General features: G+C 59.8%; 5 protein-coding genes, 2 long non-coding RNA genes and 1 pseudogene across 19 annotated transcripts; 4 read left to right on the top strand and 4 right to left on the bottom strand.

Annotated features, from left to right (window-relative positions):
* Window positions 1-22,788: 22,788 nt before the first annotated feature.
* Window positions 22,789-27,086, top strand: LOC123829592. Its single transcript, XR_006787620.1, has 3 exons — window positions 22,789-22,904; window positions 24,764-24,918; window positions 26,584-27,086. It is a non-coding gene; the product is annotated as an uncharacterized LOC123829592 (long non-coding RNA).
* A 5,661-nt stretch (window positions 27,087-32,747) lies between these two features.
* Window positions 32,748-33,638, bottom strand: LOC123829548. Its single transcript, XR_006787617.1, has 2 exons — window positions 33,540-33,638; window positions 32,748-33,014 (listed from the first exon to the last, which is right to left on the bottom strand). It is a non-coding gene; the product is annotated as an uncharacterized LOC123829548 (long non-coding RNA).
* A 32,825-nt stretch (window positions 33,639-66,463) lies between these two features.
* On the top strand, window positions 66,464-126,050 carry DAGLA (diacylglycerol lipase alpha). 3 transcript variants are annotated; one of them, XM_045855419.1, is made up of 20 exons: window positions 66,464-66,592; window positions 103,413-103,554; window positions 103,953-104,164; window positions 105,536-105,637; window positions 106,028-106,166; window positions 109,161-109,248; window positions 111,120-111,254; window positions 111,882-111,959; window positions 113,576-113,700; window positions 116,856-117,009; window positions 117,510-117,593; window positions 117,699-117,776; window positions 118,211-118,291; window positions 118,738-118,880; window positions 119,188-119,256; window positions 119,607-119,679; window positions 120,995-121,191; window positions 121,931-122,060; window positions 122,571-122,758; window positions 124,058-126,050. In XM_045855419.1, the coding sequence occupies exons 2-20, from the start codon at window positions 103,460-103,462 to the stop codon at window positions 125,007-125,009; spliced, it is 3,123 nt and encodes a 1,040-aa protein (XP_045711375.1). In that variant the 5' UTR covers window positions 66,464-66,592; window positions 103,413-103,459; the 3' UTR covers window positions 125,010-126,050. The 3 variants fall into 3 exon arrangements, with proteins under 3 accessions (XP_045711375.1, XP_045711376.1, XP_045711374.1); XM_045855420.1 differs by lacking the exon at window positions 66,464-66,592 and adding an exon at window positions 100,605-100,962; XM_045855418.1 differs by lacking the exon at window positions 66,464-66,592 and adding an exon at window positions 102,090-102,333.
* A 6,592-nt stretch (window positions 126,051-132,642) lies between these two features.
* On the top strand, window positions 132,643-165,892 carry MYRF (myelin regulatory factor). 8 transcript variants are annotated; one of them, XM_045855244.1, is made up of 28 exons: window positions 132,643-132,813; window positions 144,907-144,994; window positions 145,198-145,461; window positions 147,702-147,763; window positions 148,634-148,913; window positions 149,925-150,175; window positions 150,283-150,406; window positions 152,136-152,331; window positions 153,476-153,552; window positions 153,728-153,838; window positions 154,287-154,377; window positions 154,781-154,981; window positions 155,192-155,303; window positions 155,783-155,892; window positions 156,607-156,767; window positions 156,842-156,914; window positions 157,214-157,302; window positions 157,578-157,646; window positions 158,075-158,155; window positions 158,334-158,419; window positions 158,529-158,720; window positions 158,990-159,232; window positions 160,120-160,188; window positions 160,813-160,900; window positions 161,135-161,209; window positions 161,564-161,666; window positions 163,182-163,256; window positions 163,395-165,892. In XM_045855244.1, exons 1-28 carry the CDS (start codon window positions 132,768-132,770, stop codon window positions 163,473-163,475), a joined length of 3,498 nt encoding a protein of 1,165 aa, XP_045711200.1. In that variant the 5' UTR covers window positions 132,643-132,767; the 3' UTR covers window positions 163,476-165,892. The 8 variants fall into 8 exon arrangements, with proteins under 8 accessions (XP_045711200.1, XP_045711204.1, XP_045711203.1 ...); XM_045855248.1 differs by lacking the exon at window positions 158,075-158,155; XM_045855247.1 differs by lacking the exon at window positions 158,075-158,155 and having other exon boundaries at window positions 158,331-158,419.
* Window positions 165,893-166,429: 537 nt separating this feature from the next.
* Window positions 166,430-169,495, bottom strand: TMEM258 (transmembrane protein 258). Its single transcript, XM_045855268.1, has 4 exons — window positions 169,404-169,495; window positions 167,865-167,974; window positions 167,150-167,286; window positions 166,430-166,538 (listed from the first exon to the last, which is right to left on the bottom strand). Exons 1-3 carry the CDS (start codon window positions 169,404-169,406, stop codon window positions 167,160-167,162), a joined length of 240 nt encoding a protein of 79 aa, XP_045711224.1. The 5' UTR covers window positions 169,407-169,495; the 3' UTR covers window positions 166,430-166,538; window positions 167,150-167,159.
* Window positions 169,496-169,645: 150 nt separating this feature from the next.
* FEN1 (flap structure-specific endonuclease 1) lies at window positions 169,646-174,321 on the top strand. Its single transcript, XM_045855018.1, has 2 exons — window positions 169,646-169,780; window positions 172,432-174,321. The coding sequence occupies exon 2, from the start codon at window positions 172,453-172,455 to the stop codon at window positions 173,593-173,595; it is 1,143 nt and encodes a 380-aa protein (XP_045710974.1). The 5' UTR covers window positions 169,646-169,780; window positions 172,432-172,452; the 3' UTR covers window positions 173,596-174,321.
* A 1,811-nt stretch (window positions 174,322-176,132) lies between these two features.
* FADS1 (fatty acid desaturase 1) lies at window positions 176,133-188,684 on the bottom strand. 4 transcript variants are annotated; one of them, XM_045855331.1, is made up of 12 exons: window positions 188,314-188,684; window positions 186,196-186,306; window positions 185,484-185,681; window positions 184,857-184,958; window positions 184,636-184,764; window positions 181,978-182,134; window positions 180,553-180,629; window positions 179,549-179,646; window positions 179,250-179,346; window positions 178,889-178,968; window positions 178,657-178,782; window positions 176,133-178,312 (listed from the first exon to the last, which is right to left on the bottom strand). In XM_045855331.1, the coding sequence occupies exons 1-12, from the start codon at window positions 188,503-188,505 to the stop codon at window positions 178,261-178,263; spliced, it is 1,419 nt and encodes a 472-aa protein (XP_045711287.1). In that variant the 5' UTR covers window positions 188,506-188,684; the 3' UTR covers window positions 176,133-178,260. The 4 variants fall into 4 exon arrangements, with proteins under 4 accessions (XP_045711287.1, XP_045711288.1, XP_045711289.1 ...); XM_045855332.1 differs by having other exon boundaries at window positions 182,074-182,134; XM_045855333.1 differs by lacking the exon at window positions 188,314-188,684 and adding an exon at window positions 186,739-186,913.
* Window positions 188,685-225,562: 36,878 nt separating this feature from the next.
* LOC123829250 lies at window positions 225,563-226,485 on the bottom strand (annotated as a pseudogene).
* Between the last annotated feature and the right edge of the window lie 10,844 nt (window positions 226,486-237,329).

Below are 237,329 nucleotides of genomic sequence, written 5' to 3'. Positions count from 1 at the left end.
AGAGGACACAGGCTCACGGGAAGAGGAAAAAATACAGATTTGTGTAGTTCTGTCTTTCATAGCTTCATGACCCTCGGCAGACTGCATGACATCTCTGGGTCTCTGTTTCCTCGTCCATACAATGGAGATCATAGTAGCATCTATTTCCTTCTACTATTATAAAGATTAAATGAGATGATACAATTAAAGCACTTAAAATGCTACATAGAACACAGAACTTATGGACAGATATTGAATGCCATCATGTTATTTGTTTATCCTTAAGAGAGACACCATAGATGCCCCATTTCCATGTTTTGCTTGCCAAGGAAGTTCTTCCAGATGTCTAGCCTCAAACCATCCTGCTGCATTTAAAAGCTACTGTCTTATGCTGGAGTATCAGTGAGAGCCAAGCCAACTGTGAGTTCCTGTCTTCGGAGCACTCACGGAGGACTGGGCACTGGCAGGGAATGAAGTCTAGGAGTAAGCGGGTCCTCTGAGAAAGGAGATCAGAGGGTATGCATCCCCCCTGTTCTGGCCCTGGTCCTGTCCCTTGTGGGGGCGGGGCACGGTGCTGGGCCTGTGGTGTTCTGCCTCTCTCCTCCAGCCCCCCAGAGAGGCCCTCTCATGCTGTGATACTGCAGGCCCCTGCGTCCTAGGTTCCATGACGTGCCAGGAAATGCCTGCAGCACCTGGTTCACCATGGGCTCTCGCTGTGTCCCGTGGACCCTCGGGCCTGTTTCCAATCTGGTGCTGTCGTCAGGGCCCAGGTGACCTGGGTCGGCTTCAGGAGAAATTCAAAGCCGGAAGGGACAGTCTGTCCCTCAGGAGAGACGCCAGGCCTGCGCTCCTGTAAACAGGGCCCCCGAGGACGATTCCTGGAGCTGTTGCTAGGCCACAGCTGGGAGGCAGGGCCCCTGGGTTCCCCTCTGGCCTCTACCTGGCGTGGTCTCCAGTGCTGCTGTCCCATGCGGCTCCTTCCCACCAGCCCTCCCCAGCCCATCCCTTTGGCCATGGCTGAATTATTAATATAATTGCTGAGGAAGCTGTTTGTGCAGCCCCCGTGGCAGAACAAACATACCTACGTCTCTCCTCGCCGCCACCGTCCATGGGACGAGAGACGCAGGCTGAGCGTTTGCCCGATCCAGGACGAGCGAGCTCAGACACCAGCCAGCAAGCAGCTGGGAGGGGCAGCAGAGCCCGCTGATGTGCCAGCCCAGGGGCCAGGACCTGCTCTGCCACCTTGCCCCTGCAGCGACTCCAGGCCCCCCAGTCTTCCCAGTCCTCCTCAGCGGAGGATGAGGTCAGGAGAAGGTAAAAGCATAAAATTCACAGAAGTCACCTCCCCCCCAAAAAGACGCGACGGCAAGCAGCTGCCGCCATCTCTAGACCCTCTTCACCTCAAAGGACGCTGAATCAAGGCTTGCGGGTTACTCTTCTCTCCAGACCCAGGAACCCCCGCATCTCGGGGGCCACCCAGGGTCCACAGACGTCCCACTCCTGCCTGGCCCTGCTTGGGAGACCTGATACTGAAGACGCAGGTTTGGCCCACCACCTCCAGGGAAGAATCCTGGACTTGAACTGTGGTCCTGCCTCTGCCACTAACTAGCTGTTTGGCCTTCACGGGTGACTTGATGTCTCTGGGCCTCAGTTTTCACATCCATGAAATAGGGCTAAATAATCGCACCACCTCGGTATGCGAGAGTACACTGGGGAGATGCTGGGCGAGACTGAACATCTTTCCTGACTCCCCTGGAGTGCCCCTGGGTCCAGGGACCCCGCCCCAAGCTGACGTTCCGTAGCCCAGGGTCCCTGTTCCTCACCCTCCATTCCGGTCGCAGGTCCAGAAACATTCTCGCGCCGGAAACCCACACCTCAACCCTGGCCACACACCCAGCTTTCGCCGGCCGTGCGACCTCCTCTCCTTCCAGATTCTGGCCCCCAGGCTTTCTCCGCGGTCATCCTTACACCCGCTCTGTGCTTTGGCTCAGCCCCTCAAACCTTTGCCACCCCAAAAGATAAAAGCTGGTCCCCCTTTTCCTGGCCAGCCCCTGCTTGGGACAGCCCAAGCCTCAATGGGAGTCGGGGGCTTGGGCCTCTGTTTTGAGACGCCCCTAGTTTTCTGAGTCCTGGGCAGCTCTGGACCCTGCGGTTTACTTAGAGCCATGAGACTAGAGAGATGCCCCCGTCAGGAGGCGCAGTAGAGGCACCTCAGCTTGCCCATCACGAGCTGGGTGACCTGGGATAAATCGCGCAACCCTTCAGAGCCTCCGTTTGCCAGTCTGTGCCATAAGAATGTTGGTGTTTAATCTTGATTCGGCCTCGGACTCCTTTGGGAATCTAATGAACCCTGTGGACCCGTCTTCCCTGGGAAAACGCACATCCAAATACAGACACGCACTTCCCCCGTAATCGGGCGGGGGAGTCTTGCAGGCTGCAGATGAGAATCCCTGTCCTACAGGACTGCACGGTCGCCCCCAGCTCTGGCGGTCTGAGCCCCCTTCTCTGCCCTCCTCACCCTCCACACGGTGATTCTCGGGTCGTGGTGGGGGTGGGCTTGGGGTCTGTCCCCAGCATTTCCCCCTCCCCCCTGCAGAGTCCCTGCCCCCCGTACTCCCTGAGTTTGGAACCTGCTCACCGGCCGCTGCTCAGACCAGCGGTTCAGTCCCTCTCGGAGCCCATGGAAAAGGCTTCACCTGCCTTTCAAGGTATTTAAAGGTTCTTTGACCAAGTGCCTTTTGATCCTCTGCTGACGAGAACCAAGCAGAGGCTCTCTCACCGGCAGCCCCTCTCCCCCACATGTATTAGTGACTAAGCTCTTTTGATATTGCAGAAACTTTCTGTGGATTGTTCAAAGCCCTGGCCCTTGTGGCCACATTTCCCGGAGACTCACACCGGTCAGCTCCAGCCGCCACTGCCCACTCCAGCGGTGGCCTAGTTAATGGGGCCTCCTGGCGCCAGGGGGCTCTGGGGGGGCGACTGCAGGACCCCAGACCTGAGCCCAGCCGGTAGAGAACTGCTCCATCAAGCCCCACTCCTGCCAGGGAGCCTGGGGTCTGAGTACGTGTCCCCCAGATGCCGGTGGAACACCCTTCTTCCCCCCGCCCAACGGAGGCTGCACAGATGCGCATGCGGCCCATGGGATCCATTAACCTGTTCCGGGTACCCGGTAAATGGCATCCCTTAGCCTGTGGCTGGGAAGGGGAAACTGAGGCTTTGAGTCATCCAGGGTCCAGGCCTCTGTGACTGAGGGACAGGAGCTGGCACCCATCAACTCAAGACCTTCACCAGCTCCTCCAGGCCCCATCACAGCGGGTGCTGCTCCTTCCCCAGAGCCTCCAAGAAGGCCCTGGGGTGGGTCCCTTGTGTGTGTGTGTGTGTGTGTGTGTGTGTGTGGCGGGAGTAGGGGGGATTTGGGCTCAGGGCCACCACCGCCCCTGGACAGGCACCCCCAGAGCTGTTTCTTCTTGCCTACTTGGACCGACCCAACCAGAGCTTGCAGAAGTCTCTATGCAGTCCAGTCCAGTGGGCTGGTGGGGATGCGCAAGTCTGGTGGGGGGCGCCTGGGAGCTGAGCCAGCACGGCGAGAAGAAAGTGGATTCATCCATGTCCCTCCTCGCTGCGGAGAAGGACCTACTGGTGCCTCTAGCTGGGGGTGTGACACGCCCCGAGGGAACCCCACCCCTGTTCCCACGCCAGAGGCTCCATCCCTGTGCCCCAGCGGGAGTTCAAGACCGCAGTGGGGGTGGGCTCCCATTTCCCAGCAGGGGTAGGATTATCAGCCTCGAGAGAGCTGTGACTGGCCCAGTTCCATGATGCCTGGCTCTGCTCTTGGAGGGACAACAGGAGGGACGCTGGTGCTCGAGGAGATGGGTGAGTTCAGGTCACTAGGCCCCCCTCCCTCGCTCAGGGCTCTGGCGGCTGCTGGACTCCTTGACCTAGCCAGACTGAGAGCCAGAATCCAGTCCCGGCCCTGTAATAATCGTAATCGCTGCAGCCACCATTTATTGAGCTCCGAGGGCTTGCCAGGCCCAAGTGCCAAGTGCATAACACACATTATCCCGCTTAATAGTCCCAGCAACCTGATGAAGAAGTCCGGTTGGGATCCCCTGGGGAAGGTGAGGAGGCTGAGGTTCGGAGGGGGTGTGGCTGACCTGGGGTCACACAGTCAGAAGCGATGAGGGAGGCAGGCAGCCGGGAGTCCCACCCAGCTCTGGCCAGGTCTAGAGCCCCAGCACTCAACCATGGGGCTTTGCTGCCTTTCAACTTGGAACTTTCCTGAAGCTGGGCAGGCACCAGGGCCGGCTGTTCAGCTCATGAAAGGTGAGGGAGCAGCAGAGGTGGGGCAGCACTGGAAAAGAGGGGGTGAGATAGGGGGCCACCCCCTTTCCTCCTGGATCCCCCCCTCTTCCTGCTCCTACCCCTCCCCAACTGTGGGCACTCCCCGGGGCTCTGTCCTTAGCTGTTATCTCCTTTCTCTCCCCACACTCTCTCCTGCATGAGCTCATCCACTCCCACGGCCTGAGCTCTTGCTTCAGCCCAGCTCCTCACTCTGTCTCTGGGGCCCTGACCTCCCTCCCAAGCTGGCATCTGCCTTCCTCATCAAGCGTCCCCACCCAGATGGGGGGAACTCATTACCTTCCTTGGGAAGCAGCCCCTCCCTGGGAGAGAGGCCCCATCACTCTCCCGAGCTCCCGATCAGCTCCCCAAAGCCTCCTGCTGACCTCCCCCCGCCCACCACCATCCCCCCAGTCAAATCGGTTTCCAGATCCCTCAGACCCGTCCGTGCTTGATGGATCCTCACACACCCTCATCACAGACTTGGCAGCTGCCTCCCTAAGTCAGACACCCACAGTCTTCTCACCCTCCGCCTCAGCCGCTGGGCCTGACCAGTGGCCTGCTTTCTCCATTCCAGTCCAGTGCCCTCGCTCACCGTGATTTTCTGGTATTCCGCTCCTGCTGCTCCCAGCAACGCGGCCCTCGGCCTTCGGTTGCTGCCCGCTGCCTGGGGGATCCAATGCAGGAAACTGCCTGCCCGGAGTCCTCCCCAGGGTGGGGCCTCTGCCCTCCTTGTCTTGCCCCATGTGCCACCTTCAGCTAAAGTCTGTTCCTGACTTTCTTCCATGCCTTTCCACCCTCCAAACCCCATCTCAAATGCCACTTCCTCCAGGCAGCTGCCCCTGATTGTCCCAGGTGAGTCTGAGCTGTCCTCCTCTGTAGCCCCACGGCACTCCGTCAGCCCTGCTTGGATGGACTTGCCTACTTCAATAGCACTTGTGTGCCTCTCCAGTCCTGCTCCCTGTCCACTGCCCCCACCCATGCAGTGGCGCAGGAGCTCTTTAAAGTCAAGATTGCCCATGACTATCCATCCTCATCTTCCTCCCTTCACTTTAAAAAAAATATTTTATTTATTTTCAGAGAGAGGGGAAGGGAAGGAGAGAGGGAGGGAGAGAAATAGCAATGTGTGGTTGCCAGTCATGTGCGCCCCCCCCCCACCACTGGGGACCTGGCCCTTGGCCCAGGCACGTGCCCTGACTGGGAATCGAACTGGCAACCTTTTGGTTCATGGTCCAGCACTCAATCCACTAAGCCACACCAGCCAGGGCTACTTTTTAACTGACCCATTCAGCAGACATGCTACTGTGTGCGAGCTACTGCCTATACAGAATCCCAACTCTGGGCTCCTCCCCTCGGTAACTGGCATACAGTGGGACAAGTGCACTAGTGGGGGGTGCCCAGGGCACATCTAGGGGGCATATCCGCCCTGGACAAGCCTTTCTCCAGGTTCCTGAATGCCAGACCCTGGCCTAGGCACTGTGGGGGAATGAAGCTTGAATAAGACCAAGCTCTGCCCTCTGGGACAGTGGATACATAGAAACAGTGCATGCACAAATGCCGGTATGAACACAGGGCTCTGAGACCATAGAAGGCAGAACGATGACTTTGGCCCTGGAAAAATCCAGAAACTTCCCATGCCCAGTCCTCGCATCCAGTGGGAGCCTCTTTAACACTAGCTGAAATGAATTGGATGGGAGAAGGAAGGGCACATCATAGAGACCGAAGGGGGAAACGAATGCTATGAAGGACGATGGCAGAGCACCGTCACAACATTCGCACACAGTGGCGCTGCTGCCCCTCCTAGAGTGGGGGGCTTGTGGAGGAGTGAGCTCATGGATGTGCAGGCCTCTGAACCACCCGGAAGAAAGGATACATGTGTGTGTGTGCATGAGATCCCTCAAAACTGGAACTATCTTCTGAAGAGCGGGCCCCTGGTAGTACAGGCTTCCCCTGTTAGGTGAGTGTTCTAGGAACCCATCTGCATCAGTGTGCCAGCTGGTGTAGTTGTGAGAGGCTGCATTCGGCTTCAGTAAATTTTTTTTGGAGACTCTTTTAACACATTTGCCCATTTCATGATGGGTGATTCATGAGCACACCTGCCCACACTGTGCTGAGTGTTCAACAGTTTTCGACCAAGACCAGCATGACCCTCACGCCCCATCCTCCCTATTCACCAGGTCTTGCCCTGAGCATGACTTATTTTGTTGTTTCCCTGGGTGAAAAAAGTCCCTGAAGGGAAACATCTTGACCATGTAGAGGAGGTGACACAAAAAACAGCAGAAGCACCAAAAGGCATCAAAATTGAGGAGTTCAAAAACCGTTTTGAGCAGTGGAAAAAAAAATGCCTCCATAGGTGTATCGCATCCAATGGAGAGTACTGTGAAGGCGACTGAAGTTTAAGCATGGAAGAATAAACACACAAGTTTTTACAAATAAATTCTGCCTTTGGGGGTCTTCCTTAGTGTAGACACATGTGAATATCTGTGGGCGACGTTATTAGTCCGTCCTACCGGACCAGGAAGTCCTTTTCAGAAGCCTCGATCTCTCCCTGGGAAAGTCAGGCATGCCCTGTGACAACCCGATTCTCTCTCTGGGCCTCAGTCTCCCCGTCTGCAACATGGGGCTGTGGGATGAGATGATCCTGAGTGTCTCTGACTCTTCCAGGGAGACGGCTCTGTGGGACGCTGTGTCCTCTGCTGCCCACCACACCCTGGGCTGAGCTCAGAAGTCCCCATGATGTCACAAAGGCTCCTCCCAGTCCTGTTTGTCCTTCTTCTGGTCAAACAAGGCCGTGCAGAAAGTGAGGCGTGTGTGGGCTTTTCTGCCAGAAGTTTCCCTGTAAATTCTGGGTCACAGACTTGAGGCCTGTATTCTGAAAAAGGCCCCTGTGTGGGGCCCCCCACCTTCCGTCCCAGATCCAAGGTCTGGGTTCCCCCAGGGAAGCCCCATCCTTCTCCAAATCACCATGGACTTCTCCCATTGTGGCCCAAGAAGCGTTGGGGTACAAGGTGCTCCCCGTGAGAGGGGATGGAGGCTGCAGCAGGGGGGAGAGAAGCTTCTATCATAAACCTCCTTTCTGCCCTGGACATGCGTTCCTGGCTGTGCCCTGGGCTAGGCTAGCGTGCCACCCTCGACCCGGTGAATCAGGCGCACCTCAGCCATGTCCCCGCCTACCTGTTTTCCTCACCTGCACATCGAACTGGCGACAAGGCCTGGCCGTCCCCACCGCCCAGGGGTTCTCTCTCCAGGCCTTCCCAACCCTCTGCCCCCATTTACTGCCCTGGCCTGGGTCCTCTCATGTCTCACCGGCTTCCGCCCCGTGTCCCCTCCTCTGGCTCCAGGGGGCTCCCCTTCCCTCCACGGTCCTACGGGCATCAGAGCACAGGTGTGACCATGCTGCTTTTCAGCTCGAAGCCCTTCCACGGGCCCCCACTGTTGGGGGAGAAGCTCACTACTACCCGTCTGACGGGCAGGGCCCTTCCTGACCTAACCAGAGAGACAAAGCCATCTCTGAAAGGGTTCTTAGGGTGAAAAGAACTGGCTAAAGGATGGTGGCAGGGTGGGGGGGCACGTTTCAGAGAGGGAACAGCGAACGAGACCCCGGGGAGACCGGCAGGAGCCTGGGGTGGGTGCCCAGGGGGTGTCAGGCACACCTGCCACGTGCCAGACACGCTTCTCATCCTGGGTGTACGGCAGGGACCCCAACGGAGACCCTGCCCTGTGCAAGCTGGCATCTAGGAGCGGGGAGAGACACTCAGCAAAAAAGCCAAGTAAGTAAATGTCACGGAGTGTCAGAAGGTGGCGGGCGTTGCGGGAAACGAGAGGGTAGGGAGAAGCAAGGGCTCTCTGGGATGCAGGCGGGGTGGACTGCCGCATTGGGACGGGGCGGTCAAGGTTGGCCTTCCTGGCAGGTGACACCGGAGCAGAGACCTGAGGGAGGGGTCTCGCCCTGGGGCTGTCTGGGTAACTGCACCAGGGACAGGCAAAGCCAGAGCCTCGGCCCTGAGGTGGGGCTGAGCCTGCGAGGCAGGGAGAACAGCCAGGAGGCTTGTGGGGCTGGGGCACAGGGAGTGAGGGGGAGAGGACCAGCAGAGGAAGTCGGGGACACAAGGGGGAGGGGGAGGGGAGGTCACTGTAAGAAGTCGGGCGAGGGGAAGCCTCTGGAGCGCTTTGTGAAGGGGAGGGACAGGAGCTGACTGCCAGGGTCACTTTGGCTGTGTGGGGGAGCGGGGACACTTAGGAGGCTGTGGCCGTCGTCCAGGCAGGAAAGGAGGCGGCTGAGACTGGGGTGGGTCTGGTGGGGGTGGGGGGGAGTGCTTGGCATCTGCGTCTGTTTTGAAGGCAGGACCTGTGAGAGGGTTTCCTGACCGATTGGAAGTGGGCTGCAAGCATAAGGGAGGAGGCGCCGGTCACCTCTGAGGTGCCGGCCTGAGCGATGGAAGGATGGGGTCGCCACGCCAAGGACCAGACGGGACATGTGTGCGGGGCAACATGTCTCAGTCTTCTTCCATTCTCACGCACCCACAAGGACACTTTCCATCGTTCTTGTCTCCCATCACCTGCCCCCGAGAAATTTTAATACCGCAGTTACAATGTGCATATGTTTATGTACTTTGGCTTTTTGGAGAATGACAAACCGTTGCAATATCTAAGAATTTTTGCCACCCCCCCAAAAAACCAGTTTTCACCCCCTTGGGAGAGAAAGCGCCCCCGTGGAGAATGTCAGAGTGAGCGGCACTCGGGAGGGCTGGAGCTCGGGCTCACACAAAACAGAGGCTTGCGGTCCGCTCTGGGGGCAGGTGAGGAGGACACAGTCAGGCACCTGAGCTCCCGGCTGGAGGAATGGGTCGGGTGCTTGGAGGGGCGAGACCAGGTGAGAAGGCCAGGGCAGTGAGCAGGGACAGAGGCCAGGGTGGGTGACTGGGTTTGGGGGACCACCCCACAGTGGGAGGCCAGGGAGGAGACCCAGCAGGAATGGCCAGAGAGGCTGGAGAACACCAACTGGGCACAGCGGAGGGGCCGGGAAGCCCGGTGGAAAGAGTGTTTCAGGAGAAGGGAGTTCCAGGCTGTGCCAAAGGCTGCGGGGAGGACGCAGGGCAGCAAGACTGGGACGTGGCCGCTGGGCCCGCAGCGACGCAGAGCCCACTGGAGAGGTTGCCTGAGCACTCTTGATGGGAGGGCTGGGCGTGAAAGCCAGGTCGGGGGTGGGTTTGAGAGACCCAGGAAGAGAGGAGTGGGTGGCGTGCTGGCCAATCCCAGGAGCGCCCCTGCCGAGGGGGACAGGGGGGTGGGGGCCAGCAAGCAGGGGTTAGATGGCGGGGAGGGCTGGGAGTCTGTTCTCCGAGGGGGCGATCTGGTGGAGGGGGCGAGGCAGGAGACTCGGGGGGAGGAGAGTGTGGGGACTTGCTGGACCCACGTCCTCGAGAGCGAGCAGAGGGCTCTGGTGCCGAGTGGGGGTGGGAGTGGGGGTGACTCGCCTCATCTTCTCACAGGACCAGGGAGGAAGGGCTTGCCGGCACAGACGCCAGAGGGGGCCGCTGTGCCCGTGCGGATCGGAGAGACTGGACCGTCTCGGGGAGTGGGCAACACGGTCAACAGCGGAGAGGGAGGGTGGGGAGGTCCCCACACCGGGTGGGAGGCAGCCTGGGGAGAGAGAGTCCCGGGGAGCCTCTGCCGCAGGGGGCCTCTGCCCCTGCACTGGCCCAGGTTGGCTGCCCACCTCTGGGCCCCCCAGGGTCCCTCTGCAACCCCCCTCTTTGAGGAGAGGGTCTCCTCCCTTCCTTGGCACTCTAGTCACCGGCAAGGGCTGTGCAGCCAGGCAGCCGACATTTGAATTATCCTCAGCCGTGCTGTGCAACCTTGGGCAAGTCTCCTTTTTAATGTCCCTGCGCCTCAGCCTCCTCGGTTTTGAAACAGGAGCCATGGTGGGAGAAAAGCACCAGTGCTGTGCTCTCGTGTACCTGTCGCCTGGCCTGGAGCCGGAGGAGGGCTTGGTAAACGAAGAGAGGCGGTGTGAGTGAGGGGAGGGACTCGCTCTGGGCCCCTGCAGCCCGAGGAGGAGCAGGGAGAAGAGGGCTGGCGTCAGGTCTGTGTGCCCCACCACCACTGAGGAAGGACTCTCTGCCCCCCCCCCACAGTGCTCTGCCCCCATCACATGGTGGGGGCCCTGACATAGCTCTCCCATAGCTGGTCTTGGGACAAACCCTCCCGTGCAGCCCAGGGCGGTCCCTGACTCCGCCCACAGCCAGGCCCCTGGTCACCCCCTCAGCAAAGCCCACCCGGGCAGGCAAGGACAGAAGGGCTGGAGTTGGCACCTCTTCCCCAGGCTCCACCCTGGAAACTTCCTCCCCAGCCTGGGCTTCCTGTCCCCCACCCTCACCCCACTCCAGCCCCCAGAGGCCATTTCCTCCAATGGTCAGGGCAGGATGTTGCTTTCTCTGTCCAGAGCCCCGAGCTTCTTGGACTTGGCAGACTTCTAGATCTGGGCTTCGGGTACCTCCTAGAAAACAGCCCACTGGCTAGCGCCTGTCAGGAGGCTGTGGTGCAGGGGCTATGCTGAGGAGGTGTCTGTCCTGGGTGTGTGTCTGTGTGTGCAGGACGGGATAGGAGGGTTCATGGGGGCAAATATGGCCTTGCCCCGCTCCAGCGGGCTGGCCACACATTGTGGAAAGACGTGGGGTGAGAGCTAGCACCCAGGGAGGGGCTCATAGCCTGGCAGGGGGACCTGCTTGTCCGTAGTGGACGGACGGGGGATTTTGCTCCAAGAACTTCACTCGCCCCCATCCCCCTGCAGCCTGGAGGCGGCAATAAAGCCTCCCTCACGAGGGGCCTGTGAGGAGCGAGAGCTAATGGCCAGAATGGGCTTCACAGTCTGTTATGATATCCACAATGTTCCTTACCATTCCCAGATGCCTGCTGGGAGGGGCGGGGAGGCGGCTGCTAAATGCCAGGTAGCGGTAAGACCAGAGTGCAGGCAGGGGCCAATGAAGCGCTCCGTAAGCTCACCCCCTTAATGACCCAGCCATCAGCTTTGTTCTCAGGCCCGGCGGAGGCCGGCACTGACGCCAGGCTGCCCTGATTACTCATGTGCCCTGCAAGCAGGCAGCCTAACACAGCCCAGACTCCCAGGAGCTCCGCAGAGGCCAGCGGCTGCCCATTCCCACCCCTCGGGTCCAGCCCTGTCCCCACTCCCCACTCTGGGTACCCTGGAGGGAAAGGGTCAGCGCCCTCAGGCAGAGCCTTGGCTCAGGGTCCTGGAGCAGTTCCTGGAGCTGGGGGACTTGGGTCATGACTTCGCAATGCCCTCCCCGTACTGTGGGACGAGCCCAAACACAACGGACCTGGGATCTGCCCAACAACGCACAGCCGTTCCTTCGAGGATAGTGGCCGCCTCCCTCGGCAACAGCCAGACTCCTCCACTTCCCTTCAGGGGACCCCGGAATCGGAGAAGTTAACCCTCTCTTTGTCCACCAGTGAGGTCGAGCCAGAAGCATCATGGCCGAGTGGCAATGGTGACTGCCCCCCTCTCCTGAGCACCCGCAGCATGGCAGGGGGCGTTCTGGGCGTGAGGACTCCGGCCGGTGAATGGGGCCGAGTCTACCGTCTAACCCTGTGGGGCTCACGTGATTGCATTAAATCCTTATAAGCCCCTTTGTGGTCGGTATTGCTATTCCCACTTTACAGATGAAGAAACTGAGGCTCGGAGAGGCTAGGGAGTGAAGGGAGGCCCCATAGCCAGTGAGCGGCAGAGCCGGAGCTCCAGCCCAGGTGTGTGGGACTCCATCCACGGCCTGGCCCCTTAACCACCGGTATCCCAGGAAGAGACTGGCCTGGCCATTGGAAGACATGTACTGTCCACGCACTGGGCTCTGGGCTTTGGGACAGGCTCCCCCTCCCTGGGCCTCCGTCCTGTCACCCAGAGATGTTCTGGAAGGTTCCTGCCAGCATTTCTGCGATCCTGGGGTGTCAAAAGGCCTGCAAGTCTGGCTTCCTAGAAGATCCAGGCAAGAATTCCTCTGCTCCTACCCCTGCGCCCGCGTGGGTAGGGCAGGAACCTAGCCCGCCCAGGGGCAAACCTTTGCAGCGTGTGGGAGGAGCAGCAGCAGCGGTCAGGCTTGAACCCTGACCCCGTCGGGGCCTGGCCTGGCTTTGCCGCCGTTCTCACGGGGGTCCTGCCTTCCAGCCCCACCGCTGGCCCCAGCCCTGGGACTGGACTCAGAAGGCCCCCGAGGAGGCAGTCCTCACTCTGCCTCCTTTAACTTGCTGCGTTGCCTCAGGGAAGCCCAGGCCCCTCTCGGGGCCTCCGTTTTCATGCTTAGTGGACGAGACCACGTCTGATGGCCCGCCTGACTCTGCCGGTCTGCTTCCCTAAGCTTGCTGCGTCCTTCCTGGGGGCCCTGTGCTTTCTGAGAATTAAGCCGGGCTCAGCATGTCTGCTGGGCTTGGACTCCATGTCCCCCCACCCCACCCCCTCGGGCCCCCGCCCACCCGCACCCTCTCCCTAAAAAGCCAGGAAGGGAAAAATGACCAGTCTCAAGCTGCTCCTAGGGCTCCCCCCACCCCTAGGCTCTGAGTCCCCAGCCCCAGCGCGAGTGTGAGGGGTGTCTCCTCCCCCCCTCCCCCACTAGTCCAGGGGCAGGGAAGACAGCGGGTGGGGAGACAGGGCGGGCAGCCAGAAGATCGTGACAGGTAGGGAGCGGGAACTCCACGGAGACGACGCTCAGCAGAAAGCGTCTCCTCGTGGGCACGCCTGCCAGATTGTGGGAGGATCGTTCCTTTCCTTCTTTTTTTATCTCCATCCAAAATGGCTGGGAGGGAAGGGGGCACAGGAAGAGACATTCCTGAGCTGGGAGACAGGGGCCTGGGCTCAGACTGGTGGGCACTGATATTTGGGGTCGCCCCCCCCATCCCACCGCTGCAGACCCAGGCCCCAGTCAAGGCTGCACCCTTGGCTGGGCAGGGGAAGGCCCGGGCCTGCTTTCCTCTCCTCCAGGTCTCCCATGATATGAACCACATGAGCTGGAGGGCCCCATCCCATTTAACAGATGAGGCGACTGAGGCTCACTGGAGAAGTGACTGGCAGATCTGGGGGCCTGGGGCCAGCGGCCAGTCTCCTGTGAGTTCTCTGGCCTTTTCAGGCAGTGAGAGGGGGTTGGGAAGCTGACTCAATAGGAGGGAATCATCTCTTCTTTTATTCAAGGGGTGGGAAGAGCCAGGCAGTAGGGAGGAGCAAAGACACCAACCCACCCACTGAGAGCTCCCAGAATGCACTGTGCCTCTGCTACACTCCAGACCTCCATCTGAGCTGCTCCCTCTTCCTGGAACGCTCTCCTCCACCTGGATAACGCGAGTCGTCGTTTAGACGTCACCTCCTCTAGGAAGCCTTCCCTGGTTTTCCCAGGGTCAGGTAGCCCAGATGTGTGCTCCCGCTGCTCCCTAGGCTTCCCCCTGCCCCATCAGGATACTATCCCCATCAGACTGGGAGCTCTTTGAGGGTAAGGCGCTGCCGTATTAGCCTCTAATATCTGTATCCCACTACCCAGCGTGGGGCGGGGGGGTTGTACACAGTTTGCCTCAAGAGTTATTTGTTGAATGGCCGAATGACTGAATGGACACCTATAGAGGTCAACTGTGTCCCAGGCCTGTGCAGGGGGTTTAACAGTTAAAAAGACTCCGCCTCGTACCGTGGAGCACCCACATGCACAGCGGCCCATAGCACCCTCCGGAGTGAGCCTGGACGCGGTGCGATGGGAGCTCAGAGGGGGAAGGGGGAGCGCTGGAGAAAGGACCCTCAGAGGCTCTGGCAAGGAGTGTGAAGGCCTGGAGTGACTACTAGTTCAGGCCAGGTGCTTGGGCGCGGGGGGGAACCGCACCAGCTTAGCAACCCAAGAGGAGGTTGCTTTGCCCCTAGTCTGAGACCAAACCTGTGAGTGCACTAGAGAAGGGGCCATTGGACAGGGAGGTCGGATCCCATTATTGCCATTTCCAGCTGAGACCAGGAAGGGCAGGCATCATGCCCCAGGTAACACAGCCGGAGCAAGGGCTCCCAGCCAGGGCCACCCACGACCCTGCCCCGTGTCCCCCAACCTGGCAGCCTCCTGGTTCCAGGCAAACAAGCTGCCCCAGGGGCTTGGAGATGCAGCACAAGAGGGAGATGACAATAAAAGCTTATCAAGCAGCGTGTAGGAGGCAGCCACAGATTTCAGCGGCTAAGTAATCTGCGCCTAATGTTCACTTAGCGGAGCAGGAGCCTCGGAAACGTCAGCGCCCGAGGTCTGACCCTGCAGCGGTCACTCGGCGTTCCTAGAGCTCCACGCCCGGGCTGTGGTGCCGGTGGGAGCGTTTTCAGATGCCAGCCACCCTGGCGGCCCTGGCTGGTTGCTCCTGGGGAGGAAAGGAGCATCTTTTTTGGTTCTGAAGAGGCCATTCAGCATGGAGATAGAGCTGCCCACTTACAGAGCGGGAGACCGCGGAGGCTGGTCTAACCCGCCGCGGAGGGATTTCAGAGCCCGGTTTTACTCATGGGCTGCTTCTGCTGCTGTGCGCCCTGCGCCCCCTCCCCCGAGGGGGCAGAGGAGAGGGATCCCGCCCTCACCCAGCCCCCCACTAGGGCAGTGAGGTGCCACGTGGGCCACCCTGGGGTCAACCTCACCTCTGAGCCCACATGCAAGGCCTTGAGACTTGCCTCTGCCCTGTCTCCCTATGTGATCTCAGGCCAGTCCTCAGCCCCCCGGACTCAGTTTCCCCATCCGTCAAGACCCCATCCTTCTGCACTAGCTTACTCGTGATGAATGAGGCAACACCCCACACCGACCCTTCCCCTGTTCTGACTCTCCTGTTCTCCGCTGCAGCACGGGGCCTTCGTTTTGCTCGCCATGATGACAGCTCGGCCCCACAGCAGTGCCTATCACATAGTAGGTGCTCAATAAATTGTGGTGGCTTCTCAACTCCCAGCAAGTACCCTCCTGCCTTCTACAGGTCTCCCTGACTGATGAACACCCCCCGCCCCTGCCCAGTCCCCCAGGTCCTGTGTGGGCCCCTCCTGTGAGGGGTTGCACTGCAGACCCCTGGGCACGTGCTGATATGCAAATCTGGAGCCCTGTTTCGAGTCCACCTTCTCCTTTCCATAGTGGGTGCGTGGGAGCCATCCGTGTCTTCTTTTAGATCCCCCAGCAGGACTAGGATGAGAGCCAGGCCTCGGTGGTACAGCCAGTGCTCCATGAGTTGTTTACAGTCTGCCCCTGACTCACCCACTGCAGCAGGAGAAGGCTGGGCCCAGGCTGGGCCCAGGCACAGGGACACAAGGTAGGCCGTGGTCTGAAAAGCACCCTGGGATCCTGGAACACATGGGTGTGGGGGGGAGGCCCCTCAGAGTAGCCCTGGACTAGGGGAGCTGGCCCAGGGATTTGAGGGGCCCAGGCTGGGCCAGGCTGGGCCAGGACTGAGATGTGCGCTGGCAGACCCTTTCTCATCAGGGCTGGGAGCTGCAGCCCTGAGATGAATCAGCCCAGGTCTTGACCTTCAGGAGCTCTCAGGGGCGTGAAGAAGGCCGTGGGTATCACAGGCTCTAATGGAGATAGCCCTGGGGGTGTGGGGATGCAGATGACGTCATCGTCGCTCCCCCAGCAGGTGAGGCTTCTCGGAGGAGGGGCTTTCCTGGCAGAGGGAGCAGCACCTGCAAAGACACAGAGGCTGTGCTCAAACACCAGCCACCAGCGTGGGGTGGGACACTGGCCCCGCCCTCCTGCTGCTGTGCCACTGGCCACTTCCTGTCCTCTCATGGACGGTTCATCTGTGAAAGTGAAGGTGGCATCGCTTGGGTAGGTGGTTAGGGGTGGTCCTACAAGTTTCCCACAGGCCTCTCTACCCGGCAGAGATTCTGTGGGAGCGCGAGGGAGGTGAGGCGTCAACAGGGCAGGGATCTGGGTGGCAGTGAGGTCATGGTGGCTGGCAGATAGGACAAACAGGACTGTCTGTTTAGGCAAGGAGGGGAGCCGGGAGTGGGCACTGCCAGCCAATTAGACGGTCTCTCCAGGCCCAGTGTTTGCTGATGGAATAAGGGAGTCAGGTGTGTCAACAGCGGGGAGCGAGGTGGCCCTGAACTGCACACACATGGGCTGTCCCTGCAGGGAGTCATCGAGAGCACCTCGAGGGGCGCGGCTGGCGGGAGCCCGTGGAGCCTGACACGCGGCACACCCGTTACCGGAGGTGCGCGGAGAGCGAGGCCCAGCCTGGGTCTCCAATCCTCTCTCTCTGCTTCTGGCTCGGCCTGAGGAGGGGCCCAGCAGGGTGTGGCAGCCCCCTCTCGGAGCCGGAGCCAGGAGGACCGCTGGTCCTGTACCTGACAGCTCCTCGACCTCCCCTGGGGAAGTCCTGCCACATGGATTCTAGTCTTGACTCTGCCGCCAGCTTGCTGGGTGACCCCAGTCAGTCCCTTCCCTCTCTCGACTTCAGTTTTCTTCTCTGACAAGGAGAGGCAGGCAGGCAGGGAGAGAAGCACGTTAGCAGTTTCCCAAAGGGACCTCCCCCCCCCCATCTTCTCTTTGGCAGGAGCAGTCTGCTTTAAGCAGTTTGCCTCGTGATCCCTCCTTGCGCCAAGCAGTTGCTGAGCGCCCGCTCCACTCCAGGTGGGTACAAAGTCCAATAAGTCAGCCAGGTCTCCCAGCCCCCAAAAGTTCCCTGTTTAGAAGGGGAGCCCCCAATCCCAGAGCCTGCTCTGGGGCCCCGTGGGGCTCCGTGGCTCTGCAAGACGGCTCCAGAGCGGTGTGGCCCCAGCGCTACTACGTGCTATCCAGGTGACTTTATGTAACCCCTTGGTCCCTCATCTTTGGGCTGAGTGGAAGGAGAACCATGCACCTGGGAGACCATCTGGCATAAAGCTTTCCAAGGCTGCTTGGCGGGTGCTGTATATGTCTAAGGTGCTGCTGTTATTACCAAGGATCCCGAGGGCTCCTCCCAGTTTTAGGAAGGAGTGGCCATGGAGAAAAAGTCTTCTGATCCGGGCAGGGGTAGGAGAGAGGGGAGGAGGTCCCCCATATTTGTGGGCAGCCTGGGGGTGGGTGGAGCTAGACGGTGCTAGGAGGCAGTGCCTCTGCCCCTCATGCCTCTGCATTGCGCCCCATCCACACCCCAAAGAAGTCAGCAGTTCAGTTGTCCTCAAATGGACCCTGGCACGCACACAGGAGCCCCTGGGTCATGCCAGAAAAACACCTTTCTGCACCGGGACTGGCTGGCCAGGGAAGCAGGGAGGGGCCAGACAGCCACTCCATCATGCAGATGGAGACACCAAGGCTCAAGTGTCAGGAAAACAAGTTGTTTAATGTCCATCAGGGGCCAGGCAGAGGCCCCAGGCATCCTGAGTCCCCACCTGGACCCCTGCCACACTCGCAGGGAGCAGAGCAAAGCTCAAAGCACCCTAACACCAGGCTAGATGTACCTGAGCTCCACTCCGCCCTTCCAGGGGACCCAGCCCCTCTGGGTGCACCCCCCCCCAAGGGGAAGCAGATGGTGCCGAGCCTGCTGAGAACTGGCTGTCCCGGAGCCCAGCTGTTGCACAGATGTGAGCGAGCTGGGGGAAGGGTGGAACCCTTGGCACCTCCGGCCTGAGTCACCCGTCAGCCTGAGAGTGGTAATGAGCAGATTAGAGTTATTACAGCCGAATGACTCGGAGCCTACTTGCTCACCCAAGCAACCGCCAGCAAAGGGCTGATCGCACGCAGCTGCCACGGCTGCCCTCCCACAGACTGAGACTCCAAGGCAGCCTCTGTGGCCTTTACACACCTCATTAGAGCCTCCTGGGCGTGCCCCGCCAGCCCACTGCCCGGGCTTGGTGGGCGGGGCCCTGGAGCCTGACTTGGAACCTTGGTGAGTGGGCACAGGGAAACTGGGGTGAAGTCCCCCTGTCCACCTGGAGCCGAGGCAAGGATAGGGTGTGGCAGGGACCCAGCCACCAGGGCCAGTCCTCGCCTGTCTGGTCATCTCCCAGGGGTCTGGAAACAGTGAGGGCCACCCATCTGGGTCAGGGGCACCTGGGTCTGTGTGAGGGTGGCTCTTCCTTTCTCCCTGGGCTTCCTGCCTTCTTATCTGCTTCCCCTCCAAGAACAGGAACCCACCAGAACCAGCACGTCACGTAACTTAGGGCTGGGTCCCAGGGTGACAGGACTGGCAACAGCAGAGAGCCGAGACTTAGCACTCAGCGTGTTCTCACAGGCCTTGCTCTAAGCACCAGACACATCTTAATTCCCTCCATTCACAAGGGCCCTGTGAGGTGCATCTTGCCCGTTTACAGATGACGTAAGCCCGGAGCAGCCATGTAACTGGCCCAAGATCAGACAGCTGGTAAGCAGACAGCTGAGCTTCAGGCTAAGTATCCTTATTCCTGTTCTGCTTGTCCCCAGCCCCTGGCCCAGGGCCTCTCTGCCTTAGTCGGTGGCCCAGTGCTCATCCCTCTGGGAGTCACCTTCTGGGAAGTCACTTCTCGTCATACTTGTCCCCTAGTCAGAAACCTCCCGCTGTGCCCCAGTACTCCCTGGACAGGCTTCTGTCCTGGCATTCGGACCCTATACCTCCCGACCAGCCTTCCTGACCCCCGCTCCCCATGCCCATCCCCCACATTGCCTAGACTCGAATCTCACACGTCCTGTCCCTTTGGGGAGCAGCCCCGGCTCTATGCTCTTGCATGGGCTGTGGCGCCTTTCTGGAGCGCTCGCACCTGTAGGTTCTGCCCAGCGCCAATGCCACACCTGGCCCGTGAGCTCAGTCAGGATGTACAAGCATCTATGGCACAAAGAGGTGGGGGTGGGAGACAGAAAAGAGGCCAGGGACTTTGGGGGCAGGTATGTGACTTCAGGGCAAGCCACCAGCTGTCTGAACCTGTTTCTGCAAAGTGGGAATATTCATTCGACCTTCTTATGAGGTCCAGAGATGGCGTATGTGATGGTCCTGGCACACAGTAGGTCTGTCACACCTTTTGTGACAGGTGTGGGGAGACCCCTTCTCCACTCGTGAAGTGCAGCAAAGACCCTCTGGTGTTGGCAACACAGGAAGAGCCGTCACCTCTCTCCCCGGGGAGCCGGGGAAGTCTCTCCCCTTACTGCCTCTCTGCTCTGGCCCCAACCACTGACAACAGGGCCGGGAAGGGGTTTCTGTACGCCAGGCAGCCCCAGTGACCGGTCCTGGCCGAGGGCCCTGCCCCCGTCTCTGGAAACCCAGCACCAAGCAACCCCCTGTCTGGGAGAGGGTGGGAGGCACCCTCCCTAATCCACATCTCTGCTGCCTCAAAGAGAATCCAGGGAGACGGTCTCCTGGCAGCGGAGCTCTTGCTGCCCGCCCCGCATGGGTGTCTGTGACGCTGCCATGCCCGGGGCCCTGCTGCTCCGGCTTCAAGGCTGACTAGACCCTGGGAGTGGGCGCGGGGTCTGGTCAGGGAGGCTAGAGACAGGTCCTGCCCCAGGGGGGACAGGTGCCGGCATGGCTCACCCCTAGGGAGTGTGGGCAGGTGAGACAGAGGTCCTGGCCACTCCGGCCCGTTCCGTCCTGAGGGAAAGCAGCACCTGGCACAGGGACACAGCAGGGACTCAGTGAGTGGGGAGAAGCTTCCCTGGTGGCATTGTGAAGGCTGTGGGTGCCAGAGGGCCAGAGTTCCAGGGCAGGGAGTGGCACTTAGCAATCGTCACTGGGAGGGTGTAGAACGTTTCATCCTTCCTCACATGAGGGGCAGTGGTGACCTCAAGCCCAGGTCCCTCTGCACCCATCCACACCCCCACCCCCACCCGTGCCCTGTCAGTTGGCCAGCTCTGAGCCAGAATCAGCTGGACATGGGCAGAATGTGACGAGGACAGACCTGTCTCAAGGACTTCACACCGGCTTGGGGACTGGGGACTGTGCAGCCTCAGGCCCAACCGTTTCCCGCCTTTGGGGTGGGCTCAGGGTCCCAGGTCTGACCCAACCAGCTCCTGGGGGGCCCACCTCACTGCCCAGCTTCTGAGGTTCCCTAATTGCCATTCTCACCCCTGGGAACATGAAGCCAAAGCACTTCTGCAGTTCGGTCTCAGCCAGGAGGGTCTAATAAACAAACAACAAAAAAATGGCCCTGCCTGGTGTGGCTCAGTTGGTTGGGCACCATTCTGTAAAGCAAAAGGTCGCTGGTTCAAGTCCTGGTCAGGGCACAGGCCTGGGTTGTAGGTTCAGGGCGTGTATGGGGCGTGTACAAGAGGCAACGAATTGCTGTTTCGCTCCCTTTCTCCCTCCCTTCCCCTGCTCTAAAAATAAATAACAAAGTCTTTTTAAAATGGGTATTTTAAAAATAATTTACAGAAATACATTTAAACATAATTCGCATCTGTATTTTGAATAGGCAGTGCATTCACATGATTCAATATTCAACACTCAGAAAGGACATTTAGTGAGAGTCGCCCCTCGGCGCTGCCTGGCCGCCCAGGCCCCTCTCCAGGGGCGGGGCGGGGGGGGGGCGGGGCTGGCCGTCCTCCTGTGTTCTTCCAGAGGTACTCCGTGTACAAACCACCACCACCGTCACACACGTTCTCATTCATTATCCTTTTAAAATGCATCACATCCTGCTCTCCACCTGGCTTCCTTCCCTTCAAAATACATCTTGGTTATTGTTCTCTGTCAGTGGAAAGGCAGGTCCTCGTTCTTACTTTATGGCTGCCTATTCCTTCATTGCATGAAGGGACCACGAATTCTTTTTTTTTTTTTAACTTTTCTTTTAAATTGCTGTTCAAGTACAGGGGTTACAAATTCTCTTTTTTTAAAGATTTTTATTTATTTGTTTTTAGAGTAGGGGAAGGGAGAGAGAAAGGGAGGGAGAGAAACATCGATATGTGGTAGCCCCTCACATGCCCCCGACTGGGCACCTGCCCTGCCACCCAGGCACGTGTCCTGACTGGGAATCGAACCGGTGATCCTTGACTTCGCCGTCCGGCGCTCAGTCCACTGAGTCACACCAGCCAGGGCACAAACTCTTTAATTGATCCCGTATTGAAGAACACTTAGCTTATTTCTAGTCCTTGGTAATCACATTAAATGTTGCAATAGCCCTGTACACACGTGACCCAAACGCGTGCTGGCCAACCTGCAGAGAGGCTCCCACAGGTGGAATGGCGGGGTGGGCGCGTCCACGCGCACCGGCAAAGGGATGGAGAGGGCCAAACTGCCGTCGCCGAGTGGCGCCGCGCCGCGCTCCCACCGGCCGTGTCTGCACTGGCCTGCTCTGCCACGGTTTCACCAGCACGGCGCTTCACCAAGCTCTGCGCTGGGCCAGTTTGCTGTTTGAACGATGGTGTGTCCGTGCGGTTAGGAATCTCAAAACGGCAATTACGTCGGTGGCTGTCCACTGAGCGGGAAGGCGCCCTGCCAGGCTCGGGTTACACGGGACATGGCGCTCCTTTCTCACAAGGAGCTGTTGGACGCAGAGAGCAGTTGTCCCACTTTGTACGGGAGGAAACCAAGGCCCAGAGGGGTGAGGGGCTTTCCTGAGGTCTCACAGCCTTGAAGAGGCAGAGCGGAGATTTGAACCCGGATCGTCCACCTGCTGCCTGTGGTCCTTCTTCGTTCTAGGTTGTCTTGCAGCGAAGGGCTACAGAAGATCCTGCAGGCCTCCCTGCCCTCCCCAACCCCATTGGAGCTCTGAGCCCACCCTGAAATCTTGCCTCCCCCAGGAGTGGACAGCCCTTCCTGGGGGTGGGGCCTCCCCAAGAAGGACCCCCAGAGTCCCAGCTCTGTCCTCCCAGGGCAGAGGCTCAGGGGCAGGTGGGCTCCACTGGTCCTGAGCTCCTGGGATCGGCGTCCCTGGAGGACAGAGCCGACACCAGCTCCCTTGGCACGCGCTGGGGTTTGTTTCTTGGCAGCAAATTCTGCAGGCTGCTCCCCCGGGCCTCTGCCTTTCCAGAGCCCTCCCCCTGGCCTCCCCAGGCAACCCACAGCCCCAGCGGCCTGTCCACACTTAGTGCCGGGTCCCTCAGGCCTGGCCCTCTGCCCCCCACGGAGCCCGTGCTCCTGGAGCTCTCCGTCACAGCCAACAACCAACTGGTGAGTGTGTCCTGACTCCCCCTCAGTGTCCACCACACTGCGGGGGGTCTGGGCCTGTCCATCTGCCTCCCCAGGTTCTCACTGCATTGGGCCCACGGCCTCCTGTAAACTGTGAAGCGCCTCCCAGATCTGCCGGCTCTTCCAGGGCTGGTCTGTATCCCGAGGGAGGAGGAGGACCCTCCAGGTGCCGGGAGGGGCTGTTCCCCCTTATTTCATCCAACCGGAGACTGAACTGAAAGGCCTTTTCTATTAAGGTCCTCTTGTCCCCCCTGCTCCCCTCCCCCACAGGCCCCAAATAGCCTGACAACAGCTCTGAACTCTGACCCCGGCCTGCCCAGCACAGGCGGGGCCAGAGGTTCTGTCACCGGCAGCAGAAACTAGTTAACCAAGTGTCAACAGGATGAAAGGCACTGATGGTCCAGCAGCCCGGTGAGAGAGAACAGTAAGTTTGCAGATGAAGATGGAGCTCCCAGAAGTGTTCTGCCCTGGCAGCCTCCGAGGAGGCCGTGGACGGCGTCCCCTGGGACTCAGAATGGCAGGTTTGTCACTCGGGTGAGGGTACGTTGTATCAAGCACCCACGGGGTGTCAAGTTCTATGCTGGTTGCCAGGGGCAGGTGGGCGCCGGGATTGCAAAGAGAGAGGGAAGTCGACTCAGCCACGGGGTTTCCAGACGGGAGGAGGAGGGGGCGGAAGGCCAACTTAGAGAGATCCTAGAGCAGTGTCCTGGTGGTCACTGGCAAGTCTGAGGCCCCGGGAGGCTAGGGGAAGGTCTCAAGGTCACTCAGCATGTACGCACTTACACACACACGCACACACACAGAGACTCCTGGGGCCTGGTGCAAGGGGAAGAGGATATCTTCCCAGGCCTGCTGAGCTCAGCGATGTGAAGGAAGGTGGCCAGGAAAGGGGGGGGCTGGATGAAGATCAGAGCGCTGCTTCCCGAGACGTAGGTGATGATGGAGACGCGGTTTGAGTCCCAGCTCTGTCGTTCTACGGCCGTGCGATCCTGTCGGGGGACTTCCCTCTCCGAACCTCGGTTTCCTCTCCTGGGACAGCAGGACGGTTTCAGCGGGGCTGTCAGGGGGGTTAGAGCAAAGCCCTCGGCTCATCGCAGGACTCCGGGTTTCCGCGTGGCGTGATCGATGAAGTCTCATTGACGGAATTGGCCTTGGAAAGCATCTGGGCGCAGCCAGAGAAATGGAAAAGAGGATTGGTTGGCGTCCAGTTGTTCTTCCCATGCCCGGCCCCTGGGGTGTCTCAGCCACGGAGCCAGGAAAGCTGACGTTGGAAATCCCAGGCTGGCAGCCGGGTTCCAGCAGGACAGGCCCCAGCCAAAGCTGAGGCCCCTCCCCCCATGCACAGCCAGGGCCCTCCTTGGGGAAGCCCCAGAGCGACCCTGTTCCAGGCAGGGCCCAGGACATCTGCTGTACCCACGCTGCCCAGGCTGCTGCTTGGCATACAGACAGGCGGGCGGGCTGGCCAGCGGGCACTGGGAGTGTAAATTCCACATTTGCATCATGGCTGTTCCTGGTCCCAGGGGCTGCTGACCTTTACAGTTGCTGTCTCAGTCCTTCTTCCCCTTCCAGGGCTCCGAGCTCAGCAGGGCTGGGGCTGGCCATCGGATGCTGGAGCCTCATAGAACAACGGGAGGGGCAGGGGGCAGGGGCCATGGGCAGGGGGCTTGGGAGGGGGCTCCCTCCAGACCAGCTTGCCCGCCCCTCTCCGCTCAGGCTTGGGGAGCCCGCTGTCCCATGACTCAGCGTCAGGCCCCCACAGCCAGGATCTCCTCCCCCTCCCACTGCGAGTCACTGCCTGACGCACAGGCCCCCGGATTAGCAGTGACACCGAAAAATCAGTCGCCCCCGGCTGCCTGTGACGTCTCCCTGGGGATTGCCCCGTCTGTGCTGAGTGGCAGGGATGCTGAGCCTGCTGTCAGCTCCTCTGGGCTCAGCAGTCAGGCCCGCCCCCCCGCCACTGAGCCCCATCCCATCTGTGTCCCCTCCGGCCCCAGAGGACTCTTGTCATGGGTGGCGTGGCCAGCCAACCAGCTAGGCCAATTCCCGGAGATGCATCTAGATTAAAATCCACCTACAGGCCCTCCAGGAGAGCAGGCTCTGCCCTGGGTCCCCAAAACACAGAGATAGGGAAGCCGAGTCCTGCCCTTGGGGCTCGCAGTCAGAAAACCGCATGTATTCATTGTCATTGTCCATCGCACAGATTTCTCTTGGGCCAGCTGCTGGCGATGCTTTGAGGAGCATTTTTGCCTTGAACTTGTCCGTTCAGGGGCATGCTGAAGTCTAACCCCCAGGACCTCAGAACAGGACCTTATTTGGAAAAGGGACATCACAGATGCCATCGAGTTAAGGGGAGGTCACACTGAAGGAGGGTGCCCCTTAGTCCACTATGACAGGTGTCCCGAGAAGGAAGAAGGCAGCCATGTGAAGACAGCGACACGAGCGGAGAGCACCACGTGACGGGGGAGGCGGGGATGGAGATGCGGCTGCGAGTCCAGGCCCCTCAGGATTGCCGGCCACCCCCAGAAGCTCGGAAGGGTAAGTGGGGGGTCCTCCCCCACAGGTTTCAGAGGGAGCAGGGCCCGGCTGACGCCCCCGTTTTAGACCCCTGTCCCCCGGAACGGTGGGGCTAGACAATCCACATCTGTGGTTGTGTGGCGCCCAGTCTGTGGTGCTCGGGGCCAGCAGCCCTCGGAGGTGAATACAGTGAGTGAGAGGGTCTGGGCGCGGGTTAACGAGAGTGTGTATAATCACAAGACAACGTTACTCGGGTGACAGTGGCTGACCTTTCCTGACTGTCCGCTCCCTGCTCCCTGCGTGGCAGGGACTCTTGGACCCCCCCCCCACTCTGTGAAGTGGACCAGGCGACAAGGAGTCTGTCCTCAGGGCCTCTGGCCTCAGCTGTGCAGGTCATAGGGGAGGGGGACCATGAAGTGCCACCCACCTGGCCCCAACTGCTTCCCAGACTCCTCTGGGAGGGCCCCACCTGTCACTCAGAGACATCGCCAGAGAGGAAAAGGCCCCTTTGGGCCCTTACATGGTGGCCCACCCCCCTGCTCAGCCAGCTTAGCCGCGGTCCTGGGATGAGCCATGAGCAAGGCTGCAGGTCCCTGTGCTCCCTGAGCTCCTTCTCGAGGGCAGCCCAGAGAGACAAAGGAGCCTACAGGAGGAGGAGGAGAGCCAGGGAAAAGAGTGTTCCAGAAAGTGGGCCTTTCCCGGGCAGAGGCCTGGCTGGCTCAGCAAGGAGAACAAGAGGCAAAGGAGAAAGGGAGGCTGGAGTCATCGAAGGCTCGTCCCTGGGGCCTGCGGAGTCACGTGGTGTTCCACGGAGGTGCGGGGGTGTGCGGGTGCGCAGTGGCCGCCTGGCGCTGCACGTTCAGGCCAGGGGGGAACAGGCACCGGGCTAGTTTTGGAGCATCGCTCACGGCTCTCTTAGCTGAAACACCGGAGGCCGAGCCCGCAGCTTTAAAACAGCTGTGCAGAGTGAGCGCCAAGCGCATGCGCATGTTCAGGAGGCGCAGCCCAGGGAAGGTTTACTGTGTCCCGCAGCCCCACTCCCAGACTCGGGTCCAGGGCCCGTTCGCTGTTCCTCTTCTCGTACTGACTCTTCCTTCCCGTGGTTCTCGGGAATCAACGCTATATCCGCAAAAACGCCCGCGCTGGTGGACAGGCACTCATCTCGCCACATTTAAATAATTCGCGTCCCTATAAATTTAGGCATAACAGGCATGGGTGTGATCCTCATGATTTGCATTACCGCCTAGATGGGCTCCAAACACTAGAATCGCTAGTGTCATTTTCTCAAAAACGTTTAATGACATTTCATTAACATTTCAAAAAATTAATAAAAATTCAGATTTGATTTAAATGCTTTATGGGTTGTAATGTAACTTGTATTCTGCCTCTGAATTTCAATCAATAACTTTTGACATTCTAGAAAAAACACCTTTTTGAAGCATATTTTTAAAATTCTAAATGTATAGCCATTTATCTTTATTTTTAAGATTTTGTTTATTTATTTTTAGAGAGGGGAAGGAAGGGAGAAAGAGAGGGAGAGAAACATCACCTGGCCCACAACCCAGGCACGTGCCCTGACCGGGAATCGAACCAGCAACCCTCTGGTTCACAGACTGGTGCTCAATCCACTGAGCCACACCAGCTAGGGCCTATTTATCTTTTTGATGAAAACAATATTTCTTTCAGTATTTTAGATGAGTCCTGTGACTAGAACACCAATTAGCAACTTCGGTGAGAGGGCGACTGTGAACATTTCTGCGGAACACAACTGTAATAATTTGAGTGATGTACGTCTTCGTTTCCTCGCTTGTCCAAACACAGCCGGTTGGTTCATCGGCACAACACCCAAACACGCCAGCTTTCGTGCCTAGAAAAACCATCGCTTTATACACACTTTTCCGTTTCGCCACTACGGAGGGGTGTTTGTCAAGGTAAGAGAAGGGAACATATTTTATTTAACAGCTTGTTTGCTCGGTTTTTAAATATTTAAACATATGGTATGTGGGTCTCCATTTGTGCTCCTGCAAATATTAGAGGCGGATCTGCTTTTTTCTTTTTTAAAGTAACAGCTTTATTGATACTTTATAGCAGAATTCGCATACCATGAAGTGCACCCTCTTCAAGGAAAAATTTGGTGGCATTTGATGTATTTATACAGTTACCTATCCATCACTAACTACTACCTGATTCCGGAACACTGACGTCACCCCCCCAGAGGGGACCCTGCTGTCCCTTCCCATCTGCCCCCGGCTCCCAGCCCCTGGAAATCACCAAGCTCCTTCCTGTCTCTACGCTTTGCCCGTTCTGGATGCTTCCTGTAGTGGAATCCCACGACAAGTAGCCTGTAGTGTCTGGCTCTTTTACTTAGCACAGCTGATAGGGGTTTAAGACTTGGGAAAATTTAACTTAAGGTAAATAGTCATAAATCTAGCAAGTAATGTGTATGTTAAGTTTTTGTTTCAGTAACTACAGATAAGGCCCATCCTGGCGCCTCAGATTCAGCAGTTGACCTCCTGACTGGGGATTGCCTCAGTCTGGAGACGTCTGTACCAGGAAGAAGCAAGCGACTACCCTTCCCCCTTGGAGGCAACTGTTGAATTTCAAAGGCTTTCGCTGACACCTTGTTTGCCCTCCCCCAACCCCCTTATAAAAGATCTGGCTGGGAAAGAAAGAGGGAGATGGTTTGTTAGGGTATGAACCCGCCATCTTCTCGGATCGCCCGGCCATCTGAATAAAGCGCCTATAAAAGATTCAATCACTGTCATTGCTTAATTGGATTTGGTAGTGACAGGCAGCCCGAACGCCGGTGTCTTTTCCAGTTACACAGCGTCTTCAAGGCTCGTGCGGCAGTAGCATGTGGGATGCTACCTTGTCCTTTCATCCCTCTTGGGGGCTGAATAATATTCCATCGTAAGGACAGACTACATCTTGTTTAGCCATTCGTCAGCCGACTGGTGTGTGGATCGTTTTCACTTTGGTGCTGTTACGAGCAGAGCTGCTAGGAACATCCACGTACAATTTTTTTCTTTGTTCGCATATGTTTTCAGTTCTCTCGGGTCCCTACCTAGGAGTGGAATTGCCGGGCCGTGTGGTCACTCCGTCGTTTAACTTTTCGAGGAACCGCCGGACTGTCTTCCGAAGCGGCTGCGCCGTTGTGCATTCCCACCAGCAGTGCGCACGGGCTCCGTTCTCTTCGCCTCCTTGTCAGCACTTGTGATTGTCGGTCTCTGTGATTCCAGCCACCCTACCGGGGATGGAAGGGCATCTCACGGTGGTTTTGATTGGCTTTGGCCTGATGACGAATGATGCTGAGCATCTTTCCTGGACTTATTGGCTGTTTGTGTATCTTCTTTGGAGAAGTATCCGTGCAAATCCTTTGCCCGCCTTTTAACTGGGAAATTCAGGTCTGGCTTTAATGCTTACAGAGAGACAGCAACAATCCTTACGAGCCCAAGACAGGAGCCTCAGGCTTGCCTCGACACTAGTCTGTGCATTTCGAGGTGGCCTTACTCATCTCGCAGTCCTTGTAGAGGTTCTTACCACGTCAAATGCTTCTTCTCCTCTTGGCAAAGCCTTCCTGGTGGCTTATCTCTGGTCACAGAGTGGTAGCTGCACTCACCGCTGTGGGCCGGCCAGCTGTGGCCGTGGCTGAGAACATGGCTCTCAGGCCAGCCGGCCAGCTTCGTCCCGGGCCCCTGCAAGCCCCAGCTATGTGAGCCAGAAGATCCACCTTCTCCGCTCCCTGCTCTGTGAGATGGGATGGATGATGCCTTTCCTGATGCGGACCCGGGCTTGTGGGGTCCGCATCACTATGGATTAAATATGAGACAAATTCACACGGACTACCGAGTCCGGTGGAGGAAAAGGGACGGCATGGCTTTTCTCTCAAGGGGAGCAAAAGCCTTGGCCCTCGCTCCAATGAGCTTTTATTGTCTTCCTGGGCACATTACAAGAAGGTCCTCATTAACTATGCACAGGCTCTCCTTAGGTGGTTACCTTTTACAGAAAACAAAGGAGAGGATGCTGATAATCACGCCACAGAAGAGGCATATTTGCAAATGAAAAGGGAAAAGTAGCTGAACCGTTACACTCATCCTCGGAAGGTTTAGCATGGTTTTTAGGAAGTTACTTTGCAGTAAATGTCCTCAATTCAGGGTGAGGGAGTGTTAGCAAAAAGCAAGACTCACAGCAGCCTAGGCACATTGCAGGCCTGATTCTCCACGGGAGAACCTATCCGTGGGTGTGGGTCCTGTGCATCTCCCAGTGGGAGCTGGGCCCACGCCACGCGGAGCGGCCTCCCACACTTCCCTGCAGAGCTGCCGGAGGACTCGCTGAGAGCATAGGGATCAGTCCTATTGCACCCTATGCCTGATCAATACTCGGTGGCTTTCCCCTGGGCAGAGCACGTCCAATGACGAGGGCAGTGAACTTCAGGCCCCGGATCTTCCGTTTATGGGTGGTGTTCGCTGGAGGGTGCCCTTGGGGCGTTCGGCTAAATATCACCTTCCTGTGACCCCCCCACCCTCGGGGTCCCAGGGCCGCAGGAGTAGTATCCAGGCCCAGGCAGCCCTGCGCCTCAGGCCCTCCAGCCTGGGGTGAAGGCTGAGGGTTCGCCCACCTCCTCCGGCCCCAGCTGTCTTGTCCACTCCTCCCTCTCCTCCCCTCTGGGTCCCACACGCCTCCTCCCTCCTGCCCGAGTGGCGTGTGCCTGCTCAGGGGATGTGAGAGGCAGCTGGAAAGTGACACAATACCCCTTAATTACCCTTGTTTCTCCAGATCCCGGCACCTAAATTTAGCTGGCAGAGCCTGGGCAGGGGTTGAGGGGGCGGTGGGGGGGAGGGGCGACCCAGCTCTTTCCACCTAAAAGACCCCCCCACCACCACCAACACGGCAGGGGCAAAACAATGAGGCCCCAAAGAGGGGTTCTCACCCCAGCCCCTGCTTCCCGCTGCCCTAGGGGCGGACCCCGGACTCTCCTGAGAGAGTCCTGGCAGTGGCACCAGGATCAGCAGGGAGCCTTCCTGCCGTAGCTGGCACCCAGGGCGGCAAGTCCTGGTGGAGCTGAATGCCACCCGCCCACCCCTGCCCGTCGGCGACGGGCAAGCCTGAGAGGGAGGGCAGGACACAGCGGCCAGAGCGCTAGAGACTCAGGCTCTGAGAATCAGACGGCCCTGGGTTCCAGCTTCCTCTCTGCCACCTGCCAACCGTGTGACACTGGGCAAGTGGCAAACCTCTCTGGGTGTGTTTCCTCATCTGAAAAAGGGGGACGATCACAGGATCTCCCAAGTAAGGTCGTTCGTGAAGTCGAAGTGAGGCGGTACGTGTGAGGTCCGCCGCACCACACAAGCGTCCGGCGGGCTCCACCGCGGTCGGCATCAAAGTTGCTGGACGCGCACAGGGAAGGCCCAGGCCTCTGGGCTCACACTCTTCCTTCGTCAGGGACTCTGGGTGCCTGTGCTTCAGGCGAGGGTGCTGAGGCGGAGGGAGGGTGAGGACCAGGCCCAAGGTCACCAGGCTAGCTGGCTGTAAGACTGGGGGATTGGAGCCTGGGCCTGCGGACACCAGAGCTCCTGGCAGCTGCCCTGTGCTCTTCCTTGCATGGCTTTGCAGAGGGGCCTCACCTCTTCCGAGTCTGTCTCAAGGCCCACCCCCTCCAGGGAGCCTTCCTGGCTGACTGCAGGGCAGGTCCCTTCCTGTTGCATCCTGACCTCCTCCCAGGGTCCAGGGCACATTCTAGAAGGAAACTGGTGCCTGCCCTGTGCGTTGCCTGTGACCTTACAGGACAGGGTCGGTGTGAAGTCTCTGCTCTTTGGGATAAACAGACAAAAGGGCAGCCAGCAGGTGGGACTAGAAAAGTGAGTCGGTGTAGAGGTTGGACCCGGGGGGAGAGAGTCAGCTGAGGGAAAGTGCTCCCGGCCCCCTCCGCACCCCAGAGGTGGGTGGAGGCGGCTTCACCTCGGAGCCAGGAGGCCAGATGTCCTGGTCAGGAATGGGGGGCCCCGGGCTATGTGAAGCCTGGGATGGATGCCCCATTTCTATGTCCCCGGGCCTCAGTTCCTCACGGGCAGAATGGGGCAGAAAAGGCCAGCCCCCCAGTGGTGGGGAGAGGGTAAAGTGAGACAACCAGCTACGTGCCCGCCCTGTGCCGTGTGCCCTGCCCTGGGCCCCTCGAGGTGGCTGGCGCCTTCAGCTCGGTGCGAAAGCCGGGCAGAGGCTGAATCTCCCGTTCCACCTGAGGCAGCCACTCAGGTGTGGCGCCTCTGGGTGGGGTGCTTCCCAGGTTCAGCTTTAACACACACACACACACACACACACACACACACACACACACGGACACACACACGGACACAGAAAGATCCTGCTTCTTGGCCACGCTGGAGCCTCTAGGAATGACCCCACGGATCCTGGTCCCCCCACACCACCCACACCAGGCTGTCGTCAGGACACCCTTACTGCCCTTACTGCCTCCTTGAAAACCTCCAGGGAGTCGTTGTCATCAGCCCACGTCACAGGGAGGAAACCAGGACACTGAGGGCTGAAGGGATGTCCCAGAAGGGACAGAACTTGGATTCGGACCCGGGCAGCCTGGCCCCAGGGTCTGTGCTGGAAACCACTGAAGTCTTCTGCCTCCCCACACGGGATGCGCCCTTCCTGCTGGGCTGGAGTAATTACACAGCTTTACAGCGTGTAATCAAATCCAGGCAGCCGGGCTCCCTCACCCCGCACCCTCCACCTCAGCCTGCTGGCGTGCCTGGGGCAGATCCCGCCCCCACCTGCCGGGAGAGGCCTCCCTCCAGCAGCCAGGGGAGTGGGGATGGCTGAGGCACCCCGCCCAGAACCGGCAGGCACAGGGACGACGGGTGGGCTGGGCCCTGGTGGCAGTCCTGTGAGGTCCTGGCAGACCCCCCACCCCGGCCCACCCCCAGAGTTTGCTCTGCAGGTGTGGCCTGACCCACAAGCTCTGGGAGCCGCACAAGCCGCTCCTGAAGGCAAATGAAAGACTCAGAGACAGAACGACGACAACGTGAGGAGGGAACTGTTTCCCCACTGCCTCCCTCTCTGGACACCACTCCCACCCTGGATCCAGTAAGTGGCATGACCGTGCAGAGCAGTGCCCGGGCCTTTAATGACCATTTTCTCAGCTACGCAGGGAGCGCCTCCCGGAAAGGGCTCCATCCATTAAAGCCTTGGCCAAGGGCTGCATTCTCCCCGCTTTCCATGCCAGCCGAGGGAAGGGGGCATGTGTCCAGGTCTCTCGCAGAAAGTGGAACACTAGCGGGTCTTCGTGAAGCGGCAACTATTATCATTACTGTGTCGCCGTGGTAGAGGGAAGACCACACAACCCGGGCCACTGGGAGGGGGCCGAACAGGACCCGCCCGGGACGCCGAGGTGGCTGGCTCCAGTTTCTCTCTGTCCACACTCCTCCAACGGCCAGTGGCTCAGCGGGCGTGTGGGCCTCAGGTGGGGAGAGGAGGCCCCGAATCGTGGCATTTGGGCTCATCTGGATTCAGGGCCTGGCTCAGGGAGCCAAGCTCTCTCAGGGGGTTGCACATTATCTCCAACAAAAGCTAATTTCTAAGCATTCTACTGAAACTGCAGGGAAGGAAGGTTCTGGAACGTGTCCAGTGATTGAGGGATGATACCTGGAAGGTAATTGTAATGTGTCTGTTGTTACCTGGTCAGAGGTGTGAATACCCCTGGGGTTTTCCTTTTTAAATTGTGTTTGTGGATTTATTTCTGTGGCAGAACAATCGAATGCTAAGGGCTCTTAAGCTTCCCCTCTGACATGTGTGTTGTTTAGGATTATGTTCAGCTGAAGAAGATTTTAAAAACCCAAAGAAACAGTGTGTTAAACAACATAGAAGTTTATTTTTCTTCCAGGCAAGCAACACTCGGAGGTATCTAGTCCAGGGCTGATGTGGCAGCTCCATAAACATCAGAACCCAGGTCCCTTCCTTCCTTCCTGCTGCTCGGTCACCCTCAACATGTGGCGTCTGCCTCGTGGTCCAAGATGGCTGCTCCAGCTCCAGCAATCACAGGCATGCTCCAGCCAGCCTTTGAAGGACGCTGCTCCTTACATCCCAGGTGGCAGACTTGTTCACACGGCCATAGTGAGCTGTAACAGAGGCGGGGAAATATAGTCTTCATTTCGAGTGGTTTTGTGTCCAGCTAGTAAAAAGCAGGGTTTCTATGGCAAAGAAGACAGTGAGAACAGATACTGGGGAACAGTTAGCAGTCTCCGGCACACCATAACGCTCTTCCACCCCATCAGGGAGGGATGGCCATGTGCTTGCTGATCCAGCGCCCCAGGCCACCTGCAGTTTCCCTGGACTTGTTCTCGTGTGTTGCTCTTAACCCCCCTTCACATAAACCAGAACCAGCCTGGGAGCAAGGGGGAGGAACAGTCTCGGGTGCCTCCTAGTGAGAGCAAGATGTGGACCCCAGAACGAAGCCCTCACCCTGGCATTCAAGGCCTCCAGTCATCGGGTTTCTCACCTCTCATCGCCCCATGCAGCCTCTGCCCGGCCACTGGGTCACTACCTGCTCCATTTCTTATGTCCCCAGAGTGTCCCCTCTGCCTGATCAGCCCTCGCAGACCTCCTCTGCCGGGGAGACCCCCTGCTCCACCTCGAAGACTCACCACGGAACTGTTGCCTTGTCAGAGTAGCCTCGCTGGGCCCCTCTGGGGAGAATCAGAATCCCTGTCTCCTGCCCTCCCTTGGGCTTCCGGAGCCTTCCGTCATCCCTCTATTTATAGCCTGTTCAAGTCAGGTGCCCCTGGACATGTCGCTGGGAGGGAGGGAAGGGCCCCGGGCTGGGAGAACAGGTTCTGGAACCTGCCTGGGGAAGGGCTGGGATTTTTCCAGGATGACTCCTCTGGCCCATAACCCCCTCATGCCTCAGTCTCCTGGGGCGACGGAGCCCCCACACCTGCAGCAGCCCTCCTCGGTACCTTTCTCCTTGGCTTGGCTACGTGTTCTGGAGCCCGGGCTGTGCTCACCTCCCCCCGCCGAACCCAGAGCCCAGCCCTGGGCCTGACCCTGCCTCCACCCTCGCAGGCTGACCCGAGTAACAGTCTCCGTGCTGGGGAGAGGACGGAGCAGACTCAGGCCTGCTCTGGGGGAGGCTCCTGCCGGGGAGAGCCCGAGCGGGTGGAGGGCTGGCTGTCCCTCTGGGGAACCAAGGAGGCTCTCTTCTCTGACACTCAGCTTCCTTCTTGCTTCCCTGGCAAGCCCACACCACCCTCCCGAGAGCTGGGAAGAGAGAGAAGGACCCACACTCAGGGTCCCTGTCCCCTCCTTCCCTCCCCCAGCTCAGCTCCTCTTGGGCACCGAAGCACCTCCGGGTCACCTCCATGCCAGCTCCTGCTGGATCCTTCCACCTCTCTGAGCCTTTGCTCGACCCCTCCTCAAAGCACAGCCTCCCCACTCCTCCCCCCACCCAGGCCCCTCCTCGCCCCCAGCTCTCCTGTTCCTCCTACGCTCTGCCAGTCAGAGTTGAGAGCCAGAGTGACCTGGAGGTCCTGAGCCCCATCCACAGCCCCTCTGCCCCCCCCTTCCCCCTTAAACACCCACTTGCTGGTAGAGATGGCAACACCAATGCCAACCACATCCACCAGCTGACAGCTGAGTGCCTCCCCAGCCTGGCCCTCACTGCCTGGACCAAGCCCCTGACCCTTCAGCAATGGGACAGACACTCTGGGGAAGGCTTAGACGTTTTGTCGCCACCGAGGCTCAGAGGCCCAGCTGGCCAGGACTTCCCCCGAGTGTTATAGGGCCGTGTGAGAGGCTGAGCCTAGAGCCCCCACCCTGAGCCTCTCCTGAACCAGGGCTGGGCTCTGATGTTTAGAAGCAGATAGACCTGGCTGTGTGACCTTGAGCAAGTTTCTAACCCTCTCTGAGCCTCTGATATCTGTTGCTGACTCCAATCTGACACAGGGGACTCACAAGGGACCTGAGGAAGGGATCTGTGGGTTGGAGACCCTTCTGTTACCTCCCTCCCCTTGGAAAGTGAAGGCAGGAGGCTGCTCCAGGAGGCAGGTTAGGAGGGGGACAGAGGACCAGTGTGACTTCCAACCTTGTCCCGGTGGCTGGCCCCCAGCCCCACCCAGCTCAGGGACCACTCAGGGGAGACCGCACAGGCTGAGGATGAAGGTGCTGGTGCCAACAAGAAGAAACAGCCTAGAGCGCCTCTTAGTGGACGCCAAGGGAATGTCTGCCCCCACAGCGGACACATACAGCCCCTTCATGGATAGCCCTCAGCTTGGAGCAGGGGTCCAGCACTGACCCCTCACTGCCAGCTGTAGCAAAGGGGGTTCCCCCCTCAGGGAAACTCAATGTCCTCATCCCCCCAAGTAGAGATAATGATCCCAACACCACCACCCGGGACCACAGCGAGGTGCCACCCTGTCTTCACGCAGTCGCGTTTGCCAAGGTCCAGAAAGTCAGGGCCGCAGCGCAGCCGGTGTGAGCGCCCCGGGCGGACTCCTGGTCCGTGCTCTTTCCACTCCCGGGTGCCTTCAGTGTAACCTTGGCCTCTCTGGGGCCTGCTCATTCCTCCCGGCAGCTCTGGGCACCTTCAGATGCTCCGGTGCCATGAGCTCACCGGTCCGAGGAACAAGTTTGCACGGCATCCAGCCAACCTTCCTGCCGACAGTTAGGGGGCGTGATTTCTTTTGCAGCGCTCGCAGGGGTATCTTTATCCCCATCTTCTCCCCAAAAGACAGAAGCCTGTGTGAGCCCCGAGGTGACCGTGATGTCCCTCCCTCTGGGGCCCTGGGACGCTGGCCCTGAGCATGCGGCCCTTGGGTCCTCTTTTCTGTTCCAGTCAGAGAACTGTGTGTGTGTGTGTGTGTGTGTGTGTGTGTGTGTGTTGTGGGGGCAGAGAAAACAGCTTCCTCAATGGGGAAGGGGGAGCCCTCAGCCCCAGAAGACCCACTTATCTGATCGCTAACGTGATGAAAGGGGACCTTCCTGAAATGAATGCTGGGTAAGGGTTGCTCCTGAATGCCTCTTCCTTGTGACGGGAGCTACCCGGGGGCCCGGAGTGGACTGCAGAGGGACGGGGCCCAGCCTCATGCTGTGGTTGCATCTCTTTCTACGGGGGCTGTGCGCTCATCTGGGGGTGCGGGGTGGGGTGGGAGGGGGCGGGGGTGGACTGGAGCTCTCCAGCTCCCTGGTGCTAGGTCCCTATCCACAGGGCCCCCAGAACTCCTCTTACATCCTAGGAGGGCTCCAGGGCTTCCTGAGGATCTGAGGGGCCATGCTCATCAGCTTGTATATGCTGTGGCACCCCAGCGTTTAAGAGACACCCACAAACACAGACACGCAGCCAGGCAAAGAGGGGAACTGTGCGGCCCCAGAACCCTGCAGAGACTGTCTCTCTCTCTCTCTCTCTCACACACACACACACACACACACACACACAGGCGACAGGAAGGGAGCAGGGTCCACAGGACACTGTCAGCCCTGGGGAGTGGGTGGAGAGCCAGGGATGTGCTCGGATAGGTGGGAAACCCTGGGTTCTGTGCAAGTGGAGCCATGCCCCCTCACCTTGCCCCGACTCCGGCCCCAGGCGTCCAGGTCAGGGTGGAACCAGCCCTGGAGGCCCTCACTGTCCCCCCACCCGCCCACAGCCTGCCCCAGCAGAAAGGGGCTTTCACCTTCTTCCTGGGTGCTCCTCCCCACCCTCTTCACATTCTCACCTTTCACTGTTCTCTCAGCTCAGCCCTCCCCTTCCCTCCCCTCTTCTGTCTGGGGTGGGGGTGGGGTGGACAGTGCCCTCAGCCTGGAGTCCTTCCCACGGTGCCCCTGCCCTTGCCTTCACCCCAGTCCTTGACAAACAGCAGCTCAGCATCCAGGGCCCAGGGCACTGCTTCTTGTCTGAGACGCCCTCCTGCCCCCCATCCCGCCCCACCCCAGGCAGAGCCGCTCTCTGCCTCCCGGAGCCCAGGGACCCTGCCCAGGCCCGCGCCGCCGCTCCACGGCCTCCCTGTCGTCTCGCTCCCCAGACACACCTGACTCCCTGACTCAGTGCCTTTCCTCCGTTTTGTTCCAAGGGCAATGGGAGGCCACGCGGCGGCTTTAATGGAGCCGTGCGAGGATCGGGTTTGTGATCTAGAAAGGTCACTGGGGCAGCTGCGCGGTGGAGGGAGGCCAGGAGAGTGGGGGCGTGGGCTTGGGGCTCCAAAAGTGGAGGCCAAGGTGGGGGCAGCGGGCAGGTTCGGGAGATGTTCAGGGTCTAGCCTCTCCCCAACCAGGGGGGTCCCCGAGCGGCCGTGCACCAGATCCCCAGGGGAGGTTTTTAAAAATAGATTCCTAGGCTCTGCTCCAGACAAAACCGAACTAGGATCTCAGGGGTCAGAGCAGAGTCTGTGTTATTTATTTATTTATTTTTTTACAGTGGCAGAAAACCACCTAACGTGAAATGTACAATCTGGACCGTTCACACGGCTGTGAGGCAGAGCTCCAGAACGCCTTTCATCTCGCAGACCAGGAGCTCGACAGCCGTGACGCACCACCCCTCCCTGCGCCCCTGGGGACCAGCGTTCCACTCGCCGTCTCCGTGAACTTGGCCACTTCAGATGCCCCGGGTCAGTGGAACCAGGCAGTAGTCATCTCTCTGGGACTCGGAATCTGCATTGGGCAGATCACCCAGGCAGTTCTGATGCAGCTGGTGCGCGGCCCGGAGTGTGAAGCCCTGCCCACGTCACTGACGCCGATAGGGCCCCCCTCTGTCTGTCTCTGTGCTCTCAGGGGCAAAGCCAGAGCCTCTGGCCTTGGGGGTGTTTCGTCGTCCTCCGTCCTCCGGGGAGGCTGGGCTCCCACAGGCCCTTGCAACCTGCTGAATGAAGTCAGACCAAGTCACAGCCCAAATCATGATTCATTTTCACGGTCTATGTTTTATAGTGTTTGGGGTCCTGGCTATTCCGAGTCTGGTCCCGAACCAGCAGCGTCAGACCCCTGGGAGCTGGCGGGAAAGGCAGACTCTCGGGCTCTCCCGGGCGGTGGAGTCAGAAGTGAGCTTGATTTTAACAAGCTCCTCGGGGGTCTGTGTGCACAGCAAAGTCTGGGAAGCACCGAGACGCCAGAGCTTACAGAGGAGGTCTGCTGGGGGCTGGGGGAGGTGGCCTGGGCTGAGGTGGGTTGGCTTCGTCTCTCCCATTCTACTGCCGAGTGGTCGCCTTTGAATAAAGCTGTCCCCACACCCCTTCCCAAGGCCGTTTGCCCCAGGGCAGCCCCCGGGGGGTTAGCCCTTGGACCTCGGTCACCGGCCTCATGGTTCGCTCTCCCGGCCTCAAACACATCAGACACACGTGCTCAGGGCGTGGACCCCTGCGTGGGGAACCGGCCGGCTCCGTCACCGCCTGGCTCTGGGGGGGAGGACGGCTCTGCGCTTGTCCTCCCCGCCCCCACTTCCAGCAGGGCCCCGGCTCTTGTGATGTCCCAGCCATCCCATCTGGTCCTCACGGAGACTCTGACAGGTCACCGTTGTAACGATGTCTTACCGATTACTTACTAAGCACCAGGCACCAGGGAAGGGGTGCAGTGCTCCCAGAACCCCGCGAGATCACCACAGGGGCCTGTCCCCACTTGGAAGATGGGGACACTGGGGCTCAGAAAGCTGAGGTGACTGGTGGAGGTCCTGGGAGTGCTGGGTGCTGGCCCGGGATTCGAACTTGAGTCTGTCTGTTGGGGCTGACTTCCTGCCTGGATACCTCCGTGCTTGCTGTCTTTGCACAAATGAGGACGCTGCAGTTTAGTTTTGTGACCGGCCCAAGGTCCCGTGGCTGCCCAGTGCTGGACCTGGGACTCGAACTCAGGACTGTGTGCCCACTGTGACTAAATTCTCAGTGGCAGGGCCTGCTTCCCTCACCCCGTTTCACAGATGCGAGAGCCGAGGTTCGGAAGCGGAGCCCGTCAACCCCAGCAGGTGAGAATCTCTGCGTGCTGGTCGGTCTGCCCTATTTCCAGCCAACTGTGCTGCCCCCTGGTGTCGTGGCCCCCTCCGCCTGGGCTGTCGTCTCCGTGACAACTGGCACAGAGGGACCAGGGCCCCCGGAGCCACCGCTGCAGCCTGGAATGTGCAGGGAGCTCAGCACCATGTGGGGGGAGTGGTGGCACGTGACACTTCTCGGTGCCACGGCTCTGTGTCCGAGCAGGGGGGCGGATCGGGCACCTGGGCACGGGAGGTGGCAGAGCGCAGCTACTGTCAGCAGATCTCAAGGCAGCGGGAGTGGAAACTGACAGCTCGCCCCCCTGGGCACTGAGCTGGGACAGAGGCTGGGGCAGGACAGAGCTGCAGAGCTCTGGGGCCACCCCTGGCGAGCCAGGCAGGAAGGGGCGGGCCTTTCAGCAGACTCCCCTGACAACGGCAGGATGAATAGAGGCAAAGGCATGGACTCAAACAGCCTGACCCATCACCAGCTCCACAGCTGCAGGCAAGCCCCTTACCCTCCCTGGGCCTCGGTTCCTCATCTACGAAACGCGGACGGTCACAGCACCTCTGGCATTGCTGTGAGCAGGTAGGAGTGTTAGCATGCATAACATGCCTAGCACCTGGGGAACGTCACCATTTGGGCTGATGAAGTCCAGGAGAGACCATTCGCACCTGGCTGCTGAGAGGACCAGATGAATGATGCATAGCCAAAGCATGGAGTGCCCCGCGTGCAGTGAGCTCTGTATCAATAATAGGAATTATTACTCGGGGCAGGGCTGGCTACATCATTTGCAGGGCCCAGTGCAAAATGAAAACGTGGCGCTCTTGTGCAAAACTTCCTCAGAATTTCAGGATGGCGATAGCAGGACACTGAACCAAGCCTGTGGCCCTGTGCGACTGCCTAGGTCATGTGAAGCTGGTCCTGACTGGGACACAGGACACTCTGCTGTCCGTCATCCTGAAGGTGGCCTGTCTGCTCGAAGGTGGAGCTGGGCGGGAGCTTTCCTACTCCGCCTCCTCTGTGGTGTCCAGATGACCCCCTGGTTACCGGGTGCTCCGGAGAGCCCCCTCTCGGCAGCCTGGTTGCAGATTCATTTGTCCTGTACGAGAGAAGCCCTTGGGTCTGTCCTGCCTTTTGTACCCTTCCCAACAAGCCCAGGATCCCTGAACATTAGGGCCAAGGGCCCTGCGAGATCATCCCCATGCCCACACCCAGGCCGGCAGGTCCCGCCATGGGTGCATGGGGCCCACACAGGGCAGGACGCAGCTCTGACTCCCAGGCTGGGAGCTCTGTCTCGTGGCAGCAGCTCCGACTCCCGGGGGGTGCGGGGCTCTGCGGTGGGGGAAGGGTGTGCCAAGGAGGCACATTTACCCACAGCTCAGCCTGGGACTTCCCCGCAGGGGACGGTGGGAGAATTTCTGTCTTGTTGTCTTCTCTGTGTTTATTGCAGTGGGGCAGATTGCTTTTGTAATAACAGGAAAAACGCCCTTCATTTAAGGAGAAACACAGCATCCTCGTAGGAACCCAGAAGATGAGCCCTTGGGGTAAATCGTACTGAGAGGGAAGGCAGAAATGCAGAGATGGTTAGATTAGAGCAACTGATCTATCTATCGTCATTCTTGCTGTCATTGTTCCTGGATGTTCAGTTCCTCAGTGAGAGCCCTGGCTGGGGAGGGTAAGAGGATCAAATCCCAGCTGGGCTCTGAGATTCTGGGGGGGGGGGGAGCTGCGCACACACATGTGTGTGTGTGTGTGTGTGTGTGTGTGCGTGTGTGTGTGTATGCAAGAGTAAGTATCTGAGGGGAAACCAAAACACACAAACCGGAATCATCTTCTGGAGGGCAGGCCCCTTGTAGCACAGGCTTCCCCAGCTACGTGAGTGATCTAGGAACCCACCCGTATCACTGTGCCAGCTGGCGTTGTTGTGAGAGGCTGTGTGTGGCTTCAGAATTTCTTTTGAAGACTTACTTTTTCAAGGATTTACAAGCAAATCTGCCTACACCACACTGAGCATTCAGTAGTTTTGACCCAAAAATGGCATGACTCCCGTGCCCCACCCTTCCCATTCACTCAATCTCCCCCTGAGTCACTTTGCTTTTGTTTCCCCAGATAAAAAAAAGTCCTCACAGGTCAACGTTTTGCCAATGTGGAGGAGGTGAAACAAACAAACAAACAAACCCGCAGAAGCACTAAAAGGCATCAAAATCAATGAGTTCAAGAACTGTTTTGAGCAGTGGAAAAACCGTCTCGACAGGTGTATTGTATCAAATGGAGAGTACGTTGAAGGTGACTGAAGTTTAAACATGTAAGGATAAATACACAATTTTTTTTAATAAATAAATTTCAGTGTTTTTTTTTGGGTCCCCTCTCATGCAGTGTGATTTTGTGAGTGACTGTGTGTACGTGTGTGGGGGGGATGGGGGAACAGTTGGTCCCACTGGAAGTCAGGCCCAGGTGCCTGGGGTAGGGTCCAGGGACCGGGTGCGTGTGGGGGGCGGGGGCGGGGGGAGGGGAGGGGATGAGAACGCAGACCTTGGAACCAGGCAGAGTCAGGCTGCAATCCCAGCCCCACCAAGACTCAGCACTTCACTCCGCTGAGCTGCATTTTCTCGTGTATAAAATGGAGAAAATTACGTCTGCTTCACGGGGTCGTAGCTTGGGGATTAAAGAAAAAATTTGAACGGGCACAAAAGATTAATTAGCACAGAGTAGGTGTTCAGACACTGTGAAACCCCTTTCCCCCCAACAATAACCCAATAACCCCTCCCTCTTACACTGCCTTTGCGGCGGCCGGCCGGACGTTTCAGGAGCTGCTCCGTACCGGGACCTGTAACCTGACCCCAGGGGCAAGCAGAGGGGACCCGTGGCACCCTGGAGGCCAAGGCACGGCATCCCACTCCAGTCACCACCTAACAGGGGCTTTTGGCCAGGGACCCTCCTCCAAGCTAGCTGGCCATTGCCGGCGGAGCCTTCTGAGGAACCCTGGAAGGAACCATTTGGCGGAGCATGGAGACCCCTAGTGGCCCCATGGGGGACTGCACCTTTCCTAGTGAAACCTCACACCTGGAGAGGGGCTGCTCAAGGGCCGTGGGACGCCCCCTCTCTGGCTCAGTGAACATTTCTTGGGCCGATATTCAGCGCCAGGCTTGTGGGTAGTGCTGGGGAAGTGGGAGGGTCTGACATCTACCCCAGAGAAGCCCACGCTGGGAGAGTTGCAGAGGCTGGGTTGTCCCACCCCTACCCACACACAGCCCCACAGAGGAGCCCTTGGGGGTCAGTGAGACGACCTAGGGAAAGACACCCCCTCTCCTGAGTCTCTCTGCATCTGCCTCGTGGAAACAATGTCCCGAAGAGCCCCTGGAATGAGCAAGAGTTTTAAAATAATTATGATTATTAAAGGTATAAGACGGGTGCCTCGGGTCGGGGTCACACTCCCTTGCTCCGCGCTCCAAGTGCACTGGAAACCGACAGACACTTGCTTAAAACAAGTGCTTGCGATGTGCCAGGTGCTGGGAGAAGCCCTTTGCACAGGGCGCCTCACCTGATCTCTGAGGAACAGGTACTGCTGGCCCGTGGCTGAGGGAGCCGGTGCTCAAGGGGGTTCAGGTGAGCAGGTGGGGTCGGGACATGGCCCCAGGTGCACCTGCCTCAGAGCCCACGCTCCTGTGCATGAGGCAAGGTGTCTGCCTCGGGGGGGGTGGGCAGCCAGTGACTTACCTGGTAGACTGACTTGCCTCTCTGGGCCTCAGAGCCCTTCTCGGTCCATCCTCACGTTTTGCTTTGTGTTGTTTGTTTGCTGCTGTGTTTTAAGACCGTGTTCCCAGCCCGGCTGCACCGGGTTCACTGGGGTCACTCGGGCACATCCTGGGCAGGGGGATCTAGAAAGCTTCCCAGGAGAGTCCAGTGCGCACCAAGGGCTGGGGAGGACCTCTTGGGTCATGGTGTAGCGATTAAACTCTATTCTGAGGCTAGGGATTAAGCCTCAGAGTCTTCCTCCCTCCCGCTCTGCCCAGGTCTTCTCGACTATTTTATTATGTATTTGTTAGATAAAAATTCTTCCCTTTCAAATGTACAGTTCGGTGGGTTCTAGTGTATTCACACGTTTGTGCAACCATCCCTTCTACCATATTGCACAACATTTTAATCACTCCCCCCAAAAAACCTTGCACTGCCCTGGCTGGTGTGGCTCAGCGGGTTGAATGCCAGCCTGTGAACCAAAGGGTCGCCAGTCAGGGCACATGCGTGGGTTTCGGACCAGGTCTCCAGTAGGGGGCGCTTGAGGGACAACCAGACATTGATGTTTCTTTCCCTCTCTTTCTCCTTCTTTTCCCCTCCCTCTAAAAATAAGTAAACAAAATCGTAAAAAAAAAAAGAAAAGAAAAGAAACCTTGCACCTGCTGGCAGTCGCTCCCCCTTGCGTCTCCCTCTGGCCCTCGCTAATCGACTCTCCATCTCCATGACTTACCTGTTCTGGACATGTCACGTAAATGGGATCCCACCAAATGTGGCTTTTTGTGTCCAGCTTTTTAAATTTACCATAATAGTTCTTAAGGTTCATCCATGTTGTGACATGTACCAGTATTTCATTCCTTTTTTATTCCTTTCCTTTTTACTGCTGAATACTATTCCATGGTCCAGATGTACCACGTTTTTGAAATCTATTCAGTAGTTGACCGATGGTTTTAAGGCTCTTACATTCTCTGCCCAAGAGAAGGGACGCGATTTACCCAGGTGACAGGGCCAGTCACTGCCTCTCCAGCCTGTGTGGAGGAAAACCTGGAGGAGAAGGGAGGCAAGAGCCCACCCTGAAGAGCTCCGAGGGGACAGGCCGGGATCGACCCTGAGCAGCGGTGAGGGGTGGGCCTCCCCTGTGCATCCACCTCCTTCGGTGAAGCCAACCAGGGAGCGGACGCAGCTGCACCTGCAGGGCTGCAGCGTCAGGGCACAGCGGAACAGCGCCCAACAGAATGAACCTGAGCATCTATCAGTGAAGAATTTGTGCAGAGTCACGCCACATCCATCCCAGAGCATGGCACGCAGTCGACAACAACGCAGTGACCACTGACTTCTGTTACAGTGCCGGACCTTGTTTGTGCGTTTTCCCCCAGTGCTGACCCTCTCTGGACTTCAGGCAGCCCTGCGAGGTGGGGGCCCTTGTGGTCACTGTGTCAAATGAGGAGATGGAAGCCGAGAGCAGTTAAGGAACTTGCCCAGCATGGCGCAACTAGAAAGCGGTGGGGCTGGAGTCTGAACCAGGGACCCGTTGCTCAGTGCCTCCGCTCTATCACCCTGTGAGGGTAGAGAGAACACTGACATGAGGAATCGTGCATGGAACACTGGTTCAGGGAATACATCGGATTATGGAGCAGGAGGCAGAGCAAGAATCCCAAAGACAGGCCAGACAGAGGAAAGGGGAGATCTCTGCACAGTTGCATGACCAGTAATTTCTACATTCTGCCCCGGCTGCTGTGGCTCAGTGGATTGAGCGCTGGCCTGCGAACCGAAAGGTCGCCGGTTCGATTCCCACTCAGGGCACATGCCTCGGTTGTGGGCCAGCTCTCCAGCAGGGGGCATGCGAGAGACAACCGATGGATGTGTCTCTCGCGCATCAGTGTTTCCCTCTCTTTCTCCCCCCTCCCCCTCTCTAAAAATAAATGAATAAAATATTTTAATTAAAAAAAAGAGTAATTTCTACATTCTGCCTCATGGTTGTGATGCCCCCATTTTCTGTGAGGAGCACAGCCGTGTTTCCGGGAGGGAGTTCAGCACCGCGTACTGAACTCCCTGCGGGGGCCGTTCTGCGGTACTCGCCACACTCACCAAAGCGTTTGCCGTTGGCCTCTGTACCTGGTCCTGAGTCCACGTTTTGCCCTATGGTCAGAGTTGAGCGTGGACGCTGTATGAGACCAAGCATTGTAGTTTTGCTTATTACACGCAGTGAAAGCTGGGGGACAACTTACACGTGCATCTTATAGAGGACCGGTTAAACAGACTTTCGGAAGGAATCCTCTACAGCTGTAAAACATACTAAGAAAGCACTCGACACCGCTAGGGAAAGAGCACTGAGACATTTTTAATGGAGAGACCAAGATGCATGGTCTTGTGTATTAATGTAGTTACCTCAGTATACAAAAGAGGAGAAAATATATTTTGGGTCTGCTTGTATTTTTTCGTAACAGTGATGGAAGGCAGGGCGACAAGATATTGAACAGCCAGCACAGAGCAGAGGACAACTGGCCCTCTAACCCCTGCCCGAGGGGCACCCAGCGCACTAAAGAAGGGGCTTCCTGTGGAGACGGAAAAAGGGGGTGACCAGGACGGGGATGGGGAAGAGACTGACTTCTCAGCCTCCGCTTTTTTATACTGTTTTAGTCTTTGAACCGTGGGACTGCATTTTCTGGTCCAAAAAAAAAAAATAATAATGTTCAAAACACCACACACAAAATAGTTGCTTCCCTTCCTGCTGCTCCATCCCCGGGGCCTGGGGACAGCTTGGAGCGGGGAGGGCTTGGTGGGCCGCAGGGGGCTCTGGGTGTTGGGCAGCCCCTGGAGGCTGCACCATTCAGTCCCTGGCTGTCTGGTGCTCCGGCTCAGGGCTGAAGCCCTGGACTGTCTCCGGGGCATCGGGCCCCCGCACGGTGTGTAGGAGAGGACGTAAGTAAGAGGCAGGGCCTTTGCTCCCCTTCTCAAAGACCCTTCAAGCTTCCTGTTGGGGGCAAAGACCCCAGGGATTTCTCGGCTTGGCACAGTGCCTGGCACATAGTAGGCTCTTTAGTAAGCTTCTTTTTAAAAAATGTAATTACCACCCCCTTGCCGGCCTGATTATTTCACCCTGGGGATGGTAAGCCTCTTACCCACACAGATCTACAGACTCGCCCTGGTGACTTAAGTGTGGATTTGCCGGACAAGGATCCGTATTACCTTCATCAGATAATAAGATTATTCCTTTCTTTACATCTGGGGGATTCTAGGGCATTACAGAGGGGAAGGAGAGCATGAAACATCCGCCCCCTTGGACAGACATTTATCAAGTACCTGGCTTAGGCTCTGCAGGGCAGTGTGCCCTTGGACTTCTCTCCTAGGGCAGCCCGTTCTCATGCCCCCGCCTCCTCTCAGGGGTGACTTGTCACAGCTAAGGTTTGCAGAGCACTCACATGAAGCCTCTCCCTCGGTCCTCCCCAGAGCCTGGTACAGGCAATGCTGTCATTGTTTGATGCCTGCAGGTACAAGTGACACAAAACAGACTTAGAGTCGCTTAAGCAGGAGGAGATTGTATGGACTTGTACAACGGAAGGTTAGTGGGCTTCAGGCATGGTGAGATCAAGGCTCTGGCTGTTTCTCTGCCTCCCTCTGTATCCCCTTGATCCTCAGGGTATCCTCCCTCATGGCCGCGAGATGGCCAGCAGGAGCAGCCTGGACAGTGTGTTTCCTCATCCGTGTCCAGCACAGACTCAGTTTCCAGGGCTCCCTCTCAATAGTAAGGAAGTCTCTTCCCCCAAAGCTGCCAGTAAGCCTCACCTCGTATCTCATTAGCATAAACTGGTTTAGGCCCGCCCACCCCATCATCCAGTGGTTCTTGGCCCCTGAACTGCTCATCAGAATCACGCCAGGAGGGATTGGAAAAGAGTGCATGGCACTCAGGCGCTTCCCAAATCCTAGTAAACCAGAAACTCAGCGGGTGGGGCCCCGGCACCAGCATTTCACAAAAACTTCCCAGTTATTTCTAATGAACAACGAGGGCCTCAGGGGGAGGCTTTGGGGGTTATGTCCCAAGAAGCCATCTGCCCAGGGACAGAGAGCCTGGCCGGGCTGAGTGAAGACACTGTCAGCAAACCTCGCACCGGTGGCCGCGGCTGTCCGCTGGACCCCGAGGCCCACGGCACACCAGCAATTAGTAATTTTAATAAATCCTGTAATTTTCTTGTGAATAGCCTAATTACATTGCTCAGCAATTTGTGTATGTGCTAAAAGCATTAATTTGTCAAATGTAAACATCTAAAATATGCCACAGTTTTTGTAAGCCGTGTTAGCAAGTCTTGGGTTTGTTTTTTTTTTTTTCTTTGTTTGTTTGTTTCGTAAGCTGGGAGGTTCCCAAACTGGAAGTGGCCCAGGCCTCGCGGCTCCTGAGAGAGTCTCAGCCTGAATGCTGGCCACGTGCGGAGTCCCCAGCCTGGGGCCCTTCCCTTCTGGGGAAGTTGGAGTTTTTCATCCCAGTTCTTCCTTGCCTTCCAGTGACGTTACCTCTCTCCCGTGGCTTCACGGTGGGTGAAGGGCACTCGCTCGCAGCTCTGGACTTTAAGCTTGGTCACATGCCTTGCTCTGACCAGTGGGTATCAGATGCACAGAGGCTTGAAAGGGCTTCCACATCCGAGCCTGCCCCCTTGCGCATCCACCACAGCCACGGGCAGAACACAGGTGGCTGCTGTCCTTTCGGTCAGGGGCCCCAGGGTGAGACACGCATCCGAGCTGAGCCGGACCTGTACCTGGAGCAGAGCCTCGTTGCCAAGCCCAGCCAAGCTGCAGACCCACCCGTGTGTGAACACGCAAGTGGCGATTTAAGCCACCAGGTGCTGGGGTGCTTTGTTACGCGGCATGAATGTGGTGTTCGCTGCCTACGTCGCCTCACGCCCCTTCTCAGACTGTGCGGTGCACACACATACCAGCCCCAGGCTCTCTCAGTCCCGGAGAACACTGGGGCCTCCGGCACAGCGGCGAGGAGTTCTGGACAGAGAACGTTTTCCGTCTGGGACCCAATGACAGCCTCTAGGGTTCATGAGGCTTGTGGCCAGGCCTTCATCTAAGCATCGTGATCATGAGAACTGGTTATTTTGGAACCTGCTGGGTTCTGAAAGTCAGCTCTACCCCTTACATGCTGTGTGACCTCGAACAGGTCACCTAACTTCTCTGGGCCTCAGGTACCCCAGCTGGAAAATGAGAACAATAAATGCGTACCTGCCTCTGTCATGCAGGGGAAGTGTATTAATTTCTGTAAAGCGCCTACAGCCGTGCCTGGCGTGTAGTAAACGGTATAGAAGTGTGGGCTCCTGTTGTTAAGCATCGTCCACACATTTCATTTTTCTCAACAAAGCAAGCGCAGAACCTTATCACTGCATTGTGGGTAAGGGAAGCGAGGTTAAGAGAGGTCAAATGACTTGTCCAAGGTTACGTAACGTATGAATCACTGAGCCGAGATATGGAAACACTTCTGCCTGGTGATTCCAGACCACGTTTTTACCCCCATCTCTCCCACACTAGTGCAGGCTGGGTGCACATCTGTCAGTAATGGGTGTCGATGGAGGAGTGCAGGCGTGGCTAGCCGGAAAGCAGTATGGCCGGCGACTGGAACTCCTTACCATGTGTTCTCCTCACTTTACCTGGTTTGTGACTGGGCTGAGGACTGGTAGATGTGCGGGGACCCCCTCCAGGATGGTTTGGGGAGATGGGGTGCATTGGGAGTGGCCCTGGGTTGGGGGCTGGTCCTGCATCAAAGCCCCGGCTCTGCCGCTTCCCACGGTGTGTCCCAAAGCCAGCCGCTTCCCAAACTCTCCAAGACTCAGTTTCCTTCCAACTCTGAACAGGTTTCTGCGAAGGAGAGCCAGGGAGCCTCCGGGCAGCCAAAGCCAGGGCCACCTTCCGAGGCCTGGAGCCTCCGCTCTGTCCTTTGCTCCCTGCAAACAGACTCCCTCCTTCCCAGAGGGAAACCTGAGCCCTGCTGAGCTGGCACCTGCTGGGGACCTGACCACGGTGTCCTCCCGGCCCCCACAGCCAAGGCGTGCCCTAGGCTTGACCCACAGGCTGGGCCCAGGGGACTCCAGGGCCAGAGAGGCCCAGGTCTGTCCTGAGGGGGAAGGTCAGACAGAGCCCCGGAGCCAGGCGGAGGGCAAAGAGACAGGACCTGAAGACAGGGTCCAGGGACCACGTCCGAGCCCTAATCACTTTGCCACACGAAGCCTCACTTTCCTTGAGATGGGAACCCCGATTCCTGCGCTTTGAGGCTGTGCAGCAGCTCCAAAGGGGGTCCTGCAGGGGCCTGTGCTCCAGAAGGCTGCTGTCTGGACCTCAGGCCGTGTCTGGAAGTGAGAGCAAGGAGCCCAAGGAATCCCTCTAGCAGGGAAGACCCTCCAGCCCAGCCCTGGCGGGAAACCGCTGCCCACCCTCCCTCTGCATCACCCACGAGACGTTAGGTGGCGTCTGGTGCGAGGCATCGTGAAGTGTCGCCGTCGCCCACGGTACGTGCTCACCCCAAACAGCTAACGATTCGAGTTTCCTGGGAACAGGGGAGACAAAGGAATGAATCTGACGAGGGGGAAACAAGGAGACAAGTTGTGGAGGTGGCGCGTTTTGCAAGGCAACCTATGCAGTCTTCGCCAGTCACGTCACTGTCGTAAGGAAAGGCCCTGTGAGATCAAAACAGACCTGAGGGCATCCAAGCAGAGGGGTCCTGACAGTACCCTGGTTTGCTCGAATCAGCGGAAAGGACGTTTGGGGGACAGCGAGGAAATGTAAGTGTAGGCTATACACTAGACTTTAAAGAATGCATTGACATCAAGAGGTCAAGATTGTTAACTAAAAAAAAAAGCAGATTGCGCGGCAACAAGGACACTATGATCTTGTTTGCATGAAAAAGACATCCACATGCATAAACAAGAGTTCTGGGAGGAGAGACAATAAGGTGTTTCCAGTGACCCTCCCCAGAGGGGAGGAATCCAGTGGTTTGATGTTCGTTTTGCTTATCTGTGTGTGCTCCAGCTTTTTGCCTTGCCATCGTCAAAGGTTATTTTAAACTAGGGAAGTTCCCTGCACGGTCCCCAGCTCCAACAGTCTCCTCTGGACTCAGCCTCCTCTCCCAGCCTCTGCCCCAGCTGGCACCCGCCATCACCACGGCCAGGCATGCGGTGTCTCTGGTCACAGCTTCCCCCACCCGCCGCCCCCTGCTCCTTCTGTCCCATCCCATCCTTGTGTGGAGGAGTGTCCGCGGAATCATAGGAACACTGGCTCTCCCTCAGTGCTCCCTCCCTCCCCCTCCCCTGCGGAGGAGGGACTTACCTGATGGCAGACTTGGGAAGGCGCTCTCGGCAAGCCGGGCCCAGCCCCTTCTGTTTTGGAAGCCCCTTCTGTTTTGGAAGCCCCTACTGGCCTGCTCCTGCCTGGCAGTCAGGAGCCCCCCACTTCCCCACTTGGGCCAGGATCGGGCTGGTTTCAGTGGGTGAATGTCAGGTTCAAGGCTGGGAGAGTAGGAAACCCATTTGGCAACAGATCCGAAGTGGCAGCCACAGGGAACTATTTTGATCTCTCTCTGTCTGGCTGTTGTGTGTTTCTCCTCTCAGTCGGTTCCAAACTTGGATGAGGAAGAGGCGTGTTCTTTACTGGATCCTCTAAAACCTAATATCTTGCTCTCTCTCTGTCTCCCGCAATGGCCACTGTTTCCCAGTAGAAGCCAATCTTCTAAAGGTGGAACCTCGGGACTGAGTTTCTACTGAAGAGGAGAGAAACAGGAAGTCCTTGGGTCCGGCCAGAAGTCTGGGGGCGAGGGCGGTGGTGGGGACTGGGCATCTGGACAGTGGAAACAGCATACGGGAGAGGAGCAGGGGGCCCAGTGAGCCTGTGCCCTGAGCACGCCTCCAGGGGGCCCTGCGGCCAGGCTGGGGGACCCTGACTCAAACCGAGGCAGACGTGGGACCACAGGAGTGTTCCAAGTCAAATGGGACACAGTCACCTTCGTCTACTGTGGACATCTCTTGGGGGCGCTGTGAGGACAGATCAGGGAGGAGGTGGCCCGGGAGCAAACAGACCCGCTGTGGGGTTGCTAGCCCAGAACAGCAGAGAGGGGAAGAGCCCTTGGAGAGAACAAATGAGGGCAGCAGCCTCTACACGGGAGTGAGCTGAGAACCGCATTCCAGAAACAGACCGCTCCCTGTCGGCCGGAGCTCAGAGATGGGTTTCCCCAGTAATGCAAAGACCGGCCCTCGCCCTGGAGCAGTGGTTCTGAGCCCCGCCCCCTTCACCAAGCGGAAACGGAATTCGTAAATAATCACATACACGTTTTTTTTTTTTAAATCACTCTAATATCCTAACCATACATAATATGCAGGAGAACTAAAAGGAAAGGCGTCTAGGATACAATAATAAAGGATGGACATATACAGGCGAGCCGACTGCAGCGGGAGACGGGGTGCCGTGGCCTGAGACTCGCTCCCAGAGGTGGCCCCCCCCCCGGGAGCACGACGGCCGCGGAGGCAGACGGACGCAGGTGGTCCCGGCGGTGACTCAGACGCCGGCAGAGCGGAGCTGCTGCTGCTGGTGACGTGAAGCGGGCAGCGCGTCTTGGCAAAATCCCAAGCAAAACAAAGGACAATATTCTCTTTTGGGGAATGAAATAGTCACATTCCTGGGAAATTCTGTGTGTGTCAAAGGCATGCAAAAATTACTCTGTGTTTGCACGTAAGCAGGTTACACATGTACACACACACCGTTGTGACGACGGAAAATGCCCTTGCAGGTCCCCGAGACTCCTTCGGAGGGGCTGTCTTGGCCTCACGGAGCATCACTGTCTTAGAGCCTCTTGCACAATGACAGCAACCGAGGCCAAGAGGTGGATGCCCTGAGCAACCAACTCTTCATCTTCTCCTGGTGGCTGCGACAGGAGTGGGAGGCTGTGGGGTCACAGGGGAGAGTCCAAGCCCCGAGAGATGGCGTCAGACCCAGGCCAGAGGCGACAGCTGGCTGGTGAGCCGTTTCCCGTGATGGGGATGGATAAGAGACGCCAGACGTGGTCAGGTCCACAGGTCAGTTGTAGATCGTTGTGAGGTGGGGCTGTAATCTCCTCCTCTGCCCCCAAACCTGCCATAAAACCAGTTACACACAACAGCACTCGGTACGGGGATGAATCAGAATGATGGCTCGTGCCCCCTGCCTGCCAGCGCTGGGTGCTTTAAACACCTGAATGCGCATGACCCGCAGCCAGCTCCAAGAGCGAGGGCTGCACTTGCCTCGTTTTATAACGAGAAAACCGGAGCCCAGAGAGAAGGCACCTTGCCCAAGGTCAGTCAACCGGTCTGTCAATGGCAGAACTGGGCTTTGAACCCCGGCAGGCTGGCTCACCCGCTCTCAGCCAGGGCCAGGCACCCAGGCACGGGGAAGGGCCGTGGAGGGGAACCGCAGTGGCAGGTGGGGACCTGGGTGTGGGGGCAGAGGGCTGGACAAGAGGTCACAGGAGATGATGAACATCCGTTGGAGATTCCCAGAGACATCGAGAGGATGCTGGACTTTCTCGGTGCAAAGAAGAGGGACTCAAGCCGTTCCTACCCAGTCTTCCAGAGAAGGGTGGCACCAGGCAGGTGGGAGACTGGGAGCGTTCTGTTCCCCGTCTCTGGGGAGCCCCCACACGGTCACATTGGCTTGTATCCAGGAGCCGCCTGAACTCTTGTTTTCTGAACTCACATTTCAACAGCTTGACCTATTCCCACCCTGTTTAATAGCTCTGTTTTTTTTATGTATTCATTGGCTTACAAGATAAAACACAAAAGGCTGCTGTGAATTCATTCAGTGAATTTGAACGTTATTAATCACAATGACATCCACGTACATGTGAACAACATTACCTACGAGGAAACCAAAGGCCACAGTGCTCGGGGAGCCCGCCGACCGCACTGGGTTAAGGGCACGGATGGGACCTGGGGAAAGGCAACGAGGGGCAGCTGATGCATCAGCCACACAACGCCCCCACCGCCCTGACCCGGCCCCAGGCCGCCCCACTGGGGAGGGGACACCACGCAAGGACACCATAGCAGTCCTGATCTGTGTCACCTGCTCCCGGCTGGTGCGTCTCCTGAAGATAGGCTTTGACTTGGTTGGTGGTCCTAATGCCACACTGTTTTGGGTCCCTGCACCTAATCCGTGTGCGTGTGTATGTATGTGTGTGTGTGTGTTGAGCCCCCCGTTCCACAGGCTGACGACCCGGTCCTGCCAGACTGCCCCCACTTCAGATGCCAACCGCTAGTCCAGGTTGTTGCCTGAGCTTCTGACCAACTGTCTGTATATCAGAGCTTCCCACGACCCTTCCTTGGGTTTAATTAATTTGCTGGAATGGCTCACAGAACTCAGGAAACAAGTTTATCCTCTAGATTACTGGTTTATTACAAAGGATATTAGAGGACATGAGCAAACACCAGATGGAGAGATACTGGGATCGGGGCGCTGAACAAAGGGGACTTTGTCCTTGCGGAGCTTGGGACCAGGCACGGTGGCATGTGGCAGTGCTCTGGTGCCCCCAGACATGGGAGCTCTCTGAACCCTGCCCTTTCAGATTTTTGTGGAGCCTTCTGTTCCATAGAGGTGATTGATTAAATTGTTGGCCGGTGGTGATTGGCCCCACCTCCGGCCCCTCACTCCCTGGAAACCAGGGAGTGAGGCTGTAAGTTCCAACCCTCTCTTCAGGGTTGGTTCCCCTGGCAACCAGCCCCTATCTTCCGGTGCTTTCCAAAGGTCACCTCATTAACATAAACGCCGTCGTTGTGGAAAGGGACTTGTATGAATAACAAGACACGTCGTATTTCACCTTCACAGATCTGAAGCGATTTCAGGAACCCGGGACAAAAGACCAAATATTATAACAAAAGAGGCTCCCATAGTTGCTTTTAGGGCAAAGACAATTCTATCTGAATGACCAAAAATGTATTTCTTATGAATCACAACATTGTACACCCATTGTGGAGTGACTCCATGTCGGGGAACTTGGAGTAGCCCCCCCCACCCCAGGCAGTGCACTGACCTTCTGTCCAGCCCACACAGAGGTACCTGTGGACTGGGGGCCAGCCCAGAGCAATCTGCTCTGACCAGCCGGACCACTGCCGTGGATGGGGATGGGAACAAGTTGGGGTACATTCCTTGAAAGGCGGCTGGAGGAGTGGCTAAAGCAGAAAGAAATGACCATACCAAGGGTTGGCAAGGATGTGGAGCAACTGGAACGCTCATGCGTGGTTGATGGGAGTGTGAGTTGGTAAAACTATTTTGTAAAACTGGAAGAACTGACCAAACCTAACATACATATACCCTGAGACCCAGCAAATCTGCCCCTAGGAATATACGCGACAGAAAGGTGGACATGGGTGCATGTGCATGCTCCCCAAGAAATGCACCCAAATGTATGTAGCAACAGGTATGTAAAAAAGATAATATTAGCCCTGGCTGGTGTAGCTCAGTGAATTGAGCACGGGCTGGGAACCAAAGTGTCCCAGGTTCGATTCCCAGCCAGGGTACATTCCTGGGTTGCAGGCCAGAACCCCCCAGCAACCGCACATTGATGTTTCTCTCCCTCTCTCTCTCTCTCTCTCTCTCTCTCTCTCTCTCTCTCTCTCTCTCCCTCCCTTCCCTCTCTAAAAATAAATAAATAAAACAATCTTTAAAAAAAAAGATAATATGTATCTACTTATCTATAGAATGGATAAATATTAGGTCGAACCTTAGGAAATGGTCTTTTTTAGAGATAATAAGGTTGCAATGAGCAATTTCATGTGATGAATCCTGATAGGCTGTGGTATGCTCATGAGATGGAATACTACACGGCCACGAAAAAGAATGCTACATGCAGTACTATGGATGAATCTCACAGATAAAACAGTGAGTCAAAGAAGCCGGTCACCCAAATAAACTCACTCTATGACTCCATTTCTTTCCTGTTCTAGAACAGGTAGCATTACCCATGATGGTCCCAGTCAGAATGGTGGTTCCTTTGGGTGGCACCGATGGGGGGGTGGAATGCACCAAAGTTCTTCTGGGACGCTGGAATGTTCCAAGTGTTGGCCTGGATAATGGTAACCTGGCTGATGAATAAACTAATCAAGTTGTACACACTTAGGATTAGTATGTAACTTTTACCTCAATAGAAAAAAATTTAAACTTACTTTAAAATGATCAATAAACACATGAAAAGATACTCCACATCACTAACCATCAGGGAAATCCAAATCAAAACCACAATGAGATACAACTTCACACCCATTCGGATGACTGTTTAAAAAGAACGTTGGTGTGTATGTAGAAGAATTGCATTTCCTTTGGTGGGAAACCATAGGGAGACTTCTCAAAGAATTAAACCCAAAATTACCACATGAGCCAGCAGCTCCACACCTGGGTATTACAAGCAGGACCACAGGCCCAGCTACGCCCTACATCCCAGACTAGGATTTCACTTCATCACAGTTCAGGCTCTTCCAGAAATGGAGCCGTAAACCAGCCAGTCGGGAATCTGCTGATCAGCACCACTGAGCTCACCTGCCTCCTGTGACCCCCACCACCCAATATGGGAAAGCAACTTTGTGATAACCAGCCTGCTTCTGTGCTTAGTGTTTATTGTATAACTTCCTTGTGCTCGCTTCCTTCTGCCTGTACACACATCTTTCACGCTGTAAAGCTCCTTAGAGCCCCTTTCTGTCTGCTAGATTGGATGCTGCCCAATACAGATCATTTTTTTTTGCTTAAAACTCTTAAAATTTTTAATATACCTCAGTTTACCTTTTAACATAGGTATATACTCAAAATAATTGAAAGCAGCGGCTTGATCAGATATTTGCACACTCATGTTTATAGCATCATCATTATTATTATCATCATCATGATCACCAAAGGTCTAAACAACCCACATGCCCACCGATGGATGAAAGGTTGTACATACATGGGATGGAATATTATGCAGCCTTAAAAAGGAGTGAAGCTTTGGTACATGTTACAACATGGATGAACCTGGAAGACACTATGCTAAGTGACACAAGCCAGGCACAAGAGGACAAACATTGTAGGATTCCACTGTGGGTGAGGAAGAAAACTTCCTCTACCCTTGTAGGTTCTTCTGGCTGGTCTGTTAATTAAGTCTGCATGAGACGGTTTAACAAGAGAAAACAACCCAGTTTAATTACATACGTATATACGGGAACCCTACACACACGAGCATCAGAGATACCAGACACGGGAGAGGTTCCAGACGGAAGGGGAAAATGAAACATTTATGGCGTTCTGAGCCAAGGATGCGGTAAGGCGCCTTGGGGCTTCAGGACAGAGGAAGGTCTTCCGCAGAACATGGAGAGCAGATGTTCAGTGATTAGAAGTTTGCCCTGCCCTGCAGATAGCTCATAAAGAAGTTATTTCTGGCGATAACTCTTAGAGATAAGACTCCAATTCGAATTCTCTTTTTTTAAAGATTTTATTTATTTATTTTTAGAGAGAGGGGAAGGGAGGGAGAAAGAGAGGGAGAGAAACATCCATGTGTGGTTGCCCCTCATATGTGCCCCTTATTGGAGACCTGGCCTGCAAATCAGGCGTGTGCCCTGACTGGGAATCGAAATGGCCACCCTTTGCTTTGCAGTCCCGTGCTCAGTCTACAGAGCCACACCAGCCAGGATGCCTATTTGAATCCTTTAAAGGGGAGGTAAAAGTTTCTTGTGAGCCCATAGGGGCTTGACTGCCATCAGCTCAGAGGAATCCACGTGCCAAAGAGGTACATCTTGGGGTCACCGTTCCAAACCCCTTCCCCACTCACACGAGGTTCCTAGAACAGTCAAATTCACAGAGACAGGAAGTCGAATGGTGGCTATGAGGACCCCGGGGGCAGGAGAGCAGAGGGAGTCCTTGTTTACTGCACAGAGTTTCAGGATGGGATGGCAGAAAAGTATTGGGGATGGTTGCACAGCAGTGTGAATATACTGAATGCCACTGACCTGTGCAATTTAAAACGGTTAATTTTATGTTATAGATATTTTAACAAAAAAACTTACTGACTTTTTTTTAGAGAGGAACATTGATTTGTTGTTCAACGTATCTGTGCACTCATTGGTGGATCCTTGTCAGCTGTTCAGAAAACGGCGCCTGAACTCCAAGGCCGGCCCCGCCCACAGCAGCCTGCCTGGCTCTGGCCCCTCCGGTAGCTGCCGTCCCGGGCGCTCCCATCGCACACTGCCTCCAGGGTCCTGCAGCACCGGTGCTCGCTGACCCCTCCAGACGTGACTTCAAGAGGCTGGGAAGTCTCTGTGAGGCACGTGGTCTCTTTGGAGCCCACGAGGAAGCCATCATCATGTGTGAATCCACCCAAAAGGCCACCTTGGCGGAGCACCTGCTATGTGCCAAACGCCATGCCTAGAATCCTTGGCACTGCCTTCTCACCAGGGCAGCATTATTAAACCCATTCTCCTGACCAGGACACTGGAGGCTCAAAGAGGGTCTCACAGTCAGAAAAGTGGGCTGGTCAGACTTTAAGGCCTCTCTTCACGGCTCGAAATCCCGCTGCGGACCAGCCTCCTGACGGGCCTGGGGAGAGGCAGGCTCCCGGAGCTTGGTGACAGCACAGTCCTTTCTCAGAGATAAGAAGAGCCCCCTGAGATGGGGCGAAGTCCACACTTCAAGGCCCATCACCACAGAAGTCCTGGCTCCCTCCAGACCCTGAAGTCTATTGGCCTGAACAGGCTTTTGGCTGGAGGGACTTCCTGTGTCTCCTGCAGAATATAGCTCTCCTCCACCTTTGCCTGTGTCCCTACACACTGCCACGGTCACCTTGACAATGCCCAGAAAAGGGAGCCTTGGGAAGACAGAGAGTGTGTGCCTGTGTGTGTCTGCGGGGAGAGGTGGGTAATCTTGAATTCGAGAGAAGTTGACGGCTCAGAACAACTGAGGGAGTGGGGCAGGCGGAAGGAGGGGGGGAGGGCCTAGTGATGCCGAATGGAAATAGCCCTGGAATGGGAAGCAGAGCCTGGAGTTTTAGTTCTAACTTAGCCTCCACCATGCTGTGCAACCTGAGGAAGGTCCCTTCCCCTCTCTGTGCTTCTGTTGCCTTACCTGTGCCAGGGTGGGGCTGGCGTTCCTGACTGCTAAAGGCTCACCCAGCCGTGGCACAAATATTAGTTGAGCCCCTGCTGCAGATAGCAGCCAAGCTGTGGGGACATGGAAGACAGGCTCGTCACTCGCCCTCCTGGAGATGAGTCTGGTGGGGAAGACAGACACTGACAAGCAGTCACCAGTGCGCTGTGCCCTGGGGAGGACAGGAATGGGAGGCTGGGAGAGCCAGCCTTGCCCTGGGGGACTGGGCTCGAAGAGCAACCTGCTTTCTGCCTGGCCTTGACCCTGGAGCCCAGGGGGCTTCCCCAAGTGGCTCAGATGCCTGTGGTTGGTCAGCACATCAGGGGCACAGAGACACCAGGTGGGGGCTCCCATCCACTGCTTCCCTGATGGGCCCGAGATGGATAGAAACTTTCATTCTTTGAATCCAAAACTCCTCAGAGTCAACCAGGAAGGGCCGAGAGGAGCTGAGGGCAGAAGGGCCTGTGGCGGGGCTGTTTGCCGAGGGGGCCCCGGCGGTTCCGGCTGCTCCGCCAGGAGGGGAGAGCAGAACTCACGTGACTTCAGCAGCAAAGAAGCGGTGCTGCTCTCACAGTGGATCTCAGCCTCTGCTACAGGCTGGAGCTCCCCTGGGGGCTTTAAAAACCCCTGAGGCCTGAGTCCAACCCCGGGGACTCGGCTGCCCTGGGCCTGGGCTGCAGCCACGACTGTAATTTGCTAAGTGGACAACCAGTGGCCCTGGCAGGAGGCTGTGGCTGCTCGGAGGCCAAGCAAGGGGATTCGCGGAGGCCAAATGGGTCAGAGGGCGGCCAGCTCTGCCCAGGGGACAAACAGGCTGTGTTCCCAACAGCACGAGGACTTGGAGGACTTGGGGCCCCAGAAAGGCCCGCCTGGTAGTGAAGCAGGCAGGGAGTAACACCCCCTCCCCCAGGCTCTACCCCCACCCCCACCTAGGACCACCAGGTAAAATAAAGGATGAATTTTAAATGTATTAAATTCAAATTTAATTTGTCATCCTGTTTTTTTTTAATTACTATTTTTTTATGTGCTACATCTGGCAACCCTGCCCCACCCCACCACTGGGCTGGGAGTCAAGAGCCCCAGTCTCAGGTCCCCGCTCTGATTCTCACCCATCGTCGGGGGCCTTGGGCAACTCCCTGACGCCGCCCCCCCACCCCAGCCCTGCTCTCCTCAAGACTCACCACCACACACCTCGGGGGCCAGGCTGACTGTTTCCAGGGCAGTGCGCATGACTCACGGGTCCCTGGGAAGGCATCAGGCTGCCTGTGAAGCAAAACAGGGCCTTCCTCTCCCAGAGACCAGCATTTCCCTCCTGCGGTCCTCTCCAGATGAAGAGCTTTGAAGGGTCTCCTGGCCCCGGAGAGGCTGGCGGATGAGACCGACATCGAGGGCAGAGTGCGGGCCGTGGGGATCTCCAGGGGGTGTGTGCTCCTCTCACTCCTGTCTTCTTCCTCCTTCCTCCCCTGCCCGCTCTCCGACACCTGCACTGCGTCCAGGCAGCCACTGCCCTTCCCTATCAAGCAGAAAGTTTCTTTGACCTTGAGCAGGTAGCTGCTGTGGGCCTACTAGGGGCCGGGCATGAGGGCTAAGTGCTGAGGACACAGTGGTGACCCAGTCCCTGTCCACAGGCAGCTTCTGGTTTGGGGATGGGGTGGGGGCGGGGGACAAACTCAGCCACTTCAGCGGGTATGTCACAGAGAACCCTGACAAGCACCCAGACGAAAAGAAGAGAATGCCCAGGTGCTCACCAGCGATAGGGAAGCTGACCTGTTTCCTCGAGGAATCGATGTCTAAAGAGCTGGGGCCGGGGAGGGCCATCCCGGCAGAGGGGACAGCACATGCAGAGGAGACCTCTGAGGAACAGCCAGCGTGGCTGAAGTGGCTGGAGGACGGAGGGCAGAGCAGAGGGTGGCCTGAGATGGGAGTGGACACGTTGGCAGTGCCAGACATGCTGGGTGGTAGAGGCCATGAGAAGAATGTGAGTCTTAGCCTGTTTTACGACCCAGCAGTTTCACTCCAAAGCGTGTTTACCTGTATTAGTGTCTGATTGCTGCTGTAACAAATTGCCACGAACTTTGTGGCTTAAAACAAAACAAATCTGTTGTCCTATAGTTTTGAATGAAGGTCAGGAGTCCAAAATGAGCCTCACTATGCTGAAATCAAGGTGTCAGCAGGCCTGGGCTCCTCCCAGAGGCTCTGGGGCATGATCTGCTTCCTTGCCTTTTCTAGCCCCCAGAGGCTGCTCACCTTCAAAGCCACCCAATGGCCGGTGGAGTCTCTCATGCTTCCCTCTGTCTGGATCTCTCACTTGGCTTCTCTCTCTGACTTACAAAGACACTTGTGATTACATTGGACCCCCCCAGATCCTCCAGAAGAATCTCCCCATCCCAGGGTCAGCTGATCAACAACCCGAATTTCATCTGCAACCGTAATCCCCCCTTGCCACGTCATCTAACGCGTTTGCAGGTCCTGAAGAGTGACGTGGACATCACCGAGGGACCGTTACTCAGCCAGCCACGCAAGCCAAGATTGCACAAGGGTGTTCATCACCCTTAGTCATCAGGGCCCCGAACTTGAAAAAGCCACACATCCATCGATGGCAGGCTAGAAAACAAATCATGCTATTGTGTTCATCTAATGAAATATTACACAGCAATAAAAAGAATGAGCTACCAATCCACATACTCCCATGGTTAAATCTCACAGGCAGAACGCTGAGCAAAAGAAGCCAGACACAAGAGTGCACGCTAGGTGATTGCACGTGCGGAAAGCTCAGGAACAGGCAGCACTAATCGATGGCAGAGAAGTCCAAGTGCGATTGCTCCTGGGGGTGGGTATTGACGGCAAAGGGCATGAAGAGTGGGAAATGCGCTGTGCCTTCATCTGGGTGTACTCACAGGGACACACGCATGTGGAAATTCCTCTAGCTGTATGTTTTGCTGTGTACACTTAAAAAATTGCATCTGTATTTTAGGAGCTATAAGAAACCACAGCCAGCTTTTGAGCAGCGACACGACATAATCTGGTGTTTGTTTATAAAAAGTCACTCTAACTGCTGGGTAGTAAGTAGCTAAGAAGTGAGAGCCGCTGCAGTTGCCTGAAGAGAGAAAAAGGAGGTGTCCTGGACTTGGGTGGTACTGGTGGAAACAGGCGGAAGTGGGTAGCTTCAAAGATATTGAGGAGGAAGGATCAGCAGGACCCGATTTAGGATATGTTGGATAGATGGAGGGGTGGACGGGCAGAAGAGCTGATAAATAGAGAGATGGACAGGTGGATGGATGGGTGGATGGGTAGAGAGATGGATGGGTGTGTGGGTGAGTGGGCACCTGGGTAAGTGGATGGAGGAATGGGTGGATGGATGAATGAGTAGATGGCAGGTAGGTGGGTAATAGACAGGCTGGGTGGCAGGATGTGTGAATGGAGGAATGAGGGGATGAATGAATGGGTGGGCGAAGAGGCAGGGGGGAGAACGAGTGAGTGGGTGAATGAGTGGATAGATAAACACCCTCAAGAGGACAGACTCTCTACTCCTGTTGTTGGTGTCCAGAAAGTACAGATGAATCACACTAGTCAGCCACCACGCAAACTTTCCCCTGAGACATCTGTGTTTACTCTTCTGTAGCTCCCCAGTGCCCCGAGGAGAAAAACTAGTTACAATAATGCCCATCAGGGAGCAGACACTTACACATAGGCTGGTTTAATGAGATGCAAGGATCCCCCAGTCCTCTGGGCATCACAGTGAAAGCGCTGGCGACACCCAAGTGAATGGAGGACGAGCCAGCGATGGAAAAACCTCCCAGAACTTCCCCTTGGAAGCCACAAGTCCTCTCTCTCTTCCCTGTCCCCACCACCACCCAAACCGCCACCATTATCCTCCCTTCCAGTGTCCCCCCCATCGTCACTGCATCACCATTCAGATTTGGTGAGACTGCGAATTGTGCTCACTCAGGTAAAAGGCACGCGCTTCCAGGCTCCTTTCTGATGGGAGGGAACAACTTGTCCCTTGCACAGGACCTCAGCACATCCTGGTGGTGGTTGTCTTTTAATCCCTGGGCTGCCGGCTCAACCACGAGGTCCAGCCCCACCACCACCACCACCACTTCCAGACTGTGGGTCCCTGTGACCCATTCCTGCATCTCACAGCAGGAGGAGCAAGAAGGCAGGGAGAGCGACAGTTTTCAGAGGGAAGAAGGGCTGAAATCCTGCCAGGAGATGCCTCTGTGAGCCACAGCTGGCTCCAGGTGCCCCAAACCCTGACTCCCAGGCATTTCCTAGACCTCAGAAACTGGCTCATTTCTCTCTCCAGGGGTGTCTGATAGCACAGCCCTCCAGAGCTTTTCTCTCCTGTCCCCAGGCAGGCTGAGTTTGTGCTCTTGGGGTAAACAACGTTCCCCTGTTTTGTCAGATGCATGCTTCTTTACCTGGTGGTGGATGAGTGATTCCTTCTCACTCACCCCATCACAGGGCAAGGTAGTCAGGGGAGTGGTGTCCCACTCGGGAGCTCTGCAGTTGTCTTTTTGCAGGAGGTTTTTACCCTGACGCAGTCACTGGCCAAACCATCCCATGGACTCAGGGTGGCAGCGAGCACCCTACAACATTCAGGAGTGGGGGGGACCTAGCCTCGGGATATGGACAGTGATCTCACACTGGCTGCAGGGAAAGTCACACTCACTCTCACTCGGGGGCCTCTCTGGATTATAGCTAGGCTAAAGTCCCCACGCTCCAGAGCTGTGATTTCATCCAGTTATCCTATACCCTGCAACCGAGCTAAAATATAGTCATTGGATCTCCTGCAGCCATGAGCAGACACTTGATACTTTAAAACCCTGCAGCTCTCAACTCCCCACCCCCTGCCTGGTCCTAAATCGGTGTGCCATTTTGGCTGTCCCTCCCTTGAGCTGTCAGAAAAGGCAGTCGGCCACTCAATCCCCGGGACCGCGGGGCAACGCAGGCGGGGGACTGGTGCCCTGCTCAGGAATTCCGCAGTTGTCCCTTTGCAGGAGGCTTTACCCTGATGCAATCACTGGCCGAACCATCCCCTTCCGCAGCTGCTGGGAGCAGGGCACAGCTGTGCCAGCTGTCGAAGACAGATTACGCTATGCAGCTCGGCTGTGACTCACATTCCAGCACAGTGGAAATGCACAAAAGTCATACGCTGTTTCGGGGGCGCCAAAAAATCGACTTGGTTTTGTCTTGCAAGCTGTTCAGCTTGCAGAGCATGGGGCAGACGGAGGAAGGGGGTGGGGAGGAGACGAGGGAAGCAGATCTGTCTCCAGTCGACTCTGCCTGTCACACACCCTCCGTCGCTCTAATAACAACACTCAGCATTTAATCAGCCCCTCCGTGGAAGCAGACGATGCCACACGTGTTAATTAGTTAATCCACACGGCCCCTCTGGGAGGAGGAGCCGTGTTATTATCCCCACTGGGACCCAGAGGGAAACTGAGGCCAGCGTGGGGGTTTGGCACTGTGCTGAGCAAACACAGCCCGGCAGCGGGGCCAGAGCCAGCCTGCGCGGGTTGCCCACTCTGTTGCCCTCCCTCTTGTCCTCCTCCTCCTGTCTGCTCAGAGCACTGGCGGCTGTCTCCAAAGACACCTGGCCCAGCCCCATCAGGAGCCCTCGGAGGGAAGGGCAACCTGGTGGTAGCCGGACCGGGTCAGGCCCCCAGGGAGCCTGTGCTGGGAATCAGGCACCTCTGATGCTATGTTTCTTCTGAAGGTCTCAGAACCAGGGGCGGAGGTGGCGATGTAGACTGTCGCCATCGTCATAACATTCACTGTCCGCCTCCTGTTCGGGCAGCTCTGGGTTCCCAGTGCCCGATGGTTTCAGAACGGAGGGAGGAACTTTCCCACCAGGAGGCGTGATGGCGGCTCCACGAATTGGAAGCAGACCACCACCCGGCCGTTTGGGGACCCTCGGATCACACGTACGCCATGCAGGAGGGGTACAGGTGGGACTCAGGGTCCCCACGGAGCAGCACTGCCTACGTTATCATGCCCAGAGGCCAACGTAGGTGGACCCCTGCTACGATGCTTTACAGCCGGGATCCCCCGTGGCTCAGGCCCTTGAGGATGGAGACTCGGGTCAGTCCACAGGGCAAAGAGTCCTGACCAAGTGGGATGCAGGCAGAGGCAAGTGGGACAGGGAACCGCAGGTCGGGAAAGGAAGTCATGAACACCTCATAAGAGTCTGTGACCCACTGCGAAAATACAGAGTGCGGCCTTGCCCTGGCTGGCGTAGCTCAGTGGATTGAGCGTGGACTGTGAACCAAAGCATCGCAGGTTCGATTCCCAGTCAGGGCACATGCCCGGGTTGCAGGCCATGGCCCCCAGCAACCGCACATTGATGTTTCTCTCTCTCTCTTTCTCCCTCCCTTCCCTCTCTAAAAATAAATAAATAAAATCTTAAAAAAAAATAAAGAGTGCGGCCTTTACCTGTATTTCCTCGCTGGTGCTGAAGCTGCTCCAGGTGAAATAAGGAGCCCCTCCCCACTTTTCTTTTTCAGTAGGACTGATCACAGTGTAAAAGCACATCTCATATCTTTCCTCCCCCCATCTTTATAATAGCACTGCTTCTCAAATGTTAATGGGCACCCAAATCACCTGGGAATCTCATTCATCTGCCGAGATTCCTGGGCCCGAGATTCTGCATTTTCAGCAAGCTCCCAGATGGTGCCAAGGCCGCCCTTTGAGTAGTAAGACTTCAAAGGACATACTTTTGATGGTTAAACTGACCCTTTAATTCAGTTGTTAAAGGCCCAGATGGGATCGCCAGAGAACTTGAAGAGACAGGAACATCACCTCAACGATCTCAGACTTGGATCTTGAATGCGACATCAAGTCTGGAGGTGGCTGAACAGGGGCTGTTGGGACTTGTTTGGGGAGGATGACTTTGATTGAATGGATGTGTGTATGCACCTGTGTGAATTGGCCGCCAAGGGTGGGGGCGTGGACTGTAGTGGACAGTCTTTGGACGGGCGGTCCGGGTCCTGATTCCTCCTTGTCTGAGGACTCCCCTCACTCACGGAGGATTGGGCTGACATGATCGCCTCCCAGGGCACCTCGTCCTCTGGCCTCAGCTGACTGACCATAGCCCAAGCTGGACTGTTCAGATTTTTTTCTTCTGGGAATCTAGAACTTTGAACCAAGGGACATTCGGTTTGGCAGGTTGTTTTTTTTTTTAAATATTATCTGGAGATTCTGCAGTTTTAAAAAAGAGTTTAATTATTTATTTTTAGAGAGGGAAGGGAGGGAGAAAAAGGGGGAGTGGAACATCAATGTGTGGTTGCCTCTAGGGCACTCCCACACTGGGGGGCCATGGCCTGCAACCCAGGCATGTGCCCTGACTGGGAATCAAACCTGCGATGCTTTGGTTCGAAGCCTGCGCTCAATCCACTGAGCTACACCAGCCAGGGCGGTTTGGCAGTTTTGATTCTGATTATTTGCAATGCTAGAGGAAGAAGGTCCTCAAACTGCTGATGCTGCAGTCAGTGCTTACAGCCTCCCCTGACCCCTGCAGGCCTCATGCTGGGAGGGCTCCTGTCTTCCTTGGATCCCCTGAGGTGTCCCGCCCAGCATTTCTCTCGCCCCTCACCCCCATTTTCTTTCTTTCTTTTCTTTCTTTTTTTATGTAGGCTGCAGTTTGACATCAAAACAATCACAGGGGATACAGAACTCCTTCCAGAAGTAGCTCCTACCTGCTTCAACAGAGGGGAAGGCTGCCCCAGACTCAGAGTCCCACTTGAAACACCAGGGTCCAGGTAACCTTCAGGCTGAGGCTCCGCCCCAATCCCTCCTACACGCAGCTGCGCAGGCTCCACCGTGGCTCCTATTTGCACCCAACTGCTGCCCACCACCCTGTTTTCTTGGGATGCGAATAGGGCCCAAAGGACATTTTAGAGGCTGTTCGCCTTTGGAAACACACTATTCCCCGTTTCGCCTCTGATGAATTTCTACTCCACCTCGGAGACGTAGCTGGGTCATCCGTCAGATGATTAAGTGCCCCTTCTGAAAGCTCTGTCAGCTCCCACACCCCAGGCGCACGCTGTGTATTGAGATGGTCTGGTGGCTGGTAGACTGAGCTTCTTGAGGGCGGGGCCTGGGCCCTGCCTGTCTCTGCGCCCATCCACTCCCCCAGGGACGTGCAACCCTCATGGGGACCGCACTCCCTGCTCAGGAGCAGTGCTCAGGGAAGGTGTGTTAAGTGACTTACTGCTTGAATGAATGGGCGTGCGTGAAGAGGAATAGGAGGGGCTGACTTCCTTCATTGACCAGGAATTCAAAGTTGACCCAGTGCCCTTTTGGATGCCAGACGTGATGCGGGGCTGGAGGGGGTGGGGGTGGGGGAAGGGCACAGATGAAGTGCTCCAGCCCCTCAAGGAGCTCTCAGGAACCTCGGGAGGTGGAATCCATCCCTCGCTTTCCTCCCCCTCCAAATGAACCAGTCCTCCAGTGATCCTACTTGCTTTTTTGCCTCTCCCACGCTAAGCCCGGTCACGCGGGGCCTGAAGGAGGGGAACCGAGGCGGCTCCCTTCCCCGGAGGCAGCGCAGCCAGTCCTGCCCCTCCCCGGCCGCCCACGGAGCCCCGGCCGCGGTCTAAGCCAGGCGCCCACCGCCCCCACGCGCGGGGCCCGCGCAGGCGAAAGGCTCTGATTGCTCTGGCCTCGGCGCCGCTCCCCTCCTTGGCACAAGGGGGCGCTGCCGCCCCACGGTCGTCGCCATGGTCACCGCTGGCTGCGGAGTGGGGTTTACGTAAAGGACGCGGCGTCCCCCGGGGGGCGGAGGCGGCCTTCGCGCCGGCGCCGGCGCCCTGCGGAAGCGGCGTTAGTGAATCGGGGCCTTGGGGAGCCCAGGATGGAGGTGGCAGTCGCGGCGGTGGCGGGGGCCGGCCGAGCCCTGCGGAGGGCGGGAGGTAAGGGGGATCCGGGGCTCGGGCGCGGTGCGAGGGGCGCGGCCGGCAGGACAGTGTCCGGGGCGCGCAGTGACCGGCCCCGACGGGTCCACGGGCGGAGGTGCGGCTGCCACGCGCGCCCATGGCAGGTGTGAGCTCCATGAGCCCCTTGCACCGGCGTGGGGATGGTGACACCCGTGGCACAGGCGTGGGCAGTGCGGGTCTGGCACAGCAGCGTGGTTTTTCTGGCGCGGCTGTCAGAAGACTCCCCGCCACCCTGGTGTGGTGGTGGCTGCCCAGGTGTGGGGCGGGTGCAGACAGACCTCTGTGCAGGCAGGTGGTGAGCACCGCACTGGGACCGGTTTCAGGCTGGTGGTGGCCAGCTCCTGGGTGTACGGGGGTGCCCCTGGCAGAGGTGTGAGGAAGTGCTGCCATTGCTAGGGTGTTGGATTGTTCTGGCCTTGACATGGTCTGGAGGGATGACACCCGGGGCCTGAAGAATTGGTGTCCTCAGCATGACAGATGTTCCTGGCAACTGGGAGAGGTGGCCGTGGCACAGTGTGGTGCGGGGGGGCTGCCTGACCCTGTGAGGGGAGATCCCGTGGCGCTCAGGCCCAGGTGGACGGGAAGGGTCTGTGCCCACCCTCCCCCTCTGGCGATGATGAGGGGCACTGCTTCTGTCACCAGGCCCTTTAATGCCTGCTGGGTACACAGGGCTGGGGAAGCTTGGTGTCCTTTATAATGGACGTAAAAGAGAGACACCGGGAGATGCTTCTACCTCGAGGACCCCCCACAGTGGCCCAGACAGAGATCTGACCAGGCACTGGCATTGACCTGGGCGCATGAATTTGGATCCAGCTTAGGGGACGGGCGGCGGATCGCTCTCAGCATGGAGCACTCTCCATGAACGTGTGTCATGAGGAGCGTGCCGGGCTGAGTGGGGACCTGTGTCGGTGGGCTCGGAGAGGTGTGGCCCTGCATCTCTCTGGAGCTGCAGGCCCAGCCTTCTTCTCGGTGGATGGTTCTCCCAGGGTGTCTGGGAGCTGCCTCCCTTCTCTGATGCTCGGAAGCCTCTGGGTCCAGATCATCTGGGCAGGGCTTGAAGGGTGAGTGGGTGGCCCCTGGGGGTGGGCTAGGCCTGTGTCTGTTCCCACCAGGCCTTTGGGAGGCTTAAGGGGAGGGTCTCACTCAGTGTCACATCCTGTTGTACTTCACAGAAGGGCAATTTACAGAACCCCCACCCCCGAAAAGTCTTAGGATGTGGAGGGAACCTTCCCGTCTCTGTGGGTCTCTGGGGGAAGTGGAATTGGAGTAGAAGAATAGGTGGGGTGGGCTTGTGCCGAGCCTGGGGGAGTTCTGCAGGAATCTAGAAAGATGGTGTGGAGGGTACGGGGGACTAGGGTGCCAGGTGGCAACTCATTTGCCAAGGTGGGTGCTTGGAGGTGCTGCTGTGGCTCCTTAAAGCCGGAGCATCGCCCAGGACATCTGGAGCCAGGAAACTGGAACCCAGTCTCTGCTGTGTGACCTTGAGCAGGTGACTTGACCTCTCAGAGTCATGTCACAAGGTGGTCGGACAGGGTGACAGGGCACGGCGCGTGGGGAAACCCTTTGCATGCAGTGAAAGGCTGTAGAAAGTTCAGGGACTCCCAGCAGGTGAAGAGCCCAGGGCGATGACAGGCGGTGGGAAGGGGGGTGTAGCCTGTGACTGGGAAGGGAGACGGCAGGAAGGTTGAGGGCCCGTCATGGAGAACGAGAGGCCCCGAGTGTGAGGGCTCTGGGGGGCCAGAGTGGGGGTCTGCTGACCACGGGAATCAGCTTCTGGGTCCCGAGCATGGCTGCAGCGCCCGTGGAGCCCTGCAGGAGCGGCCTGAGCCCGAGGGGGCCCGTCGCTCAGCGGCAGACGTGCCTCCGAAGGTCCACGCGGGGCTGGGAGGCATCTGTGGCTGACAGATCTGGGGTACCTGTGTGGGAGGGAGACTGGGAAACATGTGTTTTCTCTCGAGAATTTCCTCTGACTCTGGATTCGGAGGGTGGGGGTGGGGAGCAGTCGCATCAGCGTTTTTGAGGCTCTGGCCTGAGGGAAGCAAAGTGGGTCAGAGCCACCAGGTAGATTCCGGGCCCTGTGGTCCTGCGAGGGAGGCTGAGGCTGGATGGCAGGGGGCCGGGGACCAGGAGGGACACCCTCAGACCCATGGGCAAGGAGAAAGAGCGATGGACACCCTCCGAGGGGCCCACGAGGGTGCACAGGTGTGGCATGCGTTCCCCGGGGCATCTCTCCGGACGAGCGCCCACTTCCATCTGAAGGGCTTTCCCAGGTCCGGGAGGTGAGGGTGGCTACGCATTGCTGTGCCTTTCGCCACCAGGGGCCTAGTTCCTGACAACAGTCTGCAGAGCTGAATTACAGACCCTCACAGCCAGGAGCCTTGGCCCTGGAAGGCCTGTTTCTATCAGCCTCTTCCTGAGCATTCCATGGGAGTGCCTGCCTTAGCCAGCAACCATTCCGAGAGCTTGCTCCCAGGGCAGAAGATTCTTGCCCTGGGTCCAGGCTTCAGTGTCAAGCCCCGTGGGTGGAGGGGAGACGTGGCCCAGCCAGGCTGACTTTTCCGCGCTGTGGGGCTCACCCTGGCCAGTGGTTGCCGCCTGGACACTGTCTGGCGTTGCAAGTGCTCCCTTGGCCACTGGGTCCCAGTTTGCAGAGGGGCTTTGGAGGCCTGGCCTGAACGCTCCCTGCAGTGTCTTTCTCTGCCTCCCCAGCAGTTGCCAGCCCTTCAGCCCCTGCTTGGAAAGCTCTCCTAAGTGCAAGGCCATTAAGAGGAAGCTTCAGGCGTCCCTGTTGTGAATATTCATCATTCATGGCCCCCCCGGGCTCGCCCTCCACACCTCCGCCTGTTTGCTCTGATCTGTGGCTCAGCCTTATGGTTTTAGGCTCCAGGAGCCCTTTGCAGCCGCCCCTTGCCATTGGCTTGGGCTGCCGGGACTCCGCACAGCAGAGCTGGGTGGCGGCTGGGGCAGCTCAGAGAGAAGAAGTTGGCCTCTGGTCCCCAAAAGAGGGCTTTCTTCTGAGTCCTCGGGGTCAGAGGCAGTAGGGAGCCCGGCCGGGCCACTGCCCCTTGTCGTGGTGCACAGCCACTGCTCTGGAGCAGGTTTCAGCCGGGGTCGGGGCGAGTACCAGGGCACTGGGCAATCGGGGGTGAGCCGCTCTCGAGCTGAGATTTTTTTTAAACGCTGGTCCCCAGTCCTATTCCCATGCCTTTGTCCATGCTTCCCCAAAAGTTGTTTAACTCAGCTCCTGGCAACCTTTCCTTTCTCGGCTCATAAATCATGGTGTCTGGCTGCTCTGCCTTGGGGGTGCCGGGAACCAGGCATCTCTGGACAGAGGCTTCTGGACCGGAGCCGAGAGCACCAGACCTGCCCGCCACGGCTGCAGGCACAGCCTGTCCGCGGAAGCCTCTCCTGCCCCCCGCTGCTCTTCCTGGGACCCGGGGGGACCTCAGGGCTTAATCACCTGTTGGCCCAGCGCCCCACCTGAGTTCAATTTCTTACTGGAATAGCTTTGCATTACACTCCAGTGGGCTGGGCAAGTAGTGCCAGGGGAAATGTCAATGAGCGTGTGGTCAGAGGGAGATAAATCTTTTAGAACCGCCAGCCCCAGGACACGGCAGGAAGTGGTTCCCTCCCCAGCGGTCAGGGCTGAAGGCTGTTTATCTTGATTTTCTTCTCTTTCCTCTGGGATGCCAGCTTGGGCTGGGCAGGGCAGGGGGGTGTGTGTGTGGGCCAGGAAGACCGGGGACATGGCCTGCCCTGGGGGGGCCTGTGGGCTGCTGAGGAAGGGGGTCCGGGAAGCCGAGGCGGAGGGGAGCCGTGTGGCCGCAGGTGAGGGTCTCCGGCAGGAATGCCCGAGTCCTGGCAAGACCGAGGTGGGCTGAGTGGGGGTGGGGCCGCCACCGCCACAGGGCTGCCCAGGGACCGCACGTGTGTGAAGCCGCCGCGTGTGCCCTTAAGGAGCCGTAAGTGCTTCTGTGGGAAGTGAGGGCCGAGGGGGTGTGGAGCGCCTGGCGGGGTGGGGACCCGTGGGCTTCTGTGTCTGGCTGGCCTGGCGTCGGTGGGTGTGCGGAGCGGGGCGTCGCCGGCCTCCGAGAGCCGGGCGAGAGCAGTGGGAGCAGGTGGGAGGCCGACCTCCAGCTGGGGGCAGGGGCTGGTGTAACCTCTCCTGTTCGTTGTGATTTTTTTTAAAAGTTTTTATTTATTTATTTTTTAGAGAGGGAGGGAGGGAGAGAGAGAGAGAGAGGGAGAGAGAGAGAAACATCAATGTGTGGTTGCTGGGGGCCGTGGCCTGCAACCTAGGCATGTGCCCTGACTGGGGATCGAACCTGCGACACTTTGGTTCGCAGCCCGCGCTCAATCCACTGAGCTATGCCAGACGGGGCTCGTTGTGGTTCTTACCAGAGGAGCCCTTCTGCTTTCTCAGTATTCCACGGGAGCCCAGGCTGGGGGCGTGGCTCTCACACACCCACACCCGCTCACACGTGCCTGCTTCCGTGCTCCTGCCCAGGCCCACCTGGAACCGGGCGGGGACCAGGCCCCCCTGGCCAACAGAAGATATCGTGATAGCCCCTGGGCACCCCCAGCTGGGACTATGGAGTCAGACCCCAATCTGAATCCTAGTGCCTTCCTGCACCTCGGTGTCCTCAAGGGTAAGGCAGGGGCGGGAAAGCCTCCTGTCAAGGTCAGGGGGCGGCCCTACGAGTACCATGACCTCACAATGCCCCGGGGAGTGGAGAGAGCCTGACGGGAGCCCGCGCCCCGCGCCAGTGTTTTTGCTCCCGCGGTCGCCGTCTGGTCCTCAGAACAGCCCCCAGCGTCACGATCTGCAGACATTAGCAAGGACGACGTAGCAGGTCCCGTCCCTGCTCTCGACTTGGAGACGTTAACTCCACCCTCCCTTGGCGTGGACACAGTGTTGCCTGTCTGTCCACAGAGCTGTACACAGAGTCAGTCTTTGCCCCCGGGGAACGCATAGTCGTTTCGGCAACGCCTGCTGAGGGTTGGCAGCAGCGAGGGCAACAGACTCCACCTTTCCAGAACAGAAGGTGCAGAGCCTGCCCTCGGGGCGTCCACAGTCTGTCGAGAAGATACATGGGGACATGCAGGCCTGGGCCGCCCTTGCAAGAGGAAGAGCCGCCGGAGGTCCAGTGGCGCGAGTGAAGGTGGCCAGGGGAGCCCAGGACGGTGATGGCCCCCGTGCCGGGCCGTCCGGGGGCCGCAGAGCAAGCGGCAGCCGTGGCGGGATGTGTCTGGGGGAGCGAGGGTCTGACCGTCGGTGGTTGGGATTGAATGCCAGGTGCACGGAACGGAAGTGACGGAAGCTAAGCTCGCAAGCGGGCGCTGGAGCCGGGTCCCCAGGAGCCACGGCCGCCGGCCGGGTCCGGTCTGTGGACAACACGGAGTCGCTGCAGTGTTCTGGGCAAGGTGGTGGGGGCTGGCGCCCCCCAGGGAGAGGTGTTCAGCGGCAGGTGCCAAGAGGTCCTGGGGGACGGGACGGGTAGGCCAGCTGGTGGCTAGGGCAGGTGCCAGGTGAGGAGGGCTCAAAGCTGAGCAGAAGCCCCCCTGGGGAGGGCAGGAGAGAGACCGACTCGACCGATGACCGGGGCGAGGTGGCCGCTGTGAGAGCTGCCTGTCTGTTCGGCAAGGGGTGGGCGTGGGGCAGGGCCTGGAGAGAGAGCAGGGCCTCGGAGTCCCACCTGGGAAGTGTTTCCCACACCGGCCTTCCAGCCGCTTGACTCCAGCGTGCCCCAGGCTAGGAGGGTGAGCGGAGATCACTCTCTGGGGTCCCCGGGGGGGCCGAGTGGGCCGCCCGTGAGGCTGTTCTCATCCCCGAGGACCCGCTGGGGCACTCAGCACTTCCAGACGGGCCATCGGCTCCGCACCGAGTCACCCCTTGGCATTTCCCCTGCCTGAGTGCAGCCCAGGAGGTTACTATTCTGGGAGGTTTCACCAAAGCCCTTTCAGCGGTTGCGAGTTCTCCGAGCTGCAGGGTGGGGTGGGTGGGAGAGCAGGGCTTGCTTCCACCTGTGCTCCGGGAGCAGATTCCGACACCTGGGGATGCGCGGTGGGGGAGGGTGGGGGAGGGTGGGGGAGGGTGGGTTCCAGCTGTGTAAGGTGAGGCATTCATCCCAAAGAGGGCCCTTGCTGTTGCCTCTCCTGGAGCCATTTAATTAATTTGATTGATGTTCCCGGACTTACTTGAGGCTAATTTATTATTGATGTCCCTTCATTACATATAATCCACCCTGCACCTCCCAGCCCGGGGCTGGCTGCTCCCCACTGGGCAGGCCGCAGGGTGGAGTAAGCGCTTTGGGGCGGCTGCATCTCCACCCCCAACCCCCCCAGGACAGAGCCCTGCCCTTGGCTGTTGTCAGACCCTTTCAGGCCCCGGGGACCTGGGCAGGCCCCAGTGTGTCTGTCTCCAGGGGGCTTTGCTCAGCCACAGAATAGCAGCAGCGATAACAATAGTTTACATGGTGTGAACGTGGAGGAACTCAACCCAGCACAGTGTACAGAGGACCTCATTTACTCCTTTGCAAAAAGGCCCCCGTGCATTCCCCTATCCCCCCAACCCCTGCCCTCCAGGAGGGTTAGAGAGGCGGCGTTTACCTGCCCAAGGACATAGCGAGTCAGTGGGGAGCCGGGGTTCAAACCCGCAGCCTTCGCTCTCCTCTCCACTCCAAGCCCTACCTGTCCTTCAGGCCCCACGCCGCCCTCGGCTCCCGTGACACCGTTCTTCTCGGGGCACTGAACTCCAGGGCCATCCTGTCTCCCGGGACCAGGGGCTGTAGCACTGGCGCCCGGAGAGTGTGCGTGTTGTTGCGTGTTGGTGGCTCACTGCCCTCGCTCACCCCTGTCCTCCCGGAGGATGAATGGCGACGGCAAAGCAGCACGGACCGAGCACGGGTGCCAGGTGCCCCGCCAGGCACTCTTCACACGTCAGCACATGGAACCCCCATAGCCAGACCAGCTCTCTGAACCCTCCCAGCCCCGCCGAGAGGCCGGAGGCAGCAGCTCCTTTTACAGACGAGGTCCGGAAGCCTGTGCTAGGCGCTCAGCCGGTAGGCGCCAGGGCCAGGACCCAGAGCCCAGAGCTGGGCAGCCCCGAGGTCACAGGGTGCCCGTGGCTCCTCCCTTTTCTCCCCATCTCCTGGGGCCTGTGCGCCGCTCATCAGACATCTGTGTATGCATCCCCCGGCTCGTCCCATCCCACCTGTCTGGCCTGAAGGGCCGGTCTGCGCCGGGCCCCTTCCCGTGCTTGGGGGGACCGGGCCCACCCACTCACACAGGATCGCGGCCCTGGGGAGACAGCAAGGCGCGTGAGGGTGCTGGGCTTGGGTTCTGCCCCGTCCGGGCTGTGCTGAACAACTTGGGATGAGTCGCTCGGCCTTTCTGAGCCTCGGGCGCCCTGTCCGCGTGAGAGCAGCCGCGATGCTTACCCTCCGCCCTTCACTGTCCCCCTGCTCAAAGGTGGTGCTGGGTGGGAGGACACTGTGCCCACCGAGGGTTAGAGTGGCCTGCGTGTGAGTGAGCCGAGAGCCGGCATGTAAAGACCAGGCACCTGCACCCAGGCCGGAGCACCTGCACCGCACGCCCCCAGTCCGCCCGGACAGGCCAGTGGCAAGGACTTGCTTGAGGACCCCGTTGCACCAAGAGCTGCCCCCTCGAGTGAGTGCCAGGCCCCAGTCTGGCGTCCTGATTGGCTGACCCGTGCCGGGGGTCCTTGGAGGCAGCCCCTCCCACTCCGGGACCCTGCGGGGGGCGGGGCTGGGGGGGGGCTGTGGAGGTGCAAGGGCCCTGCTTGGGGTTGTGGGCCTCCCCCGCATCCAAACACACCTGGGCAGCCTAACTAGGTCGGCTCAGGCTGGGTCTGGTGAGGAAAGACAGCTCACCAAGCAGCTGCCAGGACCTCCCCTCACCCCTCAAAATACACGGAAAGCCTGGGGAAGAGGTGAGCGCGGTGTCTGTTTTTCCGGAAAGAGGGGAGACTACTGTCAGCCTCTCGGTGGCAGGGTTCCCAGGGCGTCGGCTAGGAAGCCTCTGCTTTCTCATCAGCTTCGCTCCCAGCAGCAGGTTTCTGGGCCAGGCAGGGCCTGGGGAGCCCACCCCGCCCCCACCGCCCCTGGCCCTGCAGGAGAGGGCAGAGGCCTCCGGCTGCGGATGGGGCCGAGGCCCGCCTGGCATCGCTGTTGGAAATCTGTGGCCGGGCTGTCTTAGGTGACGTTCTGTTTCACTTCCCAAGTCCCCGCCCTCCGCAGGCAGGCGGGGATGACGTCAGGCTCCCCCGGCACGCCCTCTCCCCGGCCCCCACTTCGTCAGGCTCCGACACTGTCCTGGGACAGCCAGCCGTCCTGCTGCAGTGTCCAGGCTCCAGGCGGCCCTCGGCCGAGGGGACCCTCGTGGCCTTTCCCGTCTCAGCTGCGGGGCCCAGCCATCCCCACTGGTGCTGGCCGCAGTCAGCGCCGGACTGCCTGTCTGCGAGACCACGCCGCTCTCACGGTCCTGTGATCGTCCACTTCTGATTCAGACCCTCCCTCTCCCTCTCTCTCTCTCTTTAAATTCAGCTTAGCACAGGCCTGCAGACATGGGCCGTAGCAAAAAGGCGGAGTGTCAGTGAAGTCCACTACTACTTGGGCAAGCCCCTTAACCTCTCAGTTTCCTCAGCTCTAAAGTGGGGGGCCTAATGGAACATGGCCACTGAGCTGCCTTGGGCATCAAGGGAGATGCCACCTCGGAAGTTCCTGCAGGGCCAGGAACCTCTCGTGTTCTCAGTAAATATTACCTGCTGTTATGAACGGTCAGGATTGCTTCTCTCGACTCCCGCCTGGCAGCCCAGGCCGGTGCCAAGCCGAGAGAACCCTCCGTCTCCCGAGGCTGCGTCTACTCTGCAGCCGGGCGGCCCCAGCGTCGCTCCTGGGAGGGGGCAGGCTGGTCCCGGGCTTCCTTCTCCCCCCCTCCCGCCCCCCCGGCTTCTGGGCCTCTTCGCAGAGCTGGCAGCGTCCCACTGTCCCTCGGGCATCTCACCCACTTCCGACCCGCCCAGCTCCCTCTTAGGCCGCCCCTCGCCCCCAGCTCCTCCTGGTTCCTTCCCTGTAGCAGCTTCCTCCCGGCAGGCACCTCTTCCTTTCGGCCGTCTCTTCTTTGTCCACCTTTTCCTCCCCTGAGGCCTTGGAGGGAAGCCAGGGTCTCTCCTCGGAGACTCTCTGACCCTGATGGGCCAGTGACAGCCCCACGGCCCCTCCAGCTCCTCTCCGCCATGGGACGATGGCCAGTGGGTCAGACGGTGCATCGCCAGAAGGGGGTCGGGACTCGCCCTCACAGGCAGGAACTGTAACCACGGTGACAAATCCAGAGTCCAGCGATGTCGTCTCTGGCCCTGTCCAGTCAGGGGCAGCCTCTCTGGTGACGGCAGGAGGCGGCCAGCCAGAGCTTCCCATGGGGAGCCCGGCCTGTGGGGGGCACAGAGCCCCAGCTGAGGCCCGAGGCCCCAGCCACCCCCCCTCCCCCTCGGTTCCGAGGACACGCGGAAGGAGAAGGCCAGAATCAACTCCCGTGTCCCAGAGCCAGGAAAAACAGCCACATCTGGAGCCTCTTTCCTTCGGGGAAGTCAAGGAATTTTTCTCAAGAGGCTGTTTTGGTTTCATACCTTTGAAAAGAACTTGGTCTTCCTCCGACACCTTCCTTGGGCCTGGGGCCAGACTGCAGAGCGGAGAGTAGTCTTGCTACTTGTAATCTCCAGGGCGCTCGCTCTCGGGGAGCTTGTCAAGACCCGCTGGGCCTGCTCTAAGCTTCCTGCCTGGGCCTGAGTAATGAGAGAAAAGTTACCACCTGGTCCTCGGGTAGTTCCCAGTTAGTGACTGACATGTAGCGGACAATTTACAATGTAGCAACAGCAACAATAGCAGACACTTCCTAGCATTCCTCTCTGTACGCTGCTCCTTCTGAGTGCTTTACAGGTAGTAACTCAGTGATGCAAAGAACAGTGAGAGTTCTCGTTCACTGGGCACTCCCCCGGCTCCAGGCTTTGAGCTCCGGTGGGTGGTGCCTGCCGCCCACCCCTGGAGGGAGGCACTGGGGTTTTACAGCAGAGGACAGGCCAGGACCTCCGCTTCCCTGGAGACCTGCAGGAACCTGCCGCAGGTCCTATATTTGCAGCCGGCAGGCTGGGCACTCAGGCCCCCTTCTGGCTGGCCCCTGCTCTTGGGGTGGGCATTCCTTCCCGTCCCCTCACCTTGCATCAGGTTTGCATACCCTGCGAGCCGCAGCGAGAACAGGTTCCTACAAAGGAAGGCCCCTTTGGCCACCCTATTGCTGAGGGGGCCAGCTTCCCCCGCCCCCCAGGAAGTCTGTCATCCCCCACGTAAAACCTGTCTCTGGCTCGCGGCCACCTCCTCAGACCCGGCCCCTCACTGGCCTTGGCAGGCTGCTTTCAGCCACACACCGGCAGGTTCCTCTCGCCCTGCACGCCCCCCTGCCAGTCATGTCGGGCTGCTGTGGATCGCAGCCTTTGCTGCCAGCTCGCTCTACCGTACAGCTTAATAAACGGCTAATGGAGGCCCCCTGGTCTCCGGAGCCGCCTTCTCCGTTTCTCGGCCCCTTTAGAGAGCCTGGCCCCCTCCCTCCCTTCCCCAGGTGAACCCATTCAGCTGGCTTCCGGCAGTGGTAACTAAGCCGGGCATCCAGCCCACCATCTGCTCGGTACTTTATAAAAGTTTAAGCATCACGGGGTAATGAACTCCCATCATAAAGCCGCCGGAGCAGTGCATCCTGGGATGTATAAATTACAGGAGCCCTCTGAAGTTGTAATTGCAAACGGCAGCGGCGGGGAGTTGAAAGGGGCCGGCCTGGCTGGGCGCAGCTATTCTCCGCTTCCTTGCGGAAGGCGCGTATTAGCCGGGTCCGGCTGTGAGGAAAGAATGTCCTCAGACCCAACTGAACTCCTGGCTCCTCTGCCCTAGTTCCCCCCGCCGCCCTGCCCCGCTGCATTGTCTGCAGAGCCTGCGGGCTTTGGAGGCGGGACCCCCACGCAGGCCCCCTGCTCTGGCTCGGCCACAGACGGGTGGGCCGGGAGGGAAGCGTCAAGGGGGCGTGAGCACAGCCAGCAGGGCAGGCCCCGGGTTCGCCCGTTTTCCAGGGGGGGCATCGGAGCCGTTGGCCCGGCTGGCTGTCTCTGAGGTCTCACCACACCTGCGGAGTGCAGCCTCAGAGCCCCCCTGGGGCAGTGGTTTCAGGGGGCGAATCAGAGACCGCGGGGGTGTTGCGGCGTGGGGCTGAGCTGGACCCGCTGGCTTCCCGGGGCGGCTCCTGCTGCTGGCACTCGTGAGGCCGTGACCAAGTGATCCGGCCTCTCAGCTGCGGGCTCCACCTGCGTTATCGGAGGGACCCCTGAGCTGCCGCTGAGGAGGGCCAGGAGGGTGACACGGGGTGGCGCGTGTTAGGGACTCGGCGTAGTGGTAGGACACTTCTTCATGGCGACGCAGATCGCCCGGGGGCTGGCTGGCCAGCGCAGGTTCCGGCTCAGGCTGGAGGGGGCCCCAGGGCAGCTCCTAGCGACGGGGCTTGCAGACCACCCCTGCAGTGGCCAGGGCACGGGGTTCGAGCCTTAGGAAGAGCTTACTAAGTCCTGGCTGTTGTCTGCACCTGCCCACACCTATCCACGGCACCCACATGGGTTTTGTTCAGCGCTCCCAGGTGTGGCCCACGAGCCAGCGGCATCAGTGTCACCTGAGAACAGGTCAGAAATGCAGAATCTCTGGGAGTGGAGCCCAGGCATCTGCCGCTGGACCAGCTCCTGCTTGCCCAGGCAGGTAAAGGCCCGGTGGGGCTCGGCCCTGAGTGCTTTTTCTCTGAGAGCGGGTGGGCGTGTCCCCAGCATCGGGACCTCCTGGGGCTGGCCGTGGTGGGGCTCGCTCGGAATGTGGGTTCCCATGCCCTACCTCGGACCAACCCACCCAAACTTTCTGGGTGGGCCTGGGGATCTGCACGTACCCACTCCAGCGTGAGAGTCTCAGGGAGCCGCTCACTGCCTGAGAGCTGGGGGCAGGCCCGTCCCCCGCTCCTCCGCACCCCAAACCTTGTGCATAAAGCTTCACCTCTGGGAGGGGGCATTGGTCGGGGGTAGACTGAGCACTTGAGGGCGCGGGTGTCAGGAGCCCCAGGCTCCCGCGCGATCCTGCCTGGGGTGCCCCCAGCTGCCAGGTTGTTCTCAGTGCAAAGAGGGACATGGCCAAGTGGCCGCCAGCAGGGGACTGGTCGAATAAACACCTGTACCCGTGCACACGGAGTGCTCTGCAGTGACGAGGGAAGGCTGGGCTGGAAAAAAATGCTTCGCAAAGAGAAGTGTTTACCTTCTCGAACTCAGTGGAAAAGGGCGGTAGGTGCCTATTTGGACGGAGGAAAGAGACAAAAGGGACAGATGTTAATAGTTAATCATTTTCCTGGCGGGATCATGGGCGTTTCCCGTTCTCTCTAATTTAAAAAAAAAAGTTTCTAAGGAGAATGTTTTGTAACAAGAAGGAAAAAGTAGGCATAGGGAGCAGGTCTGGCCCAGGGTCCTGGGGTCACGGGGGCCGGTGCAGGCCCAGACTCCGAGGACAGTGCTCCTCACTCCGTCCACCCGCTGGGGCGGCTTTCGCCCTGTGGGCCACAGCCCTTCACACCGCCTCTCCCACTTGTGTGCCCCCTCTCGGCTCTGAGTCTCCCCCAGTGAAGGCCAGGGCTCCTCCTCCACTTAACAACAGAGGACAGGAGCAGGGAGCGGGGGCCCAGGGACCGGAAGCCCCCCAGTTTGCAAGCGTCTGCAGCACCACCCAGGCGCCTGAACCCAAGTCCCAGAGTCCAGCCTCAGAGGAGAGGGCGTGCTCGGGAAGTAAAGGTTGAGTGACTAGGGCTCGGCATGCCACGAGGGGCAGGACACACCAGGCACAGGACAGGGGCCCGTAGCTGTGTGACCTTGGGCAAGTCGGTGCACCTCTCTGGGCTTGAGGTCTTCCTCTCCGAGATTCAGGGAGTCAGGGAGACCTGGACTCTGATTCCCCGGGGCCCTTCCAGCTCTGATCGCTGAGAAGTCACAGACCTTTCCGCCCGGCCCCCCGCCCCCGGCCTGTTTTCTGAGCTACTCGTGCTGTCCAAGAAGACCCTGCCTGCCCAGCCCGTCCCAGCTGCCCAGTGAGAGTGTAAGGAAGGAACGGCCACTTGGGGCAGGGCCTCCCAGGCGAGGGCGAAGGGAGGGGCAGGAGGAAAGCAGCCAGGGCTGCGGGGGATGGAAAGTGAGCCACGGAGAACAGAGGGCTCCAGGGCACCCATGCTCCTGGATCCGACATTGGCCTCCCCGCCCCCTCCCCCTGCACTCTTTGAGCTGCCTGGGGTCAGGAGTCTGCTTGTGGTCTTCTCCGGCCGGCCCGGCGCTGCTGCCTTTGTCCCCGCGCCCCCTGCCTGGCTTTGCAGCCGAGGCCCCGTTTCCATCAGGCCCCGGCAGCCCTGAGCTCCAGCCCTTTGAGCTGCCGTCGGCCAGCGAGTGGTTGGTTCGGTGGGGAGGGAGGGTGGGAGAAAAATCCATTCAAGCCGTTTGCTTTCAAGCCGTTTCAGTAACGCCATGGGATTTGCGGGGTCACATCTTCTCGGTCTTCTTTCAAAGACACGGACGGGCTTCCTTGTCCCTTCCCCCACCAGCTTCCTAGCCTGACCCACAGAGCGGGGAACATCAAAGCCAGGGGGCCGGGGCGCTCTGAACTTGGAGGGGCTCTGGATACCTGTCCAGGTCACACCGAGCGAGCGTGTGTCTACCCGTGACGCCAGGGGAGCAGCCCAATGGTGCTCCTGAGCGTGTTTTTCGGGGCCCAGGGGGCCCACAGAAACCAGCTTCACCAGCTTCCCGGAGGCAGGGGTGAGGAGGTGACGAGGGTGCTCCTCGCACAGCCCTTCGAGGGCGCAGCTGAGGGGCCAGCCTCTGTGCCCACCCGCTGGGCTCAGGCCCGTGCACAGGGTGCATTTGCCCCCAGGGTTCTGGGGAGCTTTTGTAATGGGGGTGGGAGGAAGAGGAAGAAAAGAGGGAGTGAGCCTTGCTTTCCCTCCTTTTTGTGCGGCGGTAAACTCCCCCTCCACCGACAGGAAGCCCTCGCGGTCTCCCTCCGCCAAGCAGAGTCCCTGGCTGTGGGGTCCCCAGCATCGTAGCTCCGATCCCTCTGGCCTGGTCGTCCTGTCCCGCGAGCTCCTCCAGGGTGGGGCTTGTCGTCTTCACGTTGACATGCCCAGGGGGGTGTCCTTGAGGTCCTGCCGAGGGGCATCTGAGAACTCGGCTGGCACATCCAGACCCCGGTCTGCTCTGGCCCCCTGGCCTTGGAGCCCACCCGAGGCAGTGGGCGAGGCGTGCTCTGAGAGTCACCCTCCCCTCGCTCTCCCGGCCTGCTGCTCCAAGGAGGTGGCCCCGCCTGGGCAGGCGTCAAGCTGGAGGGAATGGGGTAAGGAACGGGGGAGCATTCAACAGAACGTCCCAGGAGACAGACCAGCTGGCAGCCGCCACGGGCAGGATCCCGCAGGCCCCCTCCCCCCGGCGGGCACCCTCAGGAAGCCGGCCCGTAGCGATGAAGTGGCCGCTAACCGGTCTGGCGGGTTCGTGTGAGCCTGGCTGGGTTTCTCCAGGGACAGGATGTCCTGCTGGGAGCTGCCTTTGTGCCTGTCCTTTCTGTCCCCCTTTCAGGCCGGCCCCTCCTGGCCCGGTGCTCTGCTCTGCCCCTCCTCTTCCCTCACAGGGAGGACCCGGACCCGGCTCTCCCTGGGGTCTAGGGCAGCCTGTGGTGGGGTTGGGGGGGGGAGGGTCCCCGGCAGGAGACAGAGGCCAGGGGCCCCCCAGGAACGAGGTGGGGTCTCCACAGCCCACGCCAGGAGACCCCGGGGGGACGGAGGCCCTGGGAGGCTGGAGACCGAGGAGCCAGGGCGGGGGCCGGGGTGAGCACCCTCCCACCTCCCCCCCCCACTGACAAGGGCGAGGGGCCACAGAGGCAGGCCCCGGACGGCAGCCTCCCTGCGGCTCCTCCTGCTCCCACCGTGGGCTCCCCCCTCAGGGAGCAGGAAATGGGGGTGGGGGAGCCCGGGTGTTCCTCAAACCCTCTCTGCAGGGAGGGGTTGGGCGCCCTGCTCCGTAGGTGTCAGCGGAACTGTCACCCAGCGGTGGGCGCCGGTGCCGGGATTCCCCCGGCTGACTCACCCGGCCCGGCTGTGCCTCAGCCGGGGCAGGAGTCGCCTGGGAGGGTGTCTGGGTGGTGAGAGAGACTCACAGGGAGGGGTCCGGGAACGGGGAAGGGGGCTGGGGAGGCCCCTGCTGGCTGCGGGCAGGACCCCACTGAGCTTTTCAGCCTTCCTGCCCACCCGGCCGTCCTGCCCCACAGTCCAGAGACCTTGGCTCTGCACCCAGCACAGCACCCCCACTTGCCAGCATGGTGAGTGGGGAGGAGCAAGGAGGCCTCAGGGGGTCCTGAGCACAGGGGGGCTGCTCCCTGTCTCCCTGGAAGAGTCCCCCCCCCAGGGCAGGGCCTGCCCTCCCAAGAACAGAGAAGCCATTGATTCCCTGATCCGCAGACAGGGCGACCCTGTGGGGGGCTGGGAGAGGCAGGAAGTGGGGCCAGCACAGTGACCCAGCCAGGGGCCAGGGACCCCTGGAGAAAGGGACAGCTGTAGGCTCTGCCCCTGGAAGAATTCGCCCCCGTCTGCATCCCGGCCCCGGCGCCCGGGCCGCCCTCCGCGGAGCCGGTGGCAGGGTGGAGGTGCCGCTGTTACGGAGTGTGGGGAGGTGGCGGGGGCGGGGGGGGGGGGCGAGCAGACAAAAATGTGGAGTGCACGCTTGCAAGCAGACCTGTGGAGGCGGCGGCAGAGCTGCACGGGGCCGGCTGTGTTGGGGGCGGCGGGGTGTGCAGTTCTGGGTGATCACCCTGAGCCCCTGCCCTCCCATTGCCAGTGGGAGGGAGAGTCACCCCTGACCTCTCCGGGCTGTGGTCATAGCAGAGGCCAGTGGCTCCCAGGGGCCAGGCTGCCAGGCCTGAAGTGTACAGAGTGACATTCGGGACCCCGATGCGGCTAGGTCTCGTCAGGCAGACTTCTCAGCCCCCACCCCCACCCCCACCCTCTGGCCTGGTGAGAAATGCAGCGGTTTCTGTTGGCGGGGTGCCACCGGGCAGCTCCAGTATGTCCCATTGGTAGGCCGCCTAACACTCCTGCGAGCGTGTCCGGCCCCACTGACCACACTAATCCTTCCACCAGCAGGTGCAGGGCAGGGCAGCTGGGGAAGGATTGTGGCCTATGGGCCCCCAGCCTCCCGAGTGGCAGGACTGGGGGCCCAGCCAAGAGGGTAGCTCTGGGTCCCCACCTGCCGCCAGCTGGCCCACTGCAGCCCCAAGGCTGACTGGCTGCATCCGAGCGGGCGGCAGGAGCAGACAGGGCGCAGGGGCGGGAAGAGCCCTGAGGGCAGGACCAGCACCCCTCAGCACCGCGAGGGGGGGCTGTCTTTGGAGGATGGGGGACAGCCCGGTGCGGGAGGAGCCTGCTGCTCCCTGCCTGCCGCCGACCCCGGCGTGGCCTGGGCCAGGCGCCTGCAGCCTTGGCTTTCCCCTTCTGCTCTAAGATGAGCGTGTGCGACTCAGTGGCCCAGGAGGTTCCCGCCCACATGGATGTTCTCCTGGTGTTTATGAAGCCCCCAGCTTTAGAGGACAGAGGAGGGCCAGGACCGTCCACCTCCTGAAGGGTCCAGTGGCCGGGTGCCCCTGCAGTGAGGGGCAGGGCAGCGGTTCCCTCGTGGACTCTACAAGGTCCTGGTGCAGGGCCCTCTGGCAGGTGGTAGCTTACCTTTATTATCGCTACGTTTGAGTTACTGTTGTCATTATTGTGGAGTTGGCTCCCCAGAGCCTGGGGGGGGCGGGGCGGCGGGGCTCTGGGGAGAAGTGATGTGGCTCATGCCCTAGGCTAGCATCCTGGTCCCAGGTCTGCTTGAGAAGCAGGAGGTCAGAGCAGAGCACAGAGAGTCCGGGTGGGCAGGGGGTGGTGCCCCTGGCACCTCTCAGGCTTGGCTGGGCCGCCAGCTCCCATCTGCGGAGGGGCGGCCCACCCTCCACGCGTTGGCTGGGAGACCTCAGAGCTGAGGAGTGCGTGTTCTCCGAGCATCTTGCTCGCAGCAGATGGCGGCCACAGCTCCCTTTCTCCCTGCAGTTCCGGTTGCACTTCCCTTCCCTTTGCTCACCCCTCCTGCTTAACTTTGGTTTCTGCGTTTGGAGATGGGGAGGCAGTTTGCAAGCCCCAAGACCGCCTGTGACTGGTGAAGCTGGGTGCTCAGACTGTGGACAGTGTGCAAAGAAGAGGAGACCTCAGGCCCCACCTGCCTTGTCTGGGAAGCTCAGCCCTGCCCACTTCCCACACCCGTCTGAGTCTCTCCGGCCAGATGGGCCAGCCTTGTGACCTCAGAACACGCGAGCCGGTCCCAGGGCCTGGTCTGACAGATCTTGAGCGGCTGCTAGGCACCAGGCACTATGCTGGTTGCCAAGGCCATGGGCAGAAGGCGTAGCCCTGCCCTCTGGGAGCTCCTCTCCTGGTGGGGAACCAGGAACGGAGGGGCACTGGCCAGGTCTGCCTTGGGGGCTGGCAGGCCTCTGGAGGCTGCACAGAGGAGCTGGTGCTTCGGCTGAGCCCTGGAAGGCTGAGGAGCTCCCGGGGGAGCAAGATTGGGAAAGGCTTTCTGTGCAGCGAGACCCGCTTGTGCAAAGGCACTGAGGCATGGAGAGCTCTGACTCCGAGGAGCACTCGGCTGTGGTGTGTAGCAGAGCAAAGGCCAAGCTGCCTCATCAGCATGTGCTGGCCCCAGGGTGGGGTCTGTGAGGAAGAAGCAGTTCCCCTCTGGCTGCTTGGGGTGACGTCAGCCTGAAGCAGAAGCCCTGCATGGGGGCCCGTGGTCGCATAGGGGTTTCTCAGCGAGAGGAAATTCTGGGACCCAGCTCATGGCTTCCTTAGTTTCGGGCCAGCTGGAGCAGCCCCTGCTGGTGGAGTAACTTGCTGGTGGAGCAGCCCCTGCTGATGGGGCAGCTCCTGCTGGTAGGGCAGCCCCTGCTGGTGCAGCCACACGTCAGAAGTCTCCCCTGGGGTCTGAGGCCAGGGGACCACAGAGCACCTGAGTGAGCATGCCCTCGGAGGGTGTGGCACCCCGACTCCCACAGTGCCATGTCCTGTGACCTGCCCCAGCCCCACCCCACATCTCTGTGGCGTTGGGCAGAGCATCCATGCATCGAGGCCGTCATCTGTGTCAGACTCTGTGCTAAGTGTTCCCATAAGGGGCCCATCCCTTTTCACCTTTGCAAGGGCCGACCATGCGGGCATCATGGCCTCCAGGCCCCGGGACTGGTTCAGGGTCACCCGGCCAGGAGATGGCCAAGCAGAGGCTCCAGGCCCAGGGCGGCCTGACCCTCTGCCCGCACACCTCCTGCAGGGTTCCCCACCCCGTCCCCTGGAGAAGCTCAGTGTGCAGGGGTGAGGTGGCACCCCAGCTCGGAAGCCCTGCTCCCTAAGGACCTGTGCCCTGCCCATTCTCCTGCTGCTGCCTCCCCCTCACCTCCCACTCAGGCTCCTTTTGGGGCTGGGTGGGGTAGTGAGAGGGGAAAGCCAGGTCACCCACCCTGGGGGGTCACCCCAGCAGCCGAGTGCTGCCCTGTAAGGCAGCGGCCCAGCAGAGCGGCAGCCCGCGGTGTTTGCTCTCCCCAGCCCTGCGTTTGCTGTGCCACACCTGGCTCCTTGTTTGCCCGAGGACTCGCCCTCTAGGGAGATGGGAGGGGCTGGGCAAGGGCAGCGGCGGGCGATCCACAGCTGTTGGTCTTTCTGTGTTTCTGCACGACCACGGAGGACCGCACCGCCCATAAGAGCCACCCCCGTGGTCCCCGGTGCTGCCCTGGCCATGCCCGGCTTCGCCTGCGCGGAGCACGTGACCTCGCGGTGCCGGGCCGGCATGCCTGGCATGCCAGAGCAGCAGTGGCGGCGGCGGCGGCTGGATGGTCAGCCAGGAGCAGGAGAGTCCCCGGAGCCCTTGTGCTGGGAACTGGCTCCGGGGCGCGGGGGCGGATCAATGGGACTTTTGTATGGTCACAGGGCAAGGAGCACATGGCCCCGGCCCAGGCTCATCTGCCACTTTCCTCCCTGGCTTTGTCCATGGCCCCCACCCGCCCTCCCAGCGAGGAGAGCTTGCCGGTCAACCATGCCTGCCCTGCCCTCCTGGTCACCCCTTTTCCGATGGACCAGCCCCAGGGACCTGATGGTTGGTTTCTTCTCTGGCCCCGCCACCTGCCCTCCTGAGAGCGGCCCTCTAGCACCCTCTCCGCGGCCTGGCTGAGCTCACTCCCCACTGCGGGGGAGGCGCGGACTGGGGAATGTGCTGGCAGCCCTGGGCCTGGGCCTCAGGGCTGATGGGAACTGGTTGGGTAAACCGAGGCCAGTGGACCTGGAGTCCCAGAGAAGAGGGGGCCCTTTCTCCCCCACAGCTGAGACCTCAGGGGGAGGCCTGCATCAGCTGGAGCTGGGCAAGCAGCCAGCGCCTCCCTCCCTGCAGCCCCCGCTGTGGCCAGCCCTCCCGGCGGCCCTGGTCCTGAGACGGTGCAGAACCTCGGCACCGCCGCTGGGGCCCACGCCGCTCTGCACTGTGGTCTTCAGAACGCTCACTGCTCTGGCCGTGGTCTCTCCACCACTTGGCGGTTGTCAGAGCAGCTGCGAGACAAGCGGGCTGTGGCCAAGAGGCGGAGCTGTGCCCCCCCAGGGGCACAGAGTTCTGTAAACAGAGGGCAGCCTGGAGCGTGCCGCCAGTGTCATCGCTCAGGCTGGGGGACAGACTTTCCAAGTGAGGGCCGCTACAGGAGGTTGCCCGGTTACTCCCACGCTGGCCCTTGGGGCGCCGGCCATGCGCTGGGGGAGGCAGCCTCTGCTCCTGGCCGTGGGCAGCCCAGGCCCTGCCACCGCTTCTCAGCGGGGAATAGGGCAGACGTGGAAGCAGGGGAGTGCTGGTCTCCTGGGGGTTGTAACCCGTGCAAGTCTCTGTGGCTGCCAGGCCCCAAAGCCTTCTCTTCCTTCTGCAGGTCGGGGGCGGATGCAGGCCTGGGGACAGACGCAGTGTCCGCAGGCCTGGGCAGCACTGCCGCCAGCCCCATCCTCAGGCCCGTGGTTCCCACGGCTCTGGGCTGCCGGCAGCACAGAGGATCCCCTGCCAGGCACTCAGCGGTCCCCGCTCCGGCTGCTCCTCCCAGAAACGCTGTGAGGCTGGCGCTCTCACACTTCCCGTTTGCAGGGAAGGACGCTCCTGTTTGTGCCACACTGTAACCAAAGTCCCAGAGAGGTTCCTCATCTCCTTTCACAGGGGACTGGCTCTCCGGAAGGCTGTGACTTGTCCAGACCTCCTCGTGGCTGAGCCGGGCACCAAACCTGGCCCGCAGTAAGCCCAGGCGCTCATAAACGAACGCATCGATTCGTAATTGACCCCACCTGGGGTCCCTCGGGCTTTCCTCTCCGAGGAGCTCTGCGCGCACTTCCCAGACATGATCTCATGTGTCCCCCTGAGGCCTCGAGAGGAGGCTCCGCGCAGAGGGTGGTGGAAGGGCCAGCAGGGGGCAGGCCCCAGGTCCAGACACCAGCCCCTCACTGTCTGGGCCCTGCCTCGGCCCTCTGCCCCGGGAGGGGAGGTGCCGGAGCGGGGGCCTGCTTCTTGGTGCCGCCCGCTCTCCTCTGGCCCCCGACGGTGCAGGGGGGAGCCAGCAGGAGGAGGAGGGAACACGGAGACCCAGAGTGAGTCCCCAAGGGGGGAGAATGCGGAAGCCCAGGGCTCTGTCCGAGAGGGGAGTAAGCATACTGCTGAGCCTTCCCACAGCACTCTTCTCCCAGGAAGCCTCGTCTGTACCTCGCTGTTCTCCTCGCCTTCCTAGAAAGCTGGCCAAGAGCACCCCAGGGTCATGACGGGAGGGAGGGCCTGGAGGACAGGCCCCTTACCGAGTCCCCCCCTTCCTCGGCAGCCCAGGAGGCCGAGACTGTTCCTGTCTCCGTTGTCGGGAGAGGAACTGAGAGGCTCAGAGACTCCCCGAGGTCACGGGCAAGTCGGCGATGGGTCAGGTTCTGACCTTGGTTCGAGTTGGTGCCCTTAAAACACCGGGCAGCTCCCTGCCCACCCCCCTCCGGGGCCAGCTGTGAGGCGGGGTTCTCAGCGTCTCCGGGTCTTCGTGGGATTGTCTTCCCCAGGCAGCGATGGAAGGCCCCTGGACAGGACACGTCCGGGGAGAGTGGGAAAGTGCGTCCTAGGGAAACTGGCCGTCACTGGGCCAAGCCCATATTTTCGGGTGGAGACACCGAGGCTCTGATAGAAAGTCATCTCCCCGGGTCCAGACCCTCGCTGAGCCCCGCTCCCAGCCCATAGGTAGCCCGGGCTGCAGGCTGCGGTCACCCGGGGCACCCTGGCGAGGGGAGGGGGCCCTCAGTGGGCATGTCCTGTGTGCTGTCCCTGCGGAGACTTCCCTCCCTCCCTCCCTCCCTCCCTCCCTCCCTCCAGCGGTGCGCTGCTGGCTCTTCGGGGGTGGAGTCGCCCTCCCACAGACACACAGGGAAGCAGGGCGGGGGCGGGGGTGGGGTGAGAGGAGTGGGCTTGTGAGTGAAGTGGACGGGGAGCCCCCCAGGCAGCCGGACCTCCCTGGATCTCTGGGAGCTCGCCGTCCAGCCTCTGCTGCTCACCGTGTCTCCTCAGGCACATTACCCAACACCCCCTTCCCCCACCGCTTCTGCCCCCGCGAGATAAAGGCGCCCCACTTCTCCCCTGCCTCGCCCACAGCAGGGCGGCTGGGCGCTGGCGAGGTTCTATGTGTGGCAGTTGCTGCAAGAGAGCAGTGCGGGCCGGGCTGGGCCGGGCTGGGCCGGGCCATGGGGCCAGTGGCTGTGTGCACAAGGCCCGGGGCTGGGAGTCAGGCCACCGGCTCCCCCAGGCTCTGCTCAGACGTGGCTCCTCCTCAGACAGCAGGGACTGGGTGGGCGCCTGGCCTCTGCAGGGAAGAAGACAGGCCAGGTCCCCTGCTCTGGCCGCCGCACCCTGGGGCGGGGGCGGGGATGGTAAACACAGTGCCAAACAAGCCAGAGAGTGTTAGAAGGGGGAGGGTGCTGAGGGGAAAACACGGGGGGGGGGGGGGGTGTGTGTGATGGAGAGGGGCTGGGGCCCCTCAGAGGCAGCAGGCGGGTCAGAGCAGCCAGGGCTGAGCCAAGAAACCAGCGACTGGAAGGAGCGAGCCAGGCAGGGACTAGGGGTGGGGGCATGTCCAGGCACGGGAGGCCCGAGGACTTGGGCGTCGGGACAGGACACTGGGGACTGTTTGGGACAGCGTGCAGAGGGCGGTGAGCCGGGCAGCGCCGGAGGAGACGAGGCAGGTGGGCCGCAGAAGGGGCGGGCGCTCCGGGTGCAATGAGCCCTGCTCCATGGGTGGACTGGAAATGGGGTGAGGGTGGCCAGCGGACAGAGCCCTCCTCTGTCCCAGCCTCCAGCCCTCCTGCGTGGGTTTGCATCAGCTCCACGACCTCCTCCAGCAGGGCCAAGGTCAGGGCTGGTGGCAGTGAGTGCAAGGAGCTGAACATTCGGGGGAAATGCCTCTGACCTCAGGCTCACTATGGGGCCCCCTCAGTTGTGGGAGCAGAGCCCCGGGACCACCCCTGAACGGGGCGCGCCGCCCCCACGCCCTGGCTTGCTGCTGCGCACCTGAGGGCGGGCCTGGGCTGGGCTGGAACTCTCGGGGACGTGGCCCTGCTGGCATGAGCAGGCGCTGGGTTCCCACGGCGTGCCCCCAGGATGGGGTGAACCGGGGCCCGATGGCCGTGCTGTCCCAGGGTGCTGGGGCCCATGCCAGCGCTGCCCTCTGCCTGTCCAGCTGCTGGGCCACTGGACTGCAGCGCCCTGGGCCGCGCCCTCTCCCTTAGTGCCCCGTCCCATCTGCCTCCGTTGTCCGCTGAGTCTCGTCTGCGTCTCCGCTTCACCCTGGCGCCTGCCGTGGCCTGTGCGTTCGCAGTTGCTCTTGGCATCAGACGCAGAGTCCCGGGCCTGGGTCTCAGGTCCCACCAGCCTCTGCACCTGGGTCCCCCGCCCTGCCTCTGCCGGCCGGTCTGCTCTTTGCTCCATGCTCCGTCCTCCGTGGTCCTCCCTCGGGCCCTCCCGCTGAGGGACGTTCCCACCCGGGTCTCCCACTGCCCTGTCCTTGTGGCCTCTTTCCTCAGCGTGCGTGTCCTGAGGCCTCAGCTCCTGCTCCGTTCCTCAGGCAGCCGCCCTCCCCTCCCTGGTCAGGCTCTGAAGGCACCCGCCCCTGCCCAGCACACGTCACGGAATCTTCCCTCGTCGTCTGTGAAGTTTCACCGGAAGCCTCTCCCCCGTGGCCTGTAGGCTCCGTGAGGGTCGCCTCGTATCTTGTATCTACTGCCGGGGCCCCTGGCGCATGGTTGGCGCTCCGATCACCTGCCAGGAGAGGGGAGAAGGGCTGCATGGGTGACTTAGCTTTAACTGGACTTCAGCCGTGTTCACACCCCCTGTGCCCGCCCCTGGAGCCGCTTCCAGCCTCCGCTCCTCTCAGACCCTCCTCGCCCTGCCCCGAGGCCAGGGAGCCTGGGTGCACACCCTGGCCACAGGTGAGGGCTGGTGTCCTCACGTCGTCGCCAGGCCCGGGGTCACCTCGCAGGTCAGAGCAGCCTGAGCCCTGGGGCCCAGGCCCGCCTGGGTCCCGGGAGGCATGAACGGCTCACTCAGACACGTGCTGCTAGAATGAACAGCCGTCTGACATTCTCACTGGGCCCCCGTCAAAGTAGGGTGTGTCCCAGAGAGGCTTCTAGTGGGAGGACTAGTTTGGAAACCGGGTCGTATCCGGCAGGGACCGCGGGGCTGAGCAGGTGGAGGAGGGGAGGGGGGGCGAAGTGGCTTTGGCATGTTCCTCCCTGCACTTGAGGCCCGAGGGGGCTGCCACGGGTGGTCTCGGCCGAGCCGGCAGCCTTGGGCAGAGTCTCCTCTGCAGGCTAGTCAGGCCTCTGCTTTCCAGGAGCCGTGCGCCCCCAGCACTTGCCAGGAAGCTGGTAGAAAGGCTGGTTGTGGGAGACTCGGGGTTTGGAAGCCACAGGCGTCCCCGGTCCTGGGGTTTTCCTGGCCACGGCCCCGCCCCGCGGGGGGGTGGGCTCCCAGACTGCCAGGGCGTTCTGGTCAGGCAGGCTTGGTCTAACGCGGGCAGGGAGGGGGCACCCAGGGGGGCCCTGGAACTCACAATTCTAGGTCACCTCCCGCAGCGTCCAGAAGTGGAGAGGTATTTATAGCAGCCAGCGGCCACCAGGAGCGGCGGCGAAGGCAGCAGGAGCTGGGCACAGGCCGCCCCCTCAGGCCCCCCAGCCCCTGCGGACTGCCTCACGGCCACTCCCCTCCCAAAGCGTGCCTGGGCGGCAGCGAGGGGCTGGCCCCCCTCACACCGCTCCCCCGGGCCCTGGAGGGGACCAGGGACCTCCTGCCTGGCAGGCGCCTCTGCCTGGGCGGCCTGGCCAGGACCTCGTCTGTCTCCTCCGCGCCCGGCGGGCATCCCGCTGGCACTCGGTGCCCGGCCTCCTGCTCTCTCGGTGGCGCTGCCCGCTCTGGTTGCAAGGTTCGCTCCCTGGAGTCAGCCGCAGCCTCACCGACCTCCCTGGCGCCCGCGGGGGTGAGCGAAAAGCCTGCCTCACGCCTGCTACTGGCAGGTGCTTGTCAGGGCCACAGGCGCCTGACTCGGGCTGACTGGAAGGAGCTCCCACCAAACGCCTGTTACCTCCCTGGCATGCCCCTGGGGCAGGAGGGCACCGTGTGGCCTCAGCCCCACCCTCTGCCACACCCCGGGAGCAGGCTGGGAAGAAGGGACAGTATGACAAGACTGGGGCCCCCAGCCACGGGGACGGGGAGGCATCTGGAAAGGAAAATGACATCAAACTCAGTCTGAGGTCAAGCCTTCACCTGCCCAGATGTAAAATGGGTCCCTTGGCCCCGTCTAGGCAGGAACAGGCGGAAGGACGGTGTTTGTCAGATGCCCGGTGGGGTTGGCCCCCTCGTGGAGGCCTGGGCCCCCCTCCTGGCTCTGCCCCATTTCCAGTCTCTGCTCTCAGGCCCTCCAGGCCCGCCCCGCCCCCACTTGTGGCTGGAAAGGAAGCCGGGGAAGGTCGAACCTCCTCGGGAGCCTCCACATAACAAAGGTGAGGCAGGTGCGCCAGGAGTGTGCAGGAGAGTGGGTTGACCAGCCAGAGCTGGGGTGGAAAGCCACGTGGGGATGGGCCCCAGCTTCCCTGGGAGGAGCCGCTGAAGGGAGTGGGGCCTCTGGAGAGGGAGACGCCCGGGGGGGTGGGGCATCGGTGTGCAGGTGGGAGGTGTGGATGGGCGGAGCCGGAGGTGGGAGGAGCCGGAGGTGGGCCGGCCCACCGGCGGGGACCAGCAGCGGGGGTGGGGCAGCGGTGGGTGGAGCGCTCTACCGCTAATGAGAGGGAGTTTTAATTGTATTTAAAGAGCATTAGGAACATCACCTGCTTTTGAGGGGGGGGATTTATTTAATTAAAGATTTAAAGTCTGAGTACGTACATGGAGCTGATGCTGCCCAGCGCCCCTCTCCGCCGGACCCTGCACTCGACAGCCAGGAACTCACTCTGTCCTTTTGACGGCCCCACGAGGGAGGGAGGTGGCGCCGTCACCGTCCCGTCCGCCAGACGAGGAGGCGGCAGTCGACTCGCCCTTGGCAGTGGCCTCTGCGCTGCCCGTGGAAGGTCGTGGCCCCCGAGTGAGCAGGGGCACGAGGGCAGAAGCGGGGCCTGCACTGTCCTCGCCCGGTGGCAGCGGGCCGCCGAGCCCCCGCCCCCTCTGGGGGGCCCGTGGCTGCCTGTGCCGTGGTCCAGCTTGGCCATGTCTGGTGAGCGAGCGGGATGGCGTGAGTGACAGGAGAGTCCGCCACAGGCCTGGTCCCCGAGTTCCTGACAGGGTTTTCTGTGACCCTCTTTGCCCCCGTGACCGAGGCCAGGGGACGCGTGTGCCTGTTGCACAGGCTGGGGCTCCTGCCTGGAGCCCCAGGGGCCTCCTCTCCTCAGCCAACCTGAGCCAAAACGGCAGGTGGAGTGTTCTAAAAGTCGAGGCCAGCAGGGACCTGAGAGGTCTTCCTGTGCAGTGCCTCTCAAACATTTTTAAGTTTCCAGACAGTTGAGTTCGAAGAAGGCGACGCTGCAAGTGTGAACATTGTGTCGAACACCAGGTGGAAGACAGCCGAAAGCTGCTGCCCCCTGACAGCCCCAGCTGCGACCACCGCCCCTCACTCACCGGGGGGTGCCCGAGCGTTCCCAGAAATCCCCTTGGAGGTGCACGGACATCCTCAAAGCACTGATTCACGGGGCGCAGGAGAGGAGGGGGCCGCAGCAGGCGGGGCCTGGGCACCCCCACCCCCACCCCTACCCACGCTCCGAGGGGCAGAGGATGTTAATCCTTCCTGCTACGTATGGGAACTCTGCGGACCTCGTCCTCCCCTGGGAAAGAGCTCCTGTTACAAAGTCACTCGATCCCCACCTGCGTCTGCGACGCCCAGGGAAGGGTCGGAGCGAAACCCAATAGCCCGAGTGGCAGGCCTGTGCCCTAGATGGCCGCACGGCCCAGGAAGGTGGCCCCGCCGCGGGCCCGTGGCCTGTGCAGCCTTCCGGAGTCTGGGAGCGCTTTCCCCAGCGCGGGCCAGACTCTGAGGCCTGGCAGGCAGAGGCGCGACGCGACGGAGGGACGGACCCTGGCGGCTCCGGGTATGCTGGGCGCGGGGGCGGGGCCTCCCACAGGGGAGGCGTCAGGCTAGGTGTGCCCACTTAGCATCCTCATTAACAGCCTCGTTAGGAGGCCCCTAATAAAGTGGAAGGTGCTAATTCCTCTAGGAGGTGTTGTCAGCACCTGGGACAGGGAATCTGTTCCAGGGAAGCTCTGAGACGTGGCAGAGTCCTGCAGATGGACTGCCCGGCGGGGGGCTCCCAGCAAGTGGCTGGAGGGACAGCAGAGGCCCTGGGGGAGGCTTTGGGTGGGGATGGGAGTTGGGGGGGGTGGGATCCTGGACTGGACAGGCAAGCATGAGCCGTGGACCTCTGAGGGCCCTCGGGGCAGCCAGAGGCTGAGCTGGGAAGGGACTGCCCTGACACGCGGAAACTTGGAGACGCAGACAGGCGTGGGGCTTCCGGCAGCCACGCGGGCATGGCCTGCGGCCCGAGCTCCCTGGTCTGAGCTGACCTGTGGCAAGGTGGTTCCTGCCTCGCCGGCACAGGGCAGGCTCAGCCTGGGCAGGTGGGCGCCCAAGAGAGGACGCCATCCCTGCCTGAGAAGGTAGGTCAGGGCGCTGTGCAGGTTGGCCAGGGTGAGGGCAGGATGGGTCAGCCTGGCCGCCAGGGAGAGGGAGCAGGGCCCTTCTGTTTGGGAGGTGACTTAGATGACAGCGAGATTAGCGCCACGGCCACGCCTCAGGGGCAGGGACTCCGTGCAGTGAGAAGCAGGTCTGAGCCTGCTCGGGAGAGGCGAGTGAGAAATAGTGCCGACGGCCACTCATCTTTTCTCCGAGCCGAGTGTGTGATGTGCGTGATTTCACTCACTCCTCACGACTGCCTGTGAAGTGGGTGCCTCCGTTATCCCCTTTTGCAGATGAGGAAACTGAGGCCCAGAGACCTGAAGGTCACAACCGGAAGTGATGGACCCCGTTCTGACCCAGGGCTGCCCCACCCCAGAGCTGAGGGAGGTGGCGGTGAGCTCCTCGGACGGCCACCGTCTCCATGTCTGCCAGTCCGAGGGAGCGGCTCCCAGGGGGACAGGAGTAAGGATGTGCTGGCGCATGAGGGGACAGGAGTATGAGGGCACAGGAGGAGACCACAGGGGCGACACAGAAGGGACTCAGTCCGATAGAAACAGGCCTGGGATGGGTGCCCGTCTGCCCACCTGCCGATGTCCTCCCCACCTGCGACAGGCTGTGGGGCGAGATGGCCTGGGGCTTGGAGACCCAGGCAGCCGGGCAGTGGCCACTGGGAGGCCAGCTGCACCCCGGACTTTGGGCTGCACCAGGGTACCTCTGCCCCCCTGCGACAGAACGGGTGTGGGACAAGGGCGCATTCCTAGTTTCAGAAAATAAACAGTCTCCAAGGAAGAACTCAGGAACAAAACACAGCCCGGCCACAGCCAGGGAGCCCCTCCTGCTGTTGGGAACAGGCCCACTCCAGCCCCACTGAGGGCGCCTGGTGGAACCCTCCCCCACGCCCCACCCCGAGGAGGACCAGGTCGGGGCTCTGGGAGGGAGGGGCCCTCCCACCCCTGGTTCCCAGCAGCTAGCTGCCCTCCCAGATCTCTAGCAGGAAGGATCGCTAGCAGGAAGCGGAAGGCCCCAGCTGGTTCCCAGGGACTTGGCCGGTGTCAGCCACAGGGCCAGTGGCAGATGGCAAGTTCTACTTGCTGCAGATGAGATGAGTGGAAAATGCTTCGTGGAGAAGAGAAGCTGGAGCGTCTGTGAGGAGCGACACACGGAGCCCTGCGGAGGGCTCCTCAGGAAGGGGCTGGGAGCCCAGGCTGCAGCCTCAGGGCCTGGCGCTGCTGCTCACTGGCCGAGTGACCTTCAGCCAGTTACTTAACTTCCCTGGGCCTCGGTGTCCTCATCAGTAAAGTGGAGATAAGGATAACTTACCCCACAGGGCTGTTAGAAAGATGAAGTTAAAGAAGGTGATATTCATGAGCTGCTTGCTGCAGTACCTGCCGTACAGTCAGTGCTAGATAAGAATTGTTAAAAAAAAAGAAGCAGATGACAGAATGATCGTTGGGGCTATTTCCATGTCCAGCCCATGGTGGCCGTAGGCCTGGCCCGGTCGCTGGGGCTGCTCCTTCTCTTCCTCTCCTCTGAACTCCGTGCCGGGGCCCCAGGCCGCCCTTCTGTGGGCAGGGCCCCCCTGCCCAGCAAGCTCAGCGCCACCGCTGAAGCCAGAGAGGAAGCAGCTGAGAGACCCGGCTTCCGAGCCTGACGTGGCCCTCACTCACTAGGTTATTCAACCTCTCAGAGCCTCAGTTTCCTCATCCGAGACATGGGAACAGCCATGGGAACAGCCCCCCCCCCCCCCCCCCGCACAGGGTTGTAGTGAGAGGGACAGGAGGCACCTCCCCCGCCCTTCAAGGTCCTCCTGGCGGGGGTTGTGGGGAGGATGCCCGAGAGTCCGAGACCCCGAGGGCAGGGGGGAACACGGGGCAGGGGCACCCCCCTCCTGCCCCAGCCACCCCAGGCGCACGGCCCGCAGGCCCAGGGCCTGGGAGCGGGAGGCCCCCGTCCTGGGCTGAAACCCCCCAGCGCCGGTCCTGGGCAGGCTCGGCTCTGCCTTCTGCTCCCGCACAGCTGACGCGAGGAACGCGACAGCTTTCGGCCCCTAACTTGGGCTGCACACGCCCGGCACAGGCTGGCGGCGCACTCGGGGCCAGCCCACACGTCGTGCTTTCTCTCTGGCGCCTCCCTCGCCGCCTTCTCCCTTCCTGCGCCTCTCAGAGCCCAGCCCCTGCGCGGGGCTGTGGCCTCGGGAGGGAGGGCATCCTCGGGGAGGGGGAGCCTGTGGCTCTCGTCCGTCCATCCGTGTGCCTGTGAGTAAGCCACCGGCCGAGGGCACGGGAGCCCCGGCTCTGCCTAGTCCTTGCCCCGGGGTCTTCAGGTGAGCGCCGCGCCTCTCTGCGCCCCGGCTTCCTCACCTGGAAAGCTGGGGCGGTGCCGCCGGAGGCCTGATGAGGCTGGAATGAGACCACACACACTGGGTTCGAGCTCGGTGCCCGCCCGCTCCCGGCCCCACGGCCCGCTCACGTAGCACACATGCTGCGGGACTCCCCGGGCTCAGCCTCCTGCATCTGCAGAACGGGCGGGTACCCTGCCTTCTCGCTCCCGGGGCGGGGGGATGTGTGAGGCCAGCCTCTGGGCGCAGAAGCAGGCAGTCAGCTGACTCCTGCTCCGCAGAGGCAACGTGCAATGGTGAAGACGCCAGTTCTGGAACTGGGCTGTTCGGGACCTGGGCGGGCCCCCGTACCCCACCTGGAAAATACAGAGACGGCAGTGCCGACCATGCAGAGTGGTTATGAGGATGACATGAGCTGTGTTTGCGACGGGCTTAGACACGGCCCAGGGGGTGGTCAGCAACTGACCAGTGCCACAGGAGGCAAAACGACAGGGGCCCCCACCCTGAGTTTCCCTCATCGCCCTGGAGCCCTGCAGCTGCCCTGCAGCAGTGGGGAACGGTTCTAGTTAGGGTGTGTTGGCCCCTCCCCCTGAGAGCAGCTGATCAGCCCTGCAGCTAAGAAGCAGAAGAGCAGGGATTTGACCCCTAATGAGGCCTGTGCCTTGGGCACCACTGAGGAGAGAGCAGGGACCACCTGCCCACCCAGCTAGGTGAGAGGGGCCTGCTGGTGAGCCTGCCCCCTAGCCTGGCCCCTCGGGGCTGCTGCTCTCCCTGCAGGCTGCCTGGGCCCAGCCTCATGGTTGTTAATCCCTCTGTCAGATCCCCACCCCCAAGACTAGAAAAGCTTCAGCATCTGTCACAGAAATGCCAGGAACCCGATAGGACAAGGGGGGCTTGCAGGCAGCAGGTACCTGTCCCAGCAGCTTTTCTGGTGCAGCTTCCAACGTCAAAGCCCTGTGCACGAACCACGCTCATTGTAGGGGCGGAGTCACGTGCCTCAGTCCCTTTTCACTTTGGCCACCGGGAAGCTCGGAGTCTGCCGATAGTTTTGGGTGCAGGTACCATGTGCACCTTTATGCCATGCCCGTGTGCAGTGGAGTCCCCCAACCTTCTAGGTTAATTTACATAGTTTTTGTTCTGAGGTTTATTGGGTTTTAAATTTATACTCCACCTTTTCATTGTCTGTGGTTCCTACAAGGCCCACACAGCCATTTGTTGTGAATACAAATAAATACTAACGTTTATTAACTAACGGAAAGACGAGTCCCCCATTTTCCCAGCTCATCATTTTTCAGAAGGGGGAACTGAGGCCAGGAGGTGCGGTCACTCTCTGGCCTGGGGACGCTGCTCTTGGTCCGGGACTGGCAGCTTTAGGGTGTGACTTGGCCTGACCTGGTCACCAGCCTCAGCAGGCAGTGGTCCGAGGGCCCAGGGAGGGTGGCCGTGGGTGTGAGTGGCTCATGTCCTTCGCCAGCTGAGCGGTGGGGACCCTGGCTGCTGGAGGGGCAGAGCCAGCTGCTGCCGACTCGGAAGCCAGACCAGTGCTTGCCGCCTCCTTGCAGAGTGACCCCCAGCGAGGGAGCTTGCGTGCTGGCTTGCAAGAGGGCTACACGTGTTCGAGAGCCCAGAGGAGAGGCTCTCAGCCCAGGCTCCCTGGGGCGGCCGTCTGTTAATGGTGCGTCTCTTGGGGAGCTGGAGTAGGCATGCCGTGAGAAGGGGGAAGGGAGTGGGCCGGCTCAGGGGCTCTGGGACGCTGTTCGCAGGGGAGTCCAGGAGCCTCTGGGGCCTTTCTGAACCTCCCTTTCCTTGCCTGTGAAAGGCGGGGCAGGGCCGTGTCATTAGCAGCCCCCTCTAACTGACGCTCCTGCACTCAGTGGGGACTTTGCATGGCTGCAGGGAGGACCGGTGCCCCTGCCTGCTCAGCCTCCTGCTCCTTGGAGAGTGTCGGGCCAGGGTCTCTGAGCCGCAGCGTCCTCACTCTCCAGTGGTAACAGTGAGGAAAAGCCAGCACTGGCTGGGACTTACTGCATGGCAGGTGCCGTGGACACGACGCGACTCACTTGGCCCTCCTCACGAGAGTTCTGGAGCTGGTACTGCCCTTAGTCCCAGTTTGGAAGTGAGGCTCCGAGACACAGAGAGATGAAGTAACTTGTCCAAGGTCACGCCGCCAGTCAGCACAGAGCCAGGGCTCAGGCACGGCCTGTTTGCAGAGCCCGGGGAGTGGGCGTGCCCGCCGTCCTCTGCGTCACTCCCGGGAGAGTGGAAGGTGGCTAGTCCAGGGTCGGCACTCGGGAGGTATGCAGCTGACGTCACGCACGTCCCCGTGGCCTGGACCTGGCCGTCATCCCTCCAGACTCAGTCTTCAGCCCGTCCCTGGGCCCAGATGCCTGAGGCTACCTCCCAGCAGATGGGAAATTTCACGAGCTGACCTGGGAGCTGGAGGTGGCACTCGTTGGGGTCTTTCACAGCACATCCCCCGGGGGCACCAGGTACTGCTGGCAAGCAAGTTGACCTCCTGTGTCCCCCACAATCAGACCCTGTGCAGGGTCATCTGGAGGGTGGACACAGCAGCCTGGGTCCCCCTCTCTGTCTGCCCTGGGAACTCCCAGCACACGTTGGCTGGGACCCACTGCCGAGGGCCTGCTCTCCCTGAAACATGCACCCAGGGCCAAGCAACAAGGGGACCTTGGGGTCAGGGGATGAGGCCCAGCCCGGGTGCTTTAGCCAGCAGCCCCCCAAGGCCCACAGTGGGGGGGCCGTTACCCAGTCAGGAGGCAGGTCTGCTCAGTCCGGCCCTTTCCCGTCAGGTGGAGCCAGCCGTGGGCAGTCACAGATCCCCCGCCAGCAAGTGTCCGGAGCTCTGTTAGTATGACAGCCACCACAAGGAAAGTCTCGGGGTCTCCAGGGCCTGTGCAAACTCTCTGATGCCATAATAGTCAGTCTTCCCTATAGCTTTCTGGGGAGGGGGGTGTCACCCCCACTTTGCAGAAGGGGACATGGGGCCGCCGGGCAGCGAGGACAGCCGGAGGAGGCTGGGGAAGCGGGGGGCAGGGTGGTTCCACAAAAGCCAAGGGCGTGCGCTAAGAGGACTCTTATGACGGGAGGGGAGCCACCTCAGGGGCACTTGGGATGCTTCAGGGTGCAGCTGATGAGGCCGCTCGGGGGCAGAGGGGCAGGGAGGGGGTGAAGGTGAAGGGCCTGCAAGGCCTCCGCCCGCACAGACTCCCAGCTGAGAAGGGGCAGGGACGGCAGCAAGGAATCGGCAAGGTCACCGTAGGACAGCGTGCCCGGGGTGGGCGGGGGGGCTACTCTGGAGTGAGGGGTTCCAGGACCCCGTAAGGGGGCAGCCTGTTTAGCCTGAGAGAGGCGAGGTGGCTGGGGGGCAGTTAGGAGGGTTTCAAAGAGAAGGCGACTTTTGGTGAGTCTGAAAAGATGAGCAGGGTTTTTTGCCTGGCAGAGGAGCTGGGGTGAACGAAGCACAGAACCTTCCAGAGAGGTGAATTTTAGGGAGCCGTGAGTTTGGGGGCCGTGGGGAGAGGGAGGTGGGGCAGCGTGAGGAGGGGCTGGAGCGTCTCTCCAGCCAGAAGGAGAATCTGTGCCTTCAGAACCCGTCCCCATCCTTCCCCCTGGGCCAGGCGTATTTTCCTGCCCCAGGACTCAGAGAGGGCAAGGCCCCTGTGCAGCGCGGCACAGCCTGCCCACTGGCGACAGAGGCTGGCGACGCCACTGCTCCAGGGGCCTGGACCCTACCCTGCAGGCCACAGGGAAGGTTCTTAAAGTAGGGAAGAGCGTGTGCATTTTTAAGAAGAATTTTGTATCTTTGGAAAGAGGAACTCCCAGAATCGTTGATACTTAGTGCAGGGAGCTGAGTCACAATCAGGGAACTTGGGCTTTGTGGGTAGGAAAGAGAGGGGCTCCCTAGGGCCACTCACATCACCCCACCCTCGGCGGGGCTTCCGGCACCTCATTCATACTCGCCTGGGCTAGGGGCTCAGCCAGCAGCATGGGGGGCCCCCCGCCGTGCCCCTGCTGTCCCCGCACTGGAGGGCGCCCGGAAGTGCCAGTGGTCTGGGGTGGGGCGTGGAGGCTGTGGGCCGCCGGAGGGCACTGTGCCTGCGCCCCAGGGAGAAGGGCCAGATGGTCTGCGGCAGCCCCAGACCAGGAAGCAGCCTCTGCCCTGCCCCCTCCTGAGACATTTCCTCCAGATGAAATCACATCTCCAGCAGGGGAACAGGCCCCCATTGTGAGGAGCTGGGGTCTCGGAGAAAGGACATCTTTCAGGCCCTTAAAAATAGCAGCCCTGAGATTTATGAATCGGCATGGACCGGGTGGCCCCGGCCTCCGCCCAGCAGCAGCACAGGCCCCGCCACCCTCGCCCCAGACCACGGCCTGTCGGTGACCAGCTGGAGAATCTGCTGGCCCAGGCAGGGGGAGGAGCAGGGGCCCCCGCAGGGTCCACACACTCCCCCTCTGTCTCAGCGGCCCCCCCACCCCGCCAACACCCCGGGGACCAGCACTGCCATTTCCCGGCGCGGCGAGGGCATCTGTGGACGGCCTCCCCATGTGGTCCTCACCTGGACTTTTAGCAGGTGGGGTAATCGACCGATGAGGAAACTGAGGCACCACCAGTAAGTCACGTGTCAGCGGGAGGTGGAGCCTGGGCTCCCGGCGCTATGCCTGGGGTTCTGCAGCCGGGGGCCGGTCCCAGGTGCCGGCCGGGTGTGGGGGGTGGCAGGGCGTGGTGGTCCCCAGGCCGGCGATGGGGTGCCCACCGGGCTCCACCTGACCTGGTGGCACTGGCACTGACCACGGCTGCCTGCCTCGGGCTTGGGGGCAGAGGCTGCCACCAGCCGCATCCCCTCCCCAGCGTCTAACAGACCTTCAGCCACCTCTGCAGGGCCAGGGGCCAGGCCGGCCCTGCTGCCCCGACCTGAGAGCGGGGAGGGCAGGGCGGTGCACACAGGCGGGGCTGCCTGTGCGTTCAAAGGGGCCGCGGGAATGATGTGTGTGAGCCTAAGGGACATTCTAGACTCTAAGGTGGGGCGAGAGGCGATGGAGAAGGCCCCTCCAAACCCCCAGGGACATACCTGAGAACCCCCAGGGACACACCTGAGGACAAGACGCCCTGGGCTGCCGGCAGGGGCAGGGTCCTCGCCCACCGCCCGCCACCACCCACCACTGAAGGGCTGGGGCTCCACCCACACCCACCCGACTAGAGCCGGAGGCGGAGCTGTGACACCTGCTGGGTGGGCACTGGCCCTGTGCTGGGCCCGGGCCTCTCGGTCATTCCTTCTGAATGAGGGGTCTCCCCCTGGGCCCAGCCCCACACACCCCGCCTTACCCTCCGGGGGCCCTCTGGAGACCGGGAGGGGCTGTAGAGACCTGGTGGCCAATCCCCAGCTGCTGGCGGCTCTGCCCTGCCCCGGCCCCGCCGCCCCCCACAGTGTCCCAGCCGCTCCCGCCCCGTCCTTTCTAACCGAAGCTTGTGCTGCTGCTGCGGTGGCTGTCAGCCACCTGTCACGGACACGCCCCCACAGCCCCAGGCCCCGCAGCCCCAGGCCCCGCAGCCCAGACCCCACCCCGGCCACCACAGCCCGCGAGCGGCTGGGGGCTCTCCATCCTTCTCCCTGCTTCCCCGAATCCGGGCTCGGACTCCTCCTCGCAGAGGGTGGGATGATGTCACTTCCTGAGGGTGGGGGGAGGAGTAGGCACGACCCCGGCAGACTAGCCCGCCAGCCTGCCTGCCAGGCAGCGGCAGCTCCGTGAAGTGGCCGCGGCGGCGGCCGGGAGAGGGAGAGGGTGAGGGAAAGGGAGACCTGCCGGGCCGGATGTGCCGGCGGCCCCACGCCCCTGGCCCACCCTCAGGGCCGTGCCCAGCAGCTGGGGGAGACTTGCCTGCTTCCTTCCTGAGTGATGCCGGTCTCTGAGGACACTTGTTTTCCCTGGAGCCGTCACAGGGAGTGGAGGACTTGCCACCAGCCCCTGGACCCCGTGCCAATGTAAGCCCCTGCCAGCCTGGGGCCGCTGTCCGCCAGCGGGGCCTCCAGCAGCAGGGTTACTCCGCGGGGCTGCCCTGGAGCCCCTCTCCGGGGTCCCTGGACCAGCCCCCTGTGGGGGGCCTTTCAGCTCACTCCAGGACCCTGTTCCCCCGGCTCTAGGGATCGGGGCCCGGGTTCCTGGGCGCTTGTCCGTCCCCGAGCTCCCCTCGGCTCATTCGAACTCTGTGATTTCAGAGAGTTGGACGCTGAGCAGCAGAGGCTGCTTGGCTCAGGGTGGGCATAGGAGGTGTGGTTTCGGCGGCGGGGGGGGGTACCATGCAGGGCTCACCCGCCGCCCAGCAGGGGCCCTGGGGGCCTCAGGCATGCTCTTGTCCCCTGGATCTCAACCATGCCTTCCCCTACCAAGCAGTGTAGCTGAGGCTGGGAGTTCTGCCTGGGGGGCACAAAACTAAGCCATAGAGCGTGCTCCTGGGGTTCTAGCAAAGCGAGAAGCTGAAGACTTCCTCCAACAAGTGTTTACTGAGAGCCCACTGTGTGTGCTGGGCACTCCCACCACCAGGCTTGCCGTCCCTTACCCCGCCTGCCCCAAGGCCTCCGGCCTTCTACCTGCTTTGCCTCTCTCCTGTCGGGCACAGGCTCGTGCTTGACACGGGGAGCCCCACCCACCGCAAGGACTGCACACGCCAGGCTGGGTCTCCTCGTCCACAGGCAGTGATAGGGCTAGGGGACCGCCCCTGACCCAGCTCAGGAGAGGCAGCGGGTGAGCCCAGGCCTTGAGTGGAGCTGAGCAGTCACTGTTGGGATAACCCCAGGCGCAGCTGACCCCAAGGGGAAAGAGCCGGTCTGGGGGGCCGGAGACACCTCGGGAGTGGGGCGACACCAGGGCCTGGCTGCTGAGGTCCTGTATGTTGGCACCGGCGGTGGAGAGAATGGCGGTGGGTCCTGCCCAAAGATGGGTTCGCACTGCCGGGGGGCCTGGAGGACTGTGGGCCGTGGGGGCTGGGCGAGCCTGGCCAGAGCGCAGCGGCCCGGGCGCCGCGGCGGCCCCGGCAGCCACAGGGTCCTCCGCTGCCTTTCAGGAGGTGAGCGCCAGGCCCGCTGAGCCTCCACAGGAGAGCCGCCAGCCATGCCCGGGATCGTGGTGTTCCGGCGGCGCTGGTCTGTGGGCAGCGATGACCTCGTCCTGCCAGCCATCTTCCTCTTCCTCCTGCACACCACCTGGTGAGTCTCGGGGCCAGGCCGCCGGCCTGGGTTTGAAGAGGAAGGGCTAGAAGGAGTCTTTCCAGCCGTCTGTCCGGACCCTGTCATGCTCCCAGGTCCCGAAGTGTGCGTTGGAATCGCGCAACCCCTTAGGCGGCACCCATGCGGAGCCGAGGGACCCCGGCCTGGCCACCGCCAGATGGAGGCCAGCTCTGGGGCGGGAGGGGGGGGGCGCTGCTAATGTCTCCCACGGCTGGCCGCTGGGATCCCCGCTCTGCCTCCCTGTCCCCCGCGCCTGTGCCCTCAGAGGCACTGGGTGCTGGCGGAGGGCGGTGCTGCGCCCATGGAGTCCGGGCTGGGCGGGGCAGCGGGAGGGGTGCAGGCTGTGGCCCCTCTCACGCACGTGCCGGTCCCCCCAGGTTTGTGATCCTGTCCGTGGTGCTCTTCGGCCTGGTCTACAACCCCCACGAGGCCTGCTCCCTCAACCTGGTGGACCACGGCCGCGGCTACCTGGGCATCTTGCTGAGCTGCATGATCGCCGAGATGGCCATCATCTGGCTGAGCATGCGCGGAGGCATCCTCTACACGGAGCCCCGCGAATCCATGCAGTACGTGCTCTACGTGCGCCTGGGTAAGGGCTGCCCGCCTCGGGTGGGGGCCGCTTCGGACCACCCCGCCCCCACCCTCCTCGGCGCTCTGCCGCGCACGCAGCCCAAGTGCGCTGGGGCCCGCGCTGGGGCCCCCGCAGACTCACGGGGCGGAAGCTCTAGACCAGGGACCGGCAGGCCGGGCCCGGAGGCCGTGCTCGACCGGCTGTCTGCTTTGTAAATAAAGTTTTATTGGGGCCCAGCCACACGCATTCATTCCTGTGCTCCTTGTCTCTGGCTGCGTTCGTGTGACAACAGCAGAGCTGAGTGGCTGCGACAGAGAGAATGTGACCTGCACATCTGACACATTTACTCTCTGGTCTTTACCGAAAAGGTTCCCCGACCCTGTTCTAGGCTGCCTTTTCAGCTGCTTTGTGACGGTCCCGGAACAGCCTCCTTTGCCTCTCCCTGTCTCCCCACCGTCCAGGGAAAAGCCCCCAGGGGCCTGTACCAGCTGTTCCCTGGAGGGCCAGCCCCCCCTCCTCCCCACCCCCGACCGGGGCTTCTCCCCATCCCTAAGGAACACTCCTCTCGTGCTTCTATGAACTGCCCTCACGTTAACTCTGGGAGGAGCTATTATTAGTCTCGTTGTACACATGGGAGACTCTGGGACCCAGGGAGGTTAATCTGCTCCCTCAGGGCCACGCGGCTCATGTGCAGGCGTCGGAGCTGAGGTTCGAACCCAGGCTGTCTGGCTCCGAAGTCTGGCTGCGTTGCCACACTGCACTCACTGCCTGTGGAGCTAGGGCTTCCCAGGCCACCCCAGTGCCCGCCCCCCCCCTGCCTGGCCTGAGTCCCGGGCTCAGGGTGCCAGCAGCAGCCGCTGCAGCGCCTCCTCCCCGCTCCTGCCTCAAGGGCCAGAGGCCTCTTCCTGGGTAGACACTGCAGCCTCCCTGACGTGAGCACCTGCCGTCTAACTCTCACACAGCAGTGCCTCTCTCACACAGACCTTGCCGCCCACTTTACAGACGAGGAAGCAGAGGCTCAGAGACACTAGGTAGCTTGCCCCAGACACGTCTGATTCCAGAGTTCACGGTTATAACCCTCAAGTCCTGAGAGAGCAGGGAAATGCCTCCTCATCCTCCTCCTTCCCAGTGACCCCCTCCGTTGGGAGTGTTGGGGCCGGAGGGCACACTACCACGGGACAGAGTCACGGTGGGGGCGGGGGGGGCCGCACTCTCCGGGCTCTCTGCTCCATGAACGGGGCCTGGGGGTGGGGAGCGGCGGGGGTCTGATGCCCCCAATGCCCAGCTGGCCAAGGCCCTGCGGTAGGAGGGGCCAGGCCGAGGTTCCAGGGCCCTTCCCCATGGGCAGAGGGTGGCCGTCCTTCAGCCAGGGCCCTGCCGTCCTCACAGCCATCCTGGTGATCGAGTTCATCTACGCCATCGTGGGCATCGTCTGGCTGACTCAGTACTACACCTCCTGCAACGACCTCACCGCCAAGAACGTCACCCTTGGTATGTCGGCCGGCCGGCTGGCCGTGGGGGTGGCGGGACGGGGCAGGAGGGGAGCCCGGGCACCACCGCAGGGGAGCGGTTTCTGGGAGGGCCCGTGGACCCACCCACGTGGGACCCCAGTCTGGGGGTGCAGCAGCAGGTGCAGCGCTGCCCGGGGCACCAGGTGAGGGCCCCTCAGCGTCTCACTGGTAACCTAGAGTCGCCGGCTCTGTTCCAAGGGTAGACCTTGGGGTCCCAGCCCGGGAGGGGACGGCCACCCAGCCCCAGCCTGGAGCCAGGGCTTCTGAGCCTTGTTGGGTGCCGGCAGCAGTTGGGGGTGGGGAGCCGGGGAGCCAGGGAGGTGTCCCCAGCAGCACCCCCACCTCTCGCTCCCCGCTGCTGCCCCTGCAGGAATGGTCGTCTGCAACTGGGTGGTCATCCTCAGCGTCTGCATCACCGTGCTCTGCGTCTTCGACCCCACGGGCCGCACCTTCGTCAAGCTGAGAGCCACCAAGAGGAGGCAGCGCAACCTGCGGACCTACAACCTACGGTCAGTGGGCTGGGCCGTGGGCAGGCCGCTCTCGGGACTGGCTGACAGGCGGGCAAGGCTGGCTCCACGCCTCCCAAACTGCATTGCACCCACAGGCTTGGCCCCAGGCTTACCTGTCCCCGCCTCAGTTTCCTGGTCTGTCAAGTGGAATGATGCAGTTCGTGCCTCGCGCTGCTGTGCGGAGGTTTGAGGCAGATGATACCTGCCAGGCGGCCAACGCAGCGCTCCCAGGGGTTCACGTGCTCAGTAAAGGGCGGCCGTTGTTCTCACCTTCAATGCCGGTGGCCACGGCAGTGCCAGCAGGAGGCACGTGCAGGCCAAGCCAATCGTACATGTTAACTCACAGTGTCTCCACGGGGTAGCTGTTACCATCCTCCTCCCTGCAGATGAAGACACTGGGCCGGGGAGAGGCTATGTGACCGGCCTGGGGTGACTCAGCTGCTCCGTGGTGGGGCTGGGACCCAGCCCAGGCAGGCTGGCTTGGGAGCCCATGCTCTTAACCGCTGGCTGGGCTGCCTCCAGGGTTAAGGGGGCTGGAGGAGGTTAGCCAAGGAAGACTTCCTGGAGGGGTAGGTTTTCCCCGGTGTTTTGAAGAATGGGGAAGGCTGAGCCTTGGCAGAAAGAATGAGGGAGGGCACCCGGGTCACAGCAGTTGTTGTTTATTGAAAGGAAAAAAGAGGGAGTTTCCAGGATGGGCCACAGTCAGGCCTGTTCATTGAGCTTGTGCTGAGGGTCAGGCCCCGCCCTTTCCACCGCCAGCCCTCCTGCCAGCCCCGGTGCGGCCGTGAGTCCCATGCTGCAGACAGGAGTGGAACCCCGGGGAGGCCCCAGGTCACGCTGGTGGAGCACGGAACTGGCTCCACACCTGCAGTGCGGGGCGGCGGGGTCAGGAGCCCTCAGCCGGGGAAGGGGGTGTGGGTTGCCCCAGTCCCCAGGCCCAGCAGGCACCTCCCCACTCCAGCCTCCTGCCTCCACGTCAGCTCGGCGCTGCAGCCAGGGCCACACCCAGGCCTGGGCTGGCCACCTCCCAGCCCGGAATGCCTGTTCTCGGGGCCAAGGCTCCGGAGCCGTTTTTCCTCCCCGGGTAGCCGGCCGGCCACCAGCCCTGTCCCACTTTGCTCACTCTGAGCACACCCCGCCACCCGACCTAGTTTCCGGGCCCCTGGGGCCCTGCGAGAAAATCTCCCCTCCCTGGCCCGGGTAATTGCCTCTGGGACCCGGGGCAGCCAGCGCCTTTGCAGCAGTGGGGGTTTGACAGCAGTGGCTGTCATTTTAATGGGACGTCTTCCTGCGACCTCTGGGCCCGGTGCAGATGAGCGAGAGGCCTCAGAGCTCACAGGTCCCGTCCGGCTGCGGTTTCTGCAGCTCTCAGGTCGGGCTCAGGGGGGCCGCCCAGGCCGTGGCTCGGCTGCCTCTCAGGCTGTTCCCCGCCCACCCTCCGCCCCCCACTTGGAAACGATCAGTTTTCCTAACCGGGGCGTTCGTGAGCCCGCCAGCCCTTCATCCACTTCCAGGCTCAGGGATGCGCACGAGGCCTGCTGTGCCTTGCTGACAGGAGGACTTAGTTTCTGGAAGTCAGGAAGCTGTCTGAGTCCTTGGCCCTTTCTCCTTCTAGTGACAACTGATGGGAGCTGGGAGATGGGTTATTTCCAGCATTCTTCCCGGGGAACCTTGATCTTGGGTCTTTGCAGAAGGAGTACCTGTCCTCCCTTCCCTTTAGTGAGTCCCCGGGGGCAGAGGGTTGCTGGTCCGTGAACTTTTTCTGTCCGGATTGTGTATGTGTCACCCTGTATTGGTCTCTGCAGCCTAACTTAACTGCCTTAGGCCAAACCTGTCACCGGCGCCGTCTGCCCCCTGGTGGACACAAAGAGTACTGCAGGGCAGTGTACAGTCAGCGCCTCCATCAAGCCGGAGACACAGCAGGAAATTCTCTTTGAACCTTTGAAAACCCCATTAGATTAGAAAGGGTTAAAAAAAAAATGATGCTCTGGGAGTCTGGCTTGGCCAGCATGCTCTCCCTTTCTCAAGCCTCCGGCAGGTGGGACATTGGTTTAGGATGCGGCTGGCAGGTCCCAGAAACAGCACTTCCTGTGCACCCTTTCCTCCCCCCTCCGGTAGCCCTGGAAAGCCCTGTGGCTTCCCCTGGCCTTGCGGGACCGGGGTCAGGAGCAAGAAGTGGCCTTTGCCACCGAGAAGAGCTCAGGGGCTCGGGGGGAGGGCCCGGCCCGTCACTTCTGATGGACGCTAAGTGCCTGGCGTGTGCTCAGGGCCGCCGTGCCCTCCCCTCGTGACCGCCTGGCGTCAGGCTCTGACAGGGCCCGCGGTGGGGGCACGTGTCACAGAAGCACGCCAGTCCCTTCTTGCTCGGTCTGGGAGTGTCCGTTTTCAACACCGGGCCTGTCATCGCCGTGCTGAAGACACACCAGGCACCTGACCAAGGAAGGGCCTCTGAGGGGCCTGGCCCCCCTACCACTCTGCCTTTGGGTGCAGACTCTCGGACACCCAGCTCCCCACCCGGACAGCCAGCCTTGGGAGGCCGCGGGCGGGGTGGGCACGGCCAGGGCCAGCCATGCAGGTGAAGGCGGGGGGCCCTGTGCCCTCCAAGGTAGCAAGCCCAAGGAACCGGGAAACCCAGAGCCTCCGTCAGCCCTGCACCTCCCCCACGTGCGGAGGGTGTGACCGTCTGAAGCCCTTCCGAGCAGGGGCAGCTCCGTGCGACAGGTCCCAGCTGCCAGCCCCGGAGCCCCCGAGGCAGGCTGGTGCTCAGTCTGCAGCATCAGGGTGCCCCGGCCATTGGCACAGCACCTGAGGCCAGCGGGAGTCCCCTCAGGGGCGGCCAGCTCACTGGCCACCCCACTGTGGCTGGGCCCAGACACCCCGAGGGAGTCCTTTTGTGGGGTCCTGGGGACAGGCCACCCTGTCTTCATAATGGCCGGGCGCCGGCTCTGCGGTCCGGCCCTGTGGCCTCATGCGTGCCCACTCCCCTCCTTGCAGGCACCGGCTGGAGGAGGGCCAGGCCACCAGCTGGTCACGCCGGCTCAAAGTGTTCCTCTGCTGCACGCGGACCAAGGACTCGCAGTCAGTAAGTGCCCGGGGGGTGCGTCCTGAGGGCTCCTGTCCTGCTGTCCGAGCCTCAGGTCCCTCGGCTCATTGGCAGAGCTGGGTGGGCCCGGCCGGGGGAAGGCAGCTGGGCTCTGAGCGGGAGCCAGGTGACAGTCTGCGCATACACAAGCTCCCCCACCCCTGCCACCTGCATATACGAGCCCCCTCCTGCGTGTGAAACAGCCGACCTCTCGCTTCATCAAGGGAACAGAAATATTTGAGGGTTTTTCACTGACCACTCCCCGCCTTGGAACTCAGAGTCTAGTTTAGAGGAGACGCTCAAACATGGGGGCAACCTGAAGACAAGGGAAAGCAGCGTCTCGCCAGCTGCAGACCGGCTGGGAGTCTGCTGCAGCCACAAAGCGCTCCGTGCGGCCCTGGGCACGCAGCCGGGCTCCACTCCCGCACTCCGTCCGAGGAGCACCCGGTCTTGTGGGCGGCAGGGAGCCACAGAAGGGCACGGGGAGGCAGGACCCTCGGGGGCCTCAGGCAGAGCTCCGGGTGCTCACAGGGCCCTTGGAGATCATCTGGCCCAGCCCTTCGTTTTGCAGATCGGGCAGCTGAGACCCAGAGAGGTGCAGTGTCCCACGGCTAGTTAGGGGCAGAGCCAGTGAGGTCAGGAGACTGCTCCTCCCCGAGCGTGGAAGCCACCAGCAGCCTCGAGTGGCTCTTTCCCACTGGCAGCCGCCGGTGAGCTGTAGCGTGAACACTCGCGTATAAGAAAGCACCCCCTCCCAGTTCCCCTGGTGGGTGGGAAACACCCCTACCTAGGGGTCTGAGGGGTCACGGCCCAGGGCCTGGTTCACAGGCAGGCCATGGGGAGGGCAGGGAGCTGTCCCCTGGCTGACGGGGGCTGGGCCTACCAAGGCTCAAGAAGGGGCTGGTGCTGGAGTCTGGTGAGAAGGGAGAACTCCCCGGTGGGGCGAGGAGTGGGGAGACGGGGTCAGGTCCGGCCCAGAGTACGTTTTCTTCAGCCTGCGCTATGTTCTTAACGACTCAAATCGGATGCATCGGATACATTTAAACATCGACTTCTGTGTGTTTGGGTCGGGCAGCCCGGGCCCCTCTCAGGACCGCCCAGCTGGGGCTGAGCTGCAGCTGGCTCCATCTGGCACCCTTAGGCCTTGGAGTTTGCAACCCTTTGTTCTTCTTTCTGTGCAAGGGCCAGAACTCAAGGGTGGAACCCAGCCACACAGAACCAGTCGCCATAAGTTTTTTTTTTTCCCAGCACAGCCTCCCAAACAGGTTAGGGGCAAGGCTCCAGACGGCAGCTTGGTGTGAGGCAGGGAGGACCCAGGGCCCACGGACCCGCAGGGCTGTCCCGAGGGCCGGGTTTGCAGGGGAGCCAGAGAGGCCCCTGGCCCAGCATTGCACCCTGCTCCAGGCACACGGTGGGGTCCCTGAGCCTGCGGCCCGGGCAGAGGAGCTGGGGAGAAACTCAGAGGCGGGAGGAAGCAGCAGGCAGGAGCTTAGTTTTGGCTTCTCTGCTAGAGAGAAAGGCCGGAGGAGACACCAGCGGGCTGTGCAGGCCTTGATTCCTAGTGTGTGGGGAAAGAGCAGGAAATGGCTCCAGTCGGCATCTGTGCGTGCTGGATGGTGAGTGCCCTAGGAGCGCCGAGGACAGAGGAGGGCCGGGAGGCAGCGAGGGAGAAGGGTCAGGTCCACGGGGCCCAGAGCCAGGCCCTCCGGCTGGCACTGCAGAGGGCCGCTCGGGGCCGACGCCTCGAGGTGCCAGGGTGACCCCATGCACAGGGGCCCAGGCGGAGGCCCGGGCCCAGGGGGTTCACTCCCGCTCTCCTCTTCTCTCTCCCGCTGCCCCGCCCACGCCCCCTGCTTCCCTGGACCTCGTAGGACGCCTACTCAGAAATTGCCTACCTCTTCGCCGAGTTTTTCCGCGACCTGGACATCGTGCCGTCCGACATCATCGCCGGCCTGGTGCTGCTTCGGCAGCGACAGCGGGCCAAGCGCAATGCCGTGCTGGACGAGGTGAGCGCCCGGCCCCTCTCCAGGTGCCGCCCCGCCACCGCCTTCCACCCAGGCCTCTCCCTGCGGCCCCTGCCCCTGCTGCTGCTCCTGGCGCCCGGGTTTACACGTGTCTCTTGGGCCCTGGAAGTCACCCTCTGATGCCCGACCCCTCTCGTCCCCAGCTCACTCCTGCGGCCACCACTTATGGCTCTGGCTTGAGCCACCCCCCTCTGTTGGGCCACCTGTGGCTACTTCCCGGCCAGGCCCCCACAGGGGACTGCTGAGCACAGGGGCTAACGCATGGTGCAACTCGGGCTTCAGCCTGTGCCCTCGCCTCTCCGTCCCGTCCACCCCATGCCCCACAACACACCAGTCCCAGCCAGGGTCTCCCGGCATCTCCCACAAAATGCATCCCCCTGGCCTGGCCTAGGAATGTCCCCAGTAGAGGTTGGGGATGGCCCTTCGAGTGGAAGGGAAGCCACTGGCAGTATGACCACTGGCTGGGTCACAGAGGCGCTGGGCGGCACGCAGCCCTCGGGCTCCCAAGGCCCCCAGGAAGCAGGCAGAGCACAGGGCTGGGTGCCCAGACCCCTTCCTCAGCGTGCACAGCGGGCCTGGGGCAGCCACCTGTGCACACCTGTTTCGCAGGCCAACAACGACATCTTGGCCTTCCTGTCTGGGATGCCGGTGACCAGAAACACCAAGTACCTCGACCTCAAGAACTCGGTGAGTCGGTACCACCCCCACCCACCCTGTCCTGTTGTCCCTCATCCCTCTCTCCCTTGGCTGGAACGACCCCGAGCAAACCACCTGCTCCAGCCAGCCCCTCCTCTTGGCCACGCCCCCTTCCTCCCGAGAACCTCCTCCATGCTGGCTGTGCGGAGGAACGCCCTGAACCTGCTTGACCGTGCTCCGGCTGTTTGGCCCTGGCCTCTCAGGACTGGGAGCTGCTTCCCAGAGTGTGCTGTCGCCATCGCTGTGATTGCTGTCACTGTTGCCATTGCTACCGTCATAAAAGGCGGTGGGACGCAGCACTTCAGGCTCCGGCTTCTCGCGGCAGAGCCTCTTCTCCTGGGCCCTCCGCAGAAACCCGGGCAGCGAGCAGGGGGCTGTCCAGGGCCGGCTCTGCCTGGGGAGCACACGGAAGGGGTATGCGTCAGCCCCGCCGAGGTCGCGGTGGCCCCCTGCGCCTGTTTGCTCGTGCGTACCTGGTCCCGGGCACACCTCCCACTCAGCGCTCTGGTGGGGAGCAAGTCAGCCCTCCTGAGTCCAGTTCTCAGCGCGGCGCCAGCAAACAGTGGTGCCTGTCAGAAAGGGTGCTGCTAGAAAGGATTCATCCTCCCATCTGCACCCCCTGGAAAAGCCTCCAGGGTCCATCTGCCCCCACTCCCCACAGCAGGGCTTTGTACTACCCCCTTGTGCGTGGCTGGTGTGCTCAGCCACGGAGGCGGCAGGGGCGGGCAGCCCGGCCTCTGGGTGCTGAGTGCTTGCCTGCCTGCCTGCCTGCCACGGGCAGAGGCTGCCACACCCACCCCGCAGCCCGGAGCTCTGACACTCAGAGAGGATGAGGACCTCCTCCAGCTCATTCCTGAAGAGCAGACGAGTGGCCCAGGCTGGGCTCTGCTGCTCTGGGCCCTGATGAAGGCCGTACCTCGTCCCCTTCCCAGGATGACTAATCACCCTCTTGAACTCGCAGGAGGCGGCTCAGGCCCTCCCAGTGCGGGAGTGCTGCGGTCCCTGGGGGGCAGGGGCACTGACCGGGGCTTTGCTTTGCTGGGACACCCTTGCCTCTGCCCCCTCCAGCCCTTCAGGCTGGTAGCCACAGCCCCTGGCCCCAGACACGGGGCTTCCAGCTGGCGCCTTTCCCCAGAGAGATCAGGATCCACCCAGACGCCCCTTTCCAGTCAGTGACTCAGTGCATCGAGCCAGAGAGCCAGCAACTAGCGTGTCCTCATCCAGGGCCGGCGGCCGGTGGCTCAAGGCCTGGACCCCCTAGCCAGAGGATCTGGGCCTCATTGCGGAGGCCAGGGGAGGGGGCAGGATGACCACTCCCCCCTCCCCTTCTCTTCCCTTACTGGGAAACTGGGTGAGGAAATCGATCCAGCGCTCCGAGTGTTTTTCTGTCCCCAGTCGGTGACTCTGAGATTGGAGCCACAGGACAGGTCCCGGGAGGACGCGCGCCCTGGTTGCAGGGAGATAATTAGGGAAACGCAATTACCACGTGGAGGGGCGGTTCCTCCTGCGAGACAGGAGGGGGTCTGCAGCCCCCGGGGAGCTCGCGGGCCCTGAGGCCGCAGGCACCAAGGTCAGGAGGTGACCGCCCGCTGCCCCCTGTCTTCCAGCAAGAGATGCTGCGCTACAAGGAGGTCTGCTACTACATGCTGTTCGCGCTGGCCGCCTACGGCTGGCCCATGTACCTGATGCGGAAGCCGGCCTGTGGCCTCTGCCAGCTGGCGAGGTCCTGCTCGTGAGTACCGCCCGCCCCCCTGCCCACGGGCCTGCAAGGGTGGAAGGGCCGGGGTCGAGGAGCTGGGCCCTCGGAGGGAGGCGCTCCCTTCCCCTAAACAGGCTGCTTCCGTGCCCTGATCTGCCCCACCCCCGCGAGGCCTGTGCTGCTGGTCTCTGCACTGTCTCGGGGGCCTCGGCCTCCCCGGGGCTGCGTTAGCCCTGGGCGGGGAAGGGCGTGGGGTCCCGCAGCCCCAGGTTTGCATCTGGGCTTTGTCGCTCGCCGCCTTGAGCAGGCCTGCCTCCCCCTGCCAGCCTCAGCCTGTCTGTCAGGTGGGGACGGTGGCGCACGCCGCCTGGAGTGGTGCGAGAGGCTTAGCCGAGAGACGCTGCCCGCCTGGGCCTGCTGGTCCCTGTCCCCTGCCTGACCCGCTCACCCTCCCTTCCCCTGCCCCCTTCCGGTGCCCTGCCTCTCAGAAAGGAAGGACTTTCCTGGTGGAAAGGCCCTTCAGTGGGAGGCTCTGCCCAGCTGCTGGCCTGCCCTCAGCCCCGACTTTGCCTGCAGTGTGGCGCCGCCCTCGGTCAGCGGCCCAGCCCGGCCGGCTTCGGCTTCCCCTAGCGGCCCGAGGAGCGCACAGCTCCAGGAGGGCCCTTCCCTGTGCCGGCTGTCTCTGCAGTCAGCCGCGGCCAGGCAGAAGGAGGACAGCTCCCTGGCTCCCTGTTCCAGAAAGGAGGGCGTGCTGGGCAGGCGGCTTCTGTCTGCGGCACCCCTGCTCTCGGGACCTTGTTTTCACCGCGTCCCCGGCAAGGACAGAGCGCCCCGAGTGCCCCGTGCCTCAGCCCCCGCACCGCTGCTGCGCCTCCTGGCATCCTTGGGGGCGCCCGCTGAGGCTGAGAGCTTCTCAAGCCCAGCCCAGGAGGCCCCTGACCGGGGCTCCGACAGGCCCTGTTCCATTGTTTGGGGCAGGGTGGGGGCATCATTTATATGGCAGCGTCTGTCCTGCCCACCCGTAGGCCGTCTCAGGAGCCAGGGAGCCCCTGGTAGGCTGGGCACGCGGTGCTCTGCAGACAGGAGGGGTGTTGGCGCCGGTAGCAGCTTCTCACTGCTACCAGAGACGGTCCTCAGACCCAGCACTGACGGGAGGAAGGTGGGCATAGGCCCTTCACCTGGCAGCATTTCTCCCGTCCTCCCATGTCCCGCGTCCCACGAGGAGCATGGCAGGCCAGGCCTGCCCGTGGCCCCGCCCCTGTCTCCCTGTGCCAGGAGTGCCGGCCTCCCGGCCGCGGGCCCTGCCGCTTGGCGGTGCCCCGGCTCCGGTTGCCAGCCCAGAGGCAGCCTCCCACTGGGCAGAGGGAGAGCCGCGATCGATCGATCGAGTGCCTGTCGTATGCTGGGCTCTGCCAGCGTCTTGGGCTTTGGTGTCACACTGGCCCCGGGAAGTGGCCATCAGCACCTGCTCCTGCAGAGGAGGAGACTGGGCCCTGGGCGGCCTAGTGCCCTCCAGGCCCTCCTGCCAGGAAGGGACATTCCAGAGCAAGGACTCAAGCCCAGGCCTGTCTCCCAAGGCCACGCCGTGGGGGCCACACTTCGGGGCTGAGGCTGGAGAGAGCAGACAGCTGCCTGAGAAGCAGGGGCCTGGCCCCCAGACTCGGGCCCCCAGACCCGCTCGGCCTGGCACGGGGCGTGGGGCTCTCTCAGCATGCACTGAGGGGCTTCCAAGATTTGACTCCACTCTGGGTTTTCTCAGCAAGGCCCCTCCCCCTCAGGAAGTGTGTGACAGCCCCTTGGCTGCTACTCAAGTGAAGAGAAACCTCTCCTCATCGTCAAAATTCAGGATTCTTCATAAAATCTCAGCTGTCAAGACGACTGGCAGGGGCGGGTCAGGTGCTCGCCTGGCTCCTGGCTCGATCTGCTGGGCGCTGGCTCCCTCTGGTGGCCTGAGGAGCAGCTGCACGCCTTGCTGGGGGCCCAGCTCAGCTGCTCACACCCATTCATTTGGGGGAGCCTACTACGTACCTGGCACTGTGTGGGGTGCTGGTGACATGGCTCTGAAGCAGAGCAAAGCCTCCTGAGGCACAGGCAATGCACAGACCAGGAGACCAGATGGGTGCTTTGGAGAAGGATGAGCTGAGCGTGGGAATGCTGGTGGGGGGCTGGCCGTGTTGGGCAAAGTGGCCAGGGGGTGCCGCCCCGTGACACACATTCCAGCCAGCGCCTGCAGGGAGCAAGTCCAGCCACACAGTGTCCAGAAGAGGGTCGCAGGCGGAGTGGGCCATGGGTGCGCAGATGCCGAGGCAGGAATTCGGCCAGCGCATCTGGAGGGCAAGAAGGCCGCTGGCCGGAGGGGAGTCGGGGGCATCAGGCTGGAGAGCCAGGGCCAGACGGGGCAGGGCCCTCGGCCGCTGAGAGCATCGGGCTCCTGCAGTGGGCGAGGGGGGCAGCGCTCAAGGGTCTGAGTGCAGCGACGTGGCTTGAAGCATCTTAAGGGGTCACCCTGGCTGCCGAGCTGAGGAGGTGGGGGGTGATGTAGACGAGGGAGACCGGGCAGGGGGCCATGGTGACACTCCCAGGCAGAGGCCGTGGTGGCCTGGGGCAGGGTGCGGGGGTGCGGTCTGGCCATGAACCCCAAGGCAGAGCCAGCCGACGTGCTGCCGGCTGGACGTGGGGTGAGGGTTGGGGAGGACCCTGAAGAGGGCCCGGCGCCTGGGGCGGAGGGAGGACAGTGGGGCGCGCACTCGGGGCCTGGGGCCTGGGGCGGCTGAGGCCTTGTGGGCGGTTGGGTGGGAGCATCCAGGTGGTCGGTCGGCGCCGAGGCCGCGTCCAACCCCGAGCCCTGATGAGGCTTTGCAAGAGCGGGTGGGGCCCAAGGGGAGGGGAGCCCGGCCCAGACCTCTGGGCCTCGGGGAGAGGACGGGCCGAGGAGGCTGCCACCGAGGGAGCGCAGTCCAGGGGAGAGGGCCCCTTACGGGGGAGGGAGGAGCCCCCAGGCCACAGGTCACAGGTCACAGGTCACAGGCCACCAGAGGCCCAGGGAGACCAGGGCTGGGCACTGGCTAGTGGAGCTGTGCGAGGAGGCCCGGCAGGGGGCAGGGCTGCAAGGGCCGGCTGCAGAGAGGACGGCGGGAAACTGCCCTGCCCGCGGTCCCTGGCCCTCAGCCCCCGCCACCCCGCCCCAGGTGCTGCCTGTGCCCCGCGAGGCCGCGGTTCGCCCCCGGAGTCACCATCGAGGAAGACAACTGCTGCGGCTGCAACGCCATCGCCATCCGGCGCCACTTCCTGGACGAGAACATGACGGCGGTGGACATCGTCTACACCTCCTGCCACGACGCGGTGAGGGGCCCGGTGGCCTGGGCAGGCACAGGGGGCAGGCCGGGCTGCGGCCCGCTGTCAGGAGCCAGCAGCCAAGGGCCTGGGGGCCCCAGCTGTCCCGCCGGCAGCAGGAGCCCTTGGCTTTGCTGGTGTGGCTGGCAGCAGCCTCCAGTCCTCCCCCTGCTGGGCAGAGCAGAGGTGGGCCCTTCTCCCCCGACCCGCTTCAGGGCCAGGAAGTAGACCCAGGGTTGGGGCTCCCTGTCCTCAGCCTTTGTGGGAAGGAGTTGGGGGAGGGGGCAGTCACCTCTCCGGATGCAGCAGGCAGGTAGCAGCCCCTGGGCAGCCCGGGTACAGCAGGGGCTGGGAGGCAGGGTGGGCTGTAACCTGGGCCGGCAGGCTGGCAGGGGCCCAGTGGCTGGTGGAGACAGACTCCCTGGCCAGGGAGGACACCGGCTCAGGTCACTTGCCCGAGTCTGGCCCCATCCCAGGGACCCTCGGCTCACGAGCCGCCCTCTTCCTAGGTGTACGAGACCCCCTTCTATGTGGCGGTGGACCATGACAAGAAGAAGGTGGTGATCAGCATCCGGGGAACTCTGTCCCCCAAGGTAGGCTGCCTGTGGGTAGGGGAGCTTACCAGCCCACAGGGGGCGCTGCTTCCCTCTTCCCGTCTCCCTCAGCCCCGCCCCTCACCTGGTCCCTCTCTCTGCAAGGACGCCCTGACGGACCTGACCGGTGACGCCGAGCGCCTCCCCGTGGAGGGGCACCATGGCACCTGGCTGGGACACAAGGTAGCCACTGCCTCGTGGGCCCCTGGCCTCCTCCCCTGCCAGCACACAGACCTGTCCTGTCGGGGTGGGGGCCTCCCTGCTTGCTGCGCTCACTGGTAGAGGTCGGTCAGAGGGGTGGATGGTCCACTGGGCGTCGCTGGCCGGGACGCCCACAGCCCTGCCCAGCCTGGACCCTGACCCCGAAGGGCCTGAGGAGGCAGCTGGGAAGAGACGATACTGGTTTCTGTTAGACACATAACCCTCCCAAGCCTCCGTTTTCTCATCTGAGAACTGGGGACAATGTGATAACGTGTCCAGCAGCCCCACAGCCACACGGCCAGGAGGCCAAGGGGGCACGTGGGCAGGCGCAGGGAGTGAGCTGCCGGCCCCCGAGAGGCCCCACTCCGCCCCCCCGGCCCCTCCCCGAGCACCCGCCTGTGTTCCTCCCCGCCCAGGGAATGGTCCTCTCGGCCGAGTACATCAAGAAGAAGCTGGAGCAGGAGATGGTCCTGTCCCAGGCCTTCGGGAGGGACCTGGTGAGGCGCTTTCCACGCACCCAGCCCTGTCGGGGTGTCGGGGTGTCGGGGTGTCGGGGTGTCGGGGCTCCAGGGTTGCCCAAGGCGACCGAGTGATCGCAGTCGGGCGTAGTCACCGTGCGTAAAGGTCACTCCCAAACACAGACGCGGCAGCATCCGGGGGGGCGGGAGCCTCTCCTGGGAACCCGGGGAGGGCTCATCCGAAGAGCTGACCTCTGAGCAAGGTGCCGAAGAAGGAGTTACGAGTCTGTGAGAAGAGTCTCCCTGAGAAGTTGCTCGTGGGGGCGGGGGAGGGCCTGGTGGGGTTCTCTCACTGCCGCTGCAGCAGCCACGCAGATGGGACGTGAGCCCGGGGCCTGGGGAGACCCCCCCCACCTGCCGGCCTCCCTGGCGTCAGCCGGGACAGCCTGCGGTGCAGCGGGGCTCAGGCTCCTCTCGGTCCCCAGGGCCGCGGAACCAAGCACTACGGCCTGATAGTGGTGGGCCACTCCCTGGGCGCAGGCACCGCCGCCATCCTCTCCTTCCTGCTGCGCCCCCAGTACCCGACCCTCAAGTGCTTCGCCTACTCCCCACCCGGGGGCCTGCTGAGGTGAGCTGCCCGGGCCCTCAGTGTCCTCGGGGGCCGGGGGCCGGGCTGGGCAGTCTGGCTTCTGGTCATTGGGGGCCTGGAAGGGACCTGATAAGTGGAGGGGGGCCTCTGTCAAATGCCGGGAGGACCCCAGGCCCACCTCCGGCGAGGCCCTACTGGCAGGAAGGGCAGGGAGAGTGCAGGCCGTGCGGCCCGGCACCTGCAAGCTGCCTGGGGGAACCTGAGTCTGGAGGCCACCCCCACCCACAGTGTGGGAGCAGGGCTGCCCACCCCCCCAGCCTGAGCAGCCCCTCTGCATCCCTTGCAGCGAGGATGCCATGGAGTACTCCAAGGAGTTCGTGACAGCCGTGGTTCTGGGCAAAGACCTCGTTCCCAGGCGAGTCCCTGCATCCTCTCTTCCCTTCCCGCCTCACCTGGGCTCCTCACCTGGGCTCCTCACCTGGGCTCTGCACCTGGGCTACACAGTTCTCTCACTCAGATTCCCGTCTCCCTGAGGGACAGGGACAAGGGACACCAGAGTCGCTTCTGTGCCCTCAGGACCCAAGCCTGGCCTCCCCTTCCCTGGCTCAGCTCTGCCGAGCTGCAGACCTCCCTCCGCCCACCCCGGGACTAGACGGCCTGGTCCTCCTGCCCCTGGGCCTGGGCCGGCCCCTGCGGCCCCTCACCCCGCACCCCTCCTGGTCCCCGGCCAGGCCAGGCTGACAGCCGCCTCGTCCCCTCCCCCAGGATCGGCCTCTCCCAGCTGGAAGGTTTCCGCAGACAGCTCCTGGACGTCCTGCAGCGAAGCACCAAGCCCAAAGTGAGCCCCCTCCCTGCCCTCCCGCCCGGGCACCCAGGCTCTGGGCACCTTACCTGTGCTGGGCCCCACCTGTCCCTCAGCTCAAACCCAGCGGCCCCGGTGGCCTGGGGCCAGGCTGGGGTGTGGTTGGCGTCCTGGCAACCTCAGGTCATCAGACCCTCGGCATCGCTGAGCTCATCCCACCTGCCCCCTGACTGTCCTCATACAGATGGGGAAACTGAGGCCCAAAGGGGGCCAGGGGTGTGCTCTTGCTCACCCAGCACGTTGTAACTGAGTCAGATTCCAGCTGAGGGCTCCCGAGTCCTGGCCCCTGCCCCACAGACCTGCCTGAAGTCCACCCTCAGGTCGGTCAGTCACCCCACTTTCTCCTAAAGTCAGGAGGAAGCCACCCCCCAGCCCTGGGCTTCCCCCAGTGTGTGACGGGAAGGCCTCTCCCAAAGCCTGCTGCTGCTGCTGCGCCCCAGCTTGGGGAGGCTGGCCCCCTCCCAGGGCAGTCGGGGTGCAGTTTGTTCTGATTTCCCGCTGCAGCCGAGAGGAGGGGGTCAGCCCTTCCTAACCCTCATCAGGTCTTTGGAGGACACTGGGGACGCCTCCTGAGGCATGGTGGCCTTCAGCAGGCCGGGCTTGGGGCAGAGGGTGGGGAATGCTGGGGCAGGTGCCCTGAGGTGGGCAGCAGGGGGCCTGCTCAGACCAGTGGGGCTTCTGTGGCCCCAGCCTGCACCCCATTCGCCATGTCAGCCTGGTTTGGCCTCTTCCCAGCCTCGGTGCCCTGACCCACTGGCCGGCAAGACCCCGGGCCAGGTACCAGGTGCCAGGATAGGCCGGGCAGCGAGGTCTTAGCGGACCGTGTCTGCCTAGAGGAGCTCGGTTCGAGATGTGGGGCTGTTCCGTCGGACCCAGTCCCGGCACGTGCCAGGCCCAGGGGACCGGTGGCTGGGGACCGACCCCGAGGCAGCCAGGCCTGGCAGGTGCAGCTGGGCTGAGCTGGGCGACCTGCTCTGCCTCTGACGTGCCGAGTGACCTCGAGCGCGTCCTTTCCCCTTGCTGGGCCTGTTTCCCCGTCACCAGGGCAGGGTCGGCTGGTCTCCCAGTGCCTTTCCAGCCCTGAGGTCTAACAGCTCCTTCTCCTCTGTCCCTGGGGGCTTTTTGGCCCCCATGGCTGCCGCCCAGCTGAGACCCTGCCTCTTTGGGTGGGCACTGCCCTGCCTTCTGCCCCACAGCCCCCCAGCTCCTACTGGCCCCCGCTCTGAGCACCTCTGTCCCTGCCCACACAGCCATCGATGCTCTGCTGACCCCTCCCCCTCTGCCCGCACAGTGGCGGATCATTGTGGGGGCCACTAAGTGCATCCCCAAGTCGGAGCTGCCCGAGGAGGCCGAGGTGACCACCCTGGCCAGCACACGGCTCTGGACCCACCCCAGCGACCTGACCATCGCCCTGTCGGCCAGCACCCCACTCTACCCGCCGGGCCGCATCATCCACGTGGTCCACAACCACCCGGCAGAGCAGTGCTGGTAGGTGCCGCCCAGGCCCCGTCAGCTGGGCAGCTGGGCGGCTGGGGGGGGTGCTGGGGGGGCGCTGGGGGGGGCTGGCAGACTGATGACCCACGGCCCCCATGGGGGGGTTGCCCCAGCCTGGGCCCTGGAAGTGGATCCAAAGACCATTCCAGAGCAAGACGCCAGGCTCCTATCTTGTCCCCGTGTCACCCTCTTCCTGGTGTCCCCAAGGGCATCTCTCCCCACGGGTGGTCCATTTAAAAGTGGATGCCCTGAAGGGGTCACCCTAAGGCCCTGGCCAGCTCATACCTCGGTTGTCACTTGGCGTCACCTCTGGGATTAGGTGGCAGACAGCTGTGAGCAGGTGGGGAGGGCGTGGGGTGGGGGAAGAGAGGGAAACGGATGGGTAAGTACCGGCTTCCGTCCCTGCCCAGGGTGGGGCAGGCATGGCCCAGGCCACATGCACAGAGAAGGCCGTGTGGGGACCATGGCTGAGGCTCAGGGTCAGCCTCTCCAGGCCCCTGTCTGAAGTAAATGCCCCTGGCCGGGCTGGAGGTGGGGTGGGGGCGGGGGTGGGGGCTGGGGGTGAGGCAGGAGCCAAGAGCCAGGGACACGGGCCTGCTGGCCGGGTGGGGTGCGGGTCCTCCACAAGCACCCACCTCCGCCGAGCGCAGGCAGAGAGCAAAGCCAGGGCCTGGGGGTCGAGGCCAGGCTGCCACCCACCCTCCGCTCCCCTCTGGCCCCCGTGCCCCCTCAGCTGCTGCGAGCAGGAGGAGCCCACCTACTTCGCCATCTGGGGTGACAACAAGGCCTTCAACGAGGTGATCATCTCCCCAGCCATGCTGCACGAGCACCTCCCCTACGTGGTCATGGAGGGGCTCAACAAGGTGAGGCCGGTGGCGCCTCTGTGCTGCCTCCCTGTCCCCGTGGGGCAGGCCGGGGCACGGATGCTGGGGGACGCTAACCAGAGCCCCCGGCTGGGCCGGGCTGGGCTGGGCTGGGCTGGTGCGCGAGCCCACTTGTGTCCTGGCCTCTGCACCCCTGCCCTGTCCACACTGCCCCCTGGCCCTGTGGAGAGCAGGAGTTTCAGAGATGCCCAGGGACCTGTCCCTCAGTCGGGCTGAGCTCAGAGGCCCTGAAGGCCGTCTGGCACTTGAGGGATGGCCGACATGGCCATCACCTGGCCACAGGAAGGCTGACCTGGCCCATCGGTGGGGCAAGGCACAGTCGCAGGGCCAGGTGGGGCCTTCCTGGAGGGGAGAGGACCTGGGGGGAGAGAGTGGGACCCAGCTGACCCCGTGCAGCTCCTCTGGGCCTGAGATGCCTAGCTGGCTGCCCTGCCCCCACATGCGATGGCCACCCTTCCGCCCCCACCAGCTTCCCTGTCCTGTCCCCAGGTGCTGGAGAACTACAACAAGGGGAAGACAGCCCTGCTCTCTGCTGCGAAGGTCATGGTGAGCCCCACCGAGGTGGACCTCACTCCTGAGCTCATCTTTCAGCAGCAGCCGCTGCCCACGGGGCCCCCGGTGCCTGCCGGCCTCGCCCTGGAGCTGCCCCCCGCCGACCACCGGAACAGCAGCGTCCGGTGAGTCCCGCCCACCCCGGCCCTGGCCCGGAGGGCATGCGCGGGAGCCATGGGTGTGAGTTCAGAGCACACATGCTTGTGCACGTGTGTGTCCTGTGCACAGACTGAGCACGTATGTTCGCACAGCCCTGCACACAGGTGCAGGAAAGGGTGGATTTGCCACCTCTGCTCTGGCTCCGTCCCGCCCTGCCCCCACTGCTCCCCAGCCTGCCATTCCTGAAGCCCACGTGGGTGTCTGAGGACCCTGGCCACACACGCATAGATGCACTCCTAGCCGTTGAGACCCAGGCAGATGGACACCGTGCACTCACCTGCACGCGTGCGTGTGTATCTGCGCGGAGGCTCACGCGTGCAGACATGCGCCTCACAAGCTTTTCTGAGCGCACACAGCCCCACAAAGCCGTGCTCAGGCACACAAGACAGAGGTCGACATACACACGCACAAGGACACGCCTGGACAGGCAGCCCTGCGTGTGGATGACCGCAGGCGCCCGTGCCCAGACCTGGTCCCTCAGGCACCTGTGGGCCCTCGACGCGTGGACAGGTGGGAGGCTCACGCACCCCCAGACACACACCTCGCATTCACACACACTCTTTGGGGGGGGCTCAGGCTCTTAGTGGGGGACCCTCCTGCCTCTCTGGGACCCTCCCTGCCCAGGTCCTGAGCCCAGGGAGGGTGCTTTTCTGGCCAAGAGGCTGATGAGGAGGGCGATTTGCCGATCTCTGGCCTCCGTGGGGCACAGGGACACGGCTCCCAACCTCTGTGCATTTCCTGAGGCCGCTGCGTGAGGGAGCCCGAGGCCACTCTCCCACCGTGACTGCTGCACCCCGGCCCCTGACCTCCACTCACTCCCTGCAGGCCGCCGTGCAGCCCAGAGGCTCCAGGGCTCCCCACTGGCAGAGGCTGCACTCCCTGGGCGAGCAGGAGGGGCTGAGTGAGGGAGGAAGGGACGGGCCCCCGGGAGGGGCACAGAGGGCAGCCGGCCTCTCTGGGCCTGGCTCCCACTGGCCGGGCACAGAGCACCAGCGCAGGCCCCCCAGCAGGTTCCACCAGGGCCTCGGGCCATCAGGGCGCCCACCCACCTCGGCTGAGCCCAGCATCGGCCCTTCTTCTGTCTCGGGTTTTTCTGAGTGGTTGTTTTTTTCTTTTCCAAGTGTCCCTGACCCAAACAGTTCAATAGCCACTGAATGAAATTTCCCCTCCACCCATCCCCCAGTCTCCTCCAGCCAGGGAGCTGAGGGGTCCGTCTCTGCGCCCCTCCTGAGTCTCGCCCCTCCCCGCCCCCCCGCCCTCTGCAGGAGCAAGTCCCAGTCTGAGATGAGCCTGGAGGGCTTCTCGGAGGGCCGGCTGCTGTCCCCGGTGGCCGCAGCCTCGGCGGCCCGCCAGGACCCCGTGGAGCTGCTGCTGCTGTCCACCCAGGAGCGGCTGGCGGCGGAGCTGCAGGCCCGGCGGGCGCCGCTGGCCACCATGGAGAGCCTCTCGGACACGGAGTCGCTGTACAGCTTCGACTCGCGCCGGTCCTCGGGCTTCCGCAGCATCCGAGGCTCGCCCAGCCTCCACGCCGTGCTGGAGCGCGACGAGGGCCACCTGTTCTACATCGACCCCGCCATCCCGGAGGAGAACCCCTCCCTGAGCTCCCGCACCGAGCTGCTGGCCGCGGACAGCCTGTCCAAGCACTCGCAGGACACCCAGCCCCTGGAGGCGGCCCTGGGCAGCGGGGGCGCCACCCCCGAGCGGCCCCCCAGCGTGGCGGCCAACGAGCAGGAGGAAGAGGGGGGTGGCGGGGCGGCCCCCCGCGGAGAGCTGGCACTGCACAACGGGCGCCTGGGGGACTCGCCCAGCCCTCAGGTGCTGGAGTTCGCGGAGTTCATCGACAGCCTCTTCAACCTGGACAGCAAGAGCAGCTCCTTCCAGGACCTCTACTGCATGGTGGTGCCCGAGAGCCCCACCAGCGACTACGCCGAGGGCCCCAAGTCCCCCAGCCAGCAGGAGATCCTGCTCCGCGCCCAGTTCGAGCCCAACCTGGTGCCCAAGCCCCCGCGGCGCTTTGCCGGCTCGGCCGACCCCTCCTCCGGCATCTCCCTGTCACCCTCCTTCCCGCTCAGCTCCTCGGGCGAGCTCATGGACCTGACGCCCACGAGCCTCAGCAGCCAGGAGTGCCTGGCGGCGGACAAGATCCGAACTTCCACCCCCACTGGCCATGGGGCCAGCCCCACCAAGCAGGACGACCTGGTCATCTCAGCACGCTAGCACCCAGGGGCGGCTGCCGGCCAAGGCCGGGGACAGAGCAGGCGGCGCCTCAAGGCTCCATCCAGGTGGCTGCCCCCAGGGCTGGGCAGCTTGGAGGAGAGGCCCCCTGGGGCCAGTTTAGCCTCAGGCATGGGTCACTGCTGCTGAGCGGGGGTCCATATCCCTACCTCAGCTTAGGACCCCCAGAGCCAAGACAGCTGGGATCTGGGCCCTCCAGACAGGGGAGTGGGGAGTGGGGAAGAGCCTGGGGCAGCCTGCCAACCTGACCACCCCCAGAGGCATCCTGGCACCCTCTATTCCAGGGTAGACAGTGGGCACGCTGACGCCCCTTCGCTGCCCTCCGGCTGCTCTCCCAGGACCGAAAGGAAGAGCAGACCCCTCCTCATGTACTCTCCTCTGTGGTCCAGGGCTGGCATCTGTCCTGGCCACTCCCCCCTTCCCGGATCTGGTGCCTGCTGGCCAGCCCCTGGGGTGACCCCCCACCGAGGGGGCCTGCAGTGTTGTGTATGTTTACAGAAGCTGCCGCGCTGGGCTCAGGGTGTACCCTGGGCTTGCAAGCCCCCCGCCCCCAGTCCCGTGGTCGGTAGCCCCTCCCTGGGCAGGGCAGGGGCTCGGAGAGCCTGGAGGAGGCTGGCGCCAGGACCGCCCCCTCTCTGCTCGGTGTCCCTCACTTCGACCCCCTGTCGGTGGGTGCTGGGCACCTGCCCATACCTCCTGGCTTGTCTTCCCCCCTGGGGATCCTGGTCACTCAAAGGACAGAGGGCACAGGTGTGACCACCCCTGGCTGCAGAGTCGGTGCCCTGGGACGGAGGACGCCCAAATGCCTCTTCCTTCGAGGGCCCCAGGTCACCCCTTCACGCCACCTCCACCCACACCTCGGCAGCCCCAGGCTCTGGGCTCTGAAACCAAACACACCTCCACTCCCTCAGTCCCCTCCTCCCTGGCCTGGGCTCTCCCCTGGGCTTCTCCTCCTTCCAGTCCCCACTGTTTTCTCGACAGGAAGCGGGGCCAAGAGGGGGACACTGTGGCACCCGGCCGGGGATCCCATGCTCACTGCGGGGGGGTGGGGGTGCAGGAGCGTCGGGGGGCTCTGGGGCCGGCCTGGCCTGGGGCCTCCACAGCCCGCACGTGAGGGGTCCTCTCCCTGTCAGGTGTGGGGGGGAAGCAGTGGGGAGGTGGAGGCCAGGCCTCCGCCCGGGAGCCGAGAGGGGAGGTCGTGCATGCTCGTGCCGGGCGTGTGTGTGCATGTGCATGGGTGCGTGCCGCTCCTGAGGAAGGGGCTGCCGGGCGCCCACCTGGCCGGCCGGCCGGCCTGCGTCCCCCTCCCCAGCCTGACGAGAACATAGCCAATGACCGCGATGTGGCCCCGGGGGCCACAGGGCGAGCTCAGCTGAGGACGTCACCTGTTCTCGTCTCACCTGCGCTCTGACCCCCGTTCTGGAAAACGTGTGCCGAGGCGTTGACCGTCCGCTCGTGCCTTCGTCTCCTCGGAGGCAAGCTCCTCCCCCCACTCTGGCCCCGCCCACGGCCTCCCCGGGGCAGCCGGGCTCCCCTGGCCCAGACCCGGGTCTCATGATCACTGGCACCTGCGGCCTACGCCCCCACCCCGACCCCACGCACAGCGGGGGACCCCGCCCACCCTGACAGCTGGGCACAGAGGCCCGGGAGCTGGGCTCCCTCGCTCTGTGACCCGCACGCCCCACCAGGCTCCAGACCCCGCCCCTGCCCGGGGCCCTGCTGCAGGCTTAGCCGGGGCCCAGCGCACAACCAATCAGTGGCTCTTAGAGTTTAAAAAAGACAAATCACAAATCAGTAACGTTCCAACAAGCAACCCGCTGGTAGCAGGGAGACTTTCGGCCTAGCCTTTTAATCCCTCCCCTGCCAAGGTGGGCTAGAGACCTCTAAGGGGGCGTGGCGCCCACCGGTGCCCAGGACAGAGCCATCAGGGACAGACTCCCCAGCCCAAGGCCGTAGCCACCCAGGGTTACAGGCTTGGGGCCGGGGCAGACTTGGACTCCGTCCTGGACGCCCCAGGGTCAGCCCCCCCCCCGACCTGCCCCCCCCAAGGGTGGGCCTGCTGCATGCCTCTCCCCTCCTCCCGCCTCACACTTGGGGGGCTCTGAGCCACCTCCCTCCGCCCAGCTCGGCTCAGCCGGACCCCCGCCCCGTCCCACAGACCCGCGGCCCAGGCTCCCCCGGCAGGGCCTGGGCGGCCTCCATATGCAACCGACAGTGAGCAGCCGACCCCACAGACGCCCGAGCACTCCGCGTGCCATCCCCCCACGACGTTTTGTACTTAATGTATGAAAGATCCAAACTAATATTGCTGTAAAAAGGAGAGACAAATTAATATCGCTTATTCTATAAATATATCTGTATATAGAGGTTTCTGTATATTGTATAGAGCTGTGTATAAACTGGATGTAGAAGCACACTGGCTGCCTTGAGTGACTTCTCTTCCCCACAGGTGGGGAGGGGGGCTTGCAGCGGAGGTCAGTGGTGGAGTGGCAGGAGGGGACATCTGAGCCTGGCTCCTGCTGCCGTCAGAGCCCCGGTCCAGGCCCGCACCTTCGGTGGCAGAGCGACCGGAGGGCTCTGCTGGTGTGAGATGCATGCCGGGGGTCTTGCTGACCACTTTAGGGCCTGGGAAGAGGGGTCTTGTTAGCCCCTGTCTCCTCCCTGAGGGTCCTGGGGCTCACTGAGCCAAAGTCAGCTGCTCAAGACCAGGTTGGTCTGGCCCAGTGGATTGCACGCCAACCTGCACACTGAAAGGTGGCTGGTTTGATTCCCAGTCAGGGCACGTGCCTGGGTTGCAGGCCAGGTCCCCAGTTGAAGGCATGAGAGAGGCAACTGGTCAATGTCTCTCCCTCTCTTTCTCCCTTCCTTCTCATCTCTCTAAAAATAAATAAATAAAATCTAAAAAAAAATCCTTTAAAAAAAGACCAGGCTAGTCTGACAGTGCCCACCCACCCCCACAACGAGAGCTGGGGCAGGAGAGGAGGGCTCCACTAAACCCTGCCATCGGGGGTGCAGGGGCCATGGGGAGTCTCGGAGGGCTTTCCTAGGAGTGTGCAAAATGCCTGGCCAGGCCCGGGGGACCCCACTCAACCGGCTCCAGGATAGTAGGACCTGGGGAGCAGCTGTGGGGCTGGGGCGGGTAGGCACCTGGGCCTCGCATCAGCCCCACGTCCGGGCCTGCCCTCTCCACCCACCAGGTGGTGCTGTTCCTCCAGCCGGCCCCACCCTGATGGGCAGTCTGGCCCAGGCACCGACCCAGCCAAGCTTTGTCCTAAACCTGACCTTCCCCATTCCCCTATACCGCCCACCCTCCCGCCTCTCAGCCGTGGGTCCAGAGCGACCCTACTTGGTGAAGGGTTGGGGAGGGTGATAGGACAGGGCCGCCTGCCTTCACTCCAGGCCTCTCCAGACAGAGGAGGAAACTGAGGCTGGACCAGGGGGAAGACCTGCTGAAGGTCACTCAGGTGGGATTGACCGACCTAGAACCAGGATCCAGAACCCCAGCCTAGGGCTCTGGCCTTCGCCCTCACCTGATGGTTTTCAGAGGCTCTTCCCACCTGGAGACTAATAAGACAGGGTGATTCGTGGAGCAGGGGCAGAGGCAGCCGATGGGTCTGTGATGTGCCCGAGGCCCCGAGGCCCCAAGGCCCCTCGGCCGGGGTGTGCGGTGAGGAGGGGCTCTCACGAGGGCACGTGTGGGGGAGGCCGGAGCTCACTCTGCCTCCCAGTGCCCACGCAGGATGCTTGGGTGGTGCCTCCATCTCAGCTGGGAGGCGGGTGGGAGAGAGATCAAGGACCGCCAGACCCAGGGGTGCCTTTGCCCTAGTCAAGGGCGGCTGTGCCCTGGGCCTGAGAGTCTCCCTGGGTTCCCAGCCACCACCCTTTATTAGGCTTCCTCAGTAAAATGGGTGGGTGCCAAGGCTGTGGGGGCCCACGGGAGGCCAGGAGTCCCCCCTCGCTAGGGAGGACTGGCCACTCAGCTGAGCCCCACCCTCCCCTGGGCTTCTCTCCAGCCGGTTAATCATTAACCCTTAAGTCCCTGTCTCCCTTTCCCCAGAGGTGCCTTCTGTCCTGCCGCCTCCTCCTGGCCCTGCTGCTACTTACAGGCCAGCGCTGGACGCCGGGGACCCGACCCGGAGTCACAGAGAGCAGCACCTACCCATCACTTCCCTGGCACTTGGCCTCCACTGTGAGGCGAGAATGATGGGCTGGTCCACAGGTGAGGCCTCCGAGGACCAGAGGGCAGGCCTCGGAGGAAGGCTTGGCCAGCCCAGGGGGCAGCCTCGTCTGCTGGGCCTGGGCTGAGGTCTTGGTCCCCGCTCCTTGTGGCTTGGTGGGGAGGGGGTGTCCACGGGGACTCCTCTCCATGCATGGGTCCCTCAAGGTCCCGGCGATGCAAGGCTCCCTGGGGTTCCCTCCCCAGCCCTAGCTGCTGCCCTGCACCCCCAGGCTCTGCCCCCAGCCGGGGGGAATTGGAGAACAGCAGCCTCCACTCTTGGCTGGGCCGAGAGTCTGGGCTATGTCAGACCCCCCTTTCCCTTAGCCCAGAGACGAAAACCCCTGGGGACAGTTGCTCAGTGGCCTTCTGGAGTCAGGGGAGGTGGCAGGGCCGAAACCCCTAACCGGGCCAGGCCCCACAAGATTACCGGGGGGCTCCCTCGTGCCTCCTCTAACTTCTTCAAGGCTACCCAGAGACTTAACAGTGCAGCCCGAGGAGCTGGGGTGTTGGGGATAAAAGGTGTGCCCACGTCCCCTGCCCCACCCTGAGGAAAGGGGCAGGCGTAGCTCATGGGGCCGGCCCCTCGAGTGATGGGCCGTCTGGCATCGCGCAGGGCTGGACGGGAAGACCTGTGGGCTGGGGAGGCTTCTAAAGTCGCTGGCTTTCTGGTCGGTCCCGGGCAACTCCTAAAACAAACTCATTTTTAAAAATCACGTGGTGTAGGTGGGTGTCTACTTTGTCTGCAGGCAAGCCGGACCCCGGGTGGGGGAGAGGCAGAGCAGAGAATAACAATGGTCTCAAGGGAGGCTGCGGAGGGAGAGAAACCTCTGGGGTGTATCGGCTGGAAAAGAATAGGCGCCTCAGTGCGGCCCTCCCCCCCCCTCGCAGCCCTGGCCCTGAGCGGGGAGGCACACAGCTGGGGCCTCCAGCAGCATCCCATTCTATATATCTAAGAGCAACAGCTCAAGGCCCCCGGGGCACAAAACCTCATTGTGAGGCACCCGCCAGCCCGGGCACCCCCTCCCCCAGCCCCAGAACTGTCATGGCATTGACCCTCCTCCGAGGGCCCCCACAGGCCTGCTGACTGGGCCACATCTGGGGCTCAGGCACTGGCCACCCCTCCCCCATGGCTGGCCACTGAGGAGGGGGAGGGCGGCCTGGGTGGGAGCAAGCTTTGCAGGTTCTCGCCCCAGCCCCACTGGGCAGCCCAGCTTGTCCCCACTCTCCTCCTCTGGGGGCCACTGGCTGGCAGAGCTGGGAGCTCTAGGCTGGCATCCGGATCTGCTGCTCTTGGGTCCTCCCACCCCTCTGTTGGTTGCGTGTCAAACCGCAGTGAGGTGGGGTGGGCTTTTCTACCTCTGACTGGCTGGGTCCCGAGAAGCCGTGAGTTGAGCCGCTCCGTAGTGAGCTGACTCACTGGCTCTGGGATTCCAGAATTCCCTGCTTCCGAGATTTCAGAGGTCGAGGATTTCACAGTTTGAAAATGCCATTGTCCTTGCCCTGATGGGGTGGCTCAGTGGACTGGGTGTCATCCCGCAAAGTGAGAGGTCACCAGTTCGATTCCTGGGTGCCTACAAAGAGGCAACCGATGGATATTTCTCTCCCTCTCTTTCATCCTTCCTTCCCTTCTCTCTAAAAATAAATAAAATCTTTTTTTTTAAAGAAAGGAAATGCCATTGTCTATTCATTCAACACATATTTATCGAGCACCTATTACACGCCAGGTAGTGTGCTTGGTGCTGAAGCTACAGCAATGGCCAAGCCAGAAAAATCTTTTACCAAGCCCTGGCTGGCGTAGCTCAGTGGATTGAGGGCGGGCTGCAAACCAAAGTGTCGCAGGTTCGATTCCCAGTCAGGGCACATGCCTGGGTTGCAGGCCATGACCACCAGCAACCGCACGTTGGTGTTTCTCTCTCTCTCTCTCTATCTCCCTCCCTTCCCTCTCTAAAAATGAATAAATAAAATCTTAAAAACAAATCTCTTGCCTTCATAGGGCTTCCTTTCTAGAGTGAGGGGGACAATGACAAGAACTAAAGGAAACTCTTTTAGGGAGAAAAAGACCTAGGTAGGGACACCTGATTTAGGGAGCGTGTCAGAGAGGTGACGTGTGAGCTGAGACTGGACTGCTGAGAAGGAACCAGCCATGTGGGGACAAGCATGAGAGACAGACGGACCAGCATGTGCCCAGCATGTTGGAGTGTTGGTACCCAGTGTGCTTGGTGCCTGTGACTTAGTGAGCAGCGGAGGGAAAAGCAGCTGCAGTCAGTGGGCCAGACAGGGGCAGATCACACAAGGCCTTGGGGAACCAGGACGAGGGGTTTACCTGTGACTCCTTTGCTAAAACCTGTGGTTTCCACTGAGTGCAAAAGTGAAACCACAGGTTTTAGCAAAGTAACGACATGAGGTGATTTACGTGCTTCAAAAAGTGCTTTGGAAGGATTGTAGGGATCAGTGGCGGTGGGAGCCTGTGCCGTTGGGCAGGACAGAGGCGAGGAGGCGCTGCAGGAGTGGAGGCAGAGGGACAAGGGGGTGACTCGGCCGGAGGTAAAACCTCAGGGCTCACCCAACCACCCGGGGAAGCCGTGACCGAGGGGGCAGCTTCCCGGGCCAGCCAGGATCTGGCTGCGAATGCCGGCTTTGACCCAGATGACCCCGAAACCCTTAGACCTGTTGCTGTCGGAGACCATAGCCACACACGACTACTTCAATCCGAACCAATTCAAATTAACATGGAAACGTTGATTCCCTGGTCATTCCAACAGCCCCATTTCAAGGGCTCAGCGGCCACATGTGGACAGCACAGGGAACATTCCCATCACCGTGGGAAATTATACCCCACAGCACTTCCTCACAGAGGACACGCTGTGCCTGAGCCTCAGTTTCCTCGTCTCTGAAACGCACGGAACAGTGTCTCCTTGGTAGGGTGCCCTGAGGACTAAATGAGGTAACCCCGGCAAAGTGCTGCGTGGGCCGGCCCATAACCAATGTTCACTGAATGCTGGTTATGACTGTTACTGCTGAGAGGGCAGTGGGTAAAGAGAAGAAGCGGAGGATGTCTCTGAAGTCGGGCTCTGAAAATAATGTCAGATTCAGAATCCTGCGATCTTCCCCCTGTCCAAGGGGAGGGCGAGTACTGAGCGACGGGGCGTAGGCGCTGACTCCAGCCCCAGCGACCCCGGCCTAACCTGCACGCCCTTCTCTCCCCGCACGGGGCCAGGTGGTCCCGCGAGCCCCCAACCTGGGAAGGACCCCTAGCCCCCGCCCCTCGAGGAGCCGCGCGTCCCGCCCGCGGTGGGGCTGCGGCGCCGGCCGGCCGGCAGGGGGCGCAGAGCGCGGCGGGCGGGGCGCGTGGGGCGGACAGGGGCCGGGCCAGGGCGGCGCTGGGGCGAGCGAGGCAGCCGGCGGGCTGGACGGCAGCGGGAGCCGAGCCGGGACTGTCGCGCGGGCCGCGCCGGCGATGCCGCGCCCCCGGGCCGGGCTGTAGCGGGGCCGGGACGGAGTGCGCGCCGGGCAAGCCGGACATGGAGGTGGTGGACGAGACGGAGGCGCTGCAGCGCTTCTTCGAAGGTGAGTAACCGCGGGCCGGCGGGGGCGGCCAACCTCTCGCGCTGGGGATCCACCTCTGCCCTCGGCGGGCACTGGGACTCCCGACTGTGCTTTCACCACGCTGGGAACGCCCGGGACGCCTCCTCTAGGCTGGGGCTCTCTTCAGGCTGGCACGAGCCAGCCCGCCGTGCTGGTTCCCAGGGCTGGGAGTCTCCCGCGGGTCACTGCCCACCTCCTTTAAAGTTGGGCTCCTGGCTCCGCGTCCGCCAACACACAACTTCTTTGAAGCTGCGTCCCTTTCCATGCGCAGTCCTCCTTCACACCTTCCAGGACCTGCAGCACCCCCCCCCCCAAACTCATTCCCCTAAATTCTGACACCTCCCACGCCCAGCACACTTCCCACTTCCAGAGACTGGGGACCCTCTACTGTGATTCTCTGGAATCCTACTCAGGCCGAGACCCCCAGCACGCTTGCTGGAATCTTCCCAGTCTCTTCGGCTGGCACCCCACCCCCAGTGGTATCCCCAGAGGCAGGGATCACAGCCTAGAGACCCAGGCCCCTGGTGTGCCTTTCTGGTTCGCACCCTCCCCCTGCCCCAGCCTGACATGGGAGCCAGGAACTTCCCACTGGGCTTCCTTGAGACAGGGACCCCGCTCAAGACTGTTACCCCACCTTCTGCAAGGATGCCCCCTCCCCCAAGGCCGCAATTCCCCTTGAAGCAGTCACCCCTCCCCTCGGTGGGCTGGATTCCTCCACCTCCACCCCCTACCCACGAAAGCCCTCCTTGGGCGGGAACCTCCTTGAAGTTGGCATCCCAGCCACCTCCAAACGGAGACCCTCTCAACGCTACGAAGGGCATCCACCAGCCCCCTCGAGGCTCCGCGGGGCTCTGCTGCTCACACCTATCCCTGGAGCTTCGCCTCCCCTGGCTGTGCTCTCCCACCCCCACCCCCACCCCAAGAGTGGCCTCAGTCCCTCACCTTGGCCCTGTAAGGACCCTCCCCAGGTCTGGGATCTATAAACACCTTACCGTATTTTCTTCTACTCCCTCCCCCTTCCTTACACAACGGTTTTGGAGGTCTCCCACATCTGACCCACTCCCCTTTTCCTTTCCAGAGTAGCCGCTGCCCCTCCTCCAGGGCTGTCCTCCTCCTCCTCCCGGGTGCTGGACTCAAGAGGGATGGGACAGTGTGGGAGGGGGAGGCAGAGGTGCAGGCTGATGCGTCCCAGCCTGTGCTGTGGCTCAGACCCTCGGTGGGGGCGCATCTAGCCAGACCCTCTGGCTCCATTTGTGCCCCTCTCCGCCAACTCAGGGAGCCCAGCCTCTGCCCTATCCTCTCCCCAGTCCCTAAGCCCACATCCTCCTCCTCAGTGCATTCAGAACCCAGAATGCAGTGATCCAGAAACTTCCATTAGGGTGAGCCTGCTCCTGGGAGGCAGGGGGGGTGACCCTTGGGGCACTGGGCTAGGACAGTCGGACCATAGGGCCTGGAGTCAGGTCCCAGTTTCCAGCCCAGTGCCCACATCCCGGGTCCCAGGACGGAGAGAAGAAGGCCCCTCTGTGCCTCAGTTTCTCCCGGTGACTTGGGGGTGGGTGCCTCTGTCCGCTCCTGCTTGCTGAGCAGCCCAGGGAAGGGCATCCCCAGGCCTCAGGCCTCCCCGTGCCAGAATTCTGGGCATTCCGACAGGCCTGGACCCCGAGAAACCAGGGCTGAACCAGACTCAGTGGGCATGTCGGGCTATTGGAGCGTCCCGGGCAGCCCCCATCAGTCCCAGGGGTTCTCATTCCCCAGACACTATTCAGCCTTTAGGAGCCTTTGAGGGGCTTTATAGGGGTTGGGGAGCCCTAGGGAGGTGGGAAGAGGAGACTAGTCCTAGCTTTTGGAGGTGCCCTGCTAGTACCCCGATGACCTGTGGGCCAGGCCCCCTCACTTCCTGCACGTAACCCCATGCCTCCTCCCCCGAAACCCTGGGCCCTGGCAGAGGGATGGGCCCGGCTGGCCTGGGCTCCCTGTCTCCTGAGCCAAACTTTCCCTCTTGGCCGAGGGTGGGGGGTGGGGGCTGACGCCACGGCTCAGCCATGCGGCTGGCCTGGCGGGGAGGCTGAGCTGCTCCTCCAGGGAGATAAGAGGAGGCTCAAGAATGTCTGTGGGGAGCAGGGGCGGTGTGGGGCTGCCCACTGATGAGGGCCCAGAGGGGGCCCGGGGCTGGAGAGGTGTTCCCAGAGCCTGGAATGGGGCGAAGGTGGGGTGGGCGCTGGGGGCGGGGGTCTTTGGGGCCACGTGGGAGGGGCAGCCTGGCAGGGAATCGGGTGGGCGGTGGCGTATGAGCCAGTGTGGGCGTTAGGGAGCCGCTGGGAGTGGCGGGGCCTGAGTGTGCTCACGAGGGCACCACGGAAGTGCGCGGGGGTGGGAGGCTGTGCTTTTTTGGTGCAGGTGGATGCGTTGCTGAGTGTGTGAGGACCGTGCGTGTCCTCGCGCCTGAGGCCGAGGACACCCGACTTCTCATCCGCTCCCTGCTCGGCCTTGGCCGCGCCCTCTGGGCAGTGGGCGTAGGAGGCAGGGGCTGCGCTTCCTGCTCTGGGGAGCATCGAGGTCCCTCGTCTGACGTGGCCCACTCTGTAGGCACACCAGATACATGCCCTGGTCCTGCCCTGTGTGGGCGAGCCAAGCTGTGCCCACCCCAGGGTGGCGGGCCGAGGGCTAAGGCGCTTTGGGCCTCAGGTGGGAGGCTGGTACAGCCCGGCCCCCGTGACGGCCCTGCTAATCCCCTGGAGGGAGGCTCCGGTCGGTCGCCCAGCCCAGCGAGCACAGGGTCTGCAGACAGGGGACCCTCGGGCAGGATGCACTGGCTCCCGGCAGGTAACAGGGCTGTGGCGGCAAGTGCGCTCATCGGTTTGACTGGCTGGGGCCTCGAACTCTCGGAGCCTGGTTGGGGACAGGGGCGAAGTGGTGTGGAGCACCCCAGCAGGACCCAGACGGTCTGGCGACGGCTCAGCCACCGAGGGCCGTGTTTGACCCTGTGTGGAGCTCTCGTCCTCCCCCCACCCCCCGCCGCCCCGGGCACCTTCCCTGGGCAGGGGGTGGCACAGAGGGTCCCGACGGTGCCTTCAGCTCCGATGAGCCCTGTCTCAGCGCCGGGAAGGGCCATGGGAGGGGCAGGGTGCTGGGCCCTGAGTCCCGGGCATGTGGGCCTTGGGTGAGCACCCAGCACCCCCAGAAAGCAGGCAGGTGTGGAGGAACCTTATAGACTGAGGGGAACGGGGCCTCCAGCGGGTACTAGAAGGGGTGCTGAGAAGTTGGGGGTCCCCCACGCAGCCTCCAGAGGCCCCCCCGGGCTGCAGGTGGGAGGCCGGTTCTCACTCCTTCCAGACCCGATGGCTGGCTTGGGCTGGCTACTTCTCTTCTCCGGCCTCATGTCCCCTCCTGGGGCAGGCAGGTGGGTTGCACCAGAGATGGGGCTTCCCGTGGGATTCTTTTCAGCCACCAAACAAAGGCAAACTCTATTGTCTTTGGCCTCTTGGGGAGATAAATACACTGGACACAGGGGTCTGGGTGCCCACCCTGTTCCCCAGAGCACCAGGCTCCTGTTGGAAAGCCACCCTTCCTCACCCACCTCTGGAATGGGGGTACCTTGCCCTCCTTTTCCCAAGGACCAAGACCGGGGCTCCCTGTGCTGAGAAGGGAGTTCGCTGGTGTTAGCCAGAGCTGACACCTAGCCGCCTGCTCTCTCCCCTGCCACCAGGGCCTCGGGGGAGGGAGGGTGGCCTTCCTGTGGGGACCAGTGTCTCTGCCTCCCAAGGGCAGGCGGAGGCCTCCAGGGAGTCCCCTGACGCCTGGAGGAGGGCCCCGTGTGGACGGGAGGCTGAGGCCGAGCTCGGGTGTGTGTCGGCCGGCCCTGCACCCCATGCCGACCTGTCTGTCTGACCCAGGGTCTCCCCAGAGTCCCTGGGAGGACTCCTGTCCCAGCCCCACCTCCCCAGGACCTGGAGTCTAGCTGGGAGAAGAATGGGGGGGGTGGCTGACTCATCCTCTTGTCCCCAACACTGTGCGGGACACGGGGCGGGGGGGCGGGAGGGGCAGGAAATGTTCTCTGGGTCAATGGAGGCTATGGAAATAGGGGGGGTCGGGGACACCCCAGGAAGCTGGCTCCCCGGGGGTGCTGGGCTCAGTCCAGGTGGGGAGAGGAGCAGGCTGTTCCCCACCTGCTGGTTTCTGGGCCTCTCCTGAGTCTGGGGGCCTGGGCAGGGGGCCCCTTTGGGTCTTAGGCAGGGCTGAGCAGGGTCTTTGGGAGGAAGACAGGGCACTCTGGGCCGAATGGCCTCGTCCTGGGGACTGGCCCCCACTCCCAGGGGCTTACAGGACTTGGGGGGCCCTGGCAGCAGAGGCTGCTGGGTAACAGCCCAACAGGGCCCCTGATTGGCTGCTGCCCTTGGACTTTGCCCTCCTGATAAGAACGGGGAGCAGAAATCATTAACTGAATCATTAACGGGGTGGCCCCGCCCCACCCGGGCCGCCTGCCCTTCCTTCCACCTTCTTCCTCCTCACTACTCCCTCCCCTGGGCCTCAGTTTCCCTCCCAGCCTATGTGTGTGTGTGTGTGTGTGTGTGTGGCCTCCTACCTCACCCCAAAGTCTCCAGCCCCTGCTGCTGGTGGGTGTGGGTAGCCCCGAGGTGCGGGGCAGGGGCAGGACACCCTCCCTGGGGTGCCATGGGGTCCGCTCCCAGCTCTGCTGCTCACCCACAGTCCCTCCCCGGGTCCATTGCCACACCTCTTTGTGCCTCCACGGTCTCCTCTGTGAAATGGGAATACAGGTGTGGTCACAGTGCCTACCTCTCAGGGTGTCGGGGGGGGTAGGTAAACGAGGGCCTGGGGGGCGCCCAGTGCAGTGCCTGGCACAGTAACACGGCACACAGCCAGGTGGGACTGCAGGTGTGAGCCCACAGGGCAGGCTCACGGCAGGTGCATGTCCTCGCTTGGAGGACTTATTGGTGCACAGGGTAGACTGGTGTCCCCAGGCTTGGGCTGGGGCCTTCGGCTGGCGCTGTGTGCCTTGTGAAAACCCATCACCCTCTCTGGGCTACTTACTCTAACAGTGAGTGGAAACTCAGCCTCGCGGAGCCCCTGGCAGGTCTGGCCCTGCTGGGTCCAGATGCCGGCTCCTGGTGCCTCCAGCTGAGCCCACCGGACCCTGCCTCTGGGAGATCTGGTTCGTGGTGGTGGGCAGGCAGGCTGGCGGAGGGGGCTCCTCCGTCAGCTGTCCTCGGTCTACTCCTGCTGCGCTCGGCCCGAGGCTTCTCTCAGGAACCCGGGGGCTCAGCAGAGGGGCAGGTGGTGTCTCCCCCGTTTCCAAGGTGGGGTGCTGAGGCAGGAGAGGAGGGCGGCGTGTCAGGCTCACTCGGGGCGGCCACGGCAGAGCTGGGCCAGGGTCCTGGGCCTCCTGGCTGTCAGCTGCTCCCAGCGGGGTGCCAGCCCGCAGGGAGGCAGGGAGGGGGCCTCTCCGTCCCGGATGCTGAGGGTCCTGTCACCACCGGTGCCTGTGCTCGGTGACTTCCATCCAGCCCTCGATCCCGGGGCCTCAGGACCTCCACTCAGGTGGTCAAGGTTGTGTGACAGAAGCAGTGAGACCCCGAGGGTGCCAAGGCCTGGGGTGGGAAGGGAAGGGAAGGAAAGGGAAAGCCCCGGGTCGGGGTGGTTAGGTCTGGAGCCCTCACTGGCCTGGACTGTGGACCAGGGGTGCCAGGGTGTCCCGTCCTCCCGGTGCCTGCAGGCTGCCCCCAGTGGGGAGTCCTCCCTCCATCCGACCGGGGCCCCTCCAGCCGCCATCGTGCAGAACCACAGGTTTCATCTTAGTGCCCCCCCAGGGGCCTCCTTTGCTCCCCTCTTCCTTTCTCAGTCCCCTGCGCTCCCTTCTCCCTTCAAGGTTCTCCCTCCTGGGGCCTGGGGTGGGGGGAGGGGATCCCCACCCCCTGCCCTTCCAGCTCGGAGGGGGCTACCTTTGTCAGGGCACTTGGGGGTCTCGACACTGAGTTTGCTCAGTCAGTGAGAGTGGGCTCCAGCTAGAGCTGGTGGGGAGTTGCATTCGCCTGGGTGGGCCTTTGGGCCAGTGAGCATCTGTGTGCACGAGTGTCCGCGTCTGTGACGTGGGCTGGGGTGTGAACACGCAGAAGCACGCCCGTGCCCCAGGGCCTTTGCACTGGCTCCCCACGCCCTGGAGTGCTCCTCCCCGACGGCCGCGGGGCTCGCCTCCTGTGTGCATCTTTGCTCCTCGAGGCCCGCCCTGCCCACGCTGCTTGGAGCCGCAGTTCCTCCCCGCTCTCCTGGCGCCCCCACCCCCTCTCCCTGCTTCGTGTTCTCCGTAGCATTCGCCATCTCCTAAGATGCTCCGGATCTGTCTCGTCGTCTGACTCTGCCCCGGGATGTCAGCTCCGCGTGGGCCGGAGGCCTGGTCTTGTTTCTGGCCGTGTCACCGGAGCCTAGCGTTGCCCCCGACACACGGTAGATGCTCAGTAAACAGTGGGACGGATGAGCACATGTGGGGCACGCCGGTATGTGTGCGTGCGTGTGCCAGCGTGGCAGGGGTGTGCCACTGTGTGTGTGTGTGTGTGTGTGTGTGTGCGCGCACGTGTTCACAGTCATGTGTGTGCGGGTGGATACGTGCCCGGAGTACCCCCTGTGGGTACACATGCGTGTGGGCCGTGCTGGTGTGCAGGTGCAGATGGGCACGGTCACCCTGGAGGAGACTGCCCCTGCCCCGTGCTGCAGAGTCTGTATTCCGCCTGCGTGAGGGGGCCCTTCCCCCGGCCTTCCACCTACCCTGGTCCCCGTGGAGTCAGGGCTGGGGGTCCCCCGGCCAGAGCAGATGCCCCTGGGGGGCTAGTGTGGGTCCCTGAGAACAGGTCGCAGCTGCTGGGCTCAGTTCTGTCGGGCCTGGCGTGGGGGCACCTGTGCACTCAGCCTTGTGTGGACCAGACGGCAGGGTGGCAGCAGCCGCGTGGGGACGGGAGGAGGACAGAGCTATGACCCCAAGGCAGCCAAAGGTTCCAGGCTCCCTCCTCCAGCCAGGAGGCGGGTCTGTGCAGGCAGAACACAGGCGTCTTCTGCTTTTTTGGCAAAACGTTGAAAGGGAAGAAAGATACCTGTGGCTCAGGTTTAAGCACCCGACGGCCAAGACTTGAGAGCCACGTCCCCGTCACGCAGGTCTCGGCTAATGAGGTTTGTGGCGGAGGTGCAAGGGGTGGCTACACAGTCAGGGGCCTGCCACGAAGGCCTTGTAAGTGAGAAGACAGGTCTCGAGTGGAAGCCCGCAGCAGGGACAGCTAGCAGTTACCGTTTAACCACAGGTTCTGTTACCAGAGGTAGGAAGTCCAGGCCAAAGGAGGTGAGGGACCGCTGTGCCTCGTCCCGGTGTGAACTCGTCTGGGGCACGTTGACAGGTTCAGCTGACCCTGGGAGCCGCAGCACTGGGGGCCCTCCGTGACCGGGTGATGGAGCAGGGGCTGCTGGGGTGGGCAGGCGGGCGGGCACGGAAGGCTGAACCCCCGGGGGCATGGCTGGAGCCCAGGCCTGGAGGCTGGAAGGACAGCGCGGTCAAGCCTCAGAGGGGCTCGGGAGAAGGTGCCAGGCCCCTGCGGGGGCTCTCTGGAGCCAACACACAGCGAGGTGCACAGGGGTGGGGGCAGCGGGGCAGCTGGGCAGGCAGGGAGATGGGGACCCAGGAGAGATGGGACCAGAGCAGTTCCCGCAGATTGGGGAACGGGCCCCTGGGGGTGAGGCGCCCTCCTGCCGTCTCACTGAAGCGCTGGCATCCCTGCTCCACTGGTGGGCGAGGAAGCCAGGCCCGGGGAGGGCAGCTCACCTGCTGAGGGTCACACGGCAATGAAGTGGGGGGTGGGGTGGGGATGCTACTACATGAGCAGCCAAGCCTCTCTGACCCCAGGGGTCCGTCAGGGCATCGTGGGGGTGCCAAGGTGGGCCGTCCCCTGACCGCTACCACCCTGGCCCCCTGCCATTGCTCAGAGTCAGGATGCTTGTCAGATTGCAACACCTGGGGTGGACACTCAGCGCAGCAGGGGGACAGGCGTGAGCCTCGGGCCCGGCCAGCCCCAGGTTCGGATCAGCCAGGCCCGGTCAGCACTCTCAGGCCCTGGCCTGCCCTGCCCTGCCCACGGCCACGTGGCTGACGGGATTTCCGCCATGTTTGGCGCATGAATTGACAAGTGCCCCATTGACGGGCAGGGGGGAGGGTGTGGGCAGGGCACAAGCCACCCACTGTGCCGGGCCCCCACCCTCCCCCGTCCCCCAGGACAATGGCTGAGACTCAGCCAGTGGCCACAGCTGGTGGGGAGGGAGTAGGCATGAGCACGAGGAGGGGGAAAGGGAGGGTCCAGGGTGGATGACCACCTGGGTCCCCACCCGCCCTCGTCCTGCACCTGGCTCACGTCCCCTCGGTTCCCTTCTGCCCAGCTGAGTGGCCTTGAAGGACGGAAGAGAGAGGAGGGGAGGGGTCTTCCTTCCTGCAGCCCGGACCCCAGCCCGCCTGGGAAGGGGCAGTGTCTGGATCCTATTAGAAGCAGGTAATAAAGGACCTGATTAATGAGAAGCAGCTGGGGTGCACAGCTCAGCATGGCAGGGACGGTCCCTGGAGGGGCCCCGGGGCCTATGGGTGGCCCCGGACCACAGCGAGGCCTGGTTTGGGTGCCCCCCGGCCACTTCCCTCGCTCATTCCAGGAGCGTTGACTGCGTGCCTTCCGCGGGCTCAGGTGCTGAGATCCCAGGGAGACAGAGCAGGGTGGAGCTCCGCCCAGCTCCCACCTCTGCCAGCCGTGGGCAGGCGTCGACCCCTCTGAGCCCGCTTCCTCACGTGTGTGAAATGGAGAACAAGAAAACCACTCACCCCACAGGGTTGTTCTGGGAGTCACGGATGAGCCCCATACAGGGCGTGCTGTGGCGTCAGGCCCAGGACGACCACGCAGGGAGTGGGAGCGGTGGGCCGTGCACAGGGCATGGGCTTTGTCCGGCAGGGCCCTGAGAAGGCCCTGAGGTTCCCGGCAGGGCGGGGCAGGGCGGGGATGTTTGTCCCGGGACGGCGGAATTAGGCCGGGGCTGGACCGTGGAGGGTTACGGGAAGGAGGCCTGGGGGGCAGGAGAAGAGGCTGAGGGGCGGGCAGGAGGCTGCTGACCTCGCCAAGGCCCGGGACCACCGAGGGCTCCGGTCCTCCCGAGCCGCGGGAAGGTGTTAGAGGGTTTGAGGAGGGGGAGGGCAGCGATGCTGGTCTGTGACCTGGCGGTACCACCTTCTGGTGCGGGACCTCGGGCAGCCCCCCGCTGCCTCCCAGGGAGGTCTGGGAGGTCAGCCGGAGACGCATTTCCTGCTGACAGGTATCTGCTGTTGTTGGCGCAAGGATGTTCCAGGGCTCTCTCTCTCTCGGGAGCCGTGGGGGCCCTGCCTTCCTCCTGGGTTCCTGGGGGCCCGGCCCCAGCCTCAGGAATCCCTGGGCTCCCACCAGCCCCGACCCCCACCCCGTCCTCCTGGAATGATCTGTTAGAGACCCGCAGTGCGGTTCACGGGGCAGGCCGGGGTGTCTGCCTGGTGGCGGGGCCCCTCAGGCTGGCCTCCAGGGCTCCCGGGGAAGGACACGGTGTGGGGTCAGCGTCCTTCAGGAGGCCCGCCAGCCCCCAAACCTCCAGCTCCTCACCCACCCACCCCTTGGCCCACCCCCATCCTGCCCCAGTGGCTCCCTCCTCCCTCCTCAGTCACCCGGCCCCTGGCACGGGAGGGTCTGTCCTCCCCCCACCCACATCTGGTTCTTGTTAGGGTCTCCCAGGATGCCTCCGCTGGAGGCCCCCCTATCCTGGGGGAGGTGGGCAGGAGGATTAGGGGTGATTAGGAACACTCCTGGCCGGGGGAGGAGGAGGAGGGAAAGAGGGCCCTGGCCCTGTTATAAATAGCAACACCATGACTCCGTCACCCCATCCTTCACGGTGGATTCCAAGTTCAGTCTCTGAAACCTGCAGCTTCAGCAGCCAGGGCTGGGCAGCTCCTCCAGCACCCCTCCCTCTGCATCTCCTGCGTGCATCCTTCCTCAGGGGCACCCCCCCCACCCCGCCCCTGGGCCGGCCCTGGATGGCCCGGAGGTCTCTGTAACCACATCTTCCCCCTTGTAATCAGGCCCCTGCTCCTGGGTTGCCTCGGGCAAGAGACTTGACCTCTTTGGGCAAAGGGAATGATGCTCATAATAACACCAAGTGTCCAGGGGCGATTGGGAGGTAAACCCATAAAAAGCACTTAAAATAGCGTGGGCCTGGCAGGCAGGCCGTCAGGATGAGATGCTGCTGTCACCATCCTATAGGCGCCATTATTGTCACCCCGTACGTGAGGAGCCTGTGGAATGCCTTGCATCTAATACGGTCCTGTGATTATTTATGTCCTCGGCTCCCAAAGTGCCTGGCACATAGTAGGTGCTCAGTAAACGGGAACTGTGGTCAGCAGGGGTGGGGGCCGGGACGTAGACAGGAGTCTTAGAGCCTCGGCATGCAGACTGGCCGTTCCCGGCTCGAGAAGCTCCCCTGGTCCGGGCCACACGGAGCCCCAGACGGCCATTGGCCGTGCTCGGTGGGTGTCTCTCGCTCCCGGCTGGGTGAGCGGGGGGGTGGGGGGCCGGGGGGCCGCAGGAGGGCCTGTCCCAGGCAGCGCGTGACTCCTAGGAGGGCTTAGCTCTCATTAATCACCTAAGCGGGGCTCAGCATTCCTGAGATGCCGGCCGGGGCCGGGGAGGGGCCTGGGCGGGGGGCTCCCGGGGACCCCAGGGCTCCGAGGACGGGGCAGTGAGGTCAGCCGCCCCGTCGGCCGAGCGCCCCCTCTGTGCCAGGCACCCTACACACACCTTCACGTGCTTCGCACTTGAAACGAGTCTGCACATTGTGAGTTGTTTATATCCCCATTTCACTCACGGGGAGACTGAGGCTCAGAGAGGGCGGTGACCTGCCCAGCGCCACACGGCGGGGAGTGGGTGGGCCAGGGTTTGTTCCTGCACCTGCCTGAGCTGTTCCCCGAGCTCACCAGGGCGGGGACGGACCCCAGACTCGGGCCCCCGGGGCCTGGGGAGGGTGCCGTCTGCCTCAGTGGGGCTGGCTGGTCCAGGTCAGCAGCGTGGGTGGGGCCGCCCTCCACTATCGGGGCTGACGCATCTCCCACGTCAGCCCCCTTATCACCCCGCCCTCCAGCTCCCCCCGCAAGGTGACCCTGGGAGGGGAAAGGCCAGCGCCTCCCCCTCTCCTCCCTGCTGATGCCCAAGAGCGCTGGGCCGCCTTTTTTGGGAGTCCCTCCCTTCCATGGGGCTGGGGCCAATGAGGAGGGCCCAGGAGAGGGCGGGCGGAGGAGCAGGGCCCGGCCCGCCATGCCTGCTCTGGAGCCAGGGCAAGCCCTTGCTTACCTCTCGGGACCTCTCACCTCTGCAGGCGGCCAGCCCTGCTACGACCACGTGCAGTGAGAGCGGACAGGCTGGGCACGCCCGGGCCTGGTCCCCACGCCCTCTCCGTCTGGGGCCTGGGGTGCAGGAGGCTCCCCCAGCCCACGGCCTGCCCACCCAGGATGTGTCGTCCAGCCCACCCAGGCCTTGTGCCCCTGGGTGCCCACCAGCTGGGCCGTCTGGAACTGACTACTGAACAGGGTGGGACAGAGTCGTCGAGGGTGGCGGGCACCCACTGGGCATTCGACCCAGTAAAGCACCTCACAGGGCCCCACAAGACAGGGCGGCGCTTCCCCACTTTACAGATAGGGGGAAGGGGCCTGCTCATGCGAGGAAGCTAGAATGGGGTACGGAGGGCAAGAAGGGGCCTGTGTCTGCCCCAGATCCGAGCTCTGGTCCCCTCCCCTCCTTGGGGACTGCAGGTGGCCTTATGGGCCGAGGGTGGGGAGTCCATGCCTGCTTGTGGGGGAGTGTCAGGTCAGGTGGTGGACGGTGGACGGAGAGGCAGATGGGGAGGAGCCCAGGGCACTGTGTTGGGCGGCCCTGCCTGGGGACAGGTGGAGGGGTGGCCCGGAGGCCGTGGTGCCTCCAGGAGCGGCAACCCTCCCCTGCCTGGGCTCACACACCTGTCCCTCTCCTGCAGGCCACGACATCAATGGCGCCCTGGAGCCCTCCAACATCGACACCAGCATCCTGGAGGAGTACATCAGCAAGGAGGATGCCTCCGACCTGTGAGTGGCCCCAGCATGGCCTCGGCCCCACCCCCAGGCCCAGCCTCCACCTGTCACCGGGAGGTGTGAGGGCCCCACCTCTGAAAGCAGCTATCGGTCCTTTCCCAGCAACGGCCCCCCATGCCTTGCCGCCTGCCCTTTGGGTGGGGGCCCCGGGAGCAGCTGGGGGCCTGGCTGGCGCTGAGCTTCTCCCTTCTCCACAGCTGCTTCCCTGACATCTCTGCTCCAGCCGGCGCCGCCGCCTACGCCCACGGGCAGCCAGCAATCCCCGGCTCCAGCGGGGTCCACCACCTGAGCCCCCCTGGCGGCGGACCCTCCCCGGGGCGCCATGGCCCCCACCCGCCCCCGAGCTACAGCGCCCCGCTCAACTGCAACAACAACAATGGCATGGGTGCCGCTCCCAAGCCCTTCCTGGGGGGCTCTGGGCCCCCCATCAAGGCAGAGCCCAAGGCTCCCTATGCCCCAGGGTGAGTGAGGGCAGGGGCCATGGGGGGCAGGTTAGACGCAGGGCCCAGCAGCAGGCACGGAGTGGGGCCAGTGACCCTGGGCTTGGGAGGAGCTGGCCAAGGCCAGGCGGTGGTGACCAGGCTGCCCGGTGAGGTGGGGAGGGCCTTGTGGCCGCGCTCTGAGGCAGGGCCAGCGAGGAGGGCTGACTGTGGTGCTGGGAATCTCTGAGAGCCGTGTGGGGAGTGGACCGGATGGGGGGGGCCCTGGAAGCCACAACTGTTACCACGCACGGGACCACCAACACATGTGTGCGGGTCAGCGGGCACACAGACCCCCTTCGTCGCGCCAGCTCCGTCCACGCAGTGGAGCATGCAGCCAGTCTTTGCTGCGTCACAGGGAGCGGCCGACGGTGCAGGCAGGGCACCCGATGTTGTAGCCCCACGCCCCAGCCGGCCTCCCAGGCCCTCCCCCGCATTCGAGGAGCCCAGGCCAACGGCCTGCCTCCGGGCTCAGCCTGCGTCGGGCCGTGACCAAGGGTTCTGGGTGGTGGCCGGCCCAGTGAGCCAGACCCCAGGGCAGTGCACAGACGCGCACTGGTGGGGAGAGCCAGGGACACCGGGCCCCGCACAGGGGCTCGCAGGGATGCCCTGGGTCCCCGGCGGGGACAGGAGCGCTGTCTGTGGGTGGAAGGACAGACCGGGGCTGGGAGCAGGACACTGTGCACACAGCCTGGCTTCATCCACGGCCCCGCCGCAGCCAGGCCCCCGGCATCGTGACCACTACCTCGGCCAGGGCCTCGGCGTCTTCCCTGTGAAGGGAGCCCCAAATGCTTCCCCTGCAGGTGTTGTGGAAATAAAGGGCGGGGGTGCTGGGGGCGCTGGGGGCTGGGGGGCGTAGCTGTCTCCTGGCTCACGGGGCTTGGGCAGTGGAGGCGAGCGGGGCTGTCGGGGGGTAGGCAAGGCAGACACTGCTCGAGGGCTCAAGGCCGGGAGGCCATCCCAAAGCCACAGCCCCCGGAGGGAAGGCAGGAGGGAAGAGAACTGACTGCGGCAAGCGCCCGCTGGGCGCCCGCTGCTGCGCCCCACGCCTCGGAGTGAGCTTGTCAGCCGTCCCCAGAGGGAGGCTCTGCCGGTCCTCCCGGGGGTGTTCTGATGGCCCACAGGTCACCTTGCAGAGAGGGGAAGGGCTCGCTCGTCCACACCACACAGGGACTCTGTGGCCCGGGCCTCGCCCCGCCCCGCCTCAGCCAGGCCCTGTTCCGTGTGGCAAACGGGACAGACGCGGCGGGGCCGCTGCCGTGGGACCTGCGGCTTGGCTGGGGAGGGAGTTTCCAGTCAGTAGCTTGCCTCGGGCCTGGCTGACGAGTGCCCCGAGGGGCATCAGGAGGAGGGAACAGGGGCCCGTGGACTTGGGGCAGCGGATGGCAGGGCTGATCCGAGGGTGTGAAAGGCACACTAGGGCAGCCCAAGGCCACTGTCGGGAGGTGCGGGGAGCAGACAGGGGATGACGGACGTGGAGCTGGGGAGACCGGGTCGGCGGCCGGGTTCAGTCCCGGTCACTCGACTCTCTCTGTCGCCCCCCCCACCGCCTGTGGGGCTGGGTGCGGGCTCACCCCGGGGAGCACACCGGGGCTCTGGGACCCCAGGCCGTGTCCGCGGTGGTTGGCACAGCGGCGGGCTGTCTCCCCGGATGTGGGGGTCCCCGTGCGGCCGCACCGTCCCCTTGCTGGACCCCGTGCTGGGTGCCTGCCGGGCGTGCTGACCTCTCGGGTTCAATCTGTTCTTTTGCTGGAACCACTGATAAAAACAAAACCTGCGAGAAGAAAATAAACCCAGGCCCAGCCGAGCTGGCTCCCGGCCCAGTCCACACCTGCCCCTGGTGGGGCAGGCCCCCGAGGGCCCGCCCAGCCTCCTGGACCTCACGTTTCCAGGAAGTGGGGGCTTCAGTGGGCGCAGGGAGCGGGGAGCAGGCCTCGGCCCTCGGACCGGGCAGAGAGCCTGTGCACGTCTGCGCCGTCATCACTGAGGGCACTGGTCACTGGCCCCCAAGTGCCCAGTGGGTCTGCGGGGATGCTGGGCTGGAGCCCAAGGCTCCCCTCAAAAACTGCTAGGCACCCCAAGGTGACTGGGTGCAGAGGAAGGCCCCAAGGGTGGAAGTGAGGAGACTCCCAGCCTCTGGGGGCTCTGGGCCCTGCCCGGCCCAGCCCAGGCTGCCCCACTGGAGGCCGGGTCTCAGCAGCCCCTCCCCCTCTCCCCTGCAGCACACTGCCTGACTCCCCCCCAGACTCGGGCTCCGAGGCCTATTCCCCGCAGCAGGTGAACGGTGAGTCCGGCGGGCACCGCCCTCCCCCTCCGGGGTTTGGGCAAGTGGTTGGGGCGGCCTTATCAGGGAGGGAGGGAGCAAGGGAGGGAGGGGGCCGGTGGCTGCCCAGCAGGCCTCGATTATCGCTGGTCAAATACTCCCTGGCGCTGGCTATTGTTCAGGCGGGTGGGGAGCCCGGCCCTGCCTCCGAGCTGGTGTCCCCGCCGGCGATGCCACCCGCCTGCCCGCCCGCGCCATCATGGAGGCGCCCTTCAGCGGTAAGTAGACGGCTGGGGAGGCCGTGGCCGCAGCCCGGGCACGGGCCTCCCCAGCCGCCAGGCCCCCCGCACCTTTCGGGGTGCTCAGGGGAGCTGCGGCCGCCAGGTGGCCAGGAGCAGAAGGATCACGGGGCAGCAGTCTCCCCACAGCACAGAGAGGGGTCAAGAGTTCTGTTTATCTTACCAAAAACATCTCTGGAATGCCTCCTGGGGAACAAAGGGAGCTGGGCCTCCCCCTTCAGGCTGGGGGGCTGGCCCCTGGGGGCCTCGGCGAGGGGCTGCCGGAGGGAGGATGCTGCCGCAGGACCTCGCTGGGGGGTCTCCGTAGGCTCCTTCCCGAGGCCCAGGGAAGGATCAGCCCCGAGAGGTGCTCAGAGAACCTGGGGCTGAGCGACCTCCCCCAGGGAGCACCTTCCCAGCCCGGCCCAGGGGCAGGAGCTGGCGGAAATGGGGGGAAAGGCTGTCCCACTCTCCTCCCGCATGGAGTTGATGGGGGGACAGCCCCCACGCTTGGCCCCGGAGGGGTGGGACCCAGGAGACCCTGCAGAGGCAGGCCAGGGGAGAGCTGGTGCCCGGGGCAGGTCTCTGACGCCCACCCCTTTCTCTCCCGCAGACCCCCACCTCCTGCGCACCCTAACCCCTGAGACCCTGTGCCATGCGGGGGGGCCCTCCCGCCTGGAGCACCTGCCCCCACCGCCAGCCCACCTGCCAGGCCCCCCGCCGCCCCCGCCGCCCCCGCCTCACTACCCCGTCCTGCAGCGGGACCTGTACATGAAGGCGGAGCCCCCGATGCCCCCCTACGCGGCCATGGGGCAGGGGCTGGTGCCCGCTGAGCTGCACCATGCCCAGCAGTCCCAGATGCTGCACCAGCTGCTGCAGCAGCATGGAGCCGAGTAAGACCGGGCCGCCAACTGGGGTGGGAAGGCCAGGTGGGCTGGGCGGTCAGGGAGCAGCAGGCAGGCAGGACAGAGTGCAGGTGGGGGCAGGCATGAACCCAGGAAGGGCGGAAGGCTCTGACGGCAGGACACAGGGTCAGCGTACGTGTTTGCACGTGCCCAGCAAGGCGGCGGGGATTTCCAGCCATCGGCCGAGTGCTCCTGCCTGCCCGTTTGGCGGCATGGCCGTTCCCGTGGCCCGCGTGGGTCAACTGGGGCTCCCTCCAAGAGAGGAAATGCGTGCCCAGCTCGTGGAACTAGGAGGGACGGAGTCAAGAGCTGAACCCGGGCTGTGCTGTCGTCAAACACGAGTGGCTTCCCAGCCGTCTCGTGGAGTCCCCGGGTTTCCGAGGAGGTCCCGGGTGTAGACCTGGATTCCCGGGTCTGACTGCAGCCCGCAGAACTGTCCTTTCGTGTCTCCCGCGCGGAGATTTCACGAAAGGTTTGGTTCAGGGAAAGATCCCACGGCCTAAACTGCTGGTCAACCGGAAGGAGAAGGGGTGCTCTGCAGCCCCCCAAACCTTCAGCCCCTTTTCCTAAGAAACTCCCCTCCCGCCCCCTGTGGCCCAGGGCCTCCTCCGTGGCTGGTTTCTGGCCGTGGAGGCGGCTCTCCCCAGAGCCTCCGCTGGGAGCGGGAGGCTGAGAGTGACCTCCCGGGGGCGGGGCAGGCTCGCTCCCTGCGCCAGCGGCTGTGGGCACCCTGCCTGCCGGGCCCACTGTTGGCCGCGATGGGGACACACAGACGAGTCAGGTGTGGTGCCTGCCCTCCCAGATTCCACAGTTTGGGGGGTCACTGAGCGACAGAAACAGTGACGGGGGAGCTCTCAGGATGCGAAGCCCGGGGGGCTTCCTGTAGGAGGTGTCCTCCGGGCTGGACACATCCTGCAGAAACAGGGAAGGGGTTCCTGCTCAGGGGAGGGCGGCTCAGGGGAGGCCAGCCCCCCACGGTCCACCCCTCTGCCCACCCAGGCTCCCCACGCACCCCTCGAAGAAGAGGAAGCACTCGGAATCACCCCCCAACACCCTCAACGCCCAGATGCTGAACGGGATGATCAAACAGGAGCCCGGGACTGGGACAGCCCTGCCGCCACACCCCCCTCGAGCCCCGTCCCCGCCCTGGCCTCCCCAGGGCCCGCTCTCGCCCGGCCCCGGCTCCTTGCCCCTCAGCATCGCCCGGGTGCAGACGCCGCCCTGGCACCCACCGGGTGCGCCGTCGCCAGGTACGTGGCTGGCCTGCTGGACCCCGCGGTGGGGGGGGGGGGGCGGGCACCATTCTCTGTGTTGGGGGGTGGGGCCCAGGGTCCACGTGGGCGTTCCCTCCCTCCAGGTCTCCTGCAGGACAGTGACAGCCTCAGTGGCTCCTACCTGGACCCCAACTACCAGTCCATCAAGTGGCAGCCACATCAGCAGAACAAGTGGGCAACACTGTACGACGCGAACTACAAGGAGCTGTGAGTGGCCGGTGCCGCTCCCCGCCCTCCTGGCCCGCCCCCGCCCCCCCGCCCGGGGCCCCCCAGCCCTGGCGTCAAGGTCCTACAGCGGGGGCCTGGGAGCACCCTGGGTGCCAGACGGCCTGTTGGACAGAGGAGCAGACCGGCTCAGGGCAGAGCTTGGACTGGGGCTCAGGGTGTCTGACTCCCGGGCCCGCCCGCAGCCTCCTGAAGAAGGTGGTGTGTGCCAGGGAGGGGCCCGCCGCGGGGGCTAGGTCAGGGAGAAGTGTGTGGGTAGGTGTTTTCTGGCTTCTCCTTCCCTGTTGCCTCCTGCCCTCCTCCTCCTCCTGCATTCCAGGAAGGTAGCAGGAAGCTGAGTGTTAGCAAGGCCCTTGCAACAAACAGCCCCCTTGCTGGAGGAGGGGGCCCAGAGGGTGGGGGAGGACTGGGTCCAAGGCCGCCTGGCATTCCTAGCCCTTCCTCAACACCCACCTGGTTTCGGCTTCCCGGCCCGGCCAGGAGCACTGCGGGACCACTCCCCTGACGGCCGCAGAAGGCCGGTGACAGGGGGAGTGTGGTTCCTTTCGGCTCACCTTGGACGTTGCCAGGCCTGAGCAGGGTGGCTGCCCTTGGGCCCTCCCACAGCTGAGACCAGCCCCCTGGAGTTGGGCACCCTGGGCTCTGGGGGATTCTTAACGAGAAGCCCTCAGGGTGCGGGGTGGGAGAGGGGGGATTCCAGCTGCCTCAGTGGCTGAAGGGTCCCTTGAGGCCCCAGCAGGGTTGGGGAGGGGTCTTTGGGGGTCCAGCCTCTATGGCCTGGTGAGGACCCCCCCACCACTCCGACTTCTTGGGCCAGCCCTGCCACCCCAGGCCCCGAGGCCAGGCAGCTGGCAGCTGAGGCCCCCGGTCTGGCCCAAGCACTTCCTGGGTGTTCCTCTGGCGCAGGCCGGTGGGTGGAGTCCCGGGAGGGAGAAGTGGTAGGCCCTGGCCTTGCTGTGGACATCGGCCAGGCCGAGTCCTCTCCTCACGAGGTTGGAAGCACTGTCCGTGCCCAGCTTCCCCCAGGCAGGCACCGGGCATGGGACACCAGCAGCCCTGCTTGTGCGGGGGGACCTGGGTGGGGGCGGGCCAAGCCACACAGGGGTACAGACGTGGACCAGTCTCCCAGCCACAGACGGGCGAACTGCGGCTGAGTCCAGCCGCCCAGAGCACCCCGTCCCCATCCGGGCACACGGAGGAGTGGGAATGAGGATGCGCGGGGGCTTGGCGGGGGCCCTATGGGCCGGGGCTGGGCCAGCTCAGAGCCGGCGCCTGGTTCCACCGTTTCCATGGCAACCAGCTGTCAGGCGAAGTGAGGCTCTGCAGACCATCCCCTCTAACCCCATCACCCATGGAGGGGGTGGGCTCCAGGCAGTGTTCTGGGAAGGAGCCAAGTGTGGGGAGGGGCCATCACACACCCCCCCTGCCCGCCTCAGGACTTCATCCCACCTGGTGGGCCTCAGGTGTGTTGCCCCGTTTCCCCCATCCCCAGGGCAGGGTGGTCGGCCCCAGGCGTGCGGAGGAAAGAACAGCAGCTGAGGAGTTGGCCGACCTGAGCCCACGTCCTCCGGGGACTCAGTTTCCATTTCTGAGAAGCAGGGGGCAGCCCCGTGGTCAGGGGTGCAGGGTAGGGAACTGGCACGCAGGCCCAGCTGGGGCGGGGCAGGGGGTGGGGAGGCTCCAGCGTGTGCCCTCCCCCCGCCGCCCCCAGGCCCATGCTCACCTACCGCGTGGACGCCGACAAGGGCTTCAACTTCTCGGTGGGAGACGACGCCTTCGTGTGTCAGAAGAAGAACCACTTCCAGGTGACGGTGTACATCGGCATGCTGGGCGAGCCCAAGTACGTCAAGACGCCCGAAGGCCTCAAGCCCCTCGACTGCTTCTACCTGAAGCTGCACGGAGTGAAGGCAGGTTGGGGGGCTCGGGGAGGGGGGGGCGGCCGGGGGGGGGTGCTCCGGGCGGGAACTCCTCATGGCCGAGTGCCCCCTGCCACCCAGCCTCCCGTCTTTTCTCCCTGGGATGCCCCTTAACCGTGGGGCTCCTCGCGTCCTTCCCCCTCCTGACCCCAAGTCTGTATCCCCAGCCAAGATCCCCCCTTTCCTGACCGCTCTCTCAGCTTCACACCCCGAAATGAACTTCCTGCGAACTGCCCCTCCCCGGGGAGCAGGGCTCCAGGGCCCTGGCCGCTCAGGCCATAAATCCGGGGCCCACTTGCCCTCACGCCATCACGCACCAGGTCCCGCTGACCCCTCTCCCCGGACAAGGCCACTCCTCTCCTTGTCCGAACACCCAGAGCAGCCTCCACTCTGGCTCCCACCTCAGGCCCCACCTGAGACCCAGGTGGGCATGACACTCCCTGTTTTACCACAACCCCGCCCCCCCCCGCCCCGTGCCCTCCTGGCAAAGCCCTGACTTCCGAGCTTAGCCCACCACGGCCTTCGGGGTCCAGCCCCACCACTGCCTGTGCCCCAGACTGCCGTGCCCACCCACTCCATCCCTCCTCTCCTGGCTGACTGCTCCTTGACCTTCACTGTCCACGCTGCCGTAGTCCCTGGGGACACCTGCCCTAAGGCCCGCCCTGACTTAGAGGCCCCGCCCCCACGACCCTTCCCTCCCCAGCACGACGTCAGTGGACCTTGATTTTGAGCCGGGGCTGTGGCAGGGTCCTGGGGAGAGGTGGAGGGGACACAGGAGGGGGGACTGGGAGCGAGCGGGTGTGGGTGTGGGTGGGTGTTTGTGGAGGCCGGCTGGGGGCGTGTGCTCGGGCTGGGGGAGTGTGGGTGTGGACTGGGGGCCACGAGGGTGACCGTGGAGTGTGTGTATGCTCGCGTGTGCACACAGAGGTGGGGGAACGGGGGCAGGTGTGGGTCTGGGGTGTGCAGCTGTGCAGGAGATGGCTCCCTAGTGTCTGGGGGAGTGCTGCTGAGGGGCGGGTGGTGCCGTCGTCCCTCACGAGCTCCAGCTGGGCCAGGCCTGGGCTGAGAGGCTGCAGGGTGCCGGGGCCCGGGGGCGCCAGGCCCTGAGTGCCCGTGGGCTCTGCTCCTCCCCCAGCTGGAGGCCCTGAACCAGTGCATCAACATCGAGCAGTCTCAGTCGGACCGCAGCAAGCGGCCCTTCAACCCTGTCACGTGAGCGCCTGGCCCCTGGGGGGGCGGGGCCTGGGAGGGCTGACCCTGGGGCTGGCTTGGGAGCGGAGGGGGGCTAGGCAGGCGCCCACAAGGTCCACTTCCCACACCTGGGTGCCCCCTGCGGCCCCCAGGGCCTGCCCCCTGAGTATCCTGCCTCTCCCCCCGCCCCCTGCAGGGTCAGTCTGCCCCCTGAGCAGGTCACGAAGGTGACCGTGGGGCGGCTGCACTTCAGCGAGACCACTGCCAACAACATGCGCAAGAAGGGCAAGCCCAACCCTGACCAGAGGTGCGTGGGCTGGCCCCCTGCGCTGGAGTCGCACCATTTCTGGGGAGGGGGGGTCAGGAAGGTGCCAGCCGGTGTAGCACACCAGGAAGAGCCCCACAGACTGACCCACTTCACAGATGAGGAGTCTGAAACTCAGACCCTTCGTCGATTTAGGGGTGGGAGAGCAGAAACCCAGCTTCTGTATTAATAAACTCCTCTGAGGCCGAGCTGTGGGCCCTGGGGAACTTCCGCCCCCTAGTGGAGGCTCCGGTTCCTCCTCTGTAGGGTGGATGCCCGCGCCCACTTCTCGGGGTCCTGGGAGCCCCCGGAGAAGACTGGGCAGGCAGTTTGTGCTCTGGGCAAGACTGTGCCTCTGACCTGGGAAGGGTTGTGGGGGGGGGGTGGGGGGGTGGGCAGAGGCAGGTGGGGTGGGATCCCTGGGTGCCTCTAAGACCCCTGTGTGCCCCAGGTACTTCATGCTGGTGGTGGCCCTCCAGGCCCACGCACAAAATCAGAACTACACGCTGGCTGCCCAGATCTCAGAGCGCATCATCGTGCGGGTGAGGGCCACCTCCGCCCAGGGCCTGGAGAGTCCTCCCCAGACAGAGCTGAAAGGACAGCACCCGGGAGAGACGCCGGGGTGCTGGGGAGGCAGGGGCTGGAGTGCGGATCCTGCTGGGCGGAGCTGTGTGGCCTGGGGCAAGGCTCCACCCTCTCTGGGCCTCAGTGTCTTCTTCGCAGTGTAGCGTTGAGGTGCACAGGGCCTGGTAGCTTTCTGAAATCCCACAAGTGACTGGCAATGGCCACAGTGGGAGGGGTAGTTTAAGTTACTCACGGTGGGGCGAGGAGCCCTGGGTGGAGCTGAGGGGGGCGGTGGCTGCGGGCGGGGCCTCCCCCTTTCCCAGGGTGCTGCAGGTCTCCCATCCCCCCGGGCCTGACCCCTCCACCCCCAACTTGGGCCAGGCCTCCAACCCAGGCCAGTTTGAGAGCGACAGCGACGTGCTGTGGCAGCGGGCGCAGGTGCCCGACACCGTCTTCCACCACGGCCGCGTGGGCATCAACACGGACCGGCCTGACGAGGCGCTGGTCGTGCACGGCAACGTCAAGGTCATGGGCTCGCTCATGCACCCGTCGGACCTTCGGGCCAAGGAGCACGTGCAAGAGGTGGGGACAACTGAGCTACCAGCAAGGGGGGCTGAGGGCAGGGGGAGGAAGAGCGGGGAGGCTGGGCCTGGATTCCTGGATCCTGGGGTCCCCAGAGCAGGGTCTCCCCTCCCCATTCCAGCCCCTGGGCTGCTGCCTTCTTGGACTTTAGTCCCGCTCTGGACCAGCCAGGAGGGGAGGGGTGGGGTCTCAGGAGTGGCCCCCACGCAGGTGGACACCACGGAGCAGCTGAAGAGGATCTCGCGCATGCGGCTGGTGCACTACAGATACAAGCCGGAGTTTGCGGCCACCGCCGGCATCGAGGCCTCGGCACCGGAGACAGGTAAGGATGGGGGTTGAGGTCTGGGAATCCAGTTGCCCCTGCTCCCATCCTCTGGAACCCCTCCCCGTGACTCCTGGAACTCCGCCCCCAGGAGCCCTGCCCTCTCCCAGGCCCACTGCTCAGCCCCTGGGAAATCCCACCCTGGACCCTGGAAGTCCGAGAGTTGCGCCCAGGGACGCTTGCCCCTCTTCCCTTGCACGGATCCTGCGTGTGTCCTCCTGGATCCTCGCCCTCTGCTTCCGGGGTTTTTACTCCCAGGAGTCTGTCCCTTCCCCCAGCCAGGGGGACCCCACACCTTGACCCCTGGGACTGTGACCCTGCACACACTTGCAGGTGGAGCTCCCCAATTCAGGGCTCCCTGGAACCCAGATCTCTGGCCCCCAGAACCTGGCCCTCTCCAGCCCCTGCCGCCCCCCTCCTTACATGAGGTGCCGAGGGTGCCCACCCCCTCCCTCCATACACGCTGGGCCTGTCCCCAGGTGTCATCGCCCAGGAGGTGAAGGAGATCCTGCCCGAGGCTGTGAAGGACACTGGAGACGTGGTCTTTGCCAACGGGAACACCATAGAGAACTTTCTGGTGGTGAACAAGGTTTGTGCCCAGGGGGACCTGGAGGGAGCCCAAGGGGCAGAGGGGCCGGCCTGCTGGACGGCACTCCCTCCTTCAAAGAGATGGGGCAGGGGGGTGGGGGTGCTGCCTCCAGAGTGCCCTTTTGCCACCCCACAGGGTGAGGGAAGGGGGTGAGCTTCAGGGCAGAGGCGGGGACTTGGCCACTGCATGGCTGTGTGATAAGGGCAGGAGGAGCCTGGCCGACGGTCACTTCCCTCCCCCGCCAAGGGAGGGTAACAACAGTAATGGCTAAGACGTCCTCGCGTGGCCCTTGCAAAGCCGACACACGTGGTGTACTGGGAGGACGGTGTTTGCCGCTCGCCCGCCGTGAGGCTGGGCTGTAACACGTTTGGGCCGAGGCTGAGGAGTTGAGCGCTTCAGCGTGTGACACCATGTTCACGAGAGGGGAGATCGGAGAGCATGAGCCCCGGGGAGACGGCCTCCTGACGGGGCGGGGAGGGCTCCTCCGGCTGGCCAGCCAGCGGGGTGCAGGCCTGGGGGTGCAGGCCTGGGGGTGCTGTTTGGAGGCAGGCGGGGGGGTGGGTGGTGGCTGTGGGAGCTGCGTCTGGACTGGAGGGAATGCTGGCTCGGGTAGGGAAGCCCCAAGGGCTCCCCTCCTGCTCCCCAGGGAGCCTGTAGCCTGGGGCTCCCGGGGCGCAGCCGGCGCCCTCAGCGTCGGCCTGTGGACCATGTCAGGAGCGCATCTTCATGGAGAACGTGGGTGCCGTGAAGGAGCTGTGCAAGCTCACTGACAACCTGGAGACGCGCATCGACGAGCTGGAGCGCTGGAGCCACAAGCTGGCCAAGCTGCGGCGGCTGGACAGCTTCAAGTCCACCGGCAGCTCGGGCGCCTTCAGGTGGGGGCGCGGGGCGGGGGGAGGGCAAGGCCCGCCTCCCAGAGGCACCTCTGACCCCGGCCCTCTTGCTGCAGCCACACAGGGAGCCAGTTCAGCCGGGTGGGCAGCGTCCCCCACAAGAAGAGGCCCCCCAAGGTGGCCAGCAAGGTAAGGGTGGGCAGGGGTGGGAGGTAGGTTGACCAGGGGGCCTCCCCATCCCCCATGGCTCTCCTTTCCAGCGTGCCCCTCTCCAAGCTCACTGACCCCAAGCGCTTCCCTCCCCGTCCTGACCCTCTAGCCATGCCCCGCCCCCCTCCCCGCCCTGTTTGTCCTTCCTCTCCCTCTGCCCTCCTGGGAATGAGCCAGCCTTGGCGCCCCGGCCTCCAGCGAGGCCCACAGGGGTTAAGGCCACGGGCTCCCTAAGTCTGGGCCTTTCCTGCTTCTTCCCTTGTCCTCTCGGTCCTCAGCCATCGTCCGTGGTCCCAGACCAGGCCTGCATCAGCCAGCGCTTCCTGCAGGGAACCATCATTGCCCTGGTGGTGGTCATGGCCTTCAGGTGACTTGTTCCGCAGGCTCTGGGGTGGCTGGCCGGGGGGAGCTGAGCTGCCCACAGGGCTAGGCCTGGGGGAGGAGGAAGCTGTGGCCTGAGAGAGCCCTGGAGGTCCTGGGGAGGGAGGTGGGCTGCTTCGCTCTGTTGTTCATCCCCCCCGACCCCGGGGGCTGGGAGACCCATCGCAGGCGTCACCTGGGAGCCCTGGCCCTGCCCTGGAGACAGGGCACCACCAGACCGCAGCTCCCGCCCTGACCGAGGCCCCTCCCTGTGGTCCGCAGCGTGGTGTCCATGTCCACCCTGTACGTGCTGAGCCTGCGCACCGAGGAGGACCTGGTGGAGACGGACGGGTAGGTCTCCGGAGGCCTGGCTGCCCTCTGAGCTGCCAGGTCAGGTGGGGCTTTGGCGGGCAGCCCAGGGACAGAGGGGCTATGGAGGCTGTCCCCTCTAACGGGCTTCTACCCTAGGCTTTCAGCCTGCTGGGGGCTTGTGACGGTGGCTGGGAGGGTCTCCTTGGAGGGGGCAGCTGTTTTCTAGTCCCTGCAGGAGCCGATGTTTCTCTGGCTGCTTGGTGCTCCTCCAGGTATCTGGGCCTCCGAGAGCCGGAGGCACCTGAGGGGCCCAGGCCGGACTGGGGTGGAGGGAAGGAGGGCCAGGGCGGGACCCTGGGCTCTGCCTGCCCACTGCCGCCCTCAGCCTCTGGGGCCACCTCTGACTGTGTCTTCTCTCTCTCCTCCCCTGCGCCTGTCTCCCCCTTTTCCTCTCTGCTGCCCCTTAGCTCTTTTGCCGTGTCCACTTCCTGTCTCCTGGCCCTGCTCCGGCCCCAGCACCCTGGGGTGGGTGAGGCCATGCACCCGTGGTACGTGTCTGGGTCAAGCTCCTCCCTCCTCCCTCTGGCTCCTGCCGCCCTCTTCCTGCCTCCTTTCCACCTTCCCTGTCCTCCTGTCCTCCTGCCCCTCCTGCTCCTCAGGGACTCCCGGGCCCCGCTGCCCAGGCCGTCCCAGCCCCTCTGAGCTTAGCCCACCCTTCACCAGCAGGTCCAGCCAGAACTTTGGGACCACTCAGCTCCGACAGTCCCCTGTGACCACTGGGCTGCCAGGCACACGGCCCTCTTTGCTGCTGGGTGCGTGCCTGGGGTGGGTCTCGAGCGATGGGGTCAGAGAGAGGCAGCTGCGTGCCAGGTGGGGGCTCTGCTGCCTGCCTCCAGCTCACGCGGCCTCTGGCTTCCTCAGTCCCCGCCGGCCTGACCAGCTCAGCCCCCCGACCGGCCCTCCGCGCCTTGGACCTGTGCTCCAGCCGCCCCTGCCCCGCCGTCTGCTGCCCCTCACCCACTCCGAGCCCTTCCACGGACTCTAGTCTTCGCTCCAGCGTCAGCCCCAGCCGTGGTCCCAGCCCCGGTCCCAGCCCCTCCACGAACCGCTCAGGTGTGGCTATTTGGGGGCCAGGGCTGGGGTTGGGCTTTTATGATTTTTTTTCACCTGAGCCCAGAGGAAGACGACCCCTAACCCAAAGACTCATTGGTGGGAGGGTCTCCTAGAGCCCACAGTGAGGGTCTGGAAGGAACTGGGGCCTCCTTGGTGGGGGGCGGGGCAAGAGAACTGGGGGTCACCCAGAGTCCAGTGGAGCCCAAGAGGCAGCTGGGTAGGGGACAGCTGGTCCCCTCCACTCAGCCTGTCCCTGCTTCTATCCACAGACCCTAGCCAGATGGCCCTGCTGCCAGTCACCAACATCAGAGCCAAGTCCTGGGGCCTGTCGGCCAATGGCATTGGCCACTTCAAGCATCCAAAGGGCTTGGAGCCCGTGGCCAGTCCTGCAGTCCCCTTCCCTAGGGTGCAGGGCAAAACCAAGAACAGCCCCAGCCTCCGAATCCATGGCCGGGCCCGCCGAGGGGCCCCCCAGCCTGGCCTGGGCCCCACTCAGACCTGGGGCCCACCAGGTACTTGCCCCGCCCCCCTTCACCTCTCCGCCCAGCCCAGCAAAGCTCACTGGCCAGGGACCGTTTCAGCCCAGTCGCCCACCCGAGTGCCTGGGTCGGGGGAACTGTCCATCAGCGGTAACCGGAAATCAGGCCGGGAGCTTTGCAGAGAGCGCCTCGTTTCATCTTCACGGCATCCCTGCCGAAAGGAATGGCCCCCATTTTCCCAGTGAGGAAGCAGAGACGTAGACCGGGGAAGTGACTAGTCAGGGCTGGAGTGTTTGATACCGAGTCTGCCTGACTCCAGGGTCCGGCTCCTTCTGGGTTTTTCCAAACCTCAGACCCTTAGTGTCGCAAAGGAATCCTTTCTCGCAGAGGTTTTCAAGCTGGGTTCCTCCGTGGTGCCCTGGCGGCTGCCCTGGGGGTGGAAGGAGAGGCCAGGAGCCTTCCTGGCTTCAACCAGGTAGCTCTGCTCCAGGTGTCGGGCCTCCTTGTCAGCTCCCGTTTGATGGGTGTTGCGGCTCAGAGAAGAAACCGAGCTGAGAAGCAGTGGCTCACTGAGACCGAGGTTCACCGAGACGGGGAAGCCCCGTGGGGCACGTGCTCACCTGACGGCTGTTTCCTGGGCCCTGCTCTGTGGCCGGCTCTGTCCAGGGCACTGGGGGGAGACCCGCTCTGCCCCCACAGAGCTCACAGACACGCAGACGCGGCAGTGTGATGCGGCTCTGAGAGGTGGCTGGGTGGCCGAGGAAGGCGCTCAGGGCAGGCCAAGGTGGGGAGGTGATCAGGGAAGGAGCAGCCAGGGGACATTGGAATTGGGTCTCTGGACAGTAGGAGTTTGCCCAGAAAAGAAGTTCAAGGGCGCCCTCCATCGTGTCCTTACCTGATGCCTATCCATGACCCCACAGGGCATTCTGGGTCCTGTTGGGTCCCTTCGCTGCCTCATGGAACTGAAAATGTCGCAGGCCCAGCAAGTGGTCAGTGGCTAGTGGCCCCAGCTTCCCCTGCCTGGGCGGATGGTCAGGCAGCAGCAAGCCTGGGGATGAACTGAGATGAATGAGAAAGCCTTGTTCCCCCACCCCAGCCAGCCAGCCTGTCCGTTTCAGAGGGGCCCACAGCCAGTGGTGGGCTGGGGCGCGCTCACAAGTGGCTTTTGGGGTGGAGGGGAGCCCCAGTTTATGTGTGTGAGCACCCGTACTGTGGCTGATTCAAGCCACCCGCTTGAATGGGCCCTGGGTGGGCTGGAGATGTGTGTAGTCTGGAGCAGAGGCCTGAGGAGCAGGCCCCCGTTTCCCCTTCCACCGCCACCACGCAAGGGCTGGGGAAGACCGTCCGTCCCCGCTGGCTCCTGGGTGTTCTGGTTCTGCCGGGGAGTTAGTCCTCGGGCTCCTGGGGACTGGCTAGTCCTGGGGTTGTTGGGGAAGAGGGTGGTGTGCCTCCAGCCACTGTCCGAGTCTGGAAAGAGTAACATGGAACTTACTCGTACTAAGGTGTGAGTGACTGATCCACATCTGGCAAGGAAAGGTTTGTCTGCTCCTCATTTGTGTCCTGCCTTGTCACCCTCCTCCTCCTCCTCACCCCAACAGCCTCTCTCCTTGCAGACGCAGCCCCCTCCCTGACCTCCATCCAGGTGCTGGAGACCTCGATGCCCATCACTTCCCAGTACTGCGTCCCGGGGGCCGCCTGCAGGTGGGCTTGGCCCCCTCGCTTCACTCCGGGGACAGGTTCCCTCAGACGACATGAGCCCAGGCAGTGCAGATGTCCAGACCTTGGCCCCCTCAGAGAGGGACTTCTCCCACAAGACGGGGCAGTCCGTTTCTAGGCCCCTTAAGGGTTCCAGTGTAGACCGAGGGCTGAGGAGTCTGTTGGGGTGGGGCCCTGGGGCAGTGGCCTTGAGCTGAGGAGGCAGCTTTGCCCTTTCAGGCCTGGGAACGTCACCTACCACATCCCCGTCAGCAGCGGCACCCCTCTGCACCTCGGTCTGACCCTGCAGATGAAGTGAGTGCAGCGGGGGGCAGGGGAGGGGCGTGGTGGTCCCGGGCCCGAGGAGGGACACTGACCGCCTGCTCTGGGCTCCTCTGGCGGCGTGGCCCTGGCAGTCTCTGGGCTTCAGTGCCTGTCTGTAGAAGGGGCTGCTTGCTGCCCCCAGGGGCCTCAGCCGTGTGGGGTGGTGGATGGGAACAGGCCTGCAGCTGTCGAGGGCCTGGACCGTTAGGGACCGTTCCCGGGCGATGTGCTGGTTCAGTGGCACGTGTCAGCGGGGCAGGGGCGGTGGCGTGGGGCGCCGGCTGGGAGGGGGCCGGGGTGGAGGAGCTCGGAACCCCACCTCCCTGCTCACTGGGCCTTCCCCAGCTCCTCGTTCCCCGTGTCCGTGGTGCTGTGCAGCCTGACGTCGGAGGAGCCGTGTGAGGAAGGGGGCCTTCCACGGAGCCTCCACACCCACCAGGACACCCAGGTAAACGGCAGTGGGGAAGCCGTGAACCAGCCGGGCCCCAGGGTGGGGCGGGGCACGTGTGCGCCATTCACAGCCGAGCATCTTCTGTCCCTGTCCCTGCCCCGACAGGGCCCTGGGGAAGAACACAGTCCCACAAGGACTAACGTGAATGCGGTGCAGGGGACAGGGAGTCCTGGGAGCCCACAGCAGGGACAGCGAACCCTGTCTGGTCTCAGGGTCAGGATGGCCACTGGCAAAAGCCGTGTGTAGTTAAGATGAGGCCTGCAGGACAATTTGGGGACCGTGTCCCAGGAGCAGGGGGAGAGCACGCGCAGAGGTCTGGAGGCCAGGGAGAGCGTGGCGTGCTGGCGGGGGTGGGTCGGGAAGCCAGCGGGCAGGGGGAGCGGACCTCAGGCGCGGGCTGGGGAGGCCGCACAGTTCTGTGGGCGTTTCTGGGGGAGGCCTCCGGCCGGGTGCAGAGGGCTCCCTGCTGCTCTGGGAGCCAGGTGGCTGGGATTCTGTCGCCGTCTAGCTCCTCACTGGCCATGACCTGCACTTGTGACTCTCGGCACAAGTTAAGGAAATTTCTGTTCACCCTGCGTGTGTTTAGCCGACGAGTGCTCAGGGGCCCGGCCGGCTGCTCGGCTGGGGCGCCGTCCTGATGCGCCAAGGTTGCGGGTCTGATCTCCGGTCGGGCCCCTGCAAGGGACCAGCAACGAGCTCAAAAATAGGTGGGAAAACAAAATGATGTTTCTCCTCCCCTTCCTGTCTCTAAAATCAATAAATAATTTTAAAAAAACCTTCACCGGGACCTCCTGTGGCAGGCCCTGTGCCGGGCCCAGCTGTGGGGAGACGAGTGTGGCGTGCACAGGCCTTGCCTCCCAGCAGTGCCCTGGCCAGGGAGGAAGACGTGCAGGACGGAGCCTGAGCAGGGGATGGTGTGAGGGAGAGCCCGAGGGGCCCAGGCCCTGTGGCCCCCCAGAGACGGGGGGCGGGGGGAGCCTGGCAAGGTGCTCAGTAGCCGTGGAGCTCAGGCCTGAGCCCTTGTACTGCGGGGGCAAAGCCAGAGCCGCGGGCAGGAGGTGGGCAGGCTGCCTGGGCCGGGCCTGGCCTCATGCTGCCCTGTCAGGGAGAGCACGCCAGACCTGGGCTTGGAGTCCGGCTCTGCCTTGTGCCACCGTGGGGTTTTAGGCAAGGAACTCAGTCCTCTCGTCCACAAGCAGTGCCACCTCATCGGGTTGCAGTGAAGACAGTGACGGTGTTAATGCAATGCTTCCACGCGCCCCGAGCGTAGTGGGTGAGAGGGGAGACAGGCAAGACGGGGAGAGGGGCAGGCAGCAGGCGAAAGCCGCTGCGGACCTGGCCCAGTCTGCACTGAGGGGGCTGCTGCTGCTACTGCCCACAGCAGAGCCTGCTCCCTCCCATCCCTCTCCCTCACACTCGCAGCAGAGCCCGGGGCTGCGGTGGCCCGGGAGAGGAATTCTGACTGGGACGGGGGCAGGGGGCTGTGCTGACCCCTCTCCACTCTTTGTCCAGGGCACTTCCCACCAGTGGCCAGTAAGCATCCTGTCCTTCCGTGAATTCACCTACCACTTCCAGGTGGCGTTACTGGTGAGCACAGCACCCGCATCTGTGTGGGTCTTTGGGGGTGGGGTGGTGGGCAGGAGTTGGGGCAGTGTCAGGAAAGGTCACCAGGGGGAGGACCTCCCACCCTGCAACCTCACCCAGTCCCACTGCGCTTCCGCTCAGGGTCAGGCAAACTGCAGCGCGGAGGCCCCGGTCCGGCCGGCCACAGACTACTACTTCCGCTTCTACCGCCTGTGTGACTGAGCGGCCCTCCCCGGGGCAGCACCGCACCGGGGCCCGGCCCGGCGCCCTTCCTACACTGGACGCAGTGGTGTACACTGGAGCCTGCCCGCTCTCCCCCGCGCACTGGCACTCCCCCAGGGGCTGAGCTGGGCCCAGCCCTCCCCGCCGGGTGAAGCCGAGGTCCTCACACTGGAGCAGCTGTTCCTGCTGGTCACTCCTCCCACACCCCGAAGGGAACCGGGGACCTCCAGGGGCCAGTTCACATCTGTCCAGCTACGGAGGCCGGAGGGCTGGCTTCGGATGCCCTGGAGGCAAGGGGAAGCCTGGGACTCTCTCCAGAGCCCACCCTCCCTGCCTCCCCTTTTAAGACTGAGAGCTACCTTTTGGCCCTCAGAGAGGACCTGCCTGCCTTTGGGATGGACCAGCGGGGGCGTGGAGGGAGCCCCGAGACTTGGCTGGAACCATGCATCAGTGGAGGGCAGACGGCCCTCAGCCTCGAAGCTGCTCCCCGAGGGGCGGCGAGGTGGTGGACTTTTAGGGTTTGACTGTTACACTGGACTTGCACTTCAAAGCTTTAAGTGTGGCCCAGGAGGTCTTCTCTCCCTGGGAGAGCTTGGCTCCAAAAGCTCCCAGGGCAACCGAAGCCGTCCCCGGATGGGTGGGAGGGACTGACCACGTGCCTTATGTACGCTTAGTGCCTGGCTGAACCAGTGGGGCCAGTGGGCCAGGTACGCCTGGGGCCCTTGAACGTGGAGTATCCTGGAAGGGGAGTTCCCTATGAGCTTCCCGGTGGTGCAGCTCCAGGGCCTGGGCCCCGGGGAGCTGCTAGAGCTCACAGCGGTGCCAGTGACCCATCACTTTGAGCAGAGGAGCAGGAATCCTTGCAAGGCAGCAGGCCATCTTGGCTGATGGGTGGATGCAGATAGCTTTTGCTGTTATTAATGAATAACTAAAATGCACTTAAACCAAGACAAGAGTGGAAGGGTGGCGGCAGAAAACCCAGGGCGGGCTGGAGCCCTGGGATGACGCTTGCAAAGACGGGGCCCCGGTTCTGATCTGTCCCAGGGGGCCCCGAGACACCCATCCCACTCCCGACCACGAAGACTCTGGCCTCTCCCTCCATTCCTGTCTGCCGGAGGCCCCACCTCTGCTCACCCCTCCCTGCAGTGGAGTGGGCTTGGGTTAGGGCAGAAGCCTTATCTCAAGTGCCAACGTTAGCTTGTCCTTAGTGGGTGCCTGCAGCCTTCTGAGAACACCTCGGGCTCGTGGAAGGAGTGTGGCCGTCACTGGGCCCTGTCCGCCATGGGCTCAGACGTGGGGGCAGGACTTCCCACGTGTCCTTGCTCTGCGGTGGTCTGCCACCTCTGTGGGGACCAGGCCTCGCCCTTCTCATGTCCCGTTCTCAGCTCTGAGTGGGAGGTCTTTCCGTAGGGGGTGCTGAAGCTTGAGAAAGCCTAGAAACTGCGGGGCCTTCTGCTGTGGATCTCAAAGCACTTATCCTCAGGATGGGGAGACACCAGGGGGGTGGGGGCCCTCGGGGAGACCTGGCCACTCAGCCACCCCCCCCACCCCCGGTGTGGCTCCACTCCCTCGCTCTGACTCGGGGATGACATGGCTCCCGTACCACGCAGGGGCCCAGCCTCTTAGGACTACTCTGCTCTCTCTCCTCCCACAGTGTGGCGGCGTGGGGGGAACCTCCCTAAATGCCTTAAAACTGCTGAGCCCCCCTCCTTATAATAGGATTCTGGGCCTGCCTCAGTGGGGTATTTGCCCTTGGACTACAGCTCCTCTGCCCTTAACTGGAAAGTGACCCTCCACTGCCCCCTGGGGCCCATCTGGACACAGCAGAGCCCCAATCTGGTTAGCAGCTGGCTGTTTCCATGCCTGGGGTGGGGGTCTCGGTGCAGGGGCCGGGGCCAAGCAGGGGCTCCAAGCTGCTCGAGGGGGGGTCAACCTTGGACCAAAGTTGCGTTAAGCCCAGTAAGGTAAAAGGGCCTCAGGGAAGGTGAATGGGCCACCTGCTGGAGGCTACAGCTGCCCGGCTGGGGCTGGAAAGTGGATGTCTCGGCTCCATGCCGTACCCAGGGGCCAGCAGCCATCTCTTCCTTTCTCTCTCCCTTTGGCATTTACTCCTGTAGCCACTGGGCTCATCTCCCCCAAGCTTCAAGCTGTACATAGGGCCTCGCAGTACACAAGACCCCTGCCCTCACTGTACCTCCTGCACGAGCCTGCGTGTGCATAGAGCGCCCTCCCTCCCCGCTAACTCCCGGCCCCCGTCCCTGAGCTCGGCTCCTGTTCACCGTGCACCAACTCGGACCCAGGAGCCGGCGGAGGGAAGCAGCCCTGGGCCTGTCTGCTCCCTGTCCCCCAAACTGTTCTTTTCTTCTGAAGTAAATACACGTATATAAATAAATGTATAAATGCGGCTTTGTATCTGAGCTTGCCTCCCCGTCTCTTCCTGAGGTTGTTCTGGTGGGAGATGGAGTTGCCTGTGGGGCGAGGACCTCCTGGAATTGGGGGTGCCTGAGCCAGATGGGTGTTTTATACCCCATTCTCCTTCTTAGTTTGATACTGGGCTTGGGAACAGGACTCAGCAGCCCCTCCCCTAGCCACACCCCAGGGACCCACGGCTGCCCCACCCGGGTTAGAAGTAGCCATCCCAGGGAAAAGCCTCTGTCGAGGACAAGCTGAACCTTGCCGGGGTTCCCAGTCCGGAGAAGGGTGGCTGCACGTGGAGCAGAGGCCTGGCCCAGGGAAGACTTGACTGATGCAGGGTCCTAGAGAAGTCTGCTCCAGACACAGAAGAGGGGAGGCCTGCCCTTCCTGTCCACAGGTGGTAGGCCTTCCATGACAAGGACAAGACACCCCTCCCACAGCCCCGTCGCCCTCAAAGGTACCGAGCAGGCATCCCCGCAGCAGGGACCATCGGCAAGGCAGAAGGAAAGCAGGAAGAGCCGAGACCGGGCACCCGACAGGACGGTCACACATCTGCCTTTATTGTGAGCAGCAGGCGGGGCACTTCCGGCAACAGTAAAAAAAATTAATTTACAAAAGCGGGGACTCGATGCGGCTGCCCGGCGGAACCTGGAAGGGGAGAGGGGTATCGGAATGAGACCAAGGTCCTCCTTCCCACCCCCTTTTCTCACTGAGCCCCGGTGTCCCGGGGCGAGGGCCGCCGGGCGTGCTCCTTTGACGCTGAGCCACCCGAGCCCATTGTCGTGATCTGTTGGATGCAATATCTGCCGCAGTCTTTTGTTCTTCTTTTATCGCTCGGTCAACGATTACTTCAATGGCCGGAAACATTCCAACTAATCAAAATCGTACTCCCTGCAGCAAATCTTAAGTGCCAGTCCCTGACCTGCTTCTGGCCCACGTCCCAGCAGCTTCTCCAAGTGACCAGTGTACGACATGTGAGAACCCAAACGCGTAACCGCGAGAAGCCTGCGTCCACAGCCCCGTGTCGTACATCCCAGAGCCGGACTAGGGCCCTGGGCAGCGCACAGAACTTAGAGCTGACAAAGGAGGCCACCCTTGGCTCAAACCCCCATGAGGAACAGGGAGGGAGGCACATGTGTCTGGTGTCCCTATCCACTTGGCTGAGTGTCTCCCGTAACCGAGGGGTCGCACAGGCCTGAGGACCACACTGGTACAGGTGTGGGAGGTTTTGCAGCGTCCCACCCCGTCACAGCTCTTACCCATGGGAGCTCACACGTAGATGCCGACCCAGAGCAGCAGGAAGAGGACCCCAAATCCCATGAAGAGCGAGGCCACCAAGGAGATGAGGAGCTCTTTGTAGATGTCTCGCGTGTACTTGGTGGAGGTGACCTCGTAACTGGCAAGACGGTTAAGGAGAAGCAAAGGGGTGGACCACACAGAGCAGGAAGCATGACCACTGTGACTCCAGGAGAAAGATACGGGCTACGGGCTTTCTGGGAGGTTTGTCTGGCTTGGTGCAGCCAGGCAGAGAGGCCCCAGAGATGAACTAGACTCTGTTACTCCATACTACCGCTCTACCACCCAGAAAGAAAACGAGGCCCAGAGGGGTTAGGTCACTTGCCCCAGGTCACACAGCTAATGAATAGTGGAGCTAGACTAGTCCTCAGATCTCCTGACACCAGAGAGCCTCCCTCCGGAAACCACTTTCTCAACTTCAGATCTACCCCCAGCCCCCAGTCCGGCCAGGCCCTCAGCTCACTGTTCTAGAAATCGGAACAGCAAACTGCACTCACCTGAACTGGAAAAATGAGGCCACAACCTGACCTGGAACATCGACAGCCTTCCCTCAACCTCTTTACCTCCCTCCAATCCCACATGAGGACAAATGGGCAGGGTGCGTGTGTCCAGCACAGTTCCTGCCTCAGCCTCCCACATCAGGAACTCTGACCCACGCGCTGCTCGGCGGAAGGATACACGAAGAACCAGGCGGTGAAGAACATGCCAATGGCCAACAGCACCACGGTCAGATGGGGGAAGACAGCTGGGTTCACCGGGCTGGTGTATCTGCTCATGGCCTCCAGCTCCTAGGAGAAGGCATGAGATCAGAGCCGTGAAAGAATCCCACCCAACACGTCGACCCGGTGGATGAAGGGGTCATGAAGGAACCTCATGCTGCTGTGACTACTTTAAGGCCCATCTCAGCCTAGGCAATGTGGAAGACCTTCAGAGCCCACATCAAGTGATGCGGTTTGGGAACGGCCACAAGTTAACATCTGAAACAAAGGTGGCGCTCCATCTTCTCAGTATGAGACACGGAGGGCGGCTGAGAGTCAGAGGCTGGAACACGAAAGGCGACTCATTAGCTGTAGATCAATGGCCCTTAATATTTTCTGAGGCTACTGGCCACTATGAAGAAAAAGGCAGTGAAAGGCATGGGTGCTTTCTGCCCAAGAAAAAGCCTGCCTAGAATTTTAGGAGCTTTATGGGCCCACACCTAGATCTCAACTCCTAATTCTGTGTTATTCTCACTACACTATTACCGAATTTCAGAACTTGCAGGCGAACGGCACCAGTTCAGATTCTGGCTCTAGTGAATAATGTGGGTCTTGGTTGAGTTATAACATCTCACGGGGTTGATGTATGATTTCAGAAAGATGACGAAGGTCAAAGCATCTGGCTACTGCCTGGCAATAGTCGCTCAATAGGTGTTTGTTTCCTCCCCAAAGTTTGGGGAAGATTGTGAGGTAATGCCCGTGACAGAGGGCTGTAAACATACAGTTCTGGACAAATGTTAACTTCCATTGTCACCCACCAGCCAAGGCTCCGAAAATCCCGAACACAACAACTCTAGAGAAGTAAATCGACCCCATTGTTCTAAGAGACACTGGAATTCAATTCGGTAAACATTTACCCCCCATCCCCCACACGACAGACAATCACTGTCCTTGACTGAGCCTCCAATGGCAGGCCCTGTGTTTGGCACTGGGAATACAAAGATGAATAGACATCATTTCAGGGCTAGGGGCACGTCAGATGGTGGTCACTGGGAGGCGTGGCAGGTAACAATGAAGTCCGGGACACGTGGCAAAAGAGCGGTCTGTCCAGAGGCTGTGGGAGCTCCCGGAAGAGGCCAACTGCCAGAGGGAGTTAGAAATGCTTCACCAGGAAGATGACATTTGCCCAAGGCCCCGTAGAATAAGTACCAGTTCCGCAGGAGGAAGAAATGTCGAGACAGGGAGGACAGCTTGATCACAAGTAAGAGAGATAAAAGCTAAAAGACACTAAAAAATGCACCTCATGCCCCCCACCCTTAAAACTGGCGAGATAAAAACAGCCTAAGGTGTCCAGGGTAAGGGGCTTCCCTTCTCCGCCCCCCAGCCCAGGTCGGAGGATACTGGAGCCTCCCGCGGTCTGGATCACGGGCGCCCGAGGCCTCTGCGAGAGAAAGGGAGTGTGGGACAGGTCCTGAAGGGTCCTCTCAACCCTGTTGCAAGCTCCCCTCCACCATCTCACCATGTTGCCGGGGACAGGGTGAACCGCTGCTCCGCCACCGGAAAAACACGTCGGCAGGAGCCTGCCCGCCGTCCTGCCGGAAGAGGATGTGGCACCCGCGCACGCGGCATTGTGGGACTTGTAGGCTCGCCGAGAGAGTGCGTTCGCCTTGCTGGGACTGTGTGCCTCGAGAGGAGCGGGCCGAGGGGGCGGGCCTGCACTACACTTCCCAGGAGGCTGTGCACAGCAGCGCGTCACGTGACGGGAGCGCGGGCTTTGGAAGGCGGCGGAGCGAGAGAAGACCCTCCGGCGATCTCAGGCGGGAGCTGGACTGAGGACTGTTCTGGGCGACGGTGGACCAAGCGTTGGCTGCCGAGGCCCCGCACCCCTAAGGCCAGGTGAGACCCCATGGGAAGCGTCTCCGAGAGCGGCCGGGCCTGCTTTGCGCTGGGAGTCGGGGGCCGGCTGCCGCGCGGGGAGGAGGCGCGAACGCTCTGCCGCCACTTTGCCGCTGCGGGACTCGGGGTAGTCCCGTCACCTCCGAGCTTCTTTATTCGTTTGTAGAAAGGGGATAATAGCTCCACCTCACGGGATCGTGGTGTATTTTGACCAAGATCCTGATGAGACACAGTTTCAAGCTTCACTTGTTGAGAGCCCGCTGTTGGATGCTGCGGCAGGATAACCGGGTACAAGGCGGTGGCCTCCCAGCACGCGTTCCAGCAAAGCAGCCAGCTGGAGGCGTGCATCTGCGTGGGTGCTGGAGGGGGGAACGTTTGCAGAGCACCTTGGTGCGTGCCAGGAACCTTTCGGCTATTATCTCAGCTGACCCTGGCGGTACTTCTGCAAAATGGGCATGGTGTTCATCTTATTGTATAGATGAGGAAAAGCAAACGTGCATGGCTTAGTGATGCCACACAGACGGTGAATGCTGGCTCCTAGAGTCAAGGCCATTGCCATTCACTGAGGAAGGAATGGGAGGTGGACCTTGAAGAAGGGCCTGGTGGAGGATGGCGGGTGGTGAGCACAGCTGAGCAAAAGCGAGAAAAGGCGGGCCTTGTGCCAGGCCCTTTGCACTGGGTCCCACCCAGGCTGCAGGTGGCTGGATACCAGGGCACTGAAGGTCTTGATGCCATGACTGAACCTAACTAGGAGAAGAGCAGTAACAGGATCATCTCGCGTTATTTAAAAAGAACCCTGTGAAGGGAGAATGGGGACAGCGAGAGAGAAGGTCTGGTACAATGTTTCCTAGTGTTGGGCACGCACCACGCAGTGGGTACAGGGTGACTTGGAGTGACACACACAAAAAGTCCTGTTTAATAGTTATACATGTAACACATATTAAAATATAGCTGATACAACAGACCACTTAAGATGAGTTCTCTTTTTCAAGTTATCTTAGTTTTTATTTTGTTTTTGTTTTTTTATCCTCACCCAAGGACATTTTCCCATTGCTTTTTAGAGAGAGACAACGTTGAGAGAGGTAGGGACAGAGGCATCAATGCGAGAGAGAGGCATTGCCTGCCGAGCGAACCCAGACCAGGGATCGCACACACCGGGGCCGGGAATCGAACCCGAGTTCCTTCAGATACAGGACAGGGCTCCATCCAGCTGAGCCACACCGGCCAGGGCACACCGTCTTGGTTTTTCAGTGGTGTGCATGTCATGAAGTCGCAAGTGAATAAAAAAAGTACAGGTTCTGCTGGCAGTAGCGAAACATGTGAGTGTGGTTTGGGCCTGGCTGAAGTTTGGGGAACACTGCCCTAGGAAACGCTTGTCTGGGGGCCTGAACCCCAGAAGTGCAGGGCTGGCCCAAGGGATGAGAGCAGGCCTGGGGGTGGGGTAGCAGCCCAGGGTTCCACACTTGAGGCTTTGCGGTGGAGAGGACGTGCAGGGGAAGGACTCGGCACCGGCGACACCGTGGTGGAGGTAGGAACCCGGGAATGCCAAGGGGGTGCAGGAGGGAAACTGAGCGCCGTGCGTGAGAAGGCCGTGTCCCTCCTGTGCGTCACGACCGCTGCACCAGCCAGGGCTCTTCCGAGAAAGAACACACAGATATGTCGGCTATTGATCCGAAGAGACTTACTTCAAGGAATTGGCTCGGGTGATTGTCGGAGCTGGCAGGTTTGAAAATTACAGGGCAGGTTGGCAGGCCGGGATCTCCGGCAGGAGTTGGCGCTACAGGTTTTTCAGTTTTGTTTTGGTTTGGTTTGGTTTTGGTTTTGGTTTTCTGTGCTACAGTCTTGAGGCAGACTTCCTCCTTCAGGAAACCTGCTTTTGCGGTCAAGGTTGTTCAGATCTTTTGTGTGAGGCCCGCCCCTGTCATGGAAAGCAGCCTCCTTTGCGTAAGGTCAACTGATTACAGATGTTACTCACATCTACAAAACGCATCCCAGCCACACCTGGATTAGTGTTTAGGTAAATAACCGGGTGTCATGGCCAAGCCAAGTTGGCACAGAAGAGGAGCCCAACCGCCCGGGGGAGTGAGGCGGAAGGGTGCGCTGGGGAGGGGTGAATGTGGTTTTCAGGTATTGGCTAGAAGGGGAGTGTCCGTGTTTATTTTACTGCTTCACACATCCAGTCGTGGACTGTGGCTCCTTTGTTTATCTGTCACATCTCACCTTTGTCTGACGAGTATTTATTTGCCTGCCCTCTGGGGCTCAGTTTTGCCTTTGTGATCCTGGGCTCCTCGGGTTGGGACAGGCACGCTGGACTTGCATTGTCCTTGATGGAGACGTAGCCCTTACTGCCTGCCAGCCCTGTTGCCGCCTTAGGGACAGCAACAGTGTCTTACTCCTCTCAGGACCCAGTTCAGTTACACTCAGGAAGCCTTGGTATTAATGAGTGGTGTTCCTTGCTGTCCTGGAAGTTTCTTGGCAGCGGAAACCTCGTCTTGTTCACCTTTTCATCTTCTGCACTGCTGACTTTGGATGTGCTTTTCATTGTGCTAAGTTGTTTAGCTGAAGGCATGACATTGGTGAGATAGCACCAATTATAACTTTTCTTTTTTTGCATCCTTAACATTCCTCCTTGTCTCACTTGCCTTTTTTAGCTGTCCCTCCTCTGTATCGCTATGGGTATTCAAGGCCTGGCCAAACTGATTGCTGACGTGGCCCCCAGTGCCATCCGGGAGCACGACATCAAGAGCTACTTCGGCCGTAAGGTGGCTATCGACGCCTCCATGAGCATCTATCAGTTCCTGATTGCCGTTCGCCACGGTGGGGATGTGCTGCAAAACGAGGAGGGCGAGACCACCAGCCACCTGATGGGCATGTTCTACCGCACCATCCGCATGATAGAGAATGGCATCAAGCCCGTGTACGTCTTTGACGGCAAGCCTCCCCAGCTCAAGTCAGGCGAGCTGGCCAAACGCAGTGAGCGGCGGGCGGAGGCCGAGAAGCAGCTGCAGCAGGCTCAGGACGTCGGGGCCGAGGAGGACGTAGAGAAGTATACTAAGCGGCTGGTGAAGGTCACCAAGCAACACAACGATGAGTGCAAGCGCCTGCTGAGCCTCATGGGCGTCCCATACCTTGATGCGCCCAGCGAGGCAGAGGCCAGCTGTGCAGCCCTGGTGAAGGCTGGCAAGGTCTACGCGGCAGCCACGGAGGACATGGATTGCCTGACCTTCGGCAGCCCCGTGCTGATGCGGCACCTGACTGCCAGCGAGGCCAAGAAGCTGCCCATCCAGGAATTTCACCTGAGCCGGATTCTGCAGGAGCTGGGCCTGAACCAGGAGCAGTTTGTGGACCTGTGCATCCTGCTGGGCAGTGACTACTGTGAGAGCATCCGGGGCATCGGGCCCAAGCGGGCTGTGGACCTCATCCAGAAGCACAAGAGCATCGAGGAGATCGTGCGCCGACTCGATCCCGCCAAGTACCCCGTGCCGGAAAACTGGCTCCACAAGGAGGCCCAGCAGCTCTTCCTAGAGCCCGAGGTGCTGGACCCGGAGTCAGTGGAGCTGAAGTGGAGCGAGCCAAAGGAAGAGGAGCTGGTCAGATTCATGTGTGGCGAAAAGCAGTTCTCCGAGGAGCGGATTCGCAGCGGGGTCAAGCGGCTGAGCAAGAGCCGCCAGGGCAGCACCCAGGGCCGCCTGGAAGATTTCTTCAAGGTGACCGGCTCGCTCTCTTCGGCTAAGCGCAAGGAGCCAGAACCCAAGGGGCCTGCGAAGAAGAAGGCGAAGGCTGGGGCAGCAGGGAAATTTAAAAGGGGGAAATAAATGTTTCCCTTTGTTGTACCTCCTTGACCCCCGTCTGTCTACCTTGTACCCTCGAGAGCTAGCACTAGAGAAACCCCCGCGGGGGCAGGGAGGGGTCGCATTGCTTCTCCAGCACGGCCGTTCTCGGTAGGGCTTTTCCCCCTTTTACTTGATGTACTTACTGCAGGAAGGCCGCAGAGGTGCTTCCTTTCCTCCTTTTTTAGCTCAGGAAAGTGCGTCAGGTCGAACCACATCTCGGTCAATTTAATAGACACCGAGTCCGTTGTTACATAAGAGTGATAGCAATACGTCTGAGGGCGGGAGAGGAAGGTAAATGGCGAAGACAGAAGACTGTGGGGCGGTCTCCCGGCTGGTGGACCGTTGGCCAGCGGCGCTGGGACCTCACGGCGCCCCTCGCCCTGGTGCAGCCTCCACCCGCCCTGCAGGGGGGCCCGCGGGGAGAGGCCGTCTTTCGTCCACGGGAAGAGCTGCTGAGAAGCGAGGCAGATGGAGAGCTGGAGTCCCCGGGGTGGGAGACGGGTCTGATAACCGGCTGTGTGTCCTGGGGTGGGCAGAAACTTGAACTTGCTATGTAACTTGAATCTTTAGTTATTCAGAGGTATAAGGTGGCTTAGTTCTCATGGCCTCTCTGAGGCAATCACCTGAGTTGGGATTTGATGCTGTTGTCCGTGTGCTGTTTTTGTTTTAAACGTGTAAGAAGAGCCAATAAAATTATAAAAGCGGGCAGAATGGAGTATTTTCATTCTAAAAGAACATGCTGGGATTGTACCCTTTGAACTGGTGGTTTGAGTGTGGCCACGAGGTGGCGCCATGCCCCACGGAATGGCCTAAGCCACGCAGGTGGCGCTTCAGCCCTTTGGAGGAGGCAAGCGAGTTTACCTTGCTAAGGAATGGAATTCCCAGCTCTTTGCACCTGTGTGAAATAAAGGAACTCCTGTGAGGAAACCTCACAGTTTAGACCAACTACTATACAGCACCCACGCATTTGCCAGTTTGTAAATTGTGAAAGCTGCCGTTCAGAACTCACCTGTTCTTTTTTTTTGACGTCACATTTAGGTGGTTATTTCTCATAGAGATGGGACGTTTTTGTACTTTGCAAAATCTTGATAAAACCTGGTGGGGAGCTGCCCTGTCTGAGTTTCTAATTAGCATTCCTATCACTGCAAGAAAGTGTTTGACATTTGAAAGTGTTAACAAGGGCATTAAGTGGTCTGAAATTGAAGTTGATGTTTTGACTGAGTAAGCCGGTAGAAGACAAAAAGATAAGTGGTTTTCACAGTTTTTAATGGAGCAACCTACTTTTCAAATGAAAAATCTTATGTGGAATCTCAGGACACAAGAGCTCCTCTGGTTGAAGTATGGATATAGGAGAGCTGTGACTAGGGGACTCTGGAAACCATGGTGTGGACAGAAAGTTCTGTCCTGAGGGCAGGAGTTGGTTTTGTTCATTGCCATTCCCAGTTGATGAATAAAGCCAGTTTTCCCCAGATCAAGCCAACCCACACCCTTAAATTTGAGCTCCGTTTTCTGATTCATATAATTTGATTCTAAGCCTGTGGTAGTGGTGATGGTCCCGGAGGTGGTAAGAGGTTATCTGAGATGACTGCATGTAACCTCTCTGCAGAACCGGCCAGACTTCTTACTTCCTCCTGCTCCTCTGCAGTGGCCCTTTGAACCCCAGGGCACCTTACCCAATTCCTAGTCAGAGTGGCTTGTATACCCACGTTCCCTTTTCATCTCCGAACCTCCAGTGCATGTGGAGTCTCTCCTGTACGCGGAGTTCTCCTGCGTTCTTGTTAAGTTGGGCTTTTTTCTCTTGCTAATCTCACATCTGTTTGATTAGCCCAGCCAGGACAACCTCGAGGGTCAAGTTTTTCTCCCCCACTCCATGGGAATTACTGCCTCAGAGCAAGAGCTCTAGTTAAGGGCTTGTACCCTGTGGTGGACACACACGTCAAGTGGTTTGCTTTCCTCTTGCTTTTTGAAGCGGAGTTGCCTAGCTTTTCCCGCGTGTTTATTAGCCACGACACACTACAGGGAAAATCTATTCTGTCGCAAATTTTTAAGCCATGTTCTAATACCATGTTCTAATAGTCTTGCCCAAAGATTGCTATTCTCGTAGGATGTAGTTAGTGTAGTGGGCATTGTGCCTGCAGAGACAGATTTAGGCGAAAAGGACTGCTCACAGGGACTAGCCATACTGAGACTAGAAATGAGTTCAAGGCTGAGGCCATTGCCTCCTGATGGGAGGGAATGCACATCAAACCTGGCAGGCGGATCTAGCACTTGAATATGGGTGGCATGGAGAGGGGTTGGCCTTTCTTGTCCTTGGCACAGTCCACCTGTGTCCTGGTGTTCTCTGGAGGCCCTGATGCACCTCCCTCTGCCTGAGGAAGGGGCTTATCCTGAGGGAGGCTGTGTGGGGACTCGTGTCCAGAGGAGCCAGAGCTGTGGAGGTGGGCAGTCACGGCACAGGAACGGGGAGTCCCGTTGACATGCACAGAGCAATACTGTGGAAGACAAGCGAGTGGCCTGCATCGGGTCATAATTAGCTTTATTTTTCAGCTGTACTTCATCAAAATCTGTTAACAAAATTGGCACGTACCAAAAAGACAATGATATTGGGCTTAAGAAAATGTCTCTGGCCAAGTGGTAAGACAAAACAAGGATAATAAACACGGAAGTTAGAGTTTTTTCAAAAGTGAATTCAAATACTAGTTTTGCTGTGATCTGTGACTTGTCCTAAGCCTGCTTTCTGGTCATTGGATTTGGTATCACTTGTGCAGTCTGAGCCTTTTGCCACTGGTGTGTCGCTTTTTGGCCATGTGCGACCACCCTGGTCTAGGCCCAGGAAAGAAGGCCACGTGGTAGAGGTGCTCTGAGGATCTGAACCCGGCCTAGTAGTCCCACTGGGTTTGCTCTGCCTGGCCCAGAGCCAGGGAGCTGGGCAGGCTCGTGATACCACACCCAGACCTTAGGTAGCAGGGAATGGAGGGGTGGGGAAGGATCAGCACCTGTTCTGTAGTGCGGGAGCCAGTGAGAGAACTCTTCAATTCTTCTGATTTAAACGAGGTGCTGCTGAAATGAAAACCATCTGAACTCCTCTGCAACCTGTTCTCCCCTCCCCCATCTATTTGTTCTGTTGATGTTCTGACAAACCTCTGCGTAATCATTCCATAGGCGGTGCCTTGAGTCCCATCCCAACACACCCCAGGGCCCTTGATCGCCCTGGTGGCCTCTCTCCCAGGACTGAACACAACTTTTCCATGGCTCTCTGTGTCCTTCCAGTTTGAGGCCCCCTCCCCGCAGTGTCCCACATGCCTGATGTGCCTGTGGTGGATGTCACTGAGCAGGCGAACAACCCTCCGCTGCACTGAATGGCCAAGGTGGGGGGCTGGGGGGGGCAGGTCGCAGAGGGGGTGAGTGCTGATGGCAAGCCCTGGAGTTAAGGGGGGACTCCTGGGGCATGATCTGGTGTTAGTTCTCTGGGGATGGGTCACACTGTTTCTATCTTTTAAAAACAAGATCTTTTAAAAATTGCATTTCAGCATGACACTGGTAAGGGATTATCCTAAATTCCTACCTGGTTTCCAGCAGAGAAAGATACCTGAACAGAGCTGACAGAGTAAGTGCCTAAGACAGCCGTGGATGATCACAAGCTTCTGTGTCTGTGTCTCCCCGTTTCTGGCTTAGAACCATGAACTGGTTCACATTCGACTCCACGGCTCCTGCCCTACAGTAATGCTGTACATAATTCATGTTAAGAAAACTCATCACAGCCCTTACGTCCCTCGTGAGCAAACCTGCGTCTCCCTTGTGCCTGGTGACTCAGTGTCTTCCACAGCTTGGCCACTGCGCTCACGGACTGCGGCTGCGTGGAACTTGGGAGTTAGAGGCAGGGAAGCTCAGAGAACCCATTGAGGAGGCGAAAACTAAGTTGCCTATCTGCTCATTTGTTTCCAGAGCAAGAAGCGGACTCCCTCCTGTCCTAGGAGTTTTTGCCGCTTGCATGCTGGTTAGGAGAGGTGGATCAAAAGCTGAGGGGAGTTTTGATGGCCAGGAACACCCTGCTGGCTGTTTTGGCAAGACCCAGGACCTAATGCTCCCTCGGTACTTTGGACGGAACACGGAACCAGAATCAGTAGTGGCAGTATCCTTGGGGGTTGCGGTGGTGGGGGAGGGGGGGCAGGTGTCTTCAACACCACAGTCCTGGCCTCTGCCCTGCCCACTTCTAAAAAGGGAGAGCTTGCTTCTCCAGTAGCCTGAGGGAAACTGGTCAGAGCCCTAAAGTGAGCTGAGCTCCCAGACACTGGGTGGGTGGAATTTTACTGCTAAATCTCTTGATTTCTGGGCCCAGCTGGTCTCCTTATTATTCTAACACCTTCCTGACGCTCTCTCTGCTCACCAACCACCTGCATCTGACACACACACAAAAAAGAGAAACAAAACTCACACCCCTCCCCTAACAGCTCCATCCCTTTTCCAGGGAACGTGCGTGTCCCCTCCCTCTCTGCGTGGTAGACCTGCTGGAGATAAAGGGGAGGAGTCTGGGCCAGAGCCTTTATCTCAAACCACCCCGCTCTGGATAGTAGGATTGTAGTGGCATTGTCCCTCAGGTTCCCCTCTGCCTGGTCCGGGGGCTCCTCTTCCAGGCGGGGGCTGCTGTTATTGGTGAAGGTAGGCATCGAGCCAGAGTTGCCCGGACTCCTTCAGGGAGCTGCAGAGGTAAGATGGGAACCGGCAGTGAGGAAGGGCACCGCCGAGCCCCAAAGCCAAACCACCCCCCAGGAGTGCAGTGGGGAAGCTCTGCAGAGGTCTGGAAGCCCATCTGCACGAGGGAAGGCCCCCTTCCATGTGAACCCTTTCCTCCCCTTTGAGAAAGAGCTGGGGCCACGGCACTGGGAGCAAAGGACCGACCAGGCCCTAAGACCACGAGTGCGCTGCTTTTGCACCGGTGACCTCCAGACTTCCATTCTGCCGCGGAAACCTCCCACGGCGCCAGCCCCATGGCCCTGTCCCCTTCCTGCCCTACCGGCCGTCTTCCCGGGTCCAGATACTCACTGAACTATGTCGGCGAAGGCCGAGAGCAGGGGCTTGGACTGGTACTCGATGCCGTGCTTGGCACACAGGGACCGCACCAGGGGAGCCACTTTGTGGTAGTTGTGGCGAGGCATCGTGGGGAAAAGACTTCAGGCGGAACAGGGAGCGGTCAGCGGCCCCTCCTCTCCTGCTCCGCCCCGCCCCGCCCACCTGGACCCCTCCCAGAGCCTGCCTCCCAGCTCTCCCTTCTTACTGGTGCTCAATCTGGAAGTTGAGATGTCCGCTGAACCAGTCGTTGAAGGCAGACTTGTGGACGTTGCACGTCGCCTGCAGCTGGAGGAGAAGGGGAGGGGGAGAGCGTGGCTCTGAACACCAGACGCACAGGCCAGTCCAGCCCCCTCTGGGTAAAGCTGTCTGAGGGGAGGGGCTGTGGGGCTGTCCCTGGTCACCCCCTTCGCCACAGGGCAGCAGGAGAAGCTTCCAGTTAATGAGGCAGTGCTGCTGGGAACTTCTGTTATCGCTGCTCCCCCAGAACCCCCTGCCCGGCGTCTCTGCCCACCCGCCCCCTTTCTCAGCTGTGTCATGCCCAGGTCTTCCAAGAGACCATCCCTCACCTGGGTGGAGACCCAGTCCCTGTTCTGGTCACGATCGATGTGCATGGGAATATGGTTCATCTGCGTCACCCACACAAACCAGTTGCTTTCCAGGAACCTGGTGGGCGGAGCACACGAATGGAAACAGGACAGGCAGCGCCCCGAGTTCTCCCTCTCCCTCAGACAACTGCGCCGGCCTGGCCCCCTTCCTGAGCCGAGACCCGAAACAAACACCCCCGCGCCCCCTCAAAGCCGCAGCGCAGCCCCCAGACCGGACCTCGTTTCTTTGCCACACCCTGCTGCTCCCCATCTGGTACCACCTGACCATGAAGAAGAGGCCCAGGAAGCCTTTCACTCCTAACAGCGGCACGTAGGTGAGGAAGATGCGGACGTAGAAGGTGATCATCCAGGCCAGGTCCTGCAGAGAGAGGCAGCGAGCGTCACGTCCGGCGCGGATTCAGCCCTCCCTTCCCCTGTCTCTGCGTGGGGGGGCTGTTCTCCCGGGGACCCAGACTGGGACGCTGAGTCACACCGTCAGCACCCCTCTCCGTAGTCCCGTCCCGCAGCGCCTAGTGCTCCTGCTCCTCCCTTCCGTCCCGGGAGGCAGCCCGGGCCCCCCGTGCCCGTTTCCCTCTCGGGTGCCACGGCCTCCAGAGCCTCCCCGCCTCCAGCTCCTCCCAGCCCAGCTAAGCCCTTCATCTCTTCCTCACGATGCCAAGTGCACCTTCCAGGACCGCGGCGCAGTCCATGCCAGCACCCTGATCAAACCTCCAGTCGCTTCTCTGCACCGGATCCGCGCTCTGACGCTCGAGTCCTCCACAGAAGGTCCGGTGGAAACTCACCCCTCCCCTCCCAGCTTCTCTGCTCAGGGTCCACTGACCCTCCGCCCTACCTCCGTCTGTCCTCCACAGCCAGTTAGAAAAGGGACTTAGCAAAGCCTTTTCTGAGGCCTTCCACCCAGCCGAGGCGGTCATGTCCCGCCTGCCTGTACCTCTTCGACTGGTGCCGACCACGTTCTGCTTCATCAGAAGCTTCCTGAGAGCAGGCACGTCTCCTACTCCTTCCCCCCCACTCCCCAGCCCGCCCCGGCGTTACTCCCAGCACAAGAGCCTCAGGAGATACTGCCGCGCGAACTAGGACACTGGGAGTCAGGTTGCCCGCGGAGCCCAGATCATCCCACCTAGAAGGAAGGTCTCGGTCTGGCTCTGTTTGCTCTAAAGTGGGCCTGGAGCAAACCTCAGTGGATTTCCCCCGGAGACCCCCTTCCCCTCCCTCAGGACACTGGGGACAAAGGGCGTGCGACCGCTGGGCCACGGGTACTCACCACCCACTTCTTCCGCTGGACAACGAAATAGAAGATATACCACTGGAAGTAGAGAGGCAGCAAGGCGGGGGGCCCAACTGGGGAGGCAATGGAGACAGGGGGGAGGCGTGAGCAGCGAGGGTCAAGGGTCACTGAAGGGCTGGCCGGATGCTGGCCGGACAGCCTCTAGCGTCTCTGCCCTCTCCTCCTGGTGCCCCTGCAGCTGCCCCTCGTTGGAACACCCACTGGAGCCAGCGGGCACTGAAGGTGGGCATACATGCACGTCTGAAGACGGTGGAGTCTCCCAAGGGGATGCCAGGACAGCGAGGGGAGGGGTGGCAATCTTTTCTCGTGGAGGACGGCAGCTGGGGACATCCAAGCCCCACACGTGGGACTTGCTCCGCTCCCCTGCCTTTAGAGGGGCATTGGCTAATGCTCCCCGAGTTGTCCTGGCCACAGCCCTGCCCCGGCCAGGGGTCTGCCTCCTGACCCTACGCCTCTCCTTGCAGCCGTCCGCCCTGTGCTCCTGGCTGCCTCACCACGCAGCGGAGGGGGCAGGAGCCGGAAAGTGTGTGTGTGCACCTGTGTGCGTGTGCACGCACATCAGGGGACAGGACGCGTGTACCCTGCACGCGTCCAAACTCGTTTCCCACCCTGCTGATCCTTCACAGGTGGGAAACGAGTTTGTGCCACCCGCCCCGAAGACCCCGAGTTTGGCTGTGGGAAGGGGCAGAAGGGCTTCTGTCGACACTGGGAGCTGAAGAAGCGGATCCCACCAGCGTGCCGCCCCATTTCCTTCTCTGTGTGTCTTCTCTGCGTAGCCCCCACGCTGCCGTGTCCACCCAGGGCTCCTCTGCCCTCGGGCGCCCTGCATTCCAGCACTCTTCCTCCCGGACACGTCTGCCCCACCCTCTGCCTCATCCCCTTGTCTCCCCCAGGACGGCTGCTAACAGGCAGTGAGGATAAACCCAACGGAATCACCCTCTCCCTTCCTTTAAAAACTTGAACTTTTAAAGTTTTAAGACTCAAAGTTTAAACACGGTAGAGCAGGTTTTTAAAGGAGGGAACGGAGAGCAGTCTTCAGAAAGAGCTCAGGACAACTACAGAAGTGTTTTCTCCTTTCTCCCACAGCTCCTCGAACCCCTCTTCGGGTCCAAGCCTCCATCGCCACATCTACAAGTCCTTGGGGGCGGGGGGCAGACTGCACCCCGCCGGGTCACCCTGACCCAGGTCTCTGTTGAACAAGGTTCAAGGTGAGGGAGGCTCCGCCTGACCACCGGCTCTCCTGTGGAAGCCGGGGTGGCACTGGAGGAACCAGTCTGCCCCCAGCACCAACGGCCTTTGACTAAACATTAACCGAGCTGTTGACTTGGCTTAGCTGAGATGGTGGATCGCCCCCGAGCACGGGGTAACCTTTTGGGCTGGGGGACTTCCTCCAGCCTTTACCTGAAAGGCGGTCATCCCTTGGAGAGTCACTTCCTCCTCGCGTCCCCTCAGGACCCCTCCCCAGGGAGTCTCCCTGTCCTGGACGGGGACACTCACTCAGGAAGAAGTACTTGTGCTGGTGGTTGTACGGCATGTACTTTTTCTTCTGCTTCCCGAGCTGTGAAGAAAAGCAAACGCAGATCAGCCCCCCATACCCCCGTCACCCACTGCCCGGCCCCTTGGACCCTGGCTGTTCTCTGCGCGGGAGTCCGGGCCCGCTCCGGGGGCCGCCAGCTTCTGGGGGTGTCGGAAGGCGCCAGCCGGTCCAGTCTTACCTCCAGCCCCCGGCCCATGAGGAGGCCCTGGGCTTTGACCCGCTGCATGTGCCGGCCACGCCATGGCAGGCAGTCCAGTCGGACACAACAGAGTCACGTCCTCAGGACCCCTCACATTTATCAGAAGACGCCTTCGTCAATACGGTTTCCCGGCCCCTCCACCTTCTCCCCTTCCTCTCTCCCATCTGGTGCTTTTCTGACACCAGAGTCTCCGCGGAAAACCACCTTCTCTCCTGCACACGTCAGCATTCCCTCTTCGCCAGCCCCTGATAATCCCCATCGGAATATTTTTGGTCTCTTGACTTCAGCAGGAGCTTTATGAAACCCCTTGAACGTTAAGCCAAGTTTGGCAGTTTGAAGACGGCGAGGTTCTTCCCAGCAGGTGGCGGTTATGCTGTAAGCCTAGCTGGTGAACAGGCAGGGCTACCGGGCCCACCGCCCGCGGGCAGCCCCAGCACAGGCACTCGGGCACGCAGACACGCAACAGCAGTGCCCTGTGGTCTGACTGCGTGGCTGCTGCTGCTCCTCTTGCCCCGCGTAGTTCTGGCAACCAGACGACCACAGGGCAAAGAGGAGCTCCACCCGGAGCGAAATGCCTGCTCCTTCTTCTTTCGTGTGTCTACCCGCTGCTTCAACAGGCCGTTCATTCATGAAGAGTTTATTCTGTGCAAGGCACTTCTGCTAAACGAAGCATTTTTTCCTCTGTTAACTGAGTTAGTCAACACGTATTTACTGAGCACTTACTATGTGCCAGGCACTATTCCAGGTGCTGAGGATGCAGAGGTGGACAGTACAAAGTCCCTACACGTGGAATGTGTAACCTGGAATTTGTAAGCCGGTGATACATCTGTAAACATGGCCCTGGCTGGCGTGGCTCAGTGGATCGAATGCTGGCCTGTGAGCCAAAGGGTCACGGGTTCGATTCCCGGTCAGGGCACATGCCTGGGTTGAGGGCCAGGTCCCCAGTATGCGTGGGGGCGCACGAGAGGCAACCACACATTGATGTTTCTCTCCCTCTCTTTTTCCCTCCTTTCCCCCTCTCTCTAAAAATAAATAAAATCTTTAAAAAAAAAAATAACCCATACTACCCTCAAAGCAGCCATCTGAGCCCAGAGGAGCCGGGGCTGGTTCGCTATCCCCACTGTTGACCCCGCCGTTGACTACAGGGCGGAAGTCCCTCTGCGGGAGGAACATTAGGACGCTACAGATAGGTGGGACACAGCGTCAACCTAGGGGGCTCCTGGTTCCAGGACAGCCAGTGCTGCCAAAGCCTTTCCACAGAGTCCTCCTCACGGCCAGAGGGGAGAGGAAAGCCAGGCCACCTTGAACTCATGCCTGGAACTGAGCCGCACTTAACGGCAGTTTAATTCTTGGCAGGCTGAAATGTCATAAAGCGGAGAAAGGGGACCTGGCAGAACTCGGACTGCAGCCTGGAGCCTCGGGACAAAGGGTTTTACATTCACTTTTCAGAGAACCCTGCCGGCCACGCAAAGCCCGCTGTTGTATGGAGCTCACCCACCGAAAGCTCCCCAGATCTCCCACCTCGGGCATTCCTCCTGCGGCGACAGCAGCTGTAATGCAGCTGCCTTACAACCCCAGATAAGAACTCCAACCCGACACTGACCCCCCGCCCCCCAGATCTCCCCCCTCGGGCATTCCTCTTGCAGCGGCCGCAGCTGTGAGGCACCTGCCGCAGCTGTGAGGCAGCTGCCTTACAACCCCAGGTAAGAACTCCAACCCGACACTGACCCCCCCCACCCCCCCCACCCCCCGCAGCTGTGAGGCAGCTGCCTTACAACCCCAGATAAGAACTCCAACCCAACACTGACCCGCCCCCCTCCCACTGCCCGGAAGGAGACTGGGACCAGCCAGGTGGGAAGAACTATTTGGTGAATGACTGTTCTAAGCACCGGGTGTCAACAAGGGTAAGAGAGTCGAGCCCTTGATGGGAAGACTGTGACACAGCAGCGTATCGAAGTGTCCGAGAGCGGAAGACGGAGGGGGTAAGAGCGTCACCAAAGCAGCTGAGGAGGGCCATCCGTCACCTTCAGGGAGGAGCAGGCGTTTGCACAGCGACCTCCCAGCTACGCTGTGTTTTGGATCCCCAGCAGCCCGCGATGCCTTTGTACAATAACTCCTTCCCCGATTCGAACGCGCCGGGGGAGGACGCGTGGTTCTGTTCGCAGCCGGTTTACGGCCCGTTGCCCCCCACGGCTTCCAAACCGCTGGGCAGCCACCCCCCAGGGTCACCCCCCATGGACAGCACTGCGAGCCTTCCTGCCACGGCCCTCTGTGCCAGCACGGTGGCGTCCTCCGAGACCGCTGCACCAACATCTCTGCTCACCTCCACGGAGAGGATCTTCCCCAGGGCAAAGAAGAAGGGGTGCATGTTGATGTCCGGGTCTTTGCGGAAGCAGTTGGGCTTGGCGTGGTGCTGGAAGTGCATGTGGTTCCACCAGCTGGCAGGGGCCCCCTACGGAAAAGCCAAGACATGAGCATGAAAGTCCAGTGCTCCCCTTCTCCCCAAGCCTTCCCTCATTATTAGCCTTGCCCATCCCCACTGACCTTCAGGTGACCGATCACGAAATGATGCAGCAGGTGGTTCCATGCAGAGGTGCTGAAGACAGACAGGTGCCCGAAGTCATGCTGCAGCCAGCCGGCCTGGGCCTGGAGGGAGGAAGGTTAGAGCTGAGAGCAACCCACTGGCTCGTGAGGGAGTTGGGTGAAAGCACCTTCCCTTCCCCGTGCATTAGTGTCCCTGGTTCTGGACACCTGTGACTGACGACGGCCTGAACATCCAAAATACAGAGACGGACAGAAAGTGACAAACTTGGACGCTTGGCAGATGGACTCAGACAGCCACGCACTAGAGCCCAAGCATCATGAGCACGTTGGGCAGTCTCGTGGCGGGGAGGAAGCCCAGCTTTGCTGATGGCTCTTGGCACGCTTGGGCGATGGCAGAGCCTGAACAGGACGGAGGGAACCCTAGGAGGAGCAGCTGGAGAGGCAGCGAGAGAGAGGAAGGTGCGCCAGCGGCGAACGCCACGGACGACGGAACGTGTGTTCTCTTTCTGCCCCGACCCTGCCCCCCGCCCGCAGGTCCTCGGCTCTGCCCGTTGGAGAGGGCGCCTTGGCCTCCTGAGGGGTACAGAGAGCTCTCCCTAGGGACGCTGAGCACAGCTGTGCTCGCACCTGAACTGTGCTGAGCAGCACCGCGCACAGGACGAAGGGCACGAAGGACGTTCCGAAGACCCAGAGAGTGAGCCAGGCGGCCACGTCCAGCAGCAGGATGTGCAGCAGGTACAGCAGGAAGAACCCGTGGTTGGCCTTCATGAGCCCCATCCTCTCCACCGTGGCCCGCAGCTCCCGGAACTCATTGGTCAGCTCTTTCTGAAAGAGAGAGGACAGGGGGAAGCTGTTGTGTCTCCAGGCCGCACGGCTGGTGACGAGGGCGTGAGGACGCCCACGGAGGCAGCAGTGGGAAGTCCACTGCGAGGCGCAAACACCACGAGACTGAGGGTGACGGGAGGAGGTGCTGGGGGATCTCGCCTAAGAGCACGTGAACTTTGGAAGTCACCCTCGACTGGAGTCCCTGCTCTGCCCTTTAACAACAGTTACGATCCCTGGCCACATGGCTTAGCGTCTCTGAGCCGCAGTATTCTCAGCTGTACGTGCTTGAGGGTTAATGAGGGTATGCCTGGCACCGAGTAAGAGCTCCAGACAGGTCTCCCGTTTGATGATGATGGTCATCGTGGTGGCCTTGTGAGGACTGTGCAGAAGGATCGGGGACCTCGAGACTCCCAAGAACTACAGACTATAGTCATCTATGACCCCGTCTAGGCCCTCCCTCTACGCCCTGCCCCTCAGCAACCACGGGGTCTCTGAACAGCACACAGGGTCTCACATTCTTGGTGGGCTCGAAGCTGGGCTGCTCCGGAGACAGTTCTCCAATCAGGAGAGAGTTCATGTACTTCCTCACGAGGTCCTTGTTGATGTGGAACGCCATGAAGGGGTCCTGTGAGGGCGGGGAGAAGGCAAAGTCGTGAGGGAGCCGGCCCAGACCCGCTGTGCTCTTGGAGAGCTCCCACCAAAGGCCACCTTCCTGATCCGGCAAGGAGGCTGCACCAAAGCTCAAACAGACACCACCTCCCTCCAGCCAGCGGCCCTTTAAGGGGGCTCATACCTTTTCTAGGGGCCCACAGGTCAGGATCACCCACCATCTGCAGTCTAGTAAGAAGGGAACCACACCAGCCAATAGGAAGCAACAGGCAGGGGGGCCACAGAAAGGCCTGTCCCAGCCTTTCCCCTGGGGGGGTTCTAGGGGCAGCTGTTACACAGGAATGTAGGTAATCCTGTGAGTAACAGAAGGGATGGATGGGGCTATGAGACTTCTCTTGTCTTCTTCTGTGGGACTTAAGTCCCTCTGTGCCAGCACTCTCAGTACTACCTGATGAGACTCCCACATCAGAACCCAGGAACTTTCTCCTTCTCTTAGGGTGCTGCGCTGGGTGGGCTTCCCATATTTCCCCTGGCACTTTTGACCGCACCCTGCCACCGGGCTGCTAAGTTTGGTTATTCGAGATGGGGTCCTAGGTGGTAAGATCCACACCCTCAGGTTAGGAGGCCCCAGGCCCTGTGGGGAATCCACAGGAAAGGCGGGAACCGGGGCGGAGCCGGCGGCTGGTGGCGCCACTCAGCCGGACCAATCGCGGTCCCCGCCCCAGGATGGCCCTCGCCCGAAATCCACTGTGGAAAGCCCTGGCTTTAATGCCTATTTCTTTGGCGCATGCGCGGGTCCATGCCTTGGCCTTGGGCCAGGGTCTGGGCTCCCCCAGTGGTCACCCCGGGTGACAAGCGCCGGCTCTGGCCTCGTCCCCTAGGTCCACCGCATAGGAAGGAAGGGCCCTCACTTTGAAGCACCTGTGCTCCGCATAACGGGAACCTTGATGGGCCCAGGCGCGCTCCGGGATGGCAAGGGCGGAGGGTGGGACCAGCAGAAGAGGTCAAGCCGCTGGGCGCGGGGTGGGAGAAGGACGTAGGGGAAGGGGGCCGGGCCAAGCGAACGCTCCCATCTTTGGGTCCCAGGGGGGATCCCCAGCTCTCCAACCCAGCAGGTAGGCGCCAGGTGCCTTAGCTCAGAGAGCCAGATGGTCCAGAAAGGGAAGCAGGAGGACCTGGGCTGGGGTGCGCGCAGATTCCTTGGGGCAGCGGGAGAAAGGAGGGTTAGGACCCTGCACCGGGACTACCTCCCGGGAATGCAAAAAAGCTGTCCGCTGCAGCGAATAGCTGGAGACCCCGCTGGCCTGCGGCTGAGTGATCACTCCGCAGGATTCGAGGACCTTTCCGGGGGTCCTCCCCAAGTGTATGTTAATGCAGCTCCCCCCACGACCTTCAGCACGACACTCCCATTACCCCCAGTGAAAGAACAGCCGCGCTAGTCCTCTCCAGCCGGTGTGGCCCCTTCCCCACCCTCCCGCCTTCACCCTAGGCAGGGATTCCCAAGACAGTGGGCACCGGTGGTTTCCCACCTCCTCCCGTATCCCAAGAGTGGTTCCCTCTCCTGCTCCTGCTCGCGAGTGTAGCCTAGAACGCTCAGTCCAGAAGCGGCTGCGCTCCCCTCCCAAGTACCCTCGGCAAACCCTGCCTCCCTCGGCCGCGGCAGCAGTGCCATGCCGGCGCCCTGCATCCTCGCTTTTCTACTTCCTAGCCCCGCTCAGGGCCGGCCCACGCCTGAAGACTGCAGACTCGCGGCCGCAGACGGAACGCATGCAGGGCCGCGCGGCCCTTTGTTTGTGTGTGTGCGTCGCCGACTTCCATTCCCCACTCCCCAGACTCGTTTTCATAGCCGCTCCGGCCTGTGTATCCCTGGCCACAGCACACTCAATGGCTGGGCAACAGGTATGCTCAGGCGCCTCTAACTTTCCCCCATTCGTTGGTATTTGGCTGCGGACGCCAAACTTCCTGTCTCGCGCAATGAGCCACGGGCCCGCCTCCTCCCGTGTCCCAGTCCGGCAGGGCTCACCGTAGCATCCTGCCCAGCGTAATGGCTGATAACCCGGGAGCCTCCGGGGTGCCGGCGGGTGAACTCGCTTATGTTATACACCTTCCGTTCGATCACCAGCCACCGCTCCTTTTCGCGCCCGGAGCGCTGCGCCACCTCGTCCCAGGTGAAGTAGCGCAGGGTCTGCGCCTGGGCCGGGGTCTCGGGGGCCATCGGGGCCTGGCGATGTGATACGCCGGCTGGGTAGGAGCGACCAGGCGCGGGCTCGGGGCCCGCGGATAGCGCGCGCCGGCCTCGCGTGCTCGGAGAGGCGGCCTGTTGGCGCGCGCCCGGAGCCAGCCACCGGCGCGCGCGGTTTTCCGCACCCGCGGCCGGGAGCTCCGTGCCCCTCTGCGCGCGCTCCTATTGGTCAAGACGCCGTGCGCAGGGAGCCCCCGCCTTGCTGTAAGGGCGGGCGGTAGCAGGCCATTGGCTGGCGCAGACGCGCGCCCCCTCGTGGGTTCGATTTTGGGGTCGACTCTGGATCCCACTTCCCGACTCGCAGCCTTTCTCTCCCAGGCGCTGCGGGCGGGATAACGGTTCCGGTAGACTCGCGTAGGTGCTGAGCCAGCTTGCTGGGATGGCGGCCCCAAGTTCGAGGGCGGCCCTGGGGCTCTAGGGCAGGAGTCGGCTCCGCGGAGGGCGGGGTGGTGAGGGAGGTGGTCCGTCTGGTAGAGTTAGGGAGCTTGGTTAGGGGGATGGAGAGGAGCTGTCTCTGCGGCCGAGGTTATCCCAGTGAGAGTGTCCCGGTGACAGAGACGCTTTCAGGGCATCATCTTTATATGATCGCACTCTCTAGCGTCCAGACGCTGACCCTCTCCGGTGTGCGCGCGTGCCCCTGATACACTCCTACCTCCTCCGCATTCTGTTGCACTTGTGCGGCCCAGAATAACTTTGAGAACCCTTGGCGATTGTGAGCAGCATGGTGATAGTTTACTGGATGGTGGTTGGGGAGTATTAATGCTTTACTTTGCTCAATATAACATTAAAGATGCCTCTCAATTTTTGTAACTCTGTTTGCCTTTTTTGCTGTTTTTATCTTTGTTCTGTTTTTAAATTAACTGAGATCCTTAAATAAAAGGAAGTGGCGGAGACTTCCAGAAAGCTCTGTGTGAAGAGCCTGGATCTTCAAGCTGAGGCATCTGCTCCATCCTGGGGGTGCCGGCCTGTATGAGGCCTTTTAAAGGGAGAGATTTGGGGCTCAGAGTTCTGGGCTTTAGCAAACAATAACAAAGAGGCTGGGGGCACCAGTCAAGAGGCCGTTGCAGTATGAAGAGACCCCGAGTTTATGTGCTACATTTTCTTTTATTTATTCAACAGATATTTCATATGGCACTTACTAGTGCAGGCAACTGTTTTTAGTGTTTTGCAAACATTAACTCATTGAATACTCATAGCAACCCTGTGAGAAGGAACTGTTGTTAACCTCACTTACAGGTGGTGGCACTGAGCCACTGGGAGGGTATTTTGTCACACAGCTAGTAGGTGGCAGGCTGGTTAGCCCAGCCTGAGCTCTGCACTCCTAGACCCTGCTGCGTCTCCTCTGATGACACTAGCATGGGGGCCCTTGGGTGGGGCTCTGCAGACAAGGGAAAGGAGGCAGAGTTTGGTCCCCCCCCCTGAACTAAGTCTGGGTGATACAGAGCAGACCGGGAGAAATTTGGCCGGGCTTCTGGTAGAAAATAACCTGAATGCCGTCAATCCAAATCCCTCGTTTTATAGATACGAACCTTGAGGTTCACAATGGGGAAGGGACTTCCCCACACGAGGAAGCACAGGTGGCCTGGCTTCCAGTGAAGACGCCAGGCCGCTGTACCTTTCTCAGGAAAGACGGTTCATGCACAGCTGCTCCTCTGTACAGCCAACTCTCCTTTAAAAAAAAAAAACAACCCCAGTGAACTAACAAAGAAAAACCTTGCCCAGCACCTCAGCAGTGTGTAACGAACAAAAAAATTATGTGTACTCTTTCGCCAAGTAATTTCACTACTGGAAATGTGGAGGGCGGGAGACTGCAAAGATGTTTATAGTAAATGTAACAGCAAAAACTAGAAACAACTAGGTCCTGACAACAGAAAACCGTTACGCTCAATGGGAGACAGCAGCACACGGAGGACTCACAGGGAGATCGCAAGTAACCAGGGTGTGAACTCGCTCGGTAGGTGGGACATGCTTTGCAGTGAAAAAAGCAGAACCCAAAGTAGCACGGACTCAGTGACCAGGTGCCAACAGAAGAGTCTGCCAGGATGGGCACGTTTCATAGTTTCACATTCTTAAGCTTACTTTTCTCTGAAGTTGCTGATCTCACTAAAGAAAAAGAAAGTCCTTGCTTAAACCATTATTCCTGTAGTATTGTGGGAGACAATCTCCCTTCAAGTGGGAATGGAAATGGACTAACCTTTCTGGAAAAATAGTGTGGCAACTTTATTTACAATCTTAAAAATGTTCCCAATAGTTTTATGTTTGGAGATGTAGCCTGAGATCCTTTTGGAAAAATATAAACAAAATATTCATTGAAGTAATATTTATAATTGCCAAAAAATGGCAACAACCTGCCCATCTGTGGAATATTATGCAGACGACAAAAGTAAGGTGATGAAATGTTAATGGCTAAGGAGACAGTCACTCCATAGAAAAAGACTAGATAGAAATAGTAATAGAGATTATTTCTGAATGGGTGGAACAAAGTAATTTATACTTTCCATAGCACTTTTTGAATTAGATAGAATGAGCATGTATCACCTTTACGATCAGAAAAAAAAAGTTTATTTTTAGAAAAACATGGCCCTTGGAGGATTCTTTGATTAAACTCATCTGCCTGAGACCACGAACTATTCCGTTCAGCATCTGTCGAATATCTGCTCTTTGTCAGATATTTCTCGAGGAGCTTCAGATGCAAAGTCCAGCACCATACAGACCGTGCTTAGCTTAAGGCCGCTGAGAAAGACCACTCACTGACTGCAGGTCAGTGGGGTAGAGGCAAACGACGTCTCTTTCCACTATGCAACGTTTATTAAGCGGTGGTTGTGACATGAATTTCCGAGCGTTCCTGTGCCAGTGTCATGTATATAGGCTGCCTCCCTAACTCACCTTGTAACCCAAGGCAGGGACCCTGGATTCCGTTCAGTTCTACTTGATACGTGATCAGAGTAACCTAGTTGGCGGTTGTGTATAAAATCAATAAGTGTGTGGGACTGATGGTTTCAACCCGGAAAAAAAAAATACAGGTTAGCAAGCAAGCATATAGGTCACTAAGCAATGTCCCTATCCGCCTACACAATGGTTATGCAAATTGTAAACAAACCCTTTCCTGGCCCCGGGTGGGGGGGCCTAATGAGAAAGCAGCTGAAGACCTTTATGCCAGTTGCAGTCAAACCACAGTTAAGTCACATCATTGCTAAAGACCATTGGAATGGCCTGGGACGTGAGTCCACACATTTGGATCTGTTTTGACCGTGGACAGAATGGTCACAGGACGGGATCCTTTACAAAGTCAACAGGCACAGGAGGGAGAATGGACTCTGTTGTGCTCAGCCCTGCGGCAGCCTTCCCTCCACGGGCCACCCCCGAGGCCACTACAGCCATTGTCCTGGTATCTGTGTTTCTGTGAAACTAGGTGCTTCATGGCAGGGGTCCCCAGCCCCCACGGCCCATGGCCCGTTAGGAACTGGGCCCAGAGAGAAGCCCCCTGCCTCTCCCCACACTGGGGCCACGTGCAGCAAGGCGTAAGCAGCAGCGAGCAAGTGAATGAATCCCCCCTGCCCCAACTCCCTCCACCTGAGTCAGTGGAAAAACCGGTCCCTGGTGCCAAAAACTTTGGGAACCGGTGCTTTATGGGGACGAGGCGAGCACAGTGCTTGGTGCACAGTAGGCACTAATAAAGGTAACTGACTCCGTTCTTCGTTTTAAGAAAAATCATCTATGGGCCCTGGCTGGCTTAGCTCAGTGGATTGAGCGCGGGCTGGGAACCAAAGTGTCCCAGGTTTGATTCCCAGCCAGGGTACATGCCTGGGTTGCAGGCCATAACCCCCAGCAACCGCACATTGATGTTTCTCTCTCTCTCTCTCTATCTCCCTCCCTTCCCTCTCTAAAAATAAATAAATACAATTTAAAAAAAAAGAAAAAAGAAAAATCATCTATAATCATTCTCGAGGTTAATGTCAAGTTATATATTTTCACAAAATAATTTATAACAAAAGGTGCTTAAATGAAAGGAAGGATCCCAAGATCGCCCTTGTATTTGAGGCAAAGGAAGAACTAGAAGCTTTTTTTTTTCATTTTACCGTATTCTAATAACACAGCAGGTAGGGGCAAGGCGCGGATGGAGGATGAGCCCCTGTCCGCGTTGTGCAGACTGCGGACGGGTGTGTGCAGCCCCCTGCCAGGTGGCTGGGATCCGGACACCTGGAGCCACCCGCCGCACGCAGCAAGCAAGTAGGGGGTCTGGTGCTGGCATTCACCGCAGGCCTCATTCATACCTCCAGCTCCTCGGCAGGAGCTGCCACACAGTGGGTCCAATAAGTGGGTTTGACTTAAGGCCTCCCCGCTCCAAGAAGAGGTGGCGGCGGCATTTTGCTGTTGTAGGTTCTCTAGAGCATCTCCCTCCCCCCAGGCCGCTGCACCTGCCTCTGTAACATGAGGGGAGGTGGGCCTGCACAGTGGGCCCCCGACCGTCAGGGTTCCCCAGCACCCACAGCCGCTCTTTGCTGGTCTTTTCATGCAGCTTCTCGGTGCAAAGGGTCTCCGCTGAAAACAACACAAAAAGACTCAGCTCCGAATACTCATAAGAAGGATGAGATTGTTTCCTTCACCTCGCAGGTCATTGTATAAATACACCTTAATATCTCTTTTCCTGTTGTTGGATGTTTGTTTAGAAGTTTTTGTTTGTATCATATCATAGTGATGAACTTTTTCGTTTGCCCAGAATCGAAGTTTTATTGAAAAACTGGTACCCACATAGGAGACCCCTGTTCTGTGCTTACAAAATCCAGTGTAATTACATTATCTTGGTGGATTAACAAGCATTGCTGAAGTGACAGGGCTTTCTGGGACACGACACAAATCACACATTCCGGGAGTGGTGTGGATCAGCAGGGCCGCTTTCTGCTGAGTGCACGGCTGAAACCTGTGACCTTGTAGCAACCCGGACCCTTCACAGCCATGCAAGAAGAATTTTGACTTTGAACTAGCCATTTTTTTTTTTTACATTTTTTCTTTTCCTCTTGCAAGGAAGGATACAGTGAATCTCTAGCCAAAGGCACGTCGACCGGTTTGCAAGCCCGGCCCCTCAAGATCTCTGAGGCAGCGCCCCTGGCAAGCAGCAGGCGAGCTGCCCTGAGGAACTCTGAAAAAACCACAGATACTGGTTTGTAGTTGAACATTTTCTAAGGCGAAGTTCTACGTACAGAACTAGCAGATCAAATGATAAGAACATTCTAGGCGCTTGTTATTTGTTGCCGAATTGCTTGTCAGCAAAGTTTGTGTATTGAGCACTTACTGTGTGTTCTTCCGTTTCCCTGCGGCTGCTGCCACCAGCACGGGAAAGGAATGTCTGTGCCGCTCCCCAGCCAGCGGTCTCCCCACCAATGCTGTGAGCTCTAAACCCGCAGTAAACCCCCCTGGGTCTCTCCCGGGAGTCTCCCAACACCCCTGAGTTCTATCCACATTATTTCATTGTCCAACTGCAATCAATCTCTATTCTAATGCATTTCATAGTGGGGGAAGGATCCAACTAAGGGGGCAGATCTTAAATGTTCTCATCACACACACACAAAAAGGTAGCTGTGAGGTGATGGATGTGTTAACTAACCTTACTGTGATAGTCATTTTGATTATACAGACACACACATATAAAACACACACCAAAATTCAATTGGGTAAATATGTAGAAGTACACACACACACACACACACACACACACACACACACATATATCTCAAAAAAACACACCAAGTCATCACATTGTACACCTTAAACATATACAATGGTATTTATCAAATATGTCAACAAGGCTGGAAAAAATAAGAAAATCAATAACTCGATTAAAAAATGGGCAAAAGACTTCCAGAGACACTTCCCCAAAGAAGATGTACAGATGGCAATAAGCATATGAAAAAGGTGCTCACCATCGTGTGTTAGGGAACTGCCCATTAAAATAGCGATGAGCTATCTCTCCATACCTGTTAGGATGGTAGAAATCCAAAACACCGATGATTCTAAATGCTGGCAAGGACAAGGAGCAACAGGAGTTCCTGTTCGTGGCTGGAGGGAATGCAAAATGGTACTGCCACTTGACAGTTTCTTACAAAGCGAAACATGCTCTTACCGTACAAGCCAGCGACCAAACTGTGTATTTACCCAACTGAGGAGATGGCAGGTCCACACAGAAACCTGCCACAAATGTTTACACCGTTCAAACTGATGTTGGGCTTTCTTCATAAGCACCCAAAGCTTGAAGCAACCAAGCTGTTCTTCAGAGGTGCATGGGCAAATGGGTACACCCAGACAACAGACGGTTGTCTCAGTGCTGAAAAGAAAGCAGCTGTCAAACCGCAAGAACCCGTGGGGGGAGCTTAAAGGCGTACTGCGAAGTGGAAGAAGACATTCGGGCTGCTGCCGCAGAGCACCGTGGACTGGGCGGCTTACAAAACAACCAAAATGTGTTCCTTACAGTTCTGGAGGCTGGGGAGCCCGCGTCCAAGCACTGGCCGAGTGGGTGTCTGATGGGACGGCCCACTTCCCACGCGGCTCTTTTCCCCTGACCCTCCCGTGTGGGAAGGGTCGAGGGACCTCTGTCCGGTCTCTTGCACAAGGACACTAATCCCACTGATGAGGGCTCCACCGTCCTGACTTCGTCACCCCCGGAGCCCATTTCTACACACCACGGCCTTGGGCATTAGGTCTCAACATGAATTTGGAAGGGGAGGGAGATGCAAATATTTAGTACCCAGTATTTTCTGTATGGTTCCACTTATGTGACATTCTGGAAAAGGCAAAATTGTAGAAAGGCAGTAAAAAGATCAGTGGTTGTTGGGGCTTAGTAGGGAGGGAGGGAGGGATGAAGAGGCATAGCATAGGGCACTTTTAGGGCAGCGAGGCGATTCTGGATGAACCTGTGATGGTAGATGCATGTTGTTATATGTTTGTCAGAACCCATGGAGCGAGCCCCAATGTACGCTGTAGACTTCAGGCAGCGTCCATGTGTCAGTATGAGTTCGTCAGTTGTAACACATGGACCACTGGTGGGGGGATAGGGATGCCGGGGGAGGCTGTGTGTGCGTGGGGGCTTTCTGCTCAATTTTGCTCAATGAAAGAGACCTTAACAATCAAAAGCCGTCTGTTCTGTGAGGTGTAATCCCACCCGGAGATGCTACATGATCGCTGTAATATCCGCGTTCCAACTCTTGGACTTTGAGCAAGTCGTTGGCCCACTCTAGCACTTGGCAGATTTTCTCGGAGAAAAATGAAGAGTTATGTTGGATCAGTGGTTCTTGCCCTTTGGAGTTTTTTTTTCAGGAAGAAGTAAATTAAACATGAAAATCAGTATAGGGTTGTCAACTTTTCATTTTGCCAAATAAAAATATTTTTAAAACTCCACTATCTATTGTTACTGTTTCATTATATTAAAAAGAAAAAAGAAAAAAACAAACAAAACAAAACATTTAGCCCTGGCTGGTATAGCTCAGTGGACTGAGTGTGGGCTGCAAACCAAAGCATCGCTGGTTTGATTCCCAGTCAGGGCACATGCCTGGGTTGCAGGCCAGGTCCCCAGTGTGGGAGTGCCCTAGAGGCAACCGCACATTGATGTTCCACTCCCCCTTTTTCTCCCTCCCTTCCCCTCTCTCTAAAAATAAATAAATAAAATCTTAAAAAGGAAAACATCTAGTACAAAAACATTAGGCCATAGTATCAATATTTATTTTGTTATTTTACAAAAATTGAGAGACATTAATTTTTTGTTCCACTTATTTATGCATTCATTGGTTGATTCTTGTATGTGCCCTGGCCGGGAATTGAACCTGGGGTCTTGGCATATTGGGACTGTGCTGTAACCAACTGAGCTACCAGGCCAGGGCTAAAACTAGGCCATAATTTTACAATAAAAGCAACTGAGGGTACCCTTAGTTTTATAAAAAACTCTACATTTTCCTTTCTTTTTCTACTTGTTCCATTAACTGCTGAAAACCCTATCCTATCTGGTACTGGTTTATGGATCAGCACCTGTGCTGGCTAAATAGCATTTTCCAACCCTAATATTCTGAGATGTTCTGCACAAGTAGTTTTTGTGTTGTGGAGAGCTCCACAGTAGTGGAGCTCCTTAGCACTGGTCCTGAGCGGAACGGTGAAGAGGAAATGTCGGCGCAGAAACCTGTGCCATAGATGCTGGGAATATTGTCCCTAACACTAAAAACAGCCCTGTGGGATTAGTGTTATAGGTGACCAACTGCTCAAAACCACCGAGCTCACAGCCTGCAGCTTGTTGTGTTGGAATGTAATGCCTTCTCCTCCCGAGCTGTAAACTCAAGTGTGTGCAAAAGACCTCTGACAGGTACTCCTCGGATCAAGTTCCCAGGCCCAGGTGAATTAGCTAGGGCCCAAAGGTGGATTTCAGGTAATTCTCCTGCCTGACGAGTGAGGGGAGGAGCCAGAGGGAGAGAGTACTGGGCCAAAAACAAGAATCTGAGGACAGAAACTGCAGAGGCTTTGGAGTCCAGACGGGCCTGGGCCTGTGTCCTGGTGCTGCCTTCACGCCTACTTCTGCATGACTCTGGGCAGTCTCTCCGCTGAGACCGGTCTGCAAAGGGAGAGAAACGGGGAGGGAAAAACCCGGCAGCCTTCGGGCCCTAGAGCCACCTCTTCCCGAGGCCCCTGATACCCACCCACCTTCCCGTGGTTAGATCAGTTATACTTTTCCTGGAATTTAGTGAGGCAGCAAATCCCTCCTTTCTCCTGGGCCAGCGCAGGTTTTTGTCACGTGCAGCCAGCACAGCTAAGGCCCCAGCACCGTCGCCCTGTTCGCCGGGAGGGAGCCAGCTCTGTGTTGCAATGGAGCGCAGGAGGACTTCGGAGGGGGATTCTCAACCAGCTGTGGACAAAAGAGCTCTTCACGGTGTCAGAGCTTTAGAGACTGTCAGAAGCACTTGTATGAAGCCACTGCAGAGGGGACAAGAGACTGAGCTGTTGTCCCAGACACCAGACAGGACAGTCGGGCTGTCATTGTGCCAGAGGACACGGCTCTTCAGTCTATTTGAGGAAGGAAAAGCAGCAACAGACCCTGTATGTTTATTTTCAGTTCAGTCACTTTTGAAGTAATAACAAAAAGTACCATTTCTGAACGGAGACTCTTTTCTCTGCCAGTCGTGGTTTCTAATTTTAACATTTTACAATTGCGTTTACTTTTCAAGAGCATGTTACGAGCCTTCACGCGGTTCAAAATGTACAAGGAATTCCTCCCCTCCTCCGTGCCATCGAGCCAGGTCCCCCGACCCCTAGGCAGCCCTCAGAGAAGTCTTCCCAGCGACACTCTCTGCATGTTCACACTGGCTTTTGCCGCTTGACAGGTCACTCCAAGACTTAGTGGCTCATAACAACAAGCATTTGTATTTGCTCAAGATTCTAGGGGCTGCACGGGCAGCCTTTGTCCAGGCTTGTTCAGTGGGCTGGATGGTTGAGAACGGCCTCAGTCACGCGTCTGGAAATTTCCAGGCTCTTTGGCCTCAGGAGTCTTCATGTATCTGGAATTTGGCTCCTTGTCAGCTGGCGGGACAGCCACACGCCTTCCACTGCGTGTGGGCCAGCCCAGCCTCCCTCGTGCGTGGGATAACAAGACTGCCCAGAAGGGAGAGAGGGGACACTCCATTACGCACACACACTTTTCAAGTTTCTGCCTTCGTCACATTTGCTAACAAAACGTTTGGCCATAGCAAATTAAATCAAAGCAAACGGCCAAGTCTGGATTCAAGGAGTCTGGAGAAACAGACTTCACATCTTGACGGAAGGAGCTGTGAAGTCACATTGCACAAGGCCGTACGTGCAAGGATGGGGATTCGTGGTGTTTTCTGCCGTTCACCACCCTACGTGTTTGTGACTGTGAGCTTTCAGATCTGTGTGTGTGTGCACTTTTTCCTATTTTTACATACATGGAAGTATCATTATTGTGGCTTCTTGTAAATATTCAAAACCTGTTTTACAAACCTTGACATCCATCAGGATGTAAACGTCTATGTTTCTAGATGATGAGGACAGATTGCAGTCAAGCAGTGTGACAAGAGAGCTGTCATCTCTTTGCGTCAAAGAGCAGGAAGATCAGGCGGAGGGAGCTGTGGTGACAGAGGAGAACAGAGCTGGCTTTAGTTCTAGCCGGTACGTGGCCCAAGGTGACCGAAACACCAGCTAATCCAGGTCTCGGTGTTGACCTCTCAGGCCAGAACGTCAGCTCACAGGAGCACCCACGCAACATCAAAGGACTCTTTGGACCAAGGGGTTCCTTCCTAGTCTCCATTTAATTAGAGCCGATGCCCTTCCTGAAGGAAGACTCATTTTTTCAGTCGTCTCTTATCCAAGAGGAGGCTTGCATCATCCTCCTTTGGGTCTCAAATGTCACCTTTTCTGGAAGGCCTTCCCACCTCTTTGTAAAGAGACCCCCACTTGGACTCCTGGCCTTCCCCTCCCCCTTCCCAGCTTCGTTCTCTTCTGTGGGCACCGTGGCCGCCTGGCACACTGTATATTTATCTGTTTGTTTATTTGTTTATCACCCCCCCATGTGTAGTTCTGGGAGAAGGCCTTTACTAGACATTTACTGAGTAAGTGAAAGTAGTGACTCTTTCCACACATTACCTTTCTGAGCCCCAATTGCTGCATCTTTAAGACGGAAGTTTTCAGTACCGCCTTCACTAGGTCCCCCTGCTGAGCCGGTGAGTTATGTAAGCACGACGCGTCATGTGATGTTCTGTCAACCGGATGTGCTCACAGCCTTCTGTCAACCGGATGTGCTCGCAGCCTGCACTCACAGCGGGGCACAAATGCTCATAAACCAAGGAGCACCTCTCTTGGGACGCTTGAACTTTGGTGTGGATCAAAACCTTGTAAAAAGTAGAAAGTTGCCTTTGTCTAAGGTTACTCTAGACTTCCCTTGCAGGATAGCAAATGGCACACATACATTTGTCTTCCTTGCCTCCTGGTCTCGATTAAAATTAGAAAAAGAAACAGAAAACTAAATGCCAGGGTCCAGCCTCAGCGGGTCTCCGGGTCCCCGAAGGAGGAACGGCTCAGGCGAAACGAGACACCCGGTGGGGTGCCAGAGGACAGCCAGGCTCTCTGGACCTGACGGACTCACCGAGAAGAATCCACCTTTATTTTTATAGGGGAGGTTATACAACATCCAATGCATAGTGTGATTATTTTTTTTAAAACTGAAATTCTTTTTTTTTAAAGATTTTATTTTTTTATTTTTAGAGAGGGGAGGGAGGGAGAGAGAGAGAGAGAAACATCAATGTGCGGTTGCTGGGGGTTATGGCCTGCAACCCAGGAATATACCCTGGCTGGGAATCGAACCTGGGACATTTTGGTTCCCAGCCCACGCTCAATCCACTGAGCTATGCCAGCCAGGGCTCATAGTGTGATTTTTAAAACAGAAACGGTTACCACAGAAATAATTTCTAAAAACACAAAAGATTTTACAGATTAATCATATTAGACAAAGAAATAACCAAAAAGTACAGGAAGTCCCACAGATCAACTGTATTAAACAAAGGTTATTTTGACCAAGAGGGTCATTAATCAGTTAGCCAACGAAGCTATACAGGCACAAACTTTCAGGTACCAATTAGTAACTAGGTGTCTATTAAAGTTCTAGGAATTGGTCTAAATTAAAAGGGTGCAAAGGGTGATTTGTAGGTATATAAAAATCAACTATTATCCATTGAGATTAAATCTATCTCAATTAAATAACTGGATTTTTGCCTAGGTTTTTTGATTTACACATCTTAGGGGGGGCATGTTTTGTGTTCATTTCCATGTATTGAGATTATTATTCTCAACTAAAACTCCTTGTTTCTATACACTCCTGTCCAGGGTATGGGAGGGGTAGTGGCTCTAATAAACCTTAAGCTCTCAGGTGGCGACTCCCTAAGAAACATTCCTAGCAGCAGCTTCCTTCAACGTTCTGGCAGTTGGTCTGCCCATAGTTTAATTTTGTCCTTAACTTCCCAGGTGGGGGAAACAGGCAACATTAGGGTTGCTAGGGGTCTCTATTCTGTGGTCAGCAAGTCATTTCATGCAGAGTCAGAGGCATCGTGCAGAGTTTTTTGTTATAAAGCACAGGTGTCCAAAAGTCTCACCACCTGATGCTAATAGGGACAGTCATACGGGAAGAGATAGACAGGAGACCCAGCCACAGCCGCTTCTGCTGTGCAGACGCGTCTCATCTGTCCCGACTGTGTCAAGGGTCGGTTGTTGGACGGCCTCCAACAACTAAACTCATAGCACTGAAGACCAGAGGATGGGCCATCAGAAGATGAGTGATTTTGCCCTGGCTGGGGGGCTCAGTTGGTTGGGGCGTCGTCCCATAATCCAAAAGGTTTTATGGGTTCAATCCCCAGTCACGGCATGTGCAGGAGGCAACCAATCAATGTCTCTCTCACATCAATGCTTCTCTCTCTCTCTCTCTCTCTCCCCACTCCCTAAAATTGATAAAAACATATCCTCCAGTGAGGATTGAAAAAAACAGCTGAGAGGTTTCAGTGAATCTCCAGAAGATGTCAAGTAGACAAAAATGTCACGATGGAAGAAATGGGGTGGAGGAGGCCGCAGACAAGAATAAGCCCCGGAGGACCCAGTCACCCTGCTGAGCAGAAACCCAGAGAGGAGGTTGCCTCTGACAGAGGGTGGGGCGGGCAGAAAGGCTGCATCCGAGATGAGTGACAGTCCGTCTGTCAAACAACCGCACCTATCGGCTGCTCACACTCCCCTACCCTCCCCTTCACCCCAGGCCTGTGCCAGCAGGGAGCCCGCCATGGAGCCCTAGGCAACAATCCTGACGGATTATTTTCCAAAGACACTGAGTGAACTGCAGCTCAAGTGTGTGCCGGCACCCCAGAGGAGCACCCTCTCCGTTCTGCCGTTCAAGGTTTCCCACACCCCGAAGGCTCCTTGTCTGTTTACTCTAAAGCAACACATGCAAAGCAGCCACGAGAGAAGCATTGTGGGGAAAGAGGAAGTGCCCACTGGTTGCCAGAATAACTGACCTTGCCCTCATTTGTGAGTGTGCAACGTCAGGCAAGGATGGAGACCAACAGCACGGAAGAGAACAAAGCACTCTCGCGCAGAGACCCGAAGCTGGGCATTCACTCAAACCCGGGCCAGACTTCTTAGGAAGGAAGACCTTCCACACGGAAAGAGGAAGTAAAGAGAGGAAACGTTTATTAAACCTGAACATCTGCTCTGGGGGGTGGGGGGCACAGAAATGCGTACGATCGACCCCTCACTGACATTCAGGGGAGGACTTCCCAGAGAGGGTGTGTCCAAGGGGTTCTTAGCTGACTTGATGGTTAATTTCAAGTGTCAGCGTGGCTGTGCCGTGCCGCCCAGATACTTGGTCAAGCGGTATTCTTGGATGGTTCTGTGAGGGTGTCGCTGGATGCATTAACCTTTAACTTAGCGGACTTTGAGGGTAGGAAAGCAGACTGCCCTCCCTCATGTGGGTGGGCCTCGTCCATTCTGTTGAAGGCCTTAGCAGAACAGACTGACTTCCCGGGGCAGAAGGGAATTCCACCGGAAGGTGGCCTTCAGAGGGGACTGTGGATCTCCAGCCGGCCCACCCTGCAGACGGTGGGGTTGCCAGCCTCCATTGTCACGTGAGACCAGTCCTTAAAATAATCTCTCTCTCTCTCTAAGTACACACACGCATACACACGCTTCCTACTCTGCTTCTCTGCAGAGCCCTGCCTAATACAGACGGACACGTCCAGTCCTCTCCAAGGGCGCTCATGGGGAAGAAGGGTGTCCACCAATAGTATTGGACAAGCAATGGTGGATGGAGTCGAGAGAGTCACTCTAAGCTGAGGCAGCAGAAATCAAGCCAGGGAACTGTCACAACAGACATGGTTGGAAAGCTGGATGATTGCAAGTCACTGAAGTCTCACCTCTTCCATTGTCCAGCTGTGGGGCTCGGGCACTGACGAGGCTGAGCACTGGGAATGTGGGGATGAGCCAGACTCTAAGGAGGAAGACATTAAAGCTGTCACTGATGGATCGCAAATGTGCCATACACTGCCAAGAAGTGCCGGGGCTTCAGGGTGTGGAGAAAGCCATGCCTGGTTGGGAGGTCAGGGAAGGTTTCTCTGAGGAAGTGATATTCCGCTAAGATCCCAAGGAGAAGTGGGAGTCGGAAGGGGAGGCGTGGGGAGGGCCTTTCAGGTAGAGGGAACAGCATGTGGGACAGCCCAGGCTCGGAAGTGTGCAGAGCTGAGCAGTCCAGCATGGCTGCGGTGGGGGGAGGAGACAGTGACGGAGTTGAAATTGGAGAGGTAAGCAGGTGCGCTGGGTAGGATCTTGTAGTTCAACATCAGGAGCACAGACACTCTTTTAACGCACATGAAAAACTATGGAGTCATGTTCTGTGGTCTGATGAATCTTCAGCTCCTTTTTCTCCCCTCCCCCCTCCTCTCCCCCGCTTCTGCAACTCCGGTGACATACGTGAGTACTCAGTACTTCCAGAGGTCACTGACGCTCTGCTCGTTCATTGTCATTTTTTTTCTCTCCATTCTTTATTTTCGGACCAGATTCTATTGCTACAACTGCACATTCACTGATCTTTTCTTCCACAGTGTCTGTTCGGCTGTTGGTCCCATCCAGGGTAGTTTTCATCTTAGAGGCTGCAGTTCTCATCTTGAGAAGTTCCACCTGAGTCTTTCTGTTAGAGTGTTCGTGTCTCTTCTCATCTCATTTCTGTCTTCCCCTGGCTCCTTGGATGTTGGGAACTGCCCTGACTGGTATCAGAAGCTGAAACCCCCGCCTAGGCTAAGGCTAAGGGAATGCCCTTGGAACTGGAAGCCAGCAAGGAGACAAAAGCTTATCTTCCCTGGCAGGAATGCTGCTTCTGCTGCTTTATTCATAACTGAACCTCCAAAAAGCTTGGTCGGTTAGCCAAAGATGGGTAAGATTCCCCACGGGGGGAACGACCTAAGACAGGCACGATCACTTTGGGAGGCCCCCCAAAAGAAGGACTTGGGGGGCTGCAGCAAAAGGAGGTGATGGACCCTCGTTCCTCGGCTTTGATATAGCCTGAGTTCTCAGTGTCTGAGAGAAAACCTCCTTGTCTCCCAGTTGCCTTAGTTCCCTTGCTCCACCTAAGCCTGAAACGATGACAGGGTGGTGCAGCTCTGTACTGAGAAGTGCGGATTCCCCGGGGTGATCAGGCCTAACAAAGAATATGTAAATTACTGTGAAACCTTCTTTGTTTAGAATGCTCTCAGTTGAATGAGAAGGGTCTTAGGAGGAAGTTATTTTGTTCCTCAGTCTTACAGCTCTTTGACCCCCCAACTCAATAGACCGGCAGAGTTCTTTGTTTTCTATAGTTCCTTACTTCCCCCCTAATGAGTACTGTACTTTACCTGAATTATTATGCAGAAATGAGCCCAATAAAAGCAGGTATGGACGGTAAATCAGCGCGCTCCCCCACTATGGGGGGTGGCCATTTCGTCCCTACTTCCCCACAGAAACTAGTTTGTCTCTGTGCATGTGTGTTTTTTCTCGTGTGTTTATCGTCGAGCCATCCGCAGCGTTCCGTGGTCACTGCTGGCCAGTGACCCACACGCAACACTTGAACATCTGGGGAGTGTTTATGGTCGCTTACGTATGTCTTTGACTTCTAGTTCCATTATCTCTGTCAGTACTGGGTCTGTGTCTATTCATCAGTTTTCCTCCAGAATATGGGCCGTATTAGCTGCTTCTTTGCATGCAGGGCACTATCTCATGGGCTGCCAGACACTGTCAAGTTGATACTGATGGATGGGAGATGGTGTTGTATTCACTGAATAGTGTTGGCTTTTGTTCCGGCATGCAGTCAGTCCCTCGGAATCAGTCTGATCCTTTCGGGACTTGCTTTTAAGCTTCGTGAGGGTGGGTCCACAGCAGCCTTTAATCTAGGGCTCATTCATTCCCACTGCTAAGGGGCTGAGGTCTCGTCACTCTGGCTGCTGGAACCGTTCCCCAGCCTTGTGTGTCCTCCCACAGGTATTTTTTGACTTACAGCTTTCTGGCCGTTCTTTCCCTGGACTCAAGCGGTTTCTTCTCATGCACGTTCTGGTGGTCGCCGCAGAGCCAAAGGCTGGAGGGGATTCTGCTGCAATTCTCCTTGCAGCTCCTCCCGATGGGCACGGACGGTGACGCGGTCAAGACAAGTTCAGGATGGAAACGCCGGTAGCGATTCCCCTTTCCTGCTCAGAGGCCTTGGCCTGGTGCCCTGGCACATGGCTCTTGCCGTTCATGGTCCTCTGCTCCCTTTCTTTCTCCTTTCAGCAAGAAGGTGCAGGTTTCCAGGAATGAGACTGTGGCTTATGGAAAAGTTTTACTTGGAATGGTATTGCTTGGGCCAGTGGTTTCACCCAGCGTGCAGCAAGAATTTTTAAAACATGCAATGCCTGGCTGTGTCGTCAGGGGCACCGACCTCTTTTCCCTCAGACCGTCAGATTTAAAAATGACAACAGTCAACACAGCAATAGCCGTCTGATGCGAATGAATGAAAATTGTACCTATTTTTTTTGTTAGAATGACAAAAAAGATATTTTTGTGTGCACCACAGAATTTTAGTACTTTTAGTGTATGTGTGCCATGCCATGAAAAAGGTTGAAAATCGCTGGCTTGGGTGAAACAGCAGAAAACGGCCTTTGAAGTCCTTCCTGTCTGAGTTCTGCCCTGGAGGTGTTTCCTGAGCTGAAACCCATTAGCTGCCGTGGTCTGGGCGGCCGTGATAACACACGGGCTTCTGCCCTCCTGCCCCGTCCCGGCTACGCTCCCTGGACTCCGGTCACGGGAGCACACACACACATATTTTAAAACAGACCTTTCCAGGGGAATCATGTGTTTTCTTTTTCTTTTTTTTCCCTGTAGCCATGACAGGGCCAGTGAGGTCAGACCAGGGCCACCCCCGCCACTCTGGGGCCCCACGATTTAGAGCCCCAGGTTTCAGGTTGATGTGCGGGGAAACTTCTAGAGACAGCCAATGAAGGAAAGCTCAGTCCCTTGCCTTCTTAGCAAGGATACCAGGGACTGAATGAAGGTGGGGCTGGATTAGGGGCGGGACCTGCATGCCCAGTCTCTTAAAGGAGAAGCCCCTGGACTGTCCTCATATCTTTTTTTTTTTTCAGTTGGTGTAAGATTGACGTAACATACAATTAACCACTTTAAAGTGTCAATGTGGTAGCATTTAGTACATCACAACATTGTGCCACCATCACCTGTGTCTAGGTCCAGAAACACTTCCGCCAGCCGGAAAGGAAACCCCGTGCCCAGCGAGCACTCTCCGCCCGCCCCGAGTCCCTGCCAGGAGCCCTTTCATGCTCGGGCTTTCTGAGTGCCAGGGTTGGCGCTAAGAGTTTTTTTTTTGTTTTTTTTTCCTCTCTCAAGGGCTTTGACGCAGGGAGGAAGGAGCATGCATGGGTTTTCGGGGTCACTCGGGGACAAGTTCTGTACCAGTTTTGTGACTTATCTCTCTGGCCCTCAACTAGTTGCATAATCTCTCTAAACCTCAAATTTGGTGTAAAATGTACATCGCATCTAGTGTTGGAATATCTGGAGGGCAGTCGCTTGTCAGAATCGAGGCTCAGGTGTCGTGGCTTGGAGTCCTCAGGCGAATGTGCAAGGGCAGCCTTCCACTCTCCAGGGCCCGCGTGGAGGGCTCCGGGGAGCTTAAACCTGGTCCCGATGTCCTCCTGCTAGCCTCTAGCAGCAGGGAAGCCTTGGGAACTTGTGTTCAAGAATGTTTTGCCCTGGCTGGTGTGGCTCAGTGGATTGAGTGCCGGCCTATGAACCAGAGGATCGCCAGTTGGATTCCCAGTCAGGGCACAGGCCTGGGTTGCTGGCCGGGTCCCCGGTAGGAGGCAACCGCACATTGATATTTCTCTCCTTCTTTTTCTCCCTCCCTTCCTCTCTCTAAAGATAAATAAAGAAAATCTTTTTTAAGAAAAAGAATATTTCAGGACATCAGCTTCTACTTCGAATACATCATGCCATGTTTGGCTCGTCGATACTCAGCAGTGAATGGATACAAGGGGCCGCCCTTCCCTTACTCAGACCATTCTGGAGCGGCGCTGGGAGCTGAGTCTGGGTGTTACTTGAGTCTGGGTCACAGCTGTAGTTCTGTGGGATCCATAGGCCCCTAAAAGGGCAGGTGAAAAGACCTTTTTAGGGTCAGCAAGCCATATCACCCCTCTGGAGTTCTCTGCCTTTTACCCTCCTCCACTGGAGTATCCCGGTGGCAGAGGGAACCCTGGGCATGGGCCAGATGCACCCTGTGGCCTGGTGTGCATCGAAGGTCCTGGTTCCCCAGTGTAACAGGCACAGGGGACAGTCACTGGGTTCCCCACCCTTCCCTGATGCCCAGGAAAGCTCCCTCCCGTGTTCTCAGGGCACTCCACTGGGCATTTGTCGATCACAATTGTTATATATATATATTTTTTTTTAAAGATTTATTTATTTATTTTTAGAGAGGGAAGGGAGGGAGAAAGACAGAGAGAGAGAAACATGAATGTGCGGTTGCTGGGGGTTATGGCCTGCAACCCTGGCATGTGCCCTGGCCGGGAATCGAACCTGCGACACTTTGGTTCGCAGCCCATGCTCAATCCACTGAGCTATGCCAGCCAGGGCTCATAACAATTGTTATCATTGTTTCCAGCCCCAGTGGTCAGACGCAGCCCAACCTGCCTAAGCAGGTCCAAACGAGAGGAGAAGTTCCAGGGGTCTGGATGCGTGGAGCCTGTTTCTGTGACGTTGGTGAAGTTCCCACGTCCCTGAGGGTCCTGTGCTTTCCTGGGTGGTCGTCCGTGAGTTCCATCAGTGGATTCTGAAGGGCGGCGACCATCTGATCTGGGGTCCGGGGCTGGAGGCACAGACTGACGGGGGGTTTGAGGGTCTTGAACAAGGAAGTAACTTGGGAGGAGGCCGAACAACTTAGTCTCGCAAGCTCTGGAGTCCTGGGGTGAACGCAGAGCTGGCCCACGTTTCAGGCCTTTCTGGGCACAGCCAACTCAAGTGAAGGGGCCGGGCCTCCTGGACCCCCGGTGGCAACCGCGTCTGACCTCCTGCAGCCAGTCGGGACGATCGTGTCCGGCCGCAGGGGTCAGACACAGCGCAGCCTGCTGAAGCAAGTTCTGACGGGAGGACAGGTTCCAAGAGTCGGGAAGAGTGGGAGCCTGTTTTGTCACGTTGGTGACGTCTCCCCAAAACGTAGTTCTGGGGTGAGGGGAAGCCTCATGGGTCAGCAGTGCTGTGAGCTTTTCAGGAGACATGGTTTGCCGGACTTGGGAAGTTCTGGGAGAGTAGGCCCCGGGTTTCCGAGGGCTGGGGGAGGAGGGAGGGCGCGCGGCACACCTGGCCAGATCCAGGGCCGGGGCATTTTCAGCATGAGTTTTAGCATTATCCTTGGATTAGAGTCCCACCCAAATCTTGTCAAAATTCAATACCCTCCTTACTCTTTTATGACTGGTACGCCACGGGCCACGAATGACTCATCCGTCTTCCTGAGGGGCAGTGGCCCTCTGCGTTACAGAATGAATGCGGGCCGTGGGGGCGGGGTGGGGAGGAGGCCTTCGGCGACTGAGGAGTCCTTTCCCAAGCCCTGGGCCGGTCTCTGGAGATCAGGAGGAAGGGGAGCCAGGGGTCCTGGTGACCAGTGGGCCTCCGTGTGCCACCTCTGAGGGGAAATGGCCCTAAAGCTTCTACAGTGAGGAGGACGTTCTCTCTCTCTCTCTCTCTCTCTCTCTCTCTCTCTCTCTCTCTCTCTCTCTCTCTCTCTCTCTCGTGTGTCAATGAACTTCTAGAGAAACATGGGGCTTTTTTGTTCATCCACCGGTGGGTTGGCCCTGGCATTTGTTCTGGTAACTTCCCCTGCGGGTGTGTGTGATGAGCCTCATCTTCTGGAAAGCAGGGCACCGTGGGGGCGGCAGAAGGGACGCCTGCCCAGGCTGGGACAGGGCGGCCAGGAGGGAGGGCTGCGGGTGAGACGGGCAGTGATAACAAAGAAGCTAATCGTACAGCGGGCCCAGGTCAGTAACACCTGGTCAGAGATCCGGGCTTTTTTTTCTGACAGAAATGAGAAACCTGGAACAGTTTTAAATAGCTAAGGGGCACGACCAGACTCGCCCCGCAGGAGCGAGCTCTCTGGCTGCAGGGTGGGGTCGGGGTGGGGTAATGGCGGTGGAATACAATGAAATGGATGGACAGGCCTTTGTGGTGACAGAACCCGGCGAAGCAGGGAGAAACCAACAGTGACTTTTTGTCTTGGGCAAACAGCGGAGCCGCTGGCTGAGAGAAGGCAGAGGTGGTGTGGGACCTCAGGGGGTACGATGCATTTAGGTTTGGACATTCTGAACCCGAGAAACGTGTGGTACCCAGGCCAGGCTGTCTGGTCAGCAGCAGCAGAGAGAGCTCTTGTTGGACACCCTTGGCCCTCGGGTGGTCAACCAAGAAGAGGAGCAGCTGGGCCGCCTTTGGGGCGCTGGGGAGTGAGAAGCACACCCTGGGACAGAGTGCCGAGGAAAGGCCGCAGTGAGGTGCTGGGCTGAGCAAGGGGACCCCATGAGGGGGACTGAGAAGAGACAGTCAGACGGAAGGAGGAAAACCAGGGGACACAGAGTCACGGCAGCCAGGGCAAGGGTGAGCTTGCAAAGGGAGAAGGTGAGCAACGGTGTTAAAAGCACCCAAGAGGCCACCCGCTGGCCATAAAGGACCCAGCATGGAGCCACAGTGTGCTCTGAGGGGAGATACCAGCATCACGGTCCCGGGTTACATGGGAACCCGGCTAACCGGCTCATTCAGCTTACTGGTGCCCTCTGGTCCTGTCCTGTGAGCCATTGCTGCTGGGCCGACGTGACTTCGTGACCCAGTGGCTGTGACAGGAGCTGGCTCGTGATGGGCAGTTCTAGCCACCTGCCTCTCTGATGTACGTCCCCTTGGTCAGTCGCTCCACCCCTACCAGGAACTAAAGCATGCCAAGGTGCGGCTTCCAGATTCTTTGCTGCCGATGGCGTAGCCTTGTTCCGGGGCTCTGAGGGTTTGTGATGTGGTCCCTCCACGCCCCCCCGCCCCCCGTGGGATGTGACGCAGCAGCCTCCGCACACCTTTTCCCAGCCCAGGTGCCTCTAATATCGTGGTAGCGGCAGCTCCGCCGGATCCTGTGACTGACCCGGGCAACAGGGACTCCTTGCACTTGCACTTCAGCCTGAGCCTGCTGCAGAAAACCCTCCCTCTCCTGAAGCCCACTCAAAACTAGCCGTCCCTCTAGGTCCCACGGGAAATGGTAGAGTCATATTTCCAAGTGTAGAATATGCAGCTTCCAGGACCGGAAGGGTCCTACCGGCCATTATGCTTCCTTCGTAGCGGTGGAAGGTGCATTTTGTCCTAACCTTTGGGAGAGGCAGCCCCCTTCCTCCAAGGGCAGTTCCTGGGGAAGGTCTCAGCTGTGGGCAGCCAACACTACTGACAGCCAGGGGGTGGGAGGAGTGCCGCGCACACGCAGGGGGAAATCTAGGCCGCGTTCCACCGCGCCCACTGCACGTGTTAGTCAACCACGCGGAGGTGTTGAGTAGGCAGGTGATTCAGCGAGTCTGGAGCCGGCAGAGAGTGCCCAGGGCTGGAAGCAGAAAGTGGAAGTCTATTATAAAAATGTTATCTAAAGCCGGGAGATGGGATGAGATCATCGAGAGAGTGAAAGCAGATTGAGACCGGAGAGGAAGAACCAAGGGCTGAGCCCCGGAGCGCCGCCCCCCCCTCCCCCCCGCAAGGGCAGGGGTCGCTGCCGTTTCTGCTCCCCGGCGTACCCCAAGAGCTTAGCCCATAAAGAAGAGCTAATAAATATTTGTTGATTAAGTTAAATCAAGTTCTGGGGACAAAGAGCCCAAGTCGGGAAAGGGGTTCAGTTATAGACTGAATGTTTGTGTCCGCATCCCCCCAGTTCACATGTTGAAACACTGACCGCCCCCCCACCCCCAAAGTTATGTTATGGTACTAAGGATAGGGCCTTTGGGTGGTAATGAAGTCCTGAGGATGGGGCCCTGGTCTGACGGGATTAGTGCCCTTCTACCAGATACTGGAGAGCTCGATACCCCTCTCTGTGCGCAGGCCCGGGGGAAACACCCCGTGAACACACGGTGAGAAGGCAGCCCCACCTGCGAGCCAGGAAGGGAGCCCTCACCGGAATTCCCTCGGGTCGACACCCTGATCCTGGACTTCCAGTCTCCAGAACCGGGAAAAAATGAATCTCTGCCATTGAAGTCACCCAGTCACGGCATTTTGTCCTTGCAGCCTGAGCTAACTAATGTGTTATGTATCCCGAAAGGTACACTGGCTTTCCCCCAAGAAGATCTCTCTTGGAAAAACAAAATTATCAGTAACCAAGAGCATTCAACTGTAACTCCAGGACAGGTCCAGTACGACAGCAGTCCCCAACCTTTTTGGCACCAGGGACCGGTTTTTTCCATGGATAGTGGGTAGGGGGGTGGGGAGAGAAGGCGGAACTCAGATGTGGGTTGGGGGAGGTCAGGAGGCAGAGCTCAGGCGAGCCTCCCTTGTGGCCTGGTTCCAGTCCCCAGCCCGGGAGTTGGGGACCCACAAAGTACAAGACAAATTCCACAGAGGGAGGCTCAGGTAGCCAAAGGGCCTGATGAGCGGCCCTGCCTCGGGGCAGTCATGTGATCTCAGCAGAAGCACTTGTTCTCGGCCCCCACGTGTGCTCCCACCTGACCAAAAAGGCTGGACTGTATGAGTCTTGTGAGTATGTGCTGCTACCATCATCTGTGAATGTAGAAGTAATTCACGTTCATTTAAAAACTCCGTTGCAGAAATACCTGGGGTGAAGTATGAACGCCGTTCTCTCTGCAGAGTTAACCACAGTTGCCAGGGTAACAGAGATCTCCCCAGAGCTTTTCCGGCCATGGCCCTGCTCCGGGATAAGGGATAAGGAGAGCCTTATCCCTTCGTGAAGCCTTCCCCTGCCCCAGGTCCCATCCTTCCCTTCTGCTTGTTTCCCTGGCACGTTCTATGGGACCACGGTGGTTAAGGGGACTGATGGCAGAGAGAAGGAGCCGCTTCTGGGGGCACGTCGTGGGGGAAGCAGCACAGAGCATCGCACACGTCAGAGCAGGAAACCCCTGAAGAGCCACTCGTGTCCAAGCCAGTGACCAGTGGGCAAAGCCAGCAGGGACGGCTGGGAGGCTCCCACTGGCGGGAGAAGGGAGTCACCATGTACACCATAAAGCAGGGGCCCCCAGCCTCTGGGACGTGGACCGGGACCAGTCTGGGCCCATTAAGAGCAGGGCCACTCCCTGGCTGGCGTAGCTCAGTGGATTGAGCACGGGCTGTGAACCAAAGTGTTGCAGGTTCGATTCCCAGTCAGGGTACATGCCTGGGTTGCGGGCCATGACCCCCAGCAACCACACATTGATGTTTCTCTCTCTCTCTCTCTGTCTCCCTCCCTTCCCTCTCTAAAAATAAATAAATAAAATCTTTAAAAAAAAGAGCAGGGCCACACAGCAGGAGGTGAGCTTGAATCTAATGCACTTGAATCATCCCGAAACCATCCCCCAGCTCTAGTCCGTGGAAAAAGTATCTTCCATGAAACCGGTCTCTGGTGCCAAAAAGGCTGGGGACCGCCACTGTAAAGGTCACGTTTTGAATGTGCTTAGTCATTTAATATTTGTATTTAATTTATTAAGAGCAAGGCATAACATACCTATAGTAAAGCACACATATCTTAAGCGTACACCTTGACCAATTCGACACCCACATACCCAGACAGGGAGCTTTTCCAACACCCCAGAATTTCCCTCTGCCCTTTCCAAGCAGTCCCTTCACCACCGTCTGTTAGTTTCGTCTGTCCTTGACCTTCACCGGAATGGAATCGCATAGCGTGTAGTTAGTACTCAGGTTTGCCGTCTTTTGGTCATCATTACGTCTGTGAGATTCCTCCAGGCTGTGGCATGTGGCAGGAGCTCACTCTTACGTATTGCTGAGTGGCATTTGGTTGTAAAACTATCACAATTTGTTTATTTTTCTACTGTGGCTGGACACGGGTCATGCTTCCAGTTAGGGCCTTTTTACAAAAAAAGATTTTATCTATTTTTAGAGACAGAGGAAGGGAGGTAAGAAGAGAGGTAGAGAAACATCCATGTGCCAGAGAAACATCAACCAGTTGTCTCTTGCATACCCCCAACTGGGAACCTGGCCCATAACCCAGGCATGTGCCCTGACTGGGAATTGAATTAGCAACCTTTTGGTTCACTGGCTGGTACTCAATCCACTGAGCCACACCAGCCAGGGCAGGGGCAATTAAGAATAAAGCTGCCTTGATCCTTCTTGTCCCTGTTTTGTTTTGTTTTGTTTTGTTTTGTTGGGTACACACACTCATTTCTCTTGCAATCTACCTAGGGATGGAATTACTGGCTCCTGAATTGTGTCTAAAGGAAACCTTCAGAAGGACGGGCAGGGATTTGCCCTGGTCTTGAATGCCAAGGCCGCAGAAGGAGCTGTGCGGGTAGCTGTGGAATGGAAGCCCCTGCGCCTGACGAGGTCCTCCCGCTGAGGAAGGGGCAGCCGCCAGAGCCTGACTTCAGTGCTGGGACTGCAGGGCGGTTATCTTGCCCAATCCCCACCGCCTGGAGCCAAGGCCTGAATGTCACGACCCCCCTGGCTGTTTATCTGAGCTTTGTGACTCAGCCTTGCAGACCCGTGAGTGATGTGGGGAGTGAGTTCACGTCCTCAGAGCCGCAGCCGGGCTTGCTCCGCTCGGGCCAGCGTCCACGCTGACCTGGAAGAGGACTTGGACGAGCAGGAAGCCCGGGAACGAGTGAGCAGCCCCGTCCCCAGCAGGGCCGGGGCTCGAGCGGGGCTCCCCTGGTGGCACCACCAGGGTCAGCAAACCAGAGTGTGGAAGCAAAGGGCAGTCGTCCCCTGGAAACCTCGCAGCGTCTGGGCTCGGTCTGGCCAGCTGGACACCTCCACAGAAAACCTGAAACCTAGTGAGCACTTCTGACAATCAGACGTAGCATCGTGGGAACCCACCGGAAGCAGTTTAAGGGACCTTTCTACCTGTTGTCGTCAGCCTGACGGCTCCCAGCGCTGCTGCCTCCGGGCCTCCAGCACAGCTCCCCCTGCGGTCATACGGAAGGAAGAGGACAGGGAGCCCCAGCCCCAGACCTGCCAGCGACTTCTTGGTGACCCCAAGTCACCTTCCCCCTGGAACCACCGTCTGCTCACGGGCACAAGGGCCTAATGGTACCTGTTCCCGTGTGCCACCCACAGATATTCTGGAATCCCTTACTCGCTGTGTACCAGAAGGAGTAAATATGGCTCTGTAAATCTTCAGCCATCGCTCACGGTTGGAGGGGATGATCGGCAAAGTGGCGGTGACTGAGGGCTTTCTAGCTGGGACAAGTCCTTTGCTTGGGCCTCGTGGTCACCCCTCCCCCCCAGTCAGGGCCACTGGACTCCCCATTTCCTGAGCACGCATGCACCCTCCTTTGCTTTCAGGGCCCAGCCCCTGGCGCCTCGCTCACACACCCTGCTCCCAGCCAGAAGCTTCCCACTCTCCTCCCAGTTCCCACGTCCCGTTCCAGCGTTCTGCGGCCCTGTCTGTCGTGCCCAGAGTAGGGGAGAGCGCGGACAGAAACCCGAAGGTCTGAGTCGGATCCAGCCTCTCTCACCAGCTGGCTTTTTATCTGGGGAGAATCATTCCACCTCTTATTTCGCCATGTTTAGAGAAAGGAAATTGGGCCAGGGCATCTGAAACTTTCCATCTGTGACTAAAGCTCCGTCATCCCCAGTTACTTGTATTCCCCTCGTCTCCCTGCCAGACTGCTACGTGCCGAGGCCCCAGTGCATGCCCGAGGCCACGGATGGCACTGAGCCCTGTGTACACTGTGCTTTTTCCTACACATCAGTGCCTCTGATAAACTCGAATTCATAAACCAGGCCCAGTAATAATAATAAAGTAGAACAATTGTAATAATATACTATTGTTACAGTAGAGTAAAAAAAAGTTATGTAAATGGCTTTGGGGACATTATAACGTAAAATAAGGCCTATGCAGTGATCAGACTTCTGGGAATACATCCAAAGGAACCCAAAACACTAATTCGACAGAACACAAGCACCCCTGTGCTCATTGCGGCGTTATTGACAATCGCCAAGATATGGAAGCAGCCCAAGTGTCTATCAGTACATGAGTGGATAAAACAACTATGGGACCTTTACACAGTGGAGTTTTACTTGGCTGTAAAAAAGAAGAAAATTTTACCCTTTGCAACAGTATGGATGGACCTGGAGAACATTATGCTAAGTGAAACAAGCCAGTCAGAGAAAGACAAATGCCATATGATCTCATTCATATGTGGAATCTAATGAACAAACTGAACTAACAAGCAAAACAGAGACAGACTCATAGATGGAGAGCAGAGGACAGCTAGCAGGGGAGGGGGGTTAGGGGTGGAGGGGCTGGGCAAAAAGGAAAAAGGAAAAAGAACTCAACATGGACAACAGTGTGGTGAATGCTGGGGTGGGGAGTGGATATAAGGGGTCTAATTGGTAATGTAAAAAAATATACAATAATGCTGGGCTGGCGTAGCTCAGTGGATTGAGCGCGGGCTGTGAACCAAAGTATCGCAGGTTCGATTCCCAGTCAGGGCACATGCCTGGGTTGCAGGCCACGGCCCTCAGCAACCGCACATTGATGTTTCTCTCTCTCTCTTTCTTCCTCCCTTCCCTCTCTAAAAAGAAATATAAATAAATAAATCTTAAAAAATATATACAATAAAGGTTAAATCTTAAAAAAAGAAAAGAAAAACAATACTTAAAAAAAAAAAGGGCCCTGGCTAGCGTAGCTCAGTGGATTGAGCATAGACTCCGAACCAAAAGGTCGCCAGTTTGATTCCCAGTCAGGGCACAGGCCTGGGTTGTGGGCCAGGTCCCCAGTGCGGGGTGCGTGAGAGGCAACCACACATTGATAGTTCTCTCCTTCTCTTTCTCCTTCCCTTCCCCTCTCTCTAAAAATAAATACATAAAATCTACAAAAATAAATACATAAGGGTTCCCTGAACACAGGCGTGGTGATGCTACTGGGACAGTCAACCTGAGAGCTCAAAGTGCTACAAGCGGTTAACGGCCTGGGAGCATCTGCGGCATGGGTACACTGGAGAGAGGGATGATTCACAGCCTGGATGGGACGGAGGGGGGCAGCACAAGGTTAGCCACATTAATCAGAACAACGTGCAATTCAAACGTAGGGATTGTTTGTTTCTGGAATTTTCCATGTAATATTCTCAAACCATGGTTGGCCTCCGGTAACTGAAACCCCAACAGGGGAACTGTGGGTCGGGGGAGCACTGCAATTTATTCTTTGATCACCAGCCCTGAGCCCACTCTTGGGCGTTCCGTGTAGTGAGCCCTCAGGAGGTAATTCTTGGGTGGGTAGCTGTGGGGCCCCAAGGTCGTTCCTGTGCCTCGCTCATGTCGTGACCTCTGCCTGGAATACCCCCTCCCCCCCACCTCTCTAGCTGACCCTCCTCCTGCTCCTCGCCTCCTCACCACCCCTGCACTCCCACACTCTGGCTGGACCACGCGGTACCGGAACCAACAGGATGCTATCTTCTTCCCTAGACTGTGGACTCCTGAGGGGCACAGTCAACTCCTTCTCCTGGTTGCCGACACTCCAGTGCAGCTGTGGGCAGGAGGAAGTGGAGTCGGTGGGGCTGGGCACAAGGCAGCCTCGTGTCCATGGGCCGTTCAGATGTCTGCTTCCCTTCCCTTCTGGTCACGCCGGGTCTCACGATGTGGCCGCACAGAGCCCAGGCTCCGTGTCTGTAGCAGTGGGTGGCATTAACTCCACCTCCCCACGGCCCCTCGGCTTAGTCTCCTGGTAAGGCCACCGCCCTCCAGCAGCCCCTTCTCAGCTACACCCCATGGATGTGGTTGCTGCACCCAGCTGCTCCTGCTGGCACAGCAGGGGCTTGGCCGGGGCAGCCAGCCAGGTCCAGGAGCTGAGAAGAAGCCTGGCTGCCGGTGGAGCCCTGTAGAACAGTGCGCAGGGGCTAACACGGGGATCAAGGCCCTCACTCAAGAGCCCTTAGTCCCAGTGCAGGCTCCTCCTTCCTCCCGGGGCCCGGGGAGCCCAGGACCGCAGCCTGAACGACCGTCCAGTGCAAACAGACATGTGAGAAAGCAGAGAGCATGAAGCTGCCTGCCCCGGAGGAGTCCCAGGCTTCAGGAGGGGGGGAAGCAGGGAGGCCCGGAGCGGGGAGACAGACACCCGGGAGGAAGTGAGTAAGTGGTAAGTATAAGTGAGCGGTGCCGGGAGAGGGAGGACGGTGGAGAGCGGCCGATGGGAGCAGTTTCCTAAACCCGCCTGGGCATCCGGTCACCGGGGAGCCTTCAGTTTGTGGTGTTTGTTACGAGATTGCATCCTTTCCTTCTGTAGAGCCATAGATAAAATACAGATGGAGAGTCACATTTTTTAAAAACCCAACCTGATTAATAGGGTTCAGCAACCTGCCTGAGGTCCTGCTGAGCTCGGTGTGGGGAGAATACGGGCCGTACGGGCAAAGGCCAGCAGTGAGGACCGACAATGTGTCCAGGGAGGAGGGCCCTGACCCGGGCAATACAAGAGACCAGGGGTGTGCGGTCCAGGGGGGCAGCAGGGACCAATGTAAGCCACTACCACGTGAGATGGACTTCAGCCTAGACACGAGGTTCCCACTGATAACGGCCAACGTTGGGGCTGAGGAGGGTATTAGAATCCTGGATCCAAGTCACGGGATGAGAGGAGTGGAGGAAACCACAGACGCCTGTGCTCTTGACTCCGCCTCTCGGGAGGCCGGCCCTTGGTCCCGCAGTGCAGCCAGCCTGGCCCAGGTCCAGGGACAGGTGCCGTCAGCGTCGGGTGCAGACAGGAGCCCTGATGGGAGAGAGCTGAGCTGTGGACCCCGGCCTATCGAGTGCTAGATGAGTGAGTGTGCGCCGCCTAGTTCACACTGATCTTCGCCTCTCCTTCATGTGGTCAAAATAGAAACAGCAGCCCCTCCACGGAGCCCGGCTGGGCAACTGAAGGAGGCGATGTGGGTGGAGGTGGTGGTTGGCCCGCTACCCCTGCCACGTGGTCCCAGGGGCTCTGCACCACCAGCCTGTGCTAATCATTAAGCTTTCAGGAGGAGATCTGTGTGTTTTGTGATTCGTAGGGGAGCAGGTGGGGTGGGGGGGGGGTGGGGTGGGGGGCCCAGGCCTTGAGCCCAGATGCCCTCACCCTCTCAGGTGACAGTGACAAAGTCCGACTGGTTCGGGTGCCCCAGGCCACTGGTAGTATGTCTGCTCCCCTACCACGGTGTTTCCTGCCCAGAAAAAGGCAGAGGCGTGAAGGCCTGGGAGTGGGCACAGTGTTCCTGCAGGGTGGACGCCCGGGGGCTGACTGTTCTGAGCCGCTGGGCTGGAGGACTCCAGAGGCAGAGAAGGTCTTAGAGGCCTCGTTGCCCTGATAAGGGCCTGGAGGTTTGCAGAGGGAAGGGCTCCTACTTAAGGCCACTGGGCGAATCGGTGTCAGAGCCTGTGGCAGCGGGAAACCTCCCCCTCACTGAACTCCTGTGTGGCTGAGGGTCAACACGAGTCCCGGTTGGGGAGAGAGTAGACATGCTTTCCTGGGGCCCGCGTCTGAGCATCTATAGACTCTCACCAACTGAACCTACAGCCTCTCATCTCTGATCCTTTTCACAAAGGTAGATTTAGGGAGCATTTAGAGGCAAGCAGTGGAGATGGGGGTCCGTAGGCAATGCTCTTTCTGGGCTGGCATTTTCTGTGCCAGTAAGGACAGGGACAAAGGCCCAGCTGTTGCGGGGTCTGCTCTGAAAGACTCAGGGTAAGCCTGGGATAGCTCAGGTCAAAGGTTGTGTCTGTTTGACTGGGGTCATTTTACTGCTCCTTGCATTGCCCTCATGGACCCCGGCCGCCTCGGAGACCCATCTGCTGGCTCTGTCTGCAGCTCTGTGGTGGGAACCGCAGGACACGGTCCAGATCTCTGCGGCAGCCCTGCAGCCTCCTGGCAGAGTCAAGTGCTACTGGCCGTGTCAGGACCCTTGGTGGGCACCTTGGTGGTGGATGCGTGTCATCTGGGGGCTAGGGGCAGGCCTGGCTACGTCCGGGCTGTCGGCCCAGAAAGGGCAGTTCAGGAAGCATCTGTGCCCAGATGACTTTGACATCGTGACTTTCCAAGGCCAAGGACTGCCTTGTTCATCTAGGAAACTCTGTGACTAAAGATGATCCTTCCCCCTGCCCCTCCATCACCACCCCAGCACGAGCAGAAAACCGTCTTTGAGAGAGGACCCTTTGGCAGGGGTGAGGGGGCATATCCCAGAGGAATGAGAAAACAGGCCCCCAGGCCACAGGACAAAGATCTCAGAGCCAGGGGGTCTGGAGCCCTGGGCCCTCACTCTCGCTGGATGACCTTGAAGCAAGTCAATCTCTAAGGGCTCATCTTGTTGGAAGGAGGAGGACGCCAGCTGGCCTGGCTGACCACAGGCGGTTGTGAGAATCGAATGGGAAGTTGGTGCAAGTGTGTTGCAAAGTGTGACGCACTGTCCAAACGGCAGGGTCACCACTTGCCTCCTCTGGCGTGGTGCCCGTCACCGCCGCCTGGCACCTCCGCTGCCCTCCGGGGCCGTAGCTACTGCTGACCATCCGCACGGAGCTCGGGGCAACGCTGCAGTCGTCCGGAGGGCGCACAGGGCCCTGGAAGCTAACGTGTCACACTGAGCTGGTGCTCTCCCCCAGCTCTGCTGCTTCTCGAGGCTCCTCTGCTTGGGAACAGCCTCTCCCCTGAGGCAGCCACACGAGCAGCAGCCCGGACATCCACTGGAGCCGATTCCAAGACCATGGCTTACTTCCCCCTCCACGGGGCCAGCGGGAAGTGAGCTGAGCAGGGCGTCGCTGGTTTCCAGAGCACTCCCTAGGCTGAAGAAGTTGCAGGGGAAGGCACCCCAGCGACCAGGCCTTCATTGCTGAATAATGCCCCGTGGTAGGCATCCCGCACTCTCTTATCCCTGCATGGACATCTGGGTTGTAGCACCTTCTGCTGCTATGAACATTTATGTGCTCGAGTTTGTTCGAATCCCTATCTCCAGTGCTTTGGGGCATATACCTAGAGTGAGCTGCTGAGTTATGTGGTAGTTCTATGTCTAACTTTTTGAAGAATCATACATTTATTTTCCGTGCCTTCCTAATCCCTAGATGTCTAGACCTACACTATTTAACACAGTAGCCACAGCCCCCTATGGGTTTTTTAAAATTTAAATTTGTTAAAATCTAATAAAATTAAAGATCCAGAGCCTCAGTCACATGAGTTATGTGCTGACATAAGAAGTATCCAAACCTGCAGAGAGTTTTTATAAGAGTTTACCCGAGCCCTGGCTGGTGTGGCTCAGTGGATTGAGTGCTGGCCTGCAAACTGAAAGGTCACAGGTTCAATTCCCAGTCAGGGCACATGCCTGGGTTGAGGGCCAACATTTCTCCCCCTCTCTTTCTCCCTCCCTTCCACTCTCTCTAAAAAGAAATTTTTTATTTATATATATATATATATATATATATATATATATATATATAAAGAGTTTACCAGAGCTGGCCCGGCCAGGTGGCTCGGTCGGTCCGTGCCTCTTCCCAATACACCAAGGCTGTGGGCTCGACCCCTGGGCAGGACACACACAGAACCAACAGGGGAATGCATGAGTGAGTAGAACAGATCCATGTTTCTCTCCCCGCCCCCTCAGATCAATCAATAAAAACATTTTTAAAAACTTTGATCTGAAGCAAACTGATGACAATTTCTGGGAAGTAAGATCTCAGATGCTCTGGAGAAAGACAGTTTTGCAGCTTCTTCTACGCACTTGAAATTATGGAGGGAACTCGAGGAAGATCACGTGAAGGTAGGAGGAACGAGGCAGAGATCAAGTTGTAGGACAGCTAAGAGTCTGTGCTCTCACGAAGGTGGGCAGGCCTTCCTGGGGTATTACTCCTGGCGTTTCAGAGGTGTGTCAACCTAGATGCGTAAGAACAGTGGACAGAGCTGGCTTCACAGCCTTCCGCTGAAGAAGTTAGAGCCCTGGCTGGGTAGCTCGGTTGGTTAGAGCACAGGCTCGCTCCCCGGTCAGGGCACATACAAGGATCAACCAGTGAATGCCTAAGTAAGTGGAACAACAAATCAATGTCTCTCTCTCCCTCCCTCTTTCTCCCTTTCTCCTTAAAAAGCAATAAATAAAAATGTTTAAAAAAGAAGAAGAAGTTATAGGTCTGGGGTGTGACTACCCATCATGACCTGTCCAGTTAGGAGCTGACGATCTATGACAGCAGCCTTTTATCTTCCACATACATGTCAAGTGCTCAGTAGCCACACGTGATCGGCGGCTACGATGTTTCCGTCATCCCAGAAGGTGCACTTAGATAGCGTTGGTCTACACTGTAAGTAAGAGTTTCCTTGAGGGCAAGAACCAAATCTTCCTGACTCACTGCAGTATAGCCAATGCCTAGGAAAGTGCCTGGCACATAGGATTGTTATTTTAGGAAGGAAGGAAGGGAGGAAGGAAGAAGGAAAGGAGGGAGAGAGGGAGGGAGGAAGAGAGGAAGGAAGGAAGGGAGAGACAGAGGGAGGGGTTCCTTTCGGAGGAATCCCTTCACTCGATTTGCTCAACAAACCTGTAACAGAGGCAGGACAGAAGGACTTTCCCTTTTTTGCAGGTGAAGACCTGAGGGAGTGAGACACCATTCCCAGTGTCACAGAGATGGGACAGGTCTCGGCCATGGACCCTCCCACTCTCTCCACCTGCCAGACCTTCAGCAGCTCCTGAGACGTCTGGGCAGAGCAGAGAGCAGGCAGCAAGGGGGCTGCAGTGCACCAGAGGCCGCAGACAAATGGGTCTGGCCATCCCAAAGTTAGGGCGTCCTCAGCAGGACCTTCTCCACCCTCTGCATTTTCTAGTCCAGGAAAGAGGCCACAGAAAGTTACACGTGTGCGGGATTAGTGAAAAAGCAAAGAGGCTAGGAGTAGGGCTGGGTGGAAGAGGGCCAAGGGGGAAAATTGGGACAACTGTAAAAGCATAAACAAGAAAATATTTTTTTAAATGATAAATAAATAAATATTCAGCCAACAACTCCTACGGGGGTGGGGGGTGGGGAAGGCAAGAGGCTGGGTTGCCACCAGCCGTTGGATGGCTTGGAGGGTGGGGTTGCAGCTTCGGGTGGGGTCCCTACCTGAGAGACCAGCTTCTTGGCCTCTTCACGCCAGTCTGGTAGCAGCCACAGGCGGAGCCAGGTCTAGCGGAGACGGGAGGAGAGACCAGCTGGAGAGCACCTATAACCTGGAGGGGCAACGGGGGTGGGTGGGAAGCAACGAAATCTGGGGTTATGGGGACATGCAGTTTTTGTGACCTGGAGCCAGGAAGTCTGATAATGCCTGTCAGTCGCAGGGCATCCGAGCTAGAAGGGACTTTGTAAGTGATGTCTAATTCTACCTCTTAGTTTTATTACTGGGGAAACTGAGGCCCAGGGAGGTGAAGGGGCTGGCCTGAACTCAAGCCACCTGGCATTTCACCCAGCGCGGCTTTCATTCCAGGCCACAGATATTCCTCTGATCACACTAGCCCCTGGCCAAGACCTCCCAATGGGCATCTGCCGGCTGACAGACAGACATTGCTTGGCTTTGTTAACATTGCGTCCTCTCCAGCAGAATCTGACCTGATCATAGATTACACAGGATACAAATCTCTCATCACATACCCTTAGGACTTAAGAACGCAATCTCTCCTGACAAAGAGCTCTCAGTGCTTTTCAGTTCCCACCTTTGTGGTTTGCGGGGGGCACGATGCTTGTTGTCTCTGCTGTAAAATGGAAACGACAGAACCTCCCGCACAGGTAGCGTCTCATCCATGAGGTAATATGTGGAAAGCACCCAGCATCACTCTAAAGGCTAGCTATTTGATGTGCTTTCTATTTCTTCCCCCAGAGCAGAGCAGAGATGAGTAGGTGGGCTGATTATAGCATTAGGTTGGCGGAATCAGGGAGATCAAAGACATAAGAAAAAATTCCTTGAAAACAGGAAACCACTGATGTTGCTAATAACAGAAAGCTACATAGCGTGGCTGAGTCAGGTCGGGGGATTGTTTTCATGGAAACTGGGTGGAAGTCAGCACAGTACCTTGGCACATAGAGGTCACTTGCAGCGTGTGGGTGTTGCGAACGCTGCCGGGACTGTGGCAGTGCTGACCAAGCCTCCTCTTCCGTCCCGCCCAGCAAGGACCTAGTCACAGGGGGCAGGCAAGAGGAGCCATCCTTCCTACTAGCTCACTGAGCAGGTCTCCCAGGGGGGAAGGATGAATTTGAAACTTACCTTCCTGGTTAATTACCAATAATTTCGTGGATGACGAAGAATGCAAAGTCCCCCAGGGTCACTCGGAGCCTATACCCTGGAGAATATTGGGCACCACCCTCCCTGGCTTCAGCCCCCCCTTGTCACCTGCCCATGTGGACCCTTAATAGCAGTGCTGGGCCTTGAATGTGGGGTGGGAGGCCCAGTGGGAGGCAGTCACCAGTTCCGATCATGCACATGTACATTATTCACTCCCTGGACAAATAACTGCGGCTAGGGGTAGAGTAGTGGGCAAGTGGACCTGGTCCCGGCCGTCAGGAAGTTTTGAGTCTAGTGGGGAGGAAGACAATAAGCCAGTAACCAGAGTGTGCCAACTGCTGTGAAGGAGATAAGGAGGAGAAATAGTGGCAGAGAATGAGGGGCGGTCATGGTGGTGGAGGGCGGTCAGGGAAAACTCTGAGCTATGGCTTTTGAGCCAGACTTGGGCAGGGGGAGAGCAGGAAGGTTTTCGGCAAAGCCAGCAAGCAGTTTGGGCCAAGGCCGCGAAGCAGGAAAGGACTTGACTTTGCAAAACCAGAAAGCAATCTTCACGTTTGGACTGTGGGAAAGAGTTTCAGCAGGGAGTGACAGGATGCCTCGTCCGTGTTTCGACTACTTAAGCTGAGGGCAGCTGGGCAAGATGGAAGCCCAGACAGGCCGGAGGCCCCTTCGGGGAGGGACAAGAAGTTTGGACATGCTGCTGCGGCTGTTTCAGACAGGCCCACTGGGAGGCTGGGTACCGGGTGAGAAAGGAGGAGTTCCCCACTCAGCTCAGGAATTCCCCAACAGTCAGAGCAGCCTCCAGGTTGCAGCAACATTCTGGGAGCTGGTACAAGGGCAGGGACAAACCACAGCCTGTACCAGTTACCCCTTCATAAACTCTGTTGCAGTGCCTGGGGTGAGCTGGTAGCTTCTTAAGATAGGTTCGAAGAGTTGCAGGTTCGATTCCCAGTCAGAGCACATGCCTGGGTTGCAGGCCACGGCCCCCAGCAACTGCACATTGATGTTTCTCTCTTTCTCCCTCCCTTCCCTCTCTAAAAATAAATAAATAAATAAATAGCGTGGCTGAGTCAGGTCGGGGGATTGTCACTAAAAAAAAGTGACTCAGATACTTAAAAAAAAAGATAGGTTCGAGGTGACAGTGAGCCAAGGAGTAACACGTGGACAGATCAGGACTTCGGAAGAGACTGGCCTGGGTGGGCGCCGGACGGACTGAAGGCCTCTGTGAGGTGGGCAGAGCTCAGAAGTTTGGGGTTTGCCGTCACTAGTAATGCACCCTGGATGTGGGGATCCACGCACATAATGGGAGGGCTTTAGACCCTCTGGGTTAGCGTGCCTAGACTTTTTTTTTTTTAAAAGACATTTCAAAGTTACATTGTCTTGAGTTTTAACATTCTACTATAATTATACCATTTTTCTCTTGTAGGAATCATCACCTAATTTATTTGATCTGTTGTTTGTTTAGTTCAGCTTTTTATCGAATGTGTTACAAAACAGGTGTCGTTCGAAAGACCAAAGCCTGTGTCATCACCAGGCTCCTCAGATTCTTCCGACACCGGAAAAGGCAGCATTCGTGCTGCCTGTCACCACCAGAACCAATGAGTAGAGACAAGGATCAAATCTTTACGGGTGCTTTATTCAGATGGCCGGTGGTTTGAGAGGAAGGAAGGTTGTGTACCCTAAAAACTGTCTTAACATCTCATCTCACGCTGACCTTTTGTATAAGGAGAAGAAAGGGTGAGTAAGGGGTTTAGAAAGAAAGGCTAGTTGGGTAAGAGTTGCAGTCAGGGCGATTTTCCTAGTACTTCTTTACGTGCAGATCAACAGTTCTTTACCTGCATCACAGACGTTCCCTCCCTGCAGCACAATGGCTCCAATACTGTCTCCAAGGCTTGCAGACCTCCTGGGCCACAAAGGTTGATTCCACCTCCTGGAGTCACGTATTCATGCATTCCAGTTCCTAGAATAACAACTCTCCACCTGCGTTAGTCACTTATGCCCATCAGCTAAGGCTAAAATCTTTAACCCTGGAGTTCCCCTATCCCTTCCACTTCCCCCTCCTCCACCGGGGCAGCACGGGCGGAGGGGGTGAAGCACCAGCTCCCGGGCAGGGTGCACCAGCCCCTGCGTGGCAGATGAGGCTCTCCATGTTGACCGTGGCCAGAGCCTTTGCAAACAAGTCCGACCAGAAAGGTTCACCATTTATTCCAGCTGCTTTAATAAGAACATCGATCTTATCCTCCATCGCCGTCACCTCATCATCATTCAGGGTAAAGGCCCACAATGCAGCCGTGTGCCCCAACCAGGAATCGAACCAGTGACCTTTTGGCCTGTGGGGCCTGGTCCCTGATTGGGGGTGGGCGAGAGGCAACTGATCGATGTTTCTCACATCGACTTTTCCCTCCCTCTCCTTCTCCTTCCCTTCTTCTCTCTCTAAAAATAAATAAATACAATCTTTTTTTTTTAAGTTTTGATAATCGACACCCAAATTTCATGCTTATTTTTTTCTACTTCTATCAATTTCCTGACATATTTAACATAAACAGGAATATCTTTTCAGTCACTAGAGCAATTGAAGACTCCAGTAAAAACTCAAGAGAAGACACTATGTCTTGAAGAACTCTGGCACGTATATGTATATTCCATGTTGCGTTTGGTTTCCCATCTCTTCTTGGCTTGGATCCCCATGCAAGTCTCTTCTTTTCTTTTTTTTGAGCAACCTGTGACTTTTCAGCTTCCTTTTCAGCTTTTACAAAGTCATGGCAAGCATCCGCTTGTTACACTACGCTCTCGGGTAGCTAGCTGTTTGCTGAGTTCCTCAGCTTTCTCCTTATTCCACTCTTTCTTTAAAAAAAAAAAAGAGTTATTCATTTCTAGAAGACAGGAAGGGAAGGAGAAAGAGAGAGAAACATCAATGTGTGGTTGCCTTTCACATGAACCCCACTGGGAACCTGGCTCACAACCCAGGCCCTGGACTGGGAATCGAACCGGCGGCTACTCGATTCGTAGGCTGGCACTCAACCACTGAGCCACACCAGCCAGGGCACTGTAGTCCACTCTTTCCACAGCTTGGTCTATGCTCTTTTCAAAGCTGGACTTATCAAGGTTGTTGGGTTTTCTTCCCTCTTTTTAAGAGGGAGTTCAAAGCTGTCATTGACCCCAAAATACTACGTTCCTTCCACTGGGCTTTATCAGAGGACTGCCCACTATGACATTCTTCTTCATTTTTCAATTCATCGTTTTTGGAGTATTTTCTCCTTTTCCTTTTGAGTCTTGAAGTTGAGTGTTTTTTATGCAATTCTTGAAATTTAACTCCAGCAGGGCACTCTTACTATGCATTTACATTGGCCTTTGCTCCCGTTTCTGGTCCATCGGTAGGGAAATTCAGTTTTTGTAGTGGTCCCCTCTTCTTAATCTTCCTGTAAGTTAAGTCCAGAGTTCTCTATGTCTTCATCCTCAGAATTCAACTCCACGTCCCTTTCATTTGCGCCGGGAGGTAGCAGCCCACTCCACATCTTTTCTTCAGCCAGGGGCCCACCCCCAAACCTCTCTTTTTTCACCCTGCCCCTAAGAAGCCATTTTAGACATTTCTCCCCCCGTCGAAACCCCGCTTAGAATTTTCATACCCCAGATAGCTATTTATGTATTCTATGTGCATCTGTGTTTTGAGAGTGAGAGAGAAAGATTTTTTAATTCAAGATTTTATTTATTCATTTTAGAGAGAAGGGGAGGGAGGGAGGAGGAGAGGGAGGGAAACGTTGGTGTGAGAGATGTTGATCAGAGGCCTCTTGTACGCACCCAACTGCGCACCTGGCCTGGCTGGGAATCGAATCAGTGACCTTTTGGTTTGCAGACTGGTTCTTAATCCACTGAGCCTTGAAGAGCCCTTTCAGCAACCATAGATCACAGCCACAGCTGAATCCCAGCTCGGGCTCAGCTGGTCTACACTGGACGATGTAAAGCCACTTTATTGCTTTAATCAAGGTCCATTTCACAGATGAGAGTCCTGAGGATGCGTGCTCACCGGCCGGCAGTGAGCGAGAAAGGCTGTGGATGGCTCGTTGAAACTCAAGAAAGACGTACACAGAGATGAGCAATTTCTGTGGGGAAGTAGGAACGAAATGACCACTCTCTCTGGTGGGGAGAGAGTGCCCCGTTCCCCCACAGAGGTGTTTGCATAAGAATTCAGGTAAAAGCTCATTACTCATTGCGAGGAAGTAAGGATCAAACAATAGGTAACAAGGAAGTCTGAGGGCCTATTTTGAGTCAGGGTCAAAGAGCTGTAAAACTTTGAGGAACAAACTTACTTCTTCCTTGGACCCTTATCATTCAACTAAACAAAGCAGGTTTCACAGTAATTTACATATTCTTTCTTAGGCCTGATCACCGGGGGAACCCACTCTTTCCAGCACAGGGCGGCACCACCCTCTGTCATTGTTTCAGGATTAGGTGGAGCAAGGGAAGTAAGGCAGCCGAGAGATTAGGAGATTTCTTGCAGGCATAATGAGGACTCAGGCTTTGTCAAAGCCGAGGAGCGAGGGCCCATCACCCCCTTTTGCTGTAGCCCCCAAAGTCCTTCCTTAGGGGCCTCCCATGTGATCGTGCCTGTCTTAGGTCATTCCCCCCTTGGGGAATCTCACCCGTCGTTGGCTAACCGACCAAGCATTGGGGGCCAGTTATAGATGAAGTAAAAGGAGCAGAAGCGGTGGTCCTGCCAGGGAATAAGCCTGTCTTCTTGGTGGCTTATGGTTCAAGGTCATTCCCTTAGCCTTAGCCTTTGCCTTGGCGGGGGTTATAGGCTCTGATACCAGGCAGGGTGGTTCCCCACATCCTGGGGTCAGGAGTGAAGCAGATCACAGAGTGAGGGGTTCCATGGCTTGTTTTCTCAGGACCCTCCCCAGCAGGGCCTGCCCCTCCGGGAGCTGGGACCGCGCCCTGGTCTCTGCAGCACAGCACGCTCCTACTCAAAGTGCGGGCCTCACAGCAGCACCCGGACACGAATTGTCTGGTACCTGTCCACACTGAAGTAAGTACAGGAATCGAGAGTAAGCCTTTAGAAGTGCTTATAGCAAACTGATAGAGAAATTGTATGCCTACTCACTCTAATAATAAAAACTCTGGTCTTGGATACTGTTGTGTTTTTTTTTTCCATTTTTTGATTTTTTTGGCTTTCAGTTTCCTGATTCATTTTCATTGTATTTTACGAAGGTGTTGATCTGTGATGGGTCGGATTTCTTGTTTATAAGCTGGTCCTTTGTCCCTGATATGTGAGAAGCGCATCGTGGAAGCTGTGTGCCCTTGCACACACAGCAGAGAAGGTCTGTGACCTCAGGATTAAAGAAAGAACACTAACGCGGTTGTTTGGTTGCGCGAACAGGTGGATGGAGCTCAAAGGTCTCTTAGTCTGGACGGACACGGCCTCAAAATCATCAAAGCCTGGCTCCTGGAAGGTCTTCCAGCCCCAGGGCGTTGCTTCCCACTACCCTGCACTTACTTCTGGAGAGGACCGGCTGCTTGGCTGAGCAGCGGGGCCCCGAGGCAGGAACGGCCCCCTGGTCAGGGGTGAGCCCCCTGCTCTGACCAACCTTGTCCTCAAAGCTCTCCCTGGGGTTTTCACCAGTGTCTAGTGGGCACACGGCCTGTGTGTGCCCCACACAGAGGATATCACTCTGAGTCAGGCGCTTTCCACAGAAGCCCACAGGTCTGGTGATGGAGGCAGGTGTTTAAAGCACTTTGATGCCGTGTATTGTATTCATGCATGTGAAGTCCTTGGGGAGCAGGGAGCAGGGAACGTCTGACTTTGCCGCAGTGGCAGCAACTTCAAAATGAGACCTTCACGTTGAGCAGGAGTTGCAGGCAGACAGGATGGGGAAGGGCCCTCTGGCCAGGAGATGAGCTTGGATCAAAAGCCAGGAGGATTGGGGTGTCATGGCCATGCTGGGGGACACTGGGCACTTCCCAATGGCTGCGGGTGGGACGACCAACTGGAGGGGAGAAATGGGCCAGGAAAGTCAGGTCGGTGCCAGATCACACAGCGTCTCACACGCCAGAACCCTGGCAGAAAGACAAAGATGGCTGGACTTGGTAAGTGCCTTGCGGAGGCGGAGAAGGGGCAGGAAATACACTTTGGGGACAATGAGAGGCAGGGCTCAGCTAGAAGACCCACGGGACTTCTTTGCAGGCGTGAGAGGGTGTAGGTTTGAACCTGGGGCTCAGAGCAATGGCAGACAAGGATGAAAAAGCTTCTTCCTGAGTCAGGCCTGGTGTCAGGGCCAAGGGCAGGCAGGATGTGAGGAGGTAAGGCCAGACTGGAATCCTCTGTTGCTTTAAGGCAGACCTCTCCTATGGGCATGAATGAGGCCCTGAATGGTTGCCAGTCTGCTGATTCCAGTCCAGACAGGGCACCCAGATGATGCTGAAACCTGGTGGGTGATTATTCCCAGCTGCCAGCACCTGGGAGGGGCTGGCCCCTGCTCCCAGGGCCCTGACAGCCCCCTCCGCTCTGCCACCTAGAAACTGGGGAGGCGCTGCCTTCACTGGAGGTAACCTGTCGCTCTTGGAGAAAGTGGAATCACAGGTTAGAACGGAATGTAAAGCCATTTTCTCTCTAAGAAAGGAGAGCCCTGGCCAGTGTGGCTCAGTTGGTTGGAGTGTCACGCCATGAACGGAAAGGCTGAGGGTTTGATCCGCAGGCAGGGTGCGTGCCTGGGGTCCGGGTGTGATTCCGGATCAGGGCGCCTACGGGAGGCAAGGGATAGATGTTCCTCTCTCACGTGGATGTTTCTCTCCCACCCCCTGTCCCCGGCCCCGCCACCTTTCTCTCTCTCTAAAGGCAGTGGGGAAAAGTTCTTGGGCGAGGTTAAAAAAAAGGAAAGAAAGGAGAGAGGTGCGAAGCGCAAACAAAGAACTTGGGCCTGTTTACCCCCGTGTGGTGTCCTTACATCACACCGGTTATCTGGTTGTCCCCTGCTTTGCACGGCTTCCAGATAGAGGTGGCTGAGGACACTAAATGGCAATGCCAGGGCAGAGTGTTACCAACCCCCGGGGGCAGCACCCACTGGCGAGGGATGAGGGGTGCTGCTCCGAGGTCATCCGAGGTCTGAGCAGCCTTTGCACAGCTGACACGATTGGTGGCTGCTGCCTTGTAGGGATCCTTTCTATATTTTATGCAGGATGTTTAGTTAATCTCAGGTTCCTAACTCGGACTGATTTCTGGACAGGCCAATCTCTGGGCCTCAGTTTCCCTGTCTTCAAGGAGGTGAGGCCAGTTAGTCATGAGGCTCTCCTCCACTGCTGCCTACAGCACCCCTGTGCCCTGTCGCACCTCAGCTACACCCCGGGCCGTGCAGGTCAACCGGGCTCTGGCTTCAGGCCGGTGGCCGCACTCCTCCTGTGTGTTCGGCTCTGCCCCTCTGACCCCTGGCAGCTCCCTTTCCTGGCAGTGCTTCCTGCACCCTCCCCGCCAGCCTCGCAAGGTTGGCCATGCACAAACTGGGCCCCACGGACTTGACGGTGAACGTGGGAGAACCACTGGAGCGCAGCGGCAACGTTCCTGCCCAGCTGTGCCAGCCCCCGAGGACCCGGGACGGGCAGCAGAAGGTGTGGGCTCAGCCAACCACCTGGGCCAACCACCTGTGGTGCAATCGGACGATTCGATTAGACGCTACGTGGCCTCTGACCTTCTGGGGGTGTGTCAATGTCAGTTCCGAAGGTGGGCATCTGCGTCATTCGCCTGCATTTGTAACAGCCTGGAAGCGGTTTTCTACCCATGATATCAGGCCCTTCTAACAACAGCCCCGGGAGGTGAGCAGGAAGCGTCTGTTCCTCTTTTTGACAAACGGGAACTCTGACCCTCGGAAGGGTTAAATGAGTTGCCTGTGGCGATGCTAGTTTGGAAAGAGCCTGTACTTTGGAACTGGAACTGAGAGGCAAATTCTGGTTTTGCCAATTACATAACCTCACTAAGCTTTGATTTCCCAACTGTACAACAGGACAATAAGGTCACGTCTGCTTCTTAGTAACTTCCCTCCTTTAAATCACCTCCTGTCTGAGCACTCGCATTGAGAGCCAGCTGCATAGTGAACCCGAGGCTGGGGGCCAGGGGGCTGGAGGCTCTCCCGGTCAGGCCCCGCAAGTCCCTAACCAAGTGTCCTGGGGCCTCGAAACCCTGGGTGTCCCCAAGGTGAGGGGAGAGGACCCAGGCACCACAAAGGGCCAGGGCAGGGGGAACCTACAGCCCAGGCTCGGAGACTCCTGGGAATCCTTAGGCGCCATCGACACCGTGCCCAAGCGCAGGTGCGTCCTGTGGTGTTGGATCAGGTCCTGCTGTGTGTAATTGTCTTGGCCGTTGCCAGTAACTAGACCATAGATGAAAGAGCACTGACCTTTAAGTCAGAGAACCTGAATTTCTAGTTTTTGTTCTGCCCCTAATCTGCTCTGCAGCCTTGATCAAGCCCTTCATCTCGCTGGGCCTTAGCCATCTCGTCACTGTAATAAAGCCTTTGATGGCACTAGGCGCGGGCATATGCCCTTAAACTTAGAGAACTTGAAAGCAGAATGGAAGACCTGCAGGGCAGCTCTTCCTCCCAGGGGACACTGCCTGCCTCGTCCACTCTGAGCCTGGCACGAGTGGACACTCGGCAGGTCGCTGTTGCATGGACGAATGAACGGTTTGAGGCGTCCCCCATGTATCGTGGAGGCGCTACTGTCATCAAGGCAGTGCAACCTGGTGGGGAGGGCATGGGCTGCAGGGCCAGACAGATTCTATCTCTGCTTAGAAGCTCTGGGACCTTGAGCAGACTACGCAACCTCTCTGAGCCTCAGTGTCCTTAAAGGTGGTCCTTGTAGGATGTTAGAGGATTAAAACAGACAATGGATTAAAAAGATTTAACACAGTGCTTACCTAGTGTGTGGTAAACGCTCAAGAAATGTCACTTAGTGCCCCGACCAGCCTGGCTCAGTGGGTTGGGTGTCATCCTGAAAATCAAAGGGTCACAGGTTCGATTCTGGGTCAGGGCACATGCCTGGGTTTCGGGCCAGGTCCCCGGTTGGGGGCGTGCGAAGAGGCAACTAATTGTTTCTCTCCTTCTCTTTCTCCCTCCCTTCATAAATAAAATCTTAAAAAAATAAGTGTTGATTACCAGAGCTGACAGCCAAGAACAACCCAAACGCTGGCAGTGGCCGGAAAGGCCTGGCACTGCTGGCACAATGCCGACGGCAAGAATGGAAGATCCCTTGCATTGGGTGGAGTACGTCAGAAACTGTCAAGTGTCTTTAGTTTTTATTGCTTTTGTCTGATTGTTGTCTTTATAACCCTGTAAGGTAGGTATTATCTCCATTTTACAGATGAGCATGCAGAGGCTGGGAGGGATAGAGTGGCCTGGCCAAGGAGGGTCACGCAGCCACTAAGGGCCAGAGCTTGCTCTGGAATCCAGGTGTTCTATTACCCGTATTCTGTGGGGGCTGGCTCACGGTCCATCGGGCCGTTGTCCGTCCCTGGCTGGGACACGGAGAGACATACTGTGAACAGGCGTGCATGATGGCCTTAGATGGTGTGATGATCAAAGATTAGACACACCCTCTGGAAGCACACCCCTGCCTTTCTCTCTGCCTCCTCCTTCTTCCCTGAAGGCACGACACCTTTCCCTTCCTCTCTCCTAAGCTCTAAGGACCCTTCCTTGGCCTCTGGAACTTGTTTCCTACAGCCCACTTCTTCTTCCACCTCTGTGACTTTCTACATAATCTTTCTCTTACACAAAACAACAAAAAAGATGAGCCTCATGCCCCCAGCCTGGGCTCCCCAAGTGTTCTAGCACGGGCATCAGCCGATCCCTCTTACACGGGTCTCCTCCTAGAGAGTCAGCCTTGTTTCTACAGGTGTGGTTGAGCCCCGGCTCCTCTCCAGGTCTCAAGGAGGCTCCCCTTGAGTTCTTCTGGGATCGAGTGAGCACGTCAGATCATCTGATTTCCCCGTGGCTCACCCTTCGTTATTTCCCGTTCCCCTTTCAGGCTGCAGACTTATGGAAAGCATCCTTCTGCCGTTAAGACATACATCTCCATAGCCGTTAGTTGAGTTCACGATCAGGACTCTGTGGGGGTGATCCTACCATGATTTTGTAAAGAGCATAAGGTAATTTCCCCCCAGCAGCCTCTCTGATGACATCCTATATCTTTTTAGCCATCTGGGTTGGAGCTTTGGGCAAGGCCAATGTCTTCAGGGAACATTATCAGTATCTACGTGCTTTCCTTCCTGCCTCCATCCATGCTTGATTCGGTCGGCGACGGGAAACCGTGGGCAGGGGAAGTCCAGTAAGAGCTGGGCTCAGCGAAAGGGCACCGCGGCAGTGACTGCGGTGGCCGAGTGTTTGGACCCCGAACCCGGGCAGTGGCGGGGGGCGGGGGATGGAGTACAAGGAGCAGATGGGACATGCTGTCGGAAGTGGAATCTATTGAACACAACTTTTGTTTGCATGGGTGGGAGACAGGAGAAGAGAAAGAGAAGACATGCTGAAATTCTGAGACTGAATTTAAGGAAGAAGAATGGTGCCTGGCCAGGTAGCCCAGTTGGTCCCAGCATTGCCCTGATACACCAGGGCGGTGGGTTCCATCCCCAGTCAGGGCACATATGGGAGTCAACCGATCAATGCATAAATGAGTGGAACAACAAAAATGGATGTGTTCTCCCTCTCCCTTTCTTTTAAACAAAAGAACTTTTTTTTTTAATGTTAAAAAAGAGTGATGCCATGAATAGAAATAAAGTAGTTCACAGGAAGGGCTGATTTTCAGAAGGGACGATGACACATTCAGGTTCGTACCCCAAACAGTGAAGGTTAGACCTGGGTGGACCCCAAGACCACATCTGCCGAGACCTGTCCGTTGACTCGGGGAGGTGACGCCGAGTCGGAGGTGCTAGGGGGACATTCAGCTTTGCACGAGTAAGAGGGGAGTGGGTGTAGATTCAAAGTACAGAGTCATCCCCAATGTGGTCCCTCAAGGAGAAAACACTGGGCGAGCCAAGGGCAAGAGCATTTAGGGGGAGGAACAAGGAGAGGGACAAACAGGGGACACACAGAAGGGGCTACCCGAGCGTAGAGTTAGATCGTGTGGGGGCCAGGGAAGCAAGGGGGCATGAGGTTGCGAGAGCAAAGGATGTTGGCTTGGCAGATGCCTCTAAGGGGTCTTGAACTTGCTAGTGGCCTTTCAGAGAGGGCTCTAGAAGGCTTGATGGGAGCAAGGGTTACCAGGGGTGGCCAACTTTTTGGTGTCTCTGGGCCACAGTGGAAGAAGAGTTGTCTTGGGCCACACATTAGATACTGTGACACATAATCACACACACATAAAAAAAAACCCTCATAATGTTTTAAGTAAATTTACGATTTTGTGTTGTGCCATATTCACGGCCATCCTGGGCCACATGGGGCCCATGGGCCATTGGCTGGACACCCCTGGCTAGAGTTTGCGCTCTAGAGTTCAAGGCTACTTTCTTCTGGCTGAAGGGCTAGACCTGTTATCTCCCTGACCAATCTGTTCTCATCTGCACAGATGCATATTAACAACTTACCTTTGGCCTTGATGTGAAGGATAAGAGCCACCACCCACTGAATCCTTGTTCTGTACCAGGCCCTGGTCGTTACTTGAGCCCTTGGCCCACCCTGGCCTATCAGAATTAGAGAAGATGGTGATGGTTGAAGAAATGCATGGGGCCCAGAAAGCAGACCCAGACGGGGATGACTCCTCATTCACTCACCAAATTGGACAATGAATGGTCCGTGAAAGATAGGGGCCATGACTTGAGAGAAAGTGGACTTTGAAGATTTTCTTTTCAAAGATTAGGGGCAGCTTGATCCTATTTGTCAGCCCAGGAACGGAAGAGCAGTCGGCCTCAGCCAGCCTGTGCAGTGCTCTGTGGCTCGATCAGGTAGGTTCCTTCTTTAGGTGTCTTTCACTTTCACTCTTCCTCTCCTTCTGGTGATCTTCTGAGACCCTGCCCATGCACCAGCAGACAGCAGAGACTTCTTGTGAGGGGAAGATGGGGAGCCCCCCTCACCTGTGTTTGGGGACTGGAGGCACGGGCTCCATGCCTCCAGACCCTGTCTTTCCACTCCTGCCCCAGCCTTTTGCCTACTTGGCTGAGAGGACGTGGGCTCCAAGCCACACTGGCTGGTCTCTTTAGATAGTGATAAAGTGCAATGATGGCAACGAATTCCTGCAAGTGCCCTGGGAAGCTATAGCCCTTGGAGCTGCTGGAGGCAGTGGGGAGGGATTCTGAGAGGCAGCAGGAAGCCATGGATACCTCGTCCCCCTCTGAGGTCACCCTTTTTCCTTAGTGACTCTGGGGTCAGCTGGACACTGTGGGGTTTTCTCTGAAGGAACAGTTTTATCAGCCCACCCAAGTAGTGAGAGCAATAAATACTAGAGCAGGAAGAGAGCGGATAGGGGCAGAGCAGTAGTGTCTGCTGTGGGCTGCAGCCCTCTCAAGTTCTCTCTTAGTTTAGGCCCCCTCCTTCCTCTCCTGCCTGGAGTGCTGTGGTGGCTCCTGAACTGGTCTCACTGTTTCGAGGGTCCCTCCCTGAAACCCCCTCCCAGCCCCAGCCTGCCTCCCGAGATGTCGTCTCCACCACAGATCTAGTCCTAGCACATTCCTGCTTTAGGCATTTCCCCCCCTTCTCCAGGATAAAGCCCTCCATCCTCACCCAAAACACTCGAGGCTTCCCCCCATTTGAACCCCACTCACGGCAGTTCCCACCAGGACCCTCACCTGAACCATTCCTCGCTGTTCTTTCATTCATTCCTTCGTTCACTCGCACCGTCAGCAGGTGTTTCCCGGGGGCCCGCTCTGAGTAGCGCTGGGCCAGGGTCTGCTGGGAACCCCACAGCCTGGCCAGGCCACACTCCTTGACCACCCCGCACACCCTCACTGTCTCTCAGGGCCCCGTGCCCTGGGCCTTCCTTCTCACTCACCCCATTTGTAGCCTGCCAGCTGCCCCCCGCCATGCGCTGGTCCCTGGGTCTCTCTCAGAGAGCACTTCTTCCTATGAGAGCCACCACCGTTAACATTTTTTTTTTTTCATTCAAGTTAGGTATTGTGTTAATCGTCCTTTTGAAAAAATCGCCGTCTTAGTTTCTATTTCAGTGGACCCTTAACAGGCATCCCAGTCAGTGGCCCTGGTGTGCCTGCCGCACCCGCTCCCAGCTCGGGAGCGAGGCTCTTCAAAACCGGGGGCCTGGTTCTCTTCCTGCCTGGAGTTGGCAGCACTAACGGAGGGCACGTGAACGGCCCCCAGCCTGATGGGACAGTGCTGCCCAGCAGGCTCACCCCTGCGGGAATGGCAGGAAAGGGGCCGGCGTGGCCCCCGACTGCCCTGTCCCCACCAGCCGGCCAGGGCGAGCTTCCCCCCCACCACGCCTGCACCAGGCTGCTCCCCAGCAAAGCGTCTGTGGTGGTTCCTTTCCACTGACTGCGTTTGGAGAGGCCGTGTGAGGTCTGAACGGGCCCAGCTCTGTCCCCTGTGCATGTGGCCACTTCATGTCTCCTAAACCTGTCCTTCCACGTTTACGCAAAACAATATGGGGCCTATTCACCTCACAGGGGTGGAGTGGGACACTGACAGAGAGCGTGCCACCTGTCGGGGACCTAGGAATCACCCCATTGAGATCTGAGGGCCCCTTATTGACTTCTGACTCCCAAGGCCTTCCTCACCCCACCCCACCCCACCCCACCCCACCCCACTCTGCTCATCCTTACTGCCCACTTGTCCTCAGCCAGCCTTTGCATCTAGAGCTCCTAGTCAGCCCTTACCTCTGGGCAATGATCTAAGAAGCTCCAGCGGGCTAAGGTCTGGGAGGCTGCCCCTCCACCTATCCTTTTAACACCCCCATATGCATTTCCTGGAGCCTGTTCAACACCGCCCAATTAATCGTGTGTGGTCCCGTGATGCTTCCATGTTCTTCCCCCAACCAGGTTCTGAGCTTCCTGAGCCCAAACAAGGACCGTGTCCTGTTCTAGTCGCGTCCCCACTGCCCCCCGCAGCGGAGCTTCCTTCTCCCCGACCATGGTGCTTAGCACAAGGAAGCAAGGCAAAGAAAGGTTCCGCGATTCTTTTCTAAGATCGTCTGATTACAGGGTTCAGGGCCCTGGACGAGCCCGAGGACGGCTCATTCCTCCAGGGAGGGTGCAGAAAGGCGCCAATGTGGAAAGCTCAGTCAGTGTGGAGATACTGGAGTCCGGATTCCAGTACGCTGGTGAGGCCGTCGCCTAGCCAAGCCAGCGCCGAAGTGCAGCTCGCCAGCCTGGAGGCTCCGCGCCACGCACCCGCCTGCCGGCCGGAGCCCTCTTTGTGAGGCATCAGGTGCAAACTCA

This window comes from Phyllostomus hastatus, unplaced genomic scaffold (assembly GCF_019186645.2).
Source record: "Phyllostomus hastatus isolate PE091 unplaced genomic scaffold, TTU_PhHast_1.1 phas_scaffold_11, whole genome shotgun sequence".
In the NCBI taxonomy this organism is placed as follows: Eukaryota; Metazoa; Chordata; class Mammalia; order Chiroptera; family Phyllostomidae; genus Phyllostomus; species Phyllostomus hastatus.
The sequence above is the reverse complement of the archived record's forward strand: the minus strand, read 5'-3'. Positions and strand labels throughout refer to the sequence as shown.

What these genes read in the sequence shown, in the direction of transcription:
- DAGLA (XM_045855419.1), top strand. Translation starts at nt 103,460, where the DNA reads ATGCCCGGGATCGTGGTGTTCCGGCGGCGCTGGTCTGTGGGCAGCGAT. An exon ending in CGCCAAGAACGTCACCCTTG is followed by an intron (nt 105,638 to 106,027) that starts GTATGTCGGCCG and finishes CTGCCCCTGCAG; the next exon opens with GAATGGTCGTCTGCAACTGG. An exon ending in GGACCAAGGACTCGCAGTCA is followed by an intron (nt 109,249 to 111,119) that starts GTAAGTGCCCGG and finishes TGGACCTCGTAG; the next exon opens with GACGCCTACTCAGAAATTGC.
- MYRF (XM_045855244.1), top strand. Translation starts at nt 132,768, where the DNA reads ATGGAGGTGGTGGACGAGACGGAGGCGCTGCAGCGCTTCTTCGAAG. An exon ending in CTGCAGCAGCATGGAGCCGA is followed by an intron (nt 148,914 to 149,924) that starts GTAAGACCGGGC and finishes CTGCCCACCCAG; the next exon opens with GCTCCCCACGCACCCCTCGA. An exon ending in GGCCTCGGCACCGGAGACAG is followed by an intron (nt 155,304 to 155,782) that starts GTAAGGATGGGG and finishes GCCTGTCCCCAG; the next exon opens with GTGTCATCGCCCAGGAGGTG.
- TMEM258 (XM_045855268.1), bottom strand. An exon ending in TTCACCGCCTGGTTCTTCGT is followed by an intron (nt 167,287 to 167,864) that starts GTATCCTTCCGC and finishes CCGTCTTGCCAG; the next exon opens with TTACGAGGTCACCTCCACCA.
- FEN1 (XM_045855018.1), top strand. Translation starts at nt 172,453, where the DNA reads ATGGGTATTCAAGGCCTGGCCAAACTGATTGCTGACGTGGCCCCCAGT.
- FADS1 (XM_045855331.1), bottom strand. Translation starts at nt 188,505, where the DNA reads ATGGCCCCCGAGACCCCGGCCCAGGCGCAGACCCTGCGCTACTTCACC. An exon ending in TGCTGCTCAGCACAGTTCAG is followed by an intron (nt 184,959 to 185,483) that starts GTGCGAGCACAG and finishes TCCTCCCTCCAG; the next exon opens with GCCCAGGCCGGCTGGCTGCA. An exon ending in TCCAGCGGAAGAAGTGGGTG is followed by an intron (nt 179,647 to 180,552) that starts GTGAGTACCCGT and finishes CTCTCTCTGCAG; the next exon opens with GACCTGGCCTGGATGATCAC.